This window comes from Ornithorhynchus anatinus, chromosome 2 (genome assembly GCF_004115215.2).
Source record: "Ornithorhynchus anatinus isolate Pmale09 chromosome 2, mOrnAna1.pri.v4, whole genome shotgun sequence".
In the NCBI taxonomy this organism is placed as follows: Eukaryota; Metazoa; Chordata; class Mammalia; order Monotremata; family Ornithorhynchidae; genus Ornithorhynchus; species Ornithorhynchus anatinus.
Window position 1 is genome coordinate 70,810,497 of NC_041729.1, and position 288,358 is coordinate 71,098,854.

At 43.1% G+C, this 288,358-nt stretch overlaps 3 protein-coding genes and 1 non-coding gene across 7 annotated transcripts; 3 read left to right on the forward strand and 1 right to left on the reverse strand.

Annotated features, from left to right (window-relative positions):
• Window positions 1-47,365: 47,365 nt before the first annotated feature.
• TIAM2 (TIAM Rac1 associated GEF 2) lies at window positions 47,366-203,140 on the forward strand. Of its 3 annotated transcripts, XM_003428281.4 has the most exons (27): window positions 47,366-47,455; window positions 68,047-68,158; window positions 69,928-71,133; window positions 77,316-77,751; window positions 80,902-81,074; window positions 83,754-83,978; window positions 94,782-94,967; window positions 96,612-96,758; window positions 101,002-101,073; window positions 118,221-118,382; window positions 120,882-120,986; window positions 121,247-121,325; window positions 124,240-124,332; window positions 125,465-125,710; window positions 144,744-144,850; window positions 180,906-181,085; window positions 184,722-184,790; window positions 185,105-185,230; window positions 188,693-188,801; window positions 190,656-190,835; window positions 192,088-192,206; window positions 193,776-193,884; window positions 197,208-197,266; window positions 198,621-198,726; window positions 200,612-200,699; window positions 201,359-201,513; window positions 201,913-203,140. In XM_003428281.4, the coding sequence occupies exons 3-27, from the start codon at window positions 69,934-69,936 to the stop codon at window positions 202,539-202,541; spliced, it is 5,160 nt and encodes a 1,719-aa protein (XP_003428329.2). In that variant the 5' UTR covers window positions 47,366-47,455; window positions 68,047-68,158; window positions 69,928-69,933; the 3' UTR covers window positions 202,542-203,140. The 3 variants fall into 3 exon arrangements, with proteins under 3 accessions (XP_003428329.2, XP_028908120.1, XP_007656014.2); XM_029052287.2 differs by lacking the exon at window positions 101,002-101,073; XM_007657824.4 differs by lacking the exons at window positions 47,366-47,455; window positions 68,047-68,158; window positions 69,928-71,133; ... (10 more) ...; window positions 125,465-125,710; window positions 144,744-144,850 and adding an exon at window positions 150,368-150,671.
• On the reverse strand, window positions 203,070-240,108 carry TFB1M (transcription factor B1, mitochondrial). Of its 2 annotated transcripts, XM_029052299.2 has the most exons (8): window positions 240,011-240,108; window positions 239,750-239,897; window positions 235,496-235,647; window positions 231,527-231,635; window positions 228,113-228,264; window positions 219,908-220,027; window positions 204,816-204,943; window positions 203,070-203,439 (listed from the first exon to the last, which is right to left on the reverse strand). In XM_029052299.2, exons 2-8 carry the CDS (start codon window positions 239,880-239,882, stop codon window positions 203,217-203,219), a joined length of 1,017 nt encoding a protein of 338 aa, XP_028908132.1. In that variant the 5' UTR covers window positions 239,883-239,897; window positions 240,011-240,108; the 3' UTR covers window positions 203,070-203,216. The 2 variants fall into 2 exon arrangements, with proteins under 2 accessions (XP_028908132.1, XP_028908133.1); XM_029052300.2 differs by lacking the exons at window positions 239,750-239,897; window positions 240,011-240,108 and adding an exon at window positions 239,480-239,593.
• LOC114809770 lies at window positions 204,138-204,275 on the forward strand. The gene has a single exon (XR_003757548.1). It is a non-coding gene; the product is annotated as a small nucleolar RNA SNORA7 (small nucleolar RNA).
• On the forward strand, window positions 208,581-216,370 carry CLDN20 (claudin 20). The gene is made up of 2 exons (XM_029052301.2): window positions 208,581-208,820; window positions 215,221-216,370. The coding sequence occupies exon 2, from the start codon at window positions 215,314-215,316 to the stop codon at window positions 215,971-215,973; it is 660 nt and encodes a 219-aa protein (XP_028908134.1). The 5' UTR covers window positions 208,581-208,820; window positions 215,221-215,313; the 3' UTR covers window positions 215,974-216,370.
• Window positions 240,109-288,358: the final 48,250 nt, after the last annotated feature.

Below are 288,358 nucleotides of genomic sequence, written 5' to 3' on the forward strand. Positions count from 1 at the left end.
TATAAGCCCGTTGTGGCAGGGATTTTCTCTCTTTATTGCTGTATGGTACTTTCCAAGAGTTTGTACAGTGCTCTGCACACAGTAAGCGCTCCATATATACGACTGAGTGAATGAATAGTTAGAGAACCTGGGTTCTAATCCTAGCTTCGCTACTTGTTTGCTGTGGGACCTTTGGAAAGGTACCCCAGTTCCCTCATCTGTAAAATGTGGATTAAGACTGTGAGTCCCATGTGGGGCATGGGCTGTGTCCAACCTGAATAGGTGTATCTGCCCTGGCACTTAGAACAGTGCCTGGCTAGCACATAGTAAGAACTTTTAACAAATGCCCCCAACCCAAAAAGCAACAACAAGCCACCACCAACAAAAAAATACTTTTACAGAAGTCTGGCCAAACTGTCTGGGCCATCATGGAAGCAGCGTGGCTCAGTGGAAAGAGCCTGGGCTTCGGAGTCAGAGGTCATGGGTTCGACTCCTGGCTCTGCCACTTGTCAGCTGTGTGACTGTGGGCAAATCACTTAACTTCTCTGTGTCTGTTACCTCATCTGTAAAATGGGGATTAACTGTGAGCCTCATGTGGGACAACCTTATTACTCTGTATCTACCCAGCACTTAGAACAGTGCTCTGCACATAGTAAGCGCTTAACAAATACCAACATTATTATTATCTTTTCACCTGACTGTTGGATTGAAGAGCAGTGGGTTGACTTCAGCCCACTCATAATTCACAGTGCTGCACTGTTTGATATTGGCTTCACTGTGTCTTTAAAAAAACACCTGAAGCAATATGTGGAAGACAACTTCCAGCTTTGACCTAAAACTAAGTCTTCAGTCAGAGAATGGCCCCTACTTTTATGCTTGGGCTTAGAACCCCATACACTCTGCTCCTCTGCTGCTAACCTCCTCAAAGTCCCCTGTTCATGCCCGTCCCGCTGTCCACCCCTGGCCTATGTCCTACAGCGGTCCTGGAATGCCTTCCCTCCTCACATCCGCCAAACTAACTTTCTTCCCCTCTTCAAAGCCCTACTGAGAGCTCACCTTCTCCAGGAGGCCTTCCCAAACTGAGCCCCCCCCCCCCGCTCCTCCTCCCCTCTCCATTCCCCTACTCCCGGCCTCTGCTCTTCCCCATTCCCCTCTCCTCAGCACTGTGCATATTTGTATATATTATTTATTACCCTATTTATTTTGTTAATGATGTGTATATCTCTGTGCTTCTATTTATCTTGATGGTGTCTGCACAAGACTGCTTGTTTTGTTTTGTTCTGTTGTGCTTTGCTTTCTGTCTCTCCCGTTTAGATTGTGAGCCTGTTATTGGGCAGGGATTCTCTCTATCTGTTGCCGAATTGTACATTCCAAGCACTTAGTACAGTGCTCTGCACATAGTAAGGGCTCAATAAATACTATTGAATAAATGAATGAATGAATGAACTTGTGTTTTTGTGTGAACCATTTATATGTTATCAATAGTTCACCTTCAGGGTTTACTCTAAGTGGATAATAATAATTATGGTATTTGTCAAGTGGTTGCTATGTGCCAACCTGATTCGTTTGGAACATTTTCCAATCATATGATGCAATCCATTGAAGATGGTGGGGGTGTGGAGACGGGATAGGGAGGAGGAGAGCAGGACAATTTCCATGATTAACATATGCATATCTTCTTGGAACCTTATAAGCCCCAGGAGTACAATAGATACTTATTCACTCTTCTGCTTTGTCTTGTGGCCATTTGAAAGAGTGCTGTGTTCTAGGATCTCATTGTTAGTGAAATGACTTCACAGAATTGCTTTTCTTCATTGCTGATAGGTGAAGGGTCAAGCAGAGCACCTTGACTTAGACTTTACTATGCCTGCCAGCTTTCACTTAACTTCATCATCAATTCAAGGCATCAGGGCAGCTAAATTTTAATTACTGTCAAAATGCAGGTCAATTAATGATGGAAATTATAAAATTTAAGTGCTTACAATATGTGAAGCACTGGGGTAGATATTTCAATACTGTGATCGCACATGGTGATTTCAATCTATCTTATCCCCATTTTACTGATGAGGAAACTGAGGCCTATTGACAGAGTTGGGATTAAAGTCCGTGTCTCCTGACTCCCACTCTCAGATTCCTTTCACTTAATGACAAATCCTTTAGTAGGTTTTTCAGCAAAGCGTCTTAATAGTTTTTCTCTAAAGAAGGTTTATGATGTTCAGAAGCTGGTCCAGAGGAGAACTACAAGATGCAACAATGTCTTCCTCAGGCATGGAAATGAGGATGTAACCTTGTTATGGGCAGGGAATGTGTCTGGTAATTCTGTTGTGTTGTACTCTACCAAACAGTATAGTGCTCTACACTTAGTAAGCACTCAATAAATATCACTGATTGATGTGCCTGAAATCCTTGGTAGTTTTTTATGCTCAATTAGAACCCCGTACAAATGTTTGCACATTAAAGCTTTCCTGTCCTGTCGATACTGAAAGTATTTTTCCTGTTATTCAGTAGTTAGATTTAAAAGCTTTAGAAGTGAACAATTCTCTATTCTTGTTCCAAAAAGTCATGTTTTCTCCCACTTAGCCTTAATAATATTTTGGTCTTTAGACAAATACAAAACTATATCAGAACAGAATAATTATCTTTCCTATGGGAATTCTTCATGGTTAATAATCATTTAAATGGAGCTGTTAGAGCATTTGTCATTGTAAGGAGCAATGGGTAGTGGCCAGATGGCTCATTAAAAGCAATTTGGAAAGCATGGGAGAAGAAAAAAGTCAAAGGCAGAGCATTCATAGAACAAGAATGGAAGAATTCCATTCAAAAAATTTTCACAATACGTCTAAGAAGATTTGTGATTTTTGTGAACAGAATTCATTTTCCGTAATAATGGGAAAAATGAGGGAAAAAAAACCAGGAAGGGTTTTCAGACCCCCACTTGTAAAGAAATTTGCAATCTTAGAAGTGGCAAGAAATGCCCATGATGATGAATCAGATAGGGCACAAAAGCAAAAGCCTCAAACTCACCCATTCTCAAAATCCCAAATCTAGAATTTGAATTTACATCTACAGTGCTGAAACTGAAGCAGGGCTGTTAAAAATTTCCTTCCCCCAGCAAGTATTATTCAATAGAAGAGAATGGAAATAGAGAAGTAATTAATCTTCTCCTAGTCATTTGAGAAACTTTTTCTAAAATTTGTATTTAATCATACATTGATTTATGAATCGGTGGTATTAATTGAGCATGCATTGAGTGCACAGCATTGTACTAAGTTCTTGGGAGAGTATAACACTGTAGAATTGGTAGACCATATCCCTGTCCTCAAGCAGCTTACAGTCATGCTGGGGAAACAGACATTAAGATAAACTATAGGTAAGGGATGCAACTGAGTATCAAAATTTAAAATATTAATTGGGATGAATTTGATTTAGTCTTTGAAAAGATAAAATTAGGTGGGTGTTGTGGAGGACGTGCTTCTTTTACTGTAGTGACCATTTACAACTGAATGCATGTGGCTGAATTATGTTTAGCCAGGACTCCAGCCATTCTCAGGGAAAGAGGGTGGTAGTGGTCCTAGGGAATTGGCAACTAACCTTTTCAGCTTGTCATCAGTGAAAAAGGGAGAATGTTATAAAAATGATTGCTAGATGACATAATTTTAAGATAAAATGAAATATAGAGGCTGAACTCTTGTTTCCAAATGTGCTATTAAACAGTGAGAGCTTATTCATATGTGGAGATGGGGATTTATACATGAACACTCCATTTCTCACTCTACTTCTCCTTGCAAGACCCATCCTCATTTTAAAATCAGTTGATCCTATTTATTGAGCACTTAATCAGTGTAGAGCAGTGTACTAAGAGCTTGGAAGAGTATGATATAACGGATTTGCAGATACGTTCTCTGCCCACAACACACAGTCTAGTGGATCTTGTACTCCAAACTTCCTGAAGTCCCTGTTGAAGTTAAAGAATCCTCTTTCTCACATGGTTTGTCTGTCTCGCATTGTTTTGAGATGGTGCTTCACTTTAAATTGTTTTATTTATTTATTTATTATTATTTATTATTTATTTAAATTATTCCACTCTGTGTTCCTGCAGATATCACCTTTTGGTTCCATCCAGCAGCTGCTTGGAAATCCTCATACCATCCTTTCTCACATGAGAACCAGCATGGCATAGTGGATAGAGCACAGGTCTAAAGCACAGGCTCTTCTGCTTGTTTCCTGTGTGCCCTTGGGCAACTCACTTCACTTGTCTGTGTCTGTTACCTCATCTAGAAAATGGGGTTTGAGATGAGGAGTCCCATGTGGGACAATGGACTGTGTCCAACCTGATCCACCCCAGTGCTTAGTACAGTGCCTGGCACATAAGAAGTGCTCAACAAATACCACAAGTAGTAATACTATTATTACATGCCCCACTCAGTGAAGCTGCCTGACAAAGAGCACTGCCTCACTGAGGTTGAGCTGACTGTGTTCTGGGATCTCACTGTGTCTTCTGTGATAGTCAGGTCCCCTATACAGTACAACCTCAATTTTCCAGCATTGTTCCAGCAGGAAAGTTCAACTAACTGACAATTTGGAGAATCCTGTATAATGGGACAAATTTGGTAGATTAATCCCATCTGGAAATGGAGAGAGTATAGTTCTTGAAAACTCCCCAGCCCAAACAATACTTGATTTATTTCCAGGATGCCACTCTCCCAGGGAGATTACACATGTTATCTGCTAATCTGATTGGCAAACCTCTTCAGCTTCCCATCAGTCAATGAGCTGGTCCATTCTTCAGCATCAATATGTATATGCATGGGTTTGCTATCCTGCTAATCTGATTAGCAAACAGTATCTCTCCTCTAATAGCTCCAGCAGCTAGGCTGTCTACTAACATGATCAGTAAACAGTTCTGCTCTAATATCAATAAAAGTGGCCCCAGTTCACTGTGGTGGTGGCTTCTTGCAAACTTTTCTGGGCCTCTCGGTCATCTGTGTCCTGCACAGTCCATTGAGCCCTATTAGGATTTGCTCTTTTGCTAATATGATTAGCAAACAGTCTTCCTCTGCCTTTACAGACTTTCATTCATTCATTCACTAGTATTTATTGAGTGCTTACTATGTGCAGAGCAGTGTACTAAGTGCTTGGAATGTACAGTTCGGCAACAGAGACAATCCCTGCCCATTGACGGACTTCTTGGGGTTTCTGCAGGAACTTTTACCAAACCATTTGTGTGATGATGCCAAGACCCTCTGTGGGCAGTGCTCACTCATAGCCTTATCAGGACCCCCTAGTGACTAACCAGGACCTCTACATTAGCCAAGGTGGTGTAGTGAATAGAGCATAGGCCTGGGAGTCAGAAGGACCTGGGTTCTAGTTCTGACTCCGCCACTTGTCTGCTCTGTGACCTTGGGGAAGTCACTCCACTTCTCTGTAGTTCAGTTACCTCATCTGAAAATGGGGATTAAGACTGTGAGACCCACGAGGTCATGGGTTCAAATCCCAGCTCGGTCACTTGTCAGCTGTGTGAATTTGGGCAAGTCACTTAACTTCTCGGTGCCTCAGGGGATGCAGACTGTGAGCCCCACGTGGGACAACCTGATTCCCCTGTGTCTACCCCAGCGCTTAGAACAGTGCTCGGCACATAGTAAGCGCTTAACAAATACCAACATTATTACGTGGAACAGGGACTGTGTCCAAAATGATAACTTCGTATCTACCCTAGTGCTTTTAGAACAGTGTCTGGCACATAGTAAGCACTTAAGAAATATTTTTTAAAAAAAAGGATAAGGAAGCTGTAGCTTCTACCGTAGACGTTTGTGGAGAATCTCATTCCTATAGACTGTCAACTGCTTGTGGGCAAGAATCATGTCTACCAAGTCTACCGTATTGTACTCTCCCAAATGCCTACTATAGTGCTCTGTATGCAGTAAGCACTCAAATGCCATTGATTGATTCATTTTATGAACCTTCACTTTGGTGTGAAATGTTGTGCCCTGTTGTCACTCTCTCTTTCCACCTCCCAAATCTAATGCTGGTCTTCTTGATTTGGTTTGCCATTTCTTTGTTTTTCCATGTTTCTTTTGATAGCATACTGCCTTAATAATAATGTAAGTTATGGTTAAGTATTGACTGTGTGCCTGGCACAGTATTATGTGCTGGAATACATACAAGATAATTCAGCTTGAACACAGTTCCTGGCCTTGAAAAGCACCATGGTTTACTGGATAGAGCACAGGCCTGGGAGTCAGAAGGACCTGGGTTCTAATCCTGGATCTGCCACTTGTCTGCTGTGAGTCCTTGAGTAAGTCACATCACTCCTCTGTGCCTCAGTTACTTCATCTGTTAAATGGGAATTAAGACTGTGAGCCAATGTGGGACAGGAACTGTGTCCAACCTGATTAGACTATATCTACCTTGGTGCTTAGAACAGTGTTTGGCAGTATAAGGAGGGAGAACAGGCTTTTTAGATTCCTGGGAAATAGAAGCAGTTAACCTTATTATACCACAGTCACAAATATGAATGACCCTCTTTTAAGCAACATACATCTAAGAAGTAGTGCAAATAGCAACAGCTACAAACTACTGTACAGTTTGTAAACCAACTTGATGTAGGAAGGGATATTGTTCATGTATTAGGTACACACTTCTGAAATGTCAGCAACCATGTCTTCATATATGAATGGTAATAGCTCTGTGAAATATGAGTTCTTGACTATTTTTAGCTCTTCCCATTTTCAATGGAGTCTTTTAACTTGTTAAGATAAAACCTGGAGGCATTCTTCAAAATTTTATGTTTTTCAGGGGAGCTTTAAAGGAATGGCTTTGTTATTGTGACTTACATTCAAATGGTACCATTCATTTGCTTTTAGAAGGTATTTTGTATAGTGTTCTCTCCCTCCCCCTTTCCAACAAAATTGGCGGAGTCTAAATTTAATAGCATCATTTTGCATAGAGCTTCTTGTCCAAGTCATTTATTGGCTGAAAGTGAGTGAAACCTTTTGTACTCTTTTTTCTCCGTGGAATTACTCTGTGTTCCAGGCAGTTCCTGGCAGTCTGTGCTCTGCTGTGCCAGGGTGTGTGTAAACATTGCCAAGCTGCCCAAAGGCCTTCACCTGGTAAGACCAAGCTCCAGTCCTGTTTACTCACACTTCTGTCCCAAAGCTTTATCTTATGCCTCAACTCCGTAAACACTAAGGGATTTAGTGGCATGGGGTGTGTGGGTATGTGATGGGGTGTGTGTGTTTGCGTGGGTGTGTGGTGGGAATATGTGTAAGGATGAGTGGAGGGGTGTGTATGTAGGCGTGTGGTGGTGGGGGTTTGTATGGGTGTGTGGTGGGTTGTGTGCATATGAGACTTTCTCTCCACAGAGGCTACTGTCAGACCCAGACTGCTTGCACAAGAAGCTCTGTTAGATCCGATCCTTTGGCAAAGATCAGTCTGACTCCGTTTAACATCTGGGTGGTGTTGGAAGATGGAGAGAGTAGGACAAGTTGGTATCTTGCCTATTATCAATCCCCGATTAGACTGTAAGCCCGTCAAACGGCAGGGACTGTCTCTATCTGTTGCCGACTTGTTCATCCCAAGCGCTTAGTACAGTGCTCTGCACATAGTAAGCGCTCAATAAATACTATTGAATGAATGAATGAACTTAATCATATTTATTGAATGCTTACTTGGTGCAGAGCACTACATTAAGTGCCTGGGAGACTACACTGTAGGTGGTAGAAATGACCTTTACCGTCAAGGAACTTATAGTCTGGGGGGGAGACAGACATTAAAATCACTTGCAGGTAAGGGAAGCCCCCTCCCTTTGTGCCCTTGCTTTATTTGCTTACGTGTTTATTTTTTGCCTCCCCTGGTTCAACTGAATCGAGGCCATTTGATAAGGATATTGGACCACAAAAATATAGTGAAGCATCATGGCCCAGTGGATAGAGCACAGGCCTGGGAGTCAGAAGGATCTGGCTTTTAATCCCCGCTCCACCACTTGTCTGCTGCGTGACCTTGGGGAAGTTACTTAGCTTCTTTGTGGCTAAGTTCCCTCATCTGTAAAATGGGGAGTAAGACTGTGAGCCCCATGTGTCCAACCTGACTAGCTTATATCTATCCCAGCCCTTAGAACAGTGCCTGACACATAATAAGAACTTAACAAATACCATCATCATCATGAGTGTATTTTTCCTAGACACCAGTGGATCCTACTTATTTTATGAAATTCACATAAGACATGGCACCATATTTATGCATTTGTGTTTTTTAATGCCCCAACTACTTTACAAAGCTTCATCATCCATAGAGCAAACATTTTCAGAGTACTTAATGTAATGGCGGTCATTTCTCTTGACTTTTAGGAAGACTTTCTATTAGTAGTAATAGAATTGATGAGCGTGTTCAAGAGTTACACTACTCTGTTCCGTATCATATATCTGTTACTTTATTTTGCCCCTGAAAAATGTGGAAGGAGCTAATTCAAATTTACAAGCTTAACTCAAAATAATAGGAGCATTCTGTGGTATTAACCAGGACAGTGGAAATGGGAAGTTTCAGAGTGGAAGGCTGGTGTATGCCTAGTTGAAAGAGCATGGATATGGGAGTCCAAGAACCTGGGTTCTAATGCTGGCTCAGTCACCTTTTGTAATGGTATTTGTTAATAATGTTGGTATTTGTTAAGCGCTTTCTATGTGCAGAGCACTGTTCTAAGTGCTGGGATAGATACAGGGTCATCAGGTTGTCCCACGTGAGGCTCACAGTCTTAATCCCCATTTTACAGATGAGGGAACTGACTCATAAAGAAGTGAAGTGACTCGCCCACAGTCACACAGCTGACAAGTGGTAGAGCAGGAATTCAAACTCATGACCTCTGACTCCCAGGCCTGGGCTCTTTCCACTGAGCCACGCTGCTTCTCTATTTGTTAAGCATTTTCTATGTGCCAGACCCCGTACTAAGCACTGGGGTAGATACAAGATAATTGGGTTGGACACAGTCTGTCCCCCACCTGGAGCTCCCAATGTTAATCCCCACTTTCCAGATTAGGTAATCAAAGCACAGAGTAGTGAAGTGACTTGCCCAAGGTCACTCGTCAGCAGACAAGTGGTAGAGCTGGATTAGAACTCAGGTCTGTCTTCTGACTCCCAAGTCGGTGCTCTCTCCACTAGGCCCTGCTTCTTCCCTCAGACCAATTTCTTTATGGCCATACCCTTCTAAATCTATTCTAAAAGTGCTTGCCAAAGTAAATGTTTTAAGATGAGTGACTATTTTGGATAGAACTGCATATTTAAAGTAAATGATAAAATCATCATCAGCAAATATGGACATCTGGTGAACTTCCAACTCTCCCTTCTTTCTTTGCTGTCATGAATCTACATAGCAGGCTGTGGAAGGTGGACTTTTTATTCCTCCAGCAGCATCTACCTCTTTGGAAAACTCAGCTAGATATATTGGAAACACTGATGGTCCTTGTAGGCTAGTCATAAAATTGTGTTATCTGAATTCCTTTTCAATGTCATTGTTCCATTGGTTCTGGGTTTACGATAAATGATATAGAGAAATTGTGGAGCATGTTTGGCATGAATTTACTGTTGTAGATGTACCATTTTCTTCAGGCTCAGGACTCAGTAATGAGCAGTGACTCAGTGACACAGTTTTTGTCATTACCTGATAATTCTTGTACAAGTGGTCATTTCTACAGCTAATCCAATGCTGACCTCCCTGCCTCTTGTCTTTTCCCACTCCAGTCCATACTTCACCCTGTCCCTGGATTATTTTTCTACAAAAGCATTCAGTCCATGTTTTCCCACTCCTCGAGTACCTCTAGTGTTTGCCCATCCCCCTCTGCATCAAACAGAAATACTTTTAATTGATTGGTTGGAATATGTGGAACCTCTGTATTTGCTGACCACATCGCTGGGTGAATTTCTAACCCCTTCTATTGCGTTCACCTCCTGGATTTCTCAAAACCTGAGAGTTGATTCCACCCTGCACAGGGATTTGGTGGCAAGACCAGAGGCAGAGGGAGGCTGGTTGCTGTAAATAGAAAAATACCTATTGAGGCATCTGGTGCCGTATTTGTTGGACAAGGGACCGACCAGCTGCAAACTATGGGCAGATGAAAGGACTACCTACCCTTGGCCAGATTAAGTGCTTACTAAGTGCTCTGCACACAGTAAGCACTCAATAAATGCGATTGAATGAATTAAGGGATGTTTCTGCAGGATTTTTGCTCTCTTCTCTGGCCCCTCTGCAGAACAGTGTTGGTCCACAGACCCAAGGACCTCCCAGGGGCTCATCGAGTGGAACTACCCTACAGTAGTGACAAGATCTTATATATTTGAAACCCCCCTGCTCCTTTGCTGTACCCCACCCCAAATGGAGCTATAAAATGCTAGTCCTGGCTTGGTGACCTGGAGGTTTCAAAATATTATCTCCTGGATCAAGAGGTAGTAAACAGTGAAACTGCCTTCCCTTGAAGTTCCCACTGGCTATTTTGCCTCTTCTATATGTCATCTATTTATGGTCCTGTCCTTAAATAGGCCAATTTCTTGACCTTTTATGTATTTGTTGTACTTGTTTTTGTGTATCTGTGAACTCTTTTTTGAAGAGCTTACAGCAGGAATGCAGTTTTGCCACCTTTTCAGATGAAATCTTAAAGGCAGGGCAGTGACTTGCAAGGTGTAGTGAAACCAAGGCACTGCTTTTACCCCAAATATGTCTCATTGAGAAAAGCCATGACCTTCCTGTGATTCTACAGAATTTTCACTTTTGAGACACAGATCTGTGAAGCAGCATGGCAAGATGGATAGAGAATGGGCCTGGGAGTCAGAAGGTCCTGGGTTATAATACTGACTCCAATTGTTTGTTGTGTGACCTTGGGCATATCACTTCTCTTTTCTGTGTCTGTTACCTCTTCTTTAAAATGGGAATTGAGACTGTGAGCCCCATGTGGGACGGGGGCTGTGTCCAACTCGATTTGATTGTATCCACCCCAGTGCTTAGTACAATGCCTGGCACACAGTGAGCACTTAACAAATACCACAGTTATTATTATTACTAAATGTATAGTCACCACTTGGGTCTCTAGAATGTAAGCTCATCGAGGGAGGGGATCAGGTCTCTCAATTTGATTGCATTGTACTCTCCCAAGGGCTTAGTGTAGTGCTCTGTGCACAGTAAAAATTCTCAATAAATTCCATTGGTTAGTTGGTTGATTTTGATCCATGACTTCTAGGTTTAGCCTTTCAGAATGCAGACCTTTCTGATCTCCAAATATCTTGCCTCTGAAATATCTCATCTGCAAACTTTGTATAAATATTGGCCCTTAGTTCTTTGGTTTCCGAACTTGTCCTGTGTCTATACTCCCTTGAATTGTCTCATCCAGGAAATACCTTTCATTGCTGCATAACAGTCCTTGGCCTCTCAAAGAACTAACTAGCTCCTGTTGGATTTAAGTAAAATCCTCTTGAATTAGTGAACTGGTTAACATCTTTTTACAAACATTTAATCTTTTCGAATATTGAATTCTTATTTCTCTAGAAAATCCTGGAAGCACAGTATAGACAGTCCTAATGAAAACACGACAATATAAAAATAGTGAAAATGTATATTATATTCTACAAATAGTCTCATACATATGCTTGGCCTGCAAACAAAATCATATTTCATCTCTTGAAGGTTTAAAATTGTGATTAAGATGAATTTATAATATCAAGCACAGAAAAATGATCTTCCATCACAGAGGGGAAAGGAAACGATCAACAATCCTGTTGACTCACTATATTTGCTTCTAATATAGCTCTTTTAGAGGAAACTAACTTCCTTTGTTGTTTTTTTCTTACTTGGAAGCAGAGGATGAAAAGCATGTGTTCTAACAGCCATCGTTTGCAAGGAATAAAAATGTTTCCACATGGAGTGTCAGAGCTGCCTTTCCAGTTGGCAGGATCATCTTCACTGGGAATTTTAACAGTACACTAAACATAAAACAAAGCCAATGCTCATAATGATTCATATAGCATGATTTGAGCACTGAGTTTTTATATACTGAATTGCCAAAGTATCAAAGAGCATATTACACGCTTTAGCAGTGCACTGTTCCTTCTGAATGTCATGTGATATATTTAACAGAGCTGAACTATGGACCAAATGAAGGTATATTGCATGGTTAATATCCTGTTTTAGAGCAGAGATAAGAGCTTGGGAAACATAAAATATAAGCTTGTGTAGTGACCTGTTTTTTTAAAAAATTTCAATCTCTGTAGCTAAATTTTTAAAGGAAATTTTCATCTTGAGTGCAAGGAACATTTAAAGCACAAGAACCAGATGAGTTCCAGGGGAGGGTTGATATTTTAATAGTAATTGTTCTCCTGGCATAATCCTGTTTGTGGTAGGATGAAAGCCTTCAATTTCTGTCCACTGCTATAAGAAACTGTAGTTTGACTCAGTTACCACGGCAAACATGAAAAAGGACACTTTGGGTAATGTTAACCCATAAAATTACTAAAATGAGAGCTGCCATTTTGAATTGATCAAATGTAGTGTTGCGTTGTCTATCCCTTTTATGAAGACCCACTCTCCCCCTTCCACTAACTCAATGACTGTACAGCTGCTGGAGCAACTACAAATCTTTGGTGTTAAAGTCTGTGCTGTTTGAGAGGCATTTTCTCATTGCCTGAGAGAAAACTCTGTCTTACTCCCCACCTGTGTAATATCTCCCAGTGTTTAATACTTTGTTCTGCTCACATTAAACACTTAGTAAATACTACAGACTGTAAACTTGTTGAGGGCAGGGAATGTGCATACTATATTGTATTGTACTCTCCCAAGTGCTTAGTACAGTGTCCTGCACACAGTACTTGCTCAGTAAATATGATTGATCGATTGATTACTATGATTGTTCCTACTAGGACTCTGTTCCTTTTACAATTAAATAAATACTGAGCTTCAGAGTTGGAAACGGCAGGTGACTAAGGTAGTGTAAGGAACACAAAAAAGGGCACTGTGAAAGAGTAAGAAGGGACCGAGTAGGAAGGATGGGACTCAGGGCTATGATGTATGTGTGTGGTTGAAGTTGGATGAAGAGATTAAGTGAGATTCATGAAATAATTAGGCACTTGGCTGGGAAAGTCAGAAAAGGGGGTGGGGATCCTTTGTTTACTGAAGTAAATGCCTTGCAATATTCACTTTATGGTTTGAGTGATAGCACCATAAATTATATTACTGATGAACTAGTTGGGGCAAGCTCTATCAAGGAGGGATATCAAAGTTTTCAACAAGCCAGGAGCTTAACTAAGACCATGCCCAATCCTCACCTGCTTCCTGGCCAGAGGTGTTTTGTAGAGAGATGATATGCAGACAGCATATGGAAGTGTGAAGTAGAAATTCTGGGCACCAATTCATCCTGTACGACCATCTCATTACGCAGCCCTAGGTCTGAGGTCATCCCTTTTGTTCTCCGCTTTTTCATTGCAGAAACTGCACTGGGTTCTGCCGGAACATGTGCTTTCCACTGTGCTCTTTGGCTTAAATGAGCCGGCCAAATTGGGGAGAATTTTTTTTGACACTGTGATGTTGGAAGAAGTGGTTGTGTGCTTGTGAATGTGTGTGGCGCCAGGTGTATTGAGTACTACTACATGTTTTTCCTTAACGGGGCCCCCATAAGGTATTTTTTAAGTGCTATGTTCCAGGCACTGTACTAAGTGCTGGAGTTGAGACTAGCTCATCAGGTTGGACACAGTCTCTGCCCCACCCACGTGGGGCTCACAATCTTAATCCCCTTTGTACAGATGAGGGAATTGAGGCACAGAGAAATTGTGATTTGCCCATTGTCAGTCAGTGAAATGTATTTGAGTGCTTTCTGTGTGCAGAGCACTGTAATAATAACTTAGGAGAATGCAGTTCAACAGCATAATGGACACATTCCCTGCCCACACTGAGCTTACAACCTACAGAGATGTCACAAAGCAGACAAGTGGCAGAGTAGAGATTAGAACCCAGGACCTTTTGACTCCCAAGACCCATGCTCTATCTACTAGTCCACACTGCTTCTCTCAAGAACAGAACCCCACTTTAGAGGGCTCCCATTTTTCTTTTGCATGATGGCAACTGATGGTTCATGTTTAGTAGTGTTAATGATACTTAGTGGTTAAGGTACTTGAACAAGATGTTGATTATGCAGGTAAAGAATACAATCTCTGTTTGCAAACCTGTTTTGCATTCAATGCTATATCTAGGTATTGGATTAGATTCTTTACTTTTGTGTACTTACTAATAAATACATCGTTTGTTCATTATCCAGAAGGGAATAGTGTTAATTACAAGGGTTTGTCTGTTGCTATGATGTTTGCCTAATATTACTTGCTCCCAAGTCTTGGTGTATCTCACGTTTTAGCTATCTTGAGAATCAGTCAATTAATCATTTATATTGAGTGCTTACTGTGTGCAGAGCACTGTACTCAGCATTTGGAAGAGTACAGTACAACAAAGTTAGGAGACACATTCCCTGCCCACAGAGAGCATACCATCTACAAGGGGAGAGAGACAATATGAATAAATACATTACAGAGAAGTACTCCTATATCTGTTTGAATGTAAGGTTTTTCCCTAGCTCTAATTTCATATTTCACCCATAGAGTTTTTTCTAAGTTGAAAATATTAGCCTTTAAGTATAAGTATAGCCATATGCATACAAAGTGTCTTTTGGGAGCCGGTATCTTTAGTTAAAAAGGAAAGAAATGGAATTTATTGAAGGAAAGAAAGGATCTTTTATCTTTAGTTTCTGTTTTTCCTATCTTAAGTGTAAAGTGTTGTTTCTGATAAACCTAGACTATTCACATGTACCATTAAGGAATTTCATTATAAGAAAATGTTTAATATTGGCAGCATCTTATGTGCATACCTTTTTGAATGGGAGAAAAGTAGTGTTGATATTTGAGTAACACAGTTTTCTCAATAGATACTGAACATTTTCTTAAGCTGCTATCACAGACCATGTCTAAGTCAAATTACAATGCTTAGGACTAAAGCCAAAGCCCTAAGGGCTAAAAGCCTAGTAAATTTTCTGTTTTTATCACTGCCAACAATGAGGCTTTAAGAGCCACCACTAAAACTGTGTAAAAACCGTTTCTCTTTTTAAAACATCTTTGAGATGGGAAGAATTATCTTGGGCTTGGGAATTTAGATTCAATGTTAGTGGAGAATTAATTCACATTGTCTTTTTATTAGATAAAAGCCCCATGGCTTATTTTCAGAGTACTTTATTAAAATCAAGTAATTTCTATAGAGCAATTGTCCAGATGCTTTTTTTAAAATAAGAAACCCTTAAGTGAAAAATACATGTCTTTGTCGCTTTTTACATTCTGTTACTTTACTGTCTTTCTGTTATCAGACTAAATGATATGCCAGTGTTCAAGGTTAATTGAATTCAGTGGTTGCGTTTATGGCCTCTCCTCCAAGATGCCTTCCCTGACTAAGCTCCCTTTCGACTTCTCCCACTCCCTTCTGCGTCACCCTGACTTGTTTCCTTTACTCAGCCCCACGGCACTTTTGTACATAGCCATAATTTATATTAATATCTTTCTCCCCCTCTAGACTAAGCTGATCGTGGTTAGGGAAGGTGTCTGTTATATTGTACTCTCTCAAGCACTTAGTATAGTGCTCTGCACACCGAAAGTGCTCAATAAATTTGACGGACTGGAAAACTGGAACCCCAAGCAGTTCACCAGACAGGAAACCTCCATTTCAAAGGATTCAGATTTCCCCAAATAGAAAATAGCTCTAAGCCATTTTAGCTTTTAGAGTTTGTGGTGTTTCAGAGAACTAGCAACAGAGGGTTATGGTTTTTTTAAAAAAAAAAATGCATTTTTTTTTCAATTTCTCCTTCCACACATTTTTAGAGAAGCAGCATTATACTCAGAATAAGGAGTTAGACCCCTCTCAGGGTTGCACATGGAGAGTTTCCAGTTCTCTACCGGTCTCGACTATGGGACAGAGAGTCAAGCAGAAGCATATCCATTCCATTCCTGGCTTGGGCAGTAGCTAGCGAGTGGAAGGCAATCTGCTACAAGTCTGCTGTCGCTGGGCAGCAGCGACATGGAAGAGAGTCGAGGGTACAGACTCAAGTTTATTGCATGGAAGGTGGCAATGGAAAACAACTTCTGTATTTTTATGAAGAAAACTCTATGTATATATTACCAGAACAATTGCATTTGGAGGTGGGTTGTTCTGGGAAAGATGGGTCCATGATGTCACAATGGGTCGGAGTTGACTCCACGGCAAAAGACCAGACAGGGAGTTAGAGGTTTTGTTATCTTAAGTCAATTTTAACTCCCAGATATCTTTTTACTCTTTTCAAATTAGGGTCAAGCCCTCCCCGGCCACCAAAAAATAAGATGAAAAATTTAATTTAAAAAAGGTTGAAGTCCATTTTGGAAGTGAAAATGACAAGAAAATCTTTAATCTATTTAAAAACTCAATCTTTTTCTACCTCAGATTACTTAATTATTTTTGCTCGTGTGGAAAATTGTCGACCTCTACTATCATCAGTATAATCAAGATGTACTTTGGAATGGTCTATCTAGAAACTAATACTTAAATGTGCATTATATTTAAATGTGCATCAAAGAGTACTGTTACTGAAGAAACACTTGCTGCAGATGTTATTGTATATGAATCTACTGTATGCTCGTTGTGGGTAGGAAATGTCTTCTATACTCATTAATTCATTCATTCATTCAATAGTATTTATTGAGCACTTACTATGTGCAGAGCACTGTACTAAGCACTTGGAATGAACAAGTCGGCAACAGATAGATACAGTCCCTGCCGTTTGATGGGCTTACAGTCTAAGCTCTTAGTACAGTGCTCTATACACAATAAGGACTCATTAAATGTGATTGATTGATAAATCTCAACCTTCTGAGATGCCAGATGTATAGCAGAATTAGTAAAAAAATAAAAAACTTGCCGTTTAATGGCACTGTATTTTCATATCACCACTCTTCCTAATGAACTATACATACTTTGAGTCAGGTCCACATTTACCTAGTCAAGAGTAGTTCTCTACTATCCTAATGAAATGCCTCTGCATAAATCAGTCTTATTTATTGAATGCTTACTGTGGGCAGAGCACTGTAGTAAGAGCTTACAATATAATAGACTTAGTAGACATTCCCTGCCCACAAGGCGCTTGCTGTTTGATCAGACTTCCAAACTCAGTAGATCAGGTCCAGTTTTTTTTTTTCAAAGGTTTTTGTTAAACTCTTATTATATGCCAGGCAGTATAATAATTGCCGGGATAGATACAAGCTAACAGGTTGGGCACAGTCCCTATCCCACATGGGGCCCAAAGTCTTAATCACCATCTTACAGATGAGGTAACTGAGGTGCAGAGAAGTTGTGACTGGCCTAAGGTCACGCAGTAGACGTGGTGGAGCCGGGATTAAAACCCAGGTTCTTCTGACTCACAGGACTCCGTGTTTTATCCACTAGGCCATGCAGCTTCTCAACATTTTAGGAGAATCAGTCAGCCATGGAGGATAACAAGGCAGACTGTCCATTTGCAGGATGGGCTCTGTGTTATCTTGGGAGCCTAGAGCCGGGGGGGGGGAACTTCTCCAAAAACAGCATGGTATAGTGGATAGAGCACAGGCCTGGAAGTGAGAAGGTCATGGGTTCTAATCCCAGCTCCACCACTTACCTAGTGTGTTGCCTTGGGTAAGTCACTTCACTTGTGCGTACCTCAGGTATTTCATCTGTAAAATGGGGATTAAGAGTGTGAGCCCCTTGCAGGACAGAGACCGTGTCCAAATTGATCAGCTTGTATCCACCCCAGCACTTAGTACAGTGCCTGGCATATAGTAAGTGCTTAACAAATGCCATAATTATTATTATTATGACTAAGGTGAATAAATCACCTAATGCAGATGGGTGTTCACTTTTTCCAAGAATTTCAAGAAGGCTCCATAACCTTCCTTAATAGCCCATGCTATTGTCTGATAATTATGGAATCTCTGCTTTATCATAAACCACTACACCCTGAGTTTTGCAGACAGATTATTTTTTCTTAAAGGAAGTTTTATGGATAATGAGTTTTTTATATCAATATATAAAGGGAGGCGTGACCCAGAAATTTTAACTGGACATGATATGCAAATAATTTTGATTCTAGTGGACAATGGGAGGAATAAAAATATCAGCTGAGAGATGATGTCATCCATCTAATCAATTGTATTGAGCACTTACTGTGTGCAGAGCACTGTAATAAGTGCTTAGGAGGGTACAGTACAATAAAACAGACACATTCCCTGTCCATAACAAGCTTATAGTCTAGAAGAGGAGACAGACATTAATATAAATAAATTACAGATATGTATATAAGTGCTGTGAAGGTGGGGGCGGGGATGGTGAATAAAGGAAGCAAGTGAGGGCCATGCAGGAGGGATTGGTAAAAGAAATGAGGGCTTAGTCAGGGAAGACCTCTTGGAGGAGATAAGCCTTCAATAAGGCTTTGAATGTGGGGAGAGTAAGTTGTCTGCCTGATATGAAAAGAGAGGGTGTTCCGGGCAGAGGCAGGATGTGGGAGAGAGGTCGGTGGTGGGAAAGATGAGATCGAATTACAGTGAGTAGGTGGCATTAGAGGAGTGAAGCATGCAGGCTGGGTTCTAGTAGTAAATTATATAAGTTATTTGCAAGTTATATCTCTATTATTACTGAGGCACAGCTAAACCAATGGGTCCAAAATTTAAGCCAGACTAGAAAGTCCCATGTTCAAAACATCAAGTTGGTAGGTTTCTAGTAGTTTTACTCGTAGGTATGACACCTCTTGAGAGTCAGATCATCACATGAGCCATGTAACCACCCCTATGGAAGAAGTTACTTGATTTACTCCTCAAGATGTCCAAACTTGCCTTATTGTAATGGTGTTTGAGGCTTGCAGAATTCTACCTGAAATGGCCCCCTGTGGACCCACATAGAGATAGAAATCACCATCTCCTGCTCTTAGGGGTCAAAGACCAAATAGCACCTTTTGTTAGTAATGTACTAATTTTCAAGAATGATTTTGAGAATTAAAATATCTGCAAAGTACTTTCAGTTCCTCTGATGGAAGATGCCGCCTAAGAACACAGTATTACTGTTGTTAGGCTTAGAATTAAGTGATGTCAAAAATCTGATTTTTAGAGTGCTACTTAAAATTTCATCTGATTGTATGTCAATCCCGTTACCAGGTAGGCTGCCAAGAAAGCTTTTAGTTACATCAGTGGACTTCAAAGGGCTGTTTAATGTCAGAATCATGTCGTGATGTTTGAGGGATCATTTAAACCCAAGGCCTGTTGAGAAGCGAAGCAACATGGCTTAATGGATAGAGCACAGGCCTGGGAGTCAGAACCTGGGTTCTAATCCCGGCCCCGCCACTTGACTGCTTGTATGACCTTGGGCAAGTCACATCATTTCTCTGTGCCAGTTACCTCATCTGTAAAATGGGGATTAAGAGTATGAGTTCCATGTGGGACAGGGACTGTGTCCAACCTGATTAACTTGTATGTACCCCAGAGCTTAGGACAGTCCTTGGGACAAAGTAAGTGCTTAACAAGTACCACCTAAAGGGAGGTGGTGAGTTCAAGGGAAAGAAAGACACAAAACCTCCTGAAGGCAATTTATTTGAAAGTCTGTCTTCCCATGGTAGATTGTAAATTCCTCGAAGGCAGGGATCTGCTCGTTTGGTTTTTTTTAATTGGTACTTTTTAAGCACTACTTGTCAAGCACTGTTCTAAGTGCTGGAATAGGTACAGGTCAATTAGGTCAAACACAATCCCTGTCCCACATGGTGCTCACAGTCAAAGTAGAAAGGAGAACAGGTATTGGATCCCCATTTTACAACAGAAGGGAGTGCCAGGCAGGAAAAAAATGGTGGTATTTGTTAAGTGCTTACTCTGTGCAAAGTACTGTTCTAAGCGCTGGGGGATACAAGGAGATCAGGTTGTCCTACTTGGGGCTCACAGTTTTAATCCCCATTTTACAGATGAGGTAACTGAGGCACAGAGAAGTTAAGTGACTTGCCCAAAGTCACACAGCTGGCAAGTGGCAGATCTGGGATTCGAACCCATGAACTCTGACTCTCAAGCCCGGGCTCTTTCCACTGTGCCATGCTGCTTCTCTAGGAGCGCTGTCATCACTGCCATGTATTAATGGTCTCTTCCAGGATGGGTGTTTCCAGGGCCACCAGAAATGCATTCATTCATTCATTCAAATGTATTTATTGAGTACTTACTGTGTGCAGAGCACTGTACTAAACGCTTGGAAAGTTGAAATAAAATGCAGCCTGAAGTCTCATACATGGAGCAACATCAGGGTTATGTCCTTATTTGGGGGAATTCTTGCTTGGGAGTGTTTCATCTTGCAAAGGATTTATCTGGATAACTCACTACATAAAGCTATAATGGCCTGAAGTTTGACAGAGGGGTTAGAAGTTTTATTTTGAGTGTGTGTGTGGTTGTGTGGGTGTGACCCTTAATCCTTGTTCATTTGGGTTCAGTCTTTTTTTGGTCAAATCTCTACCGTGGAGAAACAGCCACATACTCCGCTGCAGCATATAAAAGATGTCTGGAGGTGTGCTCATCAGGTTGTCTTGTGGAACAACAAAGGCCTGTCCAATTATAGAAGGTGGTTTTCAAAAGAAATATAAGCTTCCCTTATGAAAGTCCCAGGGGTTGGGCAAATGATGGCTGGTAAGATCAGAAGCTTTTTGGACACATGTGTTAGGGGAGGCATGGCTCAGCCATACTGGGTGATGTTTGAGGTTTGCGATGGTCCCAGGAAAGCATCTAAGCTGCTATTAAACAAGAAAAATGGAATAATGCAACACCTAGTGTGTAGAGATGTTACTTTTCATATTTTTTTCTAATTCAAGTAGAAATTATTCTAGAAAAATGACAAAATTCCAGTAGTATTTAATATTGAAGTTATTTAAGTTTATTTGGGTTGACCTCTGAAACGATTGCTTGTTCTGTTTTCATTTAATTTCAGGGCTAAAATATAAAACTTACAATGAAATTGGGAGGAAAATGCAGAGGTCTGAAATTTGTAATAGAGTGAAGCGTGGGGTGAACGTATGAGGTGTGTATATTTTGCACATCTGCCTAATCCTCATAATGGGAGTTTCATGGGTGGTGTGTTAGGGCATGTAGTGTTGTCAAGACAGTTGGTTGACAGGGTGGAGGGGAGGGAGATGGAACTCCACATGTGGAAAATGAGACTGTGGCTGATTTATGCAGCAGATTGGTGTGAGATCTCAGAAAATCGTGGTTACTCAAAGCCATGTACTGGGTTGGCTGAATCATGAACGTAATATTAAGCAGAGATACTCAAAACCGTTGTTGCAAAGGGAATGCTGCATAAGGACATTGATTCAATTTTCTTGGCCTGACAATCTACACTGTATATTGGAAGATCATTTTGTATTATACTCGCCTTAGCAAGTCATACACTTTTTGTTAAAACATATATTTTAGTTAAGGACTGTATCTAGGTTAAGTTAAGCATTGCTCTAATAATGCTGCATGTTGCATCGTGCAGTAGTACTTATTACAAGGACATCAAGCGCACCTGTTCTTCAAGCACAGAGATTCTGGTTACAACCCAACTTTCTTGAGCAGAGATTGGGTGAAAGATGCAAGATGTGTGGTGTGCTTAAGTGGTGATATCATAGTCAATCATGTTTACTGAGCACTTACTGTGTGCAGAGCACTGTGTTAAGCACTAGAGAGAATACAGGACAGCAGTTGGTATACACATTCCCTGCCCACAGTCTAGAGGGGGGAATACAGATATTAGTATAACGAGTAAATTACAGATACATATATATATATATATATATGTATATATATATATATAAGTGCTGTGGGGCTGAGGGAGAGGTGAATAAAGAGTGCAAATCCAAATGCAAGGGTGGTGCAAAAGGGAGTGGGAGAAGAGGAAGCAAGAGCTTAGGGAAGACCTCTTGGAGGAGATCTTCCATAAACAGGGGAAGCAAAAGAGACCCTGAAGTACAACCTCAAGCAATGCTACCTAACAATGGAATACTCCGAAATAAAACCAGTTAAGCTGACTTGGTGTGCAAGTCAGAGGCTCTTCTTAGTAAGAAAGCCTTTATAACCCAAGAGATACCACATGCAGACAGGCTTTATAGCAGCAGCTCTAACCATGTACCAAAACACCGTCTTCATGTGAACCATCTGGAGTGTGCTGTTGAAAACATTGCACTCTTCAGCCACTCCCATATCTTTGACCAACACAGCCATCAGCATCAGCTTCAGAGAATGAAGGAGGTCAAAATCTTTTTATGTGACTCTGTATATAACGGGTTATGTGCTCTATCCTTTGGCATAGTTGTTCTGCTCCTTGTGCCATATTCTCTTGTCACCTCTGGCTTCTTGCTCCTTCCTAGAACCTCTTCCCCCTCTGCTTCTGGCAGACTACCACTCTCCCCATCTTTAGGGCCCTTATGAAAACCACATCTCCTCTAGGGAGGCCTTCCATGATTAATCTCTCATCTTCACACCCATTTCAGTCCCCAACTCCCACTTCTATATCATATAAGCACTCGGCAACTCACCACTGTCCTTATGTAAGCACATAGTAAGCGCTTAACAAATACCAACATTATTATTATTATGTACGAGTCTTTAAACTGGGTTGCATCACCCCTACCAGTGATATTTAAATGTCTGGCTCCCTCCCTAGATTGTAGGCTTCATGAGGGCAGGGATCATATCCATTAACTTTATTGAAGTTTCCCAAGTTCTTAATTCAGTGCTCTACCCAGACTGAGCCCTTAAATCCTTTTAATTGAGGGGACTTACTTTCAAAAGCATCTTCACAACTCTCCTACAAAGCGCAGGGAAGCAGGTTCACTTCAAAATTGATGAAACAACTTATTTATTTGGTTAGGCACAAATAGGTTTGAAAGATAATTCTCAAGTCCTTGGATTTGTGAAATGCTTACTATATGACAAGCACTGGTCTATAGGTTCTGGGCTGTAATGCCAGCTTTGTCACTTGACAGCTGTGTGGCCTTGGGCAAGTCACTAAACTTCTCCATTTCAGTTTCCTAATCTATAAAATACAGATTAAATACCTGTTCTCCCCTCAGTTTAGATTGTGAACTTCATGTGGGACATGAGCTGTGCTTAACCTGCTTGCATTTACCCCCGTGCTTAGAACAGTGTTTGTCACATATTCAGTGCTTAACAAATACTACAGCTATTATTATTTTTATTAGACTAATCCACACAATATCTTTGTTATAAATGGATAAAACATTAATTAAATATTAAACATAGTAGCAAAGGGATTTTTTATAAGGCTATGTAGAGAACAACTGAAGGGGCCTCAACTTTAAACTTTAAGATCACTCATCTATCCAGAAAACTACATGACCTGCAGAGAATCAACAAGATCGTTATAATTATATCATGTCTTGTGGTTAGTGATCAGTAGAAAAGATGCTTCGGTAGGTGCCTGTAGAAATCATCTTGTGTTGTAAATTACTGGTATGGCCATGTGAATCCACGTAACCATTATTAGTTTAGTCAGAAGATCTCTTGTGCCACCACCCAATAATTTTTGTGTGATGACCCACAAAATAACATGATCAAGACTGTAAACTCCTTGTGGGCATGGAACATGTCTACCAATGCTTGTATTGTACTCTCCCAGTGCATAGTATAGTGCTCTGCACATGGTAAGCGCTCACTAAATCCATTAATTGATTGAAAACAATGAATATTCTCAGGGAAATGTGTTTCTCATGCATTTTATTTGCCAAATCCCTTCTATTTAAAAAGCATGATTATTATGAGCTTGGTTTTTAAAAAGGCGCGGTGTCAAGATTTTGGGTTGCCATCATGATAGATTGCTTCTCTCTGTTCATTCATTCAATAGTATTTATTGAGCGCTTACTATGTGCAGAGCACTGTATTAAGCTCTTGGAATGAACAAGTCGGCAACAGATAGAGACAGTCCCTGCCGTTTGACGGACTTACAGTCTAATCGGGGGAGACGGACAGACAAGAACAATGGCAATAAATAGAGTCAAGGGGAAGAACATCTCATAAAAACAATGGCAACTAAATAGAATCAAGGCGATGTACAATTCATTAACAAAATACATAGGGTAATGAAAATATATACAGTTGAGTAGACGAGTACAGTGCTGAGGGGATGGGAAGGGAGAGGGGGAGGAGCAGAGGGAAATGGGGGGAAAAGAGGGTTAAGCTGCGGAGAGGTGAAGGGGGGGTGGTAGAGGGAGTAGAGGGAGAAGGGGAGCTCAGTCTGGGAAGGCCTCTTGGAGGAGGTGAGTTTTAAGTAGGGTTTTGAAGAGGGGAAGAGAATCAGTTTGGTGGAAGTGAGGAGGGAGGGCGTTCCAGGACCGCGGGAGGACGTGGCCCAGGGGTCGACGGCGGGATAGGCGAGACCGAGGGATGGTGAGGAGGTGGGCGGCAGAGGAGCGGAGCGTGCGGGGTGGGCGGTAGAAAGAGAGAAGGGAGGAGAGGTAGGAAAGGGCAAGGTGATGTAGAGCCTTGAAGCCTAGAGTGAGGAGTTTTTGTTTGGAGTGGAGGTTGATAGGCAACCACTGGAGTTGTTTAAGAAGGGGAGTGACAGGCCCAGATCGTTTCTGCGGGAAGATGAGCCGGGCAGCGGAGTGAAGAATAGACCGGAGCGGGGCGAGAGAGGAGGAAGGGAGGTCAGAGAGAAGGCTGACACAGTAGTCTAGCCGGGAAATAACGAGAGCCCGTAGCAGTAAGGTAGCCGTTTGGGTGGAGAGGAAAGGGCGGATCTTGGCAATATTGTAAAGGTGAAACCGGCAGGTCTTGGTAACGGATAGGATGTGTGGGGTGAAGGAGAGAGACGAGTCAAGGATGACACCGAGATTGCGGGCCCGAGAGACGGGAAGGATGGTCGTGCCATCCACGGTCATAGGGAAGTCTGGGAGAGGACTGGGTTTGAGAGGGAAGATGAGGAGCTCAGTCTTGCTCATGTTGAGTTTTAGGTGGCGGGCCGACATCCAGGTGGAGACATCCTGGAGGCAGGAGGAGATGCGAGCCTGAAGGGAGGGGGAGAGGACAGGGGCGGAGATGTAGATCTGCGTGTCATCTGCGTAGAGATGGTAGTCAAAGCCGTGAGAGCGAATGAGTTCACCGAGGGAGTGAGTGTAAATGGAGAACAGAAGAGGGCCGAGAACTGACCCTTGAGGAACTCCAACAGTTAAAGGATGGGAGGGGGAGGAGGCGCCTGCGAAGGAGACCGAGAATGACCGGCCAGAGAGGTAAGAGGAGAACCAGGAGAGGACGGAGTCCGTGAAGCCAAGGTGAGATAAGGTATGGAGGTGGAGGGGATGGTCAGCAGTGTCAAAGGCAGCAGAGAGGTCAAGGAGGATTAGAATAGAGTAGGAGTCATTGGATTTGGCAAGAAGGAGTTCATGGGTTTCCTTAGAGAGAGCAGTCTCGGTAGAATGGAGGTGACGGAAGCCAGATTGGAGGGGGTCCAGGAGAGAATGGGAGTTAAGGAATTCTAAGCGGAGTTAAGGGTTTCTCTCCCCACTGGCCCAAAGCGCACAAGTTTCATCCTGTCCAGGCACATTCACTTTATGATTGTCTAGATCAATACTCCGTTAATTCAGATTACTTAATGCGCAATGGTTTTGGATTAGCCTCAGATTACTTTTATGGAATTCAATTTGGTTATTGGCCTGATTCGACCTCGCAAAGCCTCTGTTCCTGTTCCCCAAATCGAGGAGTGGGAGAAAGGCGGAAGGAGGTACTTGAGAGCATAATGAAGCCTGCCAGTTTTGTTTTATAGTGGTGTAAGACCTTCAGAAACAAATATTTATGCACGCATATATTTTTTTAGGAAATTGCTGGAAGTACTGCATTGAACATGGCAGTATTTTAGAAGCAAATTAGTCATCTTGAAGTTGGGATTCTAAAAGTTGCTCTGCTCAGACCTCTTGAGTTGATCTGATGCTAGCTGCATGTGTAATAGGTGGCAGAATGCAAACTTCATGGGGGAAGTATCCCACCCCTGGGTGGTTATTGATAAGCTTTGTTTTTTTCATTGGAACCTTTGAAGAGGTTAAATACCTTGAAGTCAAAGGACTGGGATCTATTCTGTCTCCCCCATTGGCAAGTCACTGAAGTTCTCTGTGCCTTAGTTACCTTATCTGTAAAGTGGGGATTAAGACTGTGAGGGAGTGGGCTGTGTCCAATTTGATTATCTTGTGTCTACCCTCAGTGCTTAATACAGTTTCTGACATGTAGTAAGTGCTTAACAAGTACTATTGTAAAAAAAAAAAAAAAAACAAACAAAAACCTTTCTGAATCAAACCAGAATGAGGGATTGAGAGGTGGGAGCAAGAGCACTAAATCAAATCTCTGTGCATTTTGCAGGAATAATTTACCTTATGAAATATAATTTACCTTGTGAAAATAAAGCAAATTACCCTAGTGTTATAACATCCATTTGTTTTTTCTCTCCAAATTCAGGAAAGGCTCTTTTTCGCCTTGATTTTGTAAGAACTATTATGCAACGTGGGCCATAAAAATGGTAGTAAGCTTAGATGACTATTATGCTAATGGTGATTCAGGTAAAGCCCCTTTAGAATGGACAATATTTTAGCACATACTTTCTCTACTTAAATGTTTTCACATAAACCCCCACTCCTTTCAGTACATACCTGATTCAAGCTGCTCAACTTATCACAAGCATAACTTTGTATTCAGCACTTGGCAGTGCATATATATCTGATATTCTCCATATCTGACTTCACTTCTATGTCATCCACCTCACGAGTGTCCCTGCCTCCAGTTTCTCCCTTCTAAAGGCTATAATTTACTTTGCCCCAGTAATTTCTCACAAGCATCATTTTGCACACATCTCCCTACTTCGTAAAAACCTCTAGCACCTATCTGTTCCTCTCTGCATTAACGCTCTCATTCTCACTTCTCCAGTGTCTCCTCCCACTGCAACCCAGCTTGCACACTTCAATTCCGTTGAAGTAACCAACTTGTTCTTCCTCAGTGTCTTTTCCTCTGCCTCTTACTCCTTGCTCGAACCCTTCTTCCCATTTGGAACTCTTTCCTCTTTTAAATCCACCAGACCAGATAGCTCTTCCCACCCCCAAAACCTTTCTGAAATTTTACTGCCTCAGGAGGGCTTCCTCGGTTAATAGTCTTCTCCCCCAGTCATAATAATAATAATCATAATAATTGCAGTAGTTAAGCGCTTACTATGTGCCCAACGTTGTACTAACCACTGGGATGGATATAAGCAAATTGGGTTGGCCACAGTCCCTGGCCCACATGAGGTTCCAGTCTTACTCCCTATTTTGCAGATGAGGTAACTGAGGCACAGAAAAGAAACTTGTCCAAGGTCACACAGCAGACAAGTGATGGAGCCAGGGTTAGAACGCAGGTCCTCCTGACTCCCAGACCCATGCTCTATCCACTAATCCATGTTCCTCACACCTTCCCATCAGCATTTTTGGGCCAACTCCACACTTAGGCACTCACCATTGTCTGTAATAATAATAATGATGGTATTTGTTAAGCGCTTATTATGTGCCAAGCCCTGTTCTAAGCGGTGGGGTAGATACAAGGTAATCACGTTGTCCTACATGAGGCTCACAGTCTTAACCCCCATTTTACAGATAAGGTAACTGAGGCACAGAGAAGTGAAATGACTTGCCCAAGGTCAAACAGCAGATATGACAGAGCTGGGATTAGAACCCATGTCCTCTGACTCCCAAGCCTGTGCTCTTTCCACTAAGCCATGCTGCTTCTCTGTAGCACTTGTTTACATTTTGACTTAGTCTACTTTTAAAGTCTCCTCTCAGGATGGCAGCTGAAGAGTTTCCTGTACTCTACCAGTCTTGGCTACGTTGGGGAGAGTCAAGCAGAAGCACACCCATTCCATTCCTAGCTTGGCCAGTGGCTAGTGAGGGGAAGGCAATCTGCTACAAGTCAAAAATCACCTGTGCTGGACAGCAGCAGCATGGGAGAGAGTCGAGGGTGAGGGCTCGTTTACTGCATGGAAGGAGGCAGTGGTAAACCACTTCTGTATTTTTACCAAGAAAACTCTATAGCTGCAATACCAGAACATTGTAGGTGGAGGTGGTGTGTTTGAGAGAGATGTGTCCATGGTGTCATTATGGATTGGAGGTGACTCGACAGCAGAAGACGAGATAATACTGTTGACATACTTCCTCATCCACATATCCATCTTGCCATTCTTTCATTTGTCCCATCTGCATTTTATTTTATTTCTCTCCCCTTTGCTGTCAGTCAATCAATCAGTTGTATTTATTGAGCACTTACTCTGTGCAGTATAACAGAGTTGGTTGGCACTTTCCCTATCTGAACCCCTTGAGAACTGGGATGATGTCTTCTAACTCTAGTTCACTTTCTGCACTTGCACTAAGTGCTTAGTAGGTGTTCAGTAAATATTGATCCATTGACTGAATTATTACATGCATTTTAGAAGCATCCCACACATCCCCTGTTTCACATGCTGGCTTGAGCAGTTTCTTTGCCAATCCCACTTTCCATTCCACAAGAGTTCCTGGAGTAAGGCAAATACAGAGTTGTTTTTTGTCTCTAAGACAACACTACCAATTATTTGAATTGTATCCTTATTTGTGAGTGTCCCTGCAAGAGGATCATTTGCAAGAATTTCAAGGACTTGGAGGAGGAGAAACTTCAAGGTCCAGATTTTGAAGTGCCTCTTCTTCAAACTCCTTGAAACAAAGGAACAGGTCCTTATCAGATTCCCGCCTCAGGGACACCTGAGTTCACCCTAAACGTAGAAGTGGTAATAATAATAATGATGATGATAATGTTGGTATTTGTTAAGCACTTACTATGTGCAGAGCACTGTTCTAAGCGCTAATGATAATTGGCATTTGTTTAGGGCTTGCTATTTTCCAGGCACTGTACTAACCACTAGTGTGGATGCAAGCAAATCAGATTGGACCCTATCCCTGTCCCATATGGGGCTCACGGTGACTATCTCCATTTTACAGATGAGGTAACTGACGCACAGACAAGTGAAGTGACATGTCCAAGGTCACAGAGAAGAAAAGTGGCAGAGCCTGGATTAGAACCCAGATCCTTCTGAATCCCAGGCCTGTGCTCTATCTACTAGGCTATGTTGGCAGAAGGAGTATCCTGGGGCCCTGACTCTGTGGGCTCCTGGACTCAGTGCTGCTGTGGCAGGGATGCTTCGATGTAGAGGACAGCGTGCTAGTTGCTGCTGTTTTAGTGACTGAGGAAGCTCACTATGGGCAAGGAACGGGTCTACCAACTCAGTTATACTGTACTCTCCCAAGTGCTTAGAACAGTGCTTTTCTGCACAGAGTAAGCGCTCAATAAATACCATTGATTGAGGAAGGTGTGGGCTGGCTGAGTTGGGTCCTCGAGTCAGGAAGGGGATGCAGTGAATCTACTTTCCATCACATTCTCCAGTGTAGCTGTGTTTTTTGGAAAGGATGGGGCTCATTGGCAGTCTAAGATACGTGAGGGGACTTTTGGTTGTGTCTCCCTGCTTATTTTACAGACTGTAGCTGACGAAGAGAGGCTGCGAAGGTGGGTTGGAGACACTGTGTAACATCTGGGTCACATTGCTGTCACATTTCATATCTGCCCCTTTTTTCCTGGTTTTCCTTGGGTTTTTTTGTCCACTTTGGGTTTGAATTTCAGCCTTGCTTATTTCTAGAGTAGGAAACATTCCAAATTTGAACAGCAAAGTACTTTGTTCTTGTAGTTGATGTTTTACATGTACCTACCAAGTGTTTATTATTTCTGTTGTAGAGTTGGTTCTGACTTTTTCTGTGTTGCAGTTAATTTGTGAGGGACACTGAGCACATACTCTCTAATTGAGGAGGAAAAACAATTCCCTTGAAGCCAATGATATCTTTAGCCAAATATTTGTTTTTAAGCAGAAAACTTTAAGCTACTGCTAAAGGATAAGCAGAAATTTCCTGATCCTTCAAAGGCTTTGGCTGCCAGATCTGATTATAGGATGAGCTCACTCTTTATAGCATCACTTGACTATTGTGAAAAGGGGTAGCTGCCTCACACCCATTGCAATGGGTGGGGCACACAGAGACCAATCGGGCATCATCTCTTTGGCTCTTACCTCTGCTGAACCTAATGCTGGAATGAAGTTCACTGTGCTGGAATTGGGGAGAGGAAGAGTGCTTGGGAGTACTTAGGTATATATTTTTTTATGGTAATTTAAGCGCTTACTGTGTGCCAGGCACTGTTCTAAGATCTGGGGTCGATACAAGGGATCTACGTGGGGCTCACGGTCTTAATGTCCATTTTACAGATGAGGTAACTGAGGCATAGAGAAGTGAAGTGACTTGCCCAAGGTCACATAGCCGACAAGTGGCAGAGCCAGGACTAGAATCCAGGTCCTTCCGACTCCCAGACTGTGCTCTATCCACTGGGCCATGCTGCTTGTCATATCTTAAGGTCTGTCTCCCACTCTTGACTCTAAACTCCTTGTGGGCAGGGAACATGTCTACTAATTATAAGGTACTCTCCCAAGCACTTGGTACAGTGCTCAGCACAGTAAGTGCTCAATAAATAGGATTGATTGGGTGGGAACTCACACATACACTGTAGGATAATGAAAGGATTTCTGGTGCCCCAGGCTGACAGAACTGTGGTTTTTTTTAAAATAGCAACTGTTAAACTCTTACTATATATCAGAGCACTGTACTAAACCCTGAGGGAGTTATCACATAATCCCATCAGATAAACAGTTGCCCTGTACCCATCAGGGATAGGTGACAATGTTCGCCATGCCCATAACTCTGACGTGCAGAGATGACCTGTTATTTCTGTGTGAGGAAAACCTACAAGCCAAGGGTCTACAGGTAGCTTTATTTGGGGGTGGGGATGAACCCAACAGGTTGGAAAGTGGAATGGCAATCACTGTCCCATCTTAATAATGTTGGTATTTGTTAAGCGCTTACTATGTGCCGAGCACTGTTCTAAGCACTGGGGTAGACACAGGGCATTCAGGTTGTCCCACGTGGGGCTCACAGTCTTAATCCCCATTTTACAGATGAGGTAACTGAGGCACCGAGAAGTTAAGTGACTTGCCCAAAGTCACACAGCTGACAAGTGGCCGAGCCAGGATTCGAACCCATGACCTCTGACTCCAAAGCCCGTGCTCTTTCCACTGAGCCACGCTGCTTCTCTGAGTCACGCTGCTACATCTTGGTATGTACTAAGTGGTTAATAAATACCACCACCATGATCATTGTAAAAATAATTGTGGTATATGTTAAGTGGTTGCAGTGTTCCAGGCACTGAACTATTTAATGGTATTTGTTAAGCACTTACTATGTGCCAGGCACTTGTCTGCTGTGTGACAAGTCATTTCATTTCTTTATGCCTCAGTTCCCTCACCTGCAAAATGGGGATTGAGACAATGAGCCCCATGGGACAAGCAACCTGATTTGCTCGTGCCCACCCTAGTGCTTAGTACAGGGCTTGGCACATAGCACTTAGCAAATAGCATAATTATTATTAATTATTATTGACATTCAACTGTGAGTTTATCAATTGATCAATGGTATTTATTGAGTACTTACTATGTGCTTACTTAGTAAAGCATTGGGAGACTATAACACAACAGAGTCAGTAGACTCGTTCCCTGCCCACAACATGGTTTATGAGATTAAGGCTGGCCCAGAGTTTTAACACCTACTAGGTCATCAACCAGTTTTGGTACTCAAGGAAAATGGAGGACACCTACTTAGAATTGCCTGTGGCTGTCCATTTCAATACCACTCTTAAACATGTTGGGGTGAAAGGAGTTTAGCTAATAAAGCACTTGGAAACACTCAGAGCTTCTGTTACTTGACTTCAATAATCTGATTCACATTGCTTGATTCTGATGCCCTCCCAGAATGAAGCTACTGAAAAATTCACAACATAAAAGGCAGTATTTTCAAGAACTCTTTGAAATAACATTGCTAAATGATTCCTGGTGAAATACATACATTTTACAGTGAAAGGATTAAAAGCACATCCAAGAAGAGAGAATTTTTTGATATAGGACATCAAAAAAGTGATGGAACAGGAACAAGAAGTTGTCTTTAAAAAAAAAAAAGCATAGACATCTATGTTATTTCTTTCATTTATGGTATTTAAGTGCTTACTAGATACTGAACACTTTTCTAAGTACTGGTTTAGTGAAAAGAGCACAGGCTTGGAAGTCAGAGGTCGTGGCTTCTAATCCTAGCTCCACCTCTTGTCAGCTGTGTGACTTGGGGCAAGTCACTTAACTTCTTTGTGCCTCAGTTACCTCATCTGGAAAATGAGGATTAAGACTGTGAGCCCCGTGTGGGAAAACCTGATTACCTTGTATCTAACACAGTGCTTAGAACAGTGCTTGGCACACAGTAAGCACTTAACAAATGCCATCATTACTGTTGTTATCATTACTGGGGTAGATACAAGTTAATTAGGTTGGAGACAGTTCCTGTCCCACCACTCCCTCACTCACATCCGGCTTCTGGCCTGGCACACTCTCCCTTTTCAAATCTGACAGACAATTACTCTCCCCCAACCCTCCAAAGTCTTATTGAAGGCACATCTCCTCCAAGAGGCCTTCCCTGACTAACCCTCTCTATCCTCTTCTCCCACTCCCTCCTGTGTCCCCCTGACTTGCTCCCTTTGTTCTTCCCCCCTCCCAGCCCCACAGTACTTATGTACATGTCTGTAATTTATATTAATGTCTGTTCCCCTCCCCCCAGAATGTAAGCTCATTGTAGGCAGAGAATGTGTCTGTTCATTGTTGTATTGTACTCTCCCAAAAGCTTAGTACAGTGTTCTGCATACAGTAAATCCTCATTAAATATGATTTGAATGAATGAATGAATATGAGACTCACAGTCTGGGTGGGAGGGAGAACAGATTTCAAAGTTGAGAAAACTGAGGCACAGATAACTAAAGTCATTTGCCCAAGGTCACAAAGTAGGCAACTAGCATAGCCTGGAATAGGTCCCTGGCCCTCTGACTCCCAGGCCTGTGCTCTTTCCACTCTTTCCACATTGCTCATTATTGACATTAATAAATTGAAGTGTATGTAATATACAGACAGATGTTTTCCTCTAAGTGCCCATTTTTTACTCTATAACATTGCCCCTCTAGATGAATGCTTATTTTGTTAAAAGCTAAAAGGAATTGTTTACTCGTTTTTATTTCTTGCAATTACCTCTAAATAAGAAAAACTTGTTCAAGCAAACTCATTCATCTATGTGAAGTCAGTGTTCCTCTGGTTTGCTCCTGATAACAGAAAAGACCCTTTTCCTGCTTTTGAGGCTGCTTCTTAGGAATTCCACTATGATGAATGAAGCAGGGCCATAATGAATAACAAGGGGGTAAAGGACATTCTAAACATTGGGTTTAATTGATTGCATAATACTTCTTTAAGATAATTTATGTTAGGATGAGTATTCCCTGGGGCATAGGTGGAATCTAAACTACCCAAAAGGATTTTAATAAAGCAGCATGTTTCCCTCCATTAAGCCAAAAAGGGGGGGGGGGGAGAGCTTGCGCTGGGAAATAGATCTATTAAAAAATATCAACACATACCCGAGGAAGGATATATGCAAACATTCCAGACTTTCTCAGACATTTTGCAATCAGTCCTCACCACGTCTATGTAAAGTGCGTTAGATCTACCCCAGCGCTTAGAACAGTGCTCTGCACATAGTAAGCGCTTAACAAGTACCAACGTTATTATTATATAGTGGATTATATTAGTCTGCCATTTGTTGGCATTTCATAAAGGGTTTCTCCATAGGCAAAGTGTTTGAAAAGTATCATTCTTTCATTTCTGATTTTTGATTTTCTACATTTTATCTTTATCGGTGAAGGAGAGTTTGGCGGTAGTTCTGTCCCCATTTCACAGATGAGGTGCAGGAAGGCTGGAACATGTGGAAAGTGGCAGAGCAATCTGCTAGACTGTAAGATTCTTGAGGGCAAGAATCTTATCTGTTTGCATTATTACAGTCTCCCAGGCTCCAATTCAGGGCTCTGCCCACAGTAAACCCTCCACACATATCATTGGTAACAGTGTATGTACAACTTGGCTTGATTTTTTTTTTCCCCCACTTAGTTGTTTATCCACATGGCTTCCTTCCTAATTAAATCTGTCAGAACTGCACTTTTAAATATACATTCTGATGTGTAGCATGAACCTCCAGTTAGCACTGTGAGAATTTGTTGCTTTCTCATTGGTAAAGATTAATGTGCTTATTAACACCTTTCACCTCTGAAGTTCAATCCTCTAAGAAGATCAAAGACTTTTCAAACACCATTAACCTTTCCAAAATCCCTTTGAGGTAGGTAAGTGGAAGATGTAAAATGAGTGTCTACCAGATGGAGAAACAGCCACCTAAGGGTGCCTTTCTCAAAGCAGTCATGTTAGTTTCATGATCTGAACATGACTTATTACAGAGAGCCCTTCTGGGATCCTGTAAAACAATTATATTGTTTACTTCCCTGATGGAGCATAGGAAGCCTGGTTCTGATTCTACTTTCCAGCTCTCTGTGTATTACAGATAGGTGGAGTATTGTAAATCAGGAAGCCCTTTAGTAAAAGCAGTCAATCAATCAGTGGTGTTTATTGAGCGCTTACTATATGCAGAGCACTGTACTAAGTAAGCCCTTGGGAGAGTACAACACAGCAGAATTAGCAATTTCCTTGTCCGTAATGAGCTTACAGTCTAGCGGGGGAGGCAGACATTAATATGAATAAAAAATAATTTATAATGTATAATTTACAGATATGTACATAAGTGCCATGGAGTTGGGGTGGGATGAATATCATATGTCCGAAGGTCACGAATCCAAGTACAGAGATGACACAAGGGAGAGAGAGATGGGGAAAAGATGGCTTAATCTGGGAGGGCTTTTTGGAAATGTGACCTCATTATGGGCAGGGAATGTGACTGCTAATTCTGTTTTATGGTACTCTCCCAAACGCTTAGTACCGTGCTCTGCACATAGCAAGCACTCGGTCAATATGATTGATTGGTAAGGCTTTGAAGGTAGAGAGAGTGCTGGTCTGGCATATATGGATGGGGAGGTAGTTACAGGCTTGGGGAGGGAAAGGGGAAGAGGGTCAAAGGGTCAGCGGCCAGATACAGGAGATGGGGCACAGTGAGTAAACTGGTGCTAGAGGAGTGTGCGAGCTGGGCTGTAGATCACTGAGGTGAGGTAGGATGGGTTGAGTTGAATGGGTGCTTTAAAGTCAAGGGTAAGGAATTTCTATTTGAAGTGGTGGCGGTCCCTGTGGGAATTTGAACCTGTGGTGATAGGAAACTAGGCGTTTCAAGCCATAAGGCTTACACCAACAAGTCAAATAGGTTTAGGCAACTTCTGGAAAGTAACATAACTATCTCTCTTGTACTCTCCCAAGCTCTTAGTTCTGTGCTCTGCACACAGTAAGCACTTAATAAATACAATTGATTCATTAGTGCTTAATATGCACCAACCATTGTACTAAGCTCTGGGGTAAGCTCTGATTGTAAGTGTGCTGTGGGCAGGGATTGTGTCTGTTTACTGTTATATTGTACTCTCCCAAGCACTTAGTACAGTGCTCTTCACACAGTAAGTGCTCAGAAAATATGATCAAATGAATGAATGAATGTGCACTGAGTGGCCTTTCCAGAAGAAGATCAGAGCAGTAGAATGGGCTGTGGGTTGAAGTGTATAGATTGTTAGCTCCTTGAGGACAGGGGTCATGTCCACCACCTTGTATTGTACTCTTCCCAAATGCTTACTACAGTTCTCTGCACATGGTAAACACTCAAGGTTGGTTATTTTAGGGGATGGAAGTAGTGAGACAACCAATGCCATAGTGGAATTGTGATATGTCGGGTGAGAAGCAGCCTGGTGTAGTGGATAGAGCGTGGACCTGAGAGTCAGAAGGTGATAGGTTCTATTCCCTGCTCTGCCACTCATCTGCTGTGTGACCTTAGGGTAGTCACTTCTCTGTGCCTCAGTTACCTCATCTGTAAAATGGGTATTGAGACTGTGAGCTCTATGTGGGACAAGGGACTGTGTCCAACCCAATTTGCTTGTTTGCACCCCAGTGCTTAGTATAGTGCCTGGCACACAGTAAGCACATAAATACCAGAATTATTATTATTATTATTGAAACAGGATAGTGACTGTAGTGGTGGAGTGGTTAGTACAGTGCTCTGCACACTGTAAATGCTCAATAAATACAATTGAGTGATTGAAGGATCAGACACGCAAACTCTTTTTAAGGAGAAAAAAATAGCAAGTGATAGGCATCAAAATAAATTTTGGATATGTGCACATGTACTATCAATCTGAGGTCCCCGTACAATGACTGTTATTGCTCCTTCAACACATGGCTGCCCAAGGACGTTCACCCAGTGGGTTCTACATCTTTTGTTTCTGTGAACCAATTAAGCAGAAAACAGGTCAATGCTCTCCTGCTCCAGATCCAACAGACAATGACTCTCCCCATCTTCAAGGCCTTATTGAAGGCTCATCTCTTCCAAGAGACCTTCCCTGATTAAGTCCTCATTTTCTACCTCTCCCAATCCTTTCTACATCACCCTTGCATTTGTATTTGTTCCTTTTATAGACCCTCTCAGCCCCACAGCACTTCTGTCCATATTCATAATTTATATCAATGAGTGTCTCCACCCCCTTACTGTAAGCACATTATGGGCAGGGAATAAGTTTACCAACTCTGTTACGTTGTACTATCCCAAGGGCTTACTTAAGTGTTCTGCACACAGTAAATGCACAAAAAAATGTGATTGCTTTGATTGAAGATATTGCCACTGTACTCTCATATTCAGTGAGGAGTGGAGCATGATACCAGGTATGGACTTCAGTCATAGGGGGATAATAACAATAATAATTGTGGTATTTGTTAAGCACTTACTATGTGCCAAGCTCTGGGGTAGATACAAGCAAATCAGGTTGGACACAGTCTCTGTCCCGCATGGGGCTCACAGTCTAGGACCCCATGTTACAGATGAGGTACCTGAGGCACAGAGAGGTGAAGTGACTTGCCCAAGGACACACAGCAGACAAGTGGTGGAGGTAGATTTAGAACCCAGGTCTTTCTGACCCCCAGGCTGGGGCTCAAGCTCTCTTCCTACCCACTCTCTTCTCCCCTGCCCCTTTATGTCTTCCTCGTGCCCCTTAATTACTCCATTCCCACCTCCTCACTAGCTTTCTGAACCAACCAGGCTTCCTAAAAAAAAAAAAAAAAGTAACAAAAAATAGAAGCCCAAGCCAACCTTGTAGTAGAGACACTTTTATTTCACTGGAGAAAGTGAGGATCATTAAATAAATCCAGTTATTGCATGTGTGCAGTGTCAGAGGGAGAGCGGCAGTAACTCTGCATACGCTTGGTGGGCTGGGAGGTTCCATGTGCCCACCCTGCGGAGACAGATTTCCTTGAGGACCACCTCAAGTCAGGCCACCATGCAGTGATGTGCACAAAATGCGAGCTCCCCGGAGCTGCTTGTAAACGTGCAGGTGTTCCCTAAATGTGGAACCGGTTTAGGTCACCAGCTAGAGAAATAGAAGTGAATACCACACCATTTTATCGGCTCATTACTCTTGCTTCCAAATCTTATCGTGGGTCAAATAAAGTTTAAAAATCAATTTAAATTTTTCCCATTTGTTTCAGGAACTTGTATTGTTTTGCTTTTCCAATTGTATACCTAAGCTATTTCTATGTAGTATATTTCTAAGCTTAGAACACACTAACAAAGACCTGGTTATGTAGCAAAAAAAATAAAAAATGAAATCCATTTTCTAATTTGGATCTTTATTCACTACCATGATATAACTGGTAAGAATAAACCTATGGGTAATATCCCATCCAGTTCCACCCTGAAATAATTAAAATGAAAAGTCCTGAAATCCTTGCACTCTAATGAAACCCTGTGATTATCGCTCTTTAGGGAATTGTAAGTAATTTAAATCCAGTAATTGTAATTTGATGCTAATTGGTGTGGACTTCCTAATTTTGTTGAAAGGCTGTGGGGATAAGTTGATAAAGAAACAGATAGCCTTCTGAAAAAATAACGACCTGAAAATGCCCTATATGTTGAAGCAAAGTGGTTGGCTATGACTTCGGCACACCTGCACAGTATCCTCTCCGTTAGTTCTTTAAATTTGAAGTGCTTAAGCCACTACTCATTATTTAAATACATCTTACAAGGTGGGAATTGAAGTCCAGGAAGTAGACCATTATTTTTTCTCTGTTTCTGAAGTCTGGAAAAGCATCAGTAAGGACATGATCAGGATGATATAAATGAGCATTTTTTCCCTTCATCATAAGCAACCCATCTTTGGGTTGCCATAACTGAGAATTAGTCATTTTGTAAATCTAAAGGAAATCAACAAACAGGTGGTCAATCATTTCTACCTGAGCATGAATTTTTTCCAAGAAAACCCTGCGGACATACTACAGAATGATTGCAGATGGAGATGGGGCGTTCTGGGAGACATGTGTCCATGGGGTCGCTATGGGTCGGAAACAACTTGACAACATAGACAAGAGAAGATCTACTGTATGTAAAGCACTGTGCTTAACTCTTGGAAGAGGTTGAAGTCTAGGGGAATGTGATAACTTCTCTTGGCTCTGTATTTTCTCATCCTCATCAGTGGTATTTACTTTGTGCTTAGTATGTGCAGAGCACTCTACTAAGTGCTTGGGAGAGTACAATTCAACAGCGTTGGGAACGTGAGTCTCTTGCTACAGGTGACAATTTGGAGGCTGCAGAGGAGGCTGATGGAGGGTGGATGATGACCATCAAGCCTCAGAATTTGAACTGGGGTTGGAAGAAGCCAGTCACTTCACTCCTACAGCTTTCAGGGCAGGGAAAGCTTTCATTCAATCGTATTTATTGAGTGCTTATTGTGTGCAGAGCACTGTACTAAGTGCTTGAAAGGTACAATTTGGCAACAGATAGCTACAATCGCTGCCCAGTAACGGGCTCACAGTCTAAATGGGGGAGACAGATAGGAAAACAAAACAGAACAGAACAAGACAGCTAGGATGTTCTGCCCTACCCTTAATCCATGAAAGGGCTGGCTGGAAGTAGTTGTTCAATAATACTACCACTGAGTCTTCTTTTTTTTATGGTATTTAAGCAGTTACTGTGGGCCTGGCACTCTACCAAGCACTGGGATCTTGTCTTATGCTTTAAATAAGTGACTCCATGGACGCATCTCTCCCAGAAGGCCCCACTCTACATCTGCATTCGTTCTGGTAGTGTATCCATAGAGTTTTCTTGGTAGAACTTTGGAAGTGGTTTACCATTGCCTTCTTCCACGCAGTAAACTTGAGTCTCCACTCTCGACTCTTTCCTATGCCGCTGCTGCCCAGCACAGGTGAGTTTTGACTTGTATCAAATTGCAGTAAGCAAAAGTGCTTACTATGTGCCAGGTACTGTACTAACCACTGGGGTATAGACAGGCTAATCGTGTTGGACACAGTCCATGTCATTCATTCATGCATTCAATTGTATTTGAGTGCTTACTCTGTGCAGAGCACTGTACAAAGTGATTGGGAGAGTACAATATGACGCTAAACAGACACATTCCCTGCCTATAATGAGTTTACAGGCTAGAGACAAGCTTACAGTCTAGCCCCCTGTCCCACATGGGGCTCACAATCTTAATCTCCATTTTACAGATGAGGTAACTGAGGCACAGAAAAGTTAAGTGGCTTGCCCAAGCAGACAGATGGCAGAGGCCAGGAATTAGAACCCAGGTCCTGTTGACTCCTTGGCCTGTGCTTTATCCATTGGCCACACTGCTGCTTTTTAACAAGACAGTTTATTCTTGTAGTTACTATTCTGAAGAATAAAAACCTTTTTAGGTGACTTTCCTAATCAACTTCATGAACAAAGTACACTAAATTTTTACACTGAGAAACTGACCCCAAAGGGCTGGAAAAGGTTAGTGGTTTTCACACCATTGACCTGTTGGTGGGTATGTAGTTATTTTGGGGGATTATACTCAGACTGTCAGTATATCAGAAGCAGCCTGGGGAGGATTATGACAAGTAGCATTTCAACAGAGTACAGCCCTGTCCTCAGTTCTACTGAGTAGTTTCATCTGTAACTTGAAGGCAATCATGCGATTTGGTGTCAACATCAGTTTAGAGGGGTAGCTAGGTGACTAGGCGTATGATAAAAATCAAAATATCCATTCAGTAAGACCATGAAAAAATAAAAAAGAGTTTAAAATGAATAGACAAGGTTTTGTAGGGTTAGAGCCAGGTTAAAGGATGGGAAAATAGTCTCTCTGAGGAAAGTTTATAAAGGAAGAGGGGCTACTGCAAAAGGTAATATCAAAAAATAAAACACCAAAAGTGGACTTTGAAGTAACTAGGTTTCAGTGCATCAATTTGATATTTTGAAAAATTGTTAAGTTCATTGAAGAAACTAGTTAGGACACAGCAATGGCTTGGAAACTGACAGGTTTTTTTTGTAAGCAGATAGTGAGGCTTAAGTAGAAGAGGTTTGAGCTGTGACCTGAATATGGTTTTCAAAAATCTGAAAGATCTCCACAAAGATGGAAATGGCTTTAATTTGCCTAATGATAGCATTAGTCTAGACAAATGGGAAACTGGTTGGTCAGGTTTGCTTGCCACAGAGATGAGCTACTAAAAGAAGCTGTGGGCTCTCCTCTGAATGCCCACAAGTCAGGAGAGGTACTCTATGTCCAGCTAGTTTAGGTTTATCTGGAAGAAGGAGTTTGGATTAAATGACCTTGCAAAATCCTTTCCAATGCTTTGAGTCTATTACTGTTAGGAACTAAAGTTGTTTAATTTTCATGCCTTACATTGTATGTGTATAGACCACAGCACCTATCCATGCCATGGCAGTGTAGACAAGAATAAACCAAATATTCTGCTCCTTTATTTTCAAATACAATATCCAAAGATATACTCATGCAGAATACAAAGTACACAATCATGAGAGGAGTAGGATATGAAATGATGTATTACAGGTTGGGAACTGTATATCCCTTCAGAGTTGATTTGCTTTGGGAACATAAAGGTACTTTTCACCCACCCAAGATTTTCAAATGATTCAGAGCACTATTATCCACATTTTAAGGATGTGTGATATAAAGTAAATTGTTTGCTTTGTGAGTATTGAATTTACACCCAAAATGTTGTCTTCAGAGGCATTCTAGAGCCTATTGTGTTTTTTTGTGGTGTTGTTGAACTAAATTTTTTTAATGCAGAGGAATAAACTAGAGGTGCCTTTTGAGGACTCAAAAATTTTTCAATTTACTGAGGCCATTCACAATAGTAAATATCCAAAGCACAATGCACGTTAATCAATAAGGCTTTATGTTACTTGATAGCTGAAATTTCGAGTAGTGAAGTAACCGATTCCAGTCAATTGTCTAGCTGTTTTAGACTTAAATCTCTAGTAACTTGGCACTCTATAAATTTACTTCTTTTCTTTTTTTTCCTGTTGGAAGTTCAGTGTGTACCTTTATTTCATGAGGTACTAGATGAAGAACTTACAATTCCACATGTATGTACTAGTGATATGGCATAAGGACAGAAAGGAAAAGTGATTAATTGACAGTTCTCCACAGTGTATTATCTTTCAACCTCAATTACCGATCATTTAAGTTTTTGTTATTGTTTCTAGCATGGGAGGACTTTGCAAATGAGGCATGCTTTTCCTAGGACCAAAAATGTATATTGTATTTTAGTTGAGCAGAATCCTGCTTGGTTTTCCTTACAATTGATCACCCTTTGTCATAATGAAATGTTTCTTTTACTTTCCATTATTCTGATTTCTTGGACTTTTGTTCAGTCTTAGGAATGGTGACACAAAGTCTTTGTTGCCAATATGCCAGTGCGTGGCTAGATTTGTCTGCAATGAAAACCATGTTTAATGATGGTATATGATATTTAAATTCTGACTTTCATGAAATAATTTCAGGTAACTTTATAATTTTTAAAAGTCCTTTCACCGTGACCACTCCTGTAAGGGAGATAAGAATGACAAATAGTCCATATCTGTAAGTTTGGGTGAAGACAAATGAATCAAGTGATAAAGGTCATCCAAGTAGTTAATGGTGGAGCTGTGAATGGGATTTGTCTCTCAGCTCCCTTCCCTGACTACTAGAAATGTTCCCCATACACTTAGGGATGCATTTATTTTTAAAATTTTAAATGGATGGAGGAAACCTCCTTGGAAGGATGATGAATGAACCTTGGTCCTGAGGGTTCAGGACCAGGAATCTGTGCAGAGGAATTGATTACACTTACTCCTACCAGTTATATTCACATTGGTGCTTGGAAAAATACTGATGGCATTTGTTAAACATTTGCTAGGTGCCAAACTTGGGTAGTTACAAGGTAAGCAGGTTCCACTGTCTAAGAGATGGAACACACCCTGATCATTTGTGAAGTTTTACAGGACAGTCAAGTCAAAATAGTTTTATTCTTTTTAGAGTGGTGGCAACAAGAAGAAATTCCATTTTTAAATAGGGAAACATTTTCAAATAATAATAATAGCAAGAATAATATTATTATGAGATCATTATGAGAAGCAGCGTAGCTTAGTGAAAAGAGCACGGGCTTGGGAGTCAGAGGATACGGGTTCTAATCCTGGCTCTGCCACTTGTCTGCTCTGTGACCTTGGGCAAGCCGCTTAACTTCTCTGTGCCTCAGTGACCTCATCTATAAAATAGGGATTAAGACTGAGCCCCATGTGGGGCAACCTGATTATCTACCCCAGTGCTTAGAACAGTGCTTGGTACATAGTAAGTATTTAATGAATACCATTATTATTATTATTATTAATAATAATAAAAGGTTGAAGAAGGTTGAAGAGATGGTAGCAGTGCAGAATGTTGGCTGATTATTCTTGGAATGGTAGGGTGGATTTTTAAAGTGCATATGTTTAGTAGCTCTGTCCCTCGGAATCCCTCTCCTCTCTCATTCAACAATTCTTGGCTGAGTTGATGCTTGTATAAAAGGGTCCAGACTCCCACACCCTCTGCAGCAATGCAGTGAAAGTTTTATAAACACTGCACAGTCTGTGACCTTACCCCAGTGCTTGATGATAGCTTTATGAACTGATTAATGATCCTTGTTACTTTAGGTGTGGTTTTTCCTTTTTGGCTTTTCCTGAGGTGATGCTGAGCACCCTAAGTCCAGCTTGCTTAGAGAGATCTAAAGGAAAAATCTTCCATTTGTAAAAAAAAAAAAAAAAAAAAGTAAAAACACATTGCAAAGCAGAAAAGGAAAAAGAAAAATCTGTTTTGAGCCTGTAGTTTAAACCTATTGTAGTCCTTGTTAACTCATGATAATATAAGCTTTGTTTTAAATTCTGAGTATATTGGTTTATGTTTGGACAGCAAACTGAAAACCTTCTAATTTTACTGTTTCTTGTTATAAGGAAGAAAAAAATTAATCTACCTTCTTGTAAATTAGCACGCGTGTAACATCTAAGAGAAACTGGGTTATTTAACTGTATTTTTGTTTGGTCAGTCTCTTTGTAAACTTGTTTATAGGTAAATTGTGAATTTGACTGAGACTGTGAGCCCCTTATGGAAAGTCTGACTTGATTATCTTGTATTTACCCAGCAAAGTGCTTGACATTTAATAAACATTTAACAAGTACAATAATGATGGTGATAATGTAGACAATGCTTGCCTGAAAGCCCAATATCAGTGAGTTCTATCCTTATTTATACTACATATTTGTGGACAGAAGAGGTAAAGGGAACAAAGGACAAAACTGGGTTGGTGGTTAGAAGCCCTGTTGGAGACAACACTGCCATAGGTCTATAAGGCCAGAACTAGCCCAAAACATGGAAACATGAGATGGGAGGAGGGAAGAATGGAGGAATATGGAGATAGGGGAAGTTAGAGGAGAGAAACGGAGGTAAGCAACAGGGAGGTAAAAAAGTAAGTGCACACTTTTATAGACCTCTACAGAAATTATTATTTTTCATAGTATTTATTAAGTGCTTACTGTATTTCAGGCACTGAACTAAGTGCTGGGGTAAATACAAGATAATCATGTCTCACAGTCTTAGTCCCCATTTTACAGTTGAGGTAACAGGCACAGAGAAGTGAAGTGACTTGTCCAAAGTCCCACAGCAGAAGACTGGTGGAGCTGGGATTAGAACCCAGGTCCTTCTGACTTCCAGGCCCATGCTCTATCCATTAGGCCATGGAGCTTCTTGACTCTACTGGGTTTTGCCCCTGAGACTGGGTGCGGCTGAGAAACAACCCTCTTCAGGGCCATTTCTTGGCAAACATACCCTTTCTGAACATATACATAGATGCAGTTATTTACAAAAGGAGAGAGCCTCCTGGCTAGAGAATTTTAGACTGTATTTGACTTGGTTGCGATAAGAACCCTGCTCTTATATTTGAGTTGGTGTGATAAGAGAACTGTGTCCAACTTGATTATTTTGTCTCTACCTCAGTTCTTGACCCCAAGCAAGTACTTAGTAAATACCATTATTAATATTATTATTTTCACAGGAAAGGACCAGTAAATTACCAGTATCTTTAACTGGTTTTAGAGTGGTTTAGACTAACACTACTAAGGAGTGATGTAGATATGCTGCAGTCAGATTGGACCCAGTTCCTGTTGTTAGAGAGAGGAGCTGTGGCATGACAGAGAGGGGACAGTAGAATTGGTCCACTGAAGATGGACTTGGGGAAAGATTCACAAGAGGAAGAGGAGGAAGTAATTAATTTAAACTCATCACTTGCATCCTCTAGACAATGAGCTCTTGCTGGGGAGGGAATGTGTTGTATTGTACTCTCCCAAGCAATTAGTACAGTGTTTTGCACACAGTAAAAGCTCAATGAATATAATTGAATCATTTGAATGAATGAACATATCTCACCCCCCCATCTCTCTCTCTCTCTCTCTCTCTGTCTCCCCCCCCCCCATAGTTGCTCCTCCAGGTCACCCAGTTCTAATCAAGGGCATCCTGGGATATATGTTATCTGCCTTAGCTCCATTACCACATTTCCCCATCACTTTTAGCCTTCACTGGACGAAGCCCTCCTTTTCTCTTCTCCCACTCCCTTCTGCGTTGCTCTGACTTGCTCCCTCCATTCATCCTCCATCCCATTTCACAACACATATGTACATAAATGTAATTTATTTATTTATGTATATCAATGTCTGCCCCCCTCTCTAGACTGTGAGCTCATTGTGGACAGGGAATGTGTCGGTTGTTGCATTGTACTCTCCCAAATGCATAGTACAGTGCTTTGCACACAGTAGTTCATTGTAGGTAAGGAAATATCTATTTGCTGTTGTATTGTACTCTCCAAGTGCTTAATACAGTGCTTTGCATAGAGTAAGTGCTCAATAAATACGATTGGAAAAAACGAATGAATCTTGACACAACCAAAATCAGGTCAAACAAAAGATTCTCCTTGGTTTCCATCAGTGATGGTCATTGATGGCCATTGTCTTGGGTGGCCAAATATATTTTGACTGTATTACCTTGGGGAATTGAGGAAGGGAGAGACAAGGGTTTCTTCCCTCTGGGTCCAAAAGAATTTACTGGTAGCCCATCTTGGGCTAGGGGTGATATAGGCACACTATTTTTATTTAAGGTCAAGTTCTATTTCATTAGCTTAGAGGTGGGAGAAGAAAAAAAATCTTAATTGGTGAGTACCTAATGGCCTTAGACAGACTTCTGGTATCTGGGATGTAGTTATATTTTTACTTTGTAGAAGTCAAAGAGTGAATCTGGCAGAGCTCACCCAATAAATCATGGACAGACTCAGCGTGGAGTTTTATTTCAATTGAACCACTCCTGATTTTCTTTTTTAACAACATGGACAGATGCCTTCCTCTCTTTTTTCACAAGTGTCAAAAGCAATGTTGTCCTACTTCAGATTGCACCTCAGTATTTTGTCGAAGCAGCCTGTTCTCTTCCATGGAATAAATCAGTGATATTTATTGAGGGCTTACTATGTGCAGAGCCATTCAGCACCAGTAGATGGACTTGGGGACAGAGGTGTTCATAGAGAAGCAGCATGGCCTAGTGGATACAGTAGGGGCCTGGGAGTCAGAAGGCCCTGGGTTCTAATCCCAGCTCAGCCACTTGTCTGCTTTGTGACCTTAGGCATGTCACTTAACTTCTCTGTGCCTCAGTTACCCCATCTGTAAAATGGGGATTAAGACTGGCAGCCCCACTTTTGACAGGGACTGTGTTCATTACGATATTCTTGTAGCTACCCCAGCATTTAGTACAGTTCCTGGCCCTTAATAAGCGCTTAACAAATGCCATTATTATTATTGTTATTATAATAATAACCTGTTGCCACTAGTATCCTTGGGCTAGTGCTTGGTCCCTCCTCCCAGTTCTTAGCTACCTCTAGACCTTTACCCAGCCTGAGCCTGGAGTCTGGTGACTTGCCCAAGGTCACACATTGGGCAAGTGGTAGAACTGGAATTAGAAAACAGGTCCTTTGACTCACAGGCCTGGGCCCTTTCCACTAGACCACATGGCTTCCCACAATATAAAGGAGAAAGTACCTCTGTGACTTGCACTCTTTCTACCTGTAGGTTTGGGACTTTGAGTCCCTTCTGCCTCTTGTTGCAACTGGAAGTTTTTTGAGGGCAGAGTCTAAGACTTGGTATTTGTCTCTAATCTTTAGCAGCACTTAATTACAATGCATAATGCAGAAAATATTTAAAGTAATGATCAATAAATAGACACTGGTGTGCCTTCTCCCCTCTCCACCACCAGGCATAAAGTGATGGGGACAGAGGTAAGCAGTGTGGCCTTGTGGAAAGAGCTCAGGCCTGGAATCAGAAAGACCTTGGTTCTAATCCCGACTCCGCCACTTGTCTGCTGTGTGACCTTGGGCAAGTCGCTTAGATTCTCTTTGCCTCAGTTCCTTTGTATAATGGGGATTAAAAATAATAATAATAATGGTGGTATTTGTTAAGTGCTTACTATGTGCCAAGCACTGTTCTAAATGCTGTGGTAGATACAAGCTTGGACACAGACTGTGAGCCCAATATGGGACAGGGACTGTGTCCAACCTGACTAGCTTATATGTACTCCAATGGTTAGTACAGTGCCTAACATATAGTAAGCGCTTAACAAATACCCTAAAAAGGTAATTTATTGTAATTTTTAAGAGTCCTTGATTATTATTTTTCCCCTCAACTTATTTACTCTTTATGGTCTTTGGAGTCCCCAACAATATTCCGAAAAATAGAATGCTATAGTTCAATTGCAAACTTCCTTAAAATGTGGCCCTCAATTTTTGTGTTTTCTCTATTCTCAACAGGCCTGAGGAATTTAATCTTGAGACACCTTTTCAGAGGTCATATTCTGGAGGAGTGGATCATCATGCTACTTACCAGGATCACTTCCTCCAAAGGTAAGTTTGTGTCTTCTGTATTTCCAAGATGCTGGAGGAATAGGCATGTCTGGATTTCCCCCCCTTAATTGGCTCCTGCCCAGGTAAACTTTATTCAGGAATTAATTGCTCTTGGTAACCAAAAGATGCTTAGCAAGCCCTGTGAGACGTCACCAAAGGTGATGGTTGGAATTCCTTTAATTCTGTACCTCAGTCACCTCATCTGTAAAATGGGGATTAAGAGTGTAAGCCCCATGTGAGACATGGAGTATGACCAACCGGAATAACTTATATCTACCCCAGTGCTTAGTACATTGCCTGGCACATGGTAAGCACTTAAATACTGATAAAAGAAAAGCTTTTGTTTAAATCTAGCTGATCTACTTCCCAACCACCTGTCCCCATTTCTCTCATGGCGTAGTGGATAGAGTGTGGTCCTGGAAGTCAGAAGGTCATGTGTTCTAATCCTGGCTCCACCACTTGTCTGCTGTGTGACCATAGGCAGGTCACTTGAATTCTCTGTGCCTCAGTCACCTCATCTGTAAAATGGGGATTAAGACTGTGAGCCAAAGGCTGAACAGGGACTTTATCCGATCCGATTTCCTTGTATCCACCCCAATGTTTAGTACAGTGCCTGGCACACAGTAAGCGTTTAACAGATACCACAATTGTTATTATTATTATATTTCTCATGGAGGAATACTAGAGCCTCAAAATCACTCTTTTGCCTTCAATCTCTGCCCATGTTTAAGTAACAAAACGTTTTCTCCTGCCTGTTATTTTGATACAGTTCTACACTCTTGTTTTAGGTAACCCATTATGGGCAGGGAACAGGACTGCTAGTTCTGCTGTTTTGTACTCTCCCAAGCTCTTCTTATGCGCAGTAAAAACTTGAGTGTCTCCAATTATCTTTAATCAATGTTTTGATCACTTGATCATCTGCTTTTGACACTTTTCCACGCCACCAGATCAGATGAATCGCCTTTGTCTGATGCTTAAGCTTTGACATTTCCATTATGGGTAACCCTATGAGGCATAGCTCTAAACTTCATCAGCATACAGAAACTCTTCTGCCATAATAAAGTGTCGATTTATAGGAGAGAAGCACTGGCAAGTTAATTAGTTTGAACACAGTCCCTGTCCTGCATGAGACTCACAGTCTAAGTAGGAGAGAAAACAGGAGAAGTGAGGCAGAGAGAAACTGTGACTTGTCCAAGGACACACATTGAGCAATTGGCAGAGCCAGAATTAGAGCCTAGATCCTCTGACTCCGAGGCCCATGCTCTTTCCACTAAGCCATACCTCTGTCTTAGAAGTATTCCCTAAGATGTGACGACAGCACAGTGAAGGATGACCATATCAGGAGCATGGTGTAGAAGGGACTGTTGGTCATGCATTGACAAGTCAGCCACTTCAGTGCACACAGATTGAATATGTCAAGTCAGGCTGTATCTGAACTCGAAAGACAGAGGAATTTGTGTATGAGCTCAACTGAAAATAAGTCTGTCCACTGCAAAAATCTGTGCAACAGCAAATTATTATTACTGTTATGGCATTAAGCAGTTACTATGTGTCAAGCACTGTTCTAAGTGCTGGGGTAGATACAAGTTAAATGGGAGCTCGTTATGAGCAGGGATTGTGTCTGTTATATTGTATTATTGTGCTCCCCCAAGCACTTAGTACCGTACTCTGAACTCAGTAAGTGCTCAATAAATATGGTTGATTGGGTCAGAATCAGTCTCTGTCCCATATGGGACATACCCTCTGTGGCGGGGGGGCCATGGGGGCTGGCGGGGGTTGGGGGGGAGAGATTGTGTGTGTGTGTTTGTGTTTGGGGGAGGTCAGAAAAGCCGCATAATTGAGTGATGAGGAATTCATCTGAAGCTGAAGTAAGAGCCCAAACAAACCTGTGTAATCTGAAATCCAAAGTGGACTTTATTGGGATGAAGATATTCGGGCAAGCTCACCAATAATGAAACTGGTAGAAATGTGATTTATAGTTCCTCTTTAAAAATGCTATTGAAGATGCATACTTAGGGGAATTATTTTTTCATTATTTAAGTGCTTACTGTCAAAGACTGTTCAAAGTGCTGGGGTAGATACAAGTTAATTAGGTTGGATGCTGTCCCTGTCCCTCATGGTGTTCACAGTCTAATTAGGAAGGAGAACTGAGGTACAGAGAAGTTAACTGACCTTCCCAAGGTCATACAGAAGGAATTGGCAGATCTGGGTTCAGAGCCCAGGTCCTTTGCTTCCCAGGCTGGTGCTCTTTCCACTAGGTCATGCTGCATCTCATAAGTCAGGTCAATGCAAGGTATCATAAAGTCAGGCTTCCAGAGGAGATTTGGAGACGAGAATTTTTGGAGCAGACAAATCCCTCAGGGCTGTCTTGCTGCACAACAGTCCCTCAGATGGTCCATTACCTTAGTAAAACTCTTATGAGCGCTTCTCCACCGCCCAGCTGCTACTGACATGTCTCTCAGTAGGGAGGAGTCCCATCTCCTTTAAGTTCTGAAGAAGTCCTGTCTATATTCAATCCTCTTCGTATTCTATGCTGTTAAACTCTAGACCGTAAGCTCATTGTGGGGAGGAAACATGTCTACCAACTCTGTTAAATTGTACTCTCCCAAGTGCTCTGCACACAGTATGTGCTTCATAAATGTGATTGATTCAGATTCATAGTCAGGCCTGAATACTTCTGTTTCTCCACTAGGTTATAAGGATAAGGATCATGTCTACCAAATCTTTGTACTCTCCCAAATATTCTATGCCCAGTAAGCACTCAGTCAATACCATCAATTGATTGATTTCACATTGGCCCCAATTGTATCTTCAGAACTTTATTTTTGATCACAGAAGACAATGATTTAATGTTGTCTTGAAGGGATTGCCATGTTGTTGGTTTTTGGTTTTTTTTTTAAACAGGATGTGACTTGGCTTGAATGGTAATATTCAGTTTGTCCTGTGTGGGTGGTAGTTGGTAGGCTGCCATGTTCACATGTAAACTGTTTGGAAAAGACAGACAGACATCCACAGCCTATCATTAGTGGATGCTCTTATGGAACAGTTTAACTAATAGCACTTTATAATTAGCAAACAAGCACTGTAATACACACTAACCACACTTGGAGTTCATGCTTTGCCCTTAAATATGTGTGCAGTTTACAGTGGTTGTAAGCAGAAGCTACAACTATGCAACCCCAGGCAACACTTAGCCCTCAAAATTTGGGGGAACTGTTATACGATTGAATTTAAAACCCAATTTAAAGAGCTAAAATAAAATTGAAAATGTCATTGCCTCCAATGAAAAGAACAATTCAAATTGTCAGATGATTGGTCACTCTAAAGGAAACCTACACAGGCACAAACTTGTATGGGTCTGTCTTCTACGGTAGAATGGAGTCTAATTTGCAATCCTTCACAGTAAGTAGGCCACCAAAGTGAAGTATTTTCAGGAAGTAGATTTCTGAAGAAATTTGCTATTTTTATAGATATTTGCTATTGTTTTAATGAGATGCTCATCCCCTTGATTCTATTTATTGCTATTGTTCTTGTCTCTGTCCGTCTCCCCCGATTAGACTGTAAGCCCATCACAGGGCAGGGACTGTCTCTATCTGTTACCGATTTGTACATTCCAAGCACTTAGTACAGTGCTCTGCACATAGTAAGTGCTCAATAAATACTATTGAATGAATGAATGAAGAGGGAAGGTCAAAAGTGTTCCTCATTAAGTACTGTTTAAAATATAGAGAAGCAGCATGGCCTGGTGGAAAGATAGCCCCAAGAGTCAGACGAAATGTGTTCTAATCCTGGATCTGCAAATTGCCTGCTATGTGACCATGGACAAGTCACTTAAATTTCCCCATGCCTCAGTTCCCTCATTTGTAAAGTGGGGATTAAATGCCTGTTTACCCTCCTACTTAGTTTGTGAGCCCCATGTGGGACCGAGGCCCTGTCCAGCCTGTTTAACTTAAAACAGTGCTTAGAATGGTGCTTGATACAATAGTAAGCATTTAACAAATACCTTAAAAAAGGTCATAGATTAAAAAAAGAGTATGAAGTCACAATTGTATTTGTAAGACTCTTACTTCTTAACCTGAATTGCTAGTACATACTTTTTTTTTTTACTAATGGCAATTATCACACACACAAAAAGTCTTCTGGTATAGAGGACTACTGATAGACTGAACTTCAAATTGAAATAACTTAAAATGAATGGAGGGCTTGCTTGCCTACACATGATATCACAGTGCAAAAATCATAAAATTATTTTTAAGGGCCGCTCTTAAGAGAGGGTTTTCATGATTGTAACATTCCAGCTGTGGTTTTGGAAGCTGTGTGTTTACGAAAGCACAAGCATGTTGGGAGTGACTGTGTGTGTGTGAAGGGATTTAAGAAAGAAACGGAGGCAACCTTCAAGTAAGTAAACCTTTATTTAGCAAACTTTGGAGGAGCTTTCCTATGGAACTCTCGTGGTAATTCTGGAATGCAGGGTCAAACAAGAGACCAGTCATAGAGTATTCCCTGGTGGCTGGGAGACATTATGGCAGGCCATCCAGGTTAATCATTTCAAGCGGCCCATGGAAAACCACTTTCTGGTTAAGTCTGCATCATACTGTTCCACCAATGGAAAAAAATGGACTGCGATGAGGGTGTGTAGCTTGCAGACAAAAATACATCCAGTAGAGCCCAGGATCTGTTTTTAGCTCGTAACGGCTGAACATTTTGAAGCATTAAGCAGTTTCCTGGCTTGTCACGGGAAAAAGAGGGGGAAACTTTATGCATGTAAGCATTTGTCTGCACATGTATGTATGCTGTGCTGTTTTGGAAAACGGCCTCTATTACCAAGACCATGAAAGAAGCTGGCTATGACTGGAGTTTTGAAGAAGGTAAGGGTGATATGATAGCAAAAGTCTGTAAGGGGATAACTTTGTAATTATGGATTGTCTTCTTTATTTGTAAGAAGTGGATTTTGTTCAAAAGTACTTCTTTTAACAATAGACCACTTGGCTTTTTTGTATATCACTCCTAGCTCTGCCTTTTCTCTTAATGCTTTATATAATCCGTGGTTTGCTTTTTCTTTTACAAATTAATGTGCTAGTGTCAATCAACCATTGTAAACTTTTATCTAAGAAACTTATTACATTACTGGTCACAGTTTTCAGATTAGGCTTTTGAGAGTTTATAAACATGGTCCACAGTCGCTAGTATGGATTTGGGATTTCTTCATTTCCTTATTTAGGAAATTAAAAAAAAAACTTTTTATAGTGCTTACCAATTGCATTTCCAGGATAATAAGTAAAATTAAAATGAAGGAATAGTTTTCGAGTTCATTAGGTGCAGTAGTAACACAATACCTTCTTTTCCTCCTAAAGATAAATTGCCCAGTTTAATGCTGTCCCCTTCAAACTTTACACTTCCAAAATGCAATATTCATCTCTTATTACAGTGTGTTGAAATTTAAATATTCTAGTAAGAGGGGAAAAAAAGACTTTCTAATCCAAGGGAGTGGCTTATTTAAACAGAATGATTCATTCTTCTTGCAGTCTAGCAAAGATTATTTCATTACCCTGTCTGGACAAGAAGCCCAAGTAATATATACTGGCCATTGTTTGTGATTTAATATAGTGATTGAGCAGTGGCTCTTCTTCTGAAATTGGTGCATTTTTCTTGCCTTTACGTTCAGTAAAGTGGTCAAGCTATCATATGTAGAAAATTGCAAGGCAGAATTTGGGAGAGAGGATACATTCTGAGTAATAGTCCCTTAACTGGAAAGGTTATTTATAGAAATCCTGGAGAGTAAGGGACGGTGTAACTGAACAGCTGTTGAAGGGATTTCTAAGTATTCTAGGACATCAAGATGAGGATTCGACAAAAGGTTCTAAGTCAACACTTCTCCCTAATACTTTGTTCCTCTCTTAACTAAACAGAAGTTTTGTGTCCAGTGCAAAAGTCTGGGGAATATCGGGCTTTGGTTCTAGTATGTTTGCCTATAAGCTCCTTGAGGACAGGGAACTTGTAAACCAACTCTGTTGTATTCTACTCTTCCAAGTGCTTAGTACAGTGCTCTGCACACAGTAAGTGCTCAGTAAATACCATTGACTTATTATAAAAGCTTTCCCTCTGTACCCCTTCCCCCCATCTCCTTTATATTTTAGCCCCATGTGTTTTAAGGGTGAAGAAATAAGGGTATCTGAGGCTTTTATGGGAAGGGTGAATTAGCCGGATAGTACAAGCACGCCATACGTATGTCAAGTCTCTTTTAAATCTCACACTGATAAAGCAATGTCGAGAGGCCCTATAAGTTCAGAAGCTCCGCTTCTTTCCCTTGGGGAGTAGATTATCACTGCTTTGAAGCACCCAGGCCATCTCTTCCATCCACCAAGAACACTGGTGGCGACCTTCGGCAAGTCATTTTACTTCTCTGGGCCTCAGTTACTTCTTTAAAATGGGGATTAAGACTGTGATCCCCATGTGGGAGATGGACTGTGTCCAACCTGATTAGCTTGTATCTACTGCAGCGCATAGAACAGTTCCTGGCCATTAACAAATACCATAAAAGAAAGAAAATAAAACACTGAAGGTAGAAGGCAGGGGCAGGAGGCGAAAAGGGAGGCCACATTTTTGAAAGTAGTCGATGAAATACCCTTCCATCTCTGGATGTCCATATTTGTACTCTGTTTCTCAGACCGAAAGGCCATTTGGGGAAGGATGGAATCTGTATTTGTCATGCAAAATCCCAAGATCTCTATTGATTTTGAACATTGAACATTTTTGTAGGAGTCATTGAGGGCTTACACTTTCCGTAAGGTTCTGTTGATTTTTAATACTTTATAATTTTTTCTAAGCACTCTGTCCTCTGGAATCCGAGTGAATTATAGCTTGGTTAACTCCAAGATAGTGTTAAATAAAAAAGATCAGTATTGAGAGAATTAGCAGCCAAGAGAGGAAAATTGTACTTTTGCAAGTGGAGTTAATGACAATTGCTGGCAGGGATTGTCTGTTACATTGCTTTATTATACTCTTCCAAGTACTTAGTACAGTTTTCTGCACACAGTCAGTGCTCAATAAATATGATTTGTCCTGACTTGCTCCTTTGGTTCTCCCCCACTCCCAGCCACACAGCACTTATGTAAATATCTCTAATTTATTTATTTGTATTGATGCCTGTCTCCCCTCCTTTAAATTGTAACCTCATTGTGGGCAGGGAATGTATCTGTTTATTCTTGTATTCTACTCTCCCAAGGGCTTAATTCAGTGCTCTGCACACAGTAAGTGCTCAATGAATACGATTGAGTATACATACGTGTAAAATAGATTTGAAAATAGGGTGGGTATGTATGTATCGCTGAAGATTTGAGTGGCATTGATCTGAAATATAAAAAACATTTGTAACTTCCTGAATCATTAATTCAACTGAATAACAGAAGGGATGAACTAGAAGCCCTAGCATAGCATATCCTTGATTTTCCAGACTGAAAGTGCCCTCCAGTCAAGCTGAAGGGAGGTCTCAGCAGTTCTGTGTCATCATTTTCTTCATCTGTAAAATGGGGATTAAATTCCTAATAATGATAGTTGTATTTGGTTCCAAACACTGGTTTGGACATACAGTCCTTGACCCACATGGCATTCATAGTCTAAATTGGAGGCAGAACAGGTATTGAACCCCATTTTACAGAGATGCAGCATGGTATAGTGGATAGAGCATGGGCCTGGGAGTCAGGAGATCATGGGTTCTAATCACTGCTCTGCCACTTGTCTGCTGTGAGACAATGGGCAAGTCATTTCATTTCTATATGCCTCAGTTACCTCATCTGTAAAATGGAAATTGAAACTGTGAGACCCACCTGGGACAGGGACTGTGTCCAACCCGATCTGCTTGTATCTACCCCAGGGCTTAGTTCTGTGCCTGGCACATAGTAAACACTTAACAAATACCGCAATTATTTTTATTATTGTATGGGGAAACCAAGGCACAGAGAAGTTATGCGACTTGTCTAAGGTCACATAGGCAAGAGGTAGAGACAGTATTGAAATCCAAGTCCTCTGTCTTCCAGGTCTGTACTCTTCCCACTAGGCAACATTGCTTACCAGTTCTCTCTCCCCTTTAGAATGTGAGTCCCCTTTGGGATGCTGACTGGTTTTGATCTAATGGTATTATATTTACCCCACTGCTTAATAGTGTTAGACACACTGTAAGTACCTAACAATTACTATAATAGTTTTTATCATTATTATTCACCTCAACCGGAAAACCACTGCAAATTTAGTGGAGCTCTCCAGTGAAAATAATAATAATGATGGTAGTATTTATTAACTACTTGTTTGGGGTCAGTAACTGGTGTAGAGACAAAATAATCAGGCTGGACACAATTCCCATCTCACACCAGTTCAAATCTAAGAGCAAGTTTCTTATCTCCACCAAGTCAAATACATTCTAACACTGTCTACGAACATGGCTCTCTCCTTTTGTAAATAATTTCATTTGTGCAAATATTTGGAAATGGTGTTTTTGCCAATAAATGGCCCTGAGGAGGGTTGCTTCTCAGCTGTGCCTAGGCTCAGGGGCAGAATTCAGCAAGATTTGAGAAGCAGTGTGGTTTAGTGGATAGATCATGGGTCTGGGATTCAGGAGGACCTGGGTTCTAACCCCAGCTGTGCAACTTGTCTGTGGCAAGTGACTTCACTTCTCTGTGCCTCAGTTACTTCATTTGTAAAGTGGGGATTAAGACTATGAGCCCTATGTGGGATGTGATTAGCTTGTATATACCCCAGCACTTAGAGCCGTGCCTGGCACATAATAAGCGCTTATCAAATGCCATTTAAACAGTAAAATAAAATAATTTGACAGGCAGTCATATATGTCCCAAGAATCATGATGTACCAACACCAGATGGAGACTCACTCAAGTGGCATTTGATTACAACTCCTGGTTTGGCTGTTGAGTTTTTGCCTCAGCGCAAATTAGAATGTGTGTTCTCATTGAAGAAAATAGTCAATTTGGGTAGAGCTGTCTGGGGAAGGGAATTTAGACTACATGCCTCCCCCGCCCACCATTCAACAAACACCCTATCCAACCCGATTTTCTTGTATCAACCTCAGGGCTTTGTACATTTCTTGGTACATAGTAAAGGCTTAACAAATATCACAGTTATCATTATTATTATTGTTACTATTAATATTATTCCTGATCAGAAGCTTACCCTGCTGCCATGGGCTGTGAATATTAGCTTCAGGAAGGAGATATTTCCTGCTGAACTTCCCCAAGGGCAGGAGATAGTAGTCTGAGGGGGAAGAGGACAAAATCCATTCATTCATTCAATAGTATTTATTGAGCGCTTACTATGTGCAGAGCACTGTACTAAGCGCTTGGAATGTACAAATCAGTAATAGAGACAGTCCCTGCCCTTTGACGGGCTTACAGTCTAATCGGGGGAGACAGACAGACAAAAACAATAACAATAAATAGAAACAAGGGGATGAACATCTCATTAAAACAATAGCAAATAAATAGAATCAAGGTGATGTACATCTCAACAAAATAAATAGGGTAATGAAGATATATACAGTTGAGCGGACGAGTACAGTGCTGAAGGGATGGGACGGGAGATGGGGAGGAGCAGAGGGAAAGGGGGGAGAAGAGGGTTTAGCTGCGGAGAGGTGAAGGGGGGGGTAGAGGGAGCAGAGGGAAAGGGGGAGCTCAGTCTGGGAAGGCCTCTTGGAGGAGGTGAGCTTTAAGTAGGGTTTTGAAGAGGGGAAGATAATTAGTTTGGCAGAGGTGAGGAGGGAGGGCATTCCAGGACCGCGGGAGGACGTGGCCCAGGGGTCATTGGCGGGATGGGGAGAATGGGGGACGGTGAGGAGGTGGGCGGCAGAGGAGCTAAGGGTGCGGAGTGGGCAGTAGAAAGAGAGAAGGGAGGAGAGGTAGGAAGGGGCAAGGTGATGGAGAGCCTTGAAGCCTAGAGTGAGAAGTTTCTGTTTTGTGTGGAGGTTGATAGGCAACCACTGGAGGTTTTTAAGAAGGGGAGTGACATGCCCAGAGCGTTTCTGCAGGAAGATGAGCCGGGCAGCGGAGTGAAGAATAGACTGGAGTGGGGCGAGAGAGGAGGAAGGGAGATCAGAGAGAAGGCTGACAGTAGTGTAGCCGGGATCACACTTGGGTACCCTGGTAGCAGGATCTGCTCAGAGCCCTACCTTCAGTCCAAAGTCATCAGTGGTTATGCAGTGTACCTTGATCTCGTCTATCTCACTGCCATCCCCATGATCTCCCTTCATTTCATTCATTCAGTCATATTTATTGAGTGCTTACTGTGTGCGGAGCACTGTACATTACATTACATTTGGTAAATTACATGTACAAAGCACTGTACATTACTTTACATTTGGTAAAGTACAACCCAACAATAAACTGTGACATTCCCTGCTCACAATGAGTTTATAATCTAGAGGGGAGAATACAGACATCAATACAAATAAATAAAATTACAGATGTATATAAGTGATGTGGGGCTGGGAGGGGGGAAGAGCAAAGGGAGAAAGTCAGGGTGACACAGAAGGGAATGGGAGATGAGGAAAATTGCTAGACCACTGCTCTCCCCACCTTCACAGCCTTTTTAAGGACCCAGGTCCTTCACGAGGCCTTTCCTGTTAAGCCCCTCTTTTCCTCGCCTCCCTCTTCCTTCTGCCTCATTTATGCGCTTGGATCCATATCCTCTGGGCATTTGGTATTCACCCCACCCTCAGCCACACAGTACTCATATACGTACATCAATATCAATAATGGTAACAATAGTAACAGCAGTTGTGGAATTTGTGAAGCGCTTATTATGGGCCAAGCACCGAAGTAAGTGCTGGGTAGAGACAAGATAATCAGGTCCCACTTGGGGCTCACAGTCTGAGTAGGAGGGAGAACAGGCATTGAATACCCATTTTGCGGATGAGGGAGCTTAGGTACATTAAAGTTAAGGGACTTCATACAACACAATAGCTTAGTGGCAGAGCCAGGGTTAGATTAATGTCTCTCTCCCCCTCTAGACTGTAAACTTGTTGTAGGTAGGGAACATGTCTACCAGCCCTGTTACATTGTACTCTGCTAAGTGCTTAGTACAGTGCCCTGCACAATGTGAACACTCAGTTACCACTGATTGGTTGGTAATGGGCTGTTCACTGGTTTCTCACTGGAGAGGAGGAAGGAGACCTGGAGCTCCCTTAATTTATGAATGGTTAAGGTGACCCAGGGTCCAAGGGTTAGGATATGCTGGACACTTTAGCCCTTTGCCCATAATAAACTGCTCTAGATAGTGAGAGGTTGCTATTGGCATCATTTCTTATCCATCCCACACAAACTGGATGACTCCCAGTTAACCTAGCCAGGGTATCTTGTCCTTTCACTCTCCTCTGACTTTAGAACATCAGGCACTAGGATGACTAAATCCACTTCAAATTGTATTTGCTAAACCTCTGCCTATCTCCTGCTCAGCAACATTGGTTTTCCTCCCCATCAACTCCCATGCCCATTGCTCCGACCAATTTTTGCAGACTTTTATCCCCTCTCTGAAGCCCCCAGTGCCCCCACCTCCTCCTTGCCTTTATCCGATCCATCAATCATTTTTATTGAGTGCAGAGCACGGGGAGAGTACAGTAAAACAGAGTTGGTAAACATGCTCCCTGCCCATAATGAGCCTATAGTCTTAAGCCAGGGACAGACATTATTATAAATAAATTCTGGATGTGTACATAAGTGCTGTGGGGCTGAGGAAGGGGTAAATATATGGAGCAAATCCAAGTGCAAGGTTAAGGCCGTTGACCCCCATTGACCTTGTCAGCTGCTATGTTGACAGAATCAAAATAATCAAGCGTGAGACCCAAAGTCTCCCCCTTGCTACCCAAATTCCCTCCCATCTTGACATCCTCCCTCTTGCTTCCCAGCCACCTGTCAATGCAAACTCTCCAACATGCTTTCAAGATCCACCCTACTACCTGTACCTCTGACCGCATCCTTGCTCACTTTAAAAAACGCCTGCTCCATGTCTTTTTCCTTGACTTCTGTTTTCAACCGTTCACTCACCTAAGGCTCCTTTCCATTTTCAATCATGCTCGTGTCTCCCCTTTTCTAAAACATAACTACAACAAAAAACCCAAACTTTCCTGGCTCACTCTGCATTCTCCAGTTACTGTCCCATCTCCCTGCTTTCATTCCTGTCCTATCTACTCAAGCGAGTCATATAAACCTGTTGCCTCCATTTCTACGTAGTACAGTGCCTAGCACATAGTAACTGTTAAACAAATCCCATAAAAAATAGATTTTCAGCACTGAGTTGTAGACTCACAACTTTTGGCTGGATATGAATCAGTGGAAATATAATAAACAGAGGAAAAATTGTTTTTTTGAAGAATTGGGGTGTTGATACTAGAGAGGAGAAGGTTAAGGGTAACTTTACTACCTTCACATTTATCAGAGGCTTTTCTGAGAAAAGTGCTAATCAATTATTCACTATTCCTTACAAGAGGAAGTCAACTAAATTGCATCAAGAAGGCTGGGAAAATGTAAGAAGGTCTTTGTTATTAGGTCTTTGAGACATAAGAGATGACCAAAAGGTAGACAATCATTTTTATAAGGTTAGTTGTTTCCAAACCCGATGGCATGGGACTGAAGAAGATAGTCTGTTTCTTCCAGTTATGGTTCTGTGGTTTTTATTAATAATAATCGTATTTAAGTGCTGACTATGCTCCAGTAGTGTACTAAGCACTGGAGTAGATACAAAATAATTGGGTTGGACACAGTCCATGTCTCACATGGGGCTCACAGTCTTAATCCCCACTTTCAGAAGAGGGAACTGAGAAACAGAGAAGTTAAGTGATTTGCCCAAGGTCACACATCAGATAAGTGGCAGAGCTAGAATTAGAACCGATAACCCTCCGACTCCCAGGCCCATGCTCTATCAACTATGCCATGCTACTTCATTTACAGGTTGCACAATGTTTGTTGCTTTGGGATGGTGAGAGGCAGTGTGGCCCACTGGAAAGCTAAGAAACGTGTTTGATAACTCTTTTGTACTCTCCCAAGTGCTTGGTACAGTGCTCTGAACATAGGAGGCATTCAGTAAATGCCATTGAATGAATGAATGGAAAGAATATGGGACTGGGATTTAAGAAACCTGGGTTCTAGTCCCAGCTGTGTCTTTGGCCTATTGATGTATAGTACAGTTCTCTGCAAACAGCAAGTGTTCAGTAAATTCCATTGGTTTATTGGTTGGATTGTTTGTGACCTTAGAAAAGTGACTTAATTTCTCTGTTTATCAGTTCTCTCTTGAGTAAATGAGGATAATAGCTTTTTCTCACATCCTCACAGGGATGTTTTTAGGATGACATGAGATAACTGATGTGAAAGCACTTTGAGGAATAAAAGTGTTATCTAAAAAACAAGGTATTTTCCCTTTGTGAAAATACTGTCTCAAAGTCAATAATAATAGAGCATGACATTTGGAGGCATCTTGAAATACTTGAATAGTAATTTTTCAAACTACACATATTCCTCAAACTACACATATTGTTCTTGCGCATCTTAATTCCCTTATGAACATCAACAACAACAAAAAAAAACACAACTATTGCTCAGGGAGGATAAATTGAGAGAGGAACTGTACTTCAAGTAAAAACATATATTCTGGGCAGGTTAGCATTATTTTCTCTGAGTAGAACTTGTAGGCTGTAACTTTACCCATGCAAACACACATCCTTATCATTCCTTAAATACAAGGTCTGGTCTCAGCTGCTACATTAAGGTCTTTTTTATGGACAATTTAGGATTATGGGACCATTTCTGAAGTGGTGGGAGAAATTCTGACCACAATTCCCCAGGTTTGTAAAAGGAGGCTGTCTGAGCACTGTCTGAGCACCAGAAGTCCCTGAACTCAACAACTCAGCAAGCATTATTAAAATATTTTTAATTTAAAATCTCCAGATACTAAACTGAAGTGTGCATGACTCTGAAAGGCAACCTGCCCTCCCCCCCCTTTTTTAAAATTAGGCCTGACTTCCTTTCCTTGAATTTTACTTTATCAGACTCAATATGACTAGTCATTGAATTTAATAAAATAACAAATGGAGCAATTTATACTTGCAGCTTGGAAAAAGAAATATGTCTTGAGAGAGACTTGGCCACTCATGCTGCAGGATAAGTGCTCTCGTCAGGGCTTGTCTTCTATGATAATACTGTGAAAATAGAAAACAAAATTAAGTTGCATTTCTATTGATGTGAACAATGAATTTTTTCTTGAGTGTTTTTAATGATAGACATCCTAGAAATGGCTCATTTTATTTTGAAACAAACTTTGCCTTAGAAAATGTATACCCAACATGTTTACCAGCTTGCCAGATGTTTTTTTTTAAATAAATGCTTTTGAACTATATTATGGCAAATACATATTTCAACAGTGGTTAATATACAACAGGTTTTCAATGGTTTCAGGGGATTGATGGTAATTACTGAAAATCTTATCTGGTTTTTGCTCTGAAAACATAATATTCCATTTGAGGAAAGCTCCTGTCATATTTGATGACCCAGTGATTAGCCTTGATTTTTCAACCTATTGAGACAAAAGCTTCATGTACATTGGTCCTTAACATCAGGGCAAAACTGTAGCCTCTAAGAAAATTGGTGTTCACTTGAAATGAGAAGATGCCTAAATTTATAAGGAGAAGTTTCTCTTGGTTCAAGACTAATTGAAAATACTGGAAATATTACTGTCATGAATATCTAGGTGCAGTTTCAGTAGCGTAGTCTTGTCAAGGACTGTTCTTAGGATTTGCAGGAAAGAGAAGTTGGCTGGTGACTTGCTGAATAATAATGATGGTATTTCTCAAGTGCTTACTATGTGCTAACCACTGTTCTAAGCAAGGGGGTAGATACAAGGTTATTAGGTTGTCCCACGTGGGGCTCACAGTCTTAATCCCCACTTTACAGATGAGGAAACTGAGGCTCAGAGAAGTGACTTGCTGAAGGTCACATAGGCAAGTGGAGGAGCCGGAATTAGAATAATAATAATAATAATGTTGGTATTTGTTAAGCGCTTACTATGTGCAGAGCACTGTTCTAAGCGCTGGGGTAGACACAGGGGAATCAGGTTATCCCATGTGGTGCTCACAGTCTTAATCCCCATTTTACAGATGAGGTAACTGAGGCGCAGAGAAGTTAAGTGACTTGCCCACAGTCACACAGCTGACAAGTGTCCGAGCCAGGATTCGAACCCATGACCTCTGACTCCAAAGCCCATGCTCTTTCCACTGAGCCACGCTGCTTCTCTAACTTACTGTTAGAACCCACGTCATCTGACTCCCAAGTCCGTGCTTTTTCCTAAGCTTGGGACCAAATGTACAGATATACAGGTCTGTTTCTGTTGATCAGAAATCTTTATACATTTTTAAATTGTAAGGGATCATGCCTACCAATTGTACTGGATTCTCTCAATTGCTCTGCACATGGGAAATGCTCAATAAATACCATTGATTGGTTCATTGCCGTTGTGATAATCATATTTACTGAGTGCTTCCTATGTGCAGATGACTGTATTAAGTAATAATAATAATGTTGGTATTTGTTAAGCGCTTACTATGTGCAGAGCGCTGTTCTAAGCGCTGGAGTAGACACAAGGGAATCAGGTTGTCCCACGTGGGGCTCACAGTCTTAATCCCCATTTTACAGATGAGGTAACTGAGGCCCAGAGAAGTGAAGTGACTTGCCCACAGTGCTTGGGAGAGTACAACACAGCAATATAACAGACACATTCCCGGCCCACAACAAGCTTACAGTATAGAGGGGAAGGCAGACATTAATATAAATAAATTATGAATATCTACATAAGTGTTGTGAAGCTGGGGGCGTGGTGGTCGTAGTGAATAAAGGAAGCAAGTCACGGCCTGCAGAAGGGAGTGGAAAAAGAGGAAATGAGAGCTTAGCCAGGAAAGACCTCTTGGAGGAGATGTGATTTCAATAAGGCTTTGAAGGTGGGGAGATTAATAGTCTGTTGGATATGAAGGAGCAGGGCATTCCAGAACAGAGACAGGTCATCGGTTAGAAGTCAGTGGCAAATAGGTGAGATTGAGGTACAGTGAATAGTGTGCAGGCTGGGTTGTAGTAGGAGAGTATGGAGGTGAGGTTTGGGGGGCCAAGGTCACTGAGTGCTTTAAGTCAATAGTAAAGAGTTTCTGTTTGATGTGGAGTTGGATGGGCAACCACTGGAGGTTCTTGAAGAGAGGGGAATCGTGGATTAGTGACCACTAAGACCAGTGACTCTGCTCATGTCTGCACACGGCAAGGGCTTAATAAATACTACTACTACAGGAATGGATAGAATAAGAAATGTAACTCAAGAATCGTACTATATAATCCACATTTTGTGTAACGGGAAAATGGAAAGCAGTGAGACACATCGGATTTGAAAAATCTAGCATCCATGATGACCTTATCCCTAAAAGAGACAAAGTAATAGTAATTATAACTCTGGCAATATTAAGCACTAATTATATGCCAGACACTGTATTAAATGTTGGGATACAATTCAAAATAATTCAAATAATACAAAATAATCTGATTGGACACAGTCTGTGTCCCACATGGGGCTCACAGTCTAAGAGGGAGTAGGATTTATTCAGCATTTTACAAATGTGGAAATGGAGGCACAGAGAAGTTGTGATTTGCCTATGGCCACACAGAAGGCAGGAATTAGAACCCAGGTCCTCTGACTCCTAGGCCTGTGCTCTTTCCAGTAGGCCATGCTGCTTCCCAGGTGTGTTACAAAACAATTCCTTGGTCTAGAATAAGTCTTGACAAAATTATTTTTCCAGCATCATTTCACACTCCATCAATCCTGTAATATTGTGAGCAATTAACTGCACACAAATCCATACTGTCTCCAGTTTTGCCTAGTCCGCCAGGTTGACTTAGTATTTTGGCTGTGTCTGTGCTTCTCCTTTCATGTGTCCAAGAACCTGCATATGGCCCCTGAGAGGATGTTGGACGGTACTCCGTAAGCTCATTGTGAACAGGGAATGTCTGTTTAATATTATATTGTACTCTCCCAAGCACTTAGTACAGTGCTCTGCACACAGTAAGTTGTCAATAAATATGATTGACTTACTCATCCCAGCTAAACCCCTGACTGGACATCTCGCCCAGTTCTGCCCTTCAGGGGAACAACCTCGCCTTGTTCCACAGATCTTCTGTTCCATGAAAACATTTGGATCATTCTTCCCATCTGATTTGAATTGGTCACTCTAAATGTCCAAGGGCCTCTCACAACTATTTCTGGAAGGTTACTAGATGCATTTTGTCATCTGAATAAGCTTTCCATCTCTTGCAGCTTGCCCATTGATAGATTTCAGAAGAATTTTTTTAAGAGTATTTGTTAAGTGCTTACTATGTGCCAGGCATTATCCTAAGCATTGGGGTAGATAAGAGATAATCAGGTTCCCTACCCACAAGGAGCTCATGAGTCTTATCCCGATTTTACAGATGAGGGAACTTGGGTGCCGGTAACTGAGCGGACCTGCCCAAGGTCATACAATAAACAAGTGGGGGAGCTAGGATTAGAACCCAGGACCTTCTGACTCCCAGGCCAGTGCTCTGTCCACGAGGCCAGATTGCTTCCCTAGTTTCCTCCAGCCATTTTCCTATTGAGCAGTTGGTTCTTGGATCAGGAATTTGACATCTTAAAGCCTGTCTATTTACACCTATTTGCACTAGGTCATTCCTCCCCATCTAGACTGTAAGCTTGTGTGGACCAGGAACGTGTCTACCAATTTTATCATACTGTACTCTCTTAAGTCTCAATAAATGCGATTGATTGAACAGAATTGGCTTCTTCATAGCTGGTTTTTGCAGCTATCCTAGAAGTCTTTAACTAGAGCTAGACACAAACCATTCATTGTCTGGTAGACACAGCATGAGAGGGAAAGACTAATAAAACTATACACAGTTTACTTTTGGAGTTTTTCAAGGTTATAAATGTTCATTTAATTATATGTAATATAATAAGTATTTTTCCAAATAGGCTTAAATTAATGGAATTTGAAGGCTAAGAAATGGACTCAAGCAGCTTCAGGGCCCATTACAATGTGTGTTTGTGCTTGGTTTGGCACCACACTCTATTTTAGTCAGTTTGGCTACCCTGTGTAGCTTTTATAAAAAATAGTTTCCTCAAAAGTGAATAAATTGACTGCAAATCTGACTTACCGTATGAAATTATTTGAGCTGTCCTACAGATGTCATGATTTCGCATTAGACAGGTGCAGACATTTATGTTCTCTTTGTAATTTGCTTGTGGCATGCTGTGTAAAAACAATCTCATCCCTAATTCTGTGGAATTTTTCTTTCTTTTCTTTTGGAGGGTGAATGCCTGACTTTCTATGCTGATTGAAGCTTTGCTCCATAGGCGGTTTCTTTCCGCACATCAATCTATTCATTCTGATGTATATCTCATGTTCAGAATTCACTCAGTTGAAGTTGTACTAGCGTCTCCAGTCCTTAACAATTGATGCCTTTCTTTTGAGATTAACGGTCGCTTCCTCGCTCCTTACTCTGTTAGAAAGATTACCCATCCATTGTACAGTCACTATGGAGACCAGATGTTCTTTTTTCTTCCTTCTTTAGACAAAATGGGTTCATGTTTCTTCATGAATAGAAATAAGCCCAGGTTTTACTGCTATCAAAATGGTTATTTTGAAAATGTACACTGTTGAATTTGGATTTGTGACAACTTTGTCCTTTAAACTTGGCTCTTTAGTGATCTTTGGTTTGGTACTTTTAGAGTCACAGACAGTTAACGCTTTAGGTAGGGAATATTTGGTAGCCTGTTGTTTTGAGAAAATACATTGTCATGACATTAGTGCTGTATTGCTGTTCTTTTTTGAAATTTATACGAACAAGCATGATACAGATTTGGGCAACTTGAAAACTACAGGACTAATTGAGAAATTCAGATGAAATTCCAAAAAGAGTTAGAGTAGAACTGTGATTTTTCCTCCTTGATCAATCAGTCAGTCAGTGGTATCACTTCAGCACTTACTGTGGGCAGAGCACTGTATTGAGCACTTGGGAGAATACAGTATAACAGAGTTGGTAGACAGGTTCTCTGCCCATAAGGAGCTTCCGGTCTGGAAGGGGAAACAGACATTACTCTAAATAATTTGTAGATGTGTACATAACTCTGTGGGGGCAGAGGAAGCTCTGTGTAGGATTTAAGTTTCACAAAGACAGTTCTGCTTCTCTTTCCACCACAAAGAAATGTAAATTTATATGTTCTAAAACAATTTGAAACGTCCAGTTCAAAGATTATATGTCTGCTTGTAAAAGGGTGTAGGACTATGGGAACACCCATCTCTGAGCTAGCTTGTTGGAATGTTGTGAAGATCTATCTCCGTGTGTGGTTTGAATAGCTTTTGTTTTGCTACCTTTAGAGTCCAGGGTCCCTGCCACAGTGAGATTCAGTCCTCCTTTACTTTTAGGGTAAGAGTTGGAAACTACCCCATGACAAGAATAAAGAATTACACAAAAATTGCTTGGAACAACAGATCGCCCCCATGAAGAATTACTCTTTCTGTTAGTGCCTATAAGTGTGAGATGGGGTGTTTATACACACTGTACTCTTTAAAGTGCTTAATACAGTGATGATAATAGTAAATACAATTGATTAGGTTTCATATATTATGTTATTTAAGTGCTTACTATGTGCCAAGCACTGTTAGATACAAGGTTACCAGTAGTAGATTGATCAATCTGTCATTAATTGAGCTCTTACTGTGTGAAGAATACTGTACTAAGCACTTGGCAAAGGACAGTATAATAGAGTTGGTTGACATAGTCCCTGCCCACATTGAGCTCACAGTCTAGAGGGGCGTGGTTTTCAGGGAAGGTTATTATGTTGGATGGAAGGTTATCATGTTGGATACAGTCCCTGTCCCTTGTGGGGCTCACAATCTAGATAGAGGGAGTAGGACTTATTCCTCATTTTACAGATGAGAAGACTGAGGCACAGAGATGTTAAGTGACTTGCCGAAGGTCACATAGGCAGGATGTAGCCCTTAGAACAGTGCTTGGCACATAGTAAGTGCTTAACATATGCCACAAAAAAAAGCGGCAGTGCAGGAATTAGAACCCAAGTCCTTAGACTCCCAGGTCCAGGCTATTTCCAGTAAGGCACACTGCTTCTCCATGAACACATATGCACTCTTGTAAGGGTTAGAAACTGGAAATTCTATGCCATAGGTGGGTATATTTTATAATCTTATGACTTAGAGAATAATATCAATAATTTTACTAAGATATTGATAGACTGTAAACGCTTTATGTGTAGAGAATATGTCTACCAACTTTGTTTTTGGTGCTCTCCCAAGAGCTCATTACAGTGCTCTGCACACAGTAAGTGCTCAATAAATACTATTGATCAATTTATATTTTTCTATATCCTTAGTCTCATTTGCTTTAGGCACTCCTTGAGTGCAGAGTAATGTAGAATGTCATTGTGACACAAGGTATTGATTTTTTCAACAGATGCACTAATTTTCTGGTTTAAAATTAACATTTACCACAGTTTTCTCATTTTGTTGTTTTCCAGAAAGATTTACTGGATTTCTTCGCTGCTGTTGAAAGATATAATGGACAGTTCTCAAGAAAATGTAAAACACACTGACTATTAATTGCTGTCCCACTAAACAGTGATTCTGCAGGTAATTTAGAACGCTTACGTAAATCTCTGAATGGGATTAGAAGAAACATCATGTAAACATTGAAATTGTCATAATGTGTGTTTCAATTCACTCATTCAATTGTATTTATTTAGCGCTTACTATGTGCAGAGCACTGTACTAAGCGCTTCGCATGTGCAATTCGGCAACAGATAGAGGCAGTCCCTGCCCAGTGACGGGCTCACAGTCTAAATGGGGGAGGCAGACAACATAACAAAACAGAACAAAACAAAAGAAGACATCATCTTCAAGATAAATAGAATCAAGAAGATACACACCTCATTAACAAAATAAATAGGGTAATAATATATACAAATGAGCACAGTGCTGAGGGGAGGGGAAGGAGGAAGAGCAGAGTGTTGGGGGGGAGGGGAGAGGAGGAGGAGCAGAGGGAAAGGGGAGGCTCAGTCTGGGAAGGCCTCCTGGAGGACTTGAGCTCTTTTTTATACATATAGAAGCAGCATGGCTCAGTGGAAAGAGCTCAGGCTTAGGAGTCAGAGGTTATGGGTTCTAATCCCAGCTCTGCCACCTGTCAGCTGTGTGACTTTGGGCCAGTCCCCTCACTTCTCTGGGCCTCAGTGACCTCATCTGTAAAATGGGGATGAATAATAATAATAATGATGGCATTTGTTCAATGTGGTTATTATTGCAAGAAAATTAAAATGTTCTATTGAATGACATCATTTCTTCCACCACCTCATACCGCTCCCACCCTTGGTTTTTGGGATGGAAATAGAAGATTATTATTTCAAGCAGGATAGTAGCCGACACCAGCATAGGAAGAGGAGAAAGGTCACAAAACACTAATTCTGCAGACATGGCATTTCTTCATTGAGACGAGCAAGCTCTGGAATAGGAAGAGAAGGGATGGTTACTATAGTTAATTGAATGCCTATTATATAACATAATGCATTTATTAAGAGCCTAATATGTGCCAAGCACTGTGCTGAGTGCTCTGGTAGATACCAAGCAATTGGACTAGGCATAATCTCTGTCCCAAATGGGGTTCATAGTCTAAGTAGGAGGGAAGCAGGTATTTAATCCTTCTTTTTCAGATGAGGAAACTGAGGCATAAAGAAGTTAAGTAACTTGCCCAAGATCACCTAGCTGGCAAGTGGCAGGGCTGGAATTAGAACCCAGATCCTCTGATTCCCAGGCCTGTGCTCTTTCCAGAGGGCCTGGGCACTTGCCTTTTCATTAGCCTTCCCACACAGTCTTGTTGCTTACCTTGTCTGCGTCTTCACTACTAGGCCACCTACGACAGAAGGCCAATGACCAACCCAACCCTGTGGCCACCTTGCCCAGTCTGGCCCATTGAATCCCACACAGTCACTCCCAGTGATCTTTTTACACTTATCATCCCTGATGGTCAAAACACCATCACGTCTTCTTCTCCAGACATGTAGATCTACATCCCCCAGCCTGAGATGACCCTCATCCTCTCCCCTCCCAGACTAAATATGGATCTGAACTTGTGGCTTTCGGTGAATCTGGACATTAAGGGATGTTGACTGATGATGAGGGCCAAACGTGTGTCAGATGTTTCTGTAGCAGTCCATGGTGCCTGAACCAGATGAGATCCCTCCCGACCGCATGAGCTAATAAGTAGTTTACATCCTCGATGTCCATGCCAGGCGAGGAACAGCCTGCTTAGTTCTTTTTCGAGTGTACGTTGCTATTTTGAGCTCTCTGCTCATACTGGAATGTGGCTTAGGTCATCGATCTTACTGATGCAACTGTTCTTAATTTAGGACAAAATGGGGAACTCCGAGAGCCAGTACAGTCCTCAAGGATCTAAAAATCACAGCGGCAGCGCCACGGGTGCCAAGCAGAAGCCCTGTTCCCTGAAAATCCGCAGCATCCATGTGAAAGATGACAAATCCCTTCATGGGTGGGGCCACGGCAGCGGAGGCCCTAACTACAAGTCCAAATCCCTAGCCAGAAGCTGTCTCTCCCACTTTAAGAGTAACCAGCCTTATTCTTCCCGACTCAGTGACTCCACGGGCAAAGTTGCCAAAGGAAGTGCCCACCCCAAGCCCCGGATAAACACCTCAGGAAACTATTGCCAGGGCAATAATTCTGCCTTCTTACCTGAGAATGGTTTCCGCTACATCGGCCTTGAACCAGCAGATGACCGCATCTCTTCCAGGGATTGCAACGGACACATTCTGAACTGCTACGGAAAGAATGAGAGCCTTGCGTCCACCCCGCCGGCCGAGGACCGGAAGAGCCCTAAGGTCCTGATCAAAACCCTGGGGAAGCTGGATGGGTGTTTACGGGTGGAGTTTCATAACAGCAGCAGCAGCAACAGCAGACTGCCTCCGGAGGAACCCGAGGGGCCTGTCCAGCTCTTACGGTATTCTCCCACATCAGATTCAGAAGCCGCCAACCTGCTGGAAGTCAGGAGGAACTCCAGTGCCGATTATCCCGCAAACCACCACCGGCTCTCCCCCACTGACTCCCGATTGCGGTCGAGTAAGGGAAGCTCACTGAGTTCGGAGTCCTCGTGGTATGACTCCCCTTGGGGAAATGCTGGCGATGCCAATGAGCTGGGCGGCTCCGACCTGACCAGGGGCACTCTGGATGCTAGCCCGCGGGCTAGTTTTCCACCTAATGATGGCCAGAAGGCCTTCATCCAAAGCTCATCCCTCTCCTCCCTCCGGGAGCTGTACAAAGATGCCAATTTAGAAAGTCTCCCTCCCACGGACCTCAGACTCTCCAATGAGTACTTCACCACCCCAACCCGCTTTAGCAACCGTGTTTCGTTTGCCTCCTCCGTGGATGTTCCCTCCACCCTAGATCAGAGAGGCCCCATACCCTACAGTTCTTACACCCTCCCGTGCCGGAAGTCCAAACCCTTAATGGAAGATGCTTCTAAAAAAGACACCTTGAAAACCAGGATGCGGCGCATCAGCGATTGGACAGGAAGTCTCTCGAGAAAGAAGAGGAAACTCCAGGTATGTGTATTTTTAGGGCAAAAAGAGAGTTTCATGGATGGGTTGTTAGTGGAGGGGTGGAAAAGCGGGGAGAGAGGCTCAGGCAGTGATGCAGACAGGTACAATTTTTAGACAACTGGAACTTTTGCAAACACTTATTACCACGTTGGAGTTTTCATTCCCTCTCCCTTCTGGTTGGTCTATGGCCTTGGATCTGGAGACTTTGTACACTTGGTATTCAGCTCCACAGCACTGAGGGTATGGTTCTGTATTGTATTAATGTTTGTTTCCCTCTCAAGACTCTAAGCTCATTGGGGTTAGAGAACATGCCTACCAACTGTTGTATTGTACTTTCTCAAATACAGTGCTCTGCACACAGTAAGTGCTCAATTCCACTGATTGATTTATCTATTGATTCATCATTCCACGTCCAGTAGAGAACATCTGTAAAAAACAATGCAGAAAAGTAGCACTCGGCCTACAATTAAGCCTGCAGTGGTTTTAAGTGGCACATTCTTGGGGGACAGTGAAGTTAAGTTTTGGACTCAATTTCTCTATTACATTCTCCTTTGACTCTGAGCGACCCTCAGCCTCCAACAGTAGAAATTTTGAATTTTCTGGAGCTCGTTATCCTGGTTTTACTCCATGAAGCCTATGAGAAAACAACAACAAAAAAAAACTTTGATATTAGTTCTTCCTAGGCTCGCTTTTTGGCTGTCCCTAAAAAGGAAAATCAAAAAGTCTCTTTGGATTTCACAACCTTTCAAATTGGAAAACCAGATCGAAGAAAACAAACAAATCTATTTTCTCCAATGTAGCACCATCCATTCTTTCCCCATCGATGAATCTGTGTTTTGACTGGAAGGTAATACACTCAATTTTTCCTATAACACATGGTTGCATTTCTGCAAAACCTCGCGTAATGGAAAACTTAGACTATAGAATTCACCAGGATCTAATGTTGCTCTCATGCACAATTGTTTCTTCCAACACTGCTTCACACTGTATCCCTCTAGACTGTGAGTTCATTGTGGGCAGGGAATGTGTCTGTTGAATTATACTCTCCCAAATGTTTAGAACAGTACTTTGCATACAGTAAGTGCTCGATAAATACAGTCAAATGAATGAATATCCGAAGCCCTGTAGTAATAATCACTGTGGTATTTGTTAACCCGTAATATGTGCCAAGTACTGTACTAAGCGCTGGTAGATACAGGGTAATCTGGTTGTAAATAGTCCCTATCCTACATGGGCCTCATGGTCCAAGTAGGAAAGTGCTCTTCATTACAGAATTAAGGATCCCTTGGTTTTAGATTTATATAGAGTTTGTGTGTTTAAGTGCTTTCATAACATTTCATCCTCATAATATCTTTGAGATCGAGGAGGCAAAGTAGTAGCCTCTACTTTTTAAGATGAGGGCTGAGCCTTGGAGAGATTAACTGACAGGTCAAAGGAACTCAGTGGGCCAGTAACAGAGTTGAAGCCTAAACCAGTCTATGGTTCATATCTCCTAACTCTGTTCCGTGCTGTTTCCACCTGACCACACTACCTTGCAAGCCAAGTCCTACTGAGATTGGCACCCAGAGTTGAATTTAAAGTCCAGGGGCAAACCATTTCAACATTTTGTTTTTAAACCAATGGAACAATGAATGGGAAACCAGAACAACAAAAATAAATAACCAAAACCCACACAGGCAGTAAAATGTAAAATCAGGAATCATTTCAACAAACGAAATAGAGAGTTCTGAAACCAGACCTGATATCCTGTCAACTCTCACCCTGTTAAATCTCAAGCCAAATTTCATTCAGCCAATGGTACGTCAACATCTACCACAGGCAAGATGTTGTACTAAACACTTGAGAGAGTACATTTTGGGTGCTTTCTTTTTGCTAGTCATTCCAATTCAAATAAAGAACCATTAGCAGCTGTTTATTTTTGCTGGCAGCTATTTTATATTTTTCAACTCTACACCTGGGGCAAAGCATCATATTCCTTTGCTTCTTTTATTGTCTCCGGTGCCCCCTTACTGCTCAGATACAAGACCAAATCAATTGCCCGGAAAGATTTCTCACTCTTCCAGGTTATTTTACAAGGCAAGGAGATAGAAGAGTAATTGGCCTGGGGAGATTTCCAAGGGTTTTGATTGCCTAAGGTACTGTATTAGTATTTGGCCAAATACCACTTAACCCAGAATGAAGACAGTGGATTTTCACATTCACTTGGAAATATGTAATTTTTTAAAAAAATCAATTCATTCACTCATTCAGTTGTATATATTGAGCCCCTACTCTGTGCAAACACTGTACTAAGCACTTGGGAGAGTACAGTGTGGCTTAGTGGAAAGAGCACGGGCTTGGGAGTCAGAGGTTGTGGGTTCTAATTTTGGCTCTGCCACTTATCAGCTTTGTGACCTTGGGCAAGCCACTTAACTTCTCTGTGCCTCAGTTACCTCATCTGTAAAATGAGAATTAAGACTGTCAGCCCCACATGGGACAACCTGATTACCTTAGATAAAAGTTAATCGGTCCCCATCCCGTTTGGGGTGTACAGTCTAGGAGGGAGAACAGACATTGAATTCCCATTTTACAGTTGAGGAAACTTAGGCACAGGGAAGTTACGAGACTTGCCCAAGGTCACACAGAAAACAGTGGGCACAACCGGGATTAGAAGCCAGGTGTTCTGACTCTCAGACCTGTGCTCGTTCCAGTAGGCCACACGGCTTCTCTACCTTGGACTTGATCACTTATGACACTTTTTCTCCCCACCAGAATATGGGTGACTGCATCAACTTGCAATTTTCAATGTGGTCTTTACTAAGATGCTTGCTGTGTTACTTTGCACGAACCCCTGGTAATTTGATCAAGGAGGTTCACCAAACTTTTTTTGTGTACATATAGGGAGCTGAGGTGGTCAATCCCCTGATCTGCCAGTTAGGAAGATCAAATGAGTCTCCAGGTGTCAGAGGCAGATAACTGAAGAGGACCTGATCTTATAATTAGCCCAAAGACTGGTGGCAGTTGTTTTGTTGATGGGGATTTAATCTGTGCACAAGGCCATTCATAGGTAAACAGGCATGAACATGGAAAGTGCCACTTTGTATGCAGTCAGAAAAGGTCTACATTTTTCTCTTAACTGTAGGAGTCCCTCAGGACTCAGTTCTGGTTCCCCTTCTCCATCAACACTCACTTCCTTGAGGACTCAGTCCCACAGCCTCAACTCCTGCTATTTCTATGCAGATTATTCTACCTTAACAGCTCCAACATATCTCCTCCTCTGTGGTTTCTCGTTTCCTCCTACCGTAAGCACTTGTCAGGTGTTCTCCTGACATCTCCAACTTTATATGTCCAAAACAGAATTCTTCATCTTCTCACCCTAGCCCTGTGCTCGCTTTACTTTTCCATTACTCCCATTCATTCATTCATTCAGTCAGTCAGTCATATTTATTGAGAACTTACTGTGTGTAAGTTCAATACAATACAACAATAAACAGACACATTCCCTGCCCAAAATGAGTTTACATTCTTTTTTTTTTTTTTTTTGACAGGGGTGGGGGGAACAGACATTAATATAAATAAGTGAATTACAGATATGTAAATAAGTGCTGCGGGCCTGGGAGGGGGGAAGAATAAAGCGAAGAAGGCGGGGTGATGCAGAAGTGGAAAAGAGGAAAGGAGGTGATTAGTCGGGGAAGGCCTCCTAGAAGAGATGTGCCTTGATTAAGGCTTTAATACTCTGCTGCAAGGTTCATTTTTCTAAAAAAACTGTTCAGTACACATCTCCTCACCCCTTCAAAATCCTCCAATTGTACATCCATCTCCACATCAAACAATATCCCCATCATCCCTGTTTGACAAGCCAATAACCTAAACATTATCCTTGACTCATTTCTCTCATTCAGCCTGCACATTTATTCTGTCACCAAATCCTGTTGGTTCCACCTGCACAACATGGCTAAAATCTGCCCATCATAATCAGTGACATTTACTGAACATTTACTGTGTGTACAGCACTGTACTAAGTGCTTGGGAGAGGGCAGTACAACAAAGTTGGTAGACAAGTTCCTCTCCACCCAAACTCTTTCCATACTGATCCAAGCACTTATATTCCACCTTGACTACTGACTGCATCAGCCTCCTCACTGACTTCCTGCCTCCTGTCTTTCCCCTCTCCGGTCCTTCATTCTTCTGCCTGATTCATTTTTCTAAAAAATTGTTCAGTGCATATCTCCCCACTCTTCCAAAACCTCCAATGGTTGTACAACCATCTCTACATCAAACAAACCCCTTACCATTAGTTTTAAAGCATTCAATCAGCTTGCTCCTTCCTACCTTACCTCCCTAATCTCTTACTATAACCCAGTCCGCACAGTTCACTATTATTAACTCCAACCTGCACCCTGTAACTTGATCTCTGCTATCTCACCACCAACCTTGCCCATGTCACCCCTATGGCCTGGGACTCCCTGCCCCTTCTTACCCCTTTATATCTGTGTCTCTGTCTAAATTGTAAACTCCTTGAGGGCAGGGATCAGGTCTACCAACTCTACTGCACTGTACTGTCCCAAGCATTTAGTACAGTACTCTGCACACAGCAGGCACTCAGTAATTACAATTGATTGAATGACCAATTGCTTAACTAAGGGATTAAACCCCTTTTCAGTTGTATCTATTTCCAGACTTAAAGCGTATTTTCAAAATACACTTCAATTTTTTTCTATTTCATCTCCTCCTGGCACAGGCTGCCTTGTTTTGTAAAGCATTACTGAGTGCTTGTGCAGAACACTCCATTAAAAGTTATTGGGAGGGTACCATGCAACAGAACTGTTGGGCATGTTCTTTGCTCACAAGGAGCATACAGTTTAGAGCTTGCTGCCGACTAGTCTGGATGTGTCCCGTGTATGTTGTTTTTAGCTCTTTTAGCTATCTACATAAATAGTGTCAATTCAAGCCCAGGAGAAATAATATTTTTTCCTCTGGATATTTTAAGAGGAACCATAAGCTGTCAGGGTTTTTGAAACCTAAAATATTTTTTCGTCTTCCGGTGTTAAATAACTCTAGAAGTCGGTTTATTGTCTTTATTCCTGCCTATCAGAGTGCAAATCAGTATCACTATGGGAGATAATATATACAGAAAAGGAAAATAATATTTTCATTGGTAATGGCTCTTTCTTGCTCAGCTTTTTAAGTTTTTCTGGGTATTTTGAAGCAGTGTCTTGTCAGATGATCGTTTTTCCTAGAAAAGGCAGTAAGTAAATACTAGCTTGCTCAGTTTTTGTTCTATATCTATAAAATAAACCTTCATGAAACTGAATCCCTCAAAATAAAATTCTTGTATAAAGTGTCCTTGACCCGAGTCTCCCAAAAATGTAATTTAATTTTAATTTCGTTTGGGAAATGTCAAATAATTAAATTCAGACCAGCTGTTCAGAAGGCTTTAGATATGCAAATTTGTGAAACTGTATACATAGGTATGAGTGCTTATGCATTTTAAACTTAAGGCATTACATTAACTTTCTAACGGGTGCAAATGACTGGACTAAGAGCTGAACTTGGAATAAAATGGCTAACACAGTTTCACATCGCTGTTCATTCTTCTGAATTCCTAAATATTTCCTGAGATTGAATAAGTAGGAGGGGAAGGGGTCGAAGAGTGAAAGTAGAAGGGCAGTGTAGGGAGCTGTCAGGGAGGAGGAGGGTGTGGAAGGAGGTGAGAAACCCTTTAGCCTCTTTTATCCTTCAAGATTTCCTTATCAGGAGTTGAGCTCTGTGTGTGTGTGTGTGTGTGTGTGTGTGTGTGTGTGTGTGTGTATACGTACACACAGACCCTCTCTGTAGGCATCCAAGTGGATCTTTCTTTTAGACACTTTAGGCCTCAGAAGGGGATAGTTGATCTAACTGTTCCAGTGGCCTGATTTCATAGAGAATATCAATTGTTAAATGGTCAGATTGTGAGGTCCTGGTGAGCAAAGTCTGTGAATTTTTTTCATGTGCAATTCCCCTAGCAAGGACTCCATTTCTCTTGACTACATAGGCCCTCAGAGAATGTCTCTGAAGTTCATGAGGGTTTTTGGTCAAGTTCAGCCACTTGCTTTGCAGTACCATTGATAATGGAAGCCGTGTGGTGTAGGATCTAATGAAGGAGGGAAATAGTCTTTTAATTAGATCTGCATCCCAGGACCAATGATAATGTGCTTCCTCTCCAGGAACCGAAATCCAAAGACGGGAATGACTTTGTGGATTGCAGAATTGAAGGCCTCAATGCCGATAGCCTATTGCCTTCCCAGCTGTCTAGTTCCTTGTGGTCAGCTGGCTCTGGACCTATCCTGCCTCAAAGGAGCCAGTCCAACAGTGCCATCGGTGGCGATGCCCTGCGGCAAAACATCTATGAGAATTTCATGCGTGAGCTGGAGACGGGCCGGACGAACGGAGAGAACCCCGAAACTTCAACGGAGACCGCGGAGTCCAGCGGTGGTTCGCTCAGCTCCTTAGAACAGCTGGACCTGCTCTTTGAGAAAGAACAAGGGGTGATCCGTAAAGCTGGGTGGCTCTTCTTCAAACCACTCCTCACTCTGCAGAAAGAGAAGAAGCTAGAGCTGGTAGCCCGCAGGAAGTGGAAGCAGTACTGGGTGACCCTTAAAGGTAAGCACACGGCCAACTCATTTCATCATCAGTTGTCATCATCGGTGGTATTTATTGAGTGCTTACTGTGTTCAGAGCACTGTACTGAATGCTTGGGAGAGTACAGTCCGACAGAATTGGTAGACACGATCCCTGCCCTCAATGAGTTTGCAGTCTAGAGGGGAAGATAGACATTAATGTAAATAAATAATTTGTAATACAGTATAGATTCATGCATATGCCATTTTGATAAGTAATTGTTGATTGTCCCCACATCCTCAGACAGGTTTGGTTTTTTTTAAGTAGTATTTGTTAAATGGTTACTATGTGCCAGGTACTTTTCTAAGCACTGGGGTAGATAAATGGTAATCAGGTTGGACACAGTCCATGTCCCCTGTGGGGCTCACACTCTTAATAATCCCCATTTTACAGATGAAGTAACTGAGGCCCAGAGAAGTGTAGTGGCTTGCCTTAGGTCCCATAACAGTGGCGGAGCCAGGTCTAGACCCCAGGTCCTTCTGACTCCCAGGCTCGGGCTATAGCCCCTAGGCAGTACTGCTCCTCAGGTTGAAACCGTCTTAGTGAGATTTAATATGAAGACCTCTGATGAATATTTAAGGGTAGAGGCGATATAGTGAGTTCTACAAAGAATTCGTCCTCATTAAATCATCTTCACTTGATGGTCACCATCTCTTCAGCCTCTGAATTAATGTATTATGGCCCATGACCCTTTTCTTGGATCTAAAAAGGCACACAATTGTTTAAATTCTTATCTCATATCTGAGCTAAGGAATTGTTCTTATATTCTACACTTGACCTCCATATGACAATCTTCCTGGCTTTTGAGTGATTTGAGAATAGGGTTTGGCCCAAATGAAATTAAAACTAGGTGAGATAGTGTCATAATGAACTAAAACAGGAGTATTTTCCAACCTAGCCAAATATATTGAGGAAATGGAAGTTGTGCCAACTAGTTTTTACCAGCATTTTGCATAAAGAGAACAAAAGACTTTTGTCTTTTAAGGACTTTTGCTTTTTCTCAGTTTCTCCTCTCATCTCCATAATTGTTGAACAATAAGTACTCAGTATGAGGTATAGATTGAAAATGCTAAGTCAGTGCAGTGTCAACTTATATAAAGGTGAAAAGGAAAAATAAAGCAAAAAATCCTTCAGTATTCTTGTAGCCTGTAGTCAAAGACCAGAGTAGGGTGCACTGACTTAATAGATTAAATCACCTTTCCTGATTCCTTAGCAGCAGTAAGTAAATTGTTGACACCTGACAGCCCCTAAAACCTCCCCTTTCTAGCTCTTTTGGAAGTTCTTCTTTTTTTTTAATGGTGTTTGTTAAATGCTTACTCTTTATCAGGCACTGTACTAAGCACAGGGGTAGATACAAGGTAATCAGGTTGTAAACAATTCATATCCCACATGGGGCTCACAGTCTTAATCCCCATTTTTCAGGTGAGGTAATTGAGGCACAGAGAAGTCAAGTGACTTGCCCAAGGTCACACAGCAGACAACTGGCAGAGCTGGGATTAGTACCCCAGGTCCTCTGACTCCCAGGTCTGTGCTCTTTCCACTAAGCCATGCTTCTTCTCAATTCCTTAATACAATGGCAGGTATCTTCTTCTCCCAGGTATATTGACAGAACCTTTAATTGTGCTTTTGTGGCAAATGAGGAGGCTAGAATTCCTGGAGCATTTTTCACCCAGAGGTTGTAATAGTGCTGGGATTCTAGATTCTTCAATTGCAAAAGAGGGCTCCTGAAGGTCCTGAAGGATGGAACAACTTGGGGGTGGTGCGTCTTACTCTTAGCTCTGACATGAATTGGCTGAATAACTGTGGGTAAGTCATACGGCTTTCCTGTGCCCCAATTCCCCTAACCTGTGTGTGCAGCACTTTGAGATCCAGAAATGAAGGCGGCTTTGTGAGTGTAAAATATTACAAATGCACATTCCTTCATTTCCTTTCCAGCCCGGGAAAGGCATGTGATAGAGAAATTTTTGCCAACATAAACTTTTCCATGTGGCTTTCTACACCTATTTCCTCTGAGAGTGCAGCAAATTGAGTTCAGCACACTTGTTTTAGCATTTGAATTGCACTGTTCGGGAATAACTCTTGGGTTTATTTTTAGTTAAAATGTAAATATTCAGGCAGACCCAATTTTATATATGTCCTGTAAGTGCCTGAGTAAGTGAACTGAAAAGAGCTTGCTGGAGACAGAGATTTATTCCAAGTATACACATGGTTTATAACCATCTGGTTATGTGCCTAGTCTCATTTATAGTTGCCCTAACATTACTACTATGCTTCAGGGCCATGGCAAAACCTATAACAATGATTCTCTTTCCCATCTATCTTCTCTTACCAGTGTATTTTAACAAGAGGAATGGCATTCAATCCCATTGGTTCTTTCTAGATTTGGATGAAAGAATATCATTGGGCTACTTCATTAGGTTTATAGCAAAGAGTTTTCAGCCCAACTTTTTACAGTGGTTCTGCCTTCGGTTTTTCTACTGAAGTTGACCAGAACTGAAAAGACTGAGGCTGGCAAGCTGTATGGAAAGGGCACTGGCCTGGGGGTCAGAGGACCTGGGTTCTAATCTTAGCTCTGCCACTGATCTGTTGTGTGACTTAGGACAAGTCACTTTACTTCTTGGTATCTCAGTTCCCTCATCTGCAAAATGAGACTTGAAAACCTCGTCTCCCTCCTTAGACGGTGAGCTCCACATGGGACCTGTTTATCTTGTGTCTACCCCAGTGCTTAGTACAGGGCTTGGCACACTGTAAGTGCCTAACAAATGCCAGAATTATGGTTACTATTGGAAGGGGCCAGCCAGGATTGTAGTTCATTGTCTTATGAAGGGTATACTCGGGCCATTTGTGAAATGCCAGGTGGCATTGAGCAAATTGAATTTGTTACTGCAGGTAGTTGTGGAAGAAGAAACTAACACTATGTTCAGGAAGAAATAGCACAACTCATGGGTTGCTGTGCTAGCCCTGAGGCAGTGTGGCCTAGTGGAAAGAGCACTGAACAGCGAGTCAGGAGGACTTGGGCTTGGATCCCAATTCTGCCACTGGTCTGCTGTGTCACCTTGGGCAAGAGGCTGAACTTCCCTTGGTCTTGGGACCCAGGGCAAGGAACTCATTTATTCCTCTTCTCTTTTTAAGGATGCACGCTGCTGTTCTATGAAACCTATGGCCGGAATCCCATGGAGCAGAGCAGTTCTCCTAGATGTGCTCTCTTTGCCGAAGACAGCATAGTGCAGTCTGTTCCTGAGCATCCCAAGAAGGAAAACATATTTTGTCTCAGCAACTCATTTGGAGATGTCTATCTTTTCCAGGTTCTCCTTCTCCTTTATGTATACATGGCTGTGTGCGTGTGTGTGTGTATGTGTTGATCTGTGGGTGTAGATGGTGGGATTGGAGGGTGAAAATGGAATGAAAATTTTCATGGTGAAGAGAAGAGCAAAGTGAAATAACCAAGGGTAGTAGGAGAGCTAGAAACTTGAAATGGTAATCACAGGACAAATTAATTCATTCATTCAATAGTATTTATTGAGCGCTTACTATGTGCAGAGCACTGTACTAAGCGCTTGGGATGAACAAGTCGGCAACAGATAGAGACAGTCCCTGCCGTTTGACGGGCTTACAATCTAATCGGGGGAGACGGACAGACAAGAACAATGGCAATAAACAGCGTCAAGGGGAAGAACATCTCGTAAAAACAATGGCAACTAAATAGAATCAAGGCGATATACAATTCATTAACAAAATAAATAGGGTAACGAAAATATATACAGTTGAGCGGACGAGTACAGTGCTGTGGGGATGGGAAGGGAGAGGTGGAGGAGCAGAGGGAAAAGGGGAAAATGAGGCTTTAGCTGCGGAGAGGTAAAGGGGGGATGGCAGAGGGAGTAGAGGGGGAAGAGGAGCTCAGTCTGGGAACGCCTCTCGGAGGAGGTGATTTTTAAGTAGGGTTTTGAAGAGGGAAAGAGAATCAGTTTGGTGGAGGTGAGGAGGGAGGGCGTTCCAGGACCGCGGGAGGACGTGACCCAGGGGTCGACGGCGGGATAGGCGAGACCGAGGGACGGTGAGGAGGTGGGCGGCAGAGGAGCGGAGCGTGCGGGGTGGGCGGTAGAAAGAGAGAAGGGAGGAGAGGTAGGAAGGGGCAAGGTGATGGAGAGCCTTGAAGCCTAGAGTGAGGAGTTTTTGTTTGGAGCGGAGGTCGATAGGCAACCACTGGAGTTGTTTAAGAAGGGGAGTGACATGCCCGGATCGTTTGTGCGGGAAGATGAGCCGGGCAGCGGAGTGAAGAATAGACCGGAGCGGGGCGAGAGAGGAGGAAGGGAGGTCAGAGAGAAGGCTGACACAGTAGTCTAGCCGGGATATAACGAGAGCCCGTAATAGTAAGGTAGCCGTTTGGGTGGAGAGGAAAGGGCGGATCTTGGCGATATTGTAGAGGTGAAACTGGCAGGTCTCGGTAACGGATAGGATGTGTGGGGTGAACGAGAGGGACGAGTCAAGGATGACACCGAGATTGCGGGCCTGCGGGACGGGAAGGATGGTCGTGCCATCCACGGTGATAGAGAAGTCTGGGAGAGGACCGGGTTTGGGAGGGAAGATGAGGAGCTCAGTCTTGCTCATGTTGAGTTTTAGGTGGCGGGCCTACATCCAGGTGGAGACGTCCCGGAGGCAGGAGGAGATGCGAGCCTGAAGGGAGGGGGAGAGGACAGGGGCGGAGATGTAGATCTGCGTGTCATCTGCGTAGAGATGGTAGTCAAAGCTGTGAGAGCGAATGAGCTCACCGAGGGAGTGAGTGTAAATGGAGAACAGAAGAGGGCCAAGAACTGACCCTTGAGGACAAATGAGAATGTAAGGGAGAAGGCACCTGAAATTCTGCTCTCTGCTAGTGTTCAACATGGGACCTAGATTAGCCAGTGACTGAAGTCCACAGTGTGCTCTCACTGGTATATTTTACCTTCTTGCCTACCTCCATTGTACTTATGCTCTGCACACCGGAGACACTCAGTACTTTTGATTGACTAATGCAAACCTGACTGTATTGCAGCTCCAATCCTGAGACTAGGGGTGTTCATTCAGTCATGTTTATTGAGTGCTTACTGTGTGCAGAGCACTATGCCAAGTGCTTGGGAGAAGACAATATAACAATAAACAGACACATTCCCTTCCCACACTGAGCTTGGGGGGCGGGAGAGACTCAGATATCAACAAATAAATTACAGATATGTACGTAAGTGCTATGGGTCTGGGAGGGGGGAAGTCAGGGTGATGCAGAAGGGAGTGGGGGAAGGGAGTGGTGGTGGTTAGTACGGAAAGGCCTCTTGGAGGTGTGCCTTCAATAAGCCTTTGAAAGTGGGGATAGTATTTGTCTGTAGATTTGAGGAGGGTGCAGTCCTGATGGTGTTTTCCCCTTGCCCTTTTACTCTTATGGAAAGCAGTGAAGAGAGCACAGGCCTGGGAGTCAGAGACCTGGGTTCCAATTCCAGCTCTGCCCCTTAATTCCAGCTCTGCCCCTTACCCACCACGTGACCTAGGGCAAGTTGTTTAGTTTCTCAGCTCTTCATCTGCAACATGGGGATTAAATATATGTTTTGGCTCTAGAGTCTTGTGTGGCCCTAAATCAGTCCCAGGAGGTCCACCCAGACCATCCTGATATTTGGAGGAAGTTCGAGTCCTTAAAGGTCTGGGCCAAAGTAACCGTGGGGCTTGTAGAGGAGAACTGGCAACCAGAGAGTCCAGGAAGACTAGAAAGCCGTGGATATCTGCTAAACCCCTGAACCAAGAGTTTCTGCTCCGCCTTCCTGAACCCTTTGGTTAATCTAAACCAAAGAAGATGCAGTCAGTGTATGATTTGTGTATTTATAGGTAGAAAACAATTAAAAGGTTTTCCTTCGGGTCAAATATTGTCTGGTGGTCCAGAACCAATGCCATAGCAGGCCTCATCTGAAAACGAATCCCTTTGCCAATACTGATTGCTCTTGTTTTCTCTTGATTTTTAGGCCACCAGCCAGACAGACTTGGAAAACTGGGTGACTGCTATCCATTCTGCTTGTGCTTCTCTCTTTGCAAAGAAACATGGAAAAGAGGACACTGTCCGGTTGCTGAAGAGTCAGACCAAGAATCTACTTCAAAAGATTGACATGGACAGCAAGATGAAAAAAATGGCAGAATTACAACTCTCTGTAGTTAGTGATCCAAAGAATAGGAAAGCCATAGAAAACCAGGTAAGACCATCTCAATAAAGTGGTATTTGATTTCTCCTTTGCAGTCTGCTTCAAAGGGACACAGAATCTTTCTTCTTTTCTTGTATTTTTCCTGGTTTATTTGACAGTATATGCTAGAGACATAACTTGAAATTGATATCTTTTCTATGTTTTAATAAAGGAGAAGCACTTAGTTCAGTGCTCTGCACATAGTAAGAGCTCAATAAATACCACTGATGGATTGAATAATCGAGTCATTCACATAATCATGTAGTGTATATATGACATGGTGTTCTGGAAGCTCTTAGAGATCCTGGGCTAATATTAATTTCATTCCTTTTACAAACTATCCAGTTCTCATCCCTCAGGCAAAATTTGACAGTTGTTTTAGTGGTGCAATGGCAACAAAAGTCAGCAGCATGAGCCCAGGAAGTGAAAGAAGGAAGCGAAGCCTGCCAGAGGATGGAGGTGGGCGGAAGGTGATTTGGGATTTTGCCAAGGGACTATCACCGACACTGCTTGACAGTGTAATATGGCTCAGATCCCAGCATTTGTTTTCTTTGGCTTTCCCCCATCTACTGAAGCAGAAAGCACAACCTAACCCCGTTTGGGTGATCTGGCAAGTACTCACAGCTAGAGGCGGTATGACGGTAGGCCTTGGATTCGATTTTTTTTTTTTTTTTTAAAGATTTAGTATCTCTACATTTATCTGCCTGGATAGTCTGAAGCTTGTGATGTGTGTGGTCAGAGTCTCTGGGAGTACAGATTAGATGCAGATAATAATAAAAGGAAGTGCAACACTATAGTTGTACCTTGACAAAACTCATAGGTTTGGAGATTTAACTTAAGGTACGGCGAATGACGGTTTTCATCTCTTGAGATTTGACAGCATTTACTGAAAACCCAGCACAGGTTCCCACAGCACTTATGTACATATCTGTAATTTATTTATATAAATGTCTGTCTCTCTCCCCCTCCCACACCCCCAACCCCAGATTGTAAACCCATCGTGGGAAGGGAATGTATTTGTTATATGGTTATGTTTTACTCTCCCAAGTACTTTGTACAGTGCGCTCCCAGTAAGCACTCAATAAACTGGATTGATTGATGGGACTCCGGGGTTCCATCTACCATGGTTATGAATACCCATTGGGACCATGCTTTTACTGGGTTGGATATGGTGAGTTCCTTTGTTGGTTTGCAGGGTAAGCTGCCCCAGGGTCCAATGACTAAAGCAGCTTTGTCCACTCAAAGGATGAGCTCTCAGTTGGACACAATCACCTCAAATTCTTAATAATTGTAGAATTCAAGTGCTTATTATGTGCCAAGCACTGTACTAGGTGCTGGGATAGATATAAGATAATCAGGTTGGACATAGACTCTGTTCTACCTGGGCCTCAGTGACTAAGTGGACTCTTCTGAATTCTGCTCTCCCAAGCACTGATTACAGTTTTCCACACACAATAGATCCTCAACAATCCATCAGTAGTATTTATTTGTTTTCCCTTTTAAGAGTTTCAGTTCTTTGGTATCAGGGAATGTGCCACTTAGTTATTCTGAATTTCCTTGTGCTTAGTACAGGGCTCTCACCAAAGTTCTTTGAAAAGAATAGATCTTCAATAATCCATCAATAGTATTTGTTTTCCCTTGTGAGGGTATCAGCTCCTTGTTGTCAGGAATATACCACTTTGTTATTCTGAATTTACTTGTGCCTAGTGCACTATTGCAGGTGTTTCCAGTGACAATGTAGGGATCCGAAAACTGGAGAGTGAAAAAAACAGGACAGATAGAACACTGATTCTTTTGAAATGTGGTGTTGGAGAAGGTTTTTGTGACTACCATGGACTGCCCAAAAAACAAACAAATGGACTTTGGAGCAAATTAAGCCAAAGTAGTCTTTGGAAGGCCAAATGACTTGACTTAGATTAGGAGGACTAATTCTCTGGAGAAGACACTAATGCTAGGAAAAGTCCAGGGAAAACGTGGAAGAAGCAGACCAGCAGCTAGATGGATAGAGACCATAGCAGTGATAATGGAAGAAACGTAAGAAAGGTTGCAGATTAGAGCAGAGGACAGGATGTTCAAGAGAAAGTATATCAGTGGAGTCGCTATGAATCGGAAATGACTCAATGGCACTTAATAATAAAAGTGCAGGACTCCATAGTACCTGAGTGCTCAGCAAATGTTACAAGTTGAGCTTTGATACCAGCATGACATCCAGGAAGAGGTGTCTGGAGGCAGGATAAAGTGTTCGATTGCTAAGAAGGAGAGGAGTTGTGAGTCATCGGCATAGAAGTGGTAGCAAATGAGTTCCCCCAAGAGCTGAGTTTTAAGTGAAAAAAGGATTGGCCAGAGAGTTGGGAGGAAAACCAGGAAAGAAATGTCATTGAAGAAAGTTTAGCTTGGTAAATTTTGTCATAGATCTCATGTTTCTTGAAGGCCAGGAACTAATCTTTTTACTTTCCGCTCCCTAGAGTATCTAGTGAAGGTCTTTGTATACAACAGGGACCCACTCAATGCAATTTAATGATGAAATAAATTCTTAAAATATTAAATGAGAAGAATTCAGTGAGCAGAAAGCTAGTGGGATCATTCTCAACCAGTAGTGAAAGGCTTCTTACTAGGACTTTATTATGAACCCCCTATTTCATTATTTCAATTATCTTTTTCCACAGGGCTAGTGGTTGTTGGCAATGTAAGTATAAAGTGAGCATTTAGTTGTACTCATAATGTTCAGTTATGGCTGGAATTAGCTCAATATATTAAAAACCTGATTGACTCTATAAAGTCATAGGTTTATTTTGTTAAGAACCACTAGGGGTGTTAACTGTAGAGGTGGGTGGAGAAATCACATTGCCAGCTGGTCTCCCTACTTCTAGCTTGTGAGGGTAAAGAATGCTGCATTTCTTTAACAGGGGCTAAACAATTATTTTTATACACAGGAATGTGACTTCCACTGACCTGAATAACAGCTCCTTTGATAATTGAGGGGATTACCATGTATAACCCTTTAAATTCTCTGGCTACTCCATCAACCCTGCGCTTTCCCCAATTCTGCCTCCCCTAACCCACGTGATCCCATGTGAATGTCTAGCATGAGCAATGACACTGAAGACTGATTGTGTGTTATACCCACTGAAAATGTTCTGGGCATCATTTCGGGACTGTCTGTATAGTAGTTAAATGTTTTCCTAATGGGTTTGGTGCCGTGGCTGACATGAATCACAATTGCTATGCCAGTTTTACTTAACTCATTCACCAGATGTTTGGAAGAAGAGGTATTTACTCTGTATGCACAGGCAATAAGAGTATAAAACATTAAGGGAAAAAGAAAGACACATGTTTAGAATTTCTTTTATGGGAGATTTCCTTCGACCAAGAGAGTTTTATGGTAAACTGCAAAAAAAAAAAAAAAAAGGTTATTTACAAATCAAGATCAATAGGAAGGGCTTACTTTTACCCTAAATATCCCTTAAAACTGCATTTCCTCCTTTTTTAAAATATGGCGAGTTCCTGTAAAATAATATCTGTTTATCACTTAAACTTGGTATCAAAATGGAGATTTTGATTAATAGCCTTCCCCCAGAGAGCTCACCACCCTGAGGCTAATAATGACAGACATGTTATAGGGATTACATCAGGCACAATAAAGATCTTAAAACAAGTTTACTTTGAAGTACTTGGGTGGGGATGGCTTTGTTCAATGCCATATCAATGAAACGGCACATAGATCATTATTGTACTTGGTAGTGCGATCACATGCCTTTGTCATACTGTCTTCAGCTGCGCTTTCCAGGCCTTACAAGTATTGCAAGATGAAGCAACTCTAATTTGAGCATATCCAATGAGGAACAGATCCTGTAGTGCAGAAGCAAAGCAGATTTTTGAGCAAACCAATGTTGAGGCTGCCTTTAGGTGCTGTCTTTATGAATATGATCTTTCCTCCACTTTTTATACTTCCAGGTTTCATTGTTAAGGATTTAATTTTTGCAAGAATTAATTAGCGCCCACAGTCTAAGCAGAAGGAGAGACAGGTATAGTGTCCCCATTTTACAGTATGGAAGCTGAGGTCTAGAGAGGTTAAAGGATTTATCGGTCACCCAGCATCCTAATGACAAAATGAGTACTAAAACCTAGGTCTCCTGACTCTCAGTCCTCTCTGCTCTTTCTACTCGGCCATATAGCAAGAGCTATAAAGACGGCTGATTCTTACTTTCCTACTTCTGACCCATTTCTCAAAATTATCTTCCCACTTTATTTTAAATTTAATTTGCTATGAGTCCCATCAGAGAGGGCTTCCCCTCTCAGTTTTGGCTTACAGAAATTGTCTGGGAAGGTGTGCGTGATATTTCGTGGTGTATGTATGGCGACTTCATTCAAAATCAACTTATCATTTTTATTTGCAAAGTTTTAGTCTGCCATTTTTTTTTTTTTTTTTTTTTTACCTCATCTCACTCTGCCCTGCAAGGAAATAAGTGGAAAGCTGGCTCCAGTTTGTGGAGTTGTTTTAAGTTTTGATAGGGTAATACAGTTAGAGCCTCACTTGCATTTTACTCTTGGTTCCTGCTAACTCTAAGCCTCCTGAAGGGCATCTGCAGCTCTCTGATTTCTTGTTAAATCAAGTGGGAGCAGAAGAGGGGAAAGTTTTAGTATTTGGAAACTTTTTCATTGAAAAATTTTCATTTTTAAATTTTCTGGCACTGAATAAATAACTCACGTTTTGTGATTGGATGACCAGAAAAAACATACTCTGTTGTGACAGTTGGGTGTGGTGGGAATGTATTTGTCATCCTTTTAATGTGCCATTTGTTCATTCACTATCTTTAACATCAGACTTAATTCACTTTTTTTTCTTTTAAATTGGAGGCCCTGCGCTGCTCAGAGTTTACTGAAATATTCCAGCCACATTAACATTGTAAATACCTCTCAAGTGCATTTGGAGAAGCAGTGTGGCTCAGTGGAAAGAGCCTGGGCTTCGGAGTCAGAGGTCATGGGTTCGAATCCCGGCTCTGCCGCTTGTCAGCTGTGTGACTGTGGGCAAGTCACTTCACTTCTCTGTGCCTCAGTTACCTCATCTGTAAAATGGGGATTAACTGTGAGCCTCATGTGGGACAACCTGATTACCCTGTATCTACCCCAGCGCTTTGAACAGTGCTCTGCACATAGTAAGTGCTTAACAAATACCAGCAGTATTATTATTATTTGGATCAACTGTTGTAGTTGCGATTTATTTATTTTTACCCTGGGTTTGCTTTCTTTGTTTCCTGCTGTAAAGACAGTCAAGGTTTCTTCTTTCAAGTTTTTCACTAACAGGCCATTTTTATATTATGTGTATAATTTTATAAATGAATGGATACTCTATCTGCTTAGAAGCTAGGGTCATATCTTTATGCCAGATTTCTTCAATCCATCTTTACACATGAAGTTGTGCCAGGAACAATTATCAGTGTTTAAAAGATAGAGACAAAAGGCAGCTGGGATCGGTTCAGGGCAATTGGTTCCAGACCTCTCTGTTCCTGATAAAGCTATGGGACAATCCCCAGAAATTCCCTGCCACATCCATTGCCAGATAATGTTATTAAATTAAATGCTTTGTTTATTGCTACATTAAGAGTTGATTTAGCTAGCCTAAGAGGTGGCTGATAAACCTGGGTATCTTCTTTTCCTCCAAATTTTCTTTATTAGCTCATTGCTTTTTGCCTTCTCCTTGTCCCATTTGAAGTTTAAAAAATAGATTTGGTTTTTGTTGACATTACAGTTCGATAACAGAACTATATTGATTGATGGAGAATTGAAACATAATTGAAGCCTGGCTCTAAAACCATAATATTTTACCTCAGCAATTTGTATTTCTAGAGCTATACAGTACCCTAAATCTAACTTTTTGCACCATTGGTGGTGGTGTGCTCATTTAAACACCACAAACCTCCAATTAATGGTCATTTGATTTCAGCTCTGCTAATGGTTATTTGACTTTAGACTTTTAATGTAAGCTTTATTTTCTCAACTCATCCATAATGGAATGAAGATTTATCAGGGATTTCTCAAGGCTGAAGTGAAGAAAGTCATGTAACTACCATCTTGCAGGAGAACTGTGTCCAAAACTACCTTGATTGAAGGGGGTGGGGAGGAATGGTGGAGAGAAGGCTGTGCAAATGGCACTCAGTTTGGGGATTCTGTAGCAATGAAGGGACTCTATTAAAAGGGTTTCCTGGTGGACAGGAAGCAGCATAAATATCCCCATTTCTCAAGTGCTGTATTTCATTCTCAATGTTACTATACAAACCAAATGGCTCTCTGATTTGCTCAGTAGGTAAGGTGGAGGGTTCGTCTTGGTAACCTCATCTGTGATTTATTTATATTAATGTCTGTCTCCCCCCAAAACTGGAAGCTCATTATGGGCAGGGAATGTGTCTGTTTATTGCTATAGCATGCTCTCCCAAGTGCTAAGTACAGTGCTCTGCACACAATAAGCACTAAATAAATGCGACTGAATGAATGAATGCCGAGGCTAGCTATATAAACGCCTTTGTCACTGGTTCATAGTAAACTTCTCCAAACAGTCAAACTTGCCTAGCAACTACCATGGAACTGCCTACTGTTGGAACAAAATGGTTTTGTAAGGTTAATGATTATAGGGTATGTTGTGTTCCCTGAACTTTCCAAATTTCCACTTCACTCCATTGTGGATTCAAGATGGGACGTGATTCCAACAGTTAGTGGAATTCTGATTTGTTCATTTCAATGAACCCTAACTGGGGTCTTGCTGATGATGGAGAGTAATGCGATGTTACAAGAGTTTTCCTTGTCAGTTTTCCTAACTCATTAATGATGGCATCTTATAAGTCTTGTGGCTTGTCCTCATTGCTCTTGGTGTTGATGAAAATAATCATTTAGACACTTAAACCATCCCATTGCCTCTCATTAAAGCATTTCAACAGATGTCATTGGTGGTATAATGTACCTCTCTTTGGATCTCTCACTGATGTTCTAATGCCTCCAAAATATTAATCAAGTCCATATTTTCACATCTTAACAGGTTGTAGGGCTTTTTCAATGGTAGTAGAGGGGGTATTGAGGCAAATGTTGAGGGTAATTCCATTTATTCATTAGATTCCCTTTCTTATTCTTTTTAGAGTGCTTCTCTTCAAGGAATTATTTTATGTTTCTTGTATTAAGAATCCTTTTGTCAAAGAAAGAACATAAGGTGTTTTTTGTTTTCACTCTATAGTCACTTTCCCAGCAAATACACCAGCTCACATAGATATATGATAACCGATTCCAAAAACACTTATTCCACAGTCTCAAATTTCCTTAAATATGTTAAGTCCTTATCAAGTATATTAAGACTTTGATTAAATTGTCCAAAACTGAACTTCTTGTTTTTTTTAATCTTCTATACTCTTTTCCTGACTTTCCATCACAGTTGATAGCACCATTATTGTTCTTGTTTCATGAACTAGTAATATTAGTTTCATATTTGACCTCTTCCTCCCATTTCTGTCTCATCCCTCTAGACTGTAAGCTTGTTATGGGCAGGGAATATGTCTGCTAATTCTGCTGTATTCTTTCCCAAGTGCTTAGTACAGTGCTCTGTACATAGTAGGTGCTCAGTAAATACCATTGATTGATTCAGTTTGTCTTTGAGTCCTGCAAGGTCTTCCTCAGTTATAATTCTCTGAACTACTCCTTCCACAGTACTCTGGCATAATAATAATTATAATTATGGTATTTGTTAAGCGCTTCCTGTGTGCCAAGTGGTGTTCTAAGTGTTGGGGTAGATACAGGGTAATCAGGTTGTCCTATGTGGGGCTCACAGTCTTCATCCCCATTTTACAGATGAGGTAACTGAGGCACAGAGAAGTTAAATGACTTGCCCAAGGTCACACAGAGCTAAGTGGCGGAGCAGGGATTAGAAGCAGCTTGGCTCAGTGGAAAGAGCACGGGCTTTGGAGTCAGGGCTCATGAGTTCGAATCCCAGCTCTGCCACTTGTCGGCTGTGTGACTGTGTCCAAGTCACTTCACTTCTCTGCGCCTCAGTTCCCTCATCTGTAAAATGGGGATTAAGACTGTGAGCCCCACGTGGGACAACCTGATTCCCCTATGTCTACCCCAGCGCTTAGAACAGTGCTTGGCACATAGTAAGCGCTTAACAAATACCAACATTATTATTATTATTAATCCTTGACTTCCGACTCTCTGGCCCTTGCTCTATCCACTACACCATGCTGCTTCTCTATAAGCCCTCAACATTTCCTGACTAGACCACCAAAATAACCTTTTTGGACTTCCTGTCCTCTCCCTCTTCAGTTTTCAGTCTTGTTGTTGTTGTTATTAATTATTATTACATTTGTTGTTAAGTGCTTACTTTGTGCTAGGCACTATACTAAGCATTGGGGTAGATACAAGCTAATCAGGTTGGACCCAGTCCATGTCCCACAAGGGGCTCATAGTCTTAATCCCCATTTTACAGGTTATATTTACATTTTACAGGTAACTAAAGCCCAGGAAGTGAAGTGGCTGCCCAATGTCAGACAGCAGACAACTGGCAGAGCCAGGATTAGAACACAGGTCATTCCAACTCCCAACCCATGCTCTATCCATTAGGCCACTGCTGCTTACTAAGTGGTTGCATGATTTAAAAAATAAAATCATATTATTACCTTTCCCAAAATTTTCCAGTGACTCCATTTCTTACCACATGCAATGAACAAACCCTGTAATTGGCTTTTTTTTAATGGCATTTGTTAAATGCTTATAAGTACTGGGCACTATACTAAGTTCTGGGGTAGATTCAAGGTAATCAGGTTGGTCAAAGTCCATGTCCTTCATGGAGTCACAGTCAACCTCATATTACTGATGAGGTAAATGAGGGACGGAGAAGCAAAGTGACTTGCCCAAGATCACACAGCAGACAAGAAGCAGATCCAGGAGTAGAACCCAGGTCCTTCTGATACCGAGGCCCGTGCTGTATCCACCAAGCTTTGCTCCTTTTCTTCTTAAACTGATTTTCATCCTACTATTGGATTTCCTTTCAGGTGCTGCTGTCTTCTCCCACTATCCTCCAGTTTGTGCCCTTGTTCCTTCAAACAAATCTTTTCATTATCTCTCATTGTTGATTCTCTTTCCTCCATCCATCCTTCCTAGAGTGATCCTCCTTTTCAGTCTAATGAAAACATATCCTTCCTGTCTTCCAGAGGCCTTCTGAAAGATTCCCTCCTCCACAACTCCTTCCCTGATAAATCACCCTGCCTTCCCAGTTATTCCATTCTGTCAATACTCGTAGGGATTTAACTCGATCCTTACTTGCTACTCATTGATTTATCTGCCTGTGAATACTCCTTACTTCTACTCTCATACTTGTAGGGACTTAACTCTATTCTTACTTGTTACTTACTAATTTATCTACCTGTGAATATTATTTCTACTCTCATGCTCTTTGAAAATCAATTTTCAGCAATTTATGTTTTCTCACCATCCCAATTAGCTTGTAAGATTCTTGATATTGGGGGGCATTTCATATATTTCTGTGCATCCCCAATATGTACTTTGCACATAATGATGCTCCAGATATTGGTGATGGTGATGATGTTTTTCCAACTTGACATAAAATATATATAGAACCTTTACATGGAAGACCATAAATCCTTCATAACCTAGGCAGTTTTTTCAACTAAATGATTAAATCTAATGGTTGGATGAGTCCATTTAGCAACTATGTAGGATGTCACAGATTAGAGGAGATTAATGAGGTCATGTGGTAGGGAAGGGGGCCAAGAGAGGAGCAGAGTGAGAAATTAGAGCAGTAATGGTTTATAATGAAATGAAAGCTCTATTGCACACAGCACTTTTGGAAAAAAAATTTGTTCCAGAGTCTTTTGGAACAAAGCTGACTTTTGAGATCCCCATTACCACTAAGTTGGTAGGTACTAGTCTTGTCTGACTGATTACTTTAATAAATAGAATTAAGGCCTATATCATAAAGGATACTGAGGTACTAGGAAAGAAGATTACACAATATACAGTATATGAATACACACTTTGTTTTATTATGGCCTTCCACAAATGATAGTGGGCTTCCAGAAGGACATAAGCTAGTTCAAGTCATGTAAGGAACTCATTTGATTAGACTGTAAACCCGTGATTAGACTGTAAGCCCGTGATTAGACTGTAAGCCCGTCAAATGGCAGGGACTGTCTCTGTTACCGACTTGTTCATTCCAAGCGCTTAGTACAGTGCTCTGCACATAGTAAGCGCTCAATAAATACTATTGAATATTGAATGAATGTGTAATTGAATTCAAATAATGGTGGTATACTACTATTGGAATTTAAAAAAAAATTCTTTGTCTAGAAATCCATTTGCTCTTCATTAATTTGAGTCACTTTGCTTTGACTTAAACCTGCACTTCTTTTTCTTGGGCCAAATATATATGGGATTAAAATGTTGAAGAGAAAATAAAACTGCGAAGTGATCGACATCAAACTCTGGTAACTTTAAGGAGATTTTTGAAGGATCAAAGAACTCTAGGTGTCAAAGTTCTATATCCTCAAAGAGGAACGTAAAAATCTCTGGGTTCAGTGCCACCAGCATTGTTTTATTTTAAGTCACCATTTGAGGAATTTCAGCCCACCATTACTAAATGCATGTGGGTTGTGGATGGGGAGGAATGGGAGCAGAGAGTAAATTAACCAGTGTGACTCCAGATGAAACTAATTTCTGTGAAGCACTTGTGAAAGATGAGGTTTTTTTTCCTGAATCTGACTGATGTAGTCTCCTTGGTTGTTGTTGTTGTTTTAATTATCTCTGTATTTGCTTAACTAGATCCAGCAGTGGGAACAGAATCTGGAGAAATTTCACATGGACCTGTTCAGAATGCGCTGCTATCTAGCCAGTCTGCAGGGAGGGGAGTTACCGAATCCAAAGAGCCTCCTCGCAGCCACAAGTCGTCCTTCTAAACTGGCCCTGGGCAGGTTGGGCGTCTTGTCAGTTTCTTCCTTCCATGCATTGGTGAGTACCAGCAGGAGGGTAATGTTGCTGCACGGAAACTGATGCCACTGGCTCCAACTCTGAAGGCGTGTTTAGAGCGACCTATAAAGGGAGGGAATCAGGCTAAGAATCACAGAAATGAGGCTGGACTCAAGTGCCTCTGTTCTTTCCTCTCCCATTTCCTCCAGGACTGGTGGGCGCTTTCACCAGTTTGTATGTTTTGTTGTCTTCTCCATCCCAGGCTTCCCTTTTTTCGAATCTCAATGACTGGAAGCTGGAGTGGAAAGATTGAGGCAACTGGGTAAATCCAGGCTGTGTAGAGATGACTTTGGTTGGGGAAGAGGCCTTGTTTGACAAGGGTTAGGTGGTGAGGAAAATGTCATAGACCGGCAGGGGCCCAGTATTTATTTAATTGATTAGTTGATTAATTTGATTAATTAGAAGCAGCGTGGCTTAGTGGAAAGAGCTCGGGCTGGGGAGTCAGGGGTCGTGGGTTCTAATTCCCGCTCCACCGCTTGTCTGCTGTGGGACTTTGGGCAAGTCACCTAACTTCTCTGGGCCTCGGTTACCTCATCTGTAAAAAGATTAAGACTGTGAGCCCCTTGTGGGACAACCTGATTACCTTGTATCTACCCCAGCATTTAGAACAGTGCTTGGCACGTGTAAGCATGTAACAAATACCATCATTATTATTAATTTATTCTTCTTCTTCTACTTCTCATTATTATTATTACTTTATTTAAGCATTTACTATGTGTGAAGCACTATTCTAAGTGCTGGGATGGACTCAATTTATTCAGATCGGACACAAGTCCTTGTCCCACAAAGGGCTCACAGTCTGAGGGAGAACAGCTATTGACTCCCCATTTAACAGATGAGGAAACTGAGACAAGATGCAATGAATAGCTCACCCAAGTTCACACAGCAGGCAATTGGCAGAGCTGGAATTAGCACCCAGGTGCTCTGATTCCCAGGCCCATGGTCCTTCCATTAGGCCACACTACTTCCCCAGTTTTACAACTTAAATTGAGGTAAAACATAGGAGATGTGAAAATTGGCCTAGAATATTTCCATTTTCATATATAGCCTCTGGTATTGACTGTGCTGGTCCAATGGAATGCTGACTTCTAGCTCAATGCATCCTGTCTAGCCTGGAAGGGCTGTCCCAATACACAGTTTATACCTACCCTGGCTGAACTCTGCAATGCCCCCCCTTCAAAAAAAAGGTCCCTGAAACCTATTGTCAGCCACAGTTTTCCATAGTTGTTAAGATTTTATAGAATTGAACTTTGCCGTGATCTAGTTTAGGGAATGAAAAATTGCTTTCTCTAGACTGCGAACTCGTTGTGGGCAGGGAATGTGTCTGTTGTTGAAGCGTACTCTCCCAAGTGCTTAGTATGGTGCTTTGCACACAGTAAGTGCTCAAAAAATATGATTGAATGAATGAATATTTTCATATACTATGCAGGAGCCTTAATAGTTTTAATTTATTGAATCTTGTAAGTTATAATAAAAGATCCAGGCACCGGCAGAACCTACACAGCAGAGTTTGGCACTCTCACAGCTAAATATGTAAGAAAACAGAATTTGCTTCCGTTTGTGCAATTGCAATGTATTTCTTGCCTATAGGAAGGAGGCTTAATGATATACATTTTATTCAAATAGATATGCTCCAGAGATGAGTCTGCTTTCCGGAAGCGAACACTGTCCTTATCCCAGCGGGTCCGAAACAAGAAGGGTTTGTTTTCGTCACTGAAAGGGCTGGACACATTGGCCAGAAAGGGAAAGGAGAAACGTCCTTCTATAACTCAGGTAAATACCCAGATGAAGAGTAACCTGGGTCCTCACAAAACTAATTAACAATACTTCAAAGCCAACTTAGGGAAATCTTCGAAATTCAATAAATCATAAATTGTCCTTCAAAATTTAGAATGCTGTGAAATGTAATGCGGAAGGGGCACGCAGGGGTGTGTGTGTGTGAGAGAGAGAGAGAGAGAGAGAGAGATTTATAAGGAAAATTGCAAAAACTGATGCTGGGCAACTTTTAAGTGAGGTGTCAAATTGCCAAACTCCTTTCCAACATCAGAAGCACAAATGAATTGATACACATACACCACGCCTGAATCAGAGAAATCCAGCTTTCATTGGCTTTGATGTTTGTCCCCTTGTGCTAGGTTTCTTTTTGTACAATAAATTTAAGCATTTAACTGATTCATTAGTCCTGCTCTCCTGACATGCATGATGGTGATGTTTTGCTTTTGTTATTAAATGAAAATAATTTGATCATTTAACCCTGGAAAATTGGCCTCATGCAAAATGAATTGTGCAGCAACCATTTTAATTGTGCATATGTCTATTTGTTTCTTAATATCTTTGAAGTTGTTGGGATCTGATAATGGACTTCACAGTGTTGGTGGATCTCAGGGGATAATGATCTAGCAAAAGGAAATAGACGGTCAGAAGGACAGATGCATCCTTTATTGGATAATATTCTTATATGACAGCTAATTGGAAATACTTGAAAATGTTCAGCGAATACTTACTACTTATTGTTGCAAATAAGCAAATTTTTTTGTTAGTCGTACTTTCAGATTGGAAGCCTTTTGTTAATGCTCACAACATTCTTGGAAAACTGAGGTAATATATCAGTCTGCACCCAAGAAGCTGGAAATAAAAACAAAAATCTATATTGAAAATTCAGAGCTAAATGCTGTCCCAGAATTTCACTGTCTAGGTAGCACATGGACAACTGTGTACTAATAGATAAGGAAGTGAGAAATCCAATCAAGAAGGCTACCCCAACCTTTGGGAAATTGTCCACCAGATGGTCTGTGGATTATAAGGCTGTTCAATTTCAGCATGGCTTAGCAGATAGAGTTAGGGAATCAGAAGGACTTGGGTTCTTATCCCGGCTCTGCATCTTGTCTGCTGTGTGTCCTTGGGCCAGATACTTCATTTCTCTGGGCCTCAGTTACCTCATCTCTAAAATGGAGATTAAGAGTGTAAACCCTTTATGAGACAGGGATTGTGTCCAACCTCATCAACTTGTATCTACCCCAGTGCTTACAACAGTGCTTGGCACATAGTAAACACTTAAGTATCATTATTTTCTGTGTGGAGCTGGACACCTCACAAAAGCCACATCCAATTCCGTGAGCAGTTCCCTCACAGGTTATACTCAATATCACATGCCAAAGCAGAATCCAAGATCGTTAAACCCGGGAACAAAGTCAGTCTCAACCTCCATACTGGATGTGATGTATACCAAGATTGGATGATAGCAGGATACTTGGACAGATGCTGTGTGGTGAGCTGAAATAGGGGAACTGAAAGCAAGAAAGCCAGAGGAAACATTAAACGATACGGTGAATCAGAACTTCAGACAAGGCTGCAACCCAATTGAAAACTAGGATTCAATTACCAGAGATAAACCAGCATGGTGCACTGTAATCAAGAAAGTAGCTGCATGGCTTTTTTTTGTTATTTTTTAAGCTGATGCTGTGTAAGGATCATGAGATAAGGAGGCACAGGCAAAAATAACTCCAAGGATTGCCAAAAACACACATGATTACCCAGCAAGGAACAGTTTTTGTGTGTGATTGAGTCTATAAGTGCTGCTTTAGCGTTTTCAGACACATATTCACCCATAGATGAATTTCATCATCATTGGTGGCATTTTTGAACATGCAGGACATCTAAATATATATTCTCCTGAGTTAGGGTGGTTGGCAGCTTAGCATCACCATTTTGGTGAATTTCAGTAGAGACTTGAGTTCCAGAGCTGCCCAAGCAGTCAAGGTTAAGTGAAAAGAAAGTAGCTTCTCCATCAAAGCCAGCAATTCTTCTGTTGTTATATTTATTATTATGGAATCCTGCCAAATCCCCAGGATTTAGGGCTTCTAAAAAGTTCTACAAAGCTTTTACAGTTTTTGTTTTTCACTCAGCTGGCTGATATCACCCATAGGATCTATGACTGACCTAGCCACTGCTGGCTGGTAAGCCTTGCTGGCTATTTGAATGTAGGTGTGGTCAAGCGTTCAGCCAATTGAGTAGTTGAATGACATTTATCTCATAACAGAGAATTCCTCAACCTACTTCTTACTGTTTTTTCAAAGCTCCTACACACATTTTGAGAAAATTTTGCTACTCAGTGAGTCTCGCAAGAAGCCAATTCCTGTCCTTTGTCCAAAGTGACAAATTGGGATCATTTGACCTTTTTGTGGGACTTCATCTCTTCTTCTTTGTGGGTTTTAAGTTTAGATTTTTGAGAGAAAGAGTAATTTTGCTTTCTCTTATATTGTAATGAAATGGATAATTCAGGATAATTATAATAATTGTTGTATTTGTTAAGCACTTACAATGTGCCAGGAACCTTACTAAGTGCTGGGGTGCACAGAAGCAAATTGGGTTGAATATAGTCCCTGTTCTACATGGGGTGCTCAGTCTTAATGCCCCTTTGACGGATGAGGTAATTGAGTCACAGAGAAGCAAAGTGACTTGCCCCATGTCACACAGCAGACAAGTGACAGAGCCAGAATTAGAACCCATGTTTCATTGACATGAGTCCCGAGGAGCTCATGACCCGAAACAAGTCTCCTTGCTCCTGATCTGCAGTTTGACCTGAGAAACATCTTCAAGTCCAGGAGGCTTTAAGCACCACACACCAACCAATGGTAGCCCTCTAGTCTGAAAGCTTGTTGTGGGCCGGGAATGTGTCCGTTATATTGTTCTATCATATTCTCCCAAGCACTTAGTATGGTGCTGTGCACTCAGTAAGTGCTCAATAAATATGAGTGACTGACTGACTTCTGGCTACCAGACCTGTACTCTATCCACCACAGAGAACTCTGCTAACTGCCTTGAGAATTATAAAGGAAGCAAGGAAAGATGATATTAATAATCAAATGCATGAGACATGGAAAAAACACATTTATAGAGGAATACAAATGGCAAAGCACCTAAGGGATTTGAATTAAATTGGAAAGTTGCAATGGAGACTAGATGGAGTAATGGGAATGAATTTTGACTCAGGTGAAATGAGGCAAATAAATAACTTAAATAAAATTAAAGTTTTTTATTTAGGGAGGAGGAGAAACATTTCAACATTTTATTTTGGTTTGGGTTACAGGTTTCCAGATGGTTAGATCAGGTAGACCAAGTAGCATTGGGTGATGGTAGAAGTGGCAAAGTAGTATCAGGTGTGCTCGATGAAAAATTGGTTTATGTGATATAAGCTGAATAGAGTCAGAAGTGAGAAGCATCATGCCCTAACAGAGCATGGACCTGGGAGTCAGAAGGATGTGGGTTCTTATCCTGGCTCCAACAGTTGTCTGCTGTGTGACTTGAGCAAGTCACTTCACTTCTATGTGCCTCAGTGACCTCATCTGTAAAATGGGAATTAAGACCATGAGCCTCTTGCGGGACATAGACTGTGTCTGACCTGATTAACTTGACTCTTCCCCAGCACTTAGTACAGTGCCTGGCACGTCGTAAGTGCTTAACAAATACCATTTTAAAAATCTAACTTAAGATGAAGAGAGTAAAATAAGGTGGAGGGAGGATTGTTGAGGTAAAGTATAAATTTGATTAAAAATAAAATTGGGAGGATTCAGGGTTCTGAAAAAGGAATGACAAGATTGAAGAACAGTTTTATGGTATTCAAGTGCTTATTATGTGCCAGGAACTGTACTAACCTCTAGAGTAGAGTATTACTTGTTGAAAAGCACCAGCAACAAAGACATTCAAAACAACTATTCTGACATAGGATTATATGGTTTTTTAAAATTTATTCAATCATATTTATTAAGCGCTTACTGTGTGCAGAGCACTATACTAAGCACTTTTTTTGAAAAAAAAATGTGAATTTGTGGAAAGGAGAATGGAAGCATTTTGATGTTAATATTTCCATGCCAGATGTGGTTGTGTTTAAAATATATTACTGCTAAGTGTATTTATAGGTATTTTAGCCTTCAGCATTATTTATACTCACAATGTTTACCTAACTGATGTTGCATATCTCATTCATTCTCTTCCCACTGGTGTATTTTTTAATTAGATTTTTGATTCAAATACTGGACAAGGATTTTCTGGATCTCAGCTTCCTCTGAACTCCAATAACTCCAGTGAGGTAAAATCACTCATCTTTAATAGACTCATTTTAAATTGGACAGATTGTTGTCAGTGGAAAAACAGGCTCCTGTGTAAATTTCTGCCATATATTCTTAATGGAATTTATCAAGCACTTACTATATGATAAGTGCTTGGGTAAGTACATGATCAGATCAGACACATTCCATGCCCCACACAGACCTCACAATTGAAGAGGGAAGGACAGTGGGTATCTTCATCGTCATCATCAACAATGATATATATTGAGTACTTACTGTGTGCATAGCATTGTACTAAGCACTTGGGAGAGTGCAGTCCAACAGAGTTGGCAGACAGGTTCACTGCTCACAATGAATTTACCTTATCCCCATTTTACAGGAGAGAGAACTCAGACACAAAGAGGTTGAATAACTTGCCCAAGGTAACACAGCAGACCTGCAACAGAGCTGGGAATAGAATCCAGGACTCTCAGACCCATGTTCTTCCCACTAGGCCATGCTGCCTCTGAATCCTAATTTTTAATAGAATAAATTTAGAATTAAACCAGAACCTTCTGTTTGAGAATGATATTCATTAAGGCTGTCTTCATCGCTCTCTCAGATATTCAGAAGCACCTAGATTATGGTTTTTCAGTAATGAATTAACAGATGCCATTGATTAACAGCTCCATTTTATGAATGGGTAAGCTGACCAAAGAGTGATTTATTTCTATCAAAACACACAGGTCACCTAGGCAAGTCATCTTTTTACTCCATATTGTCTCTTTGATGCTTCATCAGGTAATTGGATGAGAGACAGCGTGCTCTAATGGAAAAAACCCTAGCGTGGGAGTCAGAGGACCTGGGTTCTAAAATCGGCTCTACCGTTTGCCTGCTGTGTGTCCCTGAGAAGGTCACTTTGCTTCTCTGTGCCTCAGTTAAATTGTAAAATGAGGTTTAATCCTCTTCCCTCTGACTTGGACTGTGAGACCTTTATGGGACAGGGATTGTGTCCTCTGTGTGCCTCAGTTACCTCATCTGTAATCTGAGGATTAAGACTATGAGCCTAATGTGGGACATGGACTGTGTCCAAACCAATTATCTCGTTTCTATCACAGCACTTATATACAGTGCCTGGCATCTAGTAAGCACTTAAATATCATTTTTAAAAAAAAGATTCTTATCTACACCAGCTCCTAAAACAGTGTTTGACACGGAGGAAGCTCCAAACAACAACAAAAAGTATTTGCTGGGCTCCAGAGGGAATGGTAGTCATGGTGAAGTTGCTGTTGGCAACCACATCCATGACATAGTCGTTGTGACCTGCACCACCATCCTCAACCCCTCACTGAGTTCTCCCTTCTTAATGGAAGTGCAGGTAGCCAGAGAAGACTTGCAGAGGGGCTGCTGAACAGTTTCAAACAGGGTTTATTAACTGAAATAAGGTATTTCCAGAATAGCTCATATGCCATTCTGGCCTGGAATACCCTCCCTCCTCACATCTGACAGATGATCACTCTCCCCTCCTTCAAAGCCTTAGTGAAGGCACATCTACTCCAAGAGACCTTCCCTGAATAAGTCCTCCTTTCCTCTTCTCACACTCCCTTCTGTGTTACCCTCACTTGCTCTCTTTGCTCTTCCCCCTTCCCAGCCCAACAGTGCTTATGTATATATCTGTAGTTTACTTATATTAATCTGTCTCCCCAACTCTAATAATAATAAGAATGGTATTTGTTAAGCGCTTACTATGTGCCAAGCACTCTTGTTGGAACATCAGCAGCTAGGTCACAGATTTGGTTGCCAACAAGTTCATCAGGTTGTCGCAGGTTGTCCCATGTGAGACTCACAGTCTTAATCCCCATTTTAGAGATGAGGTAACTGAGGCACAGAGAAATTAAATGGCTTGCCCAAGGTCACACAGTAGACAGTTGGCAGAGTCAGAATTAGAACTCAGTATCCTCTACCAAGCCTGTGCTCCTGCCACTAAGCCAAGTTGCTTATGTAGACTGTAAGCTCGTTGTGAGCAGGGAATGTGTCTATTGTATTGTATTCTCCCAAGCACTTAGTACAGTGCTCTGCAAATAGTAAGCTCTAGGTAGATTGAATGGCATGCTTGAAAGAGGTCGTTGACCCCAGTTCTAAGGGCACACATCCTTTCATACCACAGCCCATTTGGTAAATAAGATGCCTGGTGTCTAGGATTACCTTTTAATCTATCTAGTAGGCCATGCTGCTTCTCACATGCTTTTAAAACAAGGTTGAAGTGATTTGCTTTTCTTGGCAAGTAGAATGTTATTGTATACATGTAATTATTTTTTAAAAAGCAGTTTAAACACATTAGAAGAAAAAAAATGAGCCTTATTAAAAATGCAGAGTTGATAAGTGTTGTTTAAGCTTAATTATTGATGAAGAGAACTTGTGGTAATTTGCTTATTCTGTCTCTAGCCTTGTTATAGGAGAAGCAACAGGGCCTAGTGAATAGATCATGGGCCTGGAGGTCAGAAGGACCTGGGTTCTAGTCCCAGTTCTGCCAATTGTCTGCTGTGTGACTTTGCGCAAGTCACTGTACTTCTCTTTGCCCCAGTTACCTCATCTGTAAAATGGGGATTAAAACTGTTAGCCACATCTGGAACATGAACTGTGTCCAACCTGATTAGCTTGTTTCTACATCAGCACTTAGTACAAATCCTGGCACATAGCACTTAATAAGTACCATAATTATTAATAATTATTACAAGTAGATTTCTAGCTAGATTTCTGGAGTAACTGAGGCTAAGATAAGTTAAGTGATTTGCCCAAGGTCACACAGCGGACATGTGGTGGTAGAGTACCATTCTTGGAAGCACCTGTAAAGAGATTCTTTTAAGTTGTAAATAAGGAGAATTCTGTCACTACTTTTCACATTGAGTCACCACTGAGCATCTTGCCACAGTTAATTCTATAGTAGAAAGGGTTTTCTCTCTCAATCCTGATGTCCAACTTTGGTCAACACTGTCTGTTCCTTTAGGGACCTTCAAACAGTGACATCCTTAATTATATGTCTATGTGGTATAAGATGCTTAGAAAGGGGAATATTTACCCATTTGATAATCTGTGGAATAACAGTATGTTACCAGTCCTGGACCCCTCCTCTAAGATTCTCCGAAGAATGCTTACTAAAGTGATTGATGCCTGGGATGCCTGGGCAGGTAGGAAGAAAACTTGGAGAAATTTGCCCTCCAAACGGAACCCATCATTAACCGGAAATCAGCTGGTAGAAGATATGCATAGAGATCCCAGATGATAGGCGATATGGATGGAAAGGGCTAAGGGTAGGGAGGTGAGAAGCTACCACTCCAGCCTATGAGAAAATTAATTTGTCCTTTGGAAATTTTTCATGACACCAGGGAAGGAGGAAGGCTATATAAGTTGGGGAAGCAGCAACACTTAGTGGAAAGAACACAGGCCTGGAAGTCAGTAGGAGCTGGGTTCCAATCCCAGTTCTGCCACTTGTCTGCTGTGTGACCTTGGGCAGGTTACTTCACTTCTCTTTGCCTCAGTTTCCTCATCTGTAAAATGGGGATTAAGACTGTGAGCTCCATGTGGGACAGGGACTGTGCCCAACCTGATTAGCTTTTATCTACTCTAAAACTTAGAAGAGTGCTTGACATACAGTAAGCACTTAACAAATACCATCACCACCATTATAATTCTCCCTTCAGCTTCTAGAAATATGTATGAAACAAAGAAACGTTGTATCCAGATCACCAAAAGGGTAGAAGCTTGAGCTTCTCCATCCGCGGATGGAAATGCCACTGCTTGGTCTAGAAAAATGTATTGTCAATAGGCAGGGTCATGGGAAAGCTGCAAGAGGCTGGACCCTCAACCCCACCCTGGTCCGGATCATGTTTCCCCTTTTCTCCTCTTCTGTCCTGAAGCTCCATCTTTAATTTGGGTCTCCCTAAAGATTCCCTTTGCACAACCTGGCTGCTTGCTGTGTGGTGACTCTTTCAGGGTCCGGCCTCAGAATGGAAGAACCCAGAGGGCATCACATATGTGGAAGGCCACCGAGATTGGGCCCCCTGGGCTTTGGCACACACATACTAGACCAGAGCTGGGCCTATTCAAATAACCTGAACTGCCTGGACCTCCCACCGCATCCTTTATATAGAGAGAAGCAACTAAACGTTTGGTCCAATCTCTTCAAGTATTAGCTGGGTGATATATGCAATTTGATATAAATATTCTGGCAGTAGATTAATTCTATTTTCAAAATACTCCAAGTTCAGAGGCTCTGGTGTGTGTATGTGTGTGTGTTTTCTCTCATTTGGTTCATGTTTTCAGAACACTGGGATATCCTGAAGACCTCTCTCCAGTGTCGGTATGACAGACAAATTATCCACCTATAAGAAAGGTTTTGGGTTACATTGGTAATTTAGATTTATGAGACCAATATTATGGTATTTGTTTCCACAGTATGGGAAAACTGACACGGTTGTAAGAGAAAGGGTGCATTGATTTGAAAGTAAGTGAGGAGTTGACTAGACCCATCATTATCATCATCATCAGTAGTTTGGGAGAGTGTTTGTAAATCACAGCAAGTGGAAATTCTTATTTCCCTGTGAGTAAGGAGTCTGAAGTCTCTGAATTGAGGCCCATCCATCACTGTTGATGGGAGACTCTATCATCAAAGAATTAGAAAACTGGAAGGAAAGAGGAAGGGGCAGTTAAAGACCAACACCCATTGAAATATAGAAGCTTTCAGATTCCTTTCTACTGGGTAGGAAGTGGTAGAGAATAAAGGCAGAGAGTTGAACATAATTCTGGGAACTCCCCACCCTAGCAGATTCCCAGAGCAAATAACTTCTATTGCCACTACTGCCTGTTACCAGAGGATATATATGAGTCCACTGAGGATTGGATCCCTAGTTATTCTAAAGAAATACCCCATTTACAGTCTTAAAACTTAACTACCTAGGGTTATAGCTTGCCTCATGGAACACATCTAGGTAGGAATGCTGCCTCTAATAAAGTAAGGAAATTACTTCACCATTTGAACATTTCCTAGCACGAGGAGTCTTCCGGATCTCAATATTAGTGAAGGAGTTTTTACAATTTAAAGGGTTCAAATTAATCTCAGAAAATGGTTGACAAGAGGTAAAATGATAGACTGTTTCTTCTAAGGTTAAACCTGCGGAGAAAAGCTTTGGTGATGCAGTTTCTTTATTATATATCTATATCTATATACACACGTATAGATATAAATATTCAAGTAAAAGATTTACCTGGAATATTAAAGAAATGGAAGGAGTCCATTAGTCAAAAATTCCAGTTAAATATCAATCAATCAATCACAATTTGGCCTACCCTGCACGGGCTTTGCATGGGTCATATGGAAGGTTAACAAGAGCAACCAAATTGGGTGTTGAGTCTTCCATGAAGACTGTTATCCTGAGGAACAGTTGTCCTTGTGTTTGGAGGTGCTGTTTGCACAAATCCTCATACATTGGCCAGGCTGTTGCTGTCCTGCTTGAAGAGTACATGGCTGCAAGCTTGCTTGTGCTGCTGCCTCAGAGTTGCTGCTCCAAGGCACGAGCCCCTTGAGGCTTGGAGGGAGGGCAGCGCAGGTCCTGGAGGCGTGCCTCAGTGGATTGGATTGCCTTAAGGTGGGGGGAGTATGGTCAGTTGTACAGGAGGGCCCAGGCCACATGCTACTGCTGCTGTTTCATTCACTCCCTTTCTTGATCTAGCAAGGCAGATTCAGATTGTTTAGATTGTGAGCCCATTGTTGGGCAGGGATTCTCTCTGTCGCTGAATTGTACATTCCAAGCGCTTAGTACAGTGCTCTACACATAGTAAGCGCTCAATAAATACGATTGAGTGAATGAATTACTACCCTCCCCATCACAGGATGGCACGTGGCTGTGGAGCCAGTGTAGGTACTTATTTTATTTATGGTATTTGTTAAGCACTTACTATGTGCCAGACACTGTACCAAGTGCTGGGGTAGTTAAAAACTAGTCATTTCGGACACAGTCCATGTCCCACATGGGGCACCCAGTCTTATTCCCCCTTTTACAGATGCGAGAACTGAGGCACAGAGAGTGAAGCAACTTGTCCAAGGTCACACAGACAAGTGTCGGAGCCAGGATTAGAACCCATTTCCTTTCGACTCCCAGGCCTGGCCTGTATCCACGAGGCCCCGCTGCTGCAAATATTATGGTGCTCCATAATGTATCAGATGTGAATCATCCCAAACATGAAATCTGTTAATTTTGGAATGAAGCCTGTCTTATTGGAGAGTGAATTGAAAAAAAATGAAGGAAAAAAAACCCCAAGAAAAACCCAAACCCCAGAAAGAACAAGATGCCCCAAATGAGATATTTTTATAAGTTATTTCCTTTCAGTAACAAAAGGCCTCATGCAGCATTTGAAGGACGCAGTTTCTTGGAGACATAATAACCAATCAATTTTTGTGGGAAGGGCTAGTGGAACTGGAACAGTTCGTGTGCTTCTGCTCAGGGGCAGTGGTCCTCCACACTGGAAAATTGGATGGCCAGCGTTAGCTTTCTGTGGCGATGAATGAAAGACTCATTGTCGCATTAGTCACTAGAGTCTCCACTGGGTGGGACGGGGAGGGGAGAGAATCATAGTGTCAGTTTCTAAGGTGGAAAATCTGTGTAAAACAACTGCCAACCGCAGTTGAGAATATTTTGACTACGGAATGAAAATACTTTGTTTTCCGCTTGTTGTGCCTGAAGTAGTGCTGAAGTTTGGGCATTAACACATGTGGCGGATTCAGTTTGTGATCTATAGCAGTGTACTGTGAGTAAGTAAGCTTCAAACTATCTAGATTTCCCTGGAAATTATTTTATCCTACATCTAATTTAATATAATTTTACTGGTAACTGTACTGAAGATAGCTTATTTTTACCCATTGTTCTGCTGCTTACTTCCCTTCAGTGATTTGAGAAAGTATTACAAGTCTACAATTCCATAGTATCTGCTCCTTTAGGTTAGAATTTTGCTTTTCTTAGTACAGTATTTTGCACACAGTTAGCTCTCAATAAATACAATTAAATGAATGAAATGAGCACTTGTAATATGCAGAGCTTTGTGCTAAGTGCTTGGGAGAATACACTATGAGCTGGGAAATACAATCCCTGCTTGACTTACAATCTAGTGGAAGTATAGGAGCTTATGAAGTGTTCACCATGTGAAATATGTTTCTAGAAATGTTGGTATAACAGTGCTACTGAACGTTATTTAGTAGCTGTACTATGAGGTTCTCAATCAGGTAATTGTATTGCAGGCTTACTGTGTGCTAAGCACTGAATTAAGCCCTTGGGAGGCTACAGTAGTCACACTCTCTGCCTTCAGGGAACTCCTCATAAATGTTTGTGGCCTTAAATAGTGAATTATTATAGTACTGTAGCTGTCACTTAGTACAATGTTTATGTTTCATAGAGATTCTGAAGTCCAACACAATCAACTAAACTCACACTTGTGAAGTCTTCAGCCATGCATATATTGAGGTTTTTCACTGTTGCTTTGCTTGCTTGGAACTGTGTAACAGAACAAATGATGTTACCTTATACCCTCCCATCTATATACCTGGATTTCAGTTTTAGGTTCAGTTACTTAGGTTCATGCTGAATGAAATTCTAAAACTTGAATTTACTGTTCTCTTTGGAAAGTGTCAGTTATATTGTTGTATTGCACTCTTCCTACAGTGTTGTGCACTCAGGAACTGCTCAATAAATGTGATTGGCTGCTGGTCTCTTGAGCTGTACAACTAGGCATTTAGCTGAGTTAATAGTGACTGAATGCTGGATGATGAGAGAAAAAAAATTAAATCCCACATTTCATTTTTCTTTGCTCCTGGAGTAGGGACAAGCTGGCAAAGTGCTTTTCCGGATTGCTAAATTTCTAAAGCCTGACTTTAGTCTATTGAAGGTCAGGTATTTGCCTTTTGTATGAGGCTGAAAGAGCAATCTTGTTACATGGTTGTGGTGATCTTCTCGATGGGTAGCTTCAATGCAGATGAATCCAGTTTTCCATCTGAACATGAAAAAGCTTCTAGCGTCCAAGGAGTTTCCATAGCCAGAAAGCGGTTGGCTTCCCCCCTGCTCCCCCCCCAACCGGCAAACTCAGGTGGTTTGGGGAGTTTCAAATGTGAAACCCTAGAGTGAGTTAGGTTCTTGGCCCAAGAAGGGAGTTCCTTTTGGGGGTCGAGCGTTACCCTTGTGATTTATTTGAAACGTCTGAGGCCAAGGTTCAAAGTCATTTTGAGACTTTCAAATTCATTTAATGGGTGGCTGAATCATCACAGCTGTGCGAATAGAGCAAGGAGGATACATCTGGACTGGTGCTGGGTTCGAAAAGAGATATGATTCGCAGACATATTACTCGAGATGGAGCTTGAGAGCCTAAATATTAAAAATAGAAAAGGGCAAACAGCTTCTGGCCCATAATAACTGATTGTGGGCAGGACCAGTAGGAGACGAAGCAGCATGGCATAGTGGATAGAGCATGGGCCTGGGAGTCAGAAGGTCTTGAGTTCTAATCCCCCTACTCTTCCCCCCACCAAACCCCCTCTTCACCCCCTCCCCCCTTCTCTCTTCCCCACCCATGCTCCATCCCAGTCCTCTTGTCCCACCGCCACCCCTCATCCCCCTCTCCTCGTCCAGGGCCCCGCCACCTCCTTCCCATCCAAACCCTCCCCTCCCCCCGCCCTTCCCCCCTCCTCCCCTTGCACCCACAGCTACTTTCAAGTGTGGCCTCTGGAACCCCCGCTCTATTACAGGCAAGCTACCTTTCATCCATGACCTTTTCCTCTCCCGCTCTCTCCTCCTCCTCGCCCTTTCGGAAACGTGGCTCTCTCCCGAAGACACGGTCTCCGCCGCCGCTCTCTCCAGCGGAGGCCTCTCCTTCTCCCACTCCCCCAGACTCACCGGTAAGGGAGGAGGCGTCGGCTTCCTCCTCTCGCCCCGATGCCGCTTCCGCACTATCCCTCCTCCCCCCTCCCTCTCCTTCCCCTCCTTCGAAGCCCATATTATTCGCCTCTACCACCCACTCCAGTTACTTGTCGCCGTCATCTACCGCCCTCCCGGTCCCACCTCCGACTTCTTCAGCCACCTTGACCCCTTTCTCACCTTCCTCCTCTCCTTCTCTCTGCCCACTCTGATCCTTGGAGACTTCAACATCCATACGGATGTACCCGACGACTCCTCTGCCGCCCGCCTGCTATCCCTCCTCGACTCTGCCGACCTCCTCCTCCACCATACCGCACCCACTCACCGACTCGGTCACACCCTCGATCTCGTCATCTCCTACCGCTGCACTATCTCCTCACTCACCAACTCTGAAATCCCTCTCTCTGACCATAACCTTCTCACCTGCCTCGTATCTCACACTCCCTCCCCCTGCAAATCTTCGCTACTGCCCCACAGAGACCTCTGCTCTCTCGATCCCATCCGTCTTTCCAATAGCATCTCGCCTCACCTTGCCGCCCTGTCCTCTCTTCCCACTCTCGACGATCAGGTCTCCGCTCTCAACTCCACCCTCTCTACTCATCTCGACTCTCTCGCCCCCCTTTCCCTCCGCCGCTCTCGCTCCACTAACCCACAGCCCTGGATCACCTCCTCCGTCCGCCTCCTACGCTCCTATGCTCGAGCTGCTGAGCGCTGCTGGCGAAAGTCCAAGCACCAAGCCGACCTCACACACTTCAAATTTATCCTTTCCTGCCTTAACTCTGCCCTCTCCTCCGCCAGGCAAAGCTTCTTCTCCTCCCTCATCGACACCCATGCCCGTCACCCCCGCCGATTGTTCCGGACCTTTAACTCTCTCCTTAGGCCCCCTGTTCCTCCCCCTCCCCCATCTCTCACCCCTAATGATCTGGCCACCTATTTCCTCACGAAAATCAACACGATCAGGTCTGAGCTCCCCAAAGTCACCCCTCCGCCTCTCCCCTCCCCCCCAACAACCCCCTCCCCTACTTTCCCATCCTTCCCTGCAGTATCCTCAGAGGAGATCTCCTCCCTCCTCGCAAGTGCCACCCCCTCCACCTGCGCCTCGGACCCCATTCCCTCTCACCTTCTTAAAACCATCGCCCCTGCCCTCCTCCCTTCCTTAACGTCTATTTTTAACCACTCAATCTCCAAGGGCTCCTTCCCCTCTGCCTTCAAACATGCCCACGTCTCCCCCATCCTAAAAAAACCCGCTCTTGACCCCACTTCCCCCTCCAGTTATCGTCCTATCTCCCTACTACCCTTCCTTTCCAAAATCTTAGAACGAGTCGTCTACAATCGATGCCTAGAATTCCTTAACTCCCATTCTCTCCTAGACCCCCTCCAATCTGGCTTCCGTCCCCTCCACTCTACCGAGACTGCTCTCTCTAAGGTCACCCATGACCGCCTTCTTGCCAAATCCAATGGCTCCTACTCCATTCTGATCCTCCTTGACCTCTCTGCTGCCTTTGACACTGTCGACCATCCCCTCCTCCTCCATACCTTATCTCACCTTGGCTTCATGGACTCTGTCCTCTCCTGGTTCTCCTCTTACCTCTCTGGCCGATCATTCTCGGTCTCCTACGCTGGAGCCTCCTCCCCCTCCCATCCTTTAACTGTTGGAGTTCCTCAAGGGTCAGTTCTTGGCCCTCTTCTGTTCTCCATTTACACTCACTCCCTCGGTAAACTCATCCGCTCTCACGGCCTTGACTACCATCTCTACGCAGATGACACGCAGATCTACATCTCCGCCCCTGTCCTCTCCCCCTCCCTTCAGGCTCGCATCTCCTCCTGCCTCCGGGACGTCTCCACCTGGATGTTGGCCCGCCACCTAAAACTCAACATGAGCAAGACTGAGCTCCTCATCTTCCCTCCCAAGCCCGGTCCGCTCCCAGACTTCTCCATCACCGTGGATGGCACAACCATCCTTCCCGTCCCGCAGGCCCGCAATCTCGGTGTCATCCTTGACTCGTCCCTCTCGTTCACCCCACACATCCTATCCGTTACCAAGACCTGCCGGTTTCACCTCTACAATATCGCCAAGATCCGCCCTTTCCTCTCCACCCAAACGGCTACCTTACTATTACGGGCTCTCGTTATATCCCGGCTAGACTACTGTGTCAGCCTTCTCTCTGACCTCCCTTCCTCCTCTCTCGCCCCGCTCCGGTCTATTCTTCACTCCGCTGCCTGCCTCATCTTCCTGCAGAAACGATCCGGGCATGTCACTCCCCTTCTTAAACAACTCCAGTGGTTGCCTATCGACCTCCGCTCCAAACAAAAACTCCTCACTCTAGGCTTCAAGGCTCTCCATCACCTTGCCCCTTCCTACCTCTCCTCCCTTCTCTCTTTCTACCGCCCACCCTGCACGCTCCGCTCCTCTGCCGCCCACCTCCTCGCCATCCCTCGGTCTCGCCTATCCCGCCGTCGACCCCTGGGTCACGTCCTCCCACGGTCCTGGAACGCCCTCCCTCCTCACCTCCGCCAAACTGATTCTCTTTCCCTCTTCAAAACCCTACTTAAAAATCACCTCCTCCAAGAGGCGTTCCCAGACTGAGCTCCTCTTCCCCCTCTACTCCCTCTGCCATCCCCCCTTTACCTCTCCGCAGCTAAAGCCTCATTTTCCCCTTTTCCCTCTGCTCCTCCACCTCTCCCTTCCCATCCCCACAGCACTGTACTCGTCCGCTCAACTGTATATATTTTCGTTACCCTATTTATTTTGTTAATGAATTGTACATCGCCTTGATTCTATTTATTTGCCATTGTTTTTACGAGATGTTCTTCCCCTTGACGCTGTTTAGTGCCATTGTTCTTGTCTGTCCGTCTCCCCCGATTAGACTGTAAGCCCGTCAAACGGCAGGGACTGTCTCTATCTGTTGCCGACTTGTCCATCCCAAGCGCTTAGTACAGTGCTCTGCACATAGTAAGCGCTCAATAAATACTATTGAATGAATTGAATGAATGAATAATCCCAGATCTGCCCCTTTTCTGCTGTATGACCTTCTCTGGACCTTAGTTTCCTCATCCGTAACATGGGGTTTGAGACCCTGAGCACCATGTGGGACTTTTATCCACACCAGCACTTAGAACAGTGCCTGGCACATGTAAGCACTTAACAAATTCCATAATTATTATTCAGATTATTACTTTTATTATTATCGATGTTAAAGTTTGCGTGCTTGTCATCTCACCGTGGGGCAACATTCCTATCACCAAGCTCTCTCTGCTCCATTTCCCCCTTGACAGTCTTATATTGTACTCTGCCAAGTATTTAACACAGTATTCTGCACACAGTACACACTCAGTAATTGCCATTGATTGACAGTGTTTACCTGAATTGATGGTGCAGCAAAAAGGAGGGGGGATTTTGATGACTGAGCTTCATTGGGCTCCTCTAAAGCCAGGAGTAGTAGTAATAATAATAATGGAATTTAAGCACTTACTATGTGCTAGGTACTGTCCTGAGTGCTGGGTTGGATACCCTACCCCTCATGGATATGGGACTATTAGTGATAATAATAAAGATAATAATTATAGTATTTAAGTGCGTAGTCTACTCCAAGTGCTGTGTTAAGCGTTAGGGTAGATACAATATAGTATTGGCTCTGCCACCTGCCTGCTTTGTATATGACGTTGGGCAAATCATTAACTTCCTGGTGTCTCAGTTTCTTGAACTGTAAAAAATAAGAATGCAATACTTGTTCTGCCTCCTAATAAAACTGTGAACACCATGTGGGGCAGGGTTTGCCCGACCTGATTAATTTGTACTTACCCCAGCACTTAGAACAGTGCTTGACACGTGGTAAGTGCTTTGCAGATGCCATAAAACAATCAGATCTGACACAGTTCTTGTTCCACATGCGTTTAGGGTCTAATAGGGAGGAAGAACTGGTATTGAATCCCATTTTTACAGATGAGGAAACTGAGGCACTGAGAAGTTATGACTTACCCCAAAGCACACAGTAGGCAAATGGTGGACTCAGGATTAGAATTCAGGTCTCTGGACTCCCAGTCCTGTGTTTCTTCCATGACTCGTTTCCCCAGAGAAAAAAGAGGCCCTGATTTCAGTGATCAGAAGTGAAGGAGCTGGTAGCTGTCTTCATTGGGGTGTCGTTAGTTCTCTGGACGTGTGGAGTTGGTGGGTAAGAGGATGGGATTGGACAGATGGGCAGAAATGGGAATGACTGAAAGACTGTTTTGAAGAGTAGTAAAATAATAATATTTAAGGGCTTACTATGTGCCAAGCACTGTTCTAAGTGCTGGGGTAGATACAGGGTAATCAGGTTGCCCCACATGGGGCTCACAGTCTTAATTCCCATTTTACAGATAAGGTACAGTGCTCTGCACACAGTAAGCACTCAGTAAATACCACTGACTGACTAAGTGGACGGTACAGTGCCCATAATGGGGTGGACGCTCGCTCCATGCTGCAACTCCTGCCCTGCCCCTCGGCGGCTTGGAGCTGGACTCCCAAGTGAGTGGTGACGGTGATTTAAGGCTGGGTCCCCATTTGTGGTGACGGTGATTTAAGGCTGGGTCCCCATTGTCGGTATGATTGCGGGGATTGGTGGGGGCTGGCCCGAACCCACTCTTTTCATTATAGTTGAACTGTTTTTTGTGGCTTTGCCATACTGTCCTTGTGGGGTTTCCTGCTCTGTAGTGACCTCTTCTGGGAGATATATTGAGACCTGAATTTAGCAGATCATTACTTTTGTCTAATTTTCAATATGCCACCCTTCAGTCAATCACTGGTATTCCTTTATTGCTTGCGGCGTGCACAGTGTGGTAGTAAGAGTGTGCTCTATCCACTATTTCACCTGCTTCTCACTATGCCATGCTGCTTCTAGATTGTTCATTTGTTCATTCAGTCATATTTATTGAGCACTTACTGTGTGCAGACCACCGTACTAAGCTCTTGGGAGAGTACAATATAACAATTAACAGACACATTCCCTTCCCACAATAAGCTTAGTGTCTAGAGGCAGCTTACAGTCCCTATGATTAGTGTTTGCAACTTTACACTAATCCAAACAAAAGCAACAGAATGCAGTAATTGATATTGACAAATATCAACAGTCGTTATGACTACTGTATACAACTTTACACTAACCAAAACAAATGGCAGTACTGATATTGACAGATACCAACAATAATTATGATGAGTGTACACAAGTTTACACTCACCCTTACAAAAACACCACCACAAAAGCCCACAGACGTTTTCTATCCTTGGATTTCAGGTCTAGCGTAAAACGTAAATCCCAAAAGTGGTTGGGTTAATTTGAGTTATCTATCACAACACACTAGAGATCACAATGGAAATTGGGAAGCAAAACAACTTAGCTTATTAGTAGTAGATAATAGATTTCTTCATATTATTTTTAATTGAAACCATAACATCAGCCACAGGGCCTCGTAATTTGATTCAAGCGGTGCAAGATATGGCCTGCCTCTCAAAAGAAGTACAATTTACTTCAGATAAGGGCATGTGTTAGGAAAATCAATTGGTTTCCAAGCATATTTCACCTCTGGTGTGAAAACATTCTTGAGTCGCTATTACTAGTAATACTAATTACGATACTTATTAGCCTATTATTCATTCATTCATTCGTATTTATTGAGCACTTACTGTGTGCAGACCACTGTGCTAAGCGCTTGGAAAGTACAAGTCAGCAATAAAGAGAGACAGTCCCTGCCCACAAAGGGCTTTATTATTTACCAAGCACTCAATGTATTAAGAGCTGGGGTAGATACAATCAAATTGGTTGCACACAGTTCCTGTCTCACGTAGGGCTCACAGTCTCAATCCACATTTTACAGATGAGGTAACTGAGGCCCAGAGAAGTGACTTGCTGAAGGTCACGCAACAGACAAGGGGTGGAGACTGGCTTAGAACCCTTGACCTCTTGACTCTTAGTCCCATGCTCTTTCCACCCTGCCATTCGCCTTGTGCAAAAGTCCACCATGCCATCTGTGAAAAGTCCATTTTACAGATGAGGAAACCGAGTCCCAGAAGTTAAATGACTTGTCCAAGTTCCCACAGTAGACAAGTGGCAGAGCCAGAACACACTCCCGTGACTTTCTGATCCGTGTTCTTTCCACTAGAGCAAGCTGCTTAAACAGCTTAAGGAAATACGAAATTTGAGGGTCAATTCCATATAAAGGGGACTCAACCTACGTGGAACAAAAGCATCTGCTATTGCTCCAGTTACCTAGAGCATTTAACTGCAGAAATAACTTCAGTTATCTGCCACATTTTAACCTCTTTTGGCCACAATCCCCAGCAACCTCAATGTGCAAAGCAGTGTACTCGGTAGTCCAGAAAGTACAGTACAATAAATTTGGTATATGTGATTCCTGCTTCAAGGAGTTTACCATCTGCAGCTCTGACAATTAGCAAAGTGTGAATTGGGGATTTTGCCAAGTTTTTAATATGCTTAATATAAACATTAAAATAAAAATTTGTAATTTGGAAATAGTGCTTTCCTGAGTTCAAATCGATTTATCAAGAGTGATAATGCCCTCGCAAAACCTCTTTTGCTCAGACAATTGTGAAAACAGTAAGTGAACTCCGCATATGCCAAATGAATGAAGTAGTATGGGGAATTTTTTGAGGGGTGAATAAATAGGGCAATATGGAATTTTCTTGAAAAAGATATTGAAGCACTAGTGAATTTCTAGAAGAAAAAGATTCCTGAGAGGAAAAAAAAAGAAAGTCAGGATTTAAGTTAGCTTGGAGAAGACAGACATTTTCCAAGTAAATTGCTCAAACTATCAGTTGATTTTTGGAGTACCCAGCTACCTATCATCCATCTGTAGATTAGCAATAATAATGAAAATTGTGCACTTCATTTGCACCTCTGTAATGTTTGGAAAATGTCACCTACACTTTCTTTTCTGCCTCTGTGAGAATGATTTTTACTGATTTTTGTTTATCATACTAGACTAAAACATGTACTTAGACATAATGAAACTGTAAGCAGCTGGAGAAAAAATATGTTGACAAACATAAAAATTACATGGCAGTTTTCCTGTGGAGTAGAGATGCATTTGATAGTAAATCCACAGTAATTCAATTCAATTTCTCATTAATGAACTTATCTTACTCAACTGAGCAAAGATATTTATATCTTCCATACCTTCCTCAAAAGATTTTGGAGATTTTCTGGCATAAACTTCTTTTCCCCAAGTTGGATCAAGCCATGCTCTCAAACCCAAACATTCTTCTTCCACTCCTCTCCCCCACCTCCCCTGCCCCGTACCAAACATATTTCATTTTCTTTATTAGCTCCTTCCTAATCTCACAGCTAGTCATTGACTACTGTGGAATTTTTATTCATAGTATTTTGAAAATAATATAAAATGGAAGGTACCAGTCAATCATTGATATTTTTTGAGGGCTTATTGTATGCTGAACACTGAAATAATCACTTGGTAGAGCAAAATATGCTAGACAGCATGGTCTAGCATGAGCATGGGCCTGGGAGTCAGAGGGATCTGGGTTCTGATACCTCCTCCACCACTTCTCTGTGTGACTTTGGGCAATCACTTCACTTCTCTGTGCCTCAGTTACCTCATCTGTAAAGTGGATATTAAGACTATGAGCCCCACTTGGGTAATGGACAGTGTCCAACCTAAATAGCTTGCAACTACCCCAGCACTTAGAACAGTGCCTGGCATTTAGTATGAGTACAAGTGCTTAACAGATAACATTTAAAAAAATGGTACACGTAATCCCTCCCCACAAGGAATTTACAGTCTAGTAGGTGAGACAGACATTAAAATATATTAAGTAGGGGAAGTAGTTGAGTAGCAATGTACCAGACCATGTGAGATAAGGAAAATTAAAGATTTTATTTCTAGTCTATAAAAGTGTAATTTTTTTTCCCTTTTCCAAAGAATGATGGTCCCATGTCCACTGCCCAATTCATAAATAGCAGTACCAAAGAAGATACTTCAGAAATTTTCTGAACTTCAGAAATAACATAGTAGGACAGTTTCATAGTCCAATCAGAAAATAGGGATGGATCAGAAGACTCTTTTAAGACCCTTTCTGCCCCCCTGATTTTTATAAGTGTATATCAATCAATGGTATTTATTGAGCTCTTACTACATGCTCAGAGCACTGTACTAAGCAGTTAAGACTGTTTAAATATCTGAGTTTATCCTACCAACTGACTGAATTTTCTCTTTGTTCTTACCAGGTGGATGAGTTTCTAAATGTTTACCCTTCAGGACCCGACTGTGGAACCAAAGAAAACATTTGGGAAACCCAGACTTACATTCACTTTCAGGATAATCAAGGAGTTAATATAACCATCAAACCAGAATACAGAGTAGAAGATGTTTTGTCTTTGGCATGCAAGGTATTCTGTTTCCCTAAAAGTATTTTTAATAGCTCTGGAGATTTAGCATCAAGTATATGTGCTAAAGTTTTATGAATTGAACTGATATTCAAAGCAGGGTTGCCAGGAGAAGCGTTGTGGGCTAATGGATAGAGTCCCCCCTGGGAGTTTGAAGGACGTGGGTTCTAATCCCGGTTCTGCCACTTGTCTGCTGTATGACCTTGGGCAAGTCACTTAGAGTCTTTGTGACTCAGTTACCTCATCTATAAAATGGGGATAAAGATTGTCAGCCCTATTTGGGACGGGACTGTGTCTAACCTGATTATCTGGTATCTACCCCAGAGCTCATTACAGTGCCTGACACATAGTAAGCACTTAACAAATGCCATAAAAACCCTCCCTCCTCCCCTTGTCTATATCTCACTAACCTCAATCCATGTGCGCATGCACATGCCCCCTTATCACACACATGCACTTAAACGCCAGAGGCTTCTCCAATAATAAAACAACCTTCTGTGGATACACAACTTCCACCTGCATCGTTAAGCCCCTGGATATACGGGCCTTTTGCCCCTCAGGGCCTCTGTTCACCTGGGGGTGAACAAACCTTGGACATAGAGGGCCAGCCACCCTAGAGAACCCAGCCCTGGTTCAGTGAAATTATTTTTCAAATTTTGATCTGCAAATTACTAACTAAAAGGCACAGAAAAGGGAGTAGCAATCCACTGCAAAAAAAATGTTACATAGTTACCATTATAATTATAATATAAGTAAAAAATATAATATTAATGTGGTATTTAAGTGCTTAGCATGTATCAAATAGTGTGGATCAAAGATAATCAGGTCAGACCCAATGCCTGTCCCACACAGGGTTCACAGTATCTGATCCCCATTTCACAGTTGAATCTACTGAAGTGCAGAGAAGTTAACGTCCTCAGGATCACTCAGCTGTCAACAGCAGAGGTGGTATTAGAACCCACGACCTCTAACTTCCAGGGTCATGCTCTTTCCCCTAGGCCATACTCTGTTTAGGAGAGACTCAGCTCATCCCCTAAGAGTAAAAGGTCTGTCAGTGATAGGAAGTATGGGGAATGAAGAGAAGGCCTTGGGCCAGAAGGCATCTAAAGAGAGAGAGAGAGAGCATATGAGAGCAGGTGGGTGGCGAGAGACAGGGTTGCAAGGAATCATGAGGGATCTGGCTGCAAGAAGCCTGATTTTGCCCATATTTCCTTGCCCTCTGCCAAGCTGAGGAAGGGATCTTTAAGCTTTTCCCCCCATCCCCCTGACCAAGTCTCTCCTCGGTCCCCCCGGCAGCATGGGAGACGCAGAGTCCACAGGGGTGGTCATTGGTCATTTATTCATTCAGTTGTATATATTGAGAACATACTATGTGAAGAGCACTGTATTAAGCACTTGGGGAGAGTACAATACAACAATAAACAGACACATTCTCTGCCCACAATGGGCTTACAATCTAGAGGGGCCTTGAGTTTCCCATAACCCTAGAATCATCTTTTCTGCAACAATATAGTGAACTTTGGTCAATGTCCAAAAGCATTCACATTTATGAGTTCAATTTAAATGTAGAGATGATCATTTTTAGAGAAACTGCTGAGGAAAAATGGATAGGTTTGTAGTGAAAATCAAAAATGTTGAAACCACCAGGTGGCATGGTAGAGCTTGTGCATTTGAAAATGCAAATTTCCTCATCTCCAGGGAAATAAATGCAAGCTTTATAGGTGGTGTGAACCCATGTGCATTCTTCATTACGTTCCCTGATATGTTTAATTTTAGTGAACTTTTCTGGCTTTGATCTTAGACAGGGAACTAGCACATAGGAAGCAGCGTGGCTCAGTAGGAAGCAGCGTGGCTCAGTGGAAAGAGCCTGGGCTTCGGAGTCAGAGATCATGAGTTCGACTCCTGGCTCTGCCACTTGTCAGCTGTGTGACTGTGGGCAAGTCACTTGACTTCTCTGTGCCTCAGTTACCTCATCTGTAAAATGGGGATTAACTGTGAGCCTCACGTGGCACAACCTGATTACCCTGTATCTCCCCCAACGCTTAGAACAGTGCTCTGCACATAGTAAGTGCTTAACAAATACCACCATTATTATTATTTGGGTATATGCCTAGCTCTGTAGAGGAAATGAAACCTCTTTCGTTGCAACTTCTCAACTAATTCCCCATGCAAAAGCTTGTCATGATTGCCAACATCCAAGGCCAGGTATCCTAATATTTTACTCCAGATTCATCCATTGCACTGAACATTTCTGCACATTTTGAATTTCCATAAAGTCTGTCTGTAGACTGAGGCTCATCTGGGCAGGGAGTATGTCTATTATATTGTTGTATTGTACTCTCCCAAGTGCTTAGTATAGTGACCTGCAACAGTAAGCACTCAGTAAATACGATTGAGATTGTTATTCAGAAACTTTTTGTAAAAGATGTCTTGAAGTTCAACTGTGTGAGCACAGTTCAAAATCTGAATCAGGTTTCGTTTTGTTTGGTGTGTTTTTTTTAGATGAAGCAACTGGAACCCAGTCACCATGGTTTGCAGCTAAGAAGACATATTGATGAAAATATTGAGTATAGTATTCCTGCATTATATGAATACATGCAAGAGCAGGTAGACATCACATTCTTATAAGAAAAGTGATTTGGTGTTATTCCTTGAATTTGAACTGTTCCTTTAAATAGAAACGGGTAGAATGTAATCAGTGACAAGTGTCACAAAATGATTTTTAGCTTGGAAATCTAATCATCCCATCACGAATCGTCTACCATAAGACCCAGCCATTTCTTCATTTTGTCTCTAATGTGTTTGCATAATAAATATCGGGATGACATTGTTGTGGATTTCTAGCTTGATTTTATTTTTCCTTGCAGGTTTATGATGAAATAGAAATCTTCCCCTTAAGTGTGTATCACATACAGCTTACTAAAACTGGAAATGTCTCTGACTTTGGTAAGTATGATAGAAGTCCCTTTTCTTCTCACTCTACCCATCACTTCCCCCCTTGGGGTTTCTGCTTCTTACCTTTCCCATGAGGGGCAATCCCAGAGAAGTTGTCGTCCCTTTTTTAATCCTCACTGGCCACCTGCATTTTTTTGAAATAACCCCAAATCCAGTTGATCAAGGAAAAAACTACAAATCAAGTGTTTTATATGAAAATTTAACTTCAACTTTCCTCCCTGGGATTTTTGCTACTTTTCTAATTCCATTTAGCTAAATTAGTGTACTCTTCTGTCTATGAGCAAGGTCAAGTACTTGAGGGAAATCACCTCCAGCAAGTGTGGAGATTTTGAGAATGACCTCCCCACCTGTGTTTTATTAAATAAAATGTGTTTCGCAATGTTTGGCTGAAACAGAACTTAGTGTTTGCAGTTGAAAGCCCTTTGAATGATAGGCATTTGAGTTCTTTGAGTCAGATGGGGTCTTCCATAATGTGTTAAGCTCTTATTCGGTACCAAGCACTGTAGTAAGTGCTGGGGTAGAAACAAGAAACAAGAGTCAGATACATGGGACTCCCAGTGTAAGGCTTTGGGAGAGTAGGTATCTGATCCCCATTTTGCAGATGAGGAAACTGAGGCAGATTAGGTAATTGACTTGCCCAAGGTTCCACAGCAGGCCCTTGCTCTTTCCACTAAACCACACTACTCTTTTGAATAGAGTTTTGGCTTTACCTCCTCTGTCTCCCCAAAATTGCCCTATTCCTTTCTCCAGCACCACTGTTCCAGTCACTGATGAATGAATCATATTTATTGAGTGCTTACTGGGTGCAGAGCATTGTACTAAGTTTTTGGGAGAGTATGGTAGTTTCCCATGACCTCTAGACTGTAGGCTTCTTATGGGCAGGGAACATGTCTACCAACTCTTTTTGTATTGTACTCTCCCAAGAATGTAGTACAGTGCTCTGCACACTGTAAGTGCCTAGTAAATAACATTGATTGATTGGAAATCTGCTCTTGCTTTTCTGTCTTTCTGTAAACTCTTGTGGGCAGGGAATGTGTCTACCAACTCTGTTGTATTGTAATTTCCCAAGTGCTTAGCACAGTGCTTGGCATACAGGAAGCCTCAGTAAATACCGTTGATTGATTGATCATTCCCCCCAGAATGGATATATTGGCCAAATAAATATGACTATGGAGATGAGTCTTGGGCTGGGAATGAATATGAGGCTCAGGCCCATAGAATCTGTGCAGAGGAATTCTTTATAGCAGAGCAGCGTGACCTCACAGAAGGAGCCCGGCCCTGGCTTCTAATTCCAGCTCTACCACTTGCCTGCTGTGTCACTTTGGGGCAGTCATCTAATTTCTCTGTGCCTCAGTTATTTCCTCTGTAAAGTGGGGATTAAGACTATGAGCCCCATGTGGGACGTGGACTGGGTCCAACCTCATTAGTTTGCATCTACTCCCGTGCTTAGAACAGTGCCTGGAACATAGTAGTATTTAACAAATACCATTTAAAAACATATAAAATGGAGATTAAATCCTCTTACTCCTTTCTACTTAGAGACAGGGATTGATTATCTGACATCTACCCCAGCACTTAGTATAGTGCTTGGTACATAGAAGCACTCAACAAATACCATCATGTTGAACATCAAAGAACTTGTGGTTGAAGCCTAGAAACATCAACTCCTCTCATATAGTACTATGCTAGTCCCCATCTGTAAGCTTGTTGTGGGCAGGTAACATGTCTGCCAACAAATGCTAATAATAATAAGAAATGTGATATTTTTTAAGCGCTTATGTGCCAGGCACCATACTAAGCAATGGAATTAGAAGCAAATCAGTTGGACATAGTCTCTGTCCCACATTGGGCTCACACTCTTAATCCCCATTTTACAGATGAGGTAACTAAGGCACAGAGAAGTGAAGTGACTTGCCCAAGGCACACAGACAAGAAGCAGAGCTGGCATTAGAACTCAGGTCCTTCTGACTCCCAGGCCTATGCTCTATCCCCTAGGCCATGCTGCTTTTTTTTTATAGTTCTCTCAAGAGCTTAATACAGTGCTCTGCATATAGTAAACACTTAATAGAAAGCATTAGTGAGGATGATGGTTATTTTTTTTAAGATCAGAGATAGTGTTGCAGTATGCAGTCCTATACTGCATAAAAAATACTATGCATTAGAAAGTTTAGAAGAGCCAGATTGCTGCGTTCATTATAAGCTCTGTTGTATTTTAGCTTCCCAAGTGTTTAGTACAGTGTTGTGGTTTACAGCACTCAATAAATCCATTGATTGATTGGTTGATGTAGGAATCAGAATTCTGGTAAATTAATGGGTGTTGGCTGGATTTGAAAAAAAATCAATAAAGTAAACACAATAAGAGAAATGAAATTTGCTTGTTTAAGTTTCCACAACCTGTTGGAAACAGCTCAGCACCATATGACTATCAGGCTGGCTTTGGTATTCAGATATTCTGAACAAGGAAATGTTCATTTTAACTGGGTGCTTGTTACAAAAATAGTAATATAAGTAACCTCCCATTTTAAGCCGTAACTGTTTCTTGGGAAAAAAATACATATTTTCAATGTAAGATGTTGAGAACCTAACCCTCACTTACCATTGACTCCATGACTTGTGACCTGGTGTTTTCCAAGAGCAAATTATAGTATTTAAAGTTCTCTTGCAATGTATATTTAATTTAGATTTACTGACTACAACTCATGGAAAAGTAGGAAGTTGGATTTATGTTTCTTAAGCAGCAAGGCAATTGTGAAGAAGCTTTTCCTTGCAAACTCTAGACTGTTAGCTCGTTGTGGGAAGGGAACATATCTGCTAACTGTTGTACTCTTGCAAGCACTTAGTACAGTGCCCTGTGCATAGTAGACTCTCAATAAATGCCATCGATTGATTGATCTTTTGATTTCAGGGTTTGCAGTTACGGCTCAAGTGGATGATAGACAGCATCTCAGTCGAATATTCATAAGTGATGTTCTCCCTGATGGTCTGGCATACGGGGAAGGTATGTATCACCTCAGGGTGCTATTCTGGCTTTTAAGAGGATTTTAGAGCATGCTTATTGGTGAATTTTCCTTCTATCTGGTCCCACACTACCCCTGAGATTTTGGTGTAGACAAATTTTATGGCTGAATAAATATCCCCATGGGTTTCAATTTGAGTCCAAGGAGATTGTGAACCTTTTGGGACTGCAGCATAAATTGAGCTTGAGCAACGAATGTGAGTTACTCCTAAATTGTCCTGTTTTTCCACAGAAGCTCAGTCTAATTCCAGTCACAGGGGATCTGGAAGCAGTTATTTATTCATATTTTAATGATGTTTAAGAGTTTATTATGTGCCAAGCTCTACTAAGTGCTGGGGTAGATACAAGCTAATCAGGTTGGACAAAGTCCATGTCCCACATAGGGCTTGCCATTTTCACAGATGAGATAACTGAGGCACCGAGAAATTAAGTTATTTCCCTGAGGTCAAGCAGCAGACAACCGGTGGACCCAGGATTAGGACCCAGGCCCGTGCTCTTTCCACTAGGGCACACTGCTTCAGTTATGTAGTCAAGGGGTTTTGTGGAATTTAGCCAAGTGCACAATAGCTGTAAGAAAGAAAGAAAACAATCCCTCTAAATATGTGGCAGCCTCTTAGATCCATCTGATAATAATAATGGGACCATTCGTTAACTCCTTACTCTGTGCCAAGCACTGTACTAAACACTGGGATGGATACAAGATAATCCAATCAGACATAGCCCTTGTCCCACACAAGGTTCATAATGTAAGTGGGACCAAGAACAGGTATTGAATCCCCATTTTAGACAAGAGGAAACTGAAGCACAGAAAAGTTAAGCAACTTGCCCAAGATCCCACAACAGTCAGATGTCAGAATTTGGATTTAGAGCCCAGGCCCTCTGATTCCCAGGTCCGTGTTCTTTCCACAACTGCTTTTGAGAGAGACTTCCTTTATCATTCACTTCCTCTCCCTCTAGACAGTAAGCGCTTTATGGACAGGGAATATGTATGTTAATTCTGTTTTTATTGAATGCTCCCACATGTTGGATGCTCCCAAAAGTTTAGTACAGTGCTCTGCACTTAGTAAGTGCTCAATAGATTGTGATTGATTCCTTGGTTGCTTCACTTTCCCAGGGCTGAGAATGGGCAATGAGATCCTGGCTATCAACGGGGAGGCTGTAGCTGACCTGGATGTCAGACAGATGGAGTCCTTGTTTTCGGAAAGGAGCGTTAAGCTTACTCTGGGCACAAAGAGCAACTTTTGCAACTCATGGTCAGATAGTGACCTTTCCAGAGACCCCAAAAGCCTGCTGCCCCCTCCCAACCAGTCTCAACTCCTGGAAGAATTTCTGGACAACCTCAAAAAGAACTCAGCAAGTGGTGAGGACTTTTCATTTCATTTTACTCCTAAATAACTAACAAGCGCCTAACACTCTGAGCCTATAATTGTGGTTGGAAACTTGGATGATTTAATCTCTACTAAAAAAAAAAAGTCACCTCAGAGAGTAGGAGAGAACACAAATGCCAGTTGAGTGAATTTCATCGCCATCCCATACATTTCAGTAATTACAGTCATTTCCTGAAAATGGAAAATGACCATTTTTTAAATAGAAAAATATATTCTTTGTAACTTAGATTCGTATGACTCCCCAGTAATACTGAGCTCTATGATTGCTTTCAACCGTGGGGTGTCAGGATGGAGAGATTTTTTTGAAAACAGAGAGCTCTAAATTGTATGCTTCTTTTTAGTAACCCATAAAACAAACACCTTGGATAATAGTCTTTTTGAGTTAATAAAATACTTGATGTGATTGTTTCCAAAAGGGATGTGATTCTATCATCGTCTCTTTGAAATAAGAGGTCTTTTACTAAATAATATGTTTTTGGTGTGCAGTAAATTATATGATGAGAGAGAAACAGAAGAAATAAAAAAGTTTAAGACAAATTATATTCAGTACACCTCCCCAGATAAGCCTTTGGAGATAGACTTAATGCACATTTAGTATTTAAATAAGATTATTTAACTAGCAATTGAAAGTCTGCCTTCTGCTTAAACTCTGAGTCCAGTGTGGGATTGGGACTGTGTCCAATATGGTTATCCTCTTCCTCAGTGTTTAGAACAGTACTTGGTATGTAGTAAGCATTCAAAAAATTCTGAAAGAAAAAGTCCTTGACACCGGGAGAATGGTCATAAAATACTGTAGAAAACTTAGTCTAAACCATTGCCTGAGAAGAACAAAATCATTCAACATCTTAAAGTGGGGAGAACTGCAATATCTGTTAAATCTCTGGACATAATGAACAATTGCTATACACTAAATCAGAGTCCTGGAAATAAAGGTTGTGTTGTACTCTCCCAAGTGCTTAGTATAGTGCTCTGCACACAATATAGTGCTCAATAAATATGATTGATTGAGTGGATTTGCCTTTCTGTTTTGTAGCAGAACAGAATATGGCAAATTTACTCTTATTGAAAATTCTACATTTAGCACTTAGATAATAACTTTAGCTGGCAGTTTCATTTAACTAGTTCAGGTTTCATGGAAACAATCTAAGGGATATACTTGGAATTTACAAATAGGTACAGTCTCTTGCAGAAATATACTAAGATCACTTAAATTGTAGCTCCAATATCATCCATACCTGATAAGAGTCTCTCTTAACCTTGCTGATGAAATTGCTTACAAGATTCTCAAAGTGTATTTACTGTATGTGGATTGTGTGTCTATAAATTGAAATTAGATCTTTTTGTCAAAGTGAATTCTTTTTTCCAACAGAACCTTGCATTTTGTCATTTTAAAATATTTAAGCAGTTGGTAACTTTAATGATACTATTACCATTATTACTATGCTTTTAATATCTGCCAGACACTTTGCTAAGCACTGTGATAGGTGCATGATCAGATATAACTCAGTCCCTGATTCTCGTTTTATAGATGAGGAAATTGAGTGCCTTACTAATAATTAATAATTATGGTAAGTATTAAGCACTTAATATATGCTAAGAACTGTTCTGAGAACTAGGGTACATACAAGTTAATCAGGTTGGACATGGTTCCTGACCCACATGGGGCTCATAATCAATCTGAGTAAGAGAAAGTAGGATTTAGTCCCCATTTTACAGATGAAGTAACTAAGGCACAGAGAAGTCAAGTGACTTGCCTAAGGTCACCCAGCAGGCATGTGGCAGAGCTGGAAATAGAATCCAGATCCTCTGACTCCCAGGCCTGTGTTCTTTCCACTAGGCCATGCTCCTTTACCTGCCTTCCACAAGATATGCAGCAGATCCAGGTCTAGTTCCTGGCCCCATTTAGTTCCCAGATGCCCCTACTCACTCGTCCCATTGTCTTGCCATTTAGGCCATTCTGCCACTTGCTTTCCATTCAGTTCTTTGATCTACCAGCCAGAGGCAGGAAGATTGATTTTTTTTCTTCAAAGTCACAATTACTTTTGAAAGAAGGAAAAATTGTGATGGGGAATTTGTTGTGAGAATGAAGCACTCTGTCCAGACAGCTCTCCCTTCATTGTGGTGGATTCTGGTTGTTCTCCATTTTTAATCCAAGGCATATAGTGGGTGCAGAGCACTGTGATAAACCCTTGGGAGAGTAAGCTAGAAATGGAGACAATCCCTGTTCTCAAAGGGCAGGAGACACTGTGGACCACCTCGTTCTCCTGAAAACCTTATCCAGCTTTGGCTTCACTGACTCCTCATCTGATTCTCCTCCTATGGCTCTGGCTGCTCATTCTAAGTCTCTTTCATGGGCTTCTTCTCTGCCTCCCAACCCTTAACTGTGAGAGTCCCTCAACATTCAGTACTGGAACCCCTTCTATTCTCCATCTACACCCACTCCTTTGGACAATTCACTCGCTCCCACGGCTTCTACCACCTCCTCTAATGAGGATGATTCCCAAATCTCCATCTCCTGCCCTGACCTTGTTCCCTCTCTGCAGTCTCACATTTCTTACTGCCTTCAGGACATTGATCTCTATTTGGTGTCCACCGACCCCTCAAAATTACCATGTCGAAAATAGAACTTCTATCTTCCCACCCAAACTCTGTCCTTCCCCTACTTTTCCCATCAATGTAGAAAACACCTTATCCTCCCTATCTTGACTAATCTCTTTCATTCAACCCAGGTATTCATTCTGTTCCCAATCCTGTTGGTTTTATCTTAACAACATGGCTAAAATCCACCCTTTCTTCTCCATTCATACTGCTATTAAACTGATAAAAGCACTATATCTCAGCTTTGACTACTGTAACAATTTCCTCGCTGACCTCCCTGCCTCCCATCTCTCCCCAGTCCAGTCCTAACTTGACTCTACTGCATGATCTCAATCACCTCGTCCCCTTCTAAGTCATCTTGCCATTCTCCTAGAAGCAGCATGATGTAGTGGATAGAGCATGGGCCTGGGAGTCAGAAGATCATGGGTTCTAATCCCAGCTCCACCACTTGTCCACTCACTTCTCTGTGCCTCACTCCATCTGTAAAATGGGGATTGAGACTGTGAGCCCCACGTGGGAGAGGGACTGTGTCCAGCCCAATTTGTTTGTATCCACCCCAGTGCTTAGTACAGTGCTTGGCACATAGTAAATGCTTAACAAATACCATCATTATCATTATTAATCATTATTATTACAACCCAGCCTGTACACTTTGCTCCTCTAATGCCAACCTATTCGCTATACCTTGAACTCATCTATCTTGCTGCCAATCTCTCATCCGCATGCTGCCTCTGGCCTGGAGCGCCCTCCCTCCTCATATCTGTCAGACAATTACTCTCCCCTTCTTCAAAGCCTTACTGAAGACATATCTCGCCTAAGAGGCCTTCCCTGACTAAGCCCTCCTTTCGTCTTCTACCACTCATTTCAGCGTCGCCTTGACTTGCTCCCTTTATTCATCCCCACCTCATGGCCCCATAGCACTTATGTTCATATCTGTGATTTGAATTATTTATATTAACGTATGTCTCCCTCTCTAGACTGTAGGCTCACTGTGGGGAGGGAAAGTGTCCTTTATATGGTACTCTAAGCGATTAGTAAAGTGCTCTGCACACAGTGCTCAATAAATATGATTGTACTCTCCCAAGCACTTGAAACAGTGCTCTGCACACAATATGTGCTCATTAAATATCATTGATTGATCAGGTTGGGAGAAGGAGAGAGTTTGAAGGATATACATTTTCTTTCATTTTCCCCCCTGTGTAGTAGTAGGAGGATTTATTCCAGTGACAGAAGCTTGTCCAAGCAGTAGGATCATGTTAATCCATCCATGGGTTCAGAGTTAATGGCAGCTGGCCAGAGCTGCAGGGAGGAGGAAGAGTTCAACTGTGGGAGGGGTAGAGTTCTCAATCTGAGGACAGCTTTTAATAATTATGGTATTTGTTAAGCTTTTTGTATTTGTTTTCAGATTTTTGTTTGCTGTGATTGTGATGGATAAGGCAAACTGAAAGAGTGAAAATGTCCATAAGAGACATAAATTTTCCAGCACACATTAGCCAATTCTAGCACTTATGAACTTTATTAATATTCTTCCTCAACACACTCATATAGCTAATTGCACATTCACTTATTTATTAGACTACTCCTGTCAATATTTTATGTTTATCTCTTCCATTCGAATGTAAACTCGTTGTGAGCAGGGAATGCATCACTTTTTGATAACACACTTCATTCAATCGTATTTATTGAGCACTTACTGAGAGCAGAGCACTGTACTAACTACTTTTCTCAAGCACTTAGAACACTGCACCTCCCCAAGTGGACTGTCCGGAGATACTGTTATTCATTCATTCAATCGTATTTATTCAGTGCCTGCTCTGTGCAGAACACTGTACCAAGTGCTTGGAATGTAAAATTTGGTTGCTGAAACAATTCCTGAGAGGAAGTTTATACAATGGAAGTTTATCATTATATTCCAAAAGATGAAAATGTAATTAGAAGGACAGTTGCAAAGATCACTCAAGCCAGAATGATCTAGACTGGCCAGCCCTGGGTTTCTCTTAACATTGTTTTATGGCATAATGTACAAAAATATTTTTCTTGAAAGTCAAATGTTAAGTTTTGAAAAAATTATTTGGTTGCAAAACAGGAGTAAAGGCTCTATTCCAACAGTGACTGGATGTAGAGTTAAAGGATTCCTCAGTCATAAAAGGCATTACAATTATACTGTTTTTGAATGGTACTTGTTAAGCACTTATTAAACGCTGAGCACTGTACTGAGCACTGGGGTCGATACCAGATAATCAGAATGAACTCAGTCAATGACCCACATGGGGATCCCAGTATAAATGAGGCAGTATGTAGTCCCCATTTTACAGAGGAAACTGAGGCACAGCACTCTTCAGCACTCTACTCTCTAGAAATAATGGGAATATATTTGTCAGCAAAACATCGTGGGAAAAGTTGTGGTCAAAAATATTCCCAAAGCCACTCAGACAATTGAATTTGAGGAAAAAAAAGTTAAATCAGAAGGTTATTAAGAGTCATATGAATGCCCCCAGACTCCTTGACCCATTTTCTTTTCTTACAGTAATCTAGCTTTCTGGTTTTGTGTGAGAGAAACTTGTCCAGGCACTAAGATCCACTTGGTTGCAGTTGGTTTTTGAAATGATTTACTTTTGAGAATGTGTTGTTTGATTTTTCACTAGAAGGAAAGAACACTGTGATTATTGCCTGTTTTTTGCCTGTTTGTGAGAGCAAGGCCATTTCGGCATGAAAATGTTGGTTTAAAATGACTAATAGCACTTAGCAAGAAAAATGCACTATTTGTGTACAAAGTTATCCCTGGAATTTGTTTGGCAGACACCCAGATTTTCTTCCCAAAATGCATAAGACAAATGGGCATTTTCAGGGCAAAAAAAACACACACACACACACACAAAAAACGAAGTGGGAAATAAGATATCTCTGAGAACAGGAGGTTTTTACCTATATTAATGGTTTATTCATTAAAAGGACATCTCCTCCAAGAAGCCTTCCATGACTAACTGCTCATTATTTCTTTTCCCACTTGCATCTGCGTCCCCCTTGCACTTGGATTTGTACCCTTTATTTACCCCTCCCTCAGCCCCACAGCACTTATGTACGTAGCTGTAATATTTTTCTTTATATTCATGTCTTTCTAACTCTCTAGACTGTAAACTTATTGTAGGCAGGGAATCTGTCCACCAACTCTGTTATATTGTACTCTCCCTAGTGCTTAGTGCTGTGCCGCAGTAAGGGTTCAAAAAATGTGGTTGATTGATTCCTTGTAATTGCCCTCAGCAATAGGGAGTTTAAAGCCATCCTTCCAAAAGAGAGTGTGTGGCTTATGGTTGAAGGTGGGAAGAGGGAGAAAAGAAATGTTGATATAATGAAAATGGAGTTTCTTTAACCAATCTGCTCTTTCTCATTAATTGCCCATGAGGAGATTTCTGACAGTTTGTGTGTGGTTACAAAGACTGTTGATTCTGCTATGTATACTCTGCTCTGTGCAAATTGAACAGACTTTAAACTGTACTTCCAAGAAAGAAAGTGGGTCAGTTAGTCATATTTATTAAGTGCTTACTGTGTGCAGAGCACTGTGCTAAGCACTTTGGGTAAGTAACGTCTAACAATATAACTGGCACATTCCCCACCCAGCCCACATTGACGAGCTTGACCATGGCTTGTGTAGTAGAATCTGATGCTTCATTCTCAAGTATGCCTCTCGATGCCATTTCTAAAAAATCAAACTGAATGTAGACAGGGTCACTGGGAGGGCTTCCAAGTAGGACATTCATTCATTTAATGGTATTTATTGAGCACTTACTCTGTTCAAAACACTGTACTAAGCGCTTGGGAAATTACAGTACAACACCAGATGACTTCCCTACCCACGGCGAGCTCACACTCTACAGGGGTGTTTACCTTGTGCAACCTCACATCTGGAGAGCCCCAGGGTATTCATTCAAACATATTTATTAAGTGCTTACTACTAATAATAATAATTATGGTATTTGTTAAGCACTTACTATGTGCCAACACTATTCTAAGAGCTGGTGTAGATACAAGGTCATCGGGTTGTCCCACATAGGGCTCACAGTCTCAATCTCCATTTTACAGTTGAGGTAACTGAGGCACAGAGAAGTTAGGTGACTTGCCCAAGGTCACACAGCAGACAAGTGGCAGAGGCAGGATTAGAACCCACATCCTCTGACTCCCAAACCTGTGCTCTGTGCTCTTTCCACTAAGTCACACTGCTTACTGTGTACAGAGCACTGAGTAAGTGCTTAGAGTTGTAAACTCAGTTCCCAGGGTTGCTACTGGAGACTGGACCTTTAAAGGTTCGTCTAGGGTGAGGATGGAGAGATAAAGGGGTGGAAAGCTTGTGATCCCTGTTTTCTGTTCTGCCTTATTACTGCATCCCCTTATTTTAAGCCAGGCTGTTTTTGAAAGGACAAAATTTGTTTTCATAAATAAAAAAAAAAAACCTTGCTTACTGATGATGGAACTGATGGGTTACAATGCAACAATGAACATGCACATTCCCACAGCAATTTTTAAGTCTAGATGGGGACACAGACATTTCTATTAAGAAATAAATTACAGATGTGTACATAAGTGCTGTGGGACTGGGTTGGGGGATGAATAAAGGGAGCAAGTCAGGGTGACACAGGGGCAGTGGGAAAAGAGGAAAGAAGGGCTTAGTCAGGGAAGGCCTCTTGGAGGAGATGTGCCTTTAATAAGATCTTCAAGGGGGAGAGAGTAATAGTCCAACCTGATATGCTCATATGCACCCCAGTGCTTAGTACAGTGCCTGGCACATAAAAAGTGCTTAACAAATACTATTCTTAGCAAATACCATTTTATCAGAGGAAGGAACCAAATTGCGAATGCAGGCACAGGTAATTTGGAAACAAATCAATGAATTCTGTCCACAGTGTATGTTTGAGCACTAGCAATTTTGTTCAATCTGTCCCATTGCTGATCTACAGTAGTCCTCTTATATCTTCACAAATATTTCATTCAATCGTATTTATTGAGCACTTACTGTGTGCAGAGCACTGTACTAAGTGTGTTCTCTCTCATCCTCAAAAGAAAGCAACAAAAGCAAAAAACACCCATCAAAATTCTTCACCCTGCTGGCTGGGCACTGGTCCATTGGGTTTTTCCTGGTAGCAGTACCTGTCTCTGACATTGATGCAATTGATGACTTGTTGCAGAACATGACTCTGGATGCTCCCATCGAAGCTGGAACATTACAGGAACTCATGACAGCATTTGTTATGGGCAGGGAACCTATCTATCAACTCTGTTATGCCTACTCTCCCAAGCGCTTAGTACAGTGCTCCATACATGGGCGTTCAGTAAACAGGATTGACTGGAGGAGGAGGGAAGAAGAGAAAAGGGAATTCCTGAGTTCCTTCAGGAAAGAAGTCATAGTTCTGGCTGTTGACTCCTACATGGAGTGAAGGTAGTTATACAGGAACCTAAGGTGAAAAATATCTGAGGTAAGTCCTATTTCTATGCAAAGGAGCTGACCTTGACTTTCCCCTGGGACTGAGCCCACAGCTTCTGCATCTATCCAAGCCTGTCGGGAAGACGAGAGATTGGGTACATCTAATTTTGCTTCACCATCTGTTGTGTGTGGTTCTTTTCTTCCCCTTGATTGTTGTGGAAAGGAGTGGTGGGCTGAACAACATGCTCTTCCTTTTTTACTTGGGAATAGGCAGGCACAGCCCACCTCTAGCATCCTTGATGTTTTATGCCGCTTGATGGGCTCATGGTGAATTTTAGACATTCCTCAAATTGCAGAAGACATTTGAAACAGTAAAGTGATTTAAGTTAAAATGATTCCCCATGAATATTTAGGAACAAAGTTCCCCATTACTCTTTTTCATTGTAATTTTCCCTTCATCTGCTAAGAGCAGTGATGATGTGTTCATAATTGTTATTTCATTAACTGAAATGGATTTATGTGATGGTGAAATTTACATTTTTCTGACTACTTTTATTAGAGATGGAATTAACATGCCTGGTGCATGGTACTGATATATTAAAAGAATCGCCTTTGATTTTCTGACTGAGAAATTTATCGAACTTGATTCCCAAGTAGCTGTGAAAATATATGGAAAATTAATCTGAAAATCTACCAACTTTAAATATGCCATTCTAATTTAGAGCCTGAAACCGAAGCCTTGAGAAGTGAAATTTCATGTATTAGAAAAATTCCTGGCCCGTTTGGATGCATTTGCTTCTCTTATTGAATACCCCATCTGTTCATTTTCTGCTAAAATGTGTTTTTTTTTAAATCTGTTTTAGGAAAACGTATTTTCATTGGAATTTAAGAGGTGATATCATTATCATCTATTGAATGATAGTGAGCCATACTGGCCAGTATGACACAGCATATCATAAGTAATTAGTCAGTTGGAATAGCAAAACATTTTGTCATAAAAGAGTGAATGGAATTTGGGTGAAAAATTAATGTAAATAGACCTCTGCAATAAGTTTCCAAAATGAAATGCATGAAAAATGGGAAAAGTGAGATTTAAGATTATCATTATAAACAAACAATATACTGTTTCTGATAAAGTACCTGCTTCTGCTTTAAGCAGGAGCAAATATTTGTGTAGCATTGAGTTGTTATTTTTTTATGCTGTTAATCCCTTATTGCGCAGTTTCTGTGAGCAGAGCACTGTATTAATCGCTTGGGGCCGTACAACACAACAGTATAATATACACACTCCCTGCCCACAGTGGGCTTGCAGTCTAGATGTGGGGAAGCACTTACTGTTTGTCAGGTACTGTACTAAGTGCTGGGGCAGACACAAACTAGTTTGGACATAGTCCATTCTCATGTCACAGTCTTAATCTACGTTTTAATATTTTGTTTCTGGAATTTCATATTCAATAGGACAATTTAATGTAGCATTAAGAGAGATGTCTTGAATAGACAAAGAACACTACCCTAGCAAAATATACTACTGTTTGGTAGGCTACATAAAATATTGGTAAGAACCAAATGCTAATACCATCAGAATTATATAGCAGTTAAAATATTGTTTCTTTCTATTGTGTTGATACTTATATTTTTCAAATCCTCTCAAATTCTTCTTAATAGAAGGTTATTAATAAGTACCTGGTTGGGGTGGAGGAGAATCTTTAAAGGATTTAGGTTCCTTAAATTAAAGTGAGAGTTAAAAAGATTGATTACCCAGGTGTATTTTCATTCAGTCATATTTATTGAGTGCTTACTGTGTGCAGAGCACTATACTAAGCACTTGGAAAGATCAATTCAGCAACAAAGATAGACAATTCCTGCCCACAATGGGCTCACAGTCTAGAAGGGGGGAAACAGATATCAAAACAAATAAACCAGCATCAATAGCATCAATATAAATAAATAGAATAGCACATTGCAGTTTAGTTGCTACTGATCTTTGAAGCCTAAAATTTTATTATGAGGTAACTTAACCATTCCTTCTCCTTCTTTTCCTCCTTATCCCCAATCCTTCCCTAAAATGAGAATCATCAGATTTGGCTTATGAGTTAATATGACTATCTGCTATATAACTCTGGAGAGGAAGGAAATTCTCCAGTTTCTGTGAGTCACTGATTTTTTTTATGGTATTTGTTGAGTGCTTACTATGTGCCAGGCACTGGTCTAAGCACTGAGATAGATTCAAAGCAATCAGGTTGGACACAATCCATGCCCCACTTGGAGTTCACAGTCTTAATCCCCATTTTACATATGAGCTAACTGAGGAACAGAGAAGTTAAGTGACTTGGCCAAGGTCACACAGCATACAAGTGGCAGAGCCACTGTTATAACACAGGTCCTTCTGACTCTCAGGCCCATGCTCTATCCATAGGATTTTGCTGCCGGGATAGGGCTGGCTTGTCCCAGAAAGTTGGATGAAATTCATCATGTTGTCCTTGATATTCTGGAGTCAGCCAACTTAGCATTCATGTTGTTCCAGCTTCCAAATCTACAACCCTGACCTGGAAAACAAAATCTTCAGATTGCCAGTGTTCATATTTCTGAATCTTTACCTTGTAGCTTTGTATCGGGCAACAAACAGTGTCTTTTATCTATCCCGATGCTTAGTACGGTGCTTGACATCTAGTAAGTGCGTAACAAGTGCTATTATTGCTATCATCAACGTTATTTACTAAATGTCTCAAAATCCTTTAAGAACTATTATACATTCTGTTGAGCATATGCATTCTCCACTTCCCTCTTTATTTTTGGAGGGAAGTATTTGCCCACCCCACCCCCATGAAAAAAAAAGGAGAAATCAATTAATCAATCTTGTAGCCTGTACTAAGCACTTTGGAGAGTAAAGTATTACAGAGTTGGTAGAACGTTCCCTGTCCCACAATAAACTTACAGTCTAGAGGGAAATGAATATTTAAATACATAAAAAATGACTTTATCTGAAGCAGCTAACTACCCCAGCATGGGTTCTCTGTGGACCCATGCTGAGGAAGAGGAGGAACTGTAGAACTCATTTAGAATCTGTACTTGGTGTGCATTAACTGAAGTAATGAAATTACAAGGATTCTGGCTGAGCTTATGTCTTATGTCTTTCTGGGTGCTTTGCACCTTTTCTTTTGCCTTTCTGGAGCTTGATCCATGTGAAGTGAATGACCTTCCACATAATTGGCTCACATTTTGGGAAGCAGGAACTAGTTGAGTATACCTCTACAGATCTTACCAAAATAGGGCATCCATGTTCATTAGCTATTCATCTAAGATCCTCTAGACTACAAGCTCTGCCAACTTTGTTATATACTAGTCATGATATACGTTAAAGTGCTTACTATGTATCAGGCACTGTTCTAAGTGCTGGGATAGATAGGGTGGACACAGTCTCTGTCCCACATAGGACTCACAGTCTCAATCCTCATTTTACAGATGAGGGAAATGAGGCACAGAGAAGTGAAATGACTTGCCCAAGGTCACACAGCAGACAAGTGGCAGAGCTGGGATTAGAACCCATGACCTTCTGCCTCCCAGGCCCATGCTCTAGCCACTCGGCCATGCTGTTTCTCCAGTGGTAATGGTTGAGAGCTTACTATGTGCCAGGCATTGTACTAAGCACTGGGGTGGATACAAGCAAATCAAGTTGGACACTTCCTGTTCCACATGGGGCTTACAGGATCAATCCCCATTTTACTGATGAGGTAACTGAGACCCAGAGAAGTGAAGTGACTTGCCCAGGGTCACAGAGCAGACAAGTGGCAGAACAGGAATTAGAACCCATGACCTTGTATTCTGTCAAGCGCTTAGTACAGTGCTCTGTAAACATTGATTGATTGAGCATGTCTCTATTTTCTCCTAACCTGGCTGAGCAGGGAGCAAAACTCCAAGTGGATAGAGCACGGACCTGGGAGTCCGAAGGTCATGGGTTCTAATCCTCGCTCCACCACTTGTCTGATGTGTGGCCTTTGGCAAGTCACTTCATTTCTCTGTGCCTCGGTTACCTCATCTGCAAAATGGGAATTGAGACTGTGAGACCAATGTGGTACAGGGACTATGTCCACCCCAATTTCCATGTATTCACCCCAGCACTTAGAACAGTGCCTGGCACATAATAAGCACTTAACAAATACCAATCTTCTTCTTCATCTCTGTCATCTTCTTCTTCCTCATGACCTTGGGCAAGTCACTTTACTTCTCTGTGTTTCAGTTGCCTCATCTGTAAATGGGGATTGAAATCGTGAGCCCCATATGGGAGAGATGGTATCCAAATCCAACCTGATTTGCTTGTATCCACCTTGGTGCTTAGTACAGTGCCTGAGACATAATAAGCACTTCACAAATACCATAATAATAATAATAATGATAATGATAATAGTCCGGTACAGAAGATGGTTTGGTGGGGGAGAGCAGGTGGTAGAGAGGAGGGGCAAAAGAGAGCTCCCCCCCCCCCCCCCAACAGGGGCTGACCCATGACATCAGACCATTCACTATCCTCTCATGGGTGCTCTGCACTCAATAAGCGCTCAATAAATACAATTGAATGAATGAATGGGTGACTGATTCTCTGAAAGAGACTGGCAATGGAGACTGAGAATGCCCTGGGGCTTCTGGTAGCAGCCCAGCCCATCAGAAATGGATCCCTTGTATCTTCAGTCTCCCCTTGACAAATCAGACTTCAGCAACTCCTCTGTGGATCAGTATGGCAATCAATCTATCAATGGTATTCACTGAGTGCTTTCTATTTGCAGAGCATTGTACTAAGCACTTGGGAGAATACAATTTAACAGGACTGATAGACATGTTCCCTGCCCACAGTGAGCTTGCTGTCTTTTAGAAGGGGAGCAGAGCTCAAGTCCTGAAGTCTTTGACCCAGACTTTGGCCCATACTTCTGGAAGAAGATTTCAATTTTATGTGGTGTAGTGGGTGTGGGGGTCAACTTGGTGGACTTCTAGGATTTAGGGGCAGTGGTGTTGGTCAAAGGGAGCATACTGGTTTTTGGTTTGTTTTTTTTGCATGGGTGATAATTCCTTAGCTGATATACTCGTTGAGATTTGCTGACCTAGTGATTAGAATAGAGCCACAAAAGTGGCATGAGGTGGCCTAGCCCAAGCAGGCAGCTCTCGTTTGTATTCCTCAGGGAAATAAATGTCAGAGCCCTCATCCCTGAATATCAACAGGAAGCAGCAGGGCCTGCTGCATAGAGCACAGCCCAGGGAATCACAAGGACCTGGGTTCTTATCCTGGCTCTGCCACTTGTCTGCTGTGTGATGTTGGGCAAGTCATTTCATTTTTCTGTGTCTCAATTATGTCATCCATTAAATGGGCATTAAAACCGTGAGCCCCATGTGGGACATGGACTGTATCCAACCTGATTAGCTGGTAACTTCCTCAGCGTTTAGAACAGTGCTTGAAACGTAGGAAGCCTTTAACAAATACCGCCATTATTATTATTATTTTTAATAACTTCACTATATACAAAACAGATACCTTTAATTTATAGCACAAACACTGTGGGTGAATTAGGGTTAAGAGAACCTTAACTTGAGGTTTCTGTTTTTTATTTAATATTCTTGATGTTGCTTTAGCACCACTTTCTGCCTGTAATTGTATAGGATTGGAGGTTGCCAACTTTTTGTTTGACAATGGTGTTTCAGTGGGGTGTGTACTGACATTTAAACTTGCTGGGAAGGAACAGGATTACCAGTATTCTTGTATATTTCTGCTACCTAAATGCAAGAGAATGCTACTATTGTTAGCCCTGTTACTTTCCGCTCTGTCTGTGAAGTGCCTTGACACTAATTGTAGAGGCGGGCAGCACTGAGTAATAGGAGAAAGCAGTCTTGCCCCCTGCTTCTTCTAACTTACTAAGACTTTCTCAGATGGGAGTGTGTAGATTCTTGGGCCGCCACGCCATCAGCGACTTGGGCCCTTCCCGGGGAGGTCCAGCTCCATTTCTGAGTCTGCAGATCCCAGCTACTTCCCCAGCTGCAAGGGCCTCCTCTAAGAGTCCTATGCTGCTATTTTTAAACTGAGATTGTCGTCTACTAGTCTGATTCTAAAAGATGGCACCTGGAGGTTTAATAAGAATGGTATTTGTTAAGCACTTACCAGGCACTGTACTGAGCACTGGGGTGAATATAAGCAAATTGGTTTGGACATAGCACTTGTCCCACGTGGGGCTCACAGTCTCAATCCCCGTTTTACAGACGAGGTCACTGAGGCACAGAGAAGTCAAGTGACTTGCCTAAGGTTACACAGAAGACAAGTGACAGACTGGGATTAGAACCCAGTTCCTTCTGATCCCCAGACCCGTGCTCTATAATAATAATAATAATAATGTTGGTATTTGTTAAGCGCTTACTATGTGCCAAGCACTGTTCTAAGTGCTGGGGTAGACACGGGAATCAGGTGATCCCACGTGGGGCTCACAGTCTTAATCCCCATTTTACAGATGAGGTAACTGAGGCACCGAGAAGTTGTGACTTGCCCAAAGTCACACAGCTGACAAGTGGCCGAGCAGGGATTCGAACCCATGACCTCTGACTCCAAAGCCCGTGCTCTTTCCACTGAACCACACTGCTTCCATTAGGCAATGCCGCTAATCTGTAAATATGATTGACTGACAGTAAGACAAATGTCTTGGCAAAATTTGTTTCTCCATCCTAACTGCTGCCAATGTGTATAATTCCAGGGTCATGAATGGGGGCTAGTTAAAGGCCTGTCCTGACCCTCCCCTCTCCTATTGATTCCCTATAAGTGTTCTCCATTTTATGAGGCCACTGTCAGTTTCAAATCCTTACCATCGACTTTAAAGCACTAAATCACCTTTTTCCCTGATTTCCTACTACAGCCTCTAGACTCTAAACTCATGGTCAGGACAGCGCCAGCTAATTCTGTTGTATTGTGCTCTCCCAAGCATATAGTACAGTGCTCCGCACATTGGTTGATTACAGCCCAGCCCTCACACTTCCCTGCTCTAACGCCTACCTGCTCACTGTACCTCCATCTCATCTATCTCGTTGCCAACTTCTTGCCCACGTCCTGCCTCTGATCTGGAACTCCCTCCCTCTGAACTCCCTCCCTCTTCGTATCTGACAGATGTTCACTCTCCTCCTCTTCAAAGCTGTATTAAAAACACATCTCCTCCAAGAGGTCTTTCCCCTCTAAACCCTCACCTTCTCTTCTCCCACTCCCTTCTGTGTCACCCTTGCACTGGGATTTGCCCCCTTTATTCACTCCTCCCCCAGCCCCACAGCACTTATGTACATATTCATCATTTATTTATATCACTGTCTGTATCCCCCTTTAGACTGTAAGCTCCCTGTGGACAGGGAATGTGTTTACATATACTTTGTTATACTGTACTCTCCCAAGCACTTAATACAGTGCTCTGTAACAGTCAGCACTCCATAAGTATGATTGGTTGATTTTCAAAACCAATCCATGCATTTCATTCTAATAGGAAGTTGTAAGTGGGGTCACCCTAGATGCTACCCTGACCTTGATTTTAAAAAGAGCAATTCCTGGAACTGACCTGGCCTCAGGGGGCCATTCAAGGCATTCTTAATGACCTTTGAACCAGAGAGAGCCTGAGGTTAGCTTCTCCTGCCCTGTTTCCCACAGATAAGCTGTGGACTTTTGGCTCCTTGGGTCTTGTTCAGAAAATAACCTGCCACCATTCACTAGGGCATTAGCATTCTTCTCCCCATTCCTTGTCCCTTTCTCCTTCACTTTACACACAATCTCTTCCTTCCTTCAACTTTTTTCTCTGTCTTTTCCTTTCCATCCCCCTATTTTACCTAAACAATCGTTTGCCTTTCTGTGACCTTTTATTCACAGATCTTTTAAAAAAAGTATTCCTTGATAAGCACTTATTGTGTGCCTAAAACTGTACTAAGTGCTGGAAAAAATACAAGACAATACAGTAATCAGGTTGGACAGAGTCCCTGCCTCACATGGAGCTCACAGTCTAAGGAGGGAATAGAATTGAATCCTCACTTTGCAGATGAGATAACTGAGTTACAGAGAAGATAAGAGGTGTCACAAGGCAGACAAGTGGCAAAGTCTGGGATTAGAACCCAGATCCTTCTGACTCCCAGGTCCATGCTGTTTCCACTAGGCCATGCAGCTTCCCTGTTCCTCGCAAAATAAGGAAAAATATTTTGAAAAGGCAGTTTACCATCTCTCTACATCTCTCCCTTTATTTCCAGGCTGTTGAGCTCAGCAAGCACTTTCTGTTTGGTTACAGTTCTAGCCCATAATAAATGATGCCTGTCCAGTAGATATTTGCAAGTTTGCAGGAATGCTTGTGTGTATAAGAACGAAGAAAGACATAATAATAACAAGGAGGGTATTTGTTAAGGACTCTCTATGTGCCAGGCACTGTACTAAGTGCTGGGGTGGATAAAAGCAAATCGGTTTGACAAAGTCCCTTTCCCACATGGGGCTCAGAGTCTCAGTCCCCATTTTATAGATGAAGCAACTGAAGCCCAGAGAAGTGAAGTTACTTGCTCAGGGTCACACAGCAGATAAGTGTCAAGAGTCAGGATTAGATGCCATAACCTCCTGACTCCCAGGCCCGTGCTCTATCCATTGCAACATGTTGCTTCCCTATGGCATTAATGAGCTGTTTGTGCTTTGTGCTTTTTTCTCCCCCTATCGTTAATGACCCTGAACTTCCATTTTATGCTTCCTGCATTTGGTAATCTGGGTCATCCCGATTCCTCAGGAATTGTATCCCTTTGGTCACAAGAAAAGGTCCGAATGGTTGCCAGGGACTCCAGTTTTGTTCCCCTAGTTAGGCAGTTTGCTTTAGTGTTGACTTTGGAGGCCTTGCTAGTCAGTTCAGTAAACAAGTATTGGATGTCTGTGGGGGCACAAAGTGCTGTAGCCGCAGCCCCGGTAGGAGATGAGGATGTTTTTCCGTGTGGCCTACTTAAGCTCTCATCTCTCTTCCAAGGCAAATAGCAGAGGCCGTCAGCCTGCTGAGTACTTGTGGAGCCAGGATAACCAGGTGCAGACTCAAAGTGCAATCACATAGGTCCCTGATCGTTCACTTCTGGTCTGAGCCATTGCTGAGCTGTTATTATGGATTACTTTTGCATTTAAAGTGCCAGTGTACGTTTAGGGCCAATCTGAGGAGTGTGGGAGAAGTCAGGAGGTTAACCTAGGTTAGTGCTTCAAAAATAAAATCAGCAACTCAGCAAACATCACTGCAACCACTAGCTAGTGATCTTTCTAATTTGCCATTCATTCATTCAGTTGAGGTATTGAGCACTTACTGTGTGCCGAGCACTATAATAAGTGCTTGGGTGAGTATAATATAACAGTAAACAGACACATTCCCTGCCCGCAACAAGCTAACAGTCTAGAGAGGAGTGAGCTGATGTGCTGGTTGGTGGGGGGTGGGGGCCGGGTTTTATGAGTATTTGAACATGGAAAGGTCGATTCTTTCTAAATAGTCTTTTAGTTAGTCTAAATTGTGTGTTTTTGCATATATACCTAGTAATTATTGTGGTATTGGCTAAGTGCTTACTATGTGCCAATCACTATTCAAAGCACTGGGATAGATACAAGCTAATCAGAAACACTGTGACTTAGTGGATGGAGCGTGCTCTGCACACAGTAAACGCTCAGTAAATACACTGGAGTGAACAAATGGGCCTTGGAGTCAGAAGGATATGGGTTCTAATCCTGGATCCACTGCTTGTCTGCTGTGTGACCTAGGGCAAGTCACTTCACTTCTGTGTGTCTCATATACCTCATCTGTAAAATGGGGAGTAAGATTGTGAGCCCCATGTGGGACTGGAGCTGTGTCTAACCTGATTAATTTGTACCTAATCCAGCTCTCTCCAGTGGTTAACAAATACCATTAACAGCAATAGGTCAGACACAATCCCTGTCCCACAGGAGGCTCATAGTCTGGAGAATAGGAAGGACAGATATTTCATCCCTGTTTTACAGATGAGGAAATTGAGGCCCAGAGAAGTGTAATAACTTGCCCAAGATCACACAGCAGGCAAATGGCAGAGGCAGAATTAGAACCCAGGCCCTCTGACTCCCCAGCATGGGCTCTTTCCACTAGGCCTTGCTGCTACATCCAAATATCATCTCATCATCAGTAGTATTTATTGAGGTCTTATGTGTAGAGCCCTGTAATAAGTGCTTGGGAGAGTAAAGTACAACAGAGTTGGTAAGCACGCTCCCTGCCCTCAAAGAGCTCTCAATCTAGAGGGAGCGACAGACATCAATGAATTAAACAATTCATAATAATGAAATATATATATATATATATATATATATATATATATACATGCACACATTATATATAGTTTTTGCCCACATCTCTATGTAACTACATATAGTTACATAGAGATGTGGGCAAAAGCTGAGAGGGCCATTTAATTTTCAGCACTGGCTGTTTAAGTTTAATCAGACTACCAATTCAAGAAGTATTAAAATCGCATCCTCAAATTAGCAGTCTGTTGTGATGAGAATGTACGTTGTGATGAGAATGTACCATGTGATGCTTGCCTAGCAACCACTGGACATGTCATTTTCAAATGTATGTAGAGAAAAACAAAGCATTTAAAGGTTGAAGAGATAATCAGTATCAACTGATTATTTTTGGCCCACTGAAAGAGTATAAAATCAGGGAAGCTGGAGCTGCTGTAAGAGAGAACTGATTCTTAAACAAAATAATTTTTCACTGGACATTTTAATCAGTGGCTAGAAGACAGGAAGAGAATACGCTATCTTTGGTTAATGTGAGTCAAGATCTGATTTTATAAGAGCTGTACAACATGACAATCTAAGAGTCATGCACTAACTCCACCTGAACTTCAAAATTGTCATTGTCTTTTTATCTAGTCCTCGGACTCACTCAGATGTTTGTATGTGTCTTCCCATTGTCAGAAATGCATAAACTTGAGTTTTCTTCTCCCTTTCTCTTTTAATGCAGATTTCAGCAATGTGCCTGATGTTGCTGCTGGCCTGAAAAGGAGCCGGACAGATGGTCTTCTGGATGAAGAAGACACATCCAGAGACAAAGGCGAACAAGCTCTCAGGGTAGGAACCATTTCCAATGCTCAGTTGTTGATTTTGGGACAAGATCAAGGTTGGGATTTGGTTTAATTTTAACCTTCAGTCAGTCAATCATATTTATTGAAATGCTTACTGTGTGCATGGTCCTAGGGTCAATCGTATATACTGAGCACTTACTGTGTGCAGAGCACTGTACTAAGCGCTTGGGAAGGTACAGTATAACAATATAACAGACACATTCCCTGCCCACAGTGAGCTTACAGTTTAGAAGGGGAGACAGATGTTAATATGTCAAGACAAAACATAGGTATCTAAGTGTTGTGGGGCTGGAAGCGGGGATGAAGAAAGGGAGCAAGTCAGGGTGATGCAGAAGGAAGTGGAAGAAGAGGTAAAGGGGATTTAGTCAGGGAAGGCCTCTTGGATTCAGCTAAGTAATCTAGCACCTCCCCACCCCCTTCTTTAGTCAGAACCATATAGCACTGCACATAGCATCTTTCTAATGTCTGATTGGAGCACATCAGTCCCCTCCTCAAAACCTTTTTCTTCTTAATCATATTTAAGTGTTTACTACGGGCCAACGACTACCCATTACATACCGAAAATCTTAACCTATGACTTCAAGGATGTTCGCCCTCCGGTTTACCTACTCTTCTGCTTCACTCCAGGTTAAATGCTTTGCTCTCTCCAAACAGACCTTCTATGGGAGCTGCCACGTCTCTCCCAACTCCCATCCACTGTTCTTTTTTTTATGGTACTTGTTATGCAATTACTATGTATCAGGCACTGTACTAAGTACTAGAGTAGAAACAAGATAAACGGTTTGGACACAGTCCATGTCCCACAAAGGACTTACAGTCTGAATCCCCATTTCACAGTTGAAGTAACAGAGACACAAAGCAGTGAAGTGACTTGTCCAAGGTCACACAGCAGTCAAGTGGTGGAGCTGGAATTAGAACCAAGTCATTTGACTCCCAGGCCTGTGCTCTTTCCACTGGATCATGTTGCTTCTCATACCTTTCCCCCTCCATGAATATGTACCTTTGTTAGATAAAACCTTGTCCCTTGAAGCATTTAAACCAACTATTAAAATGTCACCTCCTCCAAGAGGGATTCCCCTCTTGATCACTTTACCCTATCCTCCAGCTTGGCACTCAGTCTTACATCTATTTATTCGTCTTTTTCAACATTTCATTGTTTACTTGTGTTTTTTCACTTCGTATCTATTCTTTTACTCTTGTCACTATTGTATGTTTGGCAGTTCCCCTGCTTGCTTCCCCTGTTTGATTGACAGTTCCTCCAAAGCAAGAATTGTGTCTCTTTGGTCTATTGAATGTTCCCTAAGCACCCTGTTTAGTGTTCTCTCTGCACACTGACACCCAGTGCTGTGGGTGATGATGATAACGACCAATTAATCAATCAGTGGTATTTATTGAGAGCTTCTTACTTTGTGCAGAGCACTGTATTGAGTGCCTGGGAGAGTACAATGCAAAAGAATTAGCAGACACGTTCCCCGCCCATAATGAAAGTACTGGGGAATATCATTATTTTTAATAATAATAAAAAATATTTATAAAGCACAATGTGCTAAGCTCTTGGATAGTTACTAGAATCAGATACAGTCCCTGTTACTTGGAGAGCATTTCATCTATCTTATTCCCATTTCACAGATGAGAAAATTGAGGCCCAGTTAAGTTTATAATGATGGTATATACTAAGCGCTCACTAGCTGCCTGAGGTTTATTATTCATTCATTCAATAGTATTTATTGAATGCTTACTATGTGCAGAGCACTGTACTAAGCGCTTGGAATGTACAATTCGGCAACAGATAGAGACAATCCCTGCCCATTGACGGGTTTACAGTCTAATCCGGGGAGACAGACAAAAACAATAGCAATAAATAGAATCAAGGGGATGTACATCTCATTAACAAAATAAATAGGGTAATAAAAATATATACAATTGAGCAGATGAGCACAGTGCTGAGGGGAAGGGAAGGGAGAGGGGGTGGAGCAGGGGGAAAGGGAGTTTAGCTGAGGGGAGGTGAAGAGGGGGTAGGGGGGGAGCAGAGGGAAAAGGGGAAGCTCAGTCTGGGAAGGCATCTTGGAGGAGGTGAGCTCTCAGTAGGGCTTTGAAGAGGGGAAGAGAGTTAGTTTGGCGGAGGTGAGGATGGAGGGCATTCCAGGACAGTGGGAGGACGTGGGCCAGGGGTCGACGGCGGGATAGGCGAGAACAGGGGATGGTGAGGAGGTGGGCGGCAGAGGAGTGGAGCATACGGGGTGGGCAGTAGAAAGAAGGGAGGAGAGGTAGGAGGGGGCAAGGTGATGGAGAGCCTTGAAGCCTAGAGTGAGAAGTGTTTGTTTCGTGTGGAGGTTAATAGGCAACCACTAGAGGTTTTTAAGAAGGGGAGTGACATTCCCGGAGCGTTCCAGCAGGAAGATGAGCCGGGCAGCGGAATGAAGAATAGACTGGAGTGGGGAGAGACAGCAGGAAGGGAGATCTGAGGGAAGGCTGACACAATAATCCAGCCAGGGTATTATGAGAGCCTGTAACAGTAAGATAGCCGTTTGGGTGGAGAGGAAAGGGCGGATCTTGGCGATATTATAAAGGTGAGACCAGGTCTTGGTGACAGTTTATTGTGTGACTAGACTAAGTGCTTGCTCAAGTTGAAGTTAATATTTCAGTAGTAAAGATCATTTGCTTTAGCTAGACCTTCACATGTAATGTTTTCTTGCCTCTTTGGTTTTATCATCACTACTATTAAAGCAAAAAAACGGTGAGTATGAACTTTCCAGTGGGTCATTAAAGAAACCAAGTTGGATAAGTCCTCATTCTTTGAGAATGCTGACCCAAAGGGTCTTATATGATCATCAGAACCTAAGTGAAGGTACTGTTTTGGATCAGGCCAATGGTTCATCCTGCCCAGTTTTCCATCTCTGACCATGGCGATAAAGTGCTCAGGTAAACAGTGTGATGGTTACTCACCTCAACTCTCATCCTCATGGTTATATATGCTCAATCAATCAATCTTATTTACTGAACACGCACTGTGTGCAGAGCATTGTATTAAGGACTTGGGAGAGTACATTACAACATAGATGGTAGACATGTTGGTTGTCCACAACAGGCTTTCATTCTAGAGAAGCAAACATTAATATAAATTACGGATCTGTATATATGTGCTGTGGGGTGCCTATAAGTGCTGTGGAACAGCATATGTACATAAGTGTTGTGTATTGTGGAATCTACCAACATTTTCCAACCAATTTAGTTTTGTTGCTGATTGGTATGTGGCCTGCATCTTGATTTTTCCCTTCTCCAACCTCCTAGAATGCTGACCGTCCATTAATAATCCATTGTTTGCATTTCATCCATTATCTTAACCCCCTCCCCTGCTTCTTGAACTTAGTGTTATTGTCTACCTGCAAAGCTTCCTGTGTGAAAGTGTTTCTTTTGTTAAGAATAAGAATTGTGATATTTGTTAAAGCGCTTACTATTTGCCAGGCACTGTACTAAACATTGGTGGAATTGGTGGATACAAGCAAATCGTATTGGACAGAGAAAACCAACATCCTCACAGTGATTATCTTTAAGTGGGTATTTGTGTTCATCGTGTACTCCCTGCTTTGACTGAAAATTTTGGGACGGTCAAGAGTGTGTTTGATATGTTCATCTGTAATTATCTCTGCACACCATGAGCCCTCAAATGCTGTTGACTACCTGACATTTCAGTGATGTGAGATGACATTTGTACAATAGTGTGGCTCAGTGGAAAGAGCCCAGGCTTGGGAGTCAGAGGTCATGGGTTCTAATCCCAGCTCCGCTGCTTGTCAGCTGTGTGACTTTGGGCAAGTCACTTAACTTCTCTGTGCCTCAGTCCCCTCATCTGTAAAATGGGAATAAAGACTGTGAGCCCCACGTGGGACAACCTGATCACCTGTATCTCCCCAGCACTTAGAGCAGTGCTTTGCACTTAGTAAGCACTTAACAAATACCATCATTATTATTAATACAGTAACCAATCAATGGTATTTATTGAGGGCTTACTGTGTGCAGAGCACTGAACTAGGTTTTGGTGAAAATATGACAGAGTTGGTTGAAATGTCCCCTGCCCACAGTGTTTACTGATGACCCATTAGGTGCAATACACTGTTGGGAAGGACAAGAGTCAAGTAATGTGTTTCCTGTACCCACAGAGCTTCCCCCTGTGTGTAAACTCTGCAAGCTCCTTTTAGGCAGGGATTGTGACTATGTACTCTATTGTATTATACTTTCCCAAGTGCTTAGTACAGTGCCCCACTCATAGAAACCATTCAATAAATACCACTGATCGACTGGGAGAGACATCAAAATATTTACAGGTAGAATAACCAAAGTAGTGAAGGTACAATCAAATATATACAAAATAACTTTGGGTGGATATTAATAAGGGCATAAATGCTGGAGATGACTGGTGGGCTTGTAATGTCTCTACTGTTGTATTGTGTTCTCCCAAGCACTTAGTACAGTGCTCTGCACACAATAAGTGCTCAATAAATAAAATTGACTGACAAATTGACTATAACTTGGGGTGTGGGAATTAATCAGGAGAGGCTTATTGGAGGATGTGAGATTTTTAGGAGGTTATTGAATGGGGAGAGCTATGGTCTGTCGGATTTGAGGGGTAAGGTAGGGGTGGTTCCAGATTGGGGTGCAGCATGAGCAAGAGGATGAAGATAGGAGAGGCAAAATCAGGGACAAGTTAGTGAATTTGAGAGAAGTGAAAAGTCTGAGTTGGGGAGTAGCAAGTGAAGAAAGTGGATATATAAGATAGGGAGACTTGGCAGAGGGCCTTGGAACTACAAGGGAGGAGATTGTTTAGAGGGGAAGGGCCGCAGGAAGCCAGCAGAGGTTTTTAGGAGTGGAGAGATATGTGCAGTGGGCCGCTCCAAGAACATGATCTGTGCCTGGAATTCTAAATGGAATGGGCTGTCCAGAATTGCATGGGGGACCTGCCAACTTGGAATGGAAAAGTCCTAGATTTTCTTCCCAGGCAGTCTTTGTCTTTTTATCCCTCCCCAGTGTGAAGAGGTTGTTGTCTGATTAGAATTTAGGGATCCTCAGATTTTGGGGAGATTTAGCTAACAAATTGACTTCGGAGACAGGGGGAAAATTTCACTAAGAAATCAAATCACAGTCTGACTTGATGAAGCACAGCTGTAACTGAGTGTCTGACAGCCCCACAATTTCAACAAATGGTTCATAATTGATTGCCTTCTCTTTAAAGGTGCCTATTACTGTCAGAGCTCTTTGTGACCCTGTCAACTTCTCCAATGCGTGGGAGATTTCCTCCCTCCTCCTCTTCCCACCTTAGTTTTCACTGTTAGCAAATAGGATCATCCTAATTTGGAACCTGAGAAAGAATCAACTTTATTCTTCTGGGGGTCAGGGCTGGAGTGGATTTTAACCATTTGTTCTGGTAGCATGAGGTTGATCATACCCGGAAATCTTTTTTCCATTTCCATATCAACTAATTGATGCGAGCTGCCTCAGACGAAGCTGCTCTTGTTTTTCCTTCTCATGAATCAGTGTGCCAAAACCTGGTGCATTCTATAGACGGGCCCCTCAGCGGGAAGCACAGATACCGAAGATCAGGCATGTGCCTACACAGGAAAGCCTTGGAAAGAAAAAATTGGTGGCGCTAGCAGGTTCTTTCTACAGTAGCTTGGAAGAGCAGGCAGTTTTGGATCATTCCATTACCTCGAGATGAGAGAGGGTTGCTCATTTTCCCACAGAACCCTGAAATATCTAGTCACTTTGCTCTGTGAGTGCTGATTCCCTTCGAACTTCTCCTTTTTGTAGAGCATGTAAGTAACCATAACCTTTCGTTCTGACTCGTGAGGGTTCTGCAAATGTAGGCATGCTTGCATGACCTCCTAATTTCTTTTCTTTTGAAAATGTCATTTAATTTTTAAATCAGCTTTATCTCATTAGGATTGCCATTAACATCTAAGGGTGAGTGTTGCCTTTCTTGGAACACATGCTGATTACACCTAAATGTATTTCATTGATTTGCCTTAATTTGGGAAAACAGTGGAATCTCTTTCAGGCTAGTTTTCCTGGAACCACTTTTAATAACTTTTCTTTTTTTCTCTGATGGTGAATGAACTTGTAATTATTTATTGAGACTGTTTTATCCATCTGAAAGGACATTTTAAAGATAGCAAGAAGGTCGGGTAATATCCAATGTCACATGAAGAAGCTTTTTAATCTCCACAAGTGATACGGTATTAAAAATACAGGAATATATTTCTCCTTAATCCTATAATTAGTTAAATTGCCCAAGTGTTGAAAGCAAATAACCTGCTTAAAATGGTAGAATAGAGAAGGCATACAGCCTTTCTGTTTGTACAATTTTAATTAGATTTTTTATTTTACTCAATTTAATTTGCTAAGAATGATGTTTATGAACAACTAATGCAGGCTTGGCAATAGTTATTTCTGCAGTTTGTAGGCGTTCTGTTGATAGAATGAAAACACTGAGTAGTCTGGGAAGGCAGGCTGAAAGCTGTGGGATTCACTGTAGTTTAATCAGATCTATAGTGTGTGTGGTCCAGCTGTTTATTAGAGACATATTATTTGGCATATCAAAAGCTTGGATTTTCTTTATGCAGCACAAATGTTCAGTCCATATTCAATTATGATGATCAATTACCTTCATTTATTCATGTGGCTTTCTTTTAAAACATTTTACATCTAAAATGTTACAAAATCAGATTCCTGGAGTATATGGTTTGTGTGGGGTTTTTTTTGGTGGGGGACATTTTCCAGTATATCCAAATTGCTTTTATTTTTAGTTAAAATTTTAATTGAAATGCAATTTATCCAAAGTACTCTGCAGAGCTGTTTTCCTGCTGGCTTCTGGAATGTGATCATCAGATGAAGCCTTTTTTAAATAAGTAATGTTGAGTTAGTGCTTCTAACTATATTGACCTTAAATCATTACTTCATAACCCTCTTAGAAAAAACCTTTTCTAATAAAGCATCCTCCAATGGTTGAATCTTAGCCATATTTCATATGAATTAAGCCTTAATTCAAAATAGCTTTTTTTTGTGGGGGGGCAGCAGGGAAGGAGAGGAAGTTTGGATGAAAATCTCAATATGGACTTTAGCAGAGAAGTACAAACCAGTAGGTTCTTGTATTTTTTTTTTTAAACCAGTGCCAGACCTGCAGAGAAAATTAGTATAATTGTTTCTGTTCTCCACAAGAGTGGTGAAAATGTACTAAATGTACTAAAATACCTTAGCCAAAGGCAATAGTATTACCTGCCCACCTATTCCCTTTAGCATGAAAAGTCATGTACTTGAAATTGGACATCTATAAAACTGCATTTTAGCCATCTCAATTGAGATTAACTGTATGGAAAAAAACAAAACAGAATTTAAAGAATGAGATAAGGCAGTTACTAGTAGGAGAGTCCTTAAAATAGAGGTCTGTGCATATTGTATTATTAGATGCTCAATAAATAAGTTTGAGAGGGCGATGCATATTAGAATACTTAGGAAAATGGGCAGCTACTTCAAAAATTCAATGCAGTGCTATCTTAAGTCTCAGAAAAGTTTTCCTGAGCAAAGACAAGCAGTAATCTTGTGGAACAGATGAGAAGTTGTTCAACTATCTTTCAGATCCATCTTACCATCTTTCAGTGAGTCCTCTCCAGTGCCGATTTTGCTCTGAGATTCTAACTGAGGAGGTTTAAGGTTTAAAGTGGGCTGACAGTGTCCTACATTTTGGATCTTTATTAGGCTTTTAAACCTCCAGGAAAGAAAGAGGGTATACCCAACTGTTTTAATAAGGTTTGCTAAACATAAGGAAATGCACGTACATGTCTTCTCACTTGGATCTGTAACCTTTGGGCAGTTGGTATTCACCCCTCAGCATTTATGTCCATATTAATAAATTACATATAAATTATTTATTCATATTTATTCCCAAATTTAGCTGTTTTCCAGGGCAACCAGACTGTCCCGCTGTAAGCCCAGTTTTTCCCATGGAACAACTCTTTGGCACTGCTTTATGGCAGATATTTGAGTTCCATCTTTGATATGTTGTCTTAGAATCCACTGAAAATGTATTTTGGCAGACAGTTTAAATTCATGATTAATTTTTATCTTTTTATTTTACTAATTCTTTATTAAGTGCAGTAGAAAAGATTATTCTAAGACCTTTTCACACTCAATGTTATAGCTTCTTTATATATATGGTTATCCTGGGGAGGGGGTGACCATATTGAGTTTATGAAAAGACCATCGAAAACAGGATGATATGCATTAGAGGCAATTGACAGACATAGCACTATATGAAATAAAACAAACTATGGGGAATTGAAATGGAGAGCAAATAGGTTAACACTGGTATGATAAAAAAAGATCTGCTGATATAAGTGGATCCCACACTCAATGAGTTGGCAAAGGAGTTTTTATCAGAGATACTAACATGATTCTAAAAATAACAGAGACATCTGGGAAAGAAAGTTTGGGAACTCTCCTACACAGTTCAGTCTGGCTGGAAGTAGTATGTGGTACTGGCCTCATCCTAAGCTCTGAACCACACTTCAAGAGGGATGTGACATGTTTGGAAAGGAAAACTAAAAATACTGAAGGGTTAGAAATTGGAGTTTATTGGACTAAAGGAAGTAGATGAATGAAAAACTGAGGTGTGTAAACAGTCTTGAAGCCTGAGATTTATATAGATCATGATGACTAGCTGTATTTAATTATAAACCATCTTAAATGGCATTAGAAAGCATTTTAATCAGTTAAACAGTGGTGCTTTTTGAGCACATACTCTGCAGAGCACTGTACTAAGCACTTGGGAGAGTAGCATAGAGTAAGTATTCACGATCCCTGCTCTCAAGAAGTTTGCAGTCTGAGGAGACAGGCATTATAATAGATTATAGTTAAGGGAAACAATGAGTTTTCAAATAGTGTTTTGAGAGGATGGGGTGGTCCTTAGTGGTTGATAGCTGAAGTACACAGGTGATGCAGTATCGGGAGAGATAGAATGAGGAGATGAGAGATTAGTCAGGGAAGGCTCTGGGGGATCAATGATTTTAGTAAGGTTTTGAAGGTGGGGAGAGTGGTGTTCTCTCATTTATGAAGTTGGAGTTTCTGGAGGGAGGGGGAACGTGAGTAAGGGGTCAACAAGATGAAACTGAAACACAGTAAACCGGTTGGCATTAGGGGGCAAAATGTGTGGGCTATGTCATAGGAATGAGGTGGGCAGGGTGTCTGTTTAATGTTATATTGTACTCTCCTAAGGGCTTACCACAGTGCTCTGCAAATAGTAAGTGCTAAGTAAATAGTATTGAATGAATGAATGATAGGCAGGAGGAGAAAGAGAGCTGATCCATTGCCTTAAAACCAATGGTAAGGAGTTTCTGTTGAGGCAGAGATGGATGGGCAACAATTGGAAGTTTCTGAGGAGTGGGGAGACAAGCAGAATGATTTTTTTTAGAAAAATGCTCCAGATAGCTGAGCGAAGTAGGGATTAGGGAGGGGAGAGGCTGGTGACAGGAAAGTTTTGAGGAAGCTATTAGAGTAATCAAGACCGGATTGGAAAAGTGCTTAAACCAGTGTGGTGACAGTTTGCTTGTAGAGGAAAGGATGGATTCTAGAGATGTTTTGCAGGTAGAACCAACAGGATTTGGTGACAGTGAATATGTGGGTGGAATGAGAGCGATGAGTCGAGAATAATGCCCAGGCTGTGAGCTTTTGAGACAGGGAGGATGATGGTGCATCACTGGGTCTGTGGAGAAGAGAGGGTTTGAGAGGAAGGATGAGGAGCTAAGTTTTGGACCTAATTAGTTTGAGGTGAGGGTGGAACATCCAGGTCCTGAAGGCAGGAGGAAATGTGAGATTGTAGAGTGAGATAAGAACAGAACTGTGGAGATGTAGCTTTGGGAGTCATCTCTGTAGAGATGTTGTTGAAGATGAGGAAGTAAGTGCACATTTAAGAGGGGTGGAAGGCAGAGCAGCCCATGGAAGAGACTGAGATGGAGCAGCCAGAGAGATCAGAGGAGAATAAGGAAAGAACAGTGTTAATGAAACCAAATTTGGATAGTGTTTCCAGGAGAAGGGCATGGTCCACAGTGTCCAAGGCAACTGAGCCGTCAAAGAGGATTGGGATGGACTAGAACCTGTTAGATTTGGCAAGGAGGAGGATGGTGATAACTGGTTCTCCAGAGAACTGTGGTAGTAGAGTGGAGGGAGAAGAAGCCACATTGCAGGGGTTCGAGGAAGGAGTTGGAGGAGAAAAAAATGGAGAAAGAGGGAGGAAATAACTCCTTCAAAGGGTTTGGACAGAAATGGTGGGGGGGATTATGGGGCAATCCTGGAGGGTGGGATGGGGTTGAGGGAGGGTTTGGAGGGACAGAAGATACGTGGTTGTGTTTGGTAGTAGAGAAGAAGGAGCCATTGAGAGTGACCATGAAATATGGCAGTCAGGAAAGAAAGAGGGTCAAGATGAGTATCTTAAGGTTTGTTAGACATAAGGAAGTGTGCTTGCATGTTTATTCACTTGGATCTGTGACCTTTAGGTATTTGATATTTGCCCCTCAGCATTTATGTCTATATCTATAAATTATATATTATTTATTCATATTAATGTGTTTCTTCCTCTTTAGACTGTAAGTTCATTGTGGACAGGAAATGTGTCTACCAATTCTGTATTATGGTACTCTCCCAAGCACTAGTACAGTGCACTGCACACAGTAAGCACTTAAATGCCATTGATCGATGAGGAAAGAAATCTAATGACTGTTCAAAACTGTTAAGGGAGGTCTTGATTAGCATACCAATTTTATATATGCCAGAAAAGTGCTGGATCAGAAGATCTCTTAAAGCCCATCCCAGCTCTGGTTTAAGACATAGCTATGTATGTGTGTCTGTGTATGTGTGCACGTGCATACTTATTCTTCATCTTGTGTGAGTGCATTCCAGAGAAGCCGTGGCCCAGTGAAAAGAGCATGGGCCCGGACCGGCTCTAATCCCAGATCTGCCACTCGCCTTCAATGTGAGCTTGGGCAGGTTATTTAACTTCTTTGTGTCTCTGTTTCTTATGCAAAATGGGGATTAAATTACTGTTCTCCCTCCCACTTTGACTGTGGGCCCCATGAGAAGCAGGGACTGTCCAACATGATTACCTTGTGTCTACCCTAGTGCTTAGTACAATGCCTGGCACATAGTAAGCATTTAACAAGCATCTGTAATATTATGCACCTTGAATACAAAATGCTACGTCATCAACTGTTTTACTGAGATATGGAGTGGGGAAAGAAGTCACCCACCTTGTCAATAGGTGGTTTTTTGTTTTGTTTTGTTTTCTGGTTGATAATGAGTTTTGTGGGCAGGGAATGGGTCTGTTTATTGTTATATTTTACTCTCCCAAGCACTCAGTATAGTGCTGTGCACCCAGTACGTGCTCAATAAATATGACTGACCGAATGAATGAATGAGTTTCGGTTAAAGGGAAGTGCCTTTCTCTTCTCACGCCCTTAATATATTGTTTTTCTGCCACCTTCTATCTGTTCCCCATCCTCTTCTAATCTTCTTTCTTCCCACATGTTACCTTCTTTGCTGCCAGCCATCAATTCTCCTCCTCCTCCCACTGTCCTTTTTCACCCTCTTCTTGATCTTTTTTAAAAAACATTCTTTAGTGGCTATGAACAAGCATCCTCAGAGGAACAAAAGAAGAGGCAGAGAAAAAAAAGAGGTAGTGAGGCAGCTGAGTGCAGTATGACTCACCCACCAGGTTGATCAACATTAGGACCTCATTAATTCAGTTGTATTTATTGAGTGCTTATTGTGTGCAGAGCACTGTACTATACGTTTGGAAAGTACAGTTCGGCCACAGATAGAGACAATCCCTACCCAACAATGGGTTTAGAACAGTGCTTTGCACGTAGTAAGCTCTTAACAAATGCCATCATTATTAATGTTATAATTATTATTATTATTAGAAGGGGGAGACAGACAACAAAACAAAGCAAGCAGTCAGGCATCACTGTCATCAAAATAGGTAAATAATGGGACTTGAGGCCTAACCCTGGCTCTGGAGCTAGCTTATTGGAGCACCTGGGGTAGGAAGTGGGGATCAATCAGGGGAGAGTGAAGAATCCCCAATGGCAATGACTTTAAAAGGGAAATTACTCAAAAAATATGCAAGTGGTGAGTAAAGGCACATAATGATGGAGAAGAAAATTTTTAGATTAAAAAGAATGATTATAGTAATTTTTGTACTTGATAAGCCCTTACTATGTGCCCAACACTGTACTCAGCACTGGAGTAGATAAAAGATAATCAGATTAGAAATGGTCCCTGCCCTTGTGGAACTCACTGTCTAAGTAGATGAGGGAACTGAGTTACTGAGCAGTTCAGTGACTCGCCTGGGGTCTCACAGCAGGCAGGTGGTGGAGACAAGATTAGAATCCAGGACCTCTGACTGCCAGGCCCACACTCTGTCCACTAGGCAACACTGCTCATTGCCTGAGAATGTGGAATTGGACAGACTTTGGATGGAACCCACATGTTCTCTCCACCGTACATTGTCATAGAAGAAATAGCAGTTGTTCCCATGTCAGGGAGGATAAGGTATTGATAAGGTAGGTATTTCTTGGAGTGTCAGAGTGGTTCAACATTGAAAGGAGCAACTCAAGAAAGTAATTGAGTTCTAGAGTTTTATAAATTTGTAGACAATGTTTTAGGCAGGGGAATGGAGCAGGTGACTCATTCAAATTCTCTTTATATTTTAGCCTCCTTGTGCAGAGCTGTATTAGATGCTAGTGAGTATTTCAGAGCAAGTAGGAGATGTGACCCCTGCTCCTTAAAAGGACTTACAGTCTAAGGGAGGGACAGGCAGGCAGAGTAAAATAACAGCAACAATAATAATAATGGAGAAGCAGCATGGCTTGGTGGGTAGAGTACGAGCTTGGAAATCAAAAGGACCTGAGTTCTAATCCTGGCTCTGACATTCGTCTGCTCTGTGACCTTGGGCAAGTCACTTAACTTCTCTATGCCTCAGTTACCTCATTTGCAAATATGTGAGCCCCATGCAGGACATTGACCGTGTCCAACCTGATTAACTTGCATCTACCTCTGGGCTTAGAACACCGTTTGGCATATAGTATGGGCTTAACAAATACCATAATTATTTATTAAATGATAATTATTGTGTAATTTGAACATTTACTATGGGCCAAGCACTGTATTAAGCACTGGAGTAGATACAATATAATTAGGTAGGACGCAGTGGCTTTCAACACTGGAACTCACAGCCTAAGTAAGAGGGAGAAGAGGTGCTGAACTCCTTATTTTACAGATGAGGCACAGAGAAGTTAAGTGACTTGCTACTGGCCAGACAGCAGGCAAGTGGCAGAACAAGGATTAGGTTGTCTCAGGTCTGTGCTCTTTCCACTGGGACATGCTGCTTTTCAGATAATACTGGTACAAGGTTAAAACGAGTGAAAACATGACTAAGTAGGTGAGGTTAGTTAGGGAATATGTCAGGGAAGATGTCAGGGAAGGTTTTTTCAAGAGCGTTTGAAGTGGGTTTCCAATGTTCTATGAAGTTTTCTCCCTCTAGAGCCTCTCACCACCACTATATAGTGTTGGTGGGGATGAGAAGCAAGGTGAGGAGATGTTACATTAGTAACTGGAGCTTGGAACAAACCCACCTCAAACTTAAGATAATGTAGCACTTGATTTAGACCATGGCCTAGGAGTTTCAGAGATTCTTCTCATCTCCTCTCTCTAGTCCTCATCACTAAATTGGAAACGTGCATTTAATGTACATCTGCCAAAGTGCCTGAAGTCTTATCCTAATTTAGAGAAACAGCCTGGCCTATTGGAAGAGCATGGGAGTCGGGCGAAGTGGGTTCTAATTCCTGCTCAGCTGCTCTGCTGGGTGACCTTGGGCAAGTCACTTAACCTTTCTGTGCCTCAGTTACCTCTTCTGTAAAGTGGGGATTCAGATTATGATCCCCATGTGGGATATGGATTATGTCAAACCTGATTATTTTCTGTCTACTCCAGTGCTTAATGGAGTATCTGGCACATAGCAACCAAATTCCATTTAATGAAATCCATTTAATGAAGTCATGGCTAATCTCTGAATCCAAGCTGATCCTGAGCTTCCTCAAAGGCCTCTTGCTGCCTGGAAGTATAGAGAAGCTTAAAATCTTTTAGACTAGAGTCAGAGAACCTCCTTGCAGTTGTATTCAAAACTCTGCAGCATCGAAAGCTCTGCACGGCTATATTGATCAATCAGTCACATTTATTGAACGCTTACTGAATGCAGAGCACAGTGCTTTTGATTGGTATTTAAGTGTTTTCTCTGTGCCAGGGACTGTAGTAAGCGCTGGGATAGAGACAAGCTAGTCAGGTTTTCCATGTCCCACATGGGGCTGGTTCACAGTCATAAACTCCATTTTATAGATGAGGTAACTGAGGCCCAGCAAAGTGACTTGCCCTAGGTCATACAGCAGACAAATGGCAGAGCCGGGATTAGAATCCAGATCCTTCTGACTTCCAGGCCCATGCTCTCTCCAGTAAGCCACATTGTGCTTGGGAGAGGATAGTATAACCACGTGGTTGGATATGTTCCCTGCCCACAGTCAAGTTAGAGTCTAGAGGGACTGTAAGAATCTAGAGTTAAATTTCTCCCTGTCACTGACAGAAGTCCCACCCTGGACTGCTGTCAAACACCTGAGAATAAAGGTTTCCCGACACTACTGAACTCCATCGTATCCCCCAAGACCAGGGTATTTCTGGGGACAGGGAGCCTTTCATGTAGTAATCCATCGGTGGTATTTATTGAGCACTTACTATGTGCAGAACACTGTAATAAGCGCTCGAGAGTACAACAGAATTAGCAGATTCCCTCCTACAACATACCATAAAAATGCAAGTCATGCTGCATTAAAATAGTCAAATTGTATGCAAATGTATATTTATTCAATGCTTACTATGTGCAGAGCACTTTATTAAGTGAAATACAACAGGGTTAGCAGACACTTTCAGTGTTATTCATTGAGTGCTACTGGGTGAAGAGCACTGTACTAAGCACTTAGGAGAGTACAAAATAATAAACAGACAAATTCTCTGCCCACAAGGAGCTTACAGTCTAGAGGACACGTTCCCTGACCATAACTAGTACCTTGCCGTCCTTATGCCTGGTGGTTGGGCTAGGCCTATCTTTTGGGGTGAGGTGTGAGCGCCTCAGTCCCTGTTTTGCATCTCCTGGCTACTTTTTGTGAGGCTCATGGAAGTGGAAAGGAGGCTACCCTTGGAACAGGTCAGCTCAGGCCAAACTAGGCCAGAACAAAGCAAACCAGAACTCAAGATGACAGTCCTGAGGCGAGAGATATGCCACTTGTGTGGAAAAGACGTCTCCAAAATTGTCTTTACTTGTCCCAGCAGAATGACTAGCTCACAAAATGAGAAATTGCTTTGGGGCACAATTATAAACTTAGAAATCAATTACATCCCATTCTTTAATAGCGGTGGTTGTTGCATTCCTGTAGAAACCAGTGTCAAGGCAACTCACACTACAGGACTCAACTGTCCAAATTCCAAGCACAGATTGTTTCTCTTGATGCCGTGGCCAGGCTCAAGTTATAGCCAACTAGCTTGAGTAGTCAGGTGAATGCTACCTAACTCACAAACTGGGTGCTAGCCAAAACGCATAATGAAAACACATGTTATGGCAGAACTGAGTATAATCGTGTATATATGTATATGCACCTCCTTTGAGCTTTGAAAGTGCTTCCTTAGAAAGGAAATGAGAAAAACTGTCATTATCATTTATTGAGGAATTCCTGTGTGCAAAGCCATGTCTGCAACACTGACAGTTATGAGGACAGTTTGATAGTGACCTAATAGCCAAAATATTACAATAGTGTGTGGATATTTAGTTGGAGAAGGAGGAGTAGATTTTGGAAGTATTTTGGAGCAAGAACCAAGAGGATTTGGTAACTGCTGAAATATGGCGAAGCAATCCTCTCTTGAATATTTAAAATAGGCTCCCATTCAGTATCCAAAACTTGATTCTTCTATCTGTCATGTCCCTAGCTTGCTCTTTTGCTTCCTGTTTTGTTTTAGCTTGGAGGAATAAGAATTCTGTTTGCAGAGAAAGTTTCAAAAGCTTACCATTTTGACACTGCCCGCTTTCAAATGGGAATGATTAAGTGTACCTTACACTATCAATTCATTCACATCCCCTGCAGAAAGGAGTTTTATTTAGGTTCATCTTGTGACAGAAAAGATGGAAATTCTGAAATTTACCGGGTTCAAAGCTGATTTATAATAAGAAAAACGTGATTCGAAATTACTTTCAGATAAAGAATGAGGGTCTTCTGAAGATGATGAAAATCAGCTAATATGCTTAATAGTGGAATATATTTTCACATTTTATATCACTGCCCCTTGAAGGTATTTTTCTCTTTCCTTTCCTAATGAATTTGTATTTTAACGAATGGCAGAAGATAATGTACTTCCATCTGTAAATTTGAAGCTGTTTTACTAAAATTGGTTTTGCTTTATTTTGGGAGCTTGGCAAACAAACCCATTTTTGAACCGGTGATGGTTGTTACTGAGCTACTGAGCAGCCTCAAGGAGCGAGAAGAGGGAACTGTCCAACTGGCCCCCGCATTTCCGATGCCGAAAGACCCCAGGCTCTGTGGCGGACTGACACCCAAAATCCAGCCCTTCCTATCCCTGTCCTCTTCCTGACTTCCCTGTCACTGTGGATGGCGTGACCATCCTTCCCGTCTCACAAGCCCGCAACCTTGGTGTCATCCTTGACTCAGCTCTCTCATTCACCCGACACATCCACTCCATCACCAACGCCTGCCAGTCTCATCTTTATAATATCACTAAGATCTGCGCTTTCCTGTCCATCCAAATGGCTGTTGTGCTGGTACAAGCTCTCATAATATCCCGACTGGATTATTGTATCAGCCTTCTCTCTGATCTCCCCTCCTCCTGTCTCTTCCCACTCCAGTCTATTCTTGATTCTGCTGCCCGGCTCATATTTCTATAGAAACGCTCTGGGTATGTCACTCCCGTCCTGTTTTAATGAGATGTTCATCCCCTTGATTCTATTTATTGCTATTCTTTTTGTTTGTCTGTCTCCCCCAATTAGACTGTAAGCCCGTCAAAGGGCAGGGACTGTCTCTATCTGTTGCTGACTTGTACATTCCAAGTGCTTAGTACAGTGCTCTGCACATAGTAAGCACTCAATAAATACTATTGAATGAATGAATGAATGAATGAATTTGCCTGTTGAATGGAGATGCAGCATGACACTGTGGTTAGAGCATGGGCCTGAGAGTCAGGTCATGAGTTCTAATCCAGGATCCACTACTTGTTTTCTCTATGACCTTGGGCAGGTCACTTGGCTTCTCTGGGCCTCAGTTATCTCATCTGTAAAATGGGGATTGAGACTTTGAGCCAACCTGTGTCCAATCTGATTTTCTTGTATCTACTCCAGTGCTTACTACAGTACTTGGCACATAATAAGTGCTTAACAAATACTACAATTATTATTATTATTATGGTTCTGGGCAAGTCACTTAACTTCTCCATGCCTCAGTTTCATCATCTGTAAGATGGGGATTCAATATATGTTCTTTCTCGGGAGGAGGGAGAAGATGTACCTTCTCAGCTCCTTTCATTTTTGTTAAGGCCATTTGGGATTGCCATGGGCAGCCAGTGTTCCTTGGAGAGGTTTTTAAATGTGTATGTTGTTAATTTGAAGTGTCACTCATTATTCTGATCATTTTACTAATTTTTTGAGAGTTTAGCCTTTTCTATGTGTGCCGCCTACATCATTCTGTATTACAAGCTCTACAAAGGCAGGGACATTGATCCTGTTTTCACCTGTGCCTCATATGTGTAGCTCTCATTGAGTAAGGGTGGATGGGGATAAGGGTGATGCAGGTGTTTATTAACATGGATAAAAGCAAGAAATGGGTCCAAAGTGGTTTTCTTGTTCCCCCTGTAGTGTCAGAGACACGGTTAATATTCAGACCATCTCTCTAGAGCAGAAGAGGAAATAGGCAAGAGTTCACTTCTCATGGTCTCAGCCTTCCAAGCCCCTTCCCTATGATTCCAATTCAAAATCAATGACATTGTGCTAATATGCCCACCTGAGCCATAGAAATAAACTGTCCTTCAAAGGGAAAGAACTACTCACAATGGAAAAAGCAAGCTATCTCTTTTCTCCTCTCTATGTCTGCAGTCTCCCAGAACCTACCCCTCTTGTCAATACAGTGGACCTTTAAATGTGCAGAAGGTCCCTGCTGGGAGATTTCTAAATTAGCCATTTGGAAGCCACCTTCAGTGCAGTCCTTGCTACACAAACCCAACTGGCTCTTCTCAAAGGGTTGTGGGGTTAGAGAAGCAGAGATGTATGTGTGCTTCCAAATCCCAAAGTGAAGCATGCAGAACAAAAGAGTATGGTGTTTGTTTCTTCTTGAGAAAGAAGAAGCATGTAAGTAACAGCATGTAAGTATCAGTGCTGGATTTCTGCAGCATCAGGAATCTTGCAGCAGCACAGTGTCTTTTGCCTTTTCTACCAGAAGGTGATGATCGGTGTCGATCAGCCGTCAAGTGGCCATTTTTCATTGCTGTAATCGGGTGGCAAGATTTGATATTGCTCTGCAAACACCCTTGTGTGATGTACAATGGATAACTAGCAAACCATTTTTTTCAAATTACAAGTTTTTGCAGTTTATGGACTTACAACTTAAAAGCTAGTCAGCAAAATCTTTTTCTCTCCCGGCTCCGCTCACACCCCAGTTGCTTCTAAATGAGATTAGGGAAAATGGGACACATCTTTACAATCATACACTGGCTTAGCCACAGTGATCAATATGGTAGCCTGAACTGCTGTCTTTAAATTATATCTCTTGCTTTTGATTTTCCAGGCTCAAAATGTCTTTATCGAGGTCCATGGATGCTAGTAACTGTTGAGCTGGGATATCTGACTTACTTCAATACTTTTTGTCTTTTATTTGGTCATTGGGGAGTTTTAAAATTTATAAAAAAGGTTTCAAGTGTCAAAGTCTATTTAGAAGACAGGTATTCTCTACTAAGTTGCAAGGATTCTAAAGCACATTAGTAAGCTTTTTAAAAAACTATAAATCCTCCTTTCCTCTTCTCCCACTCCCTTGTCCGTTGCCCTGGCACTTTGATTTGCTGCCTTTATTCACCCCTCCCTCAGCCCCTGAGCACTTATGTATATATCCACAATTTACTTATATTAATGTTTGTCTCCCCTTTTGAACTGTAAGCTCACTGTGGCTAGGGGTTGTGTCTGCCAACTTTGTTGTATTCTATGTGCCCAAGTGCTTAGGACAGTTTTCTGCACACAGTAGGTGCTCAATAAATAATACCATTGATTGAAAGTAAATAAAACATGGCAGATTTCTTGTTTAAATCCTGAAAAGTGCAGTGGAAACTAAGGCAAACATTTGTTTTAAAGATGGTAAAGTCTTTGGAGTCAGGGGATGTCTGATAACTTTTTCTCTTTAGTCGACTTCTCATTCAGAAGCTTTGTTGTTATAAGATGTAGCTAAAAGTTTTCCCTGAATGCTGCATTTGAGTTTGCTTGACCCTTGCATCCTAGAGAAGCAGCATGGCCTACTAGAAAAAACAAAGACATGGGAGTCAGAGGACCTGGATTCTAATCCTGACTCTGAAGCATGTCCAAAGTCACTCACCAGGTTGTCACTTCACTTCTTTGTGCCTCAGTTTCCTCAACTGTAAAATGAGAATTAAATATCTGTTCTCCCTCCTTTTGGAAGCTCCGTGTGGAACTGGGACTGTGTCCAACCTGAATAACTTTTGTCTTCTCCAGTGCTTAGGATAGTACTTGAAACATAGTAAACACTTGAGTACAATAATTAATAATAATAATAATAACAACAACACTCATTTTGGGATATCCCTGTAACTTTTCTTCAAAAATCAAATCCCTTTTAGATTAATAGTATTAATTAAATACTCTGTCTGCAGAGCACTGTAATAGGTGCTGGTAAAGGGTATACATGTGGGAATTAGAGACAGATGCTGTCCCTTGAAGGACTCACTGTCTATAAATATAGGCCAAGAGGTGACTTAAAGCAGACACATCAAGAATAATGAAACAATAAAACATTCAAACAGAATAAGAGAGAAAAATACACAAAAAGTCACGAAGGAACTGACTAGACAAGCAGTGGCTAGGAGTGTAGAAATTTCTTGTTGAAATATTCTTTGCTTGATCTTAAGCCAAAGAATTGGAGGTTCTTCAGGACCTAAATGATAGGAATACTGTGGAAAGGGGAATAATATTTTTCTTTTCTCTATCGTAATGTGGCAGTAATCTCAAAGGAAGAGCAGTGATTTCTGGGTTTAGGCTTGGGCACAATGCAGTCCAGCTTCATCAGGCTGGTTCCATGGGATTTGTGCCCCAGAGATAAAGACAATCCTGGGAAATCCCCTACCAACAGGGAAAGCAGTAAAGGGCAATTTGTGTGCATGTGCACACACACGCACACATACAGAAACGGTACGGCTCAGTGGAAAGAGTATGGACTTGGGACTCAGAGGTCAAGGGTTCTAATCCTGGCTCTGCCGCTTGTCAGCTGTGTGACTTCAGGCAAGTCACTTGACTTCTCTGTGCCTCAGTTACCTCATCTGTAAAATGGGAATTAAGGCTGTGAGCTCCCTGTGGGAACCTGATTATCTTGTATCACCCCCAGTGCTTAGAACGGTGCTTTGCACATAGTAAGCACTTAAATACCAGCATTATTACATACACACACACATGCACAAGCACATACCCCCAGCGCTTATGTACCTATCTGTAATTTATTTATATTAATATCTGTAATTTATATTAATTTCTGTAGTTCCTCTCTAGACTGTAAGCTCATTTTGTCTGTTATATTGTTAATAATCATAATAATTATGGTATTTGTTAAGCGCTTACTATGCCAGACACTCTACTGAACGCTGGAGTGGATACAAGCAAATAGGGTTGGACACAGTTCCTGTCCCACATGGAGCTCACAGTCTCAATCCCCATTTTCCAGATGAGGTAATTGAGGCACAGAGAAGTAAAGTGACTTGCCCAAGGTCTCACAGCAAATAAGTGGCAGAGCCAAGATTAGATTATTGTACTCTCCCAAGTGCTTAGTATAGTGGTCTACACACAGTAAGCACTCAATAAATACGATTGACTGACTGACGCAGGGAGCATGTCTCCCAGCTCTTATATTGTACTCTCCCAAGAGCTAAGTGCAATGCTCTGGATAAAGTAAACAACAAATGAATATGATTGATTCTGATGCTTTCTTCGTTCTGCTTCTTTCAATCCCTGTCTTGGGTTAAGTGTTGAGGAAAATACAGTTAGTCAAAGCCTTCATTTTGGCATGCAAAATGCAATGCCAATTGATGACTTTTAATTTGGCCAGCTTTCTTTGATAAGATTCACACTACTGGTAATTGGTATTTAGTATGTTAGAGTCCATCAAATGCCATTACAAATTCCATTTTTAAATGTAGTTTGGCAAAAGATTCAATAAAATCTTGTGAAAAATATAAAACTCTCAACCATCAACATGAGTTACAAGAGGCAGCATGGCTCTTTTTTATGGTATCTGTTCATGGCTTACTATGTGCCTGGCGTTGTACTAAGCAATGGGAGCAAGCTAATCAGGTTGAACACAGTCCATGGCCCACATGGGGCTCACAGTCTTAATCCTCATTTTTCAGTTGAGGTAACTGACAGAGAAGTGAAGTGACTTGCTCACGACCAAACAGGGCACGTGGTGAAGCTGGGTTTAGAACCCAGATCTTTCAGACTCCCAGGTCTATGCTCTCTCCAGTAATGCTATGCTTCTTCTCTGCTTGGAAAAGAGCGATCATCCACAGTCAGGAGATCCAGGTTCTCTACTGAATGGCCTTGGTTATGTCACTTAGCCGCTCTGCCCTCAGTTTCCTCATCCTCTTTGACTGTAAGCCACTTATCTTGACTTACATTGTACATTTCCAAACCCGTCTCCTACCCCAGAATTTAGCACAGTGTTTCACACCTAAACAAGCATTTAATATAGACCAACAACAATAAGAATAATACTTGGTACAAGTGATCATGAAAAATATAGATTAAGAATTAGAAAAATTAAGGAATTAAGGAAAGGATAGGTGAATTCAAAAAAAGGAGACTTAAAGCATTGGGATAGGGACACGCTATCCCACATGACTCACAGTCAGTGTCAATCAATCAATGGTATTCATTGAGTGCTTACTGTCTGCAGAGCACTATGCTAAGCATTTGGGAGGTACAGTATTCAGAGTTGATAGACACGTTCCCTACATCCAGCAAGTGTAGTCTACTTGGGGGAGACAGACATTTAATATAAATAAATTGCAAATATGTACATAAGTGCTAAATTGGAGAAGAAACAGGTGTTGAATGCATATTTTACAGATGGAGGAGCTGAGGCACAGAGAAGTTAAATCACTCCATTATCTTTTTCCTCCTTGTTATAAATAATTTTGTGGCCTGTTACCTTTGTTAGAGTATAAACTCTTTGAGAGCAGGAATTGTCTTTTAACCCTATTGTATTCTCCCATGTGGTTCCGCACATCGTAGGTGCTTAATAAATACTTGCTTTATGTTGTTGAGTCGTCTCCAACCCATAGGGACTCCATGGGGTACATCTCTCCCAGAACACCCCACCTCCATCTGCAATCGTTCTGGTAGTATATTCACAGAGTTTTCTTCGTAAAAATACGGAAGTGGTTTACCATTGCCTTCTTTTGTGCAATAAACGCGAGTCTCTGACCTTAACTCTCTCTCATGCTGCTGCTGCCCAGCACAGGGGAGTTTTGACTTATAGCATATTGCCTTCCACTTCACTTCACTTCAACTTCCACTTCAACTGCCCAAGCTAGGACTGGTAGGCCTCTGCTTGACTCTCCCTCCCATAGCCAAGGCTGGTAGAGTACTGAAAACTCTCCAGGTGTGATTCCGAGTCGGGTCAACAAATACTACAGATAAGCAGAACAGTTCCTCTTGTCTCTAGGGTGGCTTTTCAAGAGTTTTTCCCCAAAATATGCTTCCTAAGTAACTTGATTATAGTGTATTTTTGCTTGTATAGATTTTTTCATAGCTTGCGATGGTGCTATGAATGTTGCAGGAACACTTGGGAGTCACCCCTAAAGTGGTGATTATCCCCTAAAATGAGATTATGGAGAAGAAACTGGGGATTCCATGATTGAATACCAGTCTGGGTTGTCAACATTTTTTATTCCTTCCATACTATTAATTAGCAGCTTCCATGATATGCTATGATAAGACTACTGCTGGCTCTCATTAAATGACAGATAATTGACAATTTCCAGGCTGAGAGCCAGTAAATTATCTAGGAGAGGGTGCATTAAGTATTATACATGCTCTGTAATCATTATAAAAGGTTGATGATGGTGTCTTTCCTCAGTGAAGAGTTGTTTCTTGGAGTGAGTGCTTCATGGTTACATCCTGCCTGTAATAGACTAAAAATAATAGTGGTTTTTGCTAAGTTTAATCTATGTGATAAACACAGTACTAAACACTTGAGCAGATGTAGGGTGATCATGTTGGAAACAAATCTTTTTTTTTTTAATGGTATTTGTTAATTACTTAGTATGTCGGGCACTATACAAAGTACTGGTGTAGTTACAAGCTATTCAGGTTGAACACAGTCCACATCCCACCTGGGGCTCACAGTCTTGATCCCCATTTTACAGATGAGGTAGATGAGGCAAAGAGAAGTTAAGCGACTTGTGCATAGGTGTCAGAGTTGGGATTAAAACCCAGGTCCTACTGACTCCCAGGCCCATGCTCAGTCCACTAGGCCAGGCTCAGAGCCTAAGTTGAAGAGAGAACAGGTATTGAAGTCCCCATTTTACAGATGAGGAAACTGAGGTGCAGTTGCAGTGACTTGCCTATGGTTACACTGCAGGCAATTGGCGAAGCTAGAATTAGAACCCAACTCCTGTGCCCTTTCTACTAGGTCATGCTGCTTCCCCAGCAGATTGGGCTTGCTTAATGTTGAGGGTTCAGTGACTAGAGGAAATGAAACCCCTAGCCCAGCCTTTTGCTGCTTCCAGCCTTGGTCCCTCCCTACTCCTTTGCTCCCTGAATGATGAGTTCTTGAGTTGGGAGGGATAAGTGGCATCGCTAGGTTTCTTGTGAGAAGCATCAAGGCATAGTGGATAGAGCATGGACCTGGGAGTCAGAAGATCTTGGGTTCTAATTCCGCCACATAATAATACTAATAATAATTATGGTATTTAAGTGCTTACTATGTGCCGAGCACTGTTCTAAGTGTATCTAAGGGTAGATACAAGGTAATCAGGTTGTCCCACGGTGGGCTTAAAGTTTTAATCCCCATTTTACAGATGAGGTACTGAGGCACAGAGAAGTTAAGCGGCTTACCCAATTCACACAGACAAATGGCAGAGCCAGGATTAGAACCCACATCCTCTGACTCCCAAGCCTGTGCTCCTTCCACTAAGCCATGGTGCTTTCCCATGTCTGCTGTGTGACCTTGGGGAAGCCACTTCACTTCTCTGTGCCTCAGTTACCTCATCTGTAAAATAGGGATTGAGATTGTGAGCTCTATGTGGGACAGGGACTGTGCAATTTGCTTGTATCCACTCCAGAGCTTAGTACAGTACGTGGCACATAGTGCATGCTTAACAAATACTGCAATTATTGTTATTATTAGAAGTGCCAACCTGGATGAAACATATCTCACTACTTGGCCCCAGCTTGTTCCCTGGGAGGCACAATGTAATTTTAATACCGTTAAAACATTATCTGCTTGAGCTATAGCATCCTTCATTAATTCAAGATCACATTTTTTTTAATGATTTTTATTAAGCACTTTCTATGTGCCAGGGACTGTTCTAAGTGCTGGGGTAGATACAAGCTAATCACATACGACACAGTTTATGTCTCACATGGGGCTCAGAGCCTTCATCCCTATTTTACAGATGAGGAAATTGAAGCCCAAAGAAGTGAAATGATTTGCTCAAGGTCATGCAGCAGATAAGTGGCAGAGCTGGAATTGGAAACCATGTCCTTCTTACAGTAGAGGCTTCCCTACTCATTCGCACACCCGTGCCCCACTAGAAGACACTTGGCAGGAAAGAGAGAGTGTGAATGGCACTGTGAGAGCCACAAGCACTAAAATCAATTCCTTTGGGAAGGTTTTGGACGGAAGCTCATTTCATTCAATAGTATTTATTGAGCTCTTATTGTGTGCAAAGCACTGTATAAGTACTTATAACATTTTTCATTCTCGATGTGATATTCCATCAAGGAAAGGAAAGAAGTCACAGTATGCAGCTCTACTTTCCTAAATTCCTGGAAGGTTTCCACAATTTTTTTTAATGGTATTTGGGGTTCTAATCCCAGTTCAGCCACTTGTCTACTGTGTGACCTTGGGAAAGTCACTTAACTTCCCTGTGCTTCAGTTATCTCATCTGTAAAATGGGAATTAAGACTGTGAGCCCCACATGGGACAACCTGACTACCTTGACCAACCCCAGTGCTTAGAACAGTGCTTGGAACATAGGAAGCGCTTAACAAATACCGTAATTATTGTTATTATTAAGCATTTTCTATGTGCCAAGCATGATACTAAGCACTTGGGTAGATACAAGCTAATCAGATTGGCCACAGTGTCCCACATGGGGTTCACATTCTTAATTCCCATTTTATAGATGCAGTAACTGAGGTACGAAGAAGTGAAGTGACTTGCCCAAGGTCACACACAGCAGACAAGTGGCAGAGCTGGAATTAGACCCCAGGTCATTCTGATTCCCAGGCCCATACTCTGTCCACTAGGTTGTGCTTCTTCTTTGCTTGGGAAAGAGCAGATCATCAAGAGTCAGGAGATCTAGGTTCTCTGCTGAGTGATCTATCCATTAAGCTACACTGCTTCTCTACTTCAAGTCAACTTCTTTGACTTAAACTATTGTTAAACTATTTAAACTAAAAAAAAATATCAAGCAATCAGTGGTATTTTAGTGCTCACCATGTGCAGAGATGTGTTAACTGCTTGGAAAAGCACAATGCAATTGAAGTGGTAGAGATGATCCCTGTCCAGTCTCCAGGGGAAGACTGACATTAAAATGAATTACAGATAGGGAAAATAATAGAGTATAGGAGTATGTACTTATGTACTGTGGGGCTAGAATAAATATCAAAGCTCCTGATGGGCAGGGAACATGTCTACCAACTCTATTGTATTGTACTCTCTTCTTCAATCCCCTCGCCCTTTTCAGCTCTCTTTGACCTTCCCTTTATTCCCTGCAGTAACTCAAGATAAAATTTCTCCCCTCCCCTCTAAAGGTACCCCCACATCTGTGCTTGATGGGCAGGGAACATGTCTACCAACTCTATTGTATTGTACTCTCTTCTTTAATCCCCTTGCCCTTTTCAACCCGCTTCGACCTTCCCTATAGTCCCTGCAGTAACTCAAGATGAAATTTCTCACCTCCCCTCTAAATGTACCCCCACATCTGTGCTTCTGACCCTATCCCTTCATACCTTTTTTAAGCACATGCCCCCTCCCTCCCTCCTTGATTTTCATCTTCAATTCTTCACTTTTTCACTTTCCAATGGCTTCTTCCCCCACTGTTTTCAAATATGCTTATGTATACCCTATCCTAAAAAAAACAACAAAAAAACTCTCTTGACCCTATGGCTCCCTCCAGTTATCGCCCTATGTCCCTCCTACCCTTTCTCACCAAACTTCTTGAGAGAGTTTACACCCTCTCTCTCCACTTCCTTTCCTCCAGTTATCTCCTAGATCCCCTCCAATTTGGTTTCCACCCCCTTCACTCCACAGAAACAGCCCTCACTAAGTTAGCCAATGACCTTTTTGCCAATTTTGACAGCCTTTATGTCATCCTAATCCTTCTATACCTCCCCACTGCCTTTGACACTGTAGATTACCCCTTTCTCCTTGAAACTTTATCCTTGGACTCACTAACACTCTCCTCTTTTGGTTCTCCTCCTATCTCTCTGACCTCTCCTTTTCAGTCTCTTTTGTGGGCTCTTGCTTTGCCTCCCACTCTCTGATAGTAGGAGTCTCTCAAGGGTCAGTCTCTGTCCCCTTATATTCTCCCTCTATACCCACATCCTTGGAGAACTAATTTGCTCCCGCAGCTTCAATTACCATCTCTAAGCAGATGATTCCCAAATCTACCCCTCCATCCCTAAGGTCTCTCCTTCCCTGCAATCTTGCATTTTCTCCTTGCTTCAAGACATTTACTTGGATGTCCCACTGTTACCTCAAATTAAACAGAACTCCTTATCTTCCCACCCAAACCTTATCTTCCCCCTGTCTTTCCCATCACTGAAGACACCAATATCTCCCATATCTCACAAGCCCATAACTTTGGCATTATCCTCAACTCATCTCTCTCATTCCACCCATATATTCAGTTTACCAAATCCTGGCAGTTCTACCTTCACAACATTGCTAAAATCCAATTTGTCCACTCCATCCAAACAGTTACCATGCTGATCCAAACATTTATCTTATCTCCCTTGACTACTGCATCTGCCTCCTTGCTGACCTCCCGGCCTCCTCTCTCTCCCTACTCCAATCTGTACATCACTCTACTTCATGGATCATTTATCAACAAAAATGTTCAGCCCCTCCTCAAGAACCACTGATTGCCCATCCACCTCTGCATCAATCAGAAACTCCTTACCATTAGCTTTAAAGCCCTCAATCATTTCACCCCATCCTACCTCATTTTACTAATCTCCTACTACAGCCCAGTCTGCATACAGTGCTCCTCTAGTGCCAGCTCACTCACTGTGTCCTGATCTCATTTATCTCTCCACCGACCCCTTTCCCAAGTCCTCTCCCTAGCTTGGAACTCCCTCTCTTCCATGTACAAAGACCACCACTCTGTCCACCTTCAAAACATTATTAAGGTCACATCTCCAAGAGGATTTCCCTGATTAAGCCCCATTTTCCCTGGCTTGCTCTCTTTTCTGCAATGTCTATGCACTTTGATCTGTGATCTTTAGACATTTGATAAGCGCCCCACCCCCAATCCCACAGCACTTATGTACATATCTTTACATAATATAAATGACTTATTTATTCATATTAATGTCTGTCTCCCCCTCTAGACTGTAAGCTCCTTATGGGCAGGGATCGTGAATGCTAATTTTGTTGTATTGTACTCTCCTAAGGACTTAGTACAGTATGCCACACATAGTAAGCACTCAATAAATGTAATTGATACTCTCCCAAGTGCTGTGTACAATGCTCTGCACACAGTAAGTGTGCTTGGATATGTGTGGTAGTTTAGATGAAGAGGAAAGGGTGAATTGTAGACAGGTTGTGAAGGTTGAACTGATAGGTTTTGGTGAGATGGACTGTGTGGGTTGAATGAGAGAGGTGAGTCAGAATTTTGGGGAAAGAAATACCTGGTAGAATTTTCTGTTGGTCTTGTCTTTGAGGGACAGATAGGAAAAGTGTTTTTTGTGTAACAATTTTCTTTTAAAAAGGATTTTTCAGAATCCTTTTTACTGACTCAGTTGCAGTGTTTCCTAAATAGTGGTGTTTAAGTTCACTATAGGCAGTGAGGAAAATCAGTTCCTGGTAGAATTTGCCCTTTATGCCCTAGGAAAAAAATAAAAATCTGATATTTTAAACTTTTTAACAACAGTCAGCAACCTGGATATATTCTTTCCTCTTTAATTAGTGTGCTTCACTTCCCAGCAAGCGATTCAAATGGAAAGACACTACTTGCAGGTGCATTCATCATAGGCTATTTTGGGACTCCTCCAGTTCCAAGTTTATTTTGTTTCTTATTTAACCTTCTAAACTAAGGTTTCTTGGGCAAGAAATGTTCTCTGTGGTGGTAGAAATGTTATTCTAGCAAGGAGATTGTCCCCTGCCAGATGTCTGAAGTGCTAAACTGAGAGCAAACTTGTAAATAAACTACCACAGGCAGAGGCAGTAACACTGTTTAACATCCAGCAGGGGTAAAGACTCTTATTAAGCCTTAATATGTCAAAGACTGGCCAAGAAATTATCGCTCTGAGGTGTGTGCTTCTCCGTGGGTTTTAAACCATCCAGGGAATTTGAAAAGCCTCAGATAGTAAATATTAAAGTTATTTTCAATCAATATAAAAAGATTCTGCCTCCATTTTTCAAAAAGCTGTCACATAGATTCTAGAAAACAAAGGGGCACACCAGGGTCAGAATGCTGTTAGAAAAAGAAAATAATCCTATTTGAGTCTCAGAAGAGGTTGAGGAGAAGAATTTGATACCCCTTAGTGTAATGTATGTTCCCTCAGACTATTCATTCTGCCACCACAAACATTGAATGACTTCGTGAGCTTCCTGCAAATGGAGGGATTCAAAGCCTCCTAAATAAGAAAATTGGATCAATCTTCACCAATGTGTTTGAAGAAGGAAAACGCAAAACATGTCTGGAATTTCCAGAACTGCCTTTAGGGAAGTTGGCATATTGATGGAATCCCAGAAGCAGGGACTGTGTCTTTGGTCATGGTGTAGTGGTTAGAGCATGGGCCTGGGAGTTAAAAGGCCCTGGGTTCTAATTCCAGCTTCACCACTTGTCTTGGGTTCTAATTCCAGCTTCACCACTTGTCTTGACTTCACCACTTATAATAATAATCATTATTATTATTATTACACATCTGTTCTGTAGTGCCATTCTGCCTGTCTGTATGTATATGTGTTAATGAGTGAGATTGCTCTATAAATTCTAAAAGGTAAGTGAATTAATCCTACATGAAAACCCTGCAGAACTTTGGGGGACATATACCACCTTGTATTAATAGCAGCCATGGTTAAGTGTGTGTAGCCAGCCCTTAGTGACCTGCTAAATAGCCCGAAATGCCTTTTAGTGGGATTGCGTGTTGCTGCTATGGTCGAAAAGGATTATGCCATGGGGAGGCAAGTTGCCTGATTTCACACTTCTGAGGTCCTCCTGGGGAATATGATGAGCCCATGAAATAGCTCCTTTTATGGGAATCCAAAGAACCTAAGAAAGGGTTTCCACCATGTTACACGTACAGTTGGACACTGTGATTGTTCACACTCCAATTAGACCTTCTTGGATGAGACCACATTATCCCCAGAAAGGAGTTTGTTTTTGCCGAACCCTGAAAGCAATTTTATTTCTGTTTAACTAGGATGAGCAGTTTGACTTTTTATTAAACATTTACGTGTGAGATATTAGTTTCAGACAGTAGAGAAATCCAAGATCCCCTGTTATTTTGGCAAACCTAAAAGCCTGAGACCCTAATATCTTTTTAACATTTCCTCTGTCTTTACTGTGCACTCCCAAACCTTAGTGTGTTTGTAACTGTGCTCATGAAAGGTCTGATTCTACCACTGAACATCTGTTTTTCACTTGTAAGTGGAAAAAATAAAAATAAAAACCTGTTTAAGGGAAAGTAAGGGTAGAGGAAATAACTGTATTTTCAGATCAGGAAACAAGTCCTGTCTCTTCCAGACCAGCCCTGAGCCTGCCCACGTCACCTCAGTGAGTGAAGAGTGAACCGAGGAGTCCCCAGCTGGAGAGGGAAGACCCAATTTTCACTGCCACAGCTTCTGGGGGGCGGTTCCCCAGCAGGGCCTCAACCCTAGCTCTCTGATGAAAGTGGGCAATTTCCAAACAGGGCTGAAAAGAATTTAGAGGTTCCAAGTCAAGTCTTTCTGACTTAGGGGTCTTAGCTCTTGGAAGCTCATGGACCACTCCAAAGTCCCACTGCCTTTGGCCCCTGCTCTCCAGATGAAAAGCTGGCAGCCAGCCGTGAGCAGAAACCTAAACTCAAAGGGAAGAGACTACAGGGAATGGCTTCTCATTCCCCAGTCCTAATTTCTGCCCCCATGCCATATTACTCTCCCAGTCAATCACATTTATAGAACACTTACTGTATGTAGAACATGGCCTAGTGGATAGAGCACAGGCCTAGGAATCAGAAGGAACTGGGTTCTAAACCTGGCTTCACCACTTGTCTGCTATGTGACCTTGGGCAAATCACTTCACTTCTCTGTGCCTCAGTTACCTCGCCTGTAAAATGGGGAATGAGACTGTGGGCCTCACATGGGACTGGAACTGTGTCCAATCCAATTTACTTGTATCCACCCCAATGCTTAGTATAGTACCCAGCACATAGTAAGCACTGAACAAATGCCATCATTATTATTATTACTAAGTACTTGGGAGAGTGCAATTTAAAAGAGTTGGTAGGTGTGTTCCTTAGATGAGAAGCAGTGTGGCTTAGTGGATAGAGCACGAGCCTGGGAGTCAAAAGGACCTGTGTTCTAATCCCAGCTCTACCACTTGTCTGCTGTGTGACCTTGGGCAAGTCATTTAACTTCTCTATGGCTCAGTTTCCTCATCTGTAAAGAGGGGATTATGGCTGTGATCCCCATGTGGGACATGGATTGTATCCAACCTAATTAGCTGCATCTCTCCCAGCCCTTAATACAGTGCCTGGCACACAGTAAGCGCTTAACAAATACCATTAAAAAAAGAAGTGTCCAGTACAGTGCACTGCACAAAGTGCTCAATAAATGCCACTGATTGTTTAATAGATTGAAATGAGAGTTTAGGGCTCATGTTGATACTCCAGCTCCCCTTCACTGGTGGGAATTTCCTGCCCTTTTATGCCCTCCCTCTTACCACAGACTGATGAGAAACACCTCCTGCCCCTTGCCACCCTCTTGGGGGACCTACAGGGTGGAAGTTAAGGGTCCTGCCATGACCCAGTTTGGGGCTACAGGTGTAGCACTGGGAATTATCACAGCATGTCCTGAATTGGAGGTGTCAGTGATGGGAGAAGGGAGGAGGGGTGGACTAGGCTCTCCTGAGGGGTACTGACTTCTGCGGGGTGGAGGATGGTCTGGACTGTGTGGAACAGTTTCCCAGGATTCCCTGCAGCTGCCGTAGGCAGGGACCTGAATTTCATCTAAATGGACTTTTGTGACTCTTCCCAAGAAGCAGCAATTTAGGCACTCTTGGAATAATTTAGCTTTGATTCAATATGCTTTGTCAGGTAAATGTTCTGCGGTTACTTTTTTATGGTATTTGTTAAGTGCTTACTATATGCCAGGCACTGTACTAAGCACTGGGGTAGATACAAGATAATCAGATTGTAAATAGTCCGTGTCCCACTTGGGTTTTAACAGTCTTAATCCCCATTTTTACAGATGAGGCAATTGAGGAACAGGGAAGTGAAGTGATTTGCTCAGAGTCACGCAGCAAATTATTGACAGAACCAGGATTAGAACCCAGGTCCTTCTGACTCCCAGACCTATGTTCTACCCAGTAGGCCACACTTCTTTCTCTGCCCCGGATAACTTCTTATGCCACCAATTGCAGCTTTCCAAGTGGGTCCTGAAGGCAGCGTAGGTTAAAGTCATGGCTGAATCATCAGCCCCTAAAAAAGCCTGTTTGATGGGAATTTCTCAGGTAACAGCAACTCTGTTAATTAATCTAAACCTAAAAGGGTCTTAAAATGCAAGTCTATAAGGACATGATACCTTAGTTTAAAACCACTATTTTAGCACTGTAATATGTGTGATTTTTGACTTAGCTCAGAAAGATAAAGCTGTACTCTCACCAGATGCCACTTTGCATTTTGTCAAATCCCACTTTATAGTGTATATGTGAGGCTTAATTTAGATTCTGCAGTGCTAGGATCTGTCACTGCGAAGGTCTATGAGAACAATTTGCTTTAAAGAGCATGTGATATAAAATCCTTTAGTTACTCATCTGAGAATTAGAAAAATGTTTGGAGGGTGATATTGAAAGTATATCAACTATCCAATCCTTAGATAAGTCAGATGCTTAGTTTTATTCACTGTTGTCTAAGGATTACTAATGGAATCACATTTTTGTGTGGTGAATATACGTTCAATTTTTACATTTTAAGAATGTTGCAGTCCATCTCTTCAATTCCAGAATGGAAGGACTAACTAAAGAGATTTGGAAAAAAAATGCTTCAGCTTTGAAAGGTGATAAAATCATACGAGGGCATCCTATCAAGAAATGCACATAGTACTTTGTAGTTGCATACTGTGTTACAGTTTATTTTGATGTTTTCTAAGGAGCTCACTGTCAAATTCATTGATAAATCTTATGTTTATATTAGAATTTCTTTAGACATTTTAATATTCCAGGCTACTCCTACAGCCTATTTTCCTATTTGTGCCTATCTCTGACCTGCTGCATAGTCATTCTTGGGCTGAGTTCAGGGAGGATGAAATGCAAGTATGGACTGTGTACATTCCAAGCACTTAGTACAGTGTTCTGCACATAGTAAGTGCTCAATAAATATTATTGAATGAGTGAAATATGTAAGGGAAGGAAAGAGGATGAAAGGGAGTAAGTAAAGGCCATAGCCACATACCACCCAAACTGGGAACATGCTTATTTGTTATTTATTGAATCATTCATGTTTATTCTGTCCAGTCTATATCATGCACATATGTCTAAATTGTTTTCTGTCTATATTGTAAGATCCTTGAGGGCAGCTCCTCGTTTTCATCTAAATTCCTTGAAGAGAGATCCTTTTTTAATCTATATTGTGCAAATTGCCCAAAGGGCACAAAATGATTACTGGGGTTTCTGGTAGGTACTTGGCTTGTGTTAGTAAATTTTAAAAGTTGAGATTCCATTTCATTTTAGGGTCATATATCCCTAAATTGCATAATTCAAATGAGAGGATTTGAATTCCCTAAGAATTAGTGTACCACTACCAGTTAGCATATAGTGTACACAAGTAAAGGTTATATGTTGCTGAGTTGCTGGCATTGGCTATCTTCAGTGCCTGGAACGGCTTTTCATTGTTCCCGTCGGCTCTGCTCGTCTCTCCTGATTCTTGCTTCTTAGGATCATTTGCCTGCCGTCGGTGACTCTGCCAGCACTCCCCCACTATGGGGCCCCTTTTGACGTTAGCCTCCATTGATCTTTAAAATGCTTGTTCGGTGTTCATTTGGCTAATTTTCTTCTCTGATGATTCATTCAGGATGGTGATTTTTCTGACAGGCATCACTGAGGCAATTTGCTTTAAAAAAAGTAATGCTTTTGTTTCCAATTAAACCATAAAACAATCGGTCCTTTCCGCAAAGCAGGAGAACACAGAGACTTATTTAATTTCAGCCCTATCCAATTCTGCTATAAGGTTTAGAACAAAATAATAATTGAACAGGCTTTGAGGAATTTTTAAAGTAAATTACTTTTTGTTCTGTTTGTATTATTGGCATTCAGATAGCTTTTACTTGGTCAGTGTTCTGATTTCTGCACAAAAATGATTTCCTAGCACCAAGAGGAAGTCTTTTTTAGAGAATGAGCAACAGAAGAAATAATCTCTCAATATGTCCCTGTCAGGTTTCTTTACATAATTATTTCTCTTTGTAGACAATGGATTGGTCAACTAACAAGGCAGTCCTAATACTCAAATTTAGGTCATTTGTATCATGTAAAGAGATTGGAGACAAAAGAGATGGTATAACTTTTTAATTGGGTGAAATTAATTCATTCATTCAGTCTTTTTTTTGAGTGCTTACTGTGTGCAGAGCACTGTACTGAGCACTTGAAATGTACAGTTCATCAATAGAGACAGCCCCTGCCCACACCGGGCTTGCAGTCTAGAAGGTGGGGGACAGACATCCAAACAAGTACACAGGCATCAATATATAAAAAAATAGAATTATAGATATATACACATCAAAATAAGTAAACAGGAACAGGCATTAATATAAATAAATAGAATTATAGATGTTACATATATACACAAGTCAAATTTATACACAGGTCAAATTTATGAGGTGAGGAGTTTGTGGAACAAATATTTAGGAGGTGCTGGGGTTGTGACATAATCGTCACCTGTTTCTTCCACCCCATAAATGAATTACAAGTGCTGTGTGTACAACAGTGTCTTCACCAGAGACAGTTTCAGCCATGTTCTGCCCAAGGAAGGGAAAAAGTCCCTCCTCCCTTCCTCTTAGTATGACATCACCATGCTTTGCTGTGAGCCTCTGTAGTATAATGGAGAAGTTGTTTGGCCTAGTGGAAAGAGCATGGGCCTGGGAGTCAGAGGACGTGGCTTCTAATGCTGGCTCGGTCGATTGCTTGCTGTGCGACCTTGGACAAGTCACTTAACTTCTCTGTGCCTCAATTTCCTCAATTGTAAAATGGGGATTCAATACTTGCTCTCCCTCTTACTTGGTCTGTGATCCAGGGATTGTCCTGCCCGATTAACTTGTACCTACTCCAGTGCTTAGAACAGTGCTCAACACATAGTAATTGCTCAACAAATATCATAAGAATCCAAGTTATTATAATGATTAAAATAAGACATATCAAGATATGAAGGTGCTTAGGAAGCATGATCCCCACCTTCAATTGGCCCTTACTTCTCCAGCCTGAAAAAATGGCAGCATGCAGTTTCAACTGTCACAAAGTTAGGAAAGCTTTGGCTTCCTTTGTGACTGTTGGACTCTGACTGCAAGAGACACAAAACCCTGCTCTTCTAGCCACAGTGTGCCATCCCTATGGTTGTAGAGATTGTCATCCCTGCCTTTTGTATCATTTGTGTTTTTATCATTTCATCTCATTTGTACCTATTGCCCTCTTCTTCCCGCTCACCTCCACTCCTTTTTGTCTTAAATTATGAACCCAGGACTGTGAGTAATTGCCATTTGTATATCTCTCCCAGCACCTAGTGTTGTGCTCGCTGCGCAGTAAGCTTTTAGTAAATGCCAATTCTTTTACTCTAAATGCATATAAAGAGAAGAATGTTTTTATTATGCATAACTGGTACAAGTGATGTCAGTTACTTAAGGTGAATTTGCGCCCACACAGTGCCATTCTCTGTCTTGAGAAGGTGATTCAAAAAATGCTACATGCACTTTCTTTGGCCTATGATGGAAAATGAGGATACAGTCAGAGAGACCGATCCTTAACAATACCATCTTCCTTTTATCCCCCAGAGTGGTGACCAGATAACTTCGCTTTGTAGAACTTTTATTGAAGCTCAGCCAAACAACATGGAAGGACAAAAGGCCACTCAGGGCCCACCGCCGAGGCCACTGGCCCACCATTTGTCAGACGCGGATCGCCTGAGGAAGGTGATCCAAGAGCTCATGGACACGGAGAAGTCCTACGTCAAGGTAGTAGAGAACAGCACCCCCTGACTCCACCTTTGTATAGCTATTGCTTTCCTCACCTCTCTGCTGTTTGCATATATTTCTACACTCCCCTCTCCTCCTCCGACTCTTGCACCATGCTCCTAGACAGCAGGGAAAGATTTGCTGCTTGAGACAGCAGGGATTAAGAGAGTAGGGGGTGAGGAGAGAGTGCAGGAAAAAAAAATTACATTTGTGGCTCTCATGGTTTCCAAGGCAGCTTTCACCATGGAAACAGATGTACTGGTTTTCCCCTCTTGAAACTACAACCTGAAGAAAGATTCCAGATGTTAGCTGAAGATCATTTTAGTGGATGGAGCTTTAGAGAACCTTGTTGAATGCAAAGATTTACTGATGTTCACTGGGCAGATTTGAGGTAGTCACCTTGTCAACCAATTGGTGGTATCAATTGTTCTACTAGGTGCAGAGCACTCTACTGGCGGCTTGGGAGAGTTCAACAACAGCACAAGACATACCAACCCTTATTCTGGGATCTGTTGATCTCACGGAAAATAATTGGACCCGTGGGTTGATAATGACATCTCAAGTCTCAAGTTGATGGCTTGAGGTGTGTGTGGGAAATCTTACTAAAGCCAGTAGTAACTTAGGTGTGGGGACACACCCACCCACACACCCAAACCCACCCACCCACCCACACACACACACACCCCCAACAGTTGTGGGATTATTGGGTCCCTTCCATCTTCAGCCTGCTGAGCAATCAGCTTTCATAGCACCTTGGCCATTACTGTTGTCTCCATCCGTTGGGAAGGATGATGAAGCCACACCCTCTTGCTGACTCCCAGGCATGCACCTCCTCACGAAGGTGTGCTGCCATCTCACAGTAAGACTGTGAGGCCCATGTGGGACAGGGACTGTATCCAACCTGATTACCTTGTATCTACCCCAGCGCTTAGAACAGTGTCTGGCACATAGTAAGTGCTAAACAAATACCATTAACAATAACAACATCTTAGTCTGGGAGCTGCTCTCAGTGTCAACACTGGGAATAGCAACAGCTGTTGTTGTCTTGGAAAAGTCACGGAAACTGCCCTGGTGACCCTTGAGGCTTCAGTCAATTGATCAATCAATGGTATTTATTGAGGGCTTGGGCTTACTATTTGCAGAGCGGTGTACTACGCACTTAATAATAATAATTGTGGTATTTGTTGACTGTGTCAGATGCTGTACTAAGCACTGGAGTGGATTCAAGCAAATTGGGTTGAACACAGTCCCTGTCCCACATGGGACTCACAGTCTTAATCCTCTTTAACAGCTGTGGTAGCTGAGGAACAAAGAAGTGAAGTGAGTTGCCCAAGGTCACACAGCAAACAAGTGGCAGAGCTGAGCTTAGAAACCAGCAGGGATATGTCTGTTTATTTTTTTATCATACTCTCCCAAGCACTTAATACAGGGCTCTGCACACAGTAACCACTCAGTAAATAAGATAGAATGAATAAATGAATAAACCCAGGGCCATCTGACTCCCAGGCCCATGCTCTATCCACTAATAATAATAATAATAAAAATAATAATGTTGGTATTTATTTGTTAAGCACTTACTATATGCAGAGCACTGTTCTAATCGCTGAGGTAGATACAGGGTAATCAGGTTGTCCCACGTGAGGCTCACAGTTAATCCCCATTTTACTGATGAGGTAACTGAAGCGCAGAGAAGTTAAGTGACTTGCCTACAGTCAAACAGCTGACAAGTGGTGGAGCCTGGATTTGAACCCATGACTTCTGATTCCCAAGCCCGGGCTCTTTCCACTGAGCCACGCTGCACTAGGCTATTCAGCTTCTCTGCTTAAAACAGTATAGTGGTTGGTCTCTTTGGAGTTGCCATGGTACCCTATCCTTCAGAGTTGGGAATAGAACTTGTAAGAAGACCAATCAGGGGGGAATAATTTTGGCATTTGTACCATTCAAATTCATTCAGTCATTCAATCATATTAAGTGCTTACTGTGTGGAGAGCACTGTACTAAATGCTTGGGAAAGCACAGTACAACAATAAACAGTGAAGATCCCTGCCCACAAAGAGCTCATAGTCTAGTAAGGGGTCGGCTGACATCAGTACAAATAAACAGACATCAATACAATAAATAAAATGACAGATATATACATAAGAACTATGGGGCTTGGAGGAGGGGGAAGAGCAAAGGGAGAAGGTCAAGGTGATGCAGAAAGGAGTGGGAAATGGTTCTTAAGATAATTTGCTACTATTTCCTTGCTCTTGGTGTTTTCTAATCACCCCAAATTACTTTCAGATGATGAGGGGTTCAGGAAAGTGAAGGATTATTAAAGCAAGAAATTTTCTTGCAATCCATAAATCAGTCTGTCAAGAGTTTTGAGCACCTAATTGTACAAAGTGCTTAGGAGAGGACCCTAGCGTTAGTAGACCCAAACCCTACCCTCCAGGAATTTACAGTCTAGCCAGAGTCAGGAATAGAACCTAAGCTTCTGATTGATTGGCCACAACACTTGCCTGCCTTCCCAGAGCTTGGAGCACTGCAGTACTTGTCATCATCAGTAGCATTTATTGAGGGCTTACTATGTGCACAGCACTGTGCTAAGCTCTTGGGAAAGTAGACCACAATAGAGTTGGCAGACATGCTCCTCAGGAAGGCTGTAAAGAAGAATAGTGAGTTCCTGTGACGACCATGAGGTTGCAGCCCAGGACTGACCAGGCAAGCAGTCAGAAAGAGCGTTGTGTTCCCCACGCTCTGCAAGAAATTCTGCCATTTCTTTTCTCAGGGTACCAAAGAGTTGCAGCAGTTTGCCACAGTTCAGCCATCAAGCTCCCACGTGGCTTAGAGTAAGTCTCCACGAGCAGCATTGATTTGTCCAAGAATGACTGAAGAAGTCCCAGCTCATTTTTCCCTCACCAAATAACAAACTACCTAATTCCTAATGCAGTTTGTGCCCCTCTCGCTAGACCCTGTGGAAATTTTGTGCTGATGTTTAACAGGAGGTTTTTGTGGTTGCTGCTCTAACCCGGGTTTTTGCATGCTTCTTGTGATTCTGAACCTTGGCTCTGCTTCCCCGAGTCACGGTTCAGTAACTTTCCCCACATGCAACCATCCCATCAGAGTACACACAATTCAGAGGGATAGCTGGTGAGATGACAACATTCATCTTTTCCCTAGTTCACCTTGCCTCTAAATTAAAAGGACATATTTTAACCATCTGACACCCCAGATTGTTAAAGTTTGAGGTTCCTTTTCCCCTACTCTTTATTTCCCACGACAGTCAGTAAGACGTGTCACTTGGACCTTGGATCGGGGATTGAATGAAAAAATGGCCTGCTCTGACAGATTATTCTTCCATTGGATGTTTTTCTCTTTCTTCTATGAAATGAAAAAGAAAAAAAAAATCCTTCCTCAGTACTATGTAGTGTTGTCGGTGTCCCTGGGAGGTAGGTGAATACGGTGATCTCTGCACTTCGATGACTACAGATAGAGCAGGACAGTTGCCAGAGTAGGACATTTGCAGCCCTAAAGAGCGAAAGGCATGGGTCTAGGCAAAGCTGGGAGGCAATTCTGCAGCCTCCCAGCTTGCCCTCCCCCTGGGCTGTTCTAGGTTCGTACTAAGAAGCTGTTATGTTTGTGTGTTTTTTTTAGGATCTCAGTTGCCTCTTTGAATTATACTTGGAGCCGCTTCAAAGTGAGACATTCCTTACCCAAGATGAGGTAAGAAATGATCTCTTCTTTCTGGGTGACTCTGTCAGCTGAACTTGAACTGGCCTTCAAGTTAGAGATCTATCCTGAATGATATAAGGTTTACCAACCATGAAAAGCCTCAGGCAAGCCTATACTGATGCTCTACGGGTTGCCTAAACTTACACTTTTAAGGATGTAGAGACTTGAGAAGTCCAAGAGAAGTCTTGGCTTTTTTTTGGAAACTTTTGACAAGTGATATAAAAGATGAAAAACACTTTGACTAGCCAGCAGTAAGCAATCTGGTCGTGTTTAGGAATTCATCTGTGGTGTCTTTTCTCCTTTAGATGGAATCCCTTTTTGGAAGCCTTCCAGAGATGTTGGAGTTTCAGAAGGTGTTTCTGGAGACCCTGGAGGATGGCATCTCATCATCTTCTGATTTCAGCCTACTTGAAACCCCTTCCCAGTTCAGAGTAGGCATTCTGAACTAATGAAAAAGAGTTGAGGGGGCGGGGAGCAGCAGAATTGCTGGTGCTTAAATGTATTTCAACTCTAGATCCTTTTCTTTTTTTAAAGTGTTTAACCTCATTTTCTATAGAAGAGAAACATTCTGTAGGTTTGTTCAATTGTTGTTCTGTGGTGGATGGTGAAAAAGGTTGCAAGGCTTTCCAGAATTCAACTGGCTTTTTGGTGGTTGTCTTGTTGGGAGGTCTGGAAAAACCAGGGTGGGGCAGCCTTGGAAGAGAAGCGGTTTAGAATAGGCATTGAGTAATAATAATAATGATAATAATGGTATTTCTTAAGTGCGTACTACGTTCCAGGCACTGTACTAAGCACTGGGGTGGATTCAAGCAAATTGGGTTGGACCACAGTCCCTGTCCCACATGGGACTCACAGTCTCAATCCCCATTTTACAGATGAGGGAACTGAGGCCCAGAGAAGTAAAGGGAGTTGCCCAAGGTCATACAGCAGACAAGCTGCAGAGCTGGGATTAGAACCCACAACCTTCTGACTCCCAGACCCGTGCTCCATCCACTAGGTCAAAATAGAGGGAGTCCATCACCCTTGCTGCCCTCCCTCTGTGAACCCTTAAGTACAAAGCTACTTTGTATTTTCCCCCAATCATCTTACTGTTCCTTCTTTTTACTTTCTCTTTGTGAGGGAAAAAAACTGTCACAGAAAGCCACTGTGCTAGACACTGGGAGCTAAAAAGATTAGAGACAATCTGTCATGTAGCAGCTGGTGATCTAATAAATTAATGGAAAAACATTCTCCAACTTATGAGTTGATTTTGGAGACTGGCTCCCGTGTTCCCCTTCAGCCCATTATCTTTGACTTAGTATGTAGTACTTAGAAAAACAGCATGGTGTAGTGGATAGAGCACGAGCCTGGGAGTCAGAAGGTCATGGGTTGTCTGCTACTTGTCTGCTGAGTGGCCTTGGCAAGTTACTTGACTTCTCTGTGCCTCAGTTACCTCATCTGTAAAATGAGGATTAAGATGTCCAACCTGATTTCCATGTAACCCACCCTAGCGCTTAGTACAGTGCCAGGCACATAGTAAGCGCTTAATAAATAGCACAGTTAGTAGTAGTAGTACTCTTAAACCCCAAAAGAACATTGATATGGCTTGGAACTCTTCTCGGAGGTAGTCTTTGACAGGATGGGCTTTTAGGCCAACCTAGTATGGCATTTTCTATGTTCACAGGTACCTTCTCTAGTTGAGCCCGGTCATATTGGAGGCCATTCACGTTAATATTGCTTCATGTTTTCATATTCCTCCTTGATCTAAACGGTCTCCCCCTTTTAATCTGATGGATGATTAGCAAGTGAGCGCCAAACAGGATCTGTTCAAAAAGCAAATTCACTACAGTAGTAGGTTGGACATCCCCAACCCATTAGATTTTTTCTTAAGCAAGCTATATTGTGGTGTAACACTTGCCTAGGTGAAAAGAATCAGTGTTGTTGGAGATGCCCGGGCACTTAAGCTGGAAAAAGATGTGAGTGTAGAAGGCCATATCAGGGATTGCCACACTCTTTAGCTACTGAAAATCAGGCACCTTGTTCACAGCCCAACCTGCTATAGCTCTCTAGTGTATGTTTACACAGAAAATGAGGGAGAAGCAGGAAAGATAAAGAAGGAGCTGGTGGAAGGTGCTCAATCTGATCTGGGATTTGGAGAAATAAGAACATTTCTTATAAGAACTGCTTCTGTATTCAGTATCTGTGCAATTGAAGTCTCTTGCTAAACTGTAAGTACATTAAATCATATTTCTTGAGCACTTACTGTTTGCAGAGCACTGTACTAAGCACTTGGGAAAGTACATTGCAACAATAAACACATTGCCTGCCCACAATGAGCTTACAGTCACCTCATGGGCAGGGAACATCCCTACCAACTCTGTTTCATTGTCCTCTCCCAAGAGCTTAGTGCAGTCCTCTGCATGCAGTAGGTATCCAGTAAATACAATTGAATGAATTAACTTACAGTCTAGCAAGAGACTGCCAGTGATCGAAGTGGCTAAGATTTTCCTCTGTTTAGATAACCAGCCAGAGTTCTATTCTGTGAGGGGAGATTAGTCAGCCTGATCAGTCTGGGGTTATAAAGAAGCTTTGCTTTTCAGTCAAAGCACTGTACAACAGAAGCAAATCCCATGTTTTGCCCTCAAAAAGTTTTGACCATCTTATAGGGGATATCGATAGACAAAACATTTTTACCAACAATGGAAGAATGAAGTACACATGGAGCAGTGTGAATATGTTGGGTGAAATGCCTGAATAATGGAAAACATTTTTAAATACATTGGCTATTAATAATTATGGTATTTAAGTTCTTACTATGTGCCAAGCACTGTTCTAATTGCTGGGGTAGATGCAGGGTAATCAGATTGTCCCATGTGGGGCTAACACTTTTAATTCCCCATTTTACAGATGAGGTAACTGAGGCACAGAGAAGTTAAGTGACTTGCCCAAAGTCACACAGCAGACAAGTGGTGGAGCTAGGGTTAGAACCCGGGTCCTCTGACTCCCAAGCCCATGCTCTTTCCACTAATATGCTGAATAGGTATATGTGAATATTCACATATATGTTGAATAGTAGGAGTGTTGAGGGTGGCTGTTGGATTGATGAGACTTTGAATTAATCCAACTTCCAGGAGGAAGAGAGATTTTAGCAGGTGTCCAAGGAGAAATGCCTGTAAAGGTTGCCTATATGCAAGACCAATTTCTGACCCAAGTGACCACTGGTATAATGCTGATGCTGAGCTGTGGCTTGTAATCCAGCAGGCAGCTGCCTCTCTAGTCTTCACTCCCCATGTTAACCAGTTCATTTCAGGATTTCTTTTGCATCTTTCCTTCTCTAGACTGTAAGCTTATTATAGGTAGGGAACCCATCTTCTAATTCTGTTGTATTGTTCTCTCCCAAGTGTTTAGTACAGTGCTGTGCATATAGTAAGTGCTCAATAAATGCGATGGATTGATTGATCTCATGTAACTCCCTAAGTGGTTGGTTGAGGTGGTTGGTACCATTAGTGGCAAAGCACTATACAAAGCAAAGCACTGTAATCACTTGGGAGAGTTCAGTATAACAGTGTAACAGAAATATTCCCTTCCCATAATGAGTTTAATAAAAACCAGGTCCCAAAGTTCCAGAACAACACTCTTCTCACTGCACCAAAAGGAAAGCCACCTTCGAAAAACCAAATAGTTATCTGATATTTGTCAGTCACTTAAACTTCTTGTGTTTGCTGTATTGAGGAATACTCATTGTGGGCAGGGAATGTGTCTGTTGTTGTATTGTACTTTCCCAACTCTGTAGCACAGTAGTTTGTGCATAGTAAGCACTCAGTAAATATGACAGTGAATGAATGAATGAGAGCTGGACAACAGTTTGCTTGCTGGAAGTACAGAAGTCTTAATGTATAAATTTCTATTTTCAGAAATTACTGTTTTCCCTGGGAGGTTCATTCCTTTACTATGCAGACCACTTTAAGCTGTATAGTGGGTTCTGTGCAAATCACAACAAAGTGCAGAAGGTCCTTGAGAGAGGTAAGGGGCTCATTTCTTAACAAAACTATTGCTAATAATAATAATAATAATAAAAGTTGTGGTATTTAAGTGCTTACTTTGTGCCAAGTACTGTTCTAAGCTTTGGGGAAGATTCAAGATGATGTCAGACACAGTGCCTAGCCCACGTGGGGCTCACAGTCTAAGTAAGAGGGAGAATAGCTATTGAATCCCCATTTTGCAGATGACGAAGTGGGGCACAGCGAAGTCTCACAGCAGGAAAGTGTCCCAGTTGGGATCCCAGGTCCTGACTCTCAGGCCTATAGTCTTTCCACAAGACCACACTGCTTCTCCCATATGCTACTAAAATGTTTCTGTACCCATCAAGAGACCAGAGGGACAATTTTTTATTGTGGTTTGGGTCTGGGGCTTGGATGGGGAAATAGCAACGAGACAAAGGGTCAATTTCCCTTTTTCGGTCCATTCAAGGGAAGAAAAGGATGTTGTTTAAAAGCAGAAAAGATCACTTGGCCAGGTAGCTTAGGAGCAGACAGCCATTGGTGATGCTTTGGCAAAGATCAGTTAGGCCAAAACTTGGACCCAGTATTGTCTATGTTATGCCAGCTATTTCCAAAGGAGATCTAGCATTTTCAAGGGCATTTTCCACACTTTCCTTTTTAATTGTTTAAGGAAAAAGGATAGAGCTCTTAAAAATAGCCCCTTGTCCAGGACAAAAATTTATGCCAAGTAAATAGGAAAAAAAATATTTTACTTCATTTTTGTTTTTAGTGAGTGGGTTCTTTCAAGGGCAAGAGAAGACTGGTTAAATACGTGAGGACTGGTATTTTTTTGGGGGGTGGTGGTTTTGCAAGGCTGCTATAGCAAACATTTTTCATTTCTGCTGATCCAAAAAGCAGAAGGAACAACCTTTTGTTTTCATAGATTTTTATCATTATCACATTGTAGGTAATAGATTTTGCCACCTGGTTATCATGATATTTAATGAACACCAGGTACAAACTATTTGAATGCAAACAGCAAGAAGACTTTGAAAATGGAAAGAGTGTATGTGGACATATACCTGGCTGGGCTCTACTCCATCGGTAGAATCATCTTTGAATGGGAAGGATGAATATAAGCTAGGTATATAGATGTAGCCATCCTCTGTGTTCAAAGACAATCTTACTGATAAAGTAATAATAATAATAATTATAGTATTTGTTAAGCACTTACTATGTGCCAAGCACTGTTCTAAGCACTGGGGTAGGTACAAAGGTAATCAGGTTGTCCACGTGGGACTCACAGTCTTAATCCCTATTTTATAGGTGAGGTAACAGGCCCAGAGAAGTTAAGTGACTTGCCAGAGGTCACACAGCAAACAAGTGGCAGAGCCCGGGATTAGAACCCAGGTCCATGCTCTAGCCACTAGGCCATGCTGCTTCTCATACTGCCAGGCCACATGAGAGGCTGATAAACGAACTTGTGGAAAGACTCTTTTGCTCATTTCAGTACGGATTAGCTGAGTTGTTGAGAATTGATCGCCAAGCAGCTATCATATGATGAACCGGAATGAAGCAAAAACTGCACAGACAAAATTTGACATACTGAGGTTCAGTCCCCAGTAGTTTGGTTTAACAGTGAGCCGACCTGAAGTAATATCAGTGGCAGTGGCAACAGATCAGCCAAACAAAGCAGATCAGATTAGGGGCAACATAGGCCAACTGAAGCATTTGATTTTTTGAAAAGGGTGTCTGGGAACACAGGGCAAATGGGAAGCGGATTTAAAAGCAGTGACCCAAGGTACGCTGATTTCGGCTGCCCTCGTCTGGCGGTTTGAAGCTGGCTGAGATGTGACGAAGGGATGTATTCCTAAGAGCTTCTAACTTATTTCCACAGCTAAAACTGATAAAGCTTTTAAGGCATTCCTAGATGCCCGAAACCCTACGAAGCAGCATTCCTCCACGCTGGAGTCATATCTCATCAAGCCCGTCCAGAGGGTGCTTAAGTATCCCCTGCTGCTCAGAGAGCTGGTATCCCTGACAGACAACGAAAGTGAGGAACATTACCACCTCACAGGTAAGTCGCTTTCTATGTGGGTATGGCTTTACGAAGGGAAAGTGTGGCAGTGAGAATGACCTCTTCCCACGCACCCCCCCCCCCCATCTACACTCTTTCTCCACCTTCAGGCTGTCTTATTTTTCTGTTTGTATTCATCACTTATTTTAAAAAGAGCCTGATAATGTGTTGATACCCAGACTCTGCATACCAGGACATGTGTAAGTGCAGATGGAAACAGATGGCTTTAACCAGTGAGTTTTTCCAAGAGCTGGTGGTGGATGTCAATGTGTCTGTGTATCCCAAGCCAGCCAGTCAGGAAAGCTGAATGAGGCTCCATCTTGTGGTAGCCCAGCAGCAAAGTCAGTTGCTGATTTTGCTGTATAAAACGACTGGTGCTTACTGTTCTTGGCCTCCCACATCTCCTTTTCCCATTGCCCAGTGAGAAGTAGCAAAGCAATCGATTCTGTTTCAAAAGAGGAGGAATAGAGCATTGCCTTTATAATGATGGATGTAAGAGAAGTGGGGCATGCTCTTTTAAGAGCTTCAGATGAGCATTATGAGTTAAAATCATTGCAACACCAACTCCTTATTCCTTAGTGTCATCACTGCAAATAAATGAGCAGTAAACCCAGGCTGAAGAGGTTATTTTTCAAAGGTTAGACACATTCAGTGCCAAGAGCGAGAGAGACTGAATAATCAAGATGCATGGAGTATAGGTTCCTTCTACTAAACCTCAAATCTCATCTTTAGACTAATTGTTATAGGTCAGGACTCAGTGCATTCTGCATTCCAGCAACTGAATGGAAGAAAGGATGATTTTTGAACCTTTTCCCCAGGTTGAAATTTTTAAATGACCTCAAACAGTAATGGAAGAGGCCAGGATTTTAATTCTGACTTTACCCCTGACTTGATGTGGAGTCTCTCTGTACTTTGTGTTGGGAAAAGGAGAATTAATGAAAAGGGGATCCCTTCCCTACCTTTCAGGAAACTCGTAACCGATTGTACTGAAAGATGTTTTACTTCCAAAGCAAAGTAGTATCATTGCTGCCAGCAGGTACTCCGTAAAGAAAGGACTTACTAGTAGATTTTGTTTGTTAATTTGTGTCCCTTTTTCTTTTCATCATAAAGATTTTAATAACACTCTCGCAAGTACTATGCTTTTGCAAAAGTCCTGGTCTCTGTCCCCGTGTCATTCAAAGCTGTGGCATTGGGTGAGGTAGGTTTTTTTAAAACAGGGAAACTGAAATAAGGCACATTGTTTACTTTTCAGAAGCATTAAAGGCAATGGAAAAAGTGGCAAGCCATATCAATGAGATGCAGAAGATATATGAAGATTATGGTACTGTGTTTGACCAACTGGTTGCAGAACAGAGTGGCACTGAGAAGGAGGTAAAGCTGCTTAAATCTAGCTCACATCCACTTAATGATATGAAGGGTGCGCATGGTTTCAGTCCTCAGATGATCTCGACATTAATTGTCAAAAGAAACAGTATCATTGTGGAGCAAGTTGCTTTTTCTCTGGAAAAACACACTAAAGCTCCCTCTTTCCTGAAATAACTAATTGTTCTGTTAATTTCCTATGAGTCTCTTTTCCAGAGCTGCTGGTAATCACTTCTGACTCAGTCCATCTTGGAAAGGTTGAACTGAATGGTACTTTCCCCCTGAATAAAAAGCCAAGGTTTCTCAGTGTCATGGCTACGGAGGCTAGAGATAGAGTGGCACAGAAGGCCTTGAGTGCTGGGCATTCTGTATTTAACCCATTGAAATGCTGCTGCAGAATACTGTTCTAAGAATCTGGAAGAATAAAAATAGCCTCCCTGCCCTCAAAGAGTTTTGTTTTGTTTTTAAGTGGTATTTGTTAAGCACTTACTGTGTGCCACGCACTGTACTAAGCACTGGGATAGATACAAGCTAATCAGCTTGGACACAGTTCATGTTCCACATGGGGTACACAGACTGTGAGCTTATTGTGGGTAGGAATTGTGTCTATTTATTGTTGTATTGTACTCTCCCAATCGCTTAGTACAGTGCTCTGCAAACATTTAGCACTCTATAAATGCGATGAATGAATTTTACAGATGAAGTAGCTGAGGCAGAGAGAAATTAAGTAACTTGTTTAAATTCACACAGCAGAAAATTGGCAGAGCTGGAATTGAAACCCAGGTCCTTTTGCCTCCCATGCCCGGACTCTATCCATTGGCCTCACTGCTTCTCAAGTAGTTTACAAGCAATGGCAGGTTCTGTTATTCTTCACCCTATTTCCTTCTTATAAAATCAGTACTTCTCTAGATTTTACATAAAGGGAATAAGGGTGTAGGAGAACAAGTCCCCGCTGAATCAGAGATGAAAATCTGCCATTTCTCAGTCTGCCTCATTATTTTAGCTGCCTGGCCTAATTGTTGTAAGTGATTGCAATAATTAATTAGAGCTCCCAGAATGTCACCTTCAGTTCATTTTTAGGTAACTTCTAAAACCCACTTATTGTCATGAGCCTGTTTTGTGCGTTTGTCAGTTCTTACCAAACCCATTTATTTTATTTTTTTTACATGAAAGAATATTCTAGACAGGATGCCTGACTATATTTGGGACCAAAGCTGGGCCACTTCCTATACAATGCTACCATCAAGCTCAAAAAAGGCAAAGCTCACCTGCCTTCCATTTGGTTCAAATGAAAATGTGGTGTGTGACTTTCCAAGGGCAAGGTAGTCAGCGTGTTCTACCCCAAAGGGAAGAGGGTCTGGTAGAATGCAAGCAGGCTCTCAGAATGCCGTGGTTTCATCAGGCACAGAACCTCTGCCCTTCATTTCATCCTGTAGAGATATAGTCCTATAGGCAAACTGTAGATGGCCGATCCTTGTCCTCTACTTTAAGATCTAAATTCTGTCATCTCCTGTATTTCGGCTCATGTCTTTTTTTTTTCTGGATTGAATTAATTGTAATTTTGTTTTTATAACGCAGGTCACGGAACTTTCAATGGGAGAACTGCTGATGCACTCGACAGTGTCCTGGTTGAATCCTTTCTTATCCCTGGGAAAGGCAAGAAAGGACCTTGAACTTACAATATTTGGTTAGTATTCTCTTCAAGGGAAGAAATTTCTCATTTAATGGTCAACAGACCATACGTAAGTAAGCTGTGGTAGCTGCTCATGTGAGTTTGGAGAGTATCCTGTAAGAAAGGACTGGATGACTATGTTGTTAGCTCTGGTATTTACTCTCCTCAAACCACTCAGACACGGTTCCACAAATGCCAGTCTGTCCATGACCTTCAGCTTCTATTTGGGTTCCAGTTTAGAGACTTGATTTAGTAGCCACAAGGGCAGTGACTGAACAAATGTTGGCAAGCTTAACCATTCATTTACGCATCATCTTCCTCAGTCATTCACTAGTAAAGATTATGGCTGTCTTGAGGCAGGGTGCTGGAAGAAAGTGGAATAGCTAATCTGCATTTAGGTGATCACTTTTGAGACCCATAATGATATTTTGGTCTCAACCGTCAGAGAATAGCAATGAAGAAAGTCAGGAGATGCTCCTCTTTGGCACACACCTTGGGGATTACTAGCTGAGCTTGGGGATTACTAGCTGAGGTCCACTTAACTCACTCCACTTTGAACAGAGCAGAAGGTAAAAAGTTCCGAATCACTAAGATCAGCATAAATGTGGGACTCCCTTGCAAATATAGATTTGATAAGAAAGAAGGCCTTTTAGTCATGTCCCTGCTGTGTGATCTTCAACAAGTCACTTAACTTCTCTCTGCTGTAGTTACCCCATCTATAGAATGGGGATTAAATACCTGTTCTCCTTCCTACTTAGATTGTGGGGGATAGGGACTGTGTCTGACCTGATTATTTTGTATCTTCCCTTGTGCTTACAAACAGTGCTTGACACAGAGTAAGCACTTAACAAATGCTAGTTATTACTGTAAGCCTGATTTAAATAGGCTGAACTTATAGTGGAATCCAATTATCTGAAGTAGTCAATCTTCCCATGATGCATGTTTTGGACAGTATGAGATGCTGGAAAAAAGGGTTGTTGGCATTGCCTCATCTAAGGGGGCCTATCCCTGAGATGAGAGTTTTCTTAAAAGGCCTGGGGTACATCAATCAATCAATGGTATTTATTGAGCTTAATACAGTGCTTGGTACATAGTAAGAACCTAAAGTACCACAGTTATTAGTAGCAGTAGAACTGGGAGTTAGGAGCCGTGGTGGATTCTAGTTCTGGTTCTGTCACTTCCCTGCTATGACACTGGGCAAGTCACTTAACATTTCTGGGCCTTAGTTTCTTCAGCTGTTGAATGGGGATAAAATCCCTGATCTCTCTATCTCTCTCTCTCTCTGCTCTGAATCCATGAGGAACAGGGATTGAGTCTGATCTGATTATCCTGTGTCAACCCCAGCACTTAATTTGCAGTATTTGGCACATAGTAAGTGCTTAACAAATACCATCACTATCATCGTAATCACCACAACTTGTGGGCAGGGAATGTGTCTGCCTGTGGTTGTATTGTCCTCTCCCAAGTGCCTAGTGCAGTGCTTTGCACACAGTAAGCACTCAGTAAATACAACTGAATGAATGAGTCTAGAGGGGATGCCAATCTGAAGCCTGCAGCTGCTCAATGTTAATGTTGTTTTCATTTTTATGCTCTGAGCAAGCAAGAATTTTAAATTAACTTTTTAGGACTGTTCCAATTACTTCAAAATCCTAGGTTGAGGGGTTTCCACGCCCCCAACCCCCTTTTTTCCCTTGTCTCTGCTGTCGGGAAGTACCTAGAGAAGAACAATCAGATTGCAAACTCCTTGAGGGCAGGGCTCCTGTCTACTACTGACTCAGTAGTATCACATTCTCCCACGTCCTTAATATAGTGCTCTGCACACGGTAAGCCCTCAGTAAATACCATTGATTGGCATTCCTGGATGGTTCTGTAGGAAGATGGGCATGCTTGGCAGGTAGACAATTATGGGGTGCCAGGAGGAGACTCTCCTCAAATGGAATATCAGTAGCTGAATGATGACTGACTGTACCCCCATAAGACTGTGTCCAAGCTGACTTTTGCATTCAGCATTCTCTCTTGGACCCCTTCCAATCTGGCTTCCATCCCCTCCGCTCTACCGAGACTGCTCTCTGAAAGGTCACCCATGACCTCCTTCTTGCCAAATCCAATGGCTCCTACTCTATCCTAATCCTCCTCGACCTCTTAGCTGCCTTTGACACTGTTGACCATCCCCTTCTCCTTCACACCTTATGTCACTTTGGCTTCATGGACTCCGTCCTCTCCTGGTTCTCCTCTTATATTTCTGGCCATTCATTCTCGGTCTCCTTCACAGGCTCCTCCTCCTCCTCCCTTCCTCTAACTGTAGGGGTTCCTCAAGGGTCAGTTCTTGGCCCTCTTCTGTTCTCCATCTATACTCACTCCCTTGGTGAACTCATTCGCTTCCACGCTTCAAGTCTCATCTCTATAAGGATGTCACCCAAATCTACATCTCCTCCCCTATTCTCTCCCCCTCCCTTTAGGCTCATATCTCCTCCTGCCTCTAGGACGTCTCCACTTGGATGTCTGCCCACCATCTAAAATTCAGCATGTCCAAAACTGAACTCCTTATCTTCCCTCCCAAACCCTGTCCTCTTCCTGACTTCCCTGTCACTGTGGACAGCACGACCATCCTTCCCATCTCACAAGCCCGCAACCTTGGTGTCATCCTTGACTCAGCTCTCTCATTCACCCCACACATCCAATCCATCACCAACGCCTGCCAGTCTCATCTTTACAATATTGCTAAGATCCACGCTTTCCTGTCCATCCAAACGGCTATTGTGCTGGTACAAGCTCTCATAATATCCCGACTGGATTATTGTGTCAGCCTTCTCTCTGATCTCTCCTCCTCCTGTCTCTCCCCACTCCAGTCTATTCTTGATTCCGCTGCCAGGCTCATCTTCCTATAGAAACGCTCTGGGTATGTCACTCCCCTCCTGTTTTAATGAGATGTTCATCCCCTTGATTCTATTTATTGCTACTGTTTTTGTCTGTCTCCCCCGATTAGACTGTAAGCCCATCAAAGGGCAGGGACTGTCTCTATCAGTTCCCACTTTGTACATTCCAAGTGCTTAGTACAGTGCTCTGCACATAGTAAGCGCTCAGTAACTACTACTGAATGAATTGAGTGCTTACTATGTGACGAGCACTGTACTAAGCATTAGGGAGAGTACACTATAACACTGATAGTTTACCAATGATGATAGTGGCATTGGGCATCAATTAGGTGCTGAGAACCGGGCTGAATACAAGGTAATAGGAGCTGTCATAGTCTCAGTCGCATGATGAGTTCCCAATCTGTCTCCTGGGGTACCTTGAAAGGGGTCGGATAGGCTAATGGATTGTTTTTTTCTCTTCAGTTTTTAAGAGAGCTGTCATCCTGGTATACAAAGAAAACAGCAAAATGAAAAAGAAACAGGTAGGGTTCAAATAAATTAAGTAAATTATAGTTAAGGGTTAAGTCTTCATTCACTGTATCGCTTTCTCTCAGCTTGGAGCAGGATAAAATGTTTTAATTTTATTACTACCTGGCATAGCTAAACAAATCCCATTTCTTTCAAGACAAGACTTTGATAATATATGACTTAGAATGTAGAGGCAAGAAATGCTGGTGTAATGAGTGCAGCCTCAATCAACAATGGTATTTACTGAGTACTTACTATATGTAGAGGATTGTACTAAGCACTTTGGAGAATATAACTCAAGAGTTGGCATACATGATCTCTGTCCACGATGAGCTTACAAGAGATTACTTTTCCTTTTTTCAAAATATCTCATGAAGTTGATAGCTGTGAGAAACTACATGGGGAATTTCAGTAGCACATTCAATAATAGAATGTTAAATAGATTGTGCATACTCTCCAACCCACTTTACTATGCACAGTTTAAAATTGAGATGAGCTATTTTCAGGACTTTTTCACTGCACTTACACCACCACTTTGTAGTCAAAGCCATGGGGGTTGCAGTGGGAATGGGGAGAGAAGAGGCAAGTTGCTTGAAGCCAGTGGCATTTCTGCAGAAGCCTATAAGCAAGGGTAAGAATGGAGAGAAAGAGAGGTGTCTTACTGCTTGTATCTCCCTGGGCATTTCCTCAACATATGGTACATTGAGGGACTGCTTTGAAATTTCAAACACCACCTTCAAAAAGAAAGTGAGAGAGTAAACTGGGGAAAGGAAAGTACTGTTTGACTTCAACACAGCATCTCCTGCCAGTAAGATCCTAGTGCAAGTCCTTTCTGAAGCGTTACTGAAGAATATCTTCCACTAGGCACTCACTAAGTCACAGAGCCTAGACATAACCTTTGCCTCATGCCTGCTACCAGGGCTGAGACTAATACTAGCATCTCCATTCTCTCTAAAGACCTTGCCCCCTTTGGCAAACATTGTGAGCAGCAATAAATGTGAAAATGTTTCATTCCTAATAGTGTTATCTTGGAACCTGTGGAACAGCTAGAAGTGAAATGAAAGAACATATAAATGCAACAGGCTAAAAATTTTTTTCTTTACTGACCAGCAGGTTTGTATGCTTCGAGTTTAAAAAGTTAGGGATACTGTAAACTTTTTTTCTCAAAATACATGGAACAGTTACAGTAAAAGTGTACCTTGTAGAATCATGTGTTCTTGGACATAAGGAATTATTATTATTTATTGAGACCCTGGCTTGGTGCCACGCAGGGGACCAAAACTACACTTCAGTAAACTTGGGAAAGTGTTTGTGCTTCCTACAGTGTTTTCTACATTAACCTTGACACTTTTTTTTTTTACCTTACAGCCCTCTAATTCCCGATCAGTACATATCTATGGTGACTTGGATCCATTCAAGTTCCGCTGGCTGATTCCTTTATCCGCTCTTCAAGTCAGATTGGGTAATTCAGCAGGTAACTCTTCCTTCTACTTTATTGGCACAGATGTCACACAGGTTGATTTTTCAGTTTCTTAAATCCACTACCTAAATTAGACTAAATCAAACTCTGGTTTTAGTTGTCCATGTAGCTTTTTCTCTATGGACATCTCGTTCCTCCCTATCTTTCGTTATAAATGATGGAACTGAGAAAACTAAACCCTGTTGCCACCAGAAATTAGAGGCAACTGAACTTCTAAGATTGTAAGCTCTTTGTGGGCAAAGAACTTTGTTTCGGTATTTAAGTGCTTACTATGTGCCAGGCACTGTATTGAGTGCTGGGGTAAATACCAGATAATCAGGGTGGACACAGTCCATGTCCTGATGGGCTTTGCAGCTTTAAACGTTATGTTACAGATGAGGTAGGTAACAGAAGCACAGAAAAGTGAAATGATATGCCCAATGTCACACAAGTGGCAGAACTGGGATTAGAGCTCAGGTCCTTCTGACTCCCAGGCCCGTGCTCTATCCACTAGGCCATGCTGCTTCTCAAGCATTTAGTACAGTACAGTGATGTGCAAGCAGTAAGCACCAATGATTGATTGATCTGGATGATCTCAGCAGCCAAGAGGAATGCTAACCTATTCCTAAAAAGAAAGATTTGATTTCTAGGACCAATTTGGCAGTGCATTTTTCAAGGCTTTTGCCTCAAAGCCAGATGGCTCCTCCCACACCTGCCGAAGAGCTGGTGGTCTGGGGAGGTCATTGCCAGGCTAAATTTCTGCCAGGAAATAATACCAGTGTTTTTTGCCTTGGGGACACGACAGGTGGAAGAGCAACTGACTGGCACTCGTGGGTTCCATCTAAAGTCACAGGTGCCCTTCCACTTTGAGTCCACGCTCCTACTGCAAGAGCACATAACTCTAATAATAATAATAATTATAATGACTGTGGTATTTGTTAAGCAGTTACTACGTGTCAGGCACTCTCCTAAGTGCTGGATTGGACACAGTCCCTGTCCCACATGGGGCTCACAGTCTAAATCCCCATTTTACAGATGAGATAACTGAGGCCCAAAGAAGTGACTTGCCCAAGGTCACACAGAAGACAAGTGAGAGATCCAAGTTTCTGATTCCCAGGCCTATGCTCTAGCCACTGGGCCATGCTGGAGAGTGCACTCACCCCAGGGTAAGAAGACTGTGGCAGATGCACCAGAAATTGTAGAAGATAACTGGGTCAGAAAAAGGCAGCCTTTGTAAACAGTGAAGGCATTCGGTCCACGTTAGTTTCCAAGAACCCACTCTCTAGTTGGGCACAAGAAGAGATGCCACACTTGGGTTCGTGGACCTTGTGAATAATGAAAGAAGTTTAGAAGGTAAACAAGTTTTACAGTGATCAACCAATCAATCAATTGTATTTACTGAGTGCTTACTGTGTTCAGAACACAATACAACAGAGTTGGTGACATGTTTCCCTCCCCCAGCAAGTTTACAGTCTAGAGGAGCTTACATCTTTACTGGTGAAATTGCCTCCATTTTTATTCTGGTCTCGGTGGAAAAGTGTGATTCCTAGAAACTGGAAATCAGAAAGATTCAGGTTTACTTTTGAGCTGGTTATATGCTGATTTGGATGTGTAAATTACACAAAGTAATGGTTGAGAATACTCTTGGGTTAGGTTTCTGGCCTAGATCCAACTAAAGTGGTGCAATTCATCTCACCTCTGTTGTAGTAAAATCCTATCACCGGGATTTCTTAGCCTAACCTGTGTTCTTCTGGGAGGGACTGGCGGCTGTGACCCAGCAGAAACCATGCCAGAGACGTAATACAGAGGGGAAAAGGCAGAATGCATTTTTAGACGGGGAAAACTGTTATAACAAATAGAGATCTGTGTTTACGGCAGCTGGCTTTTTGTTTCTACACAGGGACAGAAAATAATGCCATTTGGGAGCTGATCCACACTAAGTCAGAAGTAGAAGGTCGGCCAGAAACCATATTTCAGCTGTGTTGCAGGTAATGTAATTGTTTTCTGGAAATAAATCGAGGTAATTTACTGTCATAATCTTACTGAGTACATACTGTGTGCACGGCACTGTACTAAGTGCTTGGGAGAGTACAGCATAACAATATAACAGACACATTCACTGCCCACCATGAGCTTACAAAAGACTCTTTTCTAGGTTACAGGGGCATTTGATTAAAATTAATTTAAAAAGAGAACCAAAATTCTTGGTCATTCTGCCAGAGAAGAATGAAATAGGTCCCATCTCATAAAAAGAAATCCAACTCTGTGACAGGGTAATAGGAGGGGATGGGAGTTTGTATTTCACACATATATGTCACACTAAGAGGATCTAATAATAACTGTGATATTTCCTAAACGCTTACTATGTGCAAGATACTGTACTGAGCACTGGGGGGGGGGGGGGGACGCAAATAGAGTTGGACACAGTCCCTGTCCTGCATGGGTCTCACAGTTTTAATCCCCATTTTACAGATGAAGTAACTGAGGCACAGAAAAGTTAAGTGTGCCCAAGGCCAGAAAGCAGAGAAGTGGTGGAGCCGGGATTAAAACCCATGACCTTCTGACTCCTAGGCCTGTGCTCTATCCACTATGCCATGCTGCTTCCTAATGAGTTGGCATTATCTTTGCATTTTTCCTTCAAACCCAGTGACTGTGAAAGCAAAACCAACATCGTGAAGGTGATACGTTCAATTCTGAGGGAAAATTTCCGGCGCCATATAAAATGCGAATTACCTCTGGAGAAGCCGTGTAAGGATCGTCTGGTTCCGCTCAAAAATCGGGTTCCTGTCTCAGCCAAATTAGGTATGTGAGAATCAGTGTGCCAGGCTTGTGTGGGGCTGGTTCATAATCAAGATTACCTCAGCTTCAGGACTACAAGTGAGTTGGGCTCATCAACAGTTGTAGCAGAATAAGTGGCATACCTTGGCCATTTCTTTTCAACAATAATCAGTCTAATTTTTCTTAAAAATCACACACATTTATTCTTCCAGCTCCTGCGTTTTCAACCCACTACCCTGATCCTAGACCTTCTTCACATAAACCATGACACAGAGAGTTGGGGAAAAAACCCACCCTGTCTCCATCATTGACCAGTTTACATGCCCTTTTCCAACATAAATGAAAACCTCCTCTTACTACATGACCCTAAGTCACTTTTACTTCTTCTCAAGTACATCAATTGGTATATTTTTCTAATTGCAGCATCCTCTAGGTCGTTAAAAGTACTAAAGAATTCTCCCAGTAATGAGTGGAACAATGAGCCGGGGAAAAGCAACCCGCTGGATTCCGACGAATGCAATCTCAGCAGTAGCACCCAAAGCAGCGGCTGCCACACTACCGAGAGCAGACAGGAGTCTAAAAACTCGTCTCCGGCCAAACACCCGCAGACCTGCTCGTCGGACTTTTCCGACAGCCTCATTAAGGAATCAGACATCCTCAGCGACGAAGACGATGACTACCGTCAGCCCCCGAAGAAGGGCAGCCCGACCAAAGACATCGAGATCCAGTTCCAGAGGCTGAAGATTTCTGAGGACCCGGATGCGGAGCGGCGGGCTTTCCCAGAGGCTGGTAACAGTCCCCAGAGTGGACAGCAGCCCAAACTGGTGCGGGGGCATTTCTGCCCAATTAAACGCAAAGCCAACAGCACAAAAAGGGAGAGGGGAGGGACTTTGCTGTCAATGCAAGATCGCCACCAGTCCCTCGACAGTCAGGTAGAAAATGCAAATATTGACTTAAATGCCATCCTGGTCCGAGAGTTCAGTGTCCAGAGTCTAACGTCTGTGGTTAATGAGGACTGCTTTTTCGAAACAGAGAGCCATACAAAATCCTAGCGCTGAGGGACACGACTGAGTTCAAGTCCACCGATGGGTTAGATGGCTTTGTTTTTTAACTAGTGGTTGCATGGGAATTACCAGAAAACTACTATTTGGTTTTGTGCACTAATACATTTTTCCACAAAAATAGTGGTAAAGGTTTAACTTATTTTAATTTATTGTAGATTGGAAAAAATAGAGATTAAGCTGGTCAGAATCTGTAAATTAGTTTGAGCCCTTTTGAGCAGGTATCAAAATTAGAGCTGGGAAAGCTTGCATTTTAATTTATGTGAAGGGGTGGGGGTTGTGATTAAAGCTTTTTTTTAAGGTTTCTTAAGATTTTTTTTCGATACTTTGGGCATTTTCTTTCAGCTGTTAATTTTTGCTTTATTTAAAGCAGAATTAAGTTATTTAATGTGGCTAAGGGGCACAGTGGTGCAAGAATTTCATTTTTAGAAGGTTGTAAGAGATGCTGTTTATACTAAACCTATACATATATATATATATATTATATATTCCATATATATTAAGAGAAGGCTTGTACTGTAATCTTAAATTGATTGTACTTTTATTTTCTCTACCACCTGTACAGTAAAAGAAAACGTTATACCCGGAAATGGATGTTTATTTTTAATGAGCGGAACTTGCTTTCAAGCAACTCGTGTTTTTTACCTAACATTATATCCAAACTGTTTAATCATCCAGATTGGTGGGCATTTTTTTCTTCTGCTTTAATTCATCCCTGAAGTTGTAAGTGAAGAGGGCAGGGTCGTCATCACACATTTTTCGGTAGGCGTCACACAGGCTCTTGAACTGTAAAATTGACAACTGCCCAGGCCGGAGAGTGGGGTCAACGTCTGCCACCATTAGCATCTCTTTGGTTCGTTCCAACCGCTGCGTGTTCGGAAATAGGTTTCTAGTGGAGTAGAAGAAAGGAAGATGTCACTTATTACAGCAACAGACCCAGCAGTGACTCAATACTGTGTGTCAAGTACTGTTTTAAGCACTGGGGTTGATATAAGTTAATCAGGTTGGACACAGTCCCTGTCCCACATGGGGCTCACAGTCTTAAACCCCATTTTACAGATGAGATAACTGAGGCACAGAGAAGTGAAGTGACTTACCCAAGGCCCCACAGTAGTCAAGTGGCAGAGCTGGGATTTGAACCCAGGTCCTTCTGACTCTCAGGCCCATGCTCAATCCACTAGGCCATGCTACTTCCTTATAAAGTCATAAAAATACATTTACCTAGGCTTCACTTGGCCCACTGTTTGAGGGTATGTCACAGTGGAGCTCATTGTGGGCAAGGAGTGTGTCTGTCAGTTGTGATAGTGTACTCTCCCAAGCACTGTGTACAGTGCTCTGCAGAAAGTGAATGCTCAATAAATACAGTTCAGTGAAATGAATGGCGCATAGGTACATTTCTTTGTTAGGCCAAACCCTAAAGTGCCTTTCTTTGAATCTGAAACAAATTGATGCCTTGCCCCTCCAAGCATTTGCAATTATTCAAAAATGCATGAAATTACAACAGATGTTCAGTGATGAATTAAAGCCATATTAATTTTAGTACCCCAAAGTTCCTCTTTCCAAAAATTACCCACTACATTGCATGATCCCCTTTCAGGGTCACACCTGGAGATTTTCCAGTACTCTACCAGTTTTGACTACAGGAGGGAGAGTGAAGCAGAGGCCTATCTATTCCATTCCTAGCATGGACAGTGGCTAGCAAATGGAAGGCAATCTGCTACAAGTCAAAACTCACCTGTGCTGGGCAGCAGCAGCATGGGAGAGAGTCAAGGGCGGAGACTCAAGTTGACCTCATGGAAGGAGGCAATGGTAAACCGCTTCCAAATTTTTACCAAGAAAACTGTATGGATACACTATTGGAATGATTGCTGATGGAGGTGGGGCATTCTGGGAGAGATGTGTCCTTGGTGTCGCTATGGGTCGGAGACGACTCAACAGCATAAGACAAGAAATTGTATGACAATGAATGTGGTGGCCAGGGAGCAAGATTAGAGATCTGCCTAGGACTAGGCTTTGACATGGCTCTATAGAAGCAGGCAATAAGCATGCCTGACTTTGGTACTCTGATAAAGAATGCACCCAAATGCAGCAGGATTAATCAAAACAGCCTAAGAAATGAATTGAGGGTTTTGTCACCAGCACTGTGGAAAAACTCCAGGGCTTTACTGCAGAGAAAAAGAAAAATCCTTCTAATTAAACATCCTTCATTTCTGTTTAGCTTGGTAAAAACTAATTCATGGTTCAAAAGGGAGAAAGATTCCTTACCCAACTCCCTTGTAGCAGTACTTCCTTCTAAATTGAAAAACGTTCTGAACCACCTTTTCCACCAGCTTAAATGGTTGACTAATCTGTGGCTCCACCAGAGGGGTGAAGTGAATCACTCCCACGTCCACCTAAAATACAAAGAATGATTCCAGCTAAATGCTCGGGCAGTCAGGGAAGTACAACATTAAAACAAAATTCCTATCAGTCTTTAACATAGAGCGCTTTAACACAGAGCAAGTATGACGGCCTCTAGGAACTAGGCCAGAGAGTAAAGGAGAACACGGTAAAGGGAAAGATCTTTTGTACATGTTACCCAAGTGATTTGCTACAAAATCTGAATTTCCAGTTATTCTACTAAAAACCAAGCAGGAGTTCTAGTCCCAATCTGTATTTTGGATGGGGCACTTGTGGTGCACCTGGAAACCAAGGAAGGGAGAGGAGATACCACTCCTCTGGACTTCCTGCAGTGAACTTCAGGAGGGAGGAAGGACGGATTCTGCCTCCGCCCTCCACCCCCGCCACAAATGGTCCCTCTGCTTTTTAGGAGACTTATCTGAGAGCCAAGGGGCAGAGGGTAGGGATTTCCTTGGCAGAGGTCCCCAATTTTCCTATTTCTGGAAAGGAAAAAATTGGTAGGCTTTTGGGAAAATGGGAATGAATCCTCCCCCTGTGCCTCCGGGAGTTAGTTGGGCTAAAGGAAACCCAGACCCTCACAATGCTCGGATAAGTCTATTTTTTACCCAAATCATTTTGTCAACATTATCTCAATTCTCTCTAAGTAGGAAGTGAATAAATACTGTAATCCATTTTAGAGGAAGAAAAATGAAGTGTTAATGGCATTTACTGAGCACTATATGCAGAGCACTGTACTGAGTGCTTGGGAGAGTACAAGAGTTAGTAGACATATTCCCTGCCCATAAGGAACTTACAGTCTAGCATATTTAGCTTGTCCAGATCAGACTTGCCCAACCTGAAACAAATACAGGATCTAGTCTGGCTTCCAATAACAAAGAAAGCAAAACTCTGTCATGTACATAAGCAATATAATCACTTTTGCTTGAAGAAATCTAACCTCATATCCCAAGAACCCATACAGAAAATTATATCATTAAGATGAAGAAAAAGCTCCCCTCTAGAGTGGGCAAGGAATGTGTCTTTTTATTGCTATATTGCTATACTGTTATATTGATTGACTAACCTAACTATAACTTTGCTTCACAAATACAGACAACCAACATCTTTGCACAGGGAAACCTGGGCCAGACTTTTAAAGTTTTACAGAAAAATGCATTTTCCATCAAAACTATTATTACTTAGTCATAAATTAGACTTGCTTTAGAATATATCAGTCTTAAGCTTACAAAAATGCTCCTAGAAATATTTGCAGTTTCATTCTGAGAATATATGGACCAATTTGTTTCCTAGAGTCATATGAAGGCTGCCTGGTAACTAGAGCAACAGATATGAAAATGCTTTCTTATAACTGGACACTTCTATGAAGTTACACATCATTTATTCTGTGTAGTTTATGATGATTAAAAAGGGCTGATAACCAAAATCCTAGCATAAAAGAAATTGAGCACATTTAAAAATAGTCAAGGTCATTATTGCACACATTCCCCATTCCTCAGTATCCAATGTTTCATAGGCTCCATAGGGTCTGCAAACATTGGGGTTAAAATGAGTATTTAAAACCTATTTTCCACAAATATAAGCACTTATATACATATCCACAATTTACTTATTTATAGTAATGTCTGTCTTCCCCTCTAGACTGTAAACTCACTGTGGGCGGGGAACGTATCTACCAACTCTGTTACAATGTCCTCTCCCAAGCTCTGCACAAGGTAAGCTCTCAATAAATATGACTGATGGATGGAATTCTCCCCTTCTAGCCTGTAAGCTTCTTGTGGGCAGGGATCATTCTCTGTATCTCAGCCACCCCATTTGAAATGGGGATTAAGATTAGGAGCCCTATGTGGGACAGGGACTGCATACAACTCGATTATCTTGTATCTATCCCAGCATTTAGGTTTCCAAAGAAAACCTTCATCATAATTATCTAGTGGTCTAGAAAGCCTTTTCCTACTCACTCAGAAATCAATCTATCACGCTTCAAAGTTGGTGCTATTATATTTTTAAACATATCAGAAATTATCAATCATCATAAATTAAGCAATTCTTTCACAAAAAACAAACATGTCCTTTCCATCTCCAATTGTTTTCAATGCCTTCCAGTACCCAGGAATTTCACAGTTTGCATTATGCCAACTTATTCTATGTTCTATAAAATGTTATATATTTTAATTCCCATGGGCTGATTTTATATTGAGTGATACAAATGGAATGTGTTTTGACTCTGTCATGAACAATCTGAAAAGGTTTCATGTCCTCTGAAAATCCTGCCCTAGCCAGATTAAAAATATATCCAACCTCCCCCCACTTAAGTAAGTCTCAAACATACCATTCATTACAGTACGACTACTTTATGACGACCTTCTAGAGTGAAACATTATCAATAGGAGACAGCCATAGCCATGACCACAAACAAGAACAAGAGAAGCGTGGCTTAGTGGATGTAGCATAAGCCTGGGAGTCAGAAGGACCTGGGTTCTAATCCCACCTCTTCCCCTTAATAATAATAATAATTATTATGGTATTTGTTAACCACTTACTGTGTGCCAGGCACTGTACTAGGGGCTGGGGTTCATACAAGCAAATTGGGTTGGATACAGTCCTCTCCCGCATAGGGCTCAGAGTCTTAATCTCCATTTTACAGATGAGGTAACTGAGGCACTGAGAAGTACAGTGATTTGCCCAAAGGCCACACAGGAGACAAGTGGCAAAGCTGGAATTAGACCCCATGGCCTTCTGATTACCAGGCCTGTGTTCTATCCACTATACCATACTGCTTGTCTGCTGTGTGACGTTGGGCAGGTCACTTCACTTCTCTGGGCCTCAGTTATTGGATCTGTAAAATGGGGATTAAGACTGTGAGCCCCACGTGGGACGTGAACTGTGTCCATCTTGACTAGCTTGGATCTACCCCAACACTTACTACAGTGCCTGGTATATAGTGAGCACTTAGCAAATGCCATTTTTAAAAAAACAAAAACAAAAAACAACCAGTACTCAGTTTATTTTGTTGGCACCATTACCAGCATTTAGGAGGTAAATCAATCAATCTTACTTATTGGGAACTTACTGTGTGCAGAGTACTGTACTAAGAGCTAGGGAGCATACAATACAAAAGAGTTGTAGGCACCTTCCCTGCCTATGACAAGCTCACAATCTAGGGGAGGTAAGAGTGGTTCAGATTAAAAACCAGATTAAAACCAGATTAAAAATTATAAACAGCGGAGCTTTCTGCACAAGCCACAAATCTGGGCACCATGATTCTGCAGCCCTAAAAAGCCAACAAGCCAACTAGAATCCCCTCAACAGAGCAAGCTAATTATTGCAATCTTCAGAAACCTATCTGCTAACCAACATTCTTCCTTGAATTAAACAGAAAACCTGGGACATTAAAGAGAATCATTGCTCTTTGAAATATGGAGTATATTTATGAGGTGAACTGCCAGAGCATGGTCGGTCCTAGAGTGAAATCAAATTTTGCCAACATCCCACAGGAGGAGCCTTGAAACACTCCAGCTTTAAATGGGACAGAGTGGAGGCGTTCTAGTCTTTTCAGGTCCCAACAAATCCTAAAGCTCCACCAGCCCTCCCCCCGCCCACCTCTGCGTTTCCTCTCTCTCTAATTTCTCTTCAGAATATGATGTGGAGAACCCGGTATTTACCTTCCAGCACCATCAGCAGTCTTGATCGCTCAACTCTGCGGGTGGTTCTTTATTTGCTATACGACAGGCTACGCTGACGGAGCTCAATGACCGATCGACTGGACCTGCAAAATGAGCCTCATTTAGCTCCGCTTGTTCCTGATTCCTGAAACGGGGAACATCAGACCCACCGGGCCAACTGCAGTTACTGAGGGCTCCCATTCAGAAGGTAGGGAAGGCTGAATCTTGGCCACCTAACCTGCAGACTAATTAATGATGCTCAGAAGCCTTGTGGGCAGGGAAGGTGTCTACCAGCATTGTTGGTATCGGATTCTCCACAATGCTTAGTTCAGTAAGCGCCCAATAAAATACCATTGATTGATCTTTGAAACCTGCATGTTTTAAATTGGCAATCTGTGATTCGCTAATAAAAGGTGCATGAAAATAGATCACTTTAGAAAATAGGGACCAAAATCTACTGCCGATTATAATGTCATAGCTATAAATCAACAGAATATGGGATTACACTTGTGTCCACCACTATCATTTTGTCAGCTATTCAATGTAAGACCTTGACCCTTCTATTTAAACTCAATATGATCTTACATGTAATACCTCTCCTTTTGCATACCAGCATAGTGTTTCTCTCCATGGCATTAAACTAAAGCAGCCCCTTATTCTTGGTAGATGGAAAAGCAAGTGAATGAGAAACAGGCAGTACTGGACTCAGGACAGAAGAGAAAAAGACTGGATGAGTGGGAATGCTCTCAAAAACCAACTAAAATGGCAAAATAATTTACTGTGAGAAATAGTGATGAACTTCAAAAAAAAGAAAATTCCTCTCCTCTCTCCCTTCTCCCCTTTCCCCAATGTCCCTCCTCTTGCTCTCACACTCTTTCTCTTGCTGAGGAAAGTCCCATAGATTATCCCGTTGCTGAGGAAAACACAGACCCGATATTCTCCAGTAAATGCTATACTGACAAAAATGTGGCCAGATAGAGGTTTATTATAGTTGTAATGTTCACACTGTTTATAATACTCTTCCCATGCCTGTAATTTAACATAATATGTACCTGTTAATTAGGATGAGCAACTCGAGACTTCTGATTCATGGTTCCTGCAAGTCTGAATATGTTGAAATTCATGAAATCAGTCACTAAGATAGGCTAATAGGAGCCACAAAATTGCAATTTAAAAGTTGTGTGAAGGCCTGCTCATCAGATAAGGTTCTTGTACTACTAGTTAGTTCTGTAAATCAAAGCCAAAAAAGAGCTTTCTTCATCAAAAGATAGTTCCTTTTGAAATCTAAGTGACTAAAAGAGACGAGAGGGAAATGAGTAGAGAACTGACTAGGTTGGAATGCTGAGAAAAAAAAATCTGGAAGAGACAAAAACAGTCTTCATTTTAACCTTTCAAATCTTATTTTTTAAAACATTCTTTAGTTGGTTTTTTTTTAAACAGTATCTACCCAAATCAATCAGGTGTTAAGATTATTATATGTTAGTCACGGAATGTATTACTTACGGTATTTGTTACGAGCTTACTATGTATCAAGCCCTGGTCTAAGCTCTGGGATAGATACAAGTTAAACAGAAATAGAGCTCATGCTCAGTACTTCTAATTTTGTAGCCTTTGAGACAGTACGTTCATGCCATTTTTAAAACACTTTTAGAAATAGGTGACAAAAGGTCCTGAGCTCTATAATCGCCTAATCTATGGGACTTCCTTCAATATTATTCACAATGAAAGAATCAGCAAGTCTCCAAGAAAAGATTCCATTAAACATCCCAGTGAGACTTAGTTTAAATTCTCACACTTGCTTTTGCAACGCTACTTTCAATTGTTCTGTAACAGGTCGATTCCTACCTTTTGTACAAGAGGTGTTTACTGTGCTGCTGACATCCAGCATTCACCTTTCCAAAATGCCAACTCTGAATTTCAGGCTAATGTTGGTTGATGAGATTTTAAGGAAGTCATAACCAGGGAAGTGGCGGAAGGATTGTGGCCTAATGGAAAGACCACCAGCCTGGGAGTCAAAGGACCTGGGTTCTAATCACTGCTCCGCCCCTTAGCTTCTGCGTGACCTCCGGCAAGTCACTTAACTTCTTCGGGCCTCAGTTTCCTCAACTGTAAAATGGGGACTAAGATCTACTCCCTCCTTCTTAGACAGTGAGTCCCATATGAGACGGACTGTGTCCAATATGATTATCTTCTATCTACTCTAATGCAGAGAACAGTGCTTGACACACAGAAAGTACTTAAAAAATACCATTAAAAAAGTCACTTAGACATCTGGATTCATTAGATATCAGTAATCTCTCTGAACCATAATAGTTTCTGCTGTAGCTATTTACAAACATCTTCCTTCCAGCTAAATTTGTTAAGAGAAAGAAAAAAAATGGGGAGCTGTGTCTTTTTTCTAGTTGATGAATAGATAGCAAGGCCCGTCACTGGGTAGGGATTGTCTCTATCTGTTGCCGAACTGTACATTCCAAGTGCTTAGTACAGTGCTCTGCACATAGTAAGCGCTCAATAAATACTATTGAATGAATAAATAGCAAGAAAAGCTTGAAGACTGAGCTGGCTGCAAAAACGAATTTCTCAGGTTGACATGGGTTGAAACCATCTTTTAAAAAATACCATAATGATTAATTATTAGCTTTTTTTAAAAGACAAAACTCATATTTCTAAATCAGTTTAAAAACCTACCCATTTTGTGTCTGATTATATGCATCTACTATTGGAGAAAAATTCAAAATTCAAGCTTATTTCTGATGTAGCTGAAAAATGAATTTGAAACAAATCAAATTAAGCCACACCTTTAAAACCCATATCATAACCAATACTAAAAGATAATAATACTAATGATATTTGTTAAGCACTTACTATGTGCCAAGCACTGTTCTAAGTGCTGGGGTACATAAACGATGAAAGCAACGTGTACTATTCTGGTAGAGAACAATGAATGTTTATATAGAGACACAGTGGTTGAAGTTCTGCTTCTCTCGTCTCAACTGAGGGAAATAGGTTACCTCTCTCCTCACTCCCCCTAACTCATTTCCTCTAAATTCTCTTTTCCTTTCCTTGCTTTGCTTCACTCACCCTTCACCCTTTCCTGAACTATTTATTCATAGGGAGTAGAAAAAAGAAACTAGGTAGGAAATGAGGGGGAGAAAAAGAAATAAAATCAACCAATGGAGAGATGAGAGAAAGGGAGCACACTATTAATGCACAATAATTAGACCCAGAATTGAATTAATGTAATTGGTTTTTCTAAAACCTTTTCTTCAGAAATACAATGTGCTAATCTCTAAATGCTACCTAACATCACACTTGCCAAATGCAGGCATTAAAAAGAAAGTACTATGATTTACATATACATATCACACACACATACAACTATATGAATATATGCAAAGATGTCACTGAATGGAACTTACTTTAGCTAAGAAACAAAGACAGGAAATTGGGATGAGATCTGCTTTCATTAAGTTCAGTGAGATGGGTGGAATTCTGGTCTACAGTTTTAAGTCTTGGGATACCTACTGGTACACAAATTGAGAATCAGCCTGCCCTTGAGAGTCAGTAGGACCTCGGGCCTAATCCCGAATCCACGCTTGTCTGCTATGTGGCCTTAGGCAAATTACTCCACTTCTCTGTGCCTCAGTTACCTCATCTGTAAAATGGGGATTAAGGCTGGGAGCCCCATATGGGACATGGACTATGTGTCCAACCTGATTATCTTGTATCAACCCCAGCACTTAGTACATAGTAAGTGTTTAACATATACCATTAAAATAAAAAGCTAGCACATGGGGGTGAAAACTTGTGGAGGATTAACCTATACCGTAAAGTACAGCAGACAGCCTGCCTCAGGTTAATTTATTTACCAAAGTGATACAATTTACCTTCTCTTTTTCATTGCCACTGCTACAGAGGATTGGGGTTAGATGGGCTGTGGGGCTGATAATAATAATAATAATAATAATAATTGCTGTATTTGTTAAGCGCATACTTTGTTCCAGGCACTGTAACTAAGTGCTGGGATGGATACAAGCAAGTCAGGTTGGCCACAGTCCCTGTCCCACATGGGGCTCACAATCTCAATCCCCATTTTACAGATAAGGTAACTGAGGCCCAGAGAACCAAAGTGACTTGCTCAAGATAATAATGTTGGTATTTATTAAGCGCTTACTATGTGCAGAGCACTGTTCTAAGCGCTGGGGTATACAGGGTAATCAGGTTGTCCCACATGAGGCTCACAGTCTTAATCCTCATTTTTACAGATGAGGTAACTGAGGCACAGAGAAGTTAAGTGACTTGCCCACAGTCATACAGCTGACAAGTGGCAGAGCTGGGATCACACAGTAGACAAGTGGTGGAGCCGTCATTAGAACCCATGTCCTTCTGACTCACAGGCCAGGGCTCGATCCACTATGCCATTATGCTTCTAGGCATTCCATTCCTGCTTTCTCCCTATGTTCAATCCGCCCCCCCTCATCTTCCTGTTCTTTGGGGGTCAACAATGGTGGAGAGTATTGTTGGCCTCACCCGGGGGCAAAATTGCAGAGACTCTGCTGGACCTCCTTGATGCCTGTGGACTGAGGGATAAACTTCTGAATATGAAAGGCCTCTCTAGGTGGCTTCAGGCTGGAGCAAGTTCCCCCTCCCCCACTCCTCCAGTCGGTGTTAGTTTCTCCAGAAGAAGCCTGGGCGTCCCCAAGATACCTGATGGATTGGGGGCTTGGAACAAGTAAGTTTCCTCAGGATGTAATCACCAGCAACTAAGATGAAGCGAGACCAGCCTCCATGAGTGGACCATCATCACTAATTTCCTAATGGAATGGCCTTTTTTCCCCCGAAAATTTATTTTTTTTTCAACATTCAACTGGAAATACCAATCCAAAACCATGATGAGTTTTTCAGAGGTTTTTATGATATATGTATATAAGTCTTTCTCCTCTTCATCTCTCACTCTCTCCTCTGTCCTTCTGTTTCTCCATCAGTCTGTCCGTTTCTCTTTCCGGCTCTCTGATTCTGAGAGGCTCTCTGTTTTGCTGTTTCTGGGTGTGAACCTCACTCCTGAAGACTTCTCAATCTGAACCTCCAACTTCCTCTTACCCTGAAGGCTGAAAACCACTTTTTCTGTTTTTTTGAAATGGGAGAGGTGGAAAGAGGATGAAAGAGGGCAGTTAAAGACAGGTGTGCCCAAAAGGTGATTTGCCAAGATGGGAAACAAGCAACAGTCATGAGAAACAATAGAGGCATGAAGTGACAGGTTTTAGGTGGTCGGCTTTGTTTTAAAGCAATACAGTACATATAAAAAGAAGCTCTCTATAGCAGGAAGGGATTGTTTCATCACAAGATTCATACACAGAAGAGCTTTGTAAAATATTTCTAGACTGTAAGCTCGTTGTGGGCAGGGAACATTTCTACCAACTCTGTGGTATTGTAATAATGTTGGAATTTGTTAAGCGCTTCCTATGTGCTGAGCCCTTTTCTAAGTACTGGGGTAGACACAGGGGAATCTGGATGTCCCACGTGGGGCTCACAGTCTTAATCCCCATTTTACAGATGAGGTAACTGAGGCACAGAGAAGTTAAGTGACTCTCCCAAGCACTGAGTACAGTGCGCTGCACACAGCAATCACTCAGTAAATACCATTGATGAAAATATTAAACCTAGTATACGCTCGTTTGTACATTTTGCCAATGTACTTAGTTCATCTGTAATTCATAAAAAGAAACAAAGCTTGACACTTCCCATACCAAACACAAGTGGTTTCTACTTTAGATCAATTTTTTAAGCAGATGCCTGAGACTTTTCTGGTGGTCAAATCCCAAATTCCAGGATTTCAAAAAAATGTGCTTGATTTCGTTTGGGACTGTAAAAAAAAAAAAAAAAGAATGACAACTAATTAGCTCTGCACATCCTCAAATGTTAACGTGCAATTGAGTAGACTCGAAATAGCTTATTGACACAAGTGTTTCCAACCTCTAGGTGGTGTCAATAGGATGTTTGTGAGGTGAATAAGGAAATATTTTAGAAGAGATTTCCCATGGTAGAGTTCAATTAGAAATGCTGATTAAATTATCCTGATTGCCAGAAACATTTATCTGGGCTACACAAATACTTTTTAATGGTAAATGTTTTTCTAATTAATCAGGTGGCAGAAACATTTTTAAGGAGCTCACGCCTTCTCAAATCAATTACTGTCCATTATGATTTCTCCACTCCTGTCTCCAAAAGATTCAAACCACCTAACAAAGACATATACACAACCTTTTCAACCTTAGTCATTCAGACCCGCTTACGTTTCTGCCTCGAGCAAGGAGGAGGCTGAATTCCAAGTTCTTCTTAATACACCTCGAGCACCAACCATTCCGATCGCTTACAAAAACAAGAGTGCACTTAAGGGCCCCTGACCATCCATCCATCCATCCACCAATCCATCCAACCCATCCTTTTATGCAGGTTGCCCGCCCATCCCTTTGCCACAGGGTCACGTTCGGATGTGCTTTCAGACAGCTCCCATTGTAAACTAAAGCCTTTCTTTCAGCTCTGTTGGCTTTTATTCCCTCGGCCAGATCGCCTCTAATTTCCCCCATTTTCCTCCCCTCTTTTCACAGAGGCAGCCTCCCAGCTTGGCTCGCAGGCTATCGCAGCCGTCCGCATTCATCCGAGAGGAGCCCCAGGAGGGGAGGTGACAGGCGACTGACGGCATGGCCTCCACAGGGCTACAGCTCTTGGCTTTTGCCCTGGCTTTGCTGGGGCTTTTGGGGGCGATCGCGGCTACCCTGTCGCCCAGCTGGAAGGTCAGTGCGGATGTGGGCTCAAATATCATAACGGCCATCACGCAGCTGCAGGGGCTCTGGATGGACTGCACATGGTACAGCACGGGGATGTTCAGCTGCACGCTGAAATACTCCATCCTCGCCCTCCCCGCTCATGTCCAGGCCGCGCGGACTGCCATGGTGCTAGCCTGCATCCTCGCAGCTTTCGGGATTTGCGTCTCAACGGTGGGGATGAAGTGCACGCGGTTAGGGGGGGATGGGGTGACCAAAAGCTACACCTCTTTTGCTGGTGGAGTCTGCTTCATCCTCGCCAGCATCTTTGGCTTGATCCCAACCTCGTGGTACACAAAGGAGATCGTTTCCAATTTTCTAGACCCAACAGTCCCCGGCAGCAGTAAGCACGAACCTGGGGGAGCTGTGTACGTTGGATTTGTTTCCGCGGGGCTTCTGCTTTCCGCGGGTGTGATTTTCTGCACTTCTTGTTTTGCAAAGCGGCAAGAGGAGTGGATCTGCCCCCCCAGAAAGCAGCAGTTTCCCGCTCTGCAGCCAGAGAACGGTGCAGGATATAACCTGAAGGACTATGTGTAAATGCGATTGTGTATTCTTCCTGTAGTATTTGGGGTGCCAAGGGTGATTTTATTTACTTTGAAAAAAGCAACTCAAAAACCACCCTTAGGTCTACTGACCTAAGATTTTAAAATATCAGCAAACCTATTGTCTAGGATTAAGTCTGCCATAAGATTTGTTCATGTATGGCCAATTGTTTACACACTGTCCTCAATTCGTCTCAACTGAAAACCAAAATACAGCCAAACGCGTCGAATGTTACAAATTAATTGATGGATAATCTTCGTTTTTGTGCCGTCAGATGAAGCATCAATATCATCTTGTTTTTATGGATTTCTTTCATCAGCAATGTATCAATTGGTGTTTAATAATACTCTTTTTATTACAGCATTCAACTAAACCTCCAACCATTTTGAAACCTCATGTCTTGCTTTTAATCAAGTGTAGCATCTGCTTTTCCTTTCTAGTCCTCAAATACCATGGTAACTAGTTTCTTTCTTTTTTAAAGCCACATTGTGCAAACTGCATATCAGGAGCTGAAGAACTGTCACTGCCATTCAGATAATGCCAAAAATGCCATCCCCCCTTCTTCTATCCTCTGAGCTCCCCACCTGCTGGGGTCCTTTTTTATTTCAAAGAAATGTCTAGATAGCATTAGCCACTGCTGCCAATCTTACCACCTAGAAACACTGGACAGATCTAAAGCTTTAGGAGTTGGCAAATGTCATCATGACAAAGAAAATATTTAGAACCTTTACCTCACTGAATACAATCTATGGAAAAAAAAAATAACCTCGGGTTTTTCAGTAATGTTCACTTCAGTTTCTTCAGTCTTTTAGGTTTCCTAATGCTGTTATTTCACATCAAATTTATAGCTACAAACAAAAACGTCAATGGCAGCAGCTTAATTTTTTTAATTCTTTGACAGATTTTTCCAACTTGACTCAATTTAACACAGTGACTATTCTTTTCATTTCTGCTGAGCTGTCTCCATGAAGAAATTATTTCAAATCCTATTCTAATGGACAATTAAAAAAAACCAAAAATTGGCTAAAACAGGTATATGTGGCAAAAGTACTTTTTGTTGAAAGCTTTGTTGGCTTCAAAGAAAGTCCTGTTAAAGTCTATGATACGTAATTGTTCTGTTCCTTATTGGTGTTATGTCTCACTACTATACGTGTTGTACTTTTAATACTACCTAGGAGAAAATATCCATAAAGAAAGGAAAGAAGGCATCAAGAGTGTGCAAAAGACAAATCCTCAAAAATGGACTTTTGAGAAAGGGGGGGAAGGGCTTTTCATGTGGCAGTAAGATTATATATTTAAAAATGCTTATCATAAAGTAGATTTCATGTTTTAGTAAACCCAAATGACTGAAATGCTACGTACATGATACTAAATTTTGATTTAAAAGAAGACTCTTTGACTTGTAGAGGTGGACACCCTTTGTGTTTGCATTGTCTAGGGCAAAAGCTGCTGTCCTTAAATGTGATATTAAATATTGAAATTACAGTTCTAGCCCACATTTCCCATGATGCCCCCAAACCACACAATCAAAATGGTAATATAACTTGAATGTCATATCCCTAAACAATCCAATATGAAACCTGGAAAAAAATGACAAATCAAGGTAATTTTCTAGTCCAGACACCCCACCCAGCTGCACTGTAAGGCTAGGGTGCATGGGCAAAAGATGTAGTAGTCAGGGACACAGCACCGACTGCTGAACCTACAGGCAGGGGAGAAGTGAAGAGAATCTGGGGTGCGTGTAGTAGAAAAGTCTTGATGGAGGAAGGAATCTAATTTGGAGGAGTTGCAACCCAGCTCCGCCAGCCCCAGGGTTGCAGTGGCAGAAGGGGTGGGGTCTAGACTTATCGATACTAATAATAATAATAATAATAATATAATGTTAAGTGCTTACTATGTGCCAGACACTGTACTAAGTGCTGGGGTGGACACAAGCAAATCAGGTTGGACACAGTCCCTGTCCCACATGGGGCTCACAGTCTAAATCCCCATTTTACAGATGAGGTAACTGAGGCCTAGAGAAGTGAAGTGACTTGCCCAAGGTCACACAGCAGACCAGTGGCAGAGCTGGTATTAGAACCCATGACCTTCTGATTCCCAGGCCCATCCACCTGCTGTGGAGGGGGAGCAAGAAGGAGCACCTCAGAAGGCCTCCAGGGAAAGTGTCGGTGACACTGCCAGGATTCCCCCTCTGTGAGAAATGCTGGAGCCCCAACTATGAGGATGCACCAGACTCCCTGGCTGCTGAGAGTCATTTTGGGAAGCTGGAAGAGCACAGGCCTGGAGGGAGGGGAAAGGAAGTTGAGCTGGCTGGGGAAGCCATTGAGGGTGCGGGCTGGGAGTCCCCACATCAAGCTCCCTGCTTCAAAGTGGAGGCTCTGCAGATTTTCCTCATAGAATTGATGTTCCCAGAACATTGGAACTGGGGGACTAAATCCCCTAAGCAGAAAACTAAATGTCAGGTCTGGTGTTTTGATAAATGGCAAAATTGAAGTCCCCGTACACCTACTGAAGATGAGGACTAATCAGAGAAGTCCTGCCAACACTTAAGTCACCAAAAAAAAAAAAAAGCCTGGAAAGGTACAGACCCAGTCAGTACCTGTAGATATATCTTGTTGAGATAGAAGACGATTCTGGAGAGGGATTTACCACCATCCTTTTACAGAAATCACACATATAGTATTCACTATATCGGTGAGAAAATATTGAAAACTGACCTGAATGAAGGGAATGACCCAGGGCAGAGAATACAATTGCAGTACCAATTAGGAGACAGTGCTTTGTTACTGTAAAGTACAGCAGAGCAGCCCTAGAATATACCATATTTAAACTGATAATGTTCACTCTAAATTACCATTTACAAAGTACCAATAGGTAAAGAATGTGGAAGAAAAATAATTCCTATTTTCAATCTGTAACTAGCTGAGTCCTATGAAAATTACATGTGTTTTCTGTGCCCCTCATCGCTGGGTCCAACTCAGCTCCCTGTTCCTAACCCACTCTACCTCCTGGACCACAGTACCATCTGTTTGCCCCCCAAATGGCCCTCGCCTCTTAGCCTCCACCTCCTTGTCTCTGGGACACCCCACTGGCCCAGGACAACTTTCTGCTATTTGATATGCTCCAAAAGACAATAATTCCCCACTAGGCTGGCAAACCTTCGGCTATGCAATAGAATCCCCAAAACAACTGAGCTTTTTCTTTATATATGTCAATCATTGAACTGCATTTATTGAGCACTTACTGTGTGCAGAGCACTGTACTATGCATTTGGGAGAGTACAACGAAGTAGAGAAAATCCCTGCTCTCAATAAGCTAATTAAAAAAACAACAACTCTCAAACAACTTCTGATGAGTTTCCACTAACTAAATTGCCTCAGATTTCATCAAGTTTTTAAAAGAAGCAGCATGGCCTAGTAGATAGAGCATGGGCCTGGGAGTCAGAAGGACCTAGGTTCTAATGCCAGCTCTGCCACTTGTCTGCTGTGTGATCTTGGGCAAGCCACTTCACCCCCATTTTACAAATGAGGTAACTGAGGCATAGAGAAATGAAAACTGTAAGCCCCATGTGGGACAAGAACTGTGTCCTATCTACCCCAGCACTTATAACAGTGCCTGGCTTATAGTAAGTGCTTAACAAATACCATAAAACTACAACAAAGACAAAAAACAAGTTGGAATCACCCCTGAAATGAAGACAAAAAGAATGGAGATATGGGAAGAAAACAAGAACTGAAAGCCACTGGCATAATGTGACAGTCCATTTCGAAGTCACAATTGTTAAACTTTTCATTTAAAGGAAAACAAATCAAAGCACTGGTTCACACAAGTAAAATCCCAATGGCACTTAACTGAATGATTAGGAATGAAATTCTGTAGGAGATTTCATGCAACATTATTGGCCCTGTGCCAAAATGTAAAAACTCACCTCTGGCTTGGGAAGAAAGGCTCGTCCTGGAATTGTAAAACAATTCTGAACATTGCAGAGATACTGGGCCATGATGGAAAGTCTACTTCGCTGCCGACTTCCGGTACTTGCTGTCAATCTCTACCAAAAGACAAGACGGTCAACTTGGTTAACAGTCTAGTCTGAAACGATTTTTTAAAAATCTTTAACTCTACCAATTTCTTTCTTCATATTTTTCATTTTGAGGGAAAAAGAACTCCCAAACCACTCCACAAAAAATAAAAATGAAGGCACATACTCCCTAATGAACATCAACATTTATTATAACACGATTCCAAGCTCAATTAAATGGTCATCTGTCAAAAGTACATCAGACTATATTAGGAAGCAAAGAAAAAGACTAGATTTTGCCACTGGCTGCTTAAATTTACTTAGTAATGAAGGAGAATGGCAAGAAAAAGAGATATAAAGAACCTCATATCTTTTTAGGCTGAGCCCATTTTTGATTGTTAAGTGCAAGAATAAACCCATAGGAACAATTGCTTTGCTTGATCAGATCCTCTGAGTATGTAAAGCAAGAATGCTTTAAGGAAAACGTACAAGTGGCAAGCTTGGTAACTGCATAATGCACAATATAGACAACCTGTAGCTGAGCTTACAACATTAAGGGAGAAGGTTAAAGCCTTGATTTCTAGCTAGGGAATTCTTCCTTGGAGAGTGAGAGCCAGGAGACAAAGATACAGTGAAGAGGATAACTTCATATGAACAGTGAACTACCTCAAGAATCTGATGCTTTAAATTCTGAAGTGTGCAGGCTTTTGCTTCTGTTTGATATTGCTCATTTACAGTATGCAATTCCTTGGGATTCAGGCAGGATGGGGTAGCCAGTGGGAATGGGGCCTGAGCCAAGAACAACAGAGAAGCGGGGAAGGATGCCAGTAGCCCCAAGGAAGCAGGTCTAAATGGCAATGAGGAGCTGCCGAGTCGGTCCCAGACGAGAAGTCGGGGGGATTGATTTTGGCTCCTGATCTGGGCTGGCATCCCAGCCAGAATCCCCCTTCCCCTATGGCTTCCATTCCCCAACCTGTTCTGGCCCACCTTCCTCATGCTCCTAGACTCTGCGCCCTCACAAGCAGGTGGGCACACGAGAATCTACAGTAAAAAGGCCAGGTCCTGACTTACGTAGGGCTAGGAATAAGCAGGGCTGTGCAAACACCTAAGAGCTCATTTCCCTACTGCTCTTACCCCACCATCAACTATGCATTTGGCTGAGTAGCGTGGCTCAGTGGAAAGAGCACGGGCTTTGGAGTCAGGGCTCATGAGTTCGAATCCCAGCTCTGCCACTTGTCGGCTGTGTGACTGTGGGCAAGTCACTTAACTTCTCTGTGCCTCAGTTCCCTCATCTGTAAAATGGGGATGAAGACTGTGAGCCCCACGTGGGACAACCTGATTTCCCTATGTCTACCCCAGCGCTTAGAACAGTGCTCGGCACATAGTAAGCGCTTAACAAATACCAACATTAACATTATTACTCCCTAAACACTTGGATTCTCACCTCAACCACTCAGCACTTGCGTAAATATCATTATACTTAATTTCTCCTATATGTAATTTTTAAAAATGTCCATCTTCCCCTGGAGGCTGTAAGCTCCTGGTGGTCAGAGATCACATCTACCAACTCTTTTATATTGTATTCTCGCAATAACGATGGTATTTGTTAAGCGCTTACTATGTGCCGAGCACGGTTCTAAATACTTACTATAGAGCTCAACACACAGTGAGTGCTCAATAACTGCCATGGATCGGTTGCTTGATACCTGATGGTAAATGAAATACACATTTTCGACCTTGAAACAATTCCAATTTTTCAAAATCAATTCACTGATCTTCACTTCTCTGTAAAGCTGTCTCTTCTGGTTCTCATTTTTCGGACAGCAGACGGCAATGCTTTTGTGGCCTATCTGGGAGGCCTTGGCTAAAGAAATGTATTCCGTGTTCTCCTAAGTCCAAATGGTCACTCTGACTATAGCAACCTCCTCTGGAGATCAATTTCTTTCAAACATCATCTTTTTGAGGTCTCATCATTTGACCAATCGGTCGTATTTATTGAGTGCTTACTGTGTGTAGAACACTATAATAGGTTAAGGACACATATTTCCCACTGATACCTCCAACTCAGTATGTCTAAAACTGAACTCACCTTCCCTCCCAAATCCACTCACCCACCTAAATTTAATTCGGCCACACCACCATCCTCCCTATACCAGAAGCCTACCACCTTGGCAATGTCCGGGACTCGACTTTGGATGACCCCTCACATATTCACCTAACTAGCCTCAGACCTCACCCCCTCTGCAATCTCATATTTTCTCTTGCAACACAGAAATCTCCACATGATATCACAGTGACACTTCAATATTTCTCAGACTGAACTCTTCATCTTTCCTCCCCAAATATTCTCCTCCTCCTAACTTTCCCATCGCTGCTGACAATATCACCATTCTCCGTCTCCAGAGCCCATAACTGCGGCATTATCCTCAGCACTAACCTCTTTCAACTCTGATATTCAGTCTATCACTAAAGCCGGTGGGTTTTGTTTCCTTCAACAACTTTTTTCCAGATCCACTCATTCCTCTCCATCCAAGCAACTGTGACTTCAGTTTTTCATTTCTCCTATCTGCCCCAACCTCTGGGTCAACTATGAACTTGGATGTGTACCCCGCAATACTAGCATAAATATTCCTATATGCTACTATTTCTCTCCTATCCCTAATCTATTTTACTGTCCATCTCCCCCTGTAGAATGAAAACTCTATTTTCAATGGAATTTGTTAAGTGCTTACTATCAATCAATTATATTTACTGCACGCTTACTGGGTGCAGAGCACTGGACTAAGCACTTGGGAGAGTACAATATAACAGAGTTGGTAGACACATTCCCTGCCCACAGTGACTTTACAAACTAGAGGAAAAGCTTACAATGTGTGCCAGGCACTATGTAATAACAGCTGGGGTAGATACAAGCTAATCAATTCCCATTTTACAGATGAGGCACAGAGAAGTTAAGTGACATGCCCAAGGTCACACAGCAGACAGGTGGCAAAGTGGAAATTAGAACCCAGGTCCTATGGCTCCCAGGCCCATACTCTTTCCATTAAGCCATGCTGTTTCTCTGTTGCTGTCATGCTGCAACTCTATTGCATTGTACTTTCCCGAAAGCTTAGTAAGTGCTCGGCACAAAATAAGCACTTAATAAATATCAATGATTGGTCCAGGCATGTCATATCTCATTTTGACTACTGTATCATCCTCCTCACTGATCTCCTAAGGGCAGGGAACAGGCCTAACCAACTCTGTTGTATTGTACCCTTCTAAGCACTTAGAACAGTGCTCTGCACACAGTAAGCACTCAATAAATACCACTGATTGATTGGTTGGTGTCACTGCTGATGGCCTCTTCCCTCTCCAATCAATTCTCTCTGTTGCCCAGATTGATATAAAACACATAAAACGCTGGGATTAAGGCTCTCCACCAGAGATCTTTCTCCTATTTGGGGGAAGCAGAGGGGAAAGAGATGGATGGGACTGGGTTCTGATCCCAAATGGGTCACAGGCCTGCTGAATGACTGCAGGCAAGGCACTTAACTTATTTGGGCCTCCATTTCCTCACCTGTAAAAGGGGGATTAAACATCTGTTTCCCCTTCCCTTTAAACTGTGAACCCCATATGACAAAGGGGCAGTCCCTGTATCATATCTGATTGCATTATAGCTACCCTAGCATTTTGCACAATGCTTGGCATCCAGTATAGGCTTAAATACTACAATTTATTATTTCTTACCACCTATATATATATTCCTGTCTCCCACTACACCAACTCATCCTTTTCACTTCTGTCAAGCTAGCCTACCTACTCATCTCTCCCGCCTCCAATCTCTTACTCACACCCTCTTCCCCTGGCATGACCTCTCTCCTTCTAGAGAGCCACTAGATCACAGCTCTCCTCTTCTTCAAAGTCCTTCTGAAATCTCATCTCCTTCATGAAGTGTTTCCCAATTAAATCGTTTGCCCCATGGGTAATTGTAGTTTCCCCACAGGCTCAGTACAATATAGTACACTCAGTGGGCACTGAACTCAAATACCATTAATATTAAAAATTACCATTTATAGAACAGACTTGCATGGTGGGAAAGGGCTCTGTAATTCTCCTGGAGTAGCAGGAAGCAGTGTGGTCTAGGGGAAAGAGCACAGGTCTGGGAGTCAGAGGACCTGGGTTTTTATCCCAGCTCTGCCACTTGCCTACTGTGGGACCTTGGGCAAGTCACTTCACTTCTCTGAGCCTCAGTTCCATCATCTGTAAAATGGGAATTAAGACTGTGAGCCCCTCGTGGGTCATGGACTGTGTCCAACCTGATTAGCTTGTATGTACCCCTGTGCTTAGTAGAGTACCTGCCACATAGTAAGCACTTAACAAATACCACAATTATTATTATTATTATTAGTGAAATTAAAATTTGTGTTGAAGCATAACTGTGGGGTAAGAACCATGAAAATGGTGGGCCTCATGCAGCCCCCAGGGCGACTTGTGGTCCATCCCTGAACTAGAGCACGAATGGACTAGGTGGCCTGCTCAAGGCTATAGAGAAAGTTGAGAACAGTGCTCAGCACTTAGAACAGTGCTCAGCTCTTAGAACAGTGCTTGGCACATAGTAAGCACTTAACAAATACCATCATTATTATTATTATATCCATTTCTCCATTAACCAGATAAAATGAAATTAGGGAAATTTAACATCCTCTTTCAGAAGATGCTTTTGATGATAAGGTTGTGTATAAGCTAGTGTGGGCAGGAAACGTCTACCAACTCTGTTTTCCTGTACTCTCCCAAAAGCTCAGTACACAGCAAGGGCTCAGTAAATACCCTTCATTGATTAGAGCCAGTAAACTATACCATATAATTTTAAGAGCAAGGAAATACAAGCCACCATAAAAACCACAGCTTGAAACACCTGAGAAACAGCAGTCAGATGCAAGAAAATCAAAAGGCTAGCATCAATAGGAATTCCAGGAGCCACTGGGCCAGAGAACCACCTCCACTGTCTGGCTCTGGTTTTTCCCCTACCATTATATTCAGAGCCACGATGTCTAGGGCCAATACCACACAGGAAGGCTGCAAATGCAGGAAGATCAACAGTGGAAGTGGAAATGGGAACTCCAATGGGACCATTTCACTCCAACTTGGATTTTTGTCTTATTACTTGTTGTAAAATATCACCACTACTATCTGTAAACATCTGTGTTCACAACAATGTCTTCTGCTTCCAGTTTTACACTTCAAAGGGCTAATGGAACTTGATCTAACTTGCCTTTAATAGCAGCCCTATGCAGTGCCATATATAGAAATGTGCATTCAGTAATTGTTTTTTCTAGATTATACACTTAGTATGCAACATATTTCATTTCGTATTAATTGAAAATTATTTCCCCAAATGCACTTTCATTTTAAACCATAAGAAAAAAACATACACTTAGAGTTGAAAAATAAATACCGATTGCCAGGGACTCATTTTTTTTAATTCCATAACACACTAACAAAACTGTAAAAATGATAGATTAAAGCTCACTGAATGCCTTATCACCAACACATTAATTGAAAATAACATATTTGGGCTTTAAAAAAAAAGAAGTCTGGAGAACTAACCACCATCCACAATCACCATCAACCACAGCAACTGAGTCATTTATAATAATAATAATAGTAATGATAATTATTTGTTAAGCACTTCCTATGTGCCAAACACTGTTCTAAGTGCTGGGGTAGATTCAAGGTCATCGGACAACTGAGGTAACTGAGGCACAGAGAAGTTAAGCAGCTTGCCCAAGGTCACATAGCAGACAAGTGGCTGAGCCGGAATTAGAACCAACATCCTGTGACTCCCAAGTCCATGCTCTTGACACTAGGTCATGCTGCTTTATGGCCTCCAAGTGTTTGTCAACTCCCCCTCAAACTTGCACTACTTTGGATTTAATACAAAAAGGAACTTGTTGGCCATGCCATTTAGCATCTCACTTGAGTTACAGTACATTGGGTACAGAAACCCTCGGTATGTGAAGGTCAGTGGGGCAAAAGATGCATATGCAACTGGCTTGCATAGATGGGAAAACGGAATGGGACAGCCATCATTCATTCATTCATTCATTCAGTAGTATTTATTGAGCGCTTACTATGTGCAGAGCACTGTACTAAGTGCTTGGAATGTACAAATAGGTAACAGAGACAGTCCCTGCCCTTTGACAGGCTTACAGTCTAATCGGGGGAGACAGACAAAAACAATAGCAATAAATAGAACCAAGGGGATGAACATCTCATTAAAACAATAGCAAATAAATAGAATCAAGGTGATGTACATCTCATTAACAAAATATATAGGGTAATGAAAATATATACAGTTGAGCAGACGAGTACAGTGCTGAGGGGAGGGGAAGGGAGAGGGGGAGGAGCAGAGGGAAAGGGGGGGAAAGAGGGCCTAGCTGAGGAGAGGTGAAAGAGGGGTAGAGGGAGAGCAGAGGGAGCAGAGGAAAAGGGGAGCTCAGTCTGGGAAGGCCTCATGGAGGAGGTGAGCTTTAAGTAGGGTTTTGAAGAGGGTAAGAGAATTAGTTTGGCAGAGGTGAGGAGGGAGGGCGTTCCAGGACCGTGGAAGGACGTGGCCCAGGGGTCGACGGCGGGATAGGCGAGACCAAGGGACGGTGAGGAGGTGGGCAGCAGAGGAGCGAAGCGTGCGGGGTGGGCAGTAGAAAGAGAGAAGGGAGGAGAGGTAGGAAGGGGCAAGGTGATGGAGAGCCTTGAAGCCTAGAGTGAGGAGTTTTTGTTTCGTGCGGAGGTTGATAGGCAACCATTGGAGGTTTTTAAGAAGGGGAGTGACATGCCCAGAGCGTTTCTGAAGGAAGATGAGCCGGGCAGCGGAGTGAAGAATAGACTGGAGCGGAGAGAGAGAGGAGGAAGGGAGATCGGAGAGAAGGCTGACACAATAATCCAGCTGGGATATTATGAGAGCCTGTATCAGTAAGATAGCCATTTGGGTGGAGAGGAAAGGGTGGATCTTGGCGATATCATAAAGGCCGCTCATTCTCAGTCTCTTTTGCGGGCTCCTCCTCTGCCTCCCCTCCCTTAATGTGATTTATCCAAGGTCTCACAGCAGACTGGGATTAGAACTCATGATCTTCTGACTCCCTGGCCCATGCTCTATCCACTATGCCAAGCTGCTTCAATCCACTTGGCTACTGCTCCTCCTGTCATCATGGCCATCTGAGCCCCGGGCTGCCTCCTCCCCGCTCACGAGAGCTATAGCCCGTTCCATCAATGTCCCAGGTTATGCTTGTATTTTGCGCTCTAGTTTTGATGCAAGAGATACAGAGCCAAGTGCCTAGATAATGCTGAAGTACTCAGAGTGGTGCAGAATCCCATGATATTTTTATATTTTATTCCTTGACAGGGCTAAAAAGCACGATGAACTTTACCTGTTGGAATTAATTTCCTTAAGCAATACCTCCTGATCTCCAGACTACTGCCTGCCAACTCTCTTCTAGGTCCGAACTTTCCCCTTAAGAGCACCTGGCATGTGACTGGGATTTCTGGAGGAAAGGGTAGAGGATGGAGGTGGTATTCATGGCTCAGTGAAAAGAGCCTGGGCTTGGGAATCAGAGGTCGTGGGTTCTAATCCAGGCTCCACCACTTGCCAGCTGTGTGACTTTGGGCAAGTCACTTAACTTCTCTGTGCCTCAGTTACCTCATCTGTAAAATGGGGATTAAAACTGTGAGCCCCGTATAGGCTGTGAGCCCCATATGGGACAACGTGATCACCCTGTATCCCCCAGCGCTTAGAACAGTGCTTTGCACATAGTAAGCGCTTAACAAATACCACCATTTATTTATTTATTTATTTATTTATTTATTTATTTATTTATTTATTTATGTATTCCCTCCAGAAAAATTCCCTCCAGAACAGCAGTGATATTAGGCACAGGATGAGGAACTAGAGTGAGGTTCCTCATCCTGTGCCTAACATCGCTGCCGTTTTGCCATGTTCTAGACTTTTACAAAAAAAAAACCTGAATAGGGAAATCTAAGTTTCACTCCATAAAAATCAGTGTTTTAACTACCTCCAAATAGTGCTCTACTTATTTCCGCATTGCACTATGCAATAACCAAAAACATGTGGAAGCTTACCTCTGCCACTTCCTTTTGAAAAGTCAAAGTCATCTGTGTTCTGCCATAAATAAAAGGGCCATCTTTCCGAGAAATATTCTCAAGCCACTTGATGATCAGTGGAGTTGACACGCTGAAAGGCAGATTGCCTATAATATGTATGTTTGGTGGATCTGTTAAAATATGGGGGGGGGGGGGAATCAACAAATTTTAAAATAGATTAACCAGAATGTTCTAAACGAATGTTAGGGCTAAAATCAGGCTGTGGATTATTGAGTCACCTCCAAAATACATGAAAATATGTGATTTGGAGAGTGTACTCCCCTTATAAATAGATTTTATCTACCATATTCCAGCCATACCACAAGTAGCATCACTATAAGCGTTATCTTCAGTATTTAGCCTTCACGGACTTAGTCACCTAATCTAGTCTTCCATCTTCTTCCTATGCCCTATTATCTTCTTGTTCCTTCACCTGTTCTTTGTTGTAAATCACGTACACCTACTTGTCACATCCTTTACAGTGTAAATTTCTTGAGGGTAGAGAGGATGCTTTTGCTTATTTTCCAATGCTCAATAAAAGCTATTTAGGATAGTGGCTAGAAATCAGTCTCTAAAGAATGGGTGGGTATGTGTGTGACTGTGTGTGTGTGTGTGTGTGTGTGTGTGTGTGTGTGAGAGAGAGAGACAGAGAGACAGAGAGACAGAGAGACAGAGAGAGACAGAGAAAGAGTGAGTGAAAGAGAGAGAGAGATTGAGTGAGAAGTAGTTTGGCCTAGTGGAAAGAGATGGGCCTGGGAGTTGGAGGACCTGGGTTCTAATCCAAGCTCCACCACATCCCTGCTCTGTGACCTTGGACAAGTCACTTCACTTCTTGTCTCAGTTCCTTCATCTGTACTCAGTGCTTGGGAGAATACAATATAACTGACTCAGTGGCCTACTGGACAAACCCCGGACTGGGAGTCAGAATGACTTGGGATCTAATCCCGGCTCTGCTACTTCTCTGCTGGGTGACCTGGGCAAGTCACTTCATTTCTCTGTGCCTCAATTACCTCATCTGTAAAATGGAGATTAAGAGTGTTAGCCCCATATGGGACATGGACTGTGTCCAACCTGATTACCTTGTTACTACCCCAGGGCTTACAACAGTGCCTGACAGAGAGTAAGCACTTTACAAATGCCATAAATGCCATAAAAAAAGTTGGTAGTCATTTGTTTCCTACCAACGAGTTTACAGTCTAGGGGACATGATTTGTTGCCAAATTAGGAGGAATGCCACCCTACAACAGTATGTATGTGCATGTTTGTGTGTACACAAAGCAGATAAACTTACATCTGTGATAAGATAACATTTAAGCTTGCTCCAAACAGAACTTAAAACTCTGCTGAAGTTGTTGGGACTTTGGCAGCAGCTACTGTAGAGCTTAGAAGGGGAGTGCAATATTTAACTGGAGCTAGAGGCTGATGATGGCTGTCCAGTTGCTGGGAGTATTTAGGGCAGAAAACACTCTCTGAGCTAAAAGAGGAGCCACGAGGGGAAACCCAAGGAACAATAAGTGCCACAGAAAATGGACAGACCTAAATGAAACTAAAGCCCCGCCAGGTCATTAACCTACCATTATACTTCAATCATGTCTCTCTCACCACCAACCTCTTATCTATATTCTTCCTCTAGCCTGGAACTCCCCTCACCTAGACAACGGACATCCATTCTCCCCAACTTCAAAGCCTTATGAAAATCACATCTCCTCCAAGAGGCCTTCCCTGACTAAGCCCTCATTTCCCCTACTGTCTCTCCCATCTGCATCGACTATGCAACTGTATCTCTTCCCTTGACGCACCTTATATTTGCCCCACAGCACTTATGTACATACTCATAATTTATTTTCATGCCTGTTTCCTCCTCATCAATCAGTTGTATTTTTGGAGCACTTACTGTGGGCAGAGCACAGTACTAAGTACTTGGGAGGATACAATGAAACAATAAAACTGATACAGTCTAGATCTCATTGTGAGCAGGGAATGTAACCTCATTATGGGCAGGGAATGTGTCCTTCCACTCTACTGTATTGTATTCTCCCAAGTGCTTACTACAGGGTTCTGCACACAGTAAGTGTTCAATATATATCACTGATCAATCAGGTCAGGTGCCACAACAAAGTATAGCGGAGTGGGGAAACAGTAAGAAGGTGGGGGTTTGACTGGTTATAACGCTGAAGGAAAAAAACTGATAAAAACCGAGCTTAAAGTAACAAAACACATAATCCTAAAATTTCTTAAAAAGTATCCTCTCTGAAGCTCTACCAAGGTGAACTGAACAAAGAAACACCACTCTGAGAATAATCAATTAATCAATGGTATTTATTGAGCACTTACTCTCTGCAGAGCCTAAGCACTTGGGAGAGCACAATGCAATGGAATTAGCAGACATTCTCTGCCCATAATGAATTTACTGGTAACAAGACCAGTACCACTCTGACACTGAGCTTCATTGGAGAAGATATACATTGCTTGGCAACGTATTGAAAAGCAGCATGGTGCCTTGGATAAAGCACGGAGCTGGCAGTCAGAGGACTGGAGTCTATTTTCAACTCCGCCACTTACCTGCTGTATGACCTTAGGCACTTAACTTCTCTGTGGCTCAGTTCCCTCATCTGTTAAATGGGGACTGTGAGCCCCATTTGGAACGTGGACCATGTCAAACCTGACTAGCTGGTATCTACTCCAGTGCTTCGTAAAGTGTCTGGCACATAGTAAGCGCTTAACAAATATCATTAAAAAAAATAGCTTCCCTGATAAAGTACCTGATCACATTTGAAATACTGTCCACAGCCCAAAGAGTTTGGCAACATGTCTCAGAAAGGATGCACAGACACTGAATTTGTTTTCTCAACTGAACTATAAAACGAAAGGGCTTGTTAGCTCTGACCTCTTCTGAAAAATCAAGAAGGACTCAGTATGCTTACAGCTGTTCTGACAAGTGAAACTGTGTTCTAGCTCTGAGAGGGCTGTCCAATCTCTCTCTTTTTTTAATGTACTGAGCACTGAGGCAGATGCAAGCTAATCAGGTTGGACACAGTCACTGTCCCACCTGGGGATTACAGTCTTAATCTCTATTTTACAGACGAAGTAACTTAGGCCCAGGGAAGTGAAGTGACTTGCTCAAGGTCACCTAGAAGACAAAGGGTGGAGTTGGGATTATAACCCAGGTCCTTTGACTCCCAGGCCCGTGGCCTACCCATTAGGCTCTGTTACTTCTATCAATTAACAATGGACCTAACTCATGCTGCTGGATAAGTTTCAGATGAAGACTTTGTGGAGGTGGGAATTTGGGAGAGATCAGGCCCTTCAGTTCTCTCTTTTTTCCATTCATACAAATCACTAACCCCAGTAAACGCTCAAAAAATCACAACCACACATGGAGTGGACACTTACCAGCATCCCACTCTCTTCGGAGAGATCTTGGAAACGCCTTTTCCACATTAAATGTCAATACGTCTCCATGAACAATTCTCAATTTTCCAGGAGCTGCTTCAGACAGCATCTATTTTCAGAGAAATTAAACAGTTCATTTAGTCCCTGCTGCTTGAACTTTGCACTCCTGGCCTCCAACGGTGACAAACAATGAAATAACAAAAGAGCAAAAGACTGATTTGCAGAGGATCATATTTCTCTCTACATGTCTTAGGTTTCTCATCTCTAAACTGAAACAAGTGATCCTGTTGGGGTCATATTTGACATGCTGAGACAAGGAATTGGACACGCCATCAAGAAAAAAAGGAAACATTTTTTCAGCTACCAAGAGGTTCAAGTTGGTTCATCTTCCCCTTCCTCACCCAAGTCTCTCCACTTACTACCCTGTCTCTGCCTATAGGGTTACACACTTCGCCCTGATTAAGTCCAAAGATGCTTTAGCCAAAGATTCTTCAGAAGAGAATATTAATTCCAAAGTATAAACACATTATCCACAGGGCTGCCGAGGAGCAGTATACAAGAGAGACAAAACACATGTTCCCTGTCTGCAAGGAGTTACAACTATAAGAAGCTCACTGTGGGCAAGAAATGGGTTTACGAACTCTGCTGTATTGTATTATCCTAAGCATCTTAGTACAGTGCCCTGCACAAGGTAAGTGCTCCATAAATATGATTGATTGAGGGAGAGTCAGAAGTTACAACTTTTTTTTACAAAGAATACAAGCAGGAAGACAGTGGGGTCTAGTGGAAAGACCACGGGACTGTGAGTCAAAGCTATACGGGTTCTAGTCTCTGCTCTACCACTAGCCTGTTGTGTGATCTTCGGCAAGTCACTTAACCTTTCTTTGACTCAATTACCCCATCTGTAAAATGGGGAAAAGACACTCTGAAATGATCACTATACATGAAGATAAAGGGAAACCAAGTGACATATTATATTTAGGTTTCCAAAAAGCTTTGAAAAAAATTCTGAGTGACCACAGGACAAAAATAACAAAGGAGAGACTTATATGACCAAGTTCAGGATGGGAAAATGTAAATATGAACTCTTGGGAATCGGAGCTAGAACTGGTTTTGCTTCAGATTTTCATAAACCATCTGGAAGGTGGAATGTGTGGTGAAATCTCCAGGTCTGCAAGTGATATGTAGCTCGTTGGGATGGCGAATGCTGTGAAGATTGGGAAAAACTACAGAAAAGCCTCTTTCAGCTGAAGGAACTGAACCATGGCAGCTCAACGTTAATGTTAATGGGAGCATACTTAGGTTGGGGGTAAGGCAGTGGAAGATCGGCGTCTAAATTCCAACTAGACGACAAGGGACACTAAGCTTTCAATCGTGACTCGAGAAAGAAATCCCAGACAGGACTGACTGCTCTGTTAAAACCCTGGAACAATGTGCAGTAGCCAAATACAGACCAAATTGCTGTGTTTTGTCAGGAAAGGAATGTAAAATGAAACCAGACAAGTTTTGCCAATCTATGAAATGATGACTCCACCCAGCTGGAATACTCTCTGTGGCTCTGGGCTCTGCATTTTAGGAAGGAATGAAGAATGAACAGACCCTCCTGGAGATAGTTTAGAGAAAGCGACTGCAACAATAAATGGATCAAGCTGCTTCAGCACAAGGAAAAACTGTAACTCCTTGTGGGCAGGGAACGTATCTATCGACTCTGGGGTACTGTGCTCTCCCAGGCGCTTAGAACAGCTCTGCGTACATTAAGTGCTCAATACACAGCACTGACTGATTGAGTGATATACACACAACTGTTTCTTCCGATACTGTGTCATACTGTGATTTTAAAATTTACCAAATGTAAATATGCCCCAAAATCCAAGAGACTAATTGTTGAGCTCATCTGACATAAAACAGAAGTAGTCCTGGTGGGAGCGGGGTGCACTCCACAAACGACTTGGAAAAATACAACAGACTCATATAAGATGTTACCTGGCCACAAGAAACTTGAATTCTCATAGACGTGACAGATGTGAGACTATTGACAAATTGTGAAACCACAATAAACTGAATGTTCGATCAAAATAAACACAAAACAGGAGTACTGAAGATGGATATAAATAAATAAATACAATCAGCAGCTATCGGTTGGTACGGCTGGAGTTCGGGACGATTAGTGGTGATCATTTGGAGTAGATGGGTTTATAGAAGAACTTGTATCTTGATCTTGTCTATCTCACCTCCAACCTCTCGTACACTTTCCGCCTCTAACCTGATATGACCTTCCTCTTCATATTTGACACTCGATCACTCTCCCCTTCTTCGAAGCCTTATTGAAGGCACATCTCCTCCAAGAGGCCTTCCCTAAGGACAGATTTCCTTTTCTCCCACTGCCCTCCGTTTCACCCTGATTTGCTCCCTTTATTCCTCCTCCCCCCGCAACCCTCTCAGTCCCACACTCCTTATGTACATATACATAATTCATTTATTTACTCTAATGCCTGTCTCCCCTTTTAGACTGTGAGCTGGCAGTGGGCAGGGAATGTGTCTACCAACTCTTTTGTATTGTCCCCCGAGTGCTTAGTACAGTGCACGCTCCATAAATGAGACTGACTGATTTCAAAGATGGGGAGAGTTATGGTCTAGCAGATCTGAGATGAAGGGAGTTCCAGACCGGGAGACAGAAGTCATAGTAAAATAGTATTTATTACATGCTTACTGCAGGAGGAACACTGTACCAAGTGCTGAGAAATAAAACACATGAGGAAATTAAATATGGTGCCTGTCCCCTGGGAGGTTTACAATCTAAAAGTAGACACTTGTGAGTGGCCAACACAAGAACCTGGTTTTCTGCTAAGAAGTGACGTAAGGAGGGGTAAAGAGTTCATATTGGGGAGTAGTGGGGTGAAGGGAGAAGCAGCATGGCCTAGTGGAAAGGGCACAGGCCTGCGAGTCAGGGGACCTGGGTTCTAATCCTGGTTCCACCACTTGTCTGCTGTGTGAACTTGGACAAGTCATGTACTTCTCTGTGCTTCAGCTACCTCATCTGGAAAAAGGGGATTAAAATGGTGAGCCCCATGGGGGACATGGACTGTGTCTAACCTGATTAACTTGTGCTCAGTAGAGTGCCTAGCACATAGTAAACACTAAACAAATGCCATAAAGAAAAAAGGGAACCAATTTGCAAGAGAGTGAATCCTGGAGAGAGTGATCCTTGAAGTCAACAGGAAGGAATTTTTGTTTGATGCAGAAAGATATGGCACTCCCACTTCCACCATTAATCAGGTAACAGTTCTTAAAACAGAAGCCAGTACCATTTTATTAAAGATGCAGCATCCACCATGGAAAATATATTCCATGTTTAATAGAAAAGAAGGACCGGAGTTCTAATCCCAGCTTCACCACTTGTCTGCTCTGTGACCTTGGACAATTCAGTTAACGTCTCTGTACCTCAGTTACCTCTTCTGTAAAATGGAGATGGGTTTCTGTTTCCCTCCACTTTAAGGAAAAACTCCTCTTAACTGGCTTTTTTTTTTTAAAAAAAGGTATTTATTAAGCACTTACTATGTGCCAGGCACCTTACTAAGTGCTCGGATAGATACTAGCTAATGAGGTTGGACAGAGTCCATATCCCACATGGGGCTGGAATCAATCCCCATCTAACTGGGGTACAGAGAAGTGAAGTGACTTGCCCAACGTCACACAGTAGAGAAGCAGTAGAGCCGGGATTAAAACCCAGGTCCTTCTGACTCCTCCCAGATCCGTGCTCTAACCACTTGGCCAAGCTGCTTCTCAGCTTCAAGGCTCTCCATCATTTCTCCCTCTCTTGCACAGCTTTCCCTGCTGACCCCTACTCCCTGCAGACGACTAACTCTTCCTTCCACGGTCCTCTTCTAACCGTAACTCATTCTCTCACTAGTAGAACAGTGCTTGGCACATAGTAAGCGCTTAACAAATACCATCATTCTTATTATCTACCTGCAATCCAGGAATAAAGCGAGTGTCCTTTTCAACCACCAAGAGTTCAGCAACTTCAGAATTGAGAATGGACCTTGTAATTCCTCCCGGACCGGGTCCCACTTCATAAACATAGGCATTTTTCAGGTTGCCAGCCTTCCGCACGATCTTATCTGATGATGAGAAAGTACAGTGTGAATTGCTTGTTCCTGATGAAAACCTTAAGACTATCTTAGTGCTTTCTCACAAGAGATTTTAACTGTGAATTGCCCATTAATTCTTCCCCAAGTCAATGAATTTTTGCATCTGCTATCCTTTCAAGACTCTTCAAATGAACCGAGTGAGTGTTCAAGTTTCCTTCATTTTATCAGTTTTAAAAAATACAAAGAGGGATTGTAAATTATTAAAACATAATCACTGTGGCATTTCCTTCACCTACAAACACACACGGGACAAGCTGTGAAGAATTCTTCAAAAAGATGAGCCACAAAGCAATAATTTAGAAAATCAGAAAATCAATTCCTGAATAGGGCTGACTGTATTTTCCCATGAGCTTAGTAGAGTGCTTTGCTCTTAGTAAGGGCTCAATAAATACTAGACTATAAGCTGTTGTGGGCAGGGAATGTGTCTGTTTATTGTTATATTGTACTGTCCCAAGTGCTGAGTACAGTGCTCTAGACAGAGTAAATGCTCAATAGATATGACTGAATGAGTGAATAAATACCACAGCTAACTGTAGTCAGGGAACTTTTACTAATTGTTGAATTGCATTCTCCCAAGCCCTTGGTACACAGGAAGTGCTCAAAAAATACCATTGATTGATCAAATGACTGATTGAGCACATCAACCCTGCCACTAGATGCTCAATGGCAAGCCTGGGGCATCCAGGAACCCTGAATGGGTATTTCTCCTCTTTCCCTGCTTGAAATGTTCAAAGTTCCTGGGATCCCATGAAAGAAAAGGGGGTTGGCAGCTTTGACTTCCAATTTCTCCACCACCCAAAAGTTTCCCTGCTGCTACAACAAGCTGGAGAGGGGAGGCTCACCCCCCATTAGCTCTGAAATTAGTATGCGCTCAGTAAATACACTGCTTGATTAGGAGGACAGCAGTTATAGGCCAGATGGACCCATTTACCCTGTGATCCTTAGGGCACCAGCCATTGTTCCTTCCACAGTAGTATGCAGGTTTATTAAGAAGTATAGATGAGAAGCAGTGTAGCCTAGTGTAAAGAACACGGGAGTCAGGAGACCTGGGTTCTAGTCCTGGCTCCAATACTTGCCTGCTCTGTTACCTTGGGCAAGTCACTGCTCTATGCCTCATTTTCCTCATCTTAGAAAATGGAGATAGAATGTTTTTCCATCTCCTTAGACAGCGAGTCCCACGAGGCACAAGAACTGTGTCTGATCTGATTATCCTGTATCTACTCCAGCACAGTACAAATCCTTGCAGTGGTATGCACTTCAATGCCACAGTGCTTATTACTGAACACAGACTGGTGGGAAGGAGATATATTACCCTCCAATTAAGCTAATAATATTATGGCATTTATTAAGTGCTTACTACGTGCCGGGCACTGTACTATGCGCTGATAAATGGTACTAATACCGATACTGGTACTAATATGAGATAATTAGGATGGACACAGTCCCTGTCCCACCTGGGGCTCACAGTCTCAAATCCCCAGTTTATAGATGAGGGAACTGTGGGACTTACCCAAGGCCATTCAAAAGATAAATGGTGGAGCAGGATTAGAACCCAGGTTTCTGACTCCCAAGCCCAAGCTCTACCCACTAGGCCACACTTCCTTTCTACTTGCTAGGTACCCTAGGACAAAGCATTTAACTTCTCTATGTCTCAGTTTCCTAATCAGTTAAATACAGGCATGAAATACCTGTTCTTCCTCCCCCTTAAACCGTGAGCCCCATGTGGGTCGGGGACTGTGTACAACCTGATTATCTTGTATCTACTCCGGTGACCTGTTCAATGGTTGGTATACAATAATCACGGGAACACCAACAACCATTTAACAAATAGAGAAGCTAGCAGGGCCTAGTGGAAAGAGCATGGGCCATGAGTCAGGGGACTTAGCTTCTAATACCAACTCCTCCGCTTGTCTATGTGACCTTGGGCAAGTCAATTCACTTCTCTGTGCCTCAGTTATTTCATCTGAAAAATGGGGATTAAGACTGTAAGCCCCAGGTTGGACATAGATTGCACATATTATTATTATTGTCTGGTGCCATCGAGTCATTTCTGATTCACAGCAACTCTATGGATATATTTTCTCCAGAATGTCCTGTCTTCTGCCATAATCGGTAAGCTTGCTAACAAACAGTTCTTCTGTTATCGTTTCTATCCATCTAGCTTCTGGTCTGCCTCCTCCACATTTACCCTGGACTTTTCCTGGCATTAGTGTCTTCTCCAGAGAATTAGTCCTCCTGATTATGTGTCCAAAATACGCTAATCGAGTCATTTGGCCTCCCAAAGACCACTTTGCTCTAAAATGCATGTTTGTTTTTAGGGCAGTCGATGGTATTTGCAAAAGTCTTCTCCAACACCACATTTCAAAAGAATGGATGTTCTTTCTATCCTCTTTTTTCACTGTCCAGCTTTCGGATCCGTAAGTTGTTACTGGAAACACCATAGACAATTTTTATTTTTGTGGCAATTGCTGGATTCACTGATCATCACAATAAGCAATGAAGGGTCTTCTCAACTCAGGGTGACCTGATCTACCAACCCAGAGGGGCTATCCAGCCAGTCTGCAAAGCATTTTCAGGAACTAAATATATGTTCTGAAAACTACGGAGCTGAACGGTGGTCTCCTGCTCTGGTGCAGACAAGGGTCCATGAGGACCAGGGCAGAAGCAGCAGCATGGCGCAAGGGATAAAGCACAGGTCTGGGAGTAACAAGGTCATGGGTTCTAATCCCAGCTTCACTACTTATGTGATGGGTGACCTTAGGTAAGTTACTTCACTGTGCCTGCTACCTCATCTGTAAAATGAGGATTGAAACTGTGAGCCCCAGGTTGGACAGCGACTGTGTCCAACCCGATTCGCTTGTGTCCACCCCAGCGCTTAGTACAATGCCTGGCACGGGGTAAGTGGATTGTCTCTATGTGTTGCCGATTTGTCCATTCCAAGCGCTTAGTACAGTGCTCTGCACATAGTAAGCGCTCAGTAAATACCATTGAATGAACATATACTATTCTTGGCCCTGCCCCAAGACTGCCGCGGGCCCCCTCATGCTAGGGATCTAATCCCACCTCTGCTACTTGTCTGCTGCATGACCTTGGGCAAGTCCCTTGTCTTCTCTGTGCCACATCTGTCAAAAGGGATTAAGACTGTGAGCCCCGTGTGGGACATGGACTGTCCCCAACCCGCTCTGCCTGTATCCACTCCAGTGCCCATCACACAGTAAGTGCTTAACGAATACCATTCATTCATTCGTCTTTATTAAGTGCTCACTGGGTGCAAAGCTCTGAACTAAGTGCTTGGGAGAGAAGCAGCATGGCACAGTAGAGAAGCAGTACGGCACGGGGGAGAGCACGGGCCTGAGAGCCGTAAGGTCATGGGTTCTAATCCTGGATCCGCCATTTGTACGCTGTGTGACCTTGGGCAAGTCTTTTCACTCCTCTGCAAAATGGGGATTGAGACCGTGAGCCCCACGTGGTACAAGGAACAGCGTCCACCCCGATCTGCTTCTATTTCCCCCCTCCCAGCGCTTAGCGCATACCACTCATTCATTCACTCGAGAAGCAGCGTGGCTCAGTGGAAAGAGCCCGGGCTTGGGAGTCAGAGGTCATGGGTTCGAATCCCAACTCTGCCACTTGCCAGCTGTGTGCCTCAGTTAGCTCTTCTGTAAAATGGGGATGAAGTCGGTGAGCCTCGTGTGGGACAACCTGCTTACCCTGTATATCCCAGCGCTCAGAACAGTGCCGTGCACATAGTAAGCGCTTAACAAACCCCACCATTATGATTCCATCGCATTTCTTGAGTGCTTACCGGGTGCAGAGCACCGATCCAAGCGCCTGGGCGAGTACCAAAGAACAACAGACACGTGGCTGTCCGCCAACAGGATTATTCTTCATTCACTCAATAGCATTTATTGAGCGCTTACTACGTGCAGAGCACTGTGCTAAGCGCTTGGAACGGACAAATCGGCAACAGGCAGAGACAGTCCCTGCCCTGTGACGGGTTTACAGTCTAATCATTATTATTATTCTTATTATTGCGGGGGGGATCGGCTCCCTGCCCGGTCCCTCCCCCATCCACCTGTCAGCCTCAAGTCCAGCAGAAAGTTCTGCGACAGCTGCTTGCGGGCTCGAAGTCTGTAGAGTTTAATAATCTCCCCGAGGGTCGGCAGGGGGGGGAGGCGGTAGGTCGACAGCTTTCCGGGAGCAGCCATGCGTCGCAGCGCGGACTAAGGGCAGAAGAGAAATAAAGAAAAAGGAGTGAGCGGCCGCAGGCCCCGCTTCACCTCCGACCTCCCCGCGCCCCCGGCCCGGGCGCCCCCCTCCACCGCCCGTCACTCACCCGCGGCGGGGCCGGCGGCCGACCGGTCCTTGGCGTCCTCGACGGGATGACGTCATCACGTCGACGCGCTGGCAGCGCCGGCGAGGCCTCCCCTCGGAGATCGGGGAGGGGGGGGGGAGAGAGAGAGAGAGAGAGAGAGAGAGAGAGGGCGTGTGAGCATGCGCAGAGCGGCCGCCGGCCCTCCCCGCCCCGCCCCGCCCCGCCCCGCCCCGCCCCGCCCCCCCGGTGGGGCCTGGACCCAAGAGGTGCCTCCGTGGTGCGCTCCTCCCCTGCGGCCCTCGCCCTCCTTCCCAGCAGGAGGCAGCGAGGGAGGGCCACGGGCAAAGGCCGAGGGGATATTGTCGGGAAAAATAAAAACCACACTTCTCTTAGCCCCTTTAGACTCTGAACCCTTGTTGGGCAGGGATTGTCTATTGTCTCCAGCTGTTGCCGAACTGCACATCGTCAGCGCTCAATAAGCAGTAACAGTCACGTTGGTATTTGTTGAGCGCTGACGATGTGCAGAGCACCGTTCTAAGCGCTGGGGTAGACACGGGAATCAGGTTGTCCCACGTGGGGCTCCCAGTCGTCATCCCCGTTTTACAGATGAGGGAACTGAGGCCCAGAGAAGTGAAGTGGACTTGCCCCCAGTCACACAGCTGACAAGGGGCAGAGCCGGGATTCGAACCCATGACCTCTGACTCCCAAGCCCGGGCTCTTTCCACTGAGCCACGCTGCTTCAGTTAGCCCCCAAATTTGCTGAAAAAATAAAACACCTTCGATGACAGTAGTGTTTGTTCAGGAGCCCAGCCCGGAGGCCCTTTTTTTATGATCCTATTCATTCATCCAATGGTATCTATGTGTGCAGAGCACTGGACCAAGCGCTTACTACATTCATTCAGTAGTATTTATTGAGCGCTTACTATGTGCAGAGCACTGTACTAAGCGCTTGGAATGGACAAATCGGCAACAGATAGAGACAGCCCCTGCCCATTGACGGGCTTACAGTTTAATCGGGGAGACAGACAAAGACAGCAGCAGTAAATAGAATCAAGGGGATGTACATCTCATTAACAAAATAAATTGGGTAATAAAAACATATACAAGTGAGCGGAGGAGCACAGTGCTGAGGGGAAAGGGAGGGGGGAGGAGCAGAGGGAAAGGGGGGCAAAAGGGGGCTTAGCTGAGGGGAAGTGAAGGGGGACGGGTAGAGGGGCAGCAGAGGGAAAAGGGGAAGCTCAGTCTGGGAAGGCCTCTTGGAGGAGGTGAGCTGCCGGGGATCTGCACTAAAGGATGAGATGGACACAACCTAATCAGGTGAGATACTGACCATGTACCCAGTGGGTGCACAGTCTTAATCTTCATTTTACAGATGGGGGAACTGAAGCACAGAGAAGTGAGGTGACTTGCCCAAGGTCACACAGCAGACAAGTGTGCTCATTGTGGGCAGGGAATGTGTTTATTGTTATCGTACTCTCCCAAGTCCTTCCTGCAGTGCCCTGCACACAGGAAGCACTCAATAAATGTGATTGAATTAATGAATGAAATGGCAGAGACAGGCTTAGAACCCAAATCCTTTTGTCTCCCAGGCCCGTGCTCTATTCATTAGGCCACGATGCTTCTCAGAAAGGCCCTCTGCAGCCATTACTGCTTGTAGTTAGCTATTCTGTCTCTCTAGCTGCTTTGGGGCTCCTCACTCAAAAGATGGTCCCCGAAAGAAAAGGAGTTGATAAACAAGCATGTGAATCCCTTGGCTAACTCGCAGTAGTCTGCAGGAAAAAAAAACTTGATGATGGAGAACGTAGAAACTGGAGTGTTTGGGGGTAGAGTCAGAATAATCAGATCAAGCACAATCCCTATCCCACTTGTAGGTTACAGTATGAGGGATAGGGAGAACTAGTAAGTGCTTCGTACAGTGCTTTGCACACAGTAAGCTCTCAATAAATAAAATTGAATGAATGGTATTCCCATATAACAGATGAGGCTTCCGAAGCACCGAGCAGTTCAGTGACTTGCCCAAGGCCACAGAGCAAGCAAGTGGCAGAGCCAGGATTAGAACACAGACCTCTGACTCCCAGTTCTGTGCTCTTTCCAACAGGTTCCTCCTTAGGAAGGCCTTGATTTTAAATAAGCTATGTGTGTTCTTTCCAGGTACAGAAACCATGAACAGTAGATATTGTATTATATGAATATCTGTTAAGGAGCCTTTTAATTGCAGGGGTGCTGTTATTAGGACTGACTTGGGTGTGACAATGCTGGGTTACACTGGGGTTAGAATAACAGAGGAAGGCCTAGCGGATAGAGCACTGTCCTGGGAATCAGAGAGCCTGAGTTCTAATCCCAGCTTCACTTGTCTATGTGACCATGTCAAGTCATTTAACTTCACGGTTTCTCAGTTACCTCATCTGTAAAATGGGGATTAAGAATGTGAGCCCTCTAGACTGCAAGCTCGTTTTGGTCAGGGAATGTGTCTATTGTTCTGTTGAACTCTCCCAAGTGCTTAGTACAGTGCTCTGAACACAGTAAACTCTCAATAAATACTATTTAATAAATAAATGAGTCCCATGTTGGACATGGACTGTGTCCAACCTGATTAGCTTGTATCTTCCCCAGCGCTTAGTACTGTACGTGGCACACAGTAAGCCTTTAACAAATTCCATTAAAAAGAGGGAGAAAAGAGGAAGAAAAAATTGAACTACTCACTGGTTATGGCAGAAGACAGGATGTTCTGGAGAAAAATGTATCCATAGAGTCGCTATGAAGCGGAAATGACTCATCGGCACTTGATAATAATAATAATAATGATACAGGAAGGAGGTTCCTAATCCCAGTTCTAATAGAGTCCAGGAGCTGCTGGTTCTGGAAAACAAATTGGTCCAATATCAATCAATATATGGTATCCATGTAGGAAAGCACAACTGAAGCAAGTCATATTCCCTGCCTCAAGGAGTTTACATTGTAAGGGGGGATCAGACCAAAATGGCTTACAAATAATGTGCATATGAGTTATATAACTAGGATAATTAGAAGAAATAATTGAAGAAACAAATGAGAAACCAAATGAAAATATACATATAAAATAGCTGAGGATAGAATAGAATAAAATCTGCGGGTGCTCTCTCCTTCACCCCACACATCCAATCCATCACCAACGCCTGCCAGTGTCACCTTCAGAATATCACCAAGATCTGCCCTTTCCTCTCCATCCAAACTGCTACCATGCTGGTACAAGCTCTCATAGTATCCCGACTGGATTATTGTGTTAGCCTCCTCTCTGATCTCCCTTCCTCCTGTCTCTCCCCACTCCAGTCTATTCTTCATTCCGCTGCCCGGATCATCTTCCTACAGAAGCGCTCTGGGCATATCTCTCCCCTCCTCAGAAACCTCCAGTGGTTGCCTATCAACCTTCGCATGAAACAAAAGCTCCTCACTCTTAACTTCAAAGCTCTCCATCTCTTTGCCCCCTCCTACTTTACCTCCCTTCTCTCCTTCTACGGCCCACCCCGTACACTTAACTCCTCTGCTGCTCACCTCCTCTCGGTCCCCCGTTCGCGCCTGTCCTACCGTCGACCCCTGGCCCACTTCCTATCGCTGTCCTGGAATGTCCTCCCTCCTCACATCCACCAAACTAACTCTCTTCCCCTCTTTAAAGCTCTACTGAGAGCTCACCTCCTCCAGGAGGCCTTCCCAGACTGAGCCCCCCCTTTCCCTCTGCTCCACCTCGCCTCCCCATTGCCCCTACTCCCTCCCTCTGCTCTTCCCCCTTCCCCTCCCCTCAGCACTGTCCTCATTTGTACATATTATTTATTACCCTATTTATTCTGGTAATGAGGTGTATATCTCTCTGATTATGTTTGTCTTGATGATGTCTGCACTAGACTGCTTGTTTTGTTCTGTTTTGCTTTGCTGTCTGTCTCCCCCGTTTAGACTGTGAGCCCATTATTGGGCAGTGATTGTCTCTATCTGTTGCTGAATTGTATACTCCAAGTGCTTAGTACAGTGCTCAGCACATAAGCGCTCAATAAATACTATTGACTGAATGAATGAATGCTGCATGTGAATTATTTGGGGAAGAATTCCTGAAGCTGGTATTTTTAGGAGAGCTTTGAAGATGAAGAGAATTGGGATCTGGTGGATTTTGCAGGGAGGGAGTTTGAGGCTGGAAAAAAGCTTTGGGGAGCAAGTGGGTGAGTTGAGGTACAGCTGGAAGGGCAGTTTGAGAGGGAAATGTGAGTTAGGGTGTAATAAGTAGAGATGGTGTGTAAAATCGGGAGAACTGGTAGATTACCTTGAAGCCAGTTTAGAGATTTTGCTAGATGCAGAGAGGGAGGGGGACCCATTGGGAGTTTTTGAAGAGTAGAAAAAATGGGTGCCAAGAGACACATCAAGCAGATTATCCAAGCGGTAGAGATGCCATTGTTGAATAGTCTGAAACGGGGAGAGGCTGGAGGCAGGGAGACCTTTGAGGAGGCTGTTAAGGTATTTACTTTGGCCAGTTCTCTCTTTTTAATGGCATTTGTTAAATACTTACTATATGACAAGGTTGGGCAAGGTCCATGTGCCACATAGGGTTTACAGTCTTAATCTCTATTTTATAGATGAGATGAGGTAACTGAGTCACAGAGAAGTGAAGTGATTTGCCCAAGATCACACAGCAGACATGTAGCAGAGCTGGGATTAGAACCTAGGTCCTTCTGACTCCAGAACTGTGCCCTTTCCACTAGACCACAGTGTTTCTTTGCTTGACTAGGGTTCCTGGCACAGTTGCTATATTGTGCCCTAACTGAGAGATAGCCCTCTTCAATGTCTGTTTTATCTATTTTAAAGTGTAAATTTACAGAAGGCAGAATCAGAAAGCTCCATTGTAGGCCAAACTCCACTTTCTCTACCTGTCTTGGTCTTTTATGTTGACTGTGTTTTTATTGTACCCATGTATTCTTTACTAGAACTCCATCCTGAGGTTTGCACACAATAACTGCTTACTAAGAGGTATTATTAATCAATCATACAAAGTGCTAAGAACAGAGTTGACAGGCACATTCCCTTCCCACAAAGCTTACAGTCTACTACTACTTTAATTGTCAGTTCGGCTTCCGATCCCCTAGCTTTAGATGTCCTTCCAGACTCATTTCTGGTTCCCCCACACCACCCCCCAACTTTTTTATGTTATGTGTCGAGTGCTTACTAAGTATCTGGGATTGTACTGAGACCTAGGATAGATACAAGCTAATCATGCTGGACACAGTCCACGTCCTACATGGGGCTCACAATCTTAATACCCATTTTACAGATGAGATAATTGAGACACAGAGAAATGAAGTGACTTGCCCAAGGTCACACAGCAGACAAGTGATGGAGCCGGGATTAGAACGCAGATCCTTTTGACTCCCAGACCCGTGCTCTATCCACTTAGCCACACCACATCTTGTCTCTTCTCAGTTGACAACACTCCACTGGGGAGCTCGCATAGCTTCAACTACCACCTCTATGTGTATGGCTCCCAAATCTACCCAACTAGCCCCACCTCTGGAGCCCCATCTGAAGTAACAGAGCTGGGGTTCTGAGGGGGCCCATTAAAAATTGAAAAGGCAGAAAGTTGCAGTCAGCTTAGCTGGGGTGGTGGCTATTTTTTGGGGATGAGGGGGAAAACAGCAAATAAAAAAACAGATTGTCTGCAATCTCCAACTCCTCCATCTCCAGCTGTGAGAACTGTTGCTCTTGGAGACTGTGTGAGGTAACAGATAATAATAATAATAATGTTGGTATTTGTTAAGCGCTTACCATGTGCCAAGCACTGTTCTAAATGCTGGAGTAGATACAGGGTAATCAGGTTGTCCCACGTGAGGCTCACAGTTAATCCCCATTTTACAGATGAGGTAACTGAGGCACAGAGATGTGAAGTGACTTGCCCACAGTCACACAGCTGACAAGCAGCAGAGCCAGGAGTCGAACCCATGATCTCTGACTCCGAAGCCCAGGCTCTTTCCACTAAGCCATGGGACCTCAGAGGACAGGATGGGGGAACCCAGCCCCTCAGGTTCACAAATTCACATTTCTCTTCCAGGGCCAGTTTCCTCAACTCCCAAATGGGTTTCAGCCAGGACCGCTGGAGAAGCTCCATTAACAACTGACTTCCCTAAGAGTGACACTCCAGGCTCCTCCGCCAGGCACCCAGAGGAGTTTTTGGTGGTGAGCCCCTCATTCTTGCCCATACCCTTACGAACTCTGTGTCTCGCTGGCTCCGACCCAAAAAAAAGTCCTGCAGTGCACTGCTTGGGTAAGGTGACGAAGGGAAGAATCTGACCAACTATTTCTCTCTAAACAGATGCCGTTAAATGCATGCCCTGGCCTTGAGGATCATCCCCGTGTGGCGTGGGCACAGTGAAGTCAATTTCCAGTCTTGTCCCACCAGTGGGGGATTGAACTATGTGGACCATGTGGCCATTACAAAGGGAAGGAATTTTTTTTTTGGTGCGTGTGTATGGGTGTGTGAGTGAGAGAGAGAGAATGAATACTGGAGTTAGCTTTTGGGGAAGGACATTTAGGAAAGGGTACCACTTGGTAGGGAGGCTGGTTCTGGAAATTGGACCTGGGGCTCTCTGCAGGGAACTGACTTGGTCTGACTTGACTGTGGGACTGAGAAGAACTGGGGCCCTCAATTCTATAGATGAGTCAAACCTCCCTGTGCTCACAGTCCTATTAGTGGGGTCAACCTCTCCCCACCTTGCTGCCCTGTCCTCACTTCCCACTCTTGATGATCAGGTCTCTGCTCTCAACTCCACCCTCTCTACAAAACTCAACTCTCTCACCCCCCCTTTCCCTCCGTCGCTCTCGCTCCACTAACCCACAGCCCTGGATCACCTCCTCTGTCTGCCTCCTACGCTCCTATGCTCGAGCTGCCGAGCGCTGCTGGCGAAAGACCAAGCACCAAGCCGACCTCATACATTTCAAATTTATCCTTTCCTGCCTTAACTCCGCCCTCTCCTCCGCCAGGCAAAACGTCTTCTCCTCCCTCATCGACATCCATGCCTGTCACCCCTACCAATTGTTCCGGACCTTTAACTCTCTCCTTAAGCCCCCTGTTCCTCCCCCATCTCTCACCCCCAATGATTTGGCCACCTACTTCATCACAAAAAATCAACACAATCAGGTCTGAGCTCCCCAGAGTCACCCCTCCCCAACCCCTCCCCCCACCAACCCTCTCCCCTACTTTCCCATCCTTCCTTGCAGTATCCTCAGAGGAGATCTCCTCCCTCCTCGCAAGTGCCACCCCCTGCACCTGCGCCTCGGACCCCATTCCCGCTCACCTTATAAAAACCATCGCCCCTGCCCTCCTCCCTTCCTTAACTTCTATTTTTAACCACTCAATCTCCAATCGCTCCTTCCCCTCTGCCTTCAAACATGTCCACGTCTCCCCCATCCTAAAAAAACCTGCTCTCGACCCCACTTCCCCTTCCAGTTATCGCCCTATCTCCCTACTACCCTTCCTGTCCTAAATCCTAGAACGAGTCATCTACACTTGCGGCTTAGAATTCCTTAACTCCCATTCTCTCCTGGACCCCCTCCAATCTGGCTACCATCCCCTCCACTCTACCGAGACTGCTCTCTCTAAGGTCACCCATGACCTCCTTCTTGCCAAATCCAATGGCTCCTACTCCATTCTAATCCTCCTTGACCTCTCAGCTGCCTTTGACACTGTCGACCATTCCCTCCTCCTCCACACCTTATTCACCTTGGCTTCACGGACTCCGTCCTCTCCCGGTTCTCCTCTTATCTCTCTGGCCGGTCATTCTCGGTCTCCTTCGCAGGCGCCTCCTCCCCCTCCCATCCTTTAACTGTTGGACTTCCTCAAGGGTCAGTTCTTGGCCCTCTTCTGTTCTCCATTTACACTAACTCCCTCAGTGAACTCATTTGCTCTCACGGCTTTGACTACCATCTCTACACAGATGACATGCAGATCTACATCTCTGCCCCATCCTCTCCCCCTCCCTTCAGACTCGCATCTCCTCCTGCCTCCAGGATGTCTCCACCTGGATGTCTGCCCGCCACCTAAAACTCAACATGAGCAAGACTGAGCTCCTCATCTTCCCTCCCAAGCCCGGTCCTCTCCCAGACTTCCCTATCACCGTGGATGGCACGACCATCCTTCCCGTCTCTCAGGCCCGCAATCTCGGTGTCATCCTTGACTCGTCTCTCTCGTTCACCCCACACATCCTATCCGTTACCAAGACCTGCCGGTCTCACCTTTACAATATCGCCAAGATCCGCCCTTTCCTCTCCACCCAAACGGCTACCTTACTGCTACAGGCTCTTGTTATATCCCGGCTAGACTACTATGTCAGCCTTCTCTCTGATCTCCCTTCCTCCTCTCTCGCCCTGCTCCAGTCTATTCTTCACTCCTCTGCCCCGGCTCATCTTCCTGCAGAAACGATCTGGGCATGTCACTCCCCTTCTTAAATACCTCCAGTGGTTGCCTATCAACCTCCGCTCCAAACAAAAACTCCTCATTCTAGGCTTCAAGGCTCTCCATCACCTTGCCCCTTCCTACCTCTCCTCCCTTCTCTCTTTCTACTGCCCACCCCGCACTCTCCGCTCCTCCGCCGCCCAGCTCCTCACCGTCCCTCGGTCTCGCCTATCCCGCCGTCGAGCCCTGGGCCACGTCCTCCCATGGTCCTGGAATGCCCTCCCTCCTCACCTCCAACAATCTAATTCTCTTCCCCTCTTCAAATCCCTACTTAAAGCTCACCTCCTCCATGAGGCCTTCCCAAACTGAGCTCCCCCCTTTTTTTCCCTCTGCTCCCTCTACCCCCCTTCACCTCTCCGCAGCTAAACCCTCTTCTCCCCCCTTTCCCTCTCCTCCTCCCCCTCTCCCGTCCCACCCCCTCAGCACTGTACTCATCCTCTCAACTGTATATATCTTCATCACCCTATTTATTTTGTTTATTTTGTTTAATGAGATGTACATCACCCTGATTCTATGTATTTGCCATTGTTTTTATGAGATGTTCTTCCCCTTGACTCTATTTATTGCCATTGTTCATGTCTGCCTGTCTCCCCTGATTAGACTGTAAGCCCGTCAAAGGGTAGGGACTGTCTCTGTTGCCAACTTGTACATTCCAAGCGCTTAGTACAGTGCTCTGCACATAGTAAGTGCTCAATAAATACTATTGAATGAATGAATGAACCTGCTCGCCGTCAAATCCTTGGATAGGGATCTGTCTGGGTCTGCCTTAGTGGCTGCTGGGAGTTCAGTGTCCAAAGAGAGGCAGGAATACTATCACTCTGTCTATTCTATTCCTCTCCCAAAAGCAGATTTCTGAGATTGAGTTGTCACAGGTGTGGCCAGGGACCACATAAGGTAGGCATTGTACTCAAATGAAAATAGCCCAGTTAAGGTCGGACCTCCAGTCTCTGGAGTACAAGCCCCTCTTGGACTAACAGATTTGGAGGGGGTGGCTAAGTACTGGTCAGGTAGAGTTTTGCATTCAGCTTTTGTGAATGATGGTCTATTTCTGGAGACCTCACATCTGATGGTTTTGGGATCTTTGGAAGGAGGGAGAATTAAACGTTTACCAAAAGAAGTCGTCTGAAACCCTTACCCTTCTCTCTCCAGCTTGGAGTCCACTGATTCTCCTGGAGACATTAGTGTCCGGTAATTTAGATGTGGTCCTCATCTGTGGACAGAAGGCAGGGTGAGAAACCCAAACCTTCAGGATTACTCATCCAGGTGTCCCTGCCAAGGTTTCAGATGGGCATCAGCCAGGACCAGTGGAGCAGCTCTAATTATTCCCCTCCATCATTGGACCAACAGTCTGGTACCGCATTGATGGAGGAGGCCTCAGCCGTGAGTCCCCCAAGTTGCATGTCCAAATGGTTTGAAACCCACCAGGAAGTCCCACAGCCTCAAAGCCTGGCGGTGCCCAGGTTGGGGGTGGAATGACTGAGTAGACACTCTGGCTGGCTATTGTGGCTCAGTGGAAAGAGCACGGGCTTTGGAGTCAGAGGTCATGGGTTCAAATCCCGGCTCAGCCACTTGTCAGCTGTGTGACTTTGGGCAAGTCACTTAACTTCTCGGTGCCTCAGTTACCTCATCTGTAAAATGGGGATTAAGACTGTGAGCCCCACGTGGGACAACCTGTTTCCCTTGTGTCTACCCCAGCGCTTAGAACAGTGCTCGGCACCTAGTAAGCACTTAACAAATACCAACATTATTATTGCTCCCTCGACAGAGGCTGCCCAATAAGCTTCCCTGGACTCAATGATCATCCCTTCGCAGTTTGGACAGGTGGATCAATTCTCAAACTTTCTCTGCTATCGAGATGGAGCCATGGTCTGTACCCCTACCTCAAAGAGAAGGGATGTGTTTGGGTGTGTGTGAGAAGGGATGGGGTGTAGGGGGATAGAACAGTGAGGAAGAGGATGCCACTGTTGACACAGAAGCAGGTTCTGGAAATGGGGTTTGGGGCCCTGTGCAGGGCACTGGTTCTCTTTGTCTTGACTGTGGGGCTGAAGATTTGGGGCCCTTAACTCTATAGAAAGGTCAAATCTCCTGTGCCTACTGTTTTGCATTCAGAATCACCCTGCACATCTGCAGGCCCCAGAGAAGGGACTCTTCTGTGTCTGACAAGGTCTTCTAGGGAAGCCAGGTAAGTGGTGCTTTGTCAGGAATAAGGCAGCCCCCTCAAACCTGGCCTCTGATTTCTCTTGATCTCACTGCCTGAACAGTTCCATCCACTTTTCTTGACTTCCTGATGACCATCTAAACCAGTCCCTCCACCAAATTAATTCCTTCCCCATTGCTTTTCACACATGCCCACACTTCAGCTAGTCTTAAGAAAAAAACAACTCTGTCCTGTACCCCATAATCTCCCCTGCCACTGCTCAGTCCATTACCTTCTTACCATTCTCCATTCTTGTCCAAAACCCAAACATGTCATTTATTCCAGCTGCCTCTGGTTCCTTTTCAACCACCTCCTCAATCCCTCTAAAATCGAGCTCCACTTGTTTGAGAATAGATTTCCTCCTCATCCTTATCTTTGTCTTCTCTTCCATAATAATAATAATGATGATGATGATGATGATGATGGTTTTTTATTAAGTGCTTACTCTGTGTCAAGCACTGTTTTAAGCACAGGGGTAGATAGAAGCTAATCAGGTTGGACACAGTCCCTGTCCTACATGAGGCTCATAGTCTTAATGCCCATTTTACAGATGAGGTAACTGAGGCTAAGAAGCCAAGTGATTTGACCAAGGTCACCCAGTAGATGAGTGGCAGAGCGGGGATTAGAGCCCAGGTCCTTCTTGATGAACAGGTCCCCCCTCTAGCCCCTAGACCATTATGCTCCTCCTGCTCCGCCTCCTTAAATCTGCCACTATGCCGTTCTGTCCTGTCTCTTTCGGCCTCTTGGCTGCTTCTGACACCATGGACCACCCTGTTCACCTGTGAAGACTACATCCTGGCAATTTCCCCCCCACATTCCCCTCCCGTTTTCCTTCTCTGGCCTCTTTTTCTTTCTCTTGCTCGGGCATTTCTTCTATCTCCCTCCTCTTACCTGTGGGTAGCCCCCGAGGTTGGATCCTCTTCTCTTCTCATGCTATCTCCCCTCCCTTAGACCTCAGATGGTCCCACAGATACCCTCTCCCTAGCCTCACTCTTCTCGCTTTACAACTCAGTCCACCAACTCGACTCTTGAGGTGAGCTACTCATGGGGCCTCTCTCTTATTTCCACACTCTTGCGTTTTCACTATCCTGCTTATCCTTTCTTCCTTAGACCCTCAGATTCCTCCCCAAGCTTCTCATTGTGACCTTCCATCTTGAAGGGTCTTCTGAGATGACATCTCCAGGAGGCAGCACATCATGCATCTTTTAGCTGTCCATCCTATTTTCCCCACTCAAAGTGCCATTTTAATGCTCTCATGGTTGAGAGACTTGGGCATTCACTAACCCTAACCTGCTTGGGCACCCAGACCCTTAAAATTACCAGTAGGAAGAAGTACTAGAATATGACAGGTATCTGTTTCCCCTTCTAGACTCTAATTTCCTGAACAGCAGGGAGCAGCATACAGGATGATGGACTGCAAGGTCTGTAACTAATCCAAGCATATTTTGGGTGTAGGATCTGCCACTGCTGACATGCACAAGTCAGGACCGGTGGAGAAACATTAGTCTCTCCCCAGGGATGGAAATTTTCTTATCCACAGGGCCAGAGGATGCCCAGAGAGTTACCGTGAGTATTGAGACCTATCTGGAAGGAACAAGATGTTCCTCGAAGGACTTGACTTGGGCTCAGAGGAGCCAGGATAGAGAGTCCAGGTTATCTGGGCCATCCTTTTTGACCAGCCATTGCTTGTGTTTCCAGGGCATCTGAGACAAGAGGTCAGATGCCCGAAGAACGGACTGTGTCGCGATTGATCAACTGCCGGCCATTCACCTGGATGCAGACCAAGCAGAGTCACCATGGCCACGAGGACCTTCAGGGTGGAGTGAGGATCTCCTGTTGCCTCTGACATCTCCCTCATCCCTGGCTTCTCCCAGGGCTTAACATGACTAAAGCGGAACTGTTTATTTTTCCACCCTAATGGCTTATCTATCCGTAATACGTTTGTTTATGTACCATAATGTCTATCTCCCACTCTAGCCTGTGAGCCCAGAGTGGGGAAGAAGTGTGGTAGTTGATGGCTACCCTGTACTTTCCCCAAGGCTGTGTACAGTGTAGGAATTGAATAAAAATGATCAATTGGCCGCGAGAGCAACCGTGATGATGATATTTAAGTGCTTACTGTGTGCCAACCACTGTGCTTGGTGCTGGGGTAGATACAAGATTGGCACCCAGGGGACTCACAATCTAAGTAGGAGGGAAAACAGGTGTTTAATCCTTAAAAATATTGCCTGATTAAATAGAGGAAATGAACTGAATTAGAATAGAAATGAATGGGAGTTTTTTTTTTTAAATGGGAATTTAACTCAATTAAACCCAGTAACATTTCTTGTATTAAATGACTGAATTTTCAAGTTCCCTTCTCCGACTCTTAGCTTTGGATGTCTATTCTAGGCTTTTGATCCATTTGGAGAGGAAAAAAAATCCTTTCATTGCCCTTCATTCACTAGGGCCTATTGAGCGCCTTACCTTCTGCAGGGTATCGTACTTAAAGATGGGGAGGAGCAGGAGATTGTGTTTTGTGTTTCTGCTCAGTAGGAGGGTTTCTGAGCCAGACTACTAGAGAAATCGAGTAGGATACTGCATTAAATGATGAGGAGGATGCTACAATTTAATAATAATGTTGGTATTTGTTAAGTGCTTACTATGTGCAGAGCACTGTTCTAAGCACTGGTGGAGATAAAGAGTAATCAGATTGTCCCACGTGAGGCTCCTGAGCCACATATGGGACAGAGACTGTGCCTGTCCTGATTATTGTGATTCTACCTCAGCATTTGATGGATCCAAAGTGCTTGATGGATTGAAATGGTGGTGCGGGGAAAGATTCCATCAAGTCCTTGTACTTATTTATCTTTTGTTCGATTCACACGATTTCATTTACCTTCATGTATCATTAGCAAGTTGGAAGGAGAAATTATTATTTGGTGGAGAGAATTCTGGAGACCCTGGCTTTAAGGGACAGGAATTCCAGCTAGATGAGCAGCAGAATCTAGGCTGTGAGCTCGATGTGAGGGGGCAATGTGTCTGATGTTCTATTGTACTTTCCTAAGCACTTAGTATGGTGCTTTGCACACAGTAAGTGCTCAATAAATACAATTGAATGAATGAATGAATAATATGTTTTTTGTTAAGTGCTTGTTAAGTGTGCTGGGCACTGGACAAAGCACTGGAGTCGATACAAGCCAATCAGTTGGACACAGTCCCTGTCCCACATGGGGCTCACTGTCTTAATCCCCATTTTGCAGGTGAAGTAACTGAGGCACAGAAAAGGGAAGTGACCTGCCCAAGGTCACAAAGCAGACACGTGGCAGAGCCGGGATTAGAACTCTGACTCCTGGGCCTGTGCCCTATGCCATGCTGCTTCTAGAATGTAGTAATATCGATAGTATTTGTTAAGCACTTACTATGTGCCAGGCATTGTTCTAAGTGCTGGGCTAGATCCAAGCACTTATTATATGCGTGACACTGTATTAAGCACTGGGGTAGATCTAAGTAAATCAAGTTGGACACAATCCCTGTCTCATGTGGGGTTCACAGCCTCAATCCCCGTTTTCCAGAAGAGAGAACTGAGGCCCAGAGATGTGAAGTGACTTGCCCAAGGTCGAGTAATTACTGTGTGCACAATATTCTACTAAGTGCTTGGGAGAGAATAATAGAACAGAATTGGTTCCCTGGTTCCCTGCCTACAACAAGCTTACAGTCTAGAAGGGGAGAGATCAGGACGTTTTGAAAAATTGGTTCTACCAATCACGAGGGGAAGTGCTGACACCGGGGACTCTGATTGTACAGATGGTCTATTCACCTCTGGACCCCATTCACTGGAGTTGAAAACCTAAAGAATGTAATAATCTTTTCTGTTCCTCCTCACCCCTCCCCAGCAGTGCCTGTAATGATCTAGAAAGGCCCCATGGTGTACTCAACAGTTGCTGGAAGAGAGGGTATGACAGTAGGAGAAAATTGGACCATTCACTAAAAGTAGAGTCCTTTCTGGATGCCACTTAGCCTCCAGCCCTGGCGAGACTGCACCTCACCTTTCAAACAGGACATGGAGAAGAAAGAGACATTTCATCCCCCCCCGAACTGTTGAATGGAATACAGAGACTGTTTGAAAAGGAAAAAGAGGACTTTGCTTCTTGGAGATCTCTTTATTTCATCCTTTGCTGCCTCTAAGAAACACACCTATCCCTGGACCGAGTGGAGGAAGGAGGGAATAGCTTCATGCCAAGTCTGATCATTATACATCTATGCCCCTGGCCCAGGTCTTTATGGGAGGGAGGGAGAAAGGGAGGGAGGGAGAGTGTGTGTGTGTGTGTTGTGTGTGTGTATGTGTGTATTTGTGTGTTGGTTTCTTGTTGGCAGTGGCTGGGCTGGGTACATTGTGCTCTGGTGAAACACACACACACACGTTTGTGCATGCACACATACCTCGCTGCCTCGCTCGCTCACTGCCCCTCCCCTTTCTCTTTAGCGGGCAGATGGAAGAGAAGACAAGAGAATGGGAATATAGAATAGTGTCTTGACTTAAGGAAAAGGATCTGGCTGAGGGAGTCAGAAGGACATAATAAGGGTTACCCATATGCCCCTCTGCCCATCAGCATACCTCTGGAACACTCATAAGCCCCTGCTATAGCTCAAAAAGTAGTGGCCAGTAGTGACAAGAGGCCTTCTCCACTTTTAGGCCAAGACTACTGTGTCCACAGCTGTCACTTGCGTGACTGGCAGTCTGAGCCAGATGAAGCCTGAAATGCTCTGCTCCTGAGTTATTTATCATTCTCTCTATCTTGGTTTGGGGTTTTTTTGAATTTTGTAACAATAGTGGTCAGAGTAATAGTGGTATTTGTTAAGCTCTCATCTGCCAAGCACTGTATTAAGCACTGGGGTAGATTTGATAATCAAGCTAGACATAGCCTCTGCCTCACAAGGGGCTCACATTCTGTGGCAGGTAAAGCAGATATTGAAATCCCATTATGAGAAAACTGAAGCACAGGGAAATTAAGTGACTTATCCCAGATCACACAGCAGACAAGGGAGGGAGGGAGTGTGTGTGTATTTGTTTATACTGGTCTGGTAGAGGTGAACTGTATGTGGAGTCTGTAAAGTCTGGTGCCCCTCTATCAGATGAGATCATTGTAGCTGGTTTTTGAGAGGGAGAAACTCAGTTCCTGTGAAACCATCTCCAAAATGGTCCTTTTCAGCCAACAATCCCAGTCTCTCTGGCTGTCCTGCTAGAGAGGGGAGGGCTATTACAAAGGCAATTTTTCCCCCCCAATTATTTAGTGGTAAAATTTCTAAGTAAAAAATCTGATAAAATACCCACAGCATCTTGTCATATTTAGGGTAGACATTGTACATAAAGAGAGCCCAGAGATGAAGCCTGTTTGTCTCTGTGACCAGCTCCTGCTCTAAGTGTCTTCAGACAGTTTGTTTTTGTTGTTGTCCCCCAGTCACCTGGAGGTGCTAGCCAGACCTCATCCAGCTTGTGAGGAAGAATCATGGGAGGCCCTAAGGTTGGGCATTAAGTGAGACTGACAAACTGGAGAGAGAGAGAGAAGTGGAAGGAAGGGGGTGAGGAGAGAAGCAGGACTCCTGATGGGCAGCTGGATTTCTTACAGGGTTGAGTCCTGGGTGGGGCAGACCTGGTTCTGACAGGGTGGAGGCCCAGGTTGGGCAGACTTCAGGAAGTTTGATTTGCCACCTAGTGAGCCTCAGGGTGTGAGCACAGATTAGCCCCAAAATCTCTGTCTCTCATACTCTCCTACCTTTGTCATGCTCAAGTGTTCTGACCAAGTTCCCTTTAAAGGGGGGAGATGGCTTGCTGGCTGGCTCGCTTCTGAACCCCCAGAAGCCCCTCCTTCCTTTCTCCTCCCTCTCCCCTGGTCTCCTGGGGATTAGGCCTCAGTGGGAGGGTCTCCAGACACATCTCCAGGCAGTGGCAGGGACACCAACTCCCTGATGGCTACCATGGCCATTGGACAAGGCTTTTGTAATAATAACGGTTATAGTAATAATGGTATTTGTTAAGCACTTATTTGCCAAGCACTGTACTAAGCTTTGGGGCAGATTCAATAATCAAGCTAGACACGGTCTCTGTCCCACAAGAGGTCAGAGTCTGTGGGAGGTAAAACATATTGAAACCCCATTATGAGGAAACTGAAGCACAGAGAAGTTAAGTAACTGGTCCAAGGTCACACAGCAGGCAAGTGGCAGAGCTGGAATGAGAACACTGTTTCTCTAAGTCTCAGTCCTGTGGTTTTTCTGCTATGTCTCTATCACCAACCCTGTTGTTAGATGGAATCCCCTAGAGAACCAGGGATCATGGCCATCTTTCATCCACATTTTTTTTCCCAGCGATCAGTACAATGCTGTGCACATACCAAGCACTTCATAAATATTACTATTACCACTACTCTTCTTCCTACCGACTGAAGGTTTGTTTTTCAGTTTTTCTGTGCCTTAGAACTAGAAGACCCAAGAGGTTGAGTTGTTTTGGTGCTGATTTCCATGTGTCCTCTAATTTTAGCTGGTATTCCTATAGGAAGATAGGTATGGGTTTTTTCTTTTGATTAATCGGAGTTGACTTAGATGGCAGATTCATATTTAATACTTAGGAACGATAGCATTTATTGTGTGCCTGCTTTATGCAGAGCATTGTACAGAGTGCTTGGGAAAATGCACTAGAATTTGTAGATGGGATTCCAGCTCTCAAGGAGTTTAAAGTATAGCAGGGGAGACTGATTCTGAAATAAATTTCAGATGAGGGGAGAGATGGAGTCTAAAAATAGGTATGTGGGTGCTTTAGGAGTGTGTGGGAAGATAAGGGCTAAGGAGGTTATAAAAGTGCTCAAGTAGCAGCTGGGGAGGATTCAAGTGTGGGAGATTAGAAATTTCTTGAGGAACACATCCTGAGGAGGAGGGCATTAGAGAAGGGCTTTGGATATGGGGAAAACTCCGGTCTGTCAGAACTGAGTTTTAGTCAAATTAAGTTTTAGGCAATGGGGAGGGCTAGAGTAAGAGTTCAGCAATGGAAGTGATGAGAATGAAGAACAATGAATAGGCTAGCTTGAGAAAAATGGAAGACACTGAGCTGGGACATAGTGGGAAAAAAAGAGATGATAAGGAGAAAAAAAAATATCTGCTAAGCCCTTACTATGTGTCAATCTATAAATCAAACAACCAATAGTATTTATGAGGTACTTATGGCATGCAGAGCAGGGTACTAACCTCTTGGGAAAGTGCAGCACAATGGTTGGTAGTCGTGATCCCTATCCACTAGGAGTTTACAGTCCAAGCACTGCCCTAAGCTCTCGGATAACTAGGTAGGATACAGTCCCTGCCCCGCACAGTCCGAGTAGAAGGAAGAACAGATACTGAATCCCCATTCTACCAATGAGGAAATTGAGGGCCAGAGAAGTGAAGTGACTTGCCCGAAGTCACACAGCAATGGAATGCACTATTCTCCATCACTGAATTTCTCCATGACTTCCATCGTCTTATATATGCACGGCAGCTTTCGGTAGCTAAAGGGTTGCCCATGTCAATAGACTCATTGATTCTCCCCATGACCATTATTTCTCACCATAATCCTGACAGGAGCAGCTGGGAGCATTGGAGAAATGGAGTGTAAATGAACGGGTAGGATGCCGTGTGATAAAATGGGGCATATCTGTTTATGATCTCAGCATCATCCGTCCTTCACAGCAGCTCACCAACATGACAGTGACACGATGGTCCAATGACATGCCTGTTGATTTCATGCCACTTAGCTTCGGTGTACCGTGGCAGAAGTTTGGGGGTTTTCTTCCATGTTTTTCAACGGGTCACTTGATCACAGGAAAACCTCCCAGCACCCAGAACAGAAATGGAAGCCTTTACTTTCAGCATTCTCACTGTGCAGGTCACTCCAGACTCATTCTCACCAGGCAGGTCGCTCTTGACTTGCACTGAAATAGTTTTAAAATTGGTAATGTGTAATTATTGCATTAAAATACTGCAAATGCGCTGGTACATTTGCAGTGTTAGACCGGCATAGCCTTAACCCATGCGCCAACCTCTACAGAAAGATTCATCATGGAAGCTGACCCTGAAAAAGTACATATCCTAGATTTGCCTTTTCTGGGTTTTTTTTTTCCAATACCACTTGTTTAGCACCTCTTATATGCCAGGCACTCTACTAAATGCTAGATAATCCTGTTGGACCCAGTCTCTGCACCACATGGGGCTCATAGTCTAATTAGGAGGGAGAACAGATAATAAAACCCTATTTTACAGATGAGGGAACTGAGTCACAGAGAAGTTAAGTGACCTGTCTAAGGTCATACAGCAGGTAAGTGGCGGAGCCGGAATTAGAACCCAGGTCCTCTGACTTCCAGTGTCTTTCCACTAGTCAACACTGCTTCTCAGGATCTGAATTTCAGGTCTAACCCATCCTTCTGGGAGTTGGTTCTATTTACTGCCACAACACAAGCAAAAGGCCAGCATTTCCAAGCCATAAACACTCGCATCCACACTGAGTTTGTGAATGCCGAGCTCAACAATTTGTTGTAAGCTTGGTCTGACAAAACTCCTCAGTGAGCCTTTAGTTTGACATCGGACTGGTATTCAAGTACTTACTGTGCTCTAGGCACCGTACTAAGTGCTGGGGTAGATATAAGATAATCAAGATGGACACAGTCCCTGTCCTACTTGGGGCTCACAGTCTAAATTTCCATTTGCCAGATGAGGTAACTGAAGTAACTGTGGCCCATAGAAGTGACTTGCTCAAGATGTCACAGCAGACAAGAGATGGAGTCTGAATTAGAACCCAGGTCCTCTGACTCCCGGGCCAGGACTCTTTCCAGTAGGCCACACTGCTTCTCTTGGACAATTAAAACTTCATCTTAATTTCCCATGAAAGGCAAGCTTCTGTCAGTAAGTTATTTTCTATGCCTGCCCTCCCCCACATTCCTTGTGGGCAGGGATGGTGTCTACTAAATATTTTGTACTCTAGTGTTTAATTCACTTCTCTGCCTACTCTGGGGGCTCAGGAAATGCTATGGATTGTTGGGTACATTCCCATTTCTGCCAGAAGGTGTATTTTCACCCTGCATTCTGGCCAGAGGATGGTTAGGAAATTAACAAAGGTTCAGCTGATCACAAGAGCGTTTTGAGTGGCAGCACCTTACCCGATCAGAGGAGACAGATGTGGCATGGCTCCATAGAGTCTAACTACAGCCTGTGTTTTCCCTTATCAGTGGTTCAGTGGCATTTACTCAACATCTACACTGTGCAGAGCACTGCACTAAGACCTTGGGAGGGTACAATAGACTAGGTAGACAGGATACCTGCCCTAAAGGAGTTTATAGTCTCCTGTGGCAAGAACACTATAGAAGGCCTTTAGGAGAGTACAAGGGAGAGAGTAGATATCATCCTTTCCCTTACAGACTTCAGTTCAAAAGCTGTACAGCTAGCAGTCCAGCAAATTCAAGATTAGGGAAAGGGAAGGGGGTCTGTGGGTCTCTCCTCACACCCTGCGTCTATGCGTCTCTCCACACACCCTGCTTTTCAATTGTTTCTAAATGTCAACCCAATTCTCAGGGATTCTTTTCCCCTTGAAGAACCAGTACCTTGTGGAGAATTACTGACAAGAAGCAGATTTCACCAGGAAAATCCTAGGGAGTTAGTTTCCAACCAATCAATAGAATTTATTAAGCACTTCCATCAGACAGGTGATGGAGGCTGCATTAGAACCTAGGTCCTTCTGACTACCAGGCCTGGGCTCTATCCTCTAGGCCATGCTGCTTCCACTCCAGGCATCGAGATGGAGGAAACAGAACTAGAACCCCACCCCCTCAGCAAGGGTGTCAGGTTGGGGGCCGGGGAGGGTGGGGGGGAGTGGTCTCCCAGTGAACCCTGTCACAGTTCTGTCCCCCCTCTTTTGAACCTTCTGGAATGTGGAATTCACTGCAGATGTCCCAAATCTGCTCCTTTGGTCAACCATATTCATCAGTTTGCAGAGCACTGTAATAATAATAATATACCCTGTTCTCAGCCCCTCCCTTCAGGCTTGTATCTCCTCCTGCCTCCAGGACGTTTCCACCCAGATGTCTGCCCGCCACCTAAAACTCAATATGTCCAAAACTGAGCTCCTTATCTTCCCTCCCAAGCCCTGACCTCTTCCTGACTTCCCTAACACTGTGGATGGTACCACCATCCTTCCCATCTCTCAAGCCCGCCACCTTGGTGACCCCTTGACTCAGCTCTCTCATTAACCCAACACATCCAATCCTTCACCAAGGCCTGCCGGTCTCACCTTTATAATATCGCCAAGATCCCCCCCCCCCTTCCTCTCCACCCAAATGGCTATCTTACTGGTACAGGCTCTCATAATATCCTGGCTGGATTATTGTGTCAGCCTTCTCTCTGATCTTCCTCCTGTCTCTCCCCACTCCAGTCTATTCTTCATTCCGCTGCCCAGATCATCTTCCTGCAGAAACACTCTGGGCATGTCACTCCTCTTCTTAAAAACCTCCAGTGGTTGCCTTTTAACCTCCACATGAAACAAAAACTTCTCACTCTAGGCTTCAAGGCTCTCCATAACCTTGCCCCCTCCTACCTCTCCTCCCTTCTCTCTTTCTACTGCCCACTCCATAGGCTCTGCTCCTCTGCCGCCCACCTCCTCACTGTCTCCCCGTTCTCGCCTATCCCACCGTCGACCCCTGGCCCACGTCCTCCCGCTGTCCTGGAATGCCCTCTCTCCTCACCTCCATCAAACTAACTCTCTTCCCCTCTTCAAAGCCCTACTGAGAGCTCACCTCCTCCAAGAGTCCTTCCCAGACTGAGCTTCCCCTTTTCCCTCTGCTCCCTCTACTGCCTCTCTGCTCCCCTTCACCTCCCCACAGCTAAGCCCCCTTTCCCCCTTTCCCTCTGCTCCTCCCCCCTCCCTTCCCCTCCCCTCAGCACTGTGCTACTTTGCTCATTTGTATATATTTTTATTACCCTATTTATTTTGTTAATGAGATGTACATCCCCTTGATTCTATTTATTGCTATTGTTTTTGTTTGTCTCTCCCATTTACACTGTAAGCCCGTCAATGGGCAGGGATTGTCTCTATCTGTTGCCGAATTTTACATTCCAAGCGGTTAGTATAGTGCTCTGCACATAGTAAGCGCTCAATAAATGAATGAATGAATAATAATAATAATTAGGGTACTTAAGTGTTTACTATGTGTTTCTATGTGAATCCCTGTCCCACATGAGGCTCACAGTCTCAATCCCCATTTTACAGATGAAGTAAGTGAGACACAGAGAAGTGCAGTGACTTGCCCAAGGTCACAGCAGTCAAGTTGCAGAGCTGGGTTTGGGAGAGTGCAATGCGACAGAGCTGGTAGACCCATTCCCTGCCTCCAACAAGCAAGAATTGCATGTGGTAAATGGAAAGGCCAGTGATGAGCACTCAGTGGGTTGAAGAATTCAGTTTTAGATGTCCAAGCTAGATGAGGGTGTGATGGGAGTGTGCGAAGCAGCATGACCTAGTGAATAGAGCACGGGCCTGGGCAACAGAAGGACCTAGATGCTAATCCCGGTTCTGCCACATGTCTGCTCTGCTGTGTGATCTTGGGCAAGTCCTCTGTTCCTAGGTTACCTCATCTGTATAATGGGGATTAAAACTGTAAGCCCTACATGGGACAGGAACTATTTCCAGCCCAATTACCTTGTATTTATCCCAGCACTTAGTACAGTGCCTGGCACCTAGTAAGCACTTAACGAATACCAAACTTATTTTCATTATTACGGTCATCTTGTCATTCAGTTGTAGACGGCTGGAGGGTGGAAGCCATGTTGTCAGGGCCGGATGACCAAAGGGCAGATCTGACCATCTCTTCCTCTCCACAGAGGCTGCTTGACGTGTTCCCTCGGCCGCTGGACTCTTTCTCTGCTGCGCAGGCACCATGAGGTCTGTCCCCAGATTCACCTAGTTGTTGACGGATGGAGCCAGAGCAGCATTGCCATGAGAAAGGGAAGGTGATGTCTGAGTCTATCTCGTGCATGATGGGGTGGCCCCAGGGGGAAGAAGAGTGAGGAGGGGGATGTCATTTTGGGGAAGGAGTCTCGTTTTGGAAACAGGGGCCAGGGTTCTGGGCAGGGAACTAGTTCCGTCTGAATCGACTGTGGGACTGAGGAGCCCCAGAGACCTTAATTCTATAGATCAATCAAACCTCTTTCACTCACGACCCTGTCTGCACATCCTCAGTATTGGGAGGAAGGCCCTTTCCATGACTGATGGTGGCTTCCTCTTGGGAAGAGCTCTAGGGTGGGGGGAGGTGGGTGGGGGTGTGCAGAGGGCAAGGTGAGAGGCACAGAATCAGGATTAAAGTAAGGACTGAAAATGTATCCACTCCATCCCACTTTCTGAGACGCAGGACCATGGGGCCTTTATTATAAAGCAGTCAGCAGAGGGGATGATTGGGGAAGGCAGACATTGGCTGGGAAACAGATTTCTGTCCAGTCTGCAGCCTTGGTGGGAATCTCAGGCCCCAGGAGGACTGACATTTGTGAGGGTCTCTGGGGGTCCATTGTTAAGTGTGGGGCAGAATGTCACAGTTAACCTGTCAATTTTTGCCTGTACACCCATCCTTCCTGGGGAAACCAGTACTGGGGATTTTTTTGGGGAGTGGGGGTGGGGGAGGGGAGAGTGCAATAAAGGAGGAACTGCATTGTCTGCAAATTTCCTTCTTTTTTTATTCTTTCTTTCTTCCCTCTTCTTCCCAGCTCTGAGATCACTGGTTTGCCTGGATGACTAATGGGAGAGGCTCATTGACTGCTGAAATCACCTCCATGATCTGAAGCCCCATTGTCTCGCTGAGAGGAGACTGATTGCATTTTCAGACCTGGGTGGTAAGGGAGACGCCTGTCCCCATGGAGAGATGGAACCATGCTGCCACTCCAATGGGAAGGGTTTTTCATGTAGGTGTGTGCATTCACGGGAACGTTTGGGTTAAGTTTGTGGGGGAGAAGGGTTAGATGGGGGCTGCTGCTCTGTGTTCAGAGGCCTGTTCTGGAAAGGAGAGGCTGGGGCTTTGTGCAGGTTGCTGCCTTTGTCTGATGTGACTGTGGGACTGAGAAGACCTCAGGGTCATTAATTCTATGGATGGGTTATATCTTCCTGCATCCACAGTCCCATTATCAAGGTCGCCCTTCAAATCCTCAGCACCCTGAGAAGGGACCAGATTGGGTCTGCTGGTGGTGGCTCCTGGTGGGAGAGTGGTCGGTCTAGGGTCGGGAGTAAGAGTAGGGTAGCATCAAAAGGCCCATGCCATTCTTTCATGAGAAGCAGAGCTGTGCAAATTCCCATCCAAGACCAGATCAGCAGAGGTGTGGGTGGGGAGGGGCAGACCAAGGCTTTGTACTAGAAATTGACTTGTGCAGTTGTGCTGGACCTCCAGTCTTTGAAGAATGAGCCCCTCCTGGACTAGCAGAGCAGGGATTCTGAGGCCAGGGAAGCTAAGTATTAATAGCGAGAGTGTGGTTCGCAGTTTAGTTGTGGTGGTAATAATAATAATAATGTTGGTATTTGTTAAGCGCTTACTATGGGCCAAGCACTGTTCTAAGGGCTGGGGTAGACACAGGGGAATCAGGTTGTCCCACTTGGGGCTCACAATCTTAATCCCCATTTTACAGATGAGGTAACTGAGGCACCGAGAAGTTAAGTGACTTGCCCAAAGTCACACAGCTGACAAGTGGCTGAGCTGGGCTTCGAACCCATGACCTCTGACTCCAAATCCCGTGCTCTTTCCACTGAGCCACGCTGCTTCCAGGTGGTCTGTCTGTACATTAAACCTCACCGGAGATTAGCCTCAGTGTTTAGGGTGAGGTGGGGCGGTGGGGGGGAATTGCTTCCAAAATAACAACAAGAACAAAAAAAAGTTTGTCTGCAATCTCCTCCCCCTGGTATGAGGAGGAGATTCATGATATCCTGCTATGATATCATCGATTCTCCTGGAAACTGAGAAGTTTAGCCACAGAGGGCAGGATAGGGGAACCAGGATGCTTAGGTTCACTAATCAACATGTGTATTTTAAGACCAGGTTCCACTACTCCAGATAAATTTCAGCCAGGTCTGGCGGAGAAGCTCCAGTGACACCTCACTTCCATCAGATCCATGCTCCCCGCTCTACTGCCCTCTACTCAGAGAAGGCCTTGGTGGTGAGTCACAAATCTCTCCCACACAAAATCCGTGTCCCATTGGGTCAGACGTAGATAGGAGTCTCACAGCACCAACCCCCTGCAGCACAATGCACGGAAAAAGATGACTCAAGGGAGAACCTGACCAGCTCTTAGTCTCCAAACAGAGGCTGTTCAAAACCTCTCCCTGGCCTTGAGGACCCTGAGGCCTTGCAGTAATAATAATAATAATGTTGGTATTTGTTAAGCGCTTACCATGTGCCGAGCACTGTTCTAAGCGCTGGGGTAGACATAGGGGAATCAGGTTGTCCCAGCTGGGGCTCACAGTCTTAATCCCCATTTTACAGATGAGGGAACTGAGGCACAGAGAAGTTAAGTGACTTGCCCACAGTCACACAGCTGACAAGTGGCAGAGCTGGGATTCGAACTCATGAGCCCTGACTCCAAAGCCCATGCTCTTTCCACTGAGCCACACTGCTTCTCCAGCGTATGTACAACAGTATGGATACAGTTAAATCAGTTTTCACATTACCTTCATCCTGGAGATCTGGAGTTGTGGGACTTGTTGCTACCACAGAGGGAAGGTTTTATTTAGATATACATAAGTATACATGCATGTGTGTGTGTGTGTGTGTGTGTGTGACAGAGAGAGAGAGAGAGAGAGAGAGAGAGAGAGAGAGAGAGAGTGATAGGGTTAGCTTTTGGGCTAGGATAGTGAGGCGGGAGCTGCCATTCTTGGTACAGAGTCTGGTTCTGGAAGCTGAAGCTCTGTGCAAGGAACTAGTTCTGTTGGACTTGAATGCAGGACCAAGAAAACCTGGGCTCTTAATACTATAGATGGGTCAAATTCTCCCTGTGTCTACTGTCCTTTCTTTGGGTTGACCCTGCACATCCTCAGACCCTGCAGGAGGGACCCTTTTTGTGTCTGATAGTGCTAGCTATGAGTCCAGTCCACCCAATTTTGAGAAGCAGAACGTTGCGGACTCCCATCTGAGACCAAGTCAGCAGCGTTGTGGGTGTAGTATTGGTGAGGCTTGGTACTAGAAGTTGACTTGTGCAGTTGTGCTGGACCTCCAATCTCTGGAGAATGAGCCTCTCATGGAGAAACAGAACTGAGGTTCTGAGGAGGGGGCGACTAAGTATCAATAGGGCAGAGTGTTGTGGTCAGCTTAGCTGGGGTTGTCTGTCTATACACCTCACCTCTCCTGATGATAGGTTCAGTGTTTGGTGGGAGAGAGGGGAAAATGGTGTCTTCAAAGAAACCTAGACTGTCTTCAATCTCCTACCGCTCCCTCTCTAGTTATGAGACGTCTGAGTCTGTCAGAGACTGAAGAATTTGGCCACAGAGGCGTACTTCAGAGGGCAATGTGGGGGAACATGGCCTCTCAGGCTCACTAATCCATGAGTCTTTTAAGGCCTAGTTCCACAAATCTGGATGGGTTTCAGTCAGGATTGGTGGAGAAGCTTCTATCAGACCCAAGATCTACTGCATCCCACCCAGAGGAGGTTCTGCAGTGGGTCCTGTGTCTTGGTGTCTTGGAGGGGGTGGGGGAAGGAGGGAGAAGGGGGTCCCAAGTCTGTCAGTTTGTCTCAGACATAGAAAGGAACTCATAGCACCAATCTCAGCAGTGCACAGCTTGGGGCAGGATGACTCAGGGGAGAATCTGTTTGACGATTACACTCCAAACAGAAGCCACTCAATGCATCACCCGGGCCTTGAGTACCATCCCCTTGCAGTGTGGGCACAGTTGAATCAACTCTCCTATTTGCCTTGCCATTGAAAGATAGAGCTGTGGGCTACTTTGACACCATAAAGGGAAGGTTTTGTGCTTGTGTTCTTGTGTGCATATGTGTATATCTACATAGGTGTGTGGCTGCGTGTGGGAGAGAAGGAGAATGTGAGTCTGTCCTTTTGGCTCAAAAACAGAAACGTTTGCCCCTCAGTCCCCCCCCACAAAAAAAATACTAGATTGTCTACAATCTTCTATACCTCCTTTTCCAGCTCTGAGAGAGAGTAGAGACAGACACATCAGGAATAATGAAACATTGAAACATAACCCGCATCCACAAAATAAAAGCAAAATCAGCTCTATTCTTCTTTCACTCCCATCTACCTTTAGTACAGTGCCTCCAGTGCTTAGTACAGTGCCTGGCACATAATAAGTGCTTACCATTACTATAATAATTATTATTATTGTTATTAAATAGAGGAAATGAGGACTTAACTGAGGAAGACCTCTTAGAGGAGATGCGATTTTAGGAGGGCTCTGAAGATGGGGAGAGTGGTGGTCTATCTGCTTTGAAGGGCCAGGATGCCCTGACTGTTCCTTGGATTCAGTGTCAGGGGCCCAGAAGTGGGGTCTGTGAGGAGGGAACTTAGATAGGACAGGAATGTGGGGGGAAGGAGAGCAAGCCAAAGATGAGACCCTGTGGACAGCTGTTTGGAATTTGTGTTTCTCTGGACAAACTCTTTCATAATAATGGTCTTTGTTAAGCGCTTACTACATGCCAAGCACTGTACTAAGTGCTGGATGGATACAAGGCAGTTGAGTGGGACACAGTCCCTGATCCATCTGGGCTCAGATTCTCAATCCCCATTTTACAGATGAGGTACCTGAGGCACAGAGAAGTGAAGTGACCTACCTAGAATTATACAACAGTAAAGTAGCAGATCTGGGATTATACCCATGACCTTCCTGCTGGAGATGCTATCCCCTATCCTACCCATCTTCTATCCTACCCTATTTTTCCTACAGCCATCTCCTCCTCCACTGATGTGGCCAGGACTTCCTCCCAGGACACCTGATCTTTCTCCCACTTGCTTCTATTCAGGAAGATTAGTGATGTCAGTTCCCTGCCCCTCACTGCCCTATATAATTTTCCTGGCCCTAACTCTGCTTACAGCTGAGTGTGTTTGCTTCCATGGACGTGTCTGGTGAGTTTAGGAAAAGAAGGGGGTCGTGGGAGGAGGTGTTGAGTTTTGGGTAACCTTGAATCTGCTTTCTGGCTTACTAACTGGGAGCTCTTCTGGGGCAGGTAATTTTCCTAAAGGCCTCTGTGCAGGGCTGTTCTGTGGGGGGTATCATCCTTCACCTATCCTGACCTCAGTGATGCCCGTGGTGGGGCTGACGGGTGGGAAGTGGGGTGAAGGGCCTGACACTCCATCTCAGAAGGCTTCCTGGCCACTCTAACTGCCAGTTTGTTCTCTTGCCTTTCTTTTAGAACTTCCACAGCCAGAGAAACTTCCCTCATGCAATCAACCAATGGTATTTGAGTGTTTACTCTATGTAGAGCACTGAACTGTAGAGTGCTTAGGAGAGTATAACAGAATTAGTGGACATGTTCCCTGCAGCCCTGATGCAATAACTCAGCCCACCTGTCCCCCACTTCTCTGCTTTCATTATGGTGTCTCCTTGCACCTTCAGATATGTTTGTCTTTCCCATTCTAGCAGAATTCCCTTTCCATATTATAGGCCCAGCAACCGTGAAATGGGGAGGACACAGATGATACAATCCTTGTAAGGGAAGGATCTGAGTATAAGGATATGTGGTGAATACTTCAGGACTTGGTGGGTGAGCCTAAATGCATGGGTGACCTGGAAGGGAAAATGAAGTGTTTGGTGGGGTATGAGTGGCTGGGGGGAGATGAGAGCTTTAGTCAGGGTAGGTTTGTTGGAGAAGAAATAATTTCTTTGAGGTCTTTAAAATTTTGGGACATAGCTCTTATGTCCACTACATCCCATCCCACACACTCCACTCCTCTGGTGCTAACCTTCTTACTCTGCCTCATTCTCACCTGTCCCGCAGTTGACCTCTGGCCCACGTCCTACCTCTGGCCTGGAATGCTCTCCCTCCTCAAATCTGCTGAACAATCACACTTGCTCCTTTTCAAAGTCCTACTGAAGGCTCACCTCCTCCAGGAGGCCTTCCCTGACTAGGCCCCCCTTTCCTATGATCCCCCTCCCTTCTCCATCACCGACTCTCTCCCTTTGCTCTACCCTTATCCCCCACAGCACCTGTGTATACATGTACATATTTATAAATCTATTTATATTAATGATGTGTATATATCTACAACTCTATATTCATGCTACTGATACCTGTTTTCTTGTTTTGATGCCTGTCTTCCTCCTTCTAGACTGTGACACCATTGTGAGCAGGGATTGTCTCTATTTGTTGCTGAATTGTACTTTCCAAGCACTTAGTATAGTGCTCTGCACACAGTAAGCACTCAATAAATACGATTGAATGAATGAATGGGAGTTCTAGGTGGGAGGATGTGTGGGCCTGGGTTGAGGGTGGAGGTGGTCCGAATGAAATACATTGATCGAGCTGGAGCTTTCAGGGGCTATCTAAACCCAATTTGGAGCCATGTGGAGGTGGATGTCCAAGGGGCCCTGATGATGGGAAGACAGGGACCAGCTCACTATTCTTCCCAGAAGCTTCTTGACCCACTTTCTGACCATGAGCACTGTTCCCCCTTTGGTGAGGATTCAGAGCAGCTGTTTGCCATGGAGATGTAGGCTTCTTAATTCTTTAGATGGGTCTATCCTCCCTAAGCCTCTACTACCCTCTCCTCTATCCCCTAACCCCTCCCACAGCCATCCCTCCTCCAATGATGCTGCTGGGGCTTTCTCCTGGGATACCTGATCTTTGCCCCAGCTGCTTCCATTTGGGGGCATTAGTGACTTCTGCTCCTTGCCCTATTTAAGCCTCCAAGACGTCAGACTATTCAGAGATGAGTGTTTTTGTTTCCATGTAAGTGTCTAGTGAGTTTAGGATGAGAAGGGTGTGATGCGGGAAGGAGTTGTTCAGTTTTGGGTAACTTTGAGTCTGCCTTTTGGCTTGCTAACTGGGGAATTCTGGGCCATGTAATTTCCCTGAAGGTCTCCCTGCCAGGCTGTTCTATGGAGCTTTCATATCTCACTTATCCTGACTTCATTCATGCCTGAGTTGGAGATGGAGAGTGGGATGAAGGGCCTAACAGTCCATCTCAGAAGGCTTCCTGGCCACTTCAACTGCCTCTTTGTTCTCCAGCCTCTCTCTGTGGCTGTGGAAGTTTTAAGAGAAACTTTTCTCCTGCCATCAATCAGTGTTAATAACTCTCACTATGTGTAGAGCATGGTACTCTACATACTTAGGAGAGTACAATACAACACACTTAGCAGACTTGTTCCCTGCAGCCCTGACTCAGCACAACTGTCCCCACTTCTCTATTGTCCTTATGGTATCTACTTCCCTTACACCTTCAGATATGTGTGTCTTCTACATTTTAACCTAGTTCCCTTTCAATCTTAAAAGTCCAGCATTAGTCGAATGGGGAGGACCTAGAAAATTCAATATGGGAGAGGGAAGGATCTGAGTATAAAGATGTGTACCTAAATGCTGTTAGGTGAATACTTCAGTACTTGGTGGGTGGGCCTAAGTGCATGGGTGGGCTGGGAGGAAAAAATAAAGTATGTGGTGGGACTGGGGGTGGGGAGATGAGAGCTTTAGCCAGATTTGGCTTGTTGGAGAAGAAAGAATTTCAGTAGGGCTTTAAAAGTGTTGGGAGAATTATAGATGTATAAACATCTAAACAAGTAAATGGGCATCCATATAAATAAATAGAATTGTATACATATATACATAAGTGCTGTAGGGTGGGGAGGGAGTAGAGCAAAGAGAGCAAGGCGAGGTGATGCGGAGGGGAGGGGGAGATGAGGAAAAGGGGGACTTAGTTGGGGAAGGCCTCTTGGAGGAGGTAAGCCTACAGTAGGGCTTTGAAGGGTGGAAGAGAAAAGCAGAATTGTGAGATTGAGTTGTCACAGGTGCAGACAAGGTGCATGGAGTGCCAGCATTGTTCCCCAAACTGAATTTTGTTCAGTTTGGGTTGGACCTTCAGGCCCTGGAGTACAAGCCCCTCTTGGACTAACAGATTTGGAGGGGGTGGTTAAGTATTAATAAGGAAGAGGTTTGTCTTCAGCTTGCTTGTGAATGAGTGTTTAAGTCTGTAGACCTCACTTCTCCTGGTGTTGAGCCCAACACCAGGGTTCACTGGGAGGAGGGAAAATTGAATATTTGCTAAAACAAAAAAAGTCTGAAACCCCTGAAAAGTCTGGACTTCTCTGTCCAGTTTTGAGATCACTGATTCTCTTGGAGATATTAGAATCTGGCAATTTAAACGTGGTCCTCAGCTTTAGTCAGAGGGTGTGCTGAGAAATTATCTTCAGGATAAGTAATCCAGGTGTCCCTGTCAAGGTTTCAGATGTGCATCAGCCAGGACTGGCAGAGGAGCTCCAGTTACACCCCACCTCCTTTGGATTGATGCTCCAAGAACCTGTATCATGTTGCCAGGGGAGGCTTCAACAGTGAGTCCCTTCCCAGTTTCTTGTCTAGATGGGTCTGAGACCCAGCAGGAAGTGCCACAGCCTCAAAGCCTGGCATGCACAGGTTGGGGTGGGATGACAGAGGGGAGACAATGACTAGCTATTACTTTCTTGACAGAGGCAGCTCAAAGCATTTTTCTGGCCTGGAGGATCACCCCTCCATAGTTTGACAGTCTAGTCAATTCTCAGACTTGTTCTGCCATTGAGATAGAGCCATTGGTAGTACTTCTACGTGAAAGGGAAGCAGTTGGGTGTGTGTGTGTGTGTGTATGTTAGTGAATGATGGGGGAGGGGGCTAGTTGGGTGGAGGACAGAACCATGAGGATTAGGATGCCAATGTCGACTTAAAAGCTGGTTTTGGAAAATGGGTCTGGGGCTCTGGGCATGTTAATGCTTCTCTTTGGCTTGGCTGTGGGACTGAAGACCTGGGGACCTTAAATATTCAGATGGATCAAAGTCCTGCCCTCAGAATCACCCTGCACATCCTGCAGGGACTCTTGTGTGTCTGACATTGGCTTCTAGGGAAGCCAGGTAGGTGGTGCTTTGTCAGGAGTAAGGCAGGGTGGATCACTGTCTACTTGATCATCTGCTGAGGAAACTGAGTTGTGGGGAGTTTTCGAGATGGTCGTTAATGGTAAGGGTCACAGTGAGGCACCATGGATAAGTTGTGTTGACATTCAGGCATACAGGCTGGGGAGTTGAAAATGCAGGCACTGTACTAGAAACTGATTTCTGTCCAGTGTACAAATATACTGATTATTGCTGGAGTCTGGAATACCAGCCCTACAGGCTGGATATTTGGAGAGGAAAGATCTCTGGGGTACAGAGGGGTTCAGTGTGAAGCATAGGGTAGAGCTTAGTTGTTCACAGTAATCATTGGAACTCCCTTGCCCATCTCTATTTTGTACAGAAGGGACCTTCCTCTATATGCCAGGTGTTGATCCCAAGGGGAGTGGGAGGTGAATGTCCAGAATGAGTGTGTGTGTGTGTGTGTGTGTGTGTGTGTGTGTGTGTGTGTTTGTCCACCCTCCCCATTCTTCTCTAGAGTTTTGTAGCACTCATCTGGAGTCCTCCCTCCTCACCTCCGCCAAACTGATTCTCTTTCCCTCTTCAAAACCTTACTTAAAAATCACCTCCTCCAAGAGGCGTTCCCAGACTGAGCTCCTCTTCCCCCTCTACTCCCTCTGCCATCCCCCCTTTACCTCTCCGCAGCTAAAGCCTCATTTTCCCCTTTTCCCTCTGCTCCTCCACCTCTCCCTTCCCATCCCCACAGCACTGTACTCGTCCGCTCAACTGTATATATTTTCGTTACCCTATTTATTTTGTTAATGAATTGTACATCGCCTTGATTCTATTTAGTTGCCATTGTTTTTACGAGATGTTCTTCCCCTTGACGCTGTTTAGTGCCATTGTTCTTGTCTGTCCGTCTCCCCCGATTAGACTGTAAGCCCGTCAAACGGCAGGGACTGTCTCTATCTGTTGCCGACTTGTTCATCCCAAGCGCTTAGTACAGTGCTCTGCACATAGTAAGCGCTCAATAAATACTATTGAATGAATGAATGAATGAGTCTTTATAGGGAGCATAGAAAGTTTTGGTCCCAAGTACTGTAGGTCTTAGCTTTCTCCTGTTTAGTCTGCCATTGCAATGGTAACTTCTTGCTCTTTAAGTCTAGGCTTCTCCCAGCCTGGGTGTGTGGATATCAAATAATAATAATAATAATAATGTTGGTATTTGTTAAGCACTTATGATGTGCAGAGCACTGTTCTAAGCGCTGGGGTAGACACAGGGGAATCAAATTGTCCCATGTGGGGGGTCACAGTCTTAATCCCCATTTTACAGATGAGGTAAACTGAGGCACAGAGAAGTTAAGTGACTTGCCCACAGTCACACAGCTGACAAGTGGCAGAGCCAGGATTCGAACCCATGACCTCTGATTCCAAAACCCGTGTTCTTTCCGCTGAGCCACGCTGCTTCTCTATGGCAGGGGATGGTGAAGAGCGGAGAAGCAAGGGCATCTGTGATGGTTCTCTCAGGCCTATTGAACAATAGGTTGATTTGGGGGTGGTAGAATGTCTTTATTTTGGAGAAAGTGCATTGTTTGCATCTTCTCCCCTTTTCTTCTTAACTTGCAGGAGCACCATCAGACTGCTAGTTCTGCTGCTAGGGGGAGTATAAGCTTAGGAGAACCTCAACAATCTCATGGCCGGTGAGAAAAAATTTAACTTTACCTGTCTTTTGTTCAGCAACAATGATTCCACTCCCTCAGTGACTCCCTTGCCTATTGCCTTCACCATCTGCCCTAGACTTTTAACTTCTGCTTTAAAGCCCCAGTGCCCCAACTCCCTTTTTTTCATGGAGGCAACTGCCAACGCTTAATAACATGCTCTGCACTTTAGAAGTACTGAATTAATACTACCAGTAAAAAAAAAAATAAAGACTCTTCATTCTGGTCCTCATCCTCTACCATGTCTTTTTGACCTCTCAGCTGAGCCTAATGCCATGGGACCACCCTGTTAATTTGGGAACATTAGGTATTCTCCATTTCCCCATCACAGCCCCCTCCCAGTTTTCTTCCTCCAGCCTTTCTTTCTTGCTCTTTCTCTGACAACTTCCTGTGGGTGCCACTCCAAGTTGGATCCTTTTCTACTCTTATGCTATCCCCACTCCCTTAGGCCTCAGATGGTCCTACAGTTACTCACTACCTAGCCTCACTCTTCTCTCCCTATAACTCAGCCCACACACTTCACTCTGGAGATGAGCTACTCATCATGCCTTTCTAAGTCTCTCTTTCCTACACTCTCTCTCTCCTTTTCTTTCTTCTCTCTTTCACTATTCTCTTGTTTATTTTCCTTTTAACCCTCCAACTCCCCCCCAACCTTCTCATGTGGTAGACCAATGTCCTGCATCTTTAAGGATCTTCTGAGATGATATCTCCAGGAGGCAATGCATGATTTACCTTTCATCCTTCCAACCTTTTTTCCCCCCAGACTGCCACCTCAATGTTCTCATCACTTACAGATTTGGGCATTCACTAATTTGAACCCACTATGGCATCTCGACACTAAAATTACCAGTAGGAAGAAGGCCTAGGATATGACAGATACCCATTTGCCCTGCTAAACTTTAATCTCCTGAAGGGCAGGGGCCATGTCTTCTTATTGTGTTGTACCCTCGTAAGTACTTGATATTTAGCAGATATTGTGTGTCACATGTAGGGTGGACTGAAAGGTCTGTAAGTAATAAAAGTGTTATTTGGGACTAGAATCTACCTTTCCAGATGTGCATGAGTCAGGCCCAGTAGAGAAACATCAATCTCTCCCCTGGGACAGACACTTTCTTATCCATATAACCAGAAGAGGCCCAGAGAACCAAGGAGAGTCCTGAGGCCTCTTGGGAACAAACAGGAGGCTCTCCCAAGGACTTGTCTTGTTGGCTCAGAGCAGCCATAGTACAGACCTCTATCCTGTGTACCCTAAAACTTTGCTTGTCATTTGGGTCATTGTTTTTGACCAACCATTCCTTGTGTTCACAGGCGAGCTAAGATGAGGGAAGGCACCCAAAGAACGGACTAGGTCATGACCGACCAGTTGCCAGCCATTCTGCCGGATGCAGAGCGTTCGGGTCCTCTATGGCCATGAGGATCTCGACTGTGCAGTGTGGATACGACTGGGTGGCTTCCTGGGCCTCTCCAGAAACTGAGCTAAGAACAAACCCTGGCCCCCAATCCAACAATACCGTTTAATTGAGGATTAATATTTTATTGCCTGGGGCCAATTACTGCCTCCTCCAGAAAGCCATGGGTTTGTGTGGGATGAGTGTGTGCATGGTGGGATTGACTTTGAGGTGTGAGGGTGCCGTTCATTCATCAAATGGTATTTATTGAGCACTTACTTTATGCGGAGCACTGTACTAAGGGTTTAGGAGAGTACAGCAACCCAATAAGCAGACCCATTCCCTGCCCTCAACTAGCTCACAGTCTAGATGAGGAGACAGACATTGATACAAGTGGGGATCGGAGGGGGATGAAGAAACAGAGCAAGTCAGGGTGACAAGTCAGGCGCCAGAGAGGGGAGCCTTCTCTCCCTTGGCACCGAGGCCGGCCCTGGATCCACAGGCCTGGGCTCTGTCCCAGGAATAGAGTCTGCCAACTGGACCTTGGGCCGGAAGAGCTGGGGCCCTTAAATCTACAGACAGGTCAAATCTACCTGAGTTCAGGGTCTGGTCTTCAGCATCGCCTCACACAGAACTCTGGCACCCAGAGAAAGGAATCCTTTGTTGCTTCTGAGCAAGGAGGACCTCGGTAAAAAGGGGACCAAGCATCAGGGATGGGTGAATTTGCAATGTCAGGTTTTGTGCATCTGTGTGTGTCTTTATGTGGCCCATCATTTGTGAAGAAGAGCATTACAGGGAATCTCGGCTGAGACCAAATCAGTGAGGTGGCTGGAAGAGCAACAATTTTTCCTGGAAACTGCACTGTCATTGCAAGTAGTTTCCTCACTGGAAATCACTGGAGCCATGGTTTGAGGAAAACTGGGTTCAGGATTCTTGTGGTTTCAAAAGTAGGAAAAATGAGAACTGAAAGGAGCTTCTAAACCCTTCACTTGACCTAAGGATGAAGAAAAGTTTGCTCCAGAGTTCTGTGTTTGAGGATTTTGTGAAACTCATAATGATGACGATAATAATCATAATAATAATAATGACATCTGTTAAGGACTTACTATGTGCCAGGCACTGTACTAAGTACAAAGGTGGATGTGAGCAAATTGGGTTGGACACAGTCCATGTCCCACCTGGAGCTCACAGTCTTAAACCCCACTTTACAGGTGAGGTAACTAGGACACAGAGCAGTGAAGTGACTCTTCCAAAGTAAAACAGCAGAAAAGTGGCAGGGCCATGCTTGAAACCCAGATGATTCTGATTTTCAGGCTTGTGCTCTATCCATTAGGCCTTGCTACTTCTTCTCATGTCATTAACACGCTCTTTCCCCCTCCTGCCCACCCCGATACATACACCAGGTTGGTGATCCATCAGCTAGGATGCAGACAGGATTCCTGCAGCACCCACCCTCTGCAGTGCACAACTCAGGATAGGATGATTAGAGGGAGAATCTAACTGGCTATTACTCTGCAAACAGAGGTTACCCCTCACCTCAAACTGGCCTTGAGGATCATCCCCTTGCATTGTGAGTCCAGTCAAATCAGTTCTCAGATTTCCCCCATCCTGGAGAGATGGAGCTGTGGGCCATGCTGCCACCACCAAGAGGAGGTTTTGTGAGTGTGTGTGTGTGTGCGTGTGAGAGAGAGAAAGAGAGAGAGATAGACTTAGCTTTTGGGATAGAATAATGAGGTGCCAATCTCGGTACGGAGGCTGGTTCTGGAAGCTGAGGCTCTGGGCAGAAAACTGGTTCTGTTGGACCTGACCACTGGGCTGAGAAGATCCAGGGCCCTTAATTTTGCAGATGGGTCAAATCTCCCTGGGTTCACAGTCCTGTATGTAGAGTCACCCTGAGCATCCTCAGACCCTGGAGAAAGGAAGAAGAAGAACAGAGTCTGAGACTCTGTGTAGGGAGTTGGTTTTGTTTGACTAGATAATGGAATCAAGAAGATCCAGGGCCCTTAATTCTATAGACGGGTCAAACCCCAGCGCCGTGTGCAGGATAAAGAGGTGCAAGATGGGCTCCTGGAGAAGAGACCAGTCTGAGCCTGTCATTGGTGGTTTCTGGGAGTCTAGCATCAGGGGCGGGACAGATGTCCTCCATGCGTCCACCCTAATCATCTCTGAGATGCAGAGTGTGCGGACTCCCGTCCAAGAACACATCAACATCAGCTTGGTGGGGACGAGCAGAGTGGGCTGGCTTTGCCCTAGAAATTAACTTGTGTAGTTATTCTGGACCTCTAGGCCCTGGAGAATGAGTCCCTGCTGGGATTCTGAGGAAGGGGCTGCTAATTATTAATAGGGCAGAGCATTGCAGTCAGCTTAGCTGTAGTTGTCAATGTTTTGGGAGGGGAACAGTATTTTGCTCCCGTCCCCGCAAAATTAAAAAAAAAATTGTTTGCAATCTCCTATCCCTCCATCTCCAGCTCTGAGAACTGATTCTTCTGGAGACTGAAGTGTTTTGCAGCAGATATGGACCTGAGAGGGCAGGATGGGGGAACCTGGACCTTCAGGCTCATGAAAACAAGGCCAGTTTCCTCAACCCGAAATGGTTTTCAGCCAGAACTGTTGGAGGAGAAGTTCCAGTAACAATTGACTTCCATCAGACCAATGATCCAGGTTCCTCTCCCAGCCACCTGGAGTGGTGAGTCCCAAGATTTTCCCACACCCCTACTGCCTCCAAGTCTTACTGGTGCAGTCACAGAAGGAGGCCCATAATGCACAGCTTGGAGTAAGATTCCAAGGGAAGAGTCTTATCGGCTATTTCTCTACATATAGAGTGAATGCATCGCCCTGGCCTTGAGGATCATCCCCTTGCAGCGTGGGCACAGTCAAGTCAATCCCCAGACTTGCCCCACCAGTGAGGGATTGAACTGTGTGGACCATGTTGCCACCCCAAAGGAAAGGATGAGAGAGAAAGAGAGTGAGTGAGTGTGCGTGTGTGTGTGTGTGTGTGTGTGTGTGTATGTGTGTTTGTGTTTATGTAATGGGGTTAGATTTTGGGCAAGGAGTTAGGAGGAAGTTACCACTCTTGGTATGGAGGCTGGTTCTGGAAACAGGGCCTGGGGCTCTGTGCAGGGAACTGGCTCTATTTGACCTGACTGTGGGACTGAGAAGATGTGAGGTACTGAATTCTAGAGATGGGTCAAAACTCCCTACACCCATAGTCCTGTCTTCAGGGTTAACTTGCAGACCGACAAGCCCTGGAGAAGAGATCTGTCTTGGATTTCTGGGAGTCCAATATCCATAGGGAGGAAGAATATCACTGTGTCTTCCATATTCCTCTCTGAAAAGTAGAGTTCTGCAAATGAGACATCACAGGTGAGGACAGGGAGTACAGAAGTGGGGCGTCGTACTCACAGCTGAAATTAGTCCAGTTTGGGTCCGTCCTCCTGTCCCGGAGTACAAGCATTCTCTGGACTGAAAGATTTGGAGTGGGTGGCTGAGTAATGGTCAGGTGGAGTTTTGCATTCAGCTGAAGCATGATCGATCTGTTTGCAGAGACCTCCCTTTTCACAGCGTCGAGGTCTTTGGGGGATGGGAGAATCAAATCCTTGCTAAGAAGAGTCATCGAAACCCCTACCCTTCTATCCCCAGCTTTGAGGCCATCAATTCTCTGGGAGACATAAGCATCTGGTGATTCTGATGTCGTCCTCAGCTGTCAATGGAGAGCAGGGTGAGAGAACCCAACCTTCACCATCACAGATCCAAGTGCCCCCGCCAAGGTTTCGGATGCTCCAATTGTTCCCACCTCCGTCGGACCGAAGATTTGGGTTCTGGTACTGTGTCACTGGAGGAGGCCTGGGAAGGGAGTTGCCCGAGTTGCATGTCCTAACAGCTCCAATACCCAGCAGTGAGTCCCGCGGCCTCAAGTCCTGGCCATCCATGGGTTGGGGTGGAATGACCTATGGGAGACTCTGACTAGCTATTACTTTCTCTACAGGGAGCACTGTACTCTCTCTACTCTCTCTTTACATTGCTAAAATATGCCCCTTTCTCTCCATCACCACATCGCTGCAAGCACTTATCCCATCCTGCCTTGATTATTGTAACAGCCTCCTTGCTGACCTCCCATCCAGTCCATACTCCAGTCTGCTACCCAGATCATTTTCCCACAGATACGTTCAAACCATGATTCCCCTGTCCTCCAGAAATTCCAGCGGTTGACCATCCACCTCTGCAACAGTTACTTACTCCTCACGACTCCTACCTCACCTTGCTATTCTCCAAGTACAACCCAGCCCACATGCTTTGTTCCTCTAATGCTAACCTTCTCACTGTACCTCAGTCTTGTCTGTCTCACTGCCAACCTTTTGCCCACATCCTCCCTCCCCTTATCAGACAGATAATTGTTCTACATCACTTCAGAGCATTACTGAAGACATATCTCAGCTAAGAAGCCTTGCCAGACTAAGCCCTCTTTTCTTGCTCCCTTATGTGTCATCCTGATTTACTGTATTCATTCATCCTCCCTCCTATCCCCACAGCATGTGTGTGTGTGTGTGTATGTATATATGTGTGTGTATATATATATATGTATTTATATAGATGGGTATATATAGATACAGATATATATATGTAAATCATTTATTTATGTATGTAAATTTTAATGTCTGTCTACCCCCCTAGACTGTGGGCAGGGAATGTGTTTGTCTTCTGTTGTTGTTTTTTAATTTCCCAAGTGCTTAGTACAGTAAGTGCTCAAGAAATGTGATGGAATGAATCAAGAGGCTGCCCACTGTATTTCCCCAGTCTTGAGGATTATTCTTCCACACTTTAGACTGCCAGATCCATTCTCAGACTTGCACTGTTATAGAGAAGGAATCATGGTCTGTATTGCTCCCTCAAAGGGAAGGTGTTGGGTGTGTGCATGTGAACCTGGTGGGGGTTGGCGGGATAGAACAGTGAGAAAGAGGATGCCACCATTGACACAGAAGCTGGTTATGGAAATAGGGTCTGGCTCCATTTGACCCGGTCGTATGAGATTCGTTAGAATAGGAAAAGGATAGGGGAGTGGGGGGCACCCACAGAGGCTGGGACTCCGTGTGTGGAACCGGTTCTGTTGAACTTGACCGTGGGACTGAGAAGGCCCGAGACTCTCAATTCCATAGGTGGGTCAAATCTTCTCTCGTTCACCATTCCGTCTTCAGGTTTTCCCCGCACATCCTCAGTCCCCGGAGAAGGGAGCCCACATTGTCCGCCAGAGGTGTCTTCTGGAAGTCTAGCATCAGGAGCAAGACAGGGACACATCACTCCATTTCTGAGAAGTGGTCTCATGAAGGCTCCTGTCCGAGACCAAGTCAGCAGAGGTTTGGGCAGGAAGGATTTGAGCAGTCCGGCTTGGTACCAGAAGCCAAATTGTGCATTCATACCAGACCTCCAGTCTTTGGAGAATGAACGCTTCATGAAGTAAGAGAGCCGGGGTTCTGAGGAGACAGACACTAAGCGCCAAAAGGGCAGAGTTGCACTCAGCTTAGTTGGGGTGATCTGCCTCTACTCCTCATCTCTCTTGACGATAGGTTTGATGTTTGGTGGGGGAGAGAGAAAATGGTGTCTGCTAAAGAAACATATGTTTTCTGAACTCTGTTACCCATCCCTCTCCAGCTATGAGACAACAGGATGTGCTGGAGCCTGGAGGGCTCGGCCACCGAAATGGACCTCAGAGAGCAGGGTGAGGGAAATGGGCCACTCAGGCTCACTGATCTCCATGTGTCTCAAGTTCAGGTTCCCTAACTCCAGGTGGGCTTAAGTTGGGACTGGTAGCGAAGCTCCAGTACTGTCATTCTTCCATCGTAGCCAAACTCTACCGCCTCCTACCCAGAGGAGGTTTCAACAGTGAGTCTTGGGTTTCGGATGGGGTGGGACAGGGTGGGGAAGGGGAAAAAGGGAGGCCTGTGTGTGTCCATCCCATCAGATCACATGCCAAAAGGATACCCATAGCACTGCTCTCAGCAGTGCATGGATCAGGGTAACATGAGTCAAGGAAGAATCCACTAGAGTATTACACTCCACATAGAGGCCACTCAGTGCATCGCCTTGACCCAGCAGATGATCCCTTTGCACTGTGGGGTCAGTTGAATCAATTCTCCTACTTGCCCAGACCTTGAGAGATGAATTCTTGGAATACATCGCTGCAAGGAAGACAAGAGCTAGTGACACCGCGGGTGATTCAGTCAGAGGGGTCAGGTTCCGGGAAAGGTGAGAGAAGTGGCCTCCACCCTTGGTCAACAGATCTGTTCCGACTGAGGCGCCATGTGGGGCGCCGGTCCCATCCAACTGGATGATGGGGCTGAGCAGAGCCGGGTACTTCGATTCCATACACATGTCAGACTTCCATGGGTCCACGGCCCCGTCCGTGAAATCGAGTGGCTCATGCTTCGCTCCCAGAGAAGGGAAAATTCTGGGCCTGCCAGTTGAGGATTCTGAAAGTCTAGAGTCAGGATCAGAAAAGGGTGGCTTACATGCATTGATGAGTTGTGCAGACTCCAGTCCGAGGTCATCGAGATAAGGGTATGGCAGAGAGTAGCAGAGCGGGCAGGTTTTGTACTAGATATCCTCCAGGTGTCTGGTCACTGGAGAATGAGCCCTTCCAGGGATTTTGAGAAGGAGACAGCTAAGCATCAATAGGGCAAAGCATTGCAGTGATCTTCACTGTGGTGGTCAGTGTTTCATGGCCTGGGGCAGGTTAAATACAGCCTTCATCACAAACCTGACAAAAAAAGCAACTATCAAAATTAGACGGTCTGGGTTCTCCTACCTCTCTGTGTCCAGGTGTGAGAACAAATGCTTCTGGAGGCTGATGTGTAGGGGTAGAGACAAGCAGGATAGTGGAACCCAAGCTTTGAGACCGATGATTCTCCCGGAGACCTCGGAGTTTGGCGATCAGGGTCTATGGACAGACGGCCAAGGAGAAACCCAAGGCTACTTGTTCAGTAATCCAGGAGTCCAGGCCAAGGTTCCACACGTGCATCAGCCAGAAATACCGGGGGAGTACTGAGCATATCCCGCCCGTATGGGACTGATGCTCCTTTCGGCATGGCCAGCGGAGGCCTTCTCAGCGATTCACACCAGTCGTGCGTTTGTACGGGTCCAAGACCCAGAAGGAAGTTCCGTGGTTTTAAAGCTCAGTCACACCCAGGTCAGGGTAGAATGACTGCCAGGAGTCTCTGAGTAGGTTTCACTCTCTCTACGGGGGCATTTCCATGCAACTCCCTGGCCTTGAGCACCTTCCCTCTGCACTTTGGACCGTCAGGTCAATTTTCAGATTTGACCTGGTATCGAGCTGGAGCTACTGGACTGTAGTGCTACTGTCAAGGATAGAGGGTGGGTGGGAGGGTGGAGGTGTGTGTGTGTGAGAATAAGAGAGAAAGAATGGTCGAGGGTGGGGAGGGCACAGCATGGAAGGGTATGGCATTGTCGATTTGGAAGCTGGTTCGAGAAATGGAGTCCGGGGCTGCGTGCAGGACACCAGTTTTGTTTGAGTCGACCATGGAACCCGAGATCCAGGGGCCTTTACGTCTTTAGATGGGTCAATCCTCCATCAGTCTATGGTCCCACTTTCTCGGTTTTCCCATACCCCCTCAGTCCCCAAATAAGGGATTATTCTGAGTTGGATAGGGGCTCTTGGCCCCTCCTCAGCCCTTCTACAATCAGGTTGGTCTGTTTCACAATCAGTGTTTCCCAACTCCACCTCCTCCCCAAATCTGTTCAAATCCTATTCCATTATTTCTTTTTGCACTTCTCAGTTGGCTCTGGCACCGTGGACTGCCCTGTCAACACGACTCCCTCCTTTTCCCCATTCCCGCAGTTCCACCGTCCCTGTGTGAGCCGATTAAGGATGGTCGTTCCTGTCAGTGCCCGCTTCGGCATTGATCCCAAATTCCATGAAACCACCCCCCTCATGCGTCAATCTGGGGTCCTCTTTCTGGCACCACACGGATCTCACCCATAGATTGATCATTCACAGGACACTCAGGGAAATGGACATTTTGGTCCGAGGACAGTTGTGGGAGGGTTCCATCATTTTGTTGCTCGGTGGAAAGAGTATGGGCTTGGGAGTCAGAGGTCCTGGATTCTAATCCTGGCTCTGCCACTTGTCAACTGTAAGATTTTGGGCAAGTTATTTAACTTCTCTGTGCCTCATTTACTTTGCAAACCGGGGCTTCAGACTGTGCACCCCACCTGGGCACACCTGATTACTTTGTATGTACCCTAGGGCTTAGAGGAGTGGTTTGTACATAGTAGGTGATTCACAAATACCCTCATTACTGTCATTATTCTTTATGGAGAGGTCATCGTGTGATGAGTGCTGTACTAACTGCTCGGGTGGGCATGATATAGGAATTTAACAGAGTCTGTAGAGATGTTCCCCGACTGCCGTGAGGTTACAGTCTCGAGGGAATCCCAGAAGGGAAACAATCAGCGGTCGCAGATGGTGGTCTGGTCCTGAGGGAGAGTCGTCGTCAGTGCAAATGCCAAGATGAAGGCCCAAGGAGTCGGTGGGTTTGGGAGGCAAGGATCAATGGATGGTATGTCTCCCGTGCTTGGCTTATGCAGACCTCAGTGATAAGAGTTATCGTCCTATCTCCCTACTACCCTTCCTTTCCAAAATCCTAGAACGAGTCGTCTACAATCGATGCCTAGAATTCCTTAACTCCCATTCTCTCCTAGACCCCCTCCAATCTGGCTTCCGTCCCCTCCACTCTACCGAGACTGCTCTCTCTAAGGTCACCCATGACCTCCTTCTTGCCAAATCCAATGGCTCCTACTCCATTCTGATCCTCCTTGACCTCTCTGCTGCCTTTGACACTGTCGACCATCCCCTCCTCCTCCATACCTTATCTCACCTTGGCTTCACGGACTCTGTCCTCTCCTGGTTCTCCTCTTACCTCTCTGGCCGGTCATTCTCGGTCTCCTTCGCTGGAGCCTCCTCCCCCTCCCATCCTTTAACTGTTGGAGTTCCTCAAGGGTCAGTTCTTGGCCCTCTTCTGTTCTCCATTTACACTCACTCCCTCGGTGAACTCATCCGCTCTCACGGCTTTGACTACCATCTCTACGCAGATGACACGCAGATCTACATCTCCGCCCCTGTCCTCTCCCCCTCCCTTCAGGCTCGCATCTCCTCCTGCCTCCAGGATGTCTCCACCTGGATGTCGGCCCGCCACCTAAAACTCAACATGAGCAAGACTGAGCTCCTCATCTTCCCTTGCAAACCCGGTCCTCTCCCAGACTTCTCTATCACCGTGGATGGCACGACCATCCTTCCCGTCTCTCAGGCCCGCAATCTCGGTGTCATCCTTGACTCGTCCCTCTCGTTCACCCCACACATCCTATCTGTTACCAAGACCTGCCGGTTACACCTCTACAATATCGCCAAGATCTGCCCTTTCCTCTCCACCCAAACGGCTACCTTACTATTACGGGCTCTCGTTATATCCCGGCTAGACTACTGTGTCAGCCTTCTCTCTGACCTCCCTTCCTCCTCTCTCGCCCCGCTCCGGTCTATTCTTCACTCCGCTGCCCGGCTCATCTTCCTGCAGAAACGATCTGGGCATGTCACTCCCCTTCTTAAACAACTCCAGTGGTTGCCTATCGACCTCCGCTCCAAACAAAAACTCCTCACTCTAGGCTTCAAGGCTCTCCACCTTGCCCCTTCCTACCTCTCCTCCTTTCTCTCTTCCTACCGCCCACCCTGCACGCTCCGCTCCTCTGCCGCCCACCTCCTCACCGTCCCTCGGTCTCTCCTATCCCGCCGTCGACCCCTGGGTCACGTCCTCCCGCGGTCCTGGAACGCCCTCCCTCCTCACCTCCGCCAAACTGATTCTCTTTCCCTCTTCAAAACCCTACTTAAAAATCACCTCCTCCAAGAGGCGTTCCCAGACTGAGCTCCTCTTCCCCCTCTACTCCCTCTGCCATCCCCCCTTTACCTCTCCGCAGCTAAAGCCTCATTTTCCCCTTTTCCCTCTGCTCCTCCACCTCTCCCTTCCCATCCCCACAGCACTGTACTCGTCCGCTCAACTGTATATATTTTCGTTACCCTATTTATTTTGTTAATGAATTGTACATCGCCTTGATTCTATTTAGTTGCCATTGTTTTTACGAGATGTTCTTCCTCTTGACGCTGTTTAGTGCCATTGTTCTCGTCTGTCCGTCTCCCCCGATTAGACTGTAAGCCCGTCAAACGGCAGGGACTGTCTCTATCTGTTGCCGACTTGTTCATCCCAAGCGCTTAGTACAGTGCTCTGCACATAGTAAGCGCTCAATAAATACTATTGAATGAATGAATGAATAAGAGTCTGTTTTATGTTTTTCCACTGTATTGGTGAAGCGCTTCCTGAGAGCTGGGTCCCGTACGGAGTATTGGGGGAATAAGTTCCCAGTTAATTGGTATGACCACAGTTGACGTCAGACACGAGAGTCCCAGTGTCTGTCACTATTTTACAGACGAGGGAACGAAGACCCCGAGAAGTACTGAGAGTCATCCGAGGTCATGCAGCAAAGAAGCGGTGAAGACAGCATCCGGGTTGACATGGGATGGAAAGTGTCTGCTGTGCTGGACTCTGGTAAGGTGTCTTTTCACACGGCAAGCATCTTCATCCTCCAGAGTGGCCAGCTGTGCTCTTCTAAAACCTCAGGATGGCATTCGAGGCTGGTTGCCTCATGGTGGAGCTTTGGAGCAGCACCTCGGTCACGACGGCATCCCGATCCTGGCACATATCGATATGCCGTTACATATGTGATTCAGACGGTGTCCGGAGTTATGTGGTGAGTGGTCAGGAGCATCTGCTACTGATCCCACTTCCTACCCTGTACATATCTACGAATGATGTAATATCAATGACATGTTTCTTCGCATTAGTGTTTGTCTCCCCTTCTAGCTCACCCGATCATCATGGGCAAGCATTATGTGTGGCAACTGTGTAGCGTAGCGTTCTGAGCCATGGGCGTAGCAGTGTACCTGTGGTCTAGCCCCATGGCCCTTAGGTCAAATTGTGTAATGTATGTCTTCCTTTGTTTATGAATGTTGATGTCTGTGTCTAGGGCCAGAGCGTCAAGTCGTCGTGGGTGGGCAAAGTGTCTGTTTGTTGTTTGGTCTCATGTAGTCAGTACTGTGGTCTGCACAGTGCGTCCTCTGTAAATACCATTCACTGATCAATTAATAAAAAGCGTTGATGAATTGATCAACCGTCCTCAGAATTTTGTCCTTTTTGACATCGTCCTTCTTGTCAAGGAGTTGTTTCTCACCTGAGATTGGTACCACTGTTTCATTGTTTTTCCATGGTGCCAGCTTAGCCTTCTGATGGGTTATATGTTGGATTCAATGCCGGTCATGGCAGAATGCCCCATGCAGTCCTGGTTCAGAAGGCTGAAGCCGCGACCTGCCATCCGGTTCCCTCCGTCTGTCGGGTCGTCCGCTTCATGTTGTTGTCAGAGAACTGAGTCAATAGGGTTCTGCTCCCAGTTCAACTGTGTCATCTGTGACGATACAGTCGTGGTATCTCAGTCTTTGCAGAAGAGAAGAATGGGGCCTTGATAATTCAAGGCCTGTTGTCCAAGGTCTCCTGGGAGGAAAGGGTCTGAGTCATGAGACAAATCTCTGTTATTGAACTTTAATGCTTGTCCCATTTCCCGTGGGAGAAATTGATCTCTCATGTATGTGGTATAGTGGTTGGGTTTTACTAACAGACTAACTTGAGTTAAATAATAAAAATATTATTCTGATCATCCTCATCATCAAAATTATAGAGGATTTGATAAATTGTTAACATGTGCCCCCTTATATGGTAGATACCTGGTTTGTGACTCAGTTATTATTACGGACAGTGGGAAATACCAATGATGGAAATTTTATAAATCCAGATTCAATAGGAAGAAGCATGCTATCCACAAGTGAATATGATTATACTTGGCTTAAATGGTTAATCTCCATTTAGTAGATGAGGTAATTAATTTAGGAGAGAACTGGTGTAGGTGGGATTAGAACCCACCACCTTCTGGTTGGCAGACCAGTGTTTGAGTCACTGAGCTATATGGCTTCTCCGAGAGGAAGGTAAATATTCAGAGTAGACATTTTCCTAGATTTGGGTGATTGGGCAGTGGAGTTTGGAGTTTAATAATGGGGGTGGTGGTGATGGGGTGAAGTGGTAGTGGTGTTATTGTGCGGGGTGTACTGTGAAATAGGTATTTTGTGATTAATTGGATGTGTTTTGGAGCCAGGAGTGTGTTTATTGGTCATTTACCTTATTAAAAGGCAATTTAGAAGATCTTTTTCATATTTCAATTAGGTAATTGGGTTTTTAGTCAGTTGTATTTAGTGAGGTTTAAGAGTGGTAAATTTTTGAGCTGTCATATGCAAAGGTAAGTGGAGTAAAGGTAAGGTCTCTGACTCTGTATGCTAATGTTGCTGGTTCAAGTCTCCGTCATACCATGTCTTCCTTCCCAAGCCCTGTCCTCTTTCTGACTTCCCTATCACTGTGAATGGTACGACCATCCTTCCCATATCTCAAGCCCGCAACCTTGGTGTCATCCTTGACTCAGCTCTCTCACTGACCCCACACATCCAATCCGTCACCAAGGCCTGCAGGTCCTTTAACTGTTGGAGTTCCTCAAGGGTCAGTTCTTGGCCCTCTTCTGTTCTCCATTTACACTCACTCCCTCGGTGAACTCATCCGCTCTCACGGCTTTGACTACCATCTCTACGCAGATGACACGCAGATCTACATCTCCGCCCCTGTCCTCTCCCCCTCCCTTCAGGCTCGCATCTCCTCCTGCCTCCGGGACGTCTCCACCTGGATGTCGGCCCGCCACCTAAAACTCAACATGAGCAAGACTGAGCTCCTCATCTTCCCTCCCAAACCCGGTCCGCTCCCAGACTTCTCTATCACCGTGGATGGCACGACCATCCTTCCCGTCCCGCAGGCCCGCAATCTCGGTGTCATCCTTGACTCGTCCCTCTCGTTCACCCCACACATCCTATCCGTTACCAAGACCTGCCGGTTTCACCTCTACAATATCGCCAAGATCCGCCCTTTCCTCTCCACCCAAACGGCTACCTTACTATTACGGGCTCTCGTTATATCCCGGCTAGACTACTGTGTCAGCCTTCTCTCTGACCTCCCTTCCTCCTCTCTCGCCCCGCTCCGGTCTATTCTTCACTCCGCTGCCCGGCTCATCTTCCTGCAGAAACGATCTGGGCATGTCACTCCCCTTCTTAAACAACTCCAGTGGTTGCCTATCGACCTCCGCTCCAAACAAAAACTCCTCACTCTAGGCTTCAAGGCTCTCCATCACCTTGCCCCTTCCTACCTCTCCTCCCTTCTCTCTTTCTACCGCCCACCCCGCACGCTCCGCTCCTCTGCCGCCCACCTCCTCACCGTCCCTGGGTCTCGCCTATCCCGCCGTCGACCCCTGGGTCACGTCCTCCCACGGTCCTGGAACGCCCTCCCTCCTCACCTCCGCCAAACTGATTCTCTTTCCCTCTTCAAAACCTTACTTAAAAATCACCTCCTCCAAGAGGCGTTCCCAGACT

Coding starts and splice junctions, on each gene's coding strand:
- TFB1M (XM_029052299.2), bottom strand. CDS start 239,882: ATGGCTGCTCCCGGAAAGCTGTCGACCTACCGCCTCCCCCCCCTGCCG. Junction 235,648..239,749: donor GCTGGACTTGAGGCTGACAG/GTGGATGGGGGA, acceptor TCTCATCATCAG/ATAAGATCGTGCGGAAGGCT. Junction 220,028..228,112: donor TTCAAAAGGAAGTGGCAGAG/GTAAGCTTCCAC, acceptor GTCTTTTGGTAG/AGATTGACAGCAAGTACCGG.
- CLDN20 (XM_029052301.2), top strand. CDS start 215,314: ATGGCCTCCACAGGGCTACAGCTCTTGGCTTTTGCCCTGGCTTTGCTG.
- TIAM2 (XM_003428281.4), top strand. CDS start 69,934: ATGGGGAACTCCGAGAGCCAGTACAGTCCTCAAGGATCTAAAAATCAC. Junction 94,968..96,611: donor TTTCTTCCTTCCATGCATTG/GTGAGTACCAGC, acceptor TTATTCAAATAG/ATATGCTCCAGAGATGAGTC. Junction 120,987..121,246: donor ATGAATACATGCAAGAGCAG/GTAGACATCACA, acceptor TTTTCCTTGCAG/GTTTATGATGAAATAGAAAT.